The 279,940-nt window shown below is 36.3% G+C and overlaps 34 protein-coding genes, 1 non-coding gene and 2 pseudogenes across 52 annotated transcripts; 17 read left to right on the top strand and 20 right to left on the bottom strand.

Annotated features, from left to right (window-relative positions):
* Positions 1-9,576: 9,576 nt before the first annotated feature.
* LOC137746217 (uncharacterized) lies at positions 9,577-12,312 on the bottom strand. The gene is made up of 3 exons (XM_068486292.2): positions 11,119-12,312; positions 10,498-10,962; positions 9,577-10,228 (listed from the first exon to the last, which is right to left on the bottom strand). Exons 1-3 carry the CDS (start codon positions 11,576-11,578, stop codon positions 9,948-9,950), a joined length of 1,206 nt encoding a protein of 401 aa, XP_068342393.2. The 5' UTR covers positions 11,579-12,312; the 3' UTR covers positions 9,577-9,947.
* Positions 12,313-39,431: 27,119 nt separating this feature from the next.
* LOC137745229 (zinc finger protein VAR3, chloroplastic) lies at positions 39,432-43,500 on the top strand. The gene is made up of 5 exons (XM_068485145.2): positions 39,432-40,009; positions 40,096-40,213; positions 41,189-41,472; positions 41,559-41,657; positions 41,756-43,500. The coding sequence occupies exons 1-5, from the start codon at positions 39,543-39,545 to the stop codon at positions 43,326-43,328; spliced, it is 2,541 nt and encodes an 846-aa protein (XP_068341246.2). The 5' UTR covers positions 39,432-39,542; the 3' UTR covers positions 43,329-43,500.
* Positions 43,501-44,276: 776 nt separating this feature from the next.
* Positions 44,277-47,575, top strand: LOC137744201 (alpha/beta-Hydrolases superfamily protein). The gene is made up of 4 exons (XM_068484064.2): positions 44,277-44,819; positions 46,159-46,511; positions 46,717-46,910; positions 47,147-47,575. Exons 1-4 carry the CDS (start codon positions 44,366-44,368, stop codon positions 47,466-47,468), a joined length of 1,323 nt encoding a protein of 440 aa, XP_068340165.2. The 5' UTR covers positions 44,277-44,365; the 3' UTR covers positions 47,469-47,575.
* Positions 47,576-49,749: 2,174 nt separating this feature from the next.
* LOC137745894 (phosphatidylinositol-glycan biosynthesis class F-like protein) lies at positions 49,750-54,521 on the bottom strand. 2 transcript variants are annotated; one of them, XM_068485929.2, is made up of 9 exons: positions 54,387-54,521; positions 52,969-53,177; positions 52,776-52,841; positions 52,549-52,591; positions 52,136-52,190; positions 51,649-51,697; positions 51,190-51,257; positions 50,869-50,977; positions 49,750-50,095 (listed from the first exon to the last, which is right to left on the bottom strand). In XM_068485929.2, exons 2-9 carry the CDS (start codon positions 53,149-53,151, stop codon positions 49,991-49,993), a joined length of 678 nt encoding a protein of 225 aa, XP_068342030.2. In that variant the 5' UTR covers positions 53,152-53,177; positions 54,387-54,521; the 3' UTR covers positions 49,750-49,990. The 2 variants fall into 2 exon arrangements, with proteins under 2 accessions (XP_068342030.2, XP_068342029.2); XM_068485928.2 differs by having other exon boundaries at positions 52,969-53,248; positions 54,387-54,515.
* A 515-nt stretch (positions 54,522-55,036) lies between these two features.
* LOC137744911 (NADH--cytochrome b5 reductase 1) lies at positions 55,037-58,948 on the top strand. Its single transcript, XM_068484726.2, has 9 exons — positions 55,037-55,527; positions 56,497-56,638; positions 56,848-56,938; positions 57,068-57,145; positions 57,265-57,345; positions 57,436-57,525; positions 57,901-57,966; positions 58,396-58,482; positions 58,598-58,948. The coding sequence occupies exons 1-9, from the start codon at positions 55,422-55,424 to the stop codon at positions 58,688-58,690; spliced, it is 834 nt and encodes a 277-aa protein (XP_068340827.2). The 5' UTR covers positions 55,037-55,421; the 3' UTR covers positions 58,691-58,948.
* A 1,230-nt stretch (positions 58,949-60,178) lies between these two features.
* Positions 60,179-63,932, top strand: LOC137746070 (putative arabinosyltransferase ARAD1). The gene is made up of 2 exons (XM_068486127.2): positions 60,179-61,868; positions 63,056-63,932. Exons 1-2 carry the CDS (start codon positions 60,891-60,893, stop codon positions 63,608-63,610), a joined length of 1,533 nt encoding a protein of 510 aa, XP_068342228.1. The 5' UTR covers positions 60,179-60,890; the 3' UTR covers positions 63,611-63,932.
* Positions 63,933-65,390: 1,458 nt separating this feature from the next.
* Positions 65,391-67,886, top strand: LOC137744602 (DUF309 domain protein). The gene is made up of 3 exons (XM_068484377.2): positions 65,391-65,872; positions 66,167-66,317; positions 67,333-67,886. Exons 1-3 carry the CDS (start codon positions 65,456-65,458, stop codon positions 67,563-67,565), a joined length of 801 nt encoding a protein of 266 aa, XP_068340478.2. The 5' UTR covers positions 65,391-65,455; the 3' UTR covers positions 67,566-67,886.
* A 233-nt stretch (positions 67,887-68,119) lies between these two features.
* LOC137745149 (tetratricopeptide repeat domain-containing protein PYG7, chloroplastic) lies at positions 68,120-72,164 on the bottom strand. Of its 2 annotated transcripts, none has more exons than XM_068485044.2 (5): positions 71,200-72,164; positions 70,332-70,383; positions 69,648-69,940; positions 69,292-69,438; positions 68,120-68,734 (listed from the first exon to the last, which is right to left on the bottom strand). In XM_068485044.2, exons 1-5 carry the CDS (start codon positions 71,458-71,460, stop codon positions 68,435-68,437), a joined length of 1,053 nt encoding a protein of 350 aa, XP_068341145.2. In that variant the 5' UTR covers positions 71,461-72,164; the 3' UTR covers positions 68,120-68,434. The 2 variants fall into 2 exon arrangements, with proteins under 2 accessions (XP_068341145.2, XP_068341146.2); XM_068485045.2 differs by having other exon boundaries at positions 71,206-71,574.
* On the bottom strand, positions 72,165-76,785 carry LOC137745148 (uncharacterized). Its single transcript, XM_068485043.2, has 4 exons — positions 74,863-76,785; positions 73,709-74,074; positions 73,212-73,384; positions 72,165-73,090 (listed from the first exon to the last, which is right to left on the bottom strand). The coding sequence occupies exons 1-4, from the start codon at positions 76,595-76,597 to the stop codon at positions 72,584-72,586; spliced, it is 2,781 nt and encodes a 926-aa protein (XP_068341144.2). The 5' UTR covers positions 76,598-76,785; the 3' UTR covers positions 72,165-72,583.
* Positions 76,786-78,288: 1,503 nt separating this feature from the next.
* Positions 78,289-83,614, top strand: LOC137745358 (S-sulfo-L-cysteine synthase (O-acetyl-L-serine-dependent), chloroplastic). Of its 3 annotated transcripts, none has more exons than XR_015954284.1 (11): positions 78,289-78,625; positions 79,526-79,635; positions 79,970-80,027; positions 80,224-80,487; positions 80,619-80,756; positions 81,294-81,345; positions 81,455-81,504; positions 81,930-81,989; positions 82,163-82,243; positions 82,949-83,126; positions 83,466-83,614. XR_015954284.1 is itself a non-coding variant. In XM_068485304.2 (10 exons), exons 1-10 carry the CDS (start codon positions 78,395-78,397, stop codon positions 83,036-83,038), a joined length of 1,134 nt encoding a protein of 377 aa, XP_068341405.1. In that variant the 5' UTR covers positions 78,289-78,394; the 3' UTR covers positions 83,039-83,391. The 3 variants fall into 3 exon arrangements, 1 of the variants encoding a protein (XP_068341405.1); XR_015954283.1 differs by lacking the exon at positions 83,466-83,614 and adding an exon at positions 83,199-83,391; XM_068485304.2 differs by lacking the exon at positions 83,466-83,614 and having other exon boundaries at positions 82,949-83,391.
* Positions 83,615-88,854: 5,240 nt separating this feature from the next.
* Positions 88,855-90,914, bottom strand: MYB60 (myb domain protein 60). 2 transcript variants are annotated; one of them, XM_068486298.2, is made up of 4 exons: positions 90,802-90,914; positions 90,481-90,666; positions 90,065-90,194; positions 88,855-89,883 (listed from the first exon to the last, which is right to left on the bottom strand). In XM_068486298.2, exons 1-4 carry the CDS (start codon positions 90,806-90,808, stop codon positions 89,169-89,171), a joined length of 1,038 nt encoding a protein of 345 aa, XP_068342399.2. In that variant the 5' UTR covers positions 90,809-90,914; the 3' UTR covers positions 88,855-89,168. The 2 variants fall into 2 exon arrangements, with proteins under 2 accessions (XP_068342399.2, XP_088538074.1); XM_088681948.1 differs by having other exon boundaries at positions 90,481-90,653; positions 90,802-90,907.
* A 1,112-nt stretch (positions 90,915-92,026) lies between these two features.
* LOC137745996 (F-box family protein) lies at positions 92,027-95,357 on the bottom strand. The gene is made up of 5 exons (XM_068486038.2): positions 94,952-95,357; positions 94,688-94,861; positions 93,788-93,950; positions 93,269-93,401; positions 92,027-92,427 (listed from the first exon to the last, which is right to left on the bottom strand). The coding sequence occupies exons 1-5, from the start codon at positions 95,179-95,181 to the stop codon at positions 92,402-92,404; spliced, it is 726 nt and encodes a 241-aa protein (XP_068342139.2). The 5' UTR covers positions 95,182-95,357; the 3' UTR covers positions 92,027-92,401.
* A 692-nt stretch (positions 95,358-96,049) lies between these two features.
* LOC137745140 (putative ADP-ribosylation factor GTPase-activating protein AGD14) lies at positions 96,050-105,220 on the bottom strand. 4 transcript variants are annotated; one of them, XR_015953803.1, is made up of 13 exons: positions 104,771-105,139; positions 104,626-104,687; positions 101,799-101,886; positions 101,660-101,721; positions 101,480-101,576; positions 100,380-100,826; positions 99,218-99,895; positions 98,772-98,935; positions 98,587-98,703; positions 98,398-98,484; positions 97,327-97,459; positions 97,084-97,129; positions 96,050-96,387 (listed from the first exon to the last, which is right to left on the bottom strand). XR_015953803.1 is itself a non-coding variant. In XM_068485028.2 (13 exons), the coding sequence occupies exons 1-13, from the start codon at positions 104,864-104,866 to the stop codon at positions 96,333-96,335; spliced, it is 2,097 nt and encodes a 698-aa protein (XP_068341129.2). In that variant the 5' UTR covers positions 104,867-105,220; the 3' UTR covers positions 96,050-96,332. The 4 variants fall into 4 exon arrangements, 2 of the variants coding, with proteins under 2 accessions (XP_068341129.2, XP_068341130.2); XR_015953804.1 differs by having other exon boundaries at positions 97,327-97,384; XM_068485028.2 differs by having other exon boundaries at positions 98,772-98,900; positions 104,771-105,220.
* A 507-nt stretch (positions 105,221-105,727) lies between these two features.
* On the top strand, positions 105,728-110,036 carry LOC137746083 (uncharacterized). The gene is made up of 3 exons (XM_068486144.2): positions 105,728-106,258; positions 108,354-108,896; positions 109,551-110,036. The coding sequence occupies exons 1-3, from the start codon at positions 105,833-105,835 to the stop codon at positions 109,767-109,769; spliced, it is 1,188 nt and encodes a 395-aa protein (XP_068342245.2). The 5' UTR covers positions 105,728-105,832; the 3' UTR covers positions 109,770-110,036.
* Positions 110,037-119,916: 9,880 nt separating this feature from the next.
* On the top strand, positions 119,917-123,109 carry LOC137746310 (protein DETOXIFICATION 22-like; annotated as a pseudogene).
* A 4,315-nt stretch (positions 123,110-127,424) lies between these two features.
* Positions 127,425-142,250, top strand: LOC137745971 (protein DETOXIFICATION 21). Of its 2 annotated transcripts, XM_068486005.2 has the most exons (9): positions 127,425-127,718; positions 138,959-139,272; positions 139,798-140,339; positions 140,518-140,604; positions 140,694-140,750; positions 140,939-141,177; positions 141,430-141,548; positions 141,799-141,885; positions 141,995-142,250. In XM_068486005.2, exons 2-9 carry the CDS (start codon positions 138,991-138,993, stop codon positions 142,064-142,066), a joined length of 1,485 nt encoding a protein of 494 aa, XP_068342106.2. In that variant the 5' UTR covers positions 127,425-127,718; positions 138,959-138,990; the 3' UTR covers positions 142,067-142,250. The 2 variants fall into 2 exon arrangements, with proteins under 2 accessions (XP_068342106.2, XP_088537921.1); XM_088681795.1 differs by lacking the exon at positions 140,518-140,604 and having other exon boundaries at positions 127,568-127,718.
* LOC148692587 (uncharacterized) lies at positions 133,092-135,740 on the bottom strand (annotated as a pseudogene).
* A 273-nt stretch (positions 142,251-142,523) lies between the features above and the next one.
* Positions 142,524-147,454, bottom strand: LOC137746197 (uncharacterized). Its single transcript, XM_068486272.2, has 10 exons — positions 147,120-147,454; positions 146,552-146,707; positions 146,338-146,440; positions 145,776-145,888; positions 145,180-145,248; positions 144,550-144,665; positions 144,375-144,429; positions 143,183-143,303; positions 142,867-143,009; positions 142,524-142,780 (listed from the first exon to the last, which is right to left on the bottom strand). The coding sequence occupies exons 2-10, from the start codon at positions 146,684-146,686 to the stop codon at positions 142,679-142,681; spliced, it is 957 nt and encodes a 318-aa protein (XP_068342373.2). The 5' UTR covers positions 146,687-146,707; positions 147,120-147,454; the 3' UTR covers positions 142,524-142,678.
* A 2,503-nt stretch (positions 147,455-149,957) lies between these two features.
* LOC137745085 (uncharacterized) lies at positions 149,958-163,605 on the bottom strand. Of its 4 annotated transcripts, none has more exons than XM_088681540.1 (8): positions 163,450-163,605; positions 162,578-162,690; positions 159,886-160,133; positions 159,283-159,438; positions 159,020-159,176; positions 154,542-154,681; positions 154,414-154,449; positions 149,958-151,541 (listed from the first exon to the last, which is right to left on the bottom strand). In XM_088681540.1, exons 2-8 carry the CDS (start codon positions 162,657-162,659, stop codon positions 150,594-150,596), a joined length of 1,767 nt encoding a protein of 588 aa, XP_088537666.1. In that variant the 5' UTR covers positions 162,660-162,690; positions 163,450-163,605; the 3' UTR covers positions 149,958-150,593. The 4 variants fall into 4 exon arrangements, with proteins under 4 accessions (XP_088537666.1, XP_068341060.2, XP_088537668.1 ...); XM_068484959.2 differs by having other exon boundaries at positions 162,578-162,687; XM_088681542.1 differs by having other exon boundaries at positions 162,578-162,702; positions 163,450-163,591.
* Positions 163,606-164,950: 1,345 nt separating this feature from the next.
* LOC137745241 (uncharacterized) lies at positions 164,951-170,303 on the bottom strand. Its single transcript, XM_068485157.2, has 2 exons — positions 169,962-170,303; positions 164,951-169,861 (listed from the first exon to the last, which is right to left on the bottom strand). The coding sequence occupies exon 2, from the start codon at positions 169,807-169,809 to the stop codon at positions 165,307-165,309; it is 4,503 nt and encodes a 1,500-aa protein (XP_068341258.2). The 5' UTR covers positions 169,810-169,861; positions 169,962-170,303; the 3' UTR covers positions 164,951-165,306.
* Positions 170,304-173,412: 3,109 nt separating this feature from the next.
* Positions 173,413-177,373, bottom strand: LOC137744600 (uncharacterized). The gene is made up of 6 exons (XM_088681064.1): positions 177,280-177,373; positions 177,019-177,144; positions 175,309-175,485; positions 174,905-175,003; positions 174,573-174,815; positions 173,413-173,850 (listed from the first exon to the last, which is right to left on the bottom strand). The coding sequence occupies exons 2-6, from the start codon at positions 177,082-177,084 to the stop codon at positions 173,425-173,427; spliced, it is 1,011 nt and encodes a 336-aa protein (XP_088537190.1). The 5' UTR covers positions 177,085-177,144; positions 177,280-177,373; the 3' UTR covers positions 173,413-173,424.
* Positions 177,374-178,926: 1,553 nt separating this feature from the next.
* On the bottom strand, positions 178,927-182,971 carry LOC137745255 (C-type lectin receptor-like tyrosine-protein kinase At1g52310). The gene is made up of 5 exons (XM_068485174.2): positions 182,308-182,971; positions 182,112-182,169; positions 181,002-181,424; positions 180,336-180,906; positions 178,927-179,665 (listed from the first exon to the last, which is right to left on the bottom strand). Exons 1-5 carry the CDS (start codon positions 182,395-182,397, stop codon positions 179,140-179,142), a joined length of 1,668 nt encoding a protein of 555 aa, XP_068341275.2. The 5' UTR covers positions 182,398-182,971; the 3' UTR covers positions 178,927-179,139.
* An 843-nt stretch (positions 182,972-183,814) lies between these two features.
* Positions 183,815-186,786, top strand: LOC137744916 (membrane steroid-binding protein 2). The gene is made up of 2 exons (XM_068484731.2): positions 183,815-184,285; positions 186,266-186,786. The coding sequence occupies exons 1-2, from the start codon at positions 183,927-183,929 to the stop codon at positions 186,540-186,542; spliced, it is 636 nt and encodes a 211-aa protein (XP_068340832.2). The 5' UTR covers positions 183,815-183,926; the 3' UTR covers positions 186,543-186,786.
* LOC137744917 (chaperone protein dnaJ 72) lies at positions 186,093-189,572 on the bottom strand. Of its 2 annotated transcripts, XM_088681813.1 has the most exons (5): positions 188,958-189,572; positions 188,496-188,565; positions 187,751-187,933; positions 186,941-187,133; positions 186,093-186,670 (listed from the first exon to the last, which is right to left on the bottom strand). In XM_088681813.1, the coding sequence occupies exons 1-3, from the start codon at positions 189,362-189,364 to the stop codon at positions 187,844-187,846; spliced, it is 567 nt and encodes a 188-aa protein (XP_088537939.1). In that variant the 5' UTR covers positions 189,365-189,572; the 3' UTR covers positions 186,093-186,670; positions 186,941-187,133; positions 187,751-187,843. The 2 variants fall into 2 exon arrangements, with proteins under 2 accessions (XP_088537939.1, XP_088537938.1); XM_088681812.1 differs by having other exon boundaries at positions 186,941-187,933.
* Positions 189,573-191,096: 1,524 nt separating this feature from the next.
* On the top strand, positions 191,097-194,128 carry LOC137744990 (protein PLANT CADMIUM RESISTANCE 10). Its single transcript, XM_068484829.2, has 4 exons — positions 191,097-191,266; positions 192,005-192,201; positions 192,871-193,097; positions 193,742-194,128. The coding sequence occupies exons 2-4, from the start codon at positions 192,030-192,032 to the stop codon at positions 193,907-193,909; spliced, it is 567 nt and encodes a 188-aa protein (XP_068340930.1). The 5' UTR covers positions 191,097-191,266; positions 192,005-192,029; the 3' UTR covers positions 193,910-194,128.
* Positions 194,129-198,442: 4,314 nt separating this feature from the next.
* LOC137744599 (vacuolar histidine transporter YPQ3) lies at positions 198,443-204,155 on the top strand. 2 transcript variants are annotated; one of them, XM_088681555.1, is made up of 13 exons: positions 198,443-198,757; positions 199,262-199,304; positions 200,157-200,183; positions 200,306-200,395; positions 200,738-200,877; positions 201,425-201,596; positions 201,685-201,792; positions 202,089-202,208; positions 202,341-202,361; positions 202,664-202,722; positions 202,898-202,988; positions 203,183-203,288; positions 203,844-204,155. In XM_088681555.1, the coding sequence occupies exons 1-12, from the start codon at positions 198,504-198,506 to the stop codon at positions 203,255-203,257; spliced, it is 1,200 nt and encodes a 399-aa protein (XP_088537681.1). In that variant the 5' UTR covers positions 198,443-198,503; the 3' UTR covers positions 203,258-203,288; positions 203,844-204,155. The 2 variants fall into 2 exon arrangements, with proteins under 2 accessions (XP_088537681.1, XP_088537682.1); XM_088681556.1 differs by lacking the exon at positions 203,844-204,155 and adding an exon at positions 203,528-203,640 and having other exon boundaries at positions 198,469-198,757.
* Positions 204,156-204,663: 508 nt separating this feature from the next.
* Positions 204,664-209,104, bottom strand: LOC137744988 (uncharacterized). Of its 2 annotated transcripts, XM_088681554.1 has the most exons (3): positions 208,824-209,104; positions 207,998-208,054; positions 204,664-207,386 (listed from the first exon to the last, which is right to left on the bottom strand). In XM_088681554.1, the coding sequence occupies exons 2-3, from the start codon at positions 208,005-208,007 to the stop codon at positions 205,297-205,299; spliced, it is 2,100 nt and encodes a 699-aa protein (XP_088537680.1). In that variant the 5' UTR covers positions 208,008-208,054; positions 208,824-209,104; the 3' UTR covers positions 204,664-205,296. The 2 variants fall into 2 exon arrangements, with proteins under 2 accessions (XP_088537680.1, XP_068340928.2); XM_068484827.2 differs by lacking the exon at positions 207,998-208,054.
* Positions 209,105-211,821: 2,717 nt separating this feature from the next.
* LOC137744989 (uncharacterized) lies at positions 211,822-212,681 on the top strand. The gene has a single exon (XM_068484828.2). It carries the CDS (start codon positions 211,960-211,962, stop codon positions 212,539-212,541), a length of 582 nt encoding a protein of 193 aa, XP_068340929.2. The 5' UTR covers positions 211,822-211,959; the 3' UTR covers positions 212,542-212,681.
* A 19,096-nt stretch (positions 212,682-231,777) lies between these two features.
* Positions 231,778-237,759, top strand: LOC137744934 (glucomannan 4-beta-mannosyltransferase 9-like). Of its 2 annotated transcripts, XM_068484752.2 has the most exons (9): positions 231,778-232,905; positions 233,027-233,125; positions 233,307-233,559; positions 235,296-235,406; positions 235,772-235,908; positions 236,355-236,468; positions 236,573-236,772; positions 236,878-237,075; positions 237,194-237,759. In XM_068484752.2, exons 1-9 carry the CDS (start codon positions 232,576-232,578, stop codon positions 237,354-237,356), a joined length of 1,605 nt encoding a protein of 534 aa, XP_068340853.2. In that variant the 5' UTR covers positions 231,778-232,575; the 3' UTR covers positions 237,357-237,759. The 2 variants fall into 2 exon arrangements, with proteins under 2 accessions (XP_068340853.2, XP_068340852.2); XM_068484751.2 differs by having other exon boundaries at positions 231,930-232,905; positions 236,573-237,075; positions 237,194-237,600.
* A 4,681-nt stretch (positions 237,760-242,440) lies between these two features.
* LOC137744748 (uncharacterized) lies at positions 242,441-246,520 on the top strand. Of its 2 annotated transcripts, none has more exons than XM_088681461.1 (2): positions 242,441-245,515; positions 245,864-246,520. In XM_088681461.1, the coding sequence occupies exon 1, from the start codon at positions 242,625-242,627 to the stop codon at positions 245,184-245,186; it is 2,562 nt and encodes an 853-aa protein (XP_088537587.1). In that variant the 5' UTR covers positions 242,441-242,624; the 3' UTR covers positions 245,187-245,515; positions 245,864-246,520. The 2 variants fall into 2 exon arrangements, with proteins under 2 accessions (XP_088537587.1, XP_088537586.1); XM_088681460.1 differs by having other exon boundaries at positions 242,443-245,491.
* Positions 246,521-246,810: 290 nt separating this feature from the next.
* On the bottom strand, positions 246,811-247,920 carry LOC137744750 (peroxiredoxin-2E-2, chloroplastic). Its single transcript, XM_068484540.2, has one exon. It carries the CDS (start codon positions 247,754-247,756, stop codon positions 247,055-247,057), a length of 702 nt encoding a protein of 233 aa, XP_068340641.2. The 5' UTR covers positions 247,757-247,920; the 3' UTR covers positions 246,811-247,054.
* A 6,327-nt stretch (positions 247,921-254,247) lies between these two features.
* LOC137744643 (enolase) lies at positions 254,248-257,964 on the top strand. Its single transcript, XM_068484414.2, has 15 exons — positions 254,248-254,449; positions 254,775-254,838; positions 254,970-255,034; positions 255,145-255,192; positions 255,308-255,394; positions 255,495-255,575; positions 255,742-255,924; positions 256,184-256,258; positions 256,370-256,432; positions 256,526-256,603; positions 256,729-256,923; positions 257,052-257,102; positions 257,202-257,342; positions 257,435-257,491; positions 257,608-257,964. Exons 1-15 carry the CDS (start codon positions 254,384-254,386, stop codon positions 257,686-257,688), a joined length of 1,335 nt encoding a protein of 444 aa, XP_068340515.1. The 5' UTR covers positions 254,248-254,383; the 3' UTR covers positions 257,689-257,964.
* Positions 257,965-258,717: 753 nt separating this feature from the next.
* On the bottom strand, positions 258,718-258,800 carry TRNAL-UAA (transfer RNA leucine (anticodon UAA)). The gene has a single exon. It is a non-coding gene; the product is annotated as a tRNA-Leu (tRNA).
* A 99-nt stretch (positions 258,801-258,899) lies between these two features.
* LOC137745035 (splicing factor U2af small subunit B) lies at positions 258,900-261,955 on the top strand. The gene is made up of 5 exons (XM_068484887.2): positions 258,900-259,197; positions 259,293-259,379; positions 259,474-259,555; positions 260,921-261,047; positions 261,137-261,955. The coding sequence occupies exons 1-5, from the start codon at positions 258,958-258,960 to the stop codon at positions 261,576-261,578; spliced, it is 978 nt and encodes a 325-aa protein (XP_068340988.2). The 5' UTR covers positions 258,900-258,957; the 3' UTR covers positions 261,579-261,955.
* Positions 261,956-263,790: 1,835 nt separating this feature from the next.
* On the bottom strand, positions 263,791-268,207 carry LOC137745248 (histone deacetylase HDT1-like). Its single transcript, XM_068485165.2, has 10 exons — positions 268,086-268,207; positions 266,107-266,174; positions 265,793-265,998; positions 265,652-265,665; positions 265,508-265,561; positions 265,298-265,410; positions 264,763-264,870; positions 264,548-264,635; positions 264,176-264,311; positions 263,791-264,080 (listed from the first exon to the last, which is right to left on the bottom strand). The coding sequence occupies exons 1-10, from the start codon at positions 268,096-268,098 to the stop codon at positions 264,017-264,019; spliced, it is 864 nt and encodes a 287-aa protein (XP_068341266.2). The 5' UTR covers positions 268,099-268,207; the 3' UTR covers positions 263,791-264,016.
* A 669-nt stretch (positions 268,208-268,876) lies between these two features.
* Positions 268,877-271,031, bottom strand: LOC137745678 (protein CDI). Its single transcript, XM_068485678.2, has 2 exons — positions 270,737-271,031; positions 268,877-269,964 (listed from the first exon to the last, which is right to left on the bottom strand). Exon 2 carries the CDS (start codon positions 269,951-269,953, stop codon positions 269,183-269,185), a length of 771 nt encoding a protein of 256 aa, XP_068341779.2. The 5' UTR covers positions 269,954-269,964; positions 270,737-271,031; the 3' UTR covers positions 268,877-269,182.
* An 820-nt stretch (positions 271,032-271,851) lies between these two features.
* On the bottom strand, positions 271,852-274,295 carry LOC137744597 (gamma-tocopherol methyltransferase, chloroplastic-like). Its single transcript, XM_068484372.2, has 6 exons — positions 273,998-274,295; positions 273,733-273,905; positions 273,248-273,352; positions 272,743-272,946; positions 272,450-272,552; positions 271,852-272,224 (listed from the first exon to the last, which is right to left on the bottom strand). Exons 1-6 carry the CDS (start codon positions 274,191-274,193, stop codon positions 272,121-272,123), a joined length of 885 nt encoding a protein of 294 aa, XP_068340473.2. The 5' UTR covers positions 274,194-274,295; the 3' UTR covers positions 271,852-272,120.
* Between the last annotated feature and the right edge of the window lie 5,645 nt (positions 274,296-279,940).

The raw sequence follows: 279,940 nt of genomic DNA, 5'->3' as shown, positions 1-279,940 counted from the left end.
CCCTTTTCCATGTCTGCTTATTTTAGAAGTAATGGCATCTGACTTCAGCTTTTTAAAGCAGTATCTAAATTTTTTTTTGAAAACCTTTTGATAAGAAAAACAGAGCCTTTAATAAAATTTTCAATTCTCGTAACCCTAATTAATTAGTTTTTAAAAATGAAACCATCTACCCTTTCTCCCCACACCCCAAACCACAACCAACTGTGCACAACCCTACTCAACAGCCTCCACCTTCCACCACACGCCACCACTTGCAACTGTCACCAATTGCACCGCCTTCATCCTAACCAACCTCTGACCACCATCAGCCTTTCGCCACCACCCATGGCCATTATCGCAACCACACCCAATAATTGCCACCACCATCACCACTGGCGTCACGCAAACCAAACTCCAGCGACATTCAATGCTTTAGAAATCGCTGGGCGAAAGTCAGGTGAGGGCTTTTGATAGATTTTCTTTTATCGGCCTTGTTATTAGATTGTTTGTTTGAGCCTTGTTATGGTGATTGTGACGACAATGAAGTTGCCAGTAAAAGAAAACCTATCGAAAGCAGTAGCTTGGAAGACCCACATAATCTCAATGATAATACGACAAATTGGAAGAAGGACCAAACAAGACTAGCAGAAGAAGTACCATGATTTTGCAATAGCATCAACGACTTGATTATCTCCCTATAAATGTGAAAAGATTGAAAATTTAATTGTAAACTTTAATGCAAGCAATTCCTCTACTCTACCTTAAACCGCCAAGGCACCGAGGAAAGCCAAGAAATCAAAGAACCAAAGCAGAATCAACTTCTAACCAAACAAAATTCCAGTCTCAAACTGAAGCTAGTTGTATAGCTAGCTTTAATTACTGCAATTACCCTTGCCGCAACAAAATTAGGAATCTCAAATTGCCCTTTAAGATCCCGAAACACATCTTTTGCGTCAAGGTTAACATGAGTTTTAGGAAAAATTATAAATGCAAGTTAATCCGTTTTTTGCTAACTTGATTAGTAATAACACTATCACCCTATACGTTATTTAATAGACTTTTCAGTATGTTGGGAACACGGCCTAGTTTATCAAATGTCATAATATAAATGGTTGGATACTTAAAAAAAAAAAAAAAAAAAAAAAAAAAAAAAAAAAAAATTTAACCGCTTGTATTACGATTTGGTGTGTCGAACCATGTTCCCAGTACACTAGAAATTTCTGATACACGTTAGTCATTATAAAACAAATACAACAGTTTTACATCAAAATTTATTAAATGATGTTACACTACTTTCCACACGACAACATTTCAAAAGTATAATTTACTAAATATTTATTTACTTTACTTTATAACTAGTTATTCTTAAAAATAGCAGAAGCAATTTCTAAAATTTACAACAATATCAAACTGGCCCTAAATACAAGCACCGTCCTAATCTGGCTCTTGTTTCACTTGAATGCTGAATGACTTTTAAGCAATATAGCTCAACCAAAACCCAATTATCAGCTAGAGAAAACACATAAAGCTTTGCACTAATCTAGCTCATTCAAACTATTAAATCGTTGACAATCGACGGTTGCAAAAATGGGTATGTACAAATGAGGCATGGTGTTTAGTGTAAGATGTTTTCACTTCTTCCAGCCAAAATATATATTCAGAGGTTCGTCATTGGGTGAATATGAAATTATTCAGAATCAAATGGGTTTACCTTTCCCACTTTATTTACAATTTTTATTTCTCATGCAGCTTGCCTTTCTTTTAGGAATCCCTTACTCAAGAAAAAATAAAAATTAAGTTCCAAACTTTACTCGTTTAAACTATATTTAAGTAACTAAGCCACTTAGTACTACGATATAGTGGTATTCTTCTTCATTTGTAAGTAAGAGGTCTTAAATTCGATTCTCACCAAAGACGAATTTGAACCACATTATATAGATAATATCATTTGTTCAAAAAAAAAAAAAGTAACTAAAACTCCTCAACCTTTTAGTGTCATTCCAAATTCGTCTCAACCTTTTTAAACATTCAAACAAGTACTCAACGTATTGAAAATGTCACATCCATTAAGCCCCAATTAATTTTTGAAACATAGATTATATTCACAACCCACAACTGGGTATGTCATGGACAATATTAATATTAGTTGCCTCAAAATCTAAATTTAAAACATGGATTAATATTATATAATATGGAACCCAATGATCAACGGGTATTAAATTGAATTGAAAAATGGACACAAATTGAAATTAAGTCAAGAGGGCAATCTCTTAACAAAGAAGAGGATTAAGAATTTAGGTCTCAATTAAAGAGCTTGTTTATTCTCATGTGATTTCCTCATTCGCCAATTCTCACCTCGTAAAGCTTCAAGTTCTTCTTGTTGGAGGGTGAAAATGGTGGTGGTCGCATCATGGCAATCCATACCATTTCAATAACCTCCATGACCTTCTTCTAAATGTTGGTAGCTTGAGTCATAGGGTGGAGTTGGCGGTTTTGTGTTGTGTTTGAAGGTGATGGCCTGATGGGGGATGGTGGTGACATTTTCAATAGGTTGGGTACTTGTTTGAAATGTTTAAAAATGTTGAGGCCAATTTAGAATGACACTAAAAAATTGAGGATTTTTAGGTACTTAATCCTTTAAACTAAAGTTAAAGTTTAGAAACCAATTCTAAAACTTTACTTTAAAAAAATACTAACCGAATTTTAATTTTTCTTTTTTGGTGTCCAGATTTTTGTTTTTTTTTGGGTGACTCTGCACCTCCACATATTGTTATTAAGGGGAAGACTTAAAACTATTACAATAATTTGAGAAATGGGAGTTCAAAACAGAATGCGTACGTAAAAATGAAACACCATATCTACTAGAATATTGAACCCCATGCTCTTACACCCACATGATAGTACACTAATCACTCACTACTCTTTCACCTTAATTATTTCTAATCTGAATTGACCTTTTTCAACATAACATGTGTTAAAGTTATGCGGAAAAAAATTAAAAAAAAAAAAGGAATTTTGTCATAGAGAATATCTATCATCCTTATTCCTTACTTGGTAATGAGAGATTTTTCGGTTTGTAAGGAACTGATCCGATATACTAAGTGTAATAATTTTCAATTAATTGTATTATGATACTTATGTAAAATAACCGTATTTTAGACACACTGAAAATTTTCTCCTCAGCAAGACATAAATAAGCAACTTCCTTGGTGTGTTTGCCAATCATTGGGTTGAATGTATATCCAAAATTTGGATGGACACTAAGAATTCTAGGTTTCTATAGAAAAGTATGGCTTAAGATTCTTCCTGTTGGCCGCTTTTGTTTAGGTACACATGAACATCAGTACTACAATCTTATGGAATAATCATTACTCCAGTACCTCATCGTTTATCTTTGTTCTAAAATATTATAGGACCTCTCAATTTTATTTCTTTTCTGGGCGATCTCCAATTTTCTTCTCGACCCGAACAAAAATAAGTGGGGGAAAAAATGGAACATAGAAGTTGATGAAACTGCATGGCCAGTCGTACGTGCTGGATTCCTCTCCTTGAATAAAAAAACCCTAGAAAAGAATAAGCAACTTGGCGTCCACACCGACCAATATAACCAATCCAAAACAGACGGATGTTCGGGACGGAATAGTTTATTTTAATGGCAAAGCAGTAGGGCAGATCTATAGAGAAAAATACTGTCTGATGTCAAAATTTACAACTTTTATTGGCTGCCATCTCCTTTTAAAAATTGCTTATTTAACATGCGTTAGATTCTATGGTTCTAGATGCCATAAAAGAAAATTACTGTGCTTAAATTTTAATTCACATTGTTTAGCACGGTTATTGATCTCGTAATTGACCAACGAACAGCCAGTCAACCTTCTGGGAATCCAATGTGGGTAATTTTAATCATACAATGGTCAAATTCTGCTTCAATTTGGTTTTTACACTACAACTGAAAGCTAATGTATGCATAGGAAACTCTCATCAGTCCCTGATGTGTTTTTGGGAGTTGCATGTGGCTACTGATGCCCCATCAATGAGTTAAATTGGGTTGTTAAGGATCTTAAAGCCACTGTAAATTCATCAGTCCCAAGTTGTTTTGAAAATATTTAAAATGAATAACATTGTGCTATCAGTATTCTGTAAAATCAAATACTTTTTTATATTTTGCAAACCACCATCAATCGTCAAATAGTTTTATCGAAGCAAATTTGGACATGGTTGGCTTGTTAGTTTGATATTTTCTTGCCCACTTTTCATTCTTTGGAAATGCTTTGGGATACTTTCATGCATAAGCTCTTTTCTCGTCAGTTACACAATTTCTAGTTTTTTGCACGCCTTTTTACCTTTGCTACTATTTGGAAAGTACGCAATAAGTCTTTTTATTTTTAAGGATAGACCAGTATCTTTACACCTCTTATATGTGTTCACTAAGTCTAAGCGCATTCATGTTGGGAAGTTTATTCGTGGATACTGTCATGGTTTGAATAGTTGAATCATTTATGCTTTGCATATCCAACCTTTCACCACTTGTAAGGCTCCTGTTATTCATCATGTGCTTTGGTCTCCTCCTCGGTATCTATGATTAAGCTTAACACTGATAATTTGGTGTCAAGGAATCCTGGTACTGTTCGTGAGGGTAGTTTTTAGGGATTGGCAAGATCAATTTCTTGGTGGTTTTTTGTCAAGGTATTGATCATCAATTCCATTTTTGCGGAACTATTATAGTTATTCTTGGTGTTCATTTTTCTTATCATGTGCTTGGATTGGAATGTGATTCTTCTACTGTTCTCACTTGTCTTTATTCAGATGATTTTGCCCCTCTATGGCCTCTTCGTACACAATGCAAGCTTTACTTGTTTGGATCGGATCTGGATGATGACTTTTTATTGCTTTCATATTTATTGGGAAGGAAATGTTCAACCTTGACATGCTTCACTTCCGCCGGAAGTTCTAGTTTCTCTTGACTTACCTGACTTTCGATTTTCAAATTAGTCTGCATCTTGGCTTACATATCAGTCTCTCTCTCATGATGTGTGATTTTCTTGACTACAAAAAATTGCTAACCAAAGGAGTGAACCTTGAATAACAAAATTAATCAGAAAAAACGCTCGTTAATTTACAACCAAACTGAATAACCAAAATACAAGTAAAACGATAACGGTTACAAAAATTATAACTATATAGAACCTCTACAAAGGACTATTAAAATCAATTTTAATGGGAGTTTTAAAATGGAGAATCTATTTGCAAGTTATTTCTTCTGATCATAAAATCCTAACAAGTGTTTGTTCTTTAGGCTTCTTATGTTTTGCAAGCTAAACCTAAGGAGCGTACGCTCTTCAATAGATAATTCGAATTCGTTTTCACAAAGTTGACAATATTGAAGGAGACTTGATGATCTTGATACATACAATTAAGCATGATATTCAAGTTTCTAGGCATATTTTATTATCGGAAAGGCAGTTTTGACAGTTTCTATTATAAAATCCTAACTATGTGCTAAATCATATTTTTCAAGAAGCTAGCATCAATTTAACTACGTTAGGGCACAACTGTAATCAATCTTGTATATTTGGTAATTCTTTTGGAAAGATTCATCATTGTTAAATTTATATGGGCCATGTTAATGTCTTCCTAGATCATCTTCATTGCTAAACCATATCCTCCTTGTTAAGTTCTTGAGCTTATGAAAAGCTTTCTCAGCCCACCTAAGCTAGCACTCGAAGATTTAACTCCTCTTTCATCTTCCTCAAGAAGCTGATAAAGATTCATCAAATTTATAATAAAGATTTCTCTAAACCCTAAACCTAACCCCAACCCTAACCGTGCTAAAATACCCACCCCAATAATGTCCTAAACCCAAAAAAAAAGGGCCGGGAACAAGGGGCACGGATCAGAAAGGAATGAAAGCCCAGGTATAAACGTTTAGATAACATGCAGAACAATGAGGTCCAATTGGCCTATCCTACCTGGGCCCCAAAGTAACAAAATTTGAAATAAATTTAAAAATAAAAATAATAACAAGAAGAAAATAACATAGTGAAAGGCTCGCACAAATCAATTGAATTATAATTAGAAACAAAAAAATTGGAGCATTAGTCACTGAATTTGGCTCAATTAAAGTTTCGGTCATTGAATTAAAAATTAGTGAGTTGAACTGGTCATAATGAGAAGCAATAGTGCTTTCATTAACACTATTATAATATACATACAAAATAAGAGTTTAACACTTGAAAAAAGTTTAAAATGGAGAAATAAGAGACATAAATTCTAACAACGTTACCAAATGACCATTACCAAATATCTTGACAAGTTTATGAACCAACTCCTAATTTTTTAGTTTAAAGTTCAAAGCTCTAGTTTGACAAAAATTCAGACTCAATGGGACATGAATGTGTCACTTCTCCACTAAAAAGAAATGTTAAATGTGCCAAGTAAAAGTAATCGCAACTGACATGATCATTTCGGTCCCAAAAAAGATAGACTATCGTGACGAAGTCGCAAACTGATCCCCTTTTTAGAAAGAAAAAAAATTGACATGACCATTCCCATCCTTTACTCTAGTTTTTAGCGGTCACTGCCTATATGATTAGTACCATTGTCCTGCATACAACATTGCCATTCACATTTATTTGGTATCCATCGATAAAAGCTCATGCAAAGATCTGTAGACCCAACTCTTGTTCCTGGCATGTCAAGACCCCAATGAATTTATCAATTACCCGAGAAATTATATTGTGCGACTATGTATCGTTATATCATTCTTATGAGAACTGATATGTGCTAAGAATTGGCCCGATATCATATCATTCTTGTATCTATACAATATCAATGTCGTATCTATATTAACATTTTTTTTTTCTTCCAAATATCCATATAAACAATTGGTCGAATGGTGTGTTAATACCATGTCAATACGATATTAGTATTATTTCCTCAAACCTGTTCTGTAGGAGAGAGACTGGGATGACCTTGTATTAGTGTGAATACCGGGTCAAGACTCTCTACATGGCTTTCTACTAGTAACCTACAACGCTATGCCGTTTTACATGGGAAAGTTGTAAAAAACAATCAAAGTTTGGATCCATATCAAATACAACCATCATTTTAAATTTATGATATTATACAAAAAATTATAATATGAAAGTACTAATACAACCTTAAAATGAGATTTCTTGGAACAACCAAAAAGAAAAATTAAAATGAAAATGAGGGATCGCCTCCCTCTGCACCTCATAGTCAGCTCCTTCTAAAAAAAATAGAGATTAATTATACTACTCTTCTTCGACATTGGCATCTTCCTCCTCTTCTTGGTCGTCCATGTTTACATCATCACACTCTTGGCACTTGGCCCACATGGTCTTCGTGTTCGAGCCCGTCTACGGGTTCGCCGTCATGAAGAAGGGCTATGAGTTGCTCAAAAAGAGGGTTGGGATGGCCTTCATGCTCGTTTTTGGTACTTGACAATCTACAGGGATTGTCAGTGCGGTTTCAGGTCAATTGCGGTGCACAGCAGGGAGGATTGCAAGGTTTTTGTGAGAATTGTGGTTGGTTGGGATTTTGGTGTTTTGGTGCCAGTGAATTTGGTTGGATTGCTATTACAGAGTGTGTTTTACTACGTTTGCAAAATAGAGATTGTTTCCTTAAATTGATACCTGATCCTCATTTTAATTTTGCTTTTTGGTTCTTCTGAAAAACGTCATTTTAAGAATATATACATTAATATTTTCATATCAACTATTAGTTACAATTGTCATAAACTTAAAATAGTGGCATGATGAGTCGATTTTGTATTATATATTTAACCTTATTCTTAGTATGTTTTGGTATTTATTTTGGTGAATTCTGATACTTTGCTTTATATTTTCAATGTAAAACATGCGACTTCCTCTTGAATAAAAAGTGATCAAACGGATGAATTTTGGAGTGATTCAAATTGGAGAATATTCGTATCAATTTTTCTACCAAACAGATTATTTATGGCGATGAAACAAAGAAGTATGGTGCAATGCTGGAAAACTGACATTTTGGACTTAATTGCAATTTTTGGAGTCCAGATGGCCTCTTTTGGGCTTGGGTCCTTCTAAAAAAGTGTTCCAAGACATCTTAAACTTTAAAACAAGCTATTTTGGGCTTGTTTTGGAGGTTGACAAGGCCTAAAACGTGGCTGATTAGTCGCGTGATTAATTAGTTGTATGCCAGATTCTCCTTTATTATTTAGGAGTTTGTTTCCTAATTTCTCTTAATTTATTTTGTTTCCTAGTTTTATTCTAAGACTTTCTAGGAAGAATTTCAATTGTAGTACTATAAATAAGGGTGGCCGGCCATAGTAAGTCTCTACGAAACTTTGAAAGAGATTGCCGAAGGCTCAGGCAAATTTCAAACTTTATTCTACAATGTGTTTTCATTCTTTTTCTATTTTGATAAAAAAAATCCTTTTGATTTAACATGAATATGCGTAACTAACTTTCTTTTGCTAGGGCGAGGCCATGAGCCTTAATATGAATATGTAGGTTTTATTTAATTTCTTATGATATTATGTATGTTTGCTTTGAATTATTAATCATTGTGTTTAAACTGTCCTTGTATCTTAATGTTTCGTGACCATTAGAATGTAGATAAGTAATTGGATGCAATTCAAAGTTGCAAGCGTAATTCATAAATAGTTGATAAAATTACATAAGATTGTTAAGATGATTGCGGAACCTAGTACTTCTACACTTTGATATTTAAAAACTGTTTCCTTTCTAATTGTTTTCTTTTAAACTGGTCTTTTGCTGATTTCTTTAATTTGTTTTTAATATTTTAAAATCCAAAATCAATTTTTGCAAAACTTTGTTTCAAGTAATCATTTAAGATTTGGTTTTATATAAATTGTTTTAAGTAATCCCTACTAATATTTGTCTACACACTTTGTGTGTATGAACATATTTTTTTTTTAGAAAATGAGAAGAAGATAGAGAGAAAGAGAGGTTTTTTTTTTAATTTTAAATATTAAAGATATTTTAGCATCAACTGTAGGTGAGGTTTCAATAAAGAAACAGTAAAATTTGGCCTTGTGAAATTACATTATTACCCATCATTTTTTTTGTGTGATAGACGACTAAGTTGTCTTTTTACTCTCTTTTGGTTGACAAAGATGATTTCATTAATTAATAAAGATAAGAACAACCTTGAGCATTCTTACTATAACAATTTTATTCTCTTGCGAATATTTTATATGATTTTAATCCTCTCGCGTAGATACTAAAAAATCTACCAGCGCACAATTCTATATAAACTCTAAATTTTGATTATTTTTTCAAATTTCTCGTTTTCTTGAAGTCGTACTATTGTAGAAGTACTATCTGGCGTTTCGTCCCGTGATTTATCCAATTAGCACCTCTGAAATCTCGGTTTTAAACATCATGTAGGAACTGCATTATTGCCTGCACGTTAGGTTCATACAGGTGCAGGGCAATTGGACAAGCAAAAGCAAAAACCATAGGCACAAAAGGTGGAGGGTAGTAAATGCAAGGGCGAGGAAAACGTGGTCAAACAAGTAACACCAGAACTCACATTTGACATGGACAAAATTGACATTCAAAACACTAGTCATGGACAATATGGGCAGGTCGATCCATTGATTTGAGTCAGCAAGTAGTAAGCCTGCAGGAAGCAACTTTGTGTACAAAATGCCACAGAACAAACACATCCAAAGACTTTCACTTTTAACCCACTCTTAAATATTTTTAACTCTCTCCCCTGAATTTTTACCTAGTTTCACTGTAGTTTCCCTTTGGCCTTATATAGAACTTGCTGTACACAAAGACTAGAGATGATGCCCCCCTCTAATCTGCAGACCTACTTTTGCCACATCGCTGAGTTTAAGCTCTTGTACTTTTACTAAAGTTTTAAGGCTTTTTTCTGAATATCCCGAAGCATACTAGAAAATCCGCTTCTGCTAGCTCAAAACCACCATCGGTTTTTTAAGCAGTGCCTACTCCAAGGAAATCAATGAAATGGATGGTGGTGGTCTTTTCATGATGCAGATCTTGATCTTCCCCAGATAATGACCGATTGGTACTAGTGGTGGTGACTGACTCGTCCCCAGAAATTTCTGAATCTGATTGATGACCAGAATTATCCACACCCTTCATAGCTGCAGCTGCTGCTCCAACTCCTCTCACTGGCCCAGTGCTCTCGCAGAAACCATTACCATTACTACCAATCATCTTGTTAAATCCCCCATCACTTGATGATGATGAGCCTGCAACAACAAAAAGAAAAAAAAAAAAATATATATATATATAGATTAAAATTCTTAAATAAATTATTAACCACATCAGAAACAATAAGGTGATCAAGTTCCATCCCGTACTCTCTCGTTCAAACTCATTTAACTTTAGAGTTCTGATGAGATCCGGTGAATGTGAGTTTCGTATGATATCGCATCCGACCATTGAACAATTTGGTCATGCATTTTTTATGATTCATTTATAAATTGAAAAAGAGGTAACATAAGGAACAGTCACATACCTATAGGTGATCCAATGATTTGGGGGCGATGAAAAGGATGGAACTTGGAGAAAAAGGTGGGAGGTGGTTTGTTTGAGGGAGTGAGGGAGAGATTAGTGCATGTTGAGGCAGACTGAGTGCTGTCATCATTGATGGTGCTTATTGAGACGGTTGATTCAGTACTGGTGGAAGGATTCTTCGGGAAATTAGCAACCACATGAGGAAGAGGGGAAGGAGGTGGAGGAGAAGAGGGCTTTCTCCTCTTGAAAACATGGGATTGCTCTCTGCGGCTTCTGGCCATGATCACATGCCAATGGTTCTTCACAGCATTGTCAGTCCTTCCAGGGAAAAGCCTTGCAATCATTGCCCATTTGTTGCCATAGAGTCTGTGGGCTGCCAACAGCCTCTCTTCTTCCTCCTCACTGAATGCCCCTCTGTTGATCCTTGGATCTAGCTGGTTGAACCACCTCAATCTGCAACTCTTCCCTACAAATAAAAAATCAGATGATGAACAATGTTAGATTAAATAGTTTACATCCGAGGGACAGAAATATATATGGGTGAGAACAGTAGAAAACAGTTGTGCGGAAATCATTTAACTTTCAAAGTACCAAAATCCAAAGGGGGGGATATAAAATTTACCTGATCTACCATCAAGATGCTCAGCTATAACGTTCCAGTTTTGAGGACCATATTGTCCCACAAGTTCTTTGAGCTTTGAATCTTCAGCTGGTCTCCAATGGCCTCTGACACATCTCTTAGCACTAGTTCTCCCACCAGCAGGACTCCTACCCTCATCATCATCTTCCTCTCCAACAAGATTCAAATTCAAAGGCGTGGGCCTTTTCTGATCAACCCTAGAAAGCACACCAAGATCACTTATATTTTTTGGTCCCCCATTTTCCAAAGCCTGAAAACTCCATGGTTTGTTGGTTTGTTGGGATGATGAGGGACTGAAAGGCACAACCCCCATTGCAGAAGTAGAACCACCAAAGATGTTTGAGAGAGAAAGTTGATTAGAAACAGGAGGTGGTGGCAAAAAGTTCAAATCTTGGTATCTGGTAAAACCATCACAATCACTCATCAGATGTCGAAACGCCATCAGTACCTCTCAGTTGGAGAACTAACCCACCAAAAAGAAAATCAGAAGGGTAAAAACCCAAGATGCAGAATCAATGAAAATGGAAGCGGAAAAAAAGCAGAAAACTTGGGGTGGTCTTTTTAATCAAAGAGAAAAAGTGCAATGCCACAAGGCAGGACAGCAGAAACCAGGACCTGGGTTTTCTTCTGTTAGATCACACTCTATCTGTGAGATCACTCACTTAAACAAGGGTCAGTTTGGCAGGAAAGAAAGAGAGAGAAAATGCAAGAGAAAAAGCAGAAATCAGAAGAAAATCGATTAAACAAGAAATGGGAACAGGAAACAAAGAGATGGGTTTTGTTTGGGAGAGAAATAAACAAAAAACCACACGGTTGAACTGTGATTCTCTCCTCCTCTCAGAGAGCCAGGGTGCTTATTTTGAGACTGATATCATCATCTCTCTCCTCTCTCTCTCAAATAGAAAAATGGGGCGGTGGGATTGTTTGGAAAGCAGGAAAGTCTGTGCTGCTGTTGTGCATGCACTTCGAGAACCGCTCGTGTGGGTGATGCCCGTCTTGGTGGTGGGGATCAAAGCCTCTCTCTCTCTTTCTCTCTCTCTAAAGACTGATGCTTTTGAGTTTGAGATATTCGTGAGAGGGTTGGGTAGGGGGGTATCTATGTAGTCGTAGAAGTACTCCTACTTGTAGTCGTAGTGCTGCATTGCTTCGGTTTTGTCTCATCCTCCTTTTTTATATTTTTTTTCTTGTGTGTTGGCATTGGTTTTTGGGGAAACCAGAATCTGTTTGTCTGTTTCCGAAACATTTCCTTTGCCATTTTGTTTTTTTAAATAACGGAAATTTTCAAGGACCGTAGACTTGAGCTTCATCCCAACCACCGGTCATTGCCTTCTGTGCTCTCTCATTTCCCATAACTGAAAATACTATCCTCATTATATATTTTTTTTCCGTTGGATTCTTTTCCTAGGAATTTTGGAAATTCTGTGATTATGACAGTTCATCATACATTGTACGATCAGAAATTATTTTAAAATTTAAAATTTAAAATCAAATATAGATAATATCTAACGAAAACTGATCGCACGACGTACGATAAACAGTCACGATCATGGGATCCCTAAGATCCCCACGAAAAGAATCCGACGAGGTTCATTTTTTATTTTCCGTATATAATATTCAGACTAAATACATTTCACAACGAAGATTGATGTCAATTTTAAAACGGAATACGAAGTTTTAAATTTTTCATATTACATTAATATTTTGAAATTCAATTTACATTAACCGTTACATTGTAGTCTTTATTATGGACTTGAGAATCTGAGACCAACTAAATTCCATAACAAAATTTAGTACAATTCTTCTCAAATTTACACATTTTGTTGTGTCTCTTTTGACAATAGGACTATAATTTAAAGAAAGATGTAAATTGAAAGAATTTTAAAATAACATAGTGTAAGTTGAAAAAATTAAAAACTCAGGATTGATTTTCAAACTAACACCAAAACTTCTAATTGTACTCATCCAATAATATTTAAGTACTTTCTATTTGTCTAAATTTTATTTCCTTTTATTATTTTACTTCTGCTTCCATTTAAACCTTTTAACTTAAGGGAATATATTGAACAGATTTCTTTCTTTTTCTGCCTTCTTTTCTTTGTATTGTTCCATTTTTTTAAGTGCATGCGTCCTTGTTGCAGGATCCAGCTTGGCAAAATGTACCAGCCTAAGCAAAGTGCTTTTTTCGTGTTCTTCTGCAAGCAAACGTTTTTCATTTGACCAAATTAAGAGTTGAGTAGCTATGGCAGGTTTTAGATGTCTATGATTTGTGAAAACAAAAGGATAAATTAGCAGAGATGATTATTTTATAAAAGGTAATGCTAAAAAAATTAACTATTTAGATTAAATTTTGTAAATTATATAATATGGTTGTTGATGTTAAGATTATTACTTAAATGTTAATTAACATGTTTATTTCTTATTGGTGACATATCATATGTTTGTAAATTTGGTTTCAAAAATTAGTCTACCTAACATTACTCTTTTACAAATATCAACATTGAAATTAAAGGTGAATTCCGAATGAATCGGATTGGAAACAAATTTGTCAATTTCCATTCCAAAAATTTTTAATCAAAATTTCAAATTTTTGTAAACTTTTAGAATCAGAGTTGTCTCAAAAGTTTTTCTGGCAATAACGGCAGATTAAATGTATATGACCTAGAAAAAAAATGACAGGTTAGATGCAAATAAAAGAATTCTGGAATTTTCTTTTTCTCATTGAAAAAGAATTATTCATCCTTCTTATCTAATCATAAACATAAAACGATAGTTTTCTAATAATGAGATGCAATAAAAAGAGAAAAATCACAATTTTGTTGGATCTCATGTCTTGGACCTTATAGGCCTTCAGATGTCGAGTTTTATCTCAAAATAACCGTGGTGCAATTTAACAAGAGCTATCACTTTAATGTACATTTCTACAAACAACCACTTCTTGCATGCGGGACAATTGTATTTATTCAACGATTCCTAACATACCTTCGGACGTATCATTTCTAAACTCATAACAATCGCTATGCAAATATCCCTAGAAGAATTTTCCTCACATAAACATATTTTCATATATTCAGCCACCCAAAGTACCTGAGCTTGTTTGTAAGAGCTTTAAAATGATTGCAAATACTTTTGGTGAAAGTGTTTTTGGAACTTATTCTTAGTAAAAATGCAAGTAAATCTTGAAGTGAACTCAAATACATTATCTAAAAACATTTCCTGTGATTTTAAAAGCACTTCCACCACATTATTGCTAACTCATTGTGAGGCTAAGCTCATCCTCTCTCTTTAAGGTTACATTCAATTGCAATTGGTTGCCCATCTAAGCCTTCTCCAATTAGTACATCTCTTAAATATATGAATTGTTTTCTTCTCTTATAAGTATCGACGACCAACTAGAATTGGCTAGTCGACAAAGTTTTCGAAAGATAAACTTGCAACAATTCTGTGCTCGCAATGAAATGAAACCAGAACTAAACTTCAAGTGGAATTATGCTTAGGGGATATTACTCAAAGGTTGGTTATTTTGTCATAGACTATGTTAATGTCTTCAACTTATTCAAAATCCATGGAGAATATATAAATGGGAAAATGGCTTGCCAAATCATGTAAATTTATTTCGATGGTCTAGAGTTGAAAACCATCGTAATTACTAAACAAATCTATATAATTAAATGTGAAAGCAATAATTTAGGCATCGGAGTCTTTTTGGCTCACATCACAACTATGTTTGCAGTCCTTATGTTCTTTTCTCAGTTACCATTCAGGTTTAAGAAGAGCATTATTATGCGACTTAGTACCACGGTCTAGTGGTATTCATCTTTACTTATAAGTGAGATATCTTAGGTTCGATTCTTGCCAAAAACAAATTTAAACCACATTATTGCTAGCCTATTGTGAGCCTAATCTCACCCCCTCCCTATTAGTGTAGATAATATCGTTTTTTTTTTTTAAAGAAAGAAAAAAAAAGAGAGCATCCCTATATAGTGTGCAGGTTTAGCCTTTGAATGAGAAGTGAACCTAAATTGTAGGTGTATCTTAATTTCTAGGGAATATATAAAAAGATTGTAATCTTAGCCGGAACCAGTACATGCTTTCGCTGGAATCCAAAACTAAATAAAATCAGGCATCAAACATGAAGTTAATGGGATATCTAGATACGCAGGAAATTCTGAGCCAAATTTCTTCCTTGTGGCTCAAGTCTAGGCACGGAGCTAGCTGAGGTGGCTCTTGGCCGTGCCATGCTTGTTTAAGGTCTTTCAGAGACGAGTTACAAGAGCTCTGAGCCTGAGGAGTCCGAACTTAGCCTGTCAGGTTTTGAGAAGGTCTTTTGTCGGAGGAAAAATTTGTTCACGAATGTTAGGTCCGTGCAATTTATGTTACCCACATAAGGTATTTGACAGACCATGCCACAACTAGCTTAGAAAGAGTTGGAAGATAGCCAAAAGAGCCAATGTTGTGAAGACATAAATTAACAACAAATACAAAAAAGACACATAGACTTTTAGTTCAATATGATGCATTTACCCTTGACTCGTGAGCAAACCACACCGGACCTTGAGTGGCTGAGCATCTCCCTGCCCAACAGGTCTTGGGTTTTCGAGCTCATATACATATCAAGGCGTCCTTCAAGCCCATGATATGCCAATCCTACCACCGTGCCCTGACTTAAGGAGACAGGGATCGGCCTTTCAGAGTCTCCTTTGAGTGATTTGCGCTGTAGCGGATCTACCTTCCATAGGCTTACCACCAGAGACTCCCGGATCCCCTAGCTGCATGAGGAGTGTGGTATGCACCACGCTAGTAGAACATAGTGGTCTACCTAACATGGGTTGCGGCCTCACTTTCCAACTGCCTGCGAGGAGTCTCTTTTATAAATATCCAAGTTGAACAAGGAGATCGGTAGTCGCCACTTGCTACTCAGAATTCTCTATATTCTAGTTTATCTCAAGCTACTTCTAACTTAGGAATCGTAGGCTCATTGACGGACACTTTCCCCCTTTTCTCGATTGTTTACCAGTTAAGTTAATGATGTTATTTGTTTTGTAGGTGTGATTTCATCAATCCAACCTTGAATGGAATTTGCATCCATAAATGCGAAAGGTTAGAGGGCTAGTAAGAATCCCTATAAGGCACAAAGACTTCAGATACGAACACCGAGGCCACAAGCCTGGAGTTGATAGACTGTCCCTTGATTCAAGTGTTGAGCAGCCAAACTCATGCCTTCTGAATTGGTTTCCCCTCAATGTATTTGAGTTATTTTGCCTTCCTTTATGTTGACTTGTAACCTTCTGTCAAATTAATTAAACTATCTTTTCAGACCAAAAGAAAAAAAGTGAGTGTGTCATTGAGCGGCTTATTCCAAGATCACAATAATTTCCAACCACATAAATATTATATTTATTCGATTAAAGGTTTTGGCTCTATTTTGTATTTTGGTAAAAAATGCTATTAAAACACACAAAAATAATCACATTGCTAATCATTTTCATATAAAAGAGAACTTCATCATTAAATGTGGGACTCGTTAGTATTAAAAAGATGATCAATTTACATGTCTATTAAAAAAATAACATTATTTACACCGAAAACAAATAAAATGCTCTATTTGATTGTATTGAATCTGGTTGTACTAAAAATTCCGCCTTTTGAATAACAAAAATAATAAAAAATAAACAATGGGTGAAAACTCCTTTTCTTTCCTTTTCTTTTTCCCCTAAAGTAAAACCAAGGAAACTTGTTTGACAATGCAATGCATGCAAGTACTTCGCTTTAAACTTTGCACAACGAACGTAGCCATACCCATCATTACATTTTATTTGCCCCAAGAACACTCATCATTCCATTTGGCATTGAAAAACTAAAAGAATTGGTAGCAAAAAGAAAAGAAAGATAAAAGTTAATCCCATCTCACAAAGAAAATATCACATCAAAAAAGAGAGTGAATGAAAGATCTCGTTGTTGTTGCCCCGAATCTGCGCAACAGATAGATGAAAGTGAGTAGTAAGAAAAGCACTAGGAGTGTAATTTTGCACACTACGGTTAAGTGGTGATGTTGCGCATCAGCTTATTACACAAATTTTGAAACCTAAAATTAGTAATGAGTGTTCATGTACAAAATGAGTGAGATTTTCAAATAACGTAAAATATTAAATAAAGTTAAATTTTTGGCCCTTACAAGATTGCTCTGGTTACTAAGTGTAGGTGAATATGTAGAGAGATAGAAATAAGAAAGCAAACACAATATATGCGTCGTTCACCCTAAGTTAGGCTATGTTCATAAGAGTAGATGAGTTCTCATTAATAGTGAAGAGTTTACATAATACATAGGTTCAAGCATCATGTAGTGAATTCTATTGATGAGTTTGAGTATTATAATGACACTGAGAAATAATAGTAGGAAAATGGTTTTTTTTTTTATAATTGAGGAGTCTCCAACTTTCGATGTTGACACATGTTATGTCGTGATTGGTCTCTTGACTGAGGATGAATTTGTGTGGTTCGATAGGATGCCTCAGCATCAATACTTCAGTGAGATTCTTGAAGTTATAGAGTTGATCGATATTTAATAATTTAAAATTAATAAAGTATGACACAAACAACGATAACCAATAAAATAATGGAAAATTTTGAAATAGTTCAATTTTATAAACCACCTTTTAAAATAAATCTAATTTTTAGTTAATTTGGACCCATATCAAAAAATTCCTAAAATATTGAACACCACAACTCATAAGGCTGGTGAGTAAAAATATTTTTCAAAAAATAACCCACCATGCAAACCAGAAACCCTGAAAAAGAAAAAATAAAGCAAAAGAATCGTGTCAGTAGTACGTTACGTCTGAGTTTTCTGATACGCGCACGTGTGAACTAAGGGAGAGAGAGTATAAAGACGCTGCTGCGACAGACAATGGTTTCCATCAGTTTCCCGGTAACGTAAACCCAATATTTTAATAATTTAAAAAATAGTATAGTGGGCCGTTGATTAATTATTTTTATTTACAGTATTGGCATCAGCATTATTGTTATTTTTACTTTTTCGGTTCATGCTTTCTCCACTGCTTCTCCCATGCACTGCCGTTTTGTCAGTTTCCCGAAACCGTTTTGCTTTTTTGTTTGGGGCTTCGGGTTACACGTGCGGGTGAATCGTTGTCGTACACGTGAACGGTGTTATCGGGACCTGATAATCTGGGGTAACGAAATCTATGAGGATATTGGGTGTGGGTCCCGCACTTGGAAGAATTGTTGAGAAAGTGTTTGGGGAGTGTGGATGGACGAAAGTGCCCCCACAGCGCATGCGTGATTGGGTGGAGAAGGTGAGGGGGGAGTTTCTTAAGCTCATAAACCCTTTTGGAATGTTGACATTTGACCCTTTTTTTTATTTATTTCCTGAGTGTATCGATATTTTTATACTAAGGGAAGAAAGAGTTTGGCTAAACCACATAATGGGTAGCCTAATTTAGTATCGAATTCGTTATCTACAAGATTCGTACCTAAGACCTCTCACTTTCAAGTGAAAATGAATGCCACCAGACCGTAGTACTGAGTGATTTTTTTCTTTCTAAAATAGCCTCATTTGACCGTTTACTGAAGTCATACTTAACAATATTAACTTTTGAATTTATTTTTTTAATAATAAATAAAAAATTAACGATAAATTAAATTAAAAGAACACATGTAACTCAAATAAATAAATTATAGAGAACCCATATAGAGCTTGCGAGCACAAGAAAAGAGATGGTAAATATATATCATGCGCATTTGCCTCTTTGTAGTAGGAATCCCAAAAAAACATCAGGATAATGTTATCTTCTTAAGTCATAAAAATAAAAGAGTGATGTTATTTACATCCCAATATCTTATCTTCCCACCTACCTTTTAATGAATTTTTTAATTACAAATTTGTCTATTTGCAAAAAGACTGATAAGGATATTAATTATGTTGGTTTGCTTAATTAAAAAAAAAAAAAGGTTGGGTGTGGGAGACATTTGTCCACCTTAAACCCTAACTTATATTTTCATCTCCTTTCATTTAGAGAAAGTAAATAAATATCAATGGACTTAAAAGATTACTTTTTCATTAAACAGGTGGAAGATAATGCTTCTACAGAAGAGGTAGAAGATTATCTTCTTAATTCATAAAAATAAAAATATCTTCTGTGCTGCAATAAAGTTCTCAAGTCCAAGACATTTTTAAGAAGAAATGGAAATTGGCTTCCAAATTTGTTAAAAATTAAAAGTAGAAGACATGAATTCAAGGCATTTTTAAGTAAGAACCTCAGATTGGATATAAACCTTATAACGGTTCATCTAGTTCCGTTAGCGTAAACAAGATTTCTATTTTATGAAAAAACAATATTATCTACACTAAGGTATAGGGGATGGGTTTAGCCTTACAATGGGTTAGCAATAAAGTGGTTCAAATTCGCATTTGGTGATAATCGATCCTAAGACCTCTCACTTACAAGTCAAAAGGAATACCATTAAACCGTAATATTAATTAGCAACGTAAACAAGATTTAGAAAATGACATTCATTCTAATTTATTATGTATAACTTGAATCTAGTGGCCACTTACGTGACCTACTTTCACAGGGTTGGACAATTAGTATGAGATCAACATTTTCAGCATCCCAGTTACAACATCGTAATGATCACAAATATACATATTGCAATTGGCATCTCATATAATTGTTTTTGAAATGTGTTCACTTGTGGAAAACTAGGTAACTCTTATCTATTAATTTTCCAAGTGCACTGCAACAAAGCCTATATAGTTCATGGAGTTAAAGTCATTTCTTCAAGCAATGACTTAGGAAATGTGACTTGAATTAGTTTAGAACTAATTATGTAGTTTTGATAAAGTCGTTTTAGTATGCATAGCAATGATATAAATATGTGGAATTATTAGTTAAGTTTGTTTCCTTTATAGACAAAAAGAACATAAAGAGCGGCCTTTGTTGAAAAAGAATCACAAGATTAGCTCGTAGGAGCAATTACAACTTCATTTGACCGACCCCTTTTAATAAAGTGATTGGCCCATAGACTTTTCCTAACAACAACAAAAACTTTTCTCTGTGGTGACATATAACAAAGAAACTTTGATGTATATATTAAACAAACATCGAACAAAATGAAGATTAAGAAAGATTTTTTATTTTTTTTTTCTAAAAGAAGAAAAAAAGGGGCCAGCTGATTGCCAAGTTACGGCATGTCACTTTTTAATTGGTGAGGAAGATTCACAGAGATATTTTAGCCTTCTTTAGTTATAGTGTGATTAACCAACATCAGAAATTAGACGCATAATGAATTGTCTAAAATACGAGTCTGGAATTTACCTCACACACTGGACCTTCCCATGATGGTTAAGAAAGATAATTAGAAACATAATTTACTAGGAGGGTTTTCATGTTATTTAGTACTATATTTAAAAAGTACGTACCATAGAAAGAATCATAAAACTATTATACTTTATATTGTACTATTTCCAAAAACAAACGGTTGTGTCAATGTGTATTGGTGGTAATTACCATGCACGTGATTAACTATAATCAGTAATTAAGGAATCTGACATTTTCAACCGTTTACGTCTTAATTAATATAAGATATCGACATCTCGTTAACAAGTTCGAGATGCACCATGTTGGTTAGATCTTAGTAAAGAGTAATTTGGATGCGTCAACATGAAATATACGTATTAATTGATTACATCTTGTATAACAATAAGAAATGATAATCACATACTCTAATTCTCTACTTGCATAATACCTACTTAATTTTATTCATTTTTTATTTGATTTAGTCAGTCTGATGATCTTTTGTGACTGAAATGTCATGAATTTTTATTTGATTTATTCGTGTTTTTATTTATTTCTATTGAGAGCGAGACTTGGCCCAACAGAAATGTTGGTCAGGAGTTCGAGTAAGAGAAACAGTCTAGTTGCAAAGGAAATGTAAGACTGTGTACGACAAGCATTTCTCTTGAGACTCACAAGCAAAAATCTTTGTTGACTTAGAGTCGCTTTTTTTTTAATTTTTTAATTTTATTAATTCTGATGAACATATATAAACAAATAGGTGTATAATGATTAAAATACTGTGCGATGAGTTATTTTTTCCTTAACAATAATGCCTAATGCTTATAGCAGTCGAGGAAAACAAAGGGAATAATTATGAGAAACTAATCAGATTAAAGCAAATGATTAGTTATTTATATAATACTGTTCTTGTTAATTTGTTTGTTGTATACACATATCACATATATCATGCCGTTAGCCGAGTTTTTCGTTAGTCACAATCATATTGCATATATAGAATGTCCCACCCAATGTTCTTTTGTCCGTTTTCTTTCGCCTTTTTCTTGCTGATTGATGACCCTTATCTTAATTTGTTGCATGCATGAATCCTACCGTACTTTTTGACCCCAAAAGACCACGAGCTACAAAAGCCTTTTTGTTTCACTTGGAATAATAATTGATGGAATCGGGAGGTTAACCAAGTGACCAACCCACCACAATCAACTTTGAGGAATTCTCTCTTTATCGTTAAATTTTATATTCACTAATAATTGTCTATTTTCAGTTTTAATCATACATTTTTCATATCATTCGATGTTACACACTATTAAAATAAATTACTAAATTTAAAAATGTTAGATGTGGCTACAGTGCATGTTGATAACAGTATACCAAGCTTAACAGTTTGTGATCCTGTGGTTGTAATTGTGACAGGTGTAAGCATCTTATAATTTTTGTAATAGCTTAAGGAGTAAGCAACCTTGTTAGATATATACCTTTGATAACTGCCATTGTAATCTGTTAAGAAAAACTGTTAATGAAAAACCACTTCTTTGTCTAAACTTTCTCTCTTTCTCTCTCTTTGAATACTCTTTCTTCTTCTACAAGAATACAATTCTTCTTCTTTGCTGTTACATTTACATGGTATCATTCGCCGAAAGAGCTCTGTGCTTGACGGTTTATTGATATTGATTCTTCTGCTTCCGCTCTGCTACTCAATTTAGGGTTTCTAATTACCCTTTTCTTCTTTGTTTCTCGGTCCTCGTAATCTTCCACACAAGGTGTTTGATCTTACACCTTAAAGAAATTTTCTTTAGAATCTTGCTTGGTATTCGATCATGGTGACTGTAACGCAATTGCAGATTCTTCAATCCCCTATTACTTCTTTAATTTTATCAGTTTCGTCCTGTGTCTCTGTGAAACTTGATGAATCCAACTACATCATATGGCATTTTCAGATAGAGCTTCTTTTGGAAGGCCATGGTATTATGGGTTTTGTGGATGGTACAAACCCTTGACCTCTAAGATTTGATACTCAGCTTTCAAGTGATTCCACTATGTCTTCCAATGATTCTACTTTGAGAATTGACAGTGATGATTACAAGATTTGGAAGATGCATGATCGGGCTCTCATGCAACTCATTACAACCACATTGTTTCCTTTTGCAATTTCTTGTGCTATAGGTAGTACTAGTGCTCGAGATTTATGGGTTCATCTTAAGGAACAGTTCTCCATTGTCACTCGTGCTACAATCTTTCAAATGAAATCTGAGTTGCAGAACATCAAGAAACGTATATATTCCATTTCTTTGTATCTTCAACGTATTAAAAAAGCCCATGATTACTTGGTTGCTACTAGAGTTTATTTGATGACGATGACATTGTGATCTTGACTCTTAATGGTCTGTCTTCTGAATATAATACACTGAGAACTATTATTAGGGGTAGGGAGAATGTTATTTTTATGAAGGATCTCCACTCACAGTTACTTGCTGAAGAAGCAATGATTGCTAATGTTCCTGTCACTTATTTCCTTTATGCAATGGTGGCTAATAATCTTTCTGGTTCATCTAAGTCTTCTAACTTTGAAGATAATTTTAAAAATGGTAATTCCTCAAATGGAGGTTTATATGGTTCTCAAAGAGGTTTTTATCAGTCTAATGGTTCTGGCTATAAGTGAAATTACAATAGAAACAAGGGTAAAGGCAAGCATTACTATAATTCTCAATCTCGATTTAGCAGTGCAAAGTCTTGTAACTTCAATAACAATGCTCATGGTATTCTTGGTACTTCTCCACCAAGATCACAAAGGTTTTCCTAGACTCCATGTCAAATATTTGGTAAATATGGACATCTAGCTGTTACTTGCAGATTCAGAAATACTGACAATCTTGTTACAGAAGGATGTCAAATATGTGGGAAGAGGAATCACAGTGCCCCATTTTGTCACTTCAGAAATGCAAACATTCAATCTTAGCAAGTGTCATCTATGCATGTTGCTGCTCTATCAACTATTCCAACTGCTCCCCCTTAACAAATGTGGCTTACTGATTTTGGGCAACATCTCATATGACTGTGGATCTCAATAACTTGTCACTAGCTTCTCAATTTCCTTCCAATGAAATAATCTAAACAGTTGTTGGTGGTGCAGGTTTATCAATCTCCCACATTGGTTCTTCCATGCTCCATACACCTCTTAAACCATTGCGCCTTAATTCAGTTCTATATGTCCCTAAATGAACTCAGAATCTTTTATCTATGCATAGATTGTACTTGGATAATAATTGCTAGTTAATATATGATGCTTTCTGTTTTTGGATCCAGGACAAAGCCACATGGATGATTCTATTCAAGGGACTTTGCAGTAATGGATTATATCATATTCCTCTCCCAGCCTCACACCATTCTTTACAACCCAAAGTACAAGTTGCTTTTCTTGGACAAGAAGTATCTTCTAATCTATGGAATAGTAGATTAGGCCATCCATCCAATTCTATAGTTTCTACAATGTTAAGAAAGTGCAATGTCTCTGTTATACCTGATGACAAGTCTGTGATGTGGCATACATGTCTAGAGGGAAAGTTTTATAAATTGCCATTTGTTCCTTCTACCTCTAAGTCCTTACATCCTTGTGATATTGTTCACAATGATGTCTGGGGTCATTCTCCATGTAATTCTGTAGAGGGTTTTAAATACTATGTGACATTTATTAATGAATGTACTAGATATTGTTGAATTTTTCCTATAATCAATAAAAGTGATGTTTGTTCAACTTTCATTGCCTTTTACAACTTTGTGTTGAATCACTTTGCCATTTTTGTTAAAACATTACAAGGTGATGGAGGAGGTGAATATATTAGCATGACATTTCAATAGTTTCTTTTGAATAAGGGTATTAAACACCAACTTTCATGCTCATATACCACTGAACAAAATGGCTTAGCTAAGAGGAAGCATAAACACATTGTTGAAACAACTATAACCCTCTTACAAACTGCCTCATTGCCCCCCCCAAATTCTAGTATCTTGCTTGTCAAGTTGATGTCTACCTCATAAACAGAATGCCAACTCCAACACTAAATAACAAATCACCATTTGAATTGTTAGTTAAACACATTCCAGACATCAATCATCTTAGGATCTTTGGTTGTTCTTGTTTCCCACTGTTGAAACCCTATAATAGTACAAAGTTACAACCTAAAACCACAAAATGTGTCTTTTTAGGCTATGCGCTCAGATACAAAGGCTACGTATGCTATAAGGTGAATCAATAGAAGGTTTATATCTCTAGGTATGTCATTTTTTATGAGAGTGAATTTCTCCATGCCATGTTGTCTTCCAAACACATATCTCAGTCCTATTTTATTTCTTCCAATATGTATTTTTATGCTCTCATGCCATCTGTTACACATGACAATCATGTTGCTCCCATATCAACTGCATCTATTATGCATGTCCTTATGTCACCTACTATATCATCATCTCCACTTGGACATATAAACCCAGTTGTTGAATCCATTACAACAACTTCAACACAATCTGTTCCTCCTACTTTTCCTGTGGCTACAGATTTGTCCTTTGGATCCAACTCTCATGACAACACTAGGATATCCACTGAGTTTCAACTTGAGAGCTTACAAGTTATTCTCTCTATACTACTTGTGAATACATATGCTATGCAAACAAGATCGAAGAGTGGTATCTTTAAGCCCAAAGTATTTCTCTTAACAGTTGCAGATGAGAAATCAGTTGATTTAACTTAAGTGAAACCATCCACTTACAAGTCAGCTCTTAAATCTTCAGTTTGGTGTGTAATTATGGAAGAAGAACTCTTAGCCTTGCATTCTCAGGGCAATTGATCTTGGTTCCTCTTCCTGCAAATAAGAACTTAGTAGGGTGCAAGTGTCTTCAAAATTAAAAGAAATGCAAATGGTACTATATTAAGGTAAAAAGTCAAACTTGTTGCTAAGGGCTTCAATCAAGAAGAAGGGATTGACTATGGGGAGACCTTTAGTCCAGTTGTTAAACTTACAACTGTTAGATTAATCTTATCTCTACACAGTTTGGTTGGTCTTTAAGGCAACTTGAAGTGAAGAATGCCTTCCTTCACGACATTTTATAGGAAGAGGTTTACATGTCTCAACCCCTAGGGTTTATAAACTCTCAATAGCCTTCTCATGTCTGCAAGTTGCCTAAATCTCTATATGGTTTAAAACAAGCCCCAAGGGCTTGGAATGAGAGGTTCACCAATTTCTTACTTTCTCTGGGATTTCTCACTACTTATTATGATTCATCATTATTTATGAAGCATGTTGGGAATTCTGTGGTGATTCTCTTGTTGTATGTAGATGATATAATCATCACAGGCAATGCTACTGCAGCTATTCAAGATGTCATCCAGTCTTCAACTCATGAATTTGATATTAAAGATTTGGGGCCCTTATATTATTTTTTAGGGATCCAAATCACTCATAGTGCCACTGGTTTATTTCTCTCATAGTCCAAGTATGTAACATATTTGCTAAACAAGACTAATATGGCTCTCTCCAAATCATGTCACACACCTTGTCTACCTTATAACAAGTTACTTAAGGATGATGGCAAACCTTTTCATAATCCAGTATTGTATAGAAGTGTGGTGGGTGCTTTGCAATATCTTACTTTTACAAGACCTGATATTGCTTTCTCAGTACATCAGGTTTATGCACTGTCCAATGGAATCTCATTTTATAGCTATAAAGAGAATTCTCAGATATTTGAAAAAACAGTGGACTATGGTATTCAATTCAGTAAAGGAGATTTAGATTTGCATGCATTTTGTGATACTGACTGGGCTGGGGATCCAAATGACAAAAGGTCTACTATAGGTTTAGTGGTCTACTTGGGTTCTAGTCCCATCTCTTGGTCTTCTAAGAAACAAATCACACTCTCTAAATCTTCAACTGAAATTGAATATCGAGCTCTCTCCTCCACAGCTGCAGAGATTGACTGGATTAAGCAACTTCTACAATTTCTCAAAGGTGATGTGTCATGTCCAACTACTTTGTTTTATGACAACCTCTCTGCCATAGCACTAGCTTACAATCCAGTCATGCACCAAAGGACAAAGCACATTGAAGTTGATATTCACTTTGTTCGAGAGAGAGTTGCCAAGAAGTTACTTCAAGTGCATTTTGTTTCTTCTAATGAACAATTTACTGATATACTTACCAAGGGTTTGTCTACTCCTTTGTTCCAGAGACACTGTTCCAATCTCAAGTTGAGCAAACCTCAACCTACGATTGAGGGGGGATGATAACAGTATATCAAGCTTAACAGCTTGTGATCCTAAGATTGTAATTGTGACAGGTGTAAGCATCTTGTGATCCTTATAATAACTTAAGGAGTAAGCAACCTTGTTAGATATATACTTTTGATAACTGCCATTGTAATCTGTTAAGAAAAACTATTAATGAAAAACCACTTCTCCTGTCTAAACTTTCTTTCTTTCTCTCTATTCGAATACTCTTTCTTCTTCTGCAAGAATACGATTCTTCTTCTTTGCTGTTACATTTACACATGTCATCCTGTGATTATAAATATATGTGTGTAATATATCTATTGGGTCTTCATCACAAAGATAGGTCGTTATTCTCAATCTCTCAGTCGTCATGCATGCTTTTATAGTATTAGGGTTAGGGTGTCCCCTCCTGCCGACGAAATTAATGGAAACCCTACCCAGTTACCACGCGACCAAAATACATCCGCTACGTACTTCTGCTAATCATGTGGGAGCCAGTAGCATTAGAGGTTATCTCGATACATGTTTCCATCTAGGGTTTGGTCTCGTAGTTATTGTGACAATATTTAACTAGTATTTAGGGATTTGATTAGACTAACATTGGTAGTCTCACAAGTTGTTTTGGATAGTATATTCAGAGGCTAAGGGGAGTTCAAAGAGTCTATGACTCTATGTTGACGTAAGGATAAAGTAATTGGCTATTAGGTGAGATGGAACTCTATGATTCGAGCACTATAAATCCAAGGGATCCCTGCACATATAGTGTACGCATTAAAGCTTACAAACTCCCCCATTGAGTTGAGTGCATTGGGGCTATAGTGGGTAGAAGTTTTCCTTGTGAGTAACCAGAGCTCTCGAGAATGGCTGCTCCATATATGTTCTATTTGTGTGTAGTTATAATCATATAGGTCTCACAATATATAATTAAGCTTTGTTTTCTTGCGTGGAAACCTTTTTCAAGAAAGTAATTAACTTTCACACATTTCTGATTTTACTGTGATATTATGTACTAATCTATACTTAGAGAATGGTGTTTGAACTTGGAACCCAATGTGGTAATTTATATAATATCATGAAATTCTCCGTCCATTGCTTATTAATCTTATTTTCAATTATCTTATTTTATTAGAATATTATAGCAGATTACTTTGTAAATTCTTATTTACCATGCCGTTTCATATATTTCGGAACGGGCTTCCAATTGTAGGCCATGTTTCTTGAAATTGTCATCACCAGTGTGTGCATGGTACTTGCCGATACAACCAAATAAAAACTTGGATTCAATAAACTAAGATGTCTAGAGAGGTTAAGAGATCAAGGTGGTTACTTAACAAGAACGTACGACCGACATGTAACTAAGCAGTTAGAGTGTCCATGCGAACAAATGGTTTGCATAGCAAATATCGATATTCTCAAGCGTTCATAGCAGGACACATATGAAATATGTCCTCAAGTAGATCCATTCTAAAAAACAAAACCATGCAGTTAAAACATCAACATAAACAACAAATATTTTTATGTGATACCATCTTAGATACATAGGCAGAAAATCCTTACACAAATATGGAAGTTAATTATTCTACTAAAAGTTAAGTTGTTTAGCTAATTGCAAATTCAAAACAAGCTCCAAACAAGGAGCAGGCTGAGTAGATTCATAACTAATATTGACAAATCTTATGTCCTGTGTGGAAATGATAATGAGAATCAAGATCATGTTTTTGCTAAGTGCAATTTTGCTACTAACGTTTGGAAACCAATCCCTAATGTTGACATGGCAAATCTCCACACAAATAGTTTCAATTTATCAAGTTGGCTTGATTCGTTGCCATATGACGAATCTAAGAATCTTTCTTTGTTAAGTAAAGTCTTATTGATATGCTGGCAAATATGGAATGATAAGAATAATGTAATCTTTAGGAAGACGAAGCCTCATCCTACTAAGGTTCCTTGACTAGCTGTTGCAGTTGGGATGGACTTTTTAAGGTTAGTTCGAAGATAGGATGGAATCCCAGGAAGGTTGTGACGGAGATAAACAAATGGCATCCGCCCGATCCAGGCTTTGCAAAGATTAATTTTGATGGCTGTGTGGCTAGGAACAATTCAGTGGCTGGTTTTAAAGTTCGGGATGAAAATGGTTGCCCATTAGTGGTTGGTGCTCGTTCTTTAGGCATGTGTACCATTACAGTAGCTGAAGCGTTCGCTCTCTAAGATTTGGACAGCAGAAAGGCTTCACAAAATCCTAGTGAAAGACGCAAAACTGGTTATTGATGCGATTGAAGAAAGATGCAATGTACATTGAGAATTCGTGATACAATTGCGGATATTGAATGGTTGGTTTCTTCTTTCCACTGCTTAACTTAGAAGCATGTCTATCGAGAGGCAAATTTTGTTGCTAATGCTGTAACTACTTTAGGTCTTACTCTTTCGAATATGTTTATCTGGGATTGAAAGCTTTCTGATAAGACCTCTATGGCACTTTTATTTGATTGTAACGGATATGGTTGTTCGCGAGGTTTCTCGCTTTAATGCATTTCCTTTTTAGCAACAAAAAGAAAAGAAAAAAAACAGAAAAATTTAAATTATCTTATTTTATCATAATATTATAACAAATTATCACATGTTAAATTTAACGGTCATATGTATTTTAAGGTCACTAGATATATATTGTATGTATTTAGCTCAGAGTCATTCCACACTTCATGAATATTATAATTTAAAGCCTACCTAAAAGTACTTTGGCATCTTGCTCTAAATATTTCACAAGGGGCATCAAACTTCATATATGTGATGATCAATGCATGCATGTGCACATTGTTTTGTAGCTTCCTATTTAATAATGCCGTTTCATATGTATTTAGGAACGGGCTTCCAATTGTAGGCCATGTTTCTTGAAATTGTCGTCACTAGCTAGCGTGATACGTGCCGATACAACCAGGGTTCAATAGACTAAGATGACTAGAGAGGTTAGCAGATCAAGGTGGTTACTTAACAAGAACGTACCAGCATGTAACTAAGCAATTAGAGCGTCCATGCGAACAAATATTATGCATAGCAAATATCGATAGTCTCAAGCGTTCATAACAGGACACATGAAATGTGTCCGCAGGTGGATCCATTCCAAAAAACAATACCATGCAGTTAAAACATCAACCTGTACAAAAAAATATTTTTTTTAGAGATATAATCTTAACTAGATACACACACACACACATGGGGAAATTCAAGCACCATGAAAAGGTCAATTTCTTGACTCTTAATTGTTCTCTTCACATCCCTATCCCTCATTTTATTTTTCTTGACATTGTCACTAGTGTTTGATACTCGCCGATAAAAACTTGGATTCAACATACTCACTAAGATGTCTACAGGTTAACAGATTTAGGTGGTTACATAACAAAAGCCTACACCTTTCTTGATAAAATATGCATATCTTCGATATTCTCAACCTTTCAGATTCCTTCAATCGATCCGTTTTCTAACGAATTCTCGGCTGCATATATAAAAGATAAAAATATATAAAAGATAAAACTAAGCATGGTTCTTCACAACGATATAGTTACATTAAAGGAGTAAGAAATTCAGGCAATTCATATAAGAGATCAGTCAAAATGATTTAATGTTTAACTTGTCATTCAAAAAATCAAACTTAAAATCACTTAAACTGTTGTGCTAAGTGAGAAATGAAACCATGCATGTTAGCTTTTTGTTTTACCTGCAAAACTATATATTAGTTAAATTGTCATCATATTTTTGTAAGAACATTGTGCGAGAATATGAAGATAAAGTTTCACATTGACAAGAAACCAAACCAAACAAGGATTTATATGATGTTGAGCTATTTGTTTATGGTAGAACTTCAAATTTCTTCCCATTGTTAGTATAATTAGAATTATTATCTCAGATCTTAATGTAAACCATGGGCCAAGCTAACGACCAAAATGTCAGCTTATTTTGGCTCTTGTTCTTCACATCATACCCCTAATTATACTTCCAAGAATCTACAAAAAATATTATATAGCCTTTGAAATAATAATAAATAATAAAATTATTCATAAAAAACAATATATGCACAAGAAATTCCAAATTTGGGTAGAAGATGTTGTCAAGAAATTGCTTAACTATTTGTACAGTTGCCACAAGTCAGGGCACAACGACCTTTGGCACGAGGTCTCTGTGTAGATACCTATGTAGAATTAAACTGTGTTTTGTTTTATATTTTTATTATTCAAAAGTTTATAGTTACAAAACTAATAATTTTGTGGGATAATTATATTCCATATATTATATACCTATTGTACTTGTTTTCTTTGGTAATGAATTTTACCATTTGACCAAAAAAAAAAAAAATGCAGTCATTTTCATGGTTGTTACTTGATAGCTAGATAGTTGCACTAGCTAAAACGATAACTAAATGAAATTCGTGACCTCCTGAGGTGTCGAGGTGGTATCATCAATCAGTCAACAAATATTCACATTTCTCTCTTCTAAGTTCTGCAAAGAGCTTCATCTTCTTTTCGGGTCCAAACCCTACCTTTCATTGCAAATGAGGTCATTTGAAAATTATTGAAAAAAATCGAAGGAAAGATTATTGGAAGAGGTAAGAAAATATAATATGAAGAATTGAAATAGAATGAAGTGAGATAGTATGGAATTGTGAAAATTATGTGAGAAATGGTGTAGGAATGGCTTAGGTATTTATAAATTAAAAAAAAAAATTAAATTAAATTCATAAAAAAATGGCCCAAAAAAAAAAAAAAATTGAATCCAACGGCTAGTTGACATCAGCTAGTCGTTAGATTCAAAGTTTTCCTACCATTCCTGTCGGATATAACCGACACTAAACAAAACAATCCGGTTAGATATAACCGACATGAATAATGCAAAATCCAGCTCGGCCCAGGGCTGGCTAGTTAGTTGGATTGGCTAGCCGGTTGGCCCTTTGGCCGTTTCAAACTTCGTGGGGCCCACGAGCCCTCTGGCCTAGCCCTCGGTTGAAGACGATTTTCGGGTTATTTTCGACCTTCTAGCCCTTTGAACCTTTTTGTTGGAGATGGCCTAAGCATACATAAGGCTTAATTTACATGATTGCTTAAAAGGTTGACAAATAATTATTATAATGACATTCAGTTTTCACTTCATCGGATAAGATCATGCATTTGAACTTAATAGACGACAATTTATTGAGACGAGAACATTAAAGTCAAATTTTTTTTTTGACTTTGTGAAGGTTATAATTTAAAGCCTACCATAGAAGTATATATTTTGTCTTTGGCCTCTTGCTCAAAATATTTAACAAGGTGCATCACCTTCATATATGTGATGATCAACGCATGCATGTAATGTACCGATTGCTTTGTAAATTCTTATTTAATAATGCTGTTTGATATATTTAGGATTGGGCATCCAATTGTCGGCCATGTTTCTTGAAATTGTCATCAACAGTGTGATACCTGCCGATACAACCAAATAAAAACTTGGATTCAATAGACTAAGATGTCTAGAAAGGTTAACAGATCAAGGTGGTTACTTAACAAGAACGTATGACCAACATGTAACAAAGCAGTTAAGAGTGTCCATGCGAACAAATATTATGCATAGCAAATATCGATATATAGTCTCAAGCGTTCATAACAGGACACATGAAATATGTCCTCAACTGGATCCATTCCAGAAAACAAAACCATGCAGTTAAAGCATCAGTGTATATATACAGCAAATATTTTTTTGAGTGATAGCATATATATATATATATGTATGTATATATTATATACATATGGGCTAATCAAGCACCATGGAAATGTCAATTTCTTGGCTCTTAAATGTTCTCTTCACATCCTTGATTCCCTATCCTTCATTGTATTTCCAATAATTCGAATCGAATTAATATATTAGACAAATACATCTATACCTTCTATAAAAATGGTAGTGAGAATACATTTTTTTTATCATGTGTATACCACATGATGCGACAAGTGATGTGTATACGTTATATCAATTAATGAGTTTATCCTGTTGGGTGTAGGTAATGTGCATCATTTGTCCCATGTGAAATCATTCTCATACTCTAACAGTACAAATATGTGATTTTCCTATTTTTCTTGACATTGTCACTAGTGTTTGATACTCGCCGATAAAACAAGATAAAAACTTGGATTCAATATACTCATTAAGATGTCTACAGGTTAACAGATCTAGGTGGTTAATTAACAAGAGCGTACACCTTCTTGATCAAATATGCATAAGTTCGATATTCCCAACCTTTCAGATGTCCTTGAATCGATCCCATTTCTAACGAAATTGTTGTCTGCATATATAAAAGATAAAACTATGCATGGTTCTTCACAATGATAAGGCAAGAAATACGGGAAGTCACATAAGAGCTTAGCCACAATGATTTGGTATTTACTAGTCATTTAAAAAATTCAACTTAAAATGACTTAAATTGTTGTGCTAAGTGAGAAATAAAACCATGCATGTTAGCTTTATGTTTTGCCTGCAAAACTGTATATCTTTATATATAAAGTCAGCAACCCCTTTTAGGGTCATAAGCTTCACCAAAATGATTTAGACAAAAATACCCCCAGAACAAAAAATTTCAAAAGCAACCCAAAATAATGCATCAAATAATGCAGGGGCATTTTCTTCATTTTAATAGTGTTTTTAATAATTAATTCTTTTTGTACCTTTTAAAAAAAAAAAATTAATACCTCACAATAGGCTAGCATATATAAAGCCAACAACCTCTTTTGGGATCACAAGCTTCAACAAAAAGTTTTGGAAAAAAATGCCCCCAAAACAAAAAATTTCAAAAACAACCCAAAACAATTAATGCACCAAATAATGCAGGGGTATTTTTTTGTCATTTTAACAATGTTTTTTTAATAATTAATTCTTTTTGTACAGTTTTTTTTATTTTATTTAGTACCTTGCAATAGGCTAGTAATAATGTGATTCAATCAGTTGTTCATTAAACATTATTTCGCACGCGCATAATAATGTGATTAAATTAGTTGTCAAATGATTATTATTATTTTTTTTTTGAACAAACAATATCATCTACACTAAGGGAGAGGGGGCGGGCTTAGCCTCACAATGAGCTAGCAATAATGTGATTCAATAAGTTGTTTATTAAATATTATTTTATCTATTCTTAATGTAAATTCAATAGAATGTAGATGGAAATTGAAATACCAATTTTATTATATGAATTCAGCTACCTTGATTGGTTTGTGAGGGGTTTTTTCTAGCATGATCTAAGATTATTCATTTACTTCAAATATTTGACTTTTCTTTTGTCAATTCACGCATATAAATATATTTAAAATGTGTAAGTCGCGCATAGCAAGCAGTGATTAAAAAAAATATCTTCTGCATGTGCGTGAGTGCATGCATGAAGGCTAGGATTAGTTAAATCATCATCAATTTTTTTATAAGAACATTTTTAGTTTAATTAGAGTTATATTATCTCAGATCTTATATAAATGTAAAGTATGGGCCAAGCTAAAGACCAATATGTCAACTTCTTGACTATTTCTTTACATCATACCCCCAATTGTATTTCCAAGAATCTGTAGCCTTTGAATTAATAAAAAATAAACAATGTTAATAAAAAAAATTAAAAAAAAAAACAATATATGCACATGAAATTCCAAATTTAGGTTGAAGACGTTGACAAGGAAGTGCTCAAATGTTTGTACACTTGCCACAAGCCATGACACTTCTCTTACCACGAGGTGTGCGTAGATACCTATAGAACTAAACTAAGTGTTTTGTTTTATATTATTATTCAAAAGTTTATAGTTACAAAACTAATTATACCTTTGTCATTTACTTCAAACTATAATTTTATAATCACTCTTGTCTCAATAATGTAGGATAATTTTATTCCATTTCATATATAATATGTGTTTGTACGTTATATATACCGAACCTGCAGTTGTTTTCGTGGTTGTTAATTGATAGATAGTTGCCTGGCTAAAACGATAACTAAATAAAATGTGATGACCTTCTGAGGTGTCGAGGTGGTATCATCAATCAATCAACAAACATTCCCATTTCTTTCTTATAAATTTCATAATCCTTTTCATTTGTCATCAAATATTTAAAAGATTAATGCTAGGTATACCAATTTTTTGACAAAATACAAATGAGATCATACATTTAAATTTAATAGGCGACAATATAGAACATTAAAGTCAAAATTCTTTTTAGAGCATGAATGTGGTAAAAATGTTTTAACAATACTTTTGAAATGTCAATAGTCATGATCTTAATTAAGGCTACATTGTCCTCATAGGTTTGTTAGCAAACAAGTCACTACATATCCACAGACCGCTTCTTTTAAATTGAATTGATATTTTTAATTTTGGGTGTTCATAGAGGTTTTAAGGTGCAATATTTGTTACAGTTGTGGATTAGTCTGGTGGTCAGGATCTTCCTCTTCAATTCAATGTGTTTTAAATTTAAATTCTCCCCTTACCTTTAATGTAGGTTAATAGAAAATATCACTTTTAATAAATAAAAATTGCAATATTATTTATTTATGTAAAAGTTGTCTTTACTATTATAGAGTACGATAATAAATCATGAAAATTGTACCATACTCCCACACATGACATTCATTAAAAGAAGGGTTTTTGAACATTAGTCCTTGCAAAAGATTAAAATTTAAAAAAAAAACATGGTGCTAGATTACATAATCAATTTAATTCCTTGAAGTGTACTTTTATCAAAATCTATATTCAATTTTTGTTATTTAATGTGTATTTTTATTTAATCTCACCATATTAAATTTTAATTTCATTAATATGCACATATTTAGTTCTTTAATTATAAATGAACATAAATGAGAAAATATTAAAAGAAATTTGTGATACAAAAATATATAAATACATAAGTGTACAAAAATGATTGTGCCGAAATATAAAAAATTAACTTAATTGTACCTACATGATTGTACCGAAATATATTATAATGAACCCAAATGTATGTACCGAAATGTATTATATTGAATTAATGTACTTAAATGTGACATCCCACATCATCCAGGGGAGTGATCCTTAAATGTATATTCCCATCCTTACCTAGCACGAGGCCTTTTAGGAGCTCACTGGCTTCGGGTTTCGTAGGAACTCTGAAGTTAAGCGAGAAGGGGGCTAGAGCAATCCCATGATGGGTGACCCACTGGGAAGTTGCTCGTGAGTTCCCAAAAACAAAACCGTGAGGGAATGGTAAGCCCAAAGCGGACAATATTGTGCTACGATGGTGGAGTGGGCCAAGGAAGTGGTTCCGCCCCGGGCTGGGATGTGACAATTTGGTATCAGAGCCTAACCCTGGCCATGGTGTGCCGACGAGGACGTCGGGCCCTTAAGGGGGGTGGATTGTGACATCCCACATCGTCCAGGGGAGTGATCCTTAAATGTATATTCCCATCCTTACCTAGCACGAGGCCTTTTGGGAGCTCACTAGCTTCGGGTTCCGTAGGAACTCCGAAGTTAAGCAAGAAGGGGGCTAGAGCAATCCCATGATGGGTGACCCACTGGGAAGTTACTCGTGAGTTCCCAAAAACAAAACCGTGAGGGAATGGTAAGCCCAAAGCGAACAATATTGTGCTACGGTGGTGGAGTGGGCCCGGGAAATGGTTCCGCTCCGGGCCGGGATGTGACATAAATGTCAATACCGAAATGAATGTACCAAAATGTACGTACCAAAATATAGTATACTGAATTAATGTACCTAAAAGTCAATACTCAAATGAGAGTTATTAAGTTCGAATCTCATGGATGGCGAATTGGATACCACATTATGTTGTCCATTGTGTAGCTTAACTGAACCCCCGTCGCCTTAGTGTAAAATATATCGTTGTACTAAAAAAATACAAATAAAAATAAAACTCAAATGTGTGTACCAAAATGTACGTACCGAAATGCATGTATATGTTTATATCGATGAATATACCGAAATATTCAAATGTATTAATGTACCTAAATGAAGAACATACAAAATTGTAATCGGACTATATATTATAAAAAAAATTAGTTGCATAAATGTAGACATTAAAATATATTATGATAAGTGAAATGAAAATTAAATTTCAATGTAATTAATACATTAAAATAGGAATAAAAAGATAAATAAAACATCCAAATATAACTAATAAATGAGACGATTAAATGTACTATCGACTAAAATTGGATTTTAATCTTATACAAAATTATAGTCTAAAACTCAATTTTTTTTAATCATTAGCTGAATATAAGACACTAAATTAACGGTTAAGAATTTCGATTACACATCATACCAGCATTCTAAAAAAACTCCAATAAATCAACCCAACTTAGAAAACCAGATGACCTAGCGTCATGGGCAGCACCATGCACCCATTTGGGACTAGGGAGAGTCACAACTTACAAGACAAGAAAGTGGTATTTGTGTGTTTTAGTGACGCAAATGGGGCACAAAGTAGGGGTGGGTTCAAAAAACCGAAAACCGAACCGGACCGAGACCGAAAAAAACCGAACCGAAATTGTCAAACCGAACCGAACCGAATCTGACCGGTTCGGTTTCGGTTTTTGAGGCTCGGAAACCGAACCGAACCGAACCGAACCGATATATATATATATATAATTTTTTTGAATATTTATAAATAGTTTAGTCATACAATCATAACAAAACAGAACCTGTTGCCAAGTTGGTTTCAGTGAAACTTTACAAGCATGGAGGCATGGGTTCGAACCCTCATGCCTCCAGGATTTGTGAGATTTTTTTTAATTTTTTAATCTTTTTAACAAAAACCCTTAACTGTAACCCTAACCCTCCTCCTCCTTATTTTTCATTCCGCCTGGCCTATTAATATGAATGTGAACTTTCATATTTCCTTTTTTTTTTTTTTAATAATTTTGGAGGGAGAAAGAAAAAAAAAAAAAAAAAAAAAAAAACCGAAAAAAAACCAAAACCGAACCGAGAAAAACCGAACCGAAAAAAAACCGAACCGAAAAAAACCGAAAAAAATTTGAACCGAACCGAACCGAACCGAAATTTCGGTTCTGTTTCGGTTTTGAGAAAAAACCGAACCGATTAGAACCGAACCCAGCCCTAGCACAAAGCGCAACCTTTGTTGAACAAAAAGAAAGGCTTTGGGGCATCTCCATTTACTACAATACTGGTTTTTTATTTTATTTTATTTTATTTTTTTATTTATTATTTTTTTTAAACTATTGCCCCTTTTGCAAAGGAATTAACACACACAAAAAATGTGTGACAAACCCCCAAAACCACTATGGACTCAACTTCCATACCATAACAACCACCATAGAGTGTTTCAGTTATTGAGGCGAATTTCAGGATTCATACTTCACTCAATTGGTTTTGGATTCAATTTTTAGCGCTGGTGAATCACATAATGATGATCAGGTAGAAGGTTGAAATAACTCTGTGAATCTTTGTGATCTTCAAAAGAGTGAATTACCGTAACTTCACTACCAATGATTCCTTAAAAAGGGAAAAAAAAAAAAAAAAAAAAAAACCTTCCTTACCATACCAATATTCATCCAAAACATATTCTTGATGACAAGATGATCAAAGAATGCATAATGACTCCTCGTGAATTTGATATTGGCAATGAAGAATTAATGGATGAGTGTTTGTTTTTAATCTCTAACATTTGATGTCAAGTTCAATATTGTATGACCATAGACTTTCAGTCATCTGGCACCGACAGAATGACGCTCTAATATTATTCAAATTCAACGTGACTTAGTCGCCTATATGTTGGCACGTGAATGATATATTTGCCGACAAGTTTACCTAACAAAGTACTTGTGTCTGAAGATTTTTCTTGAAAAGAAATCAGTCAACAGTGAAAGGAATATGTTAAGATTTCAACTTTAATTTTCGCTTAGTATTACGATTTAGAGGTATTCTTTTTTAATTGTGAGTAAAAGGTTTTATGTTTGATTCTTACTAAAGGTGAATTTGGAACCATATTATTACTAGCTCATTGTGAAACTAAGTCTACTTCCTCTCTTAATGTAGATAATATTGTTTGTCAAAAAAAAAAAAAAAAATCAACTTCAATTTGTTTTGCATCTTTTGTTTGGCTGCTAATTTTCATTTCAAACGAGCTGGATTGGATCACCTGTATACGTCAGAAATTGTGTATTTTGGGCTCCTTTTGATCTGGGTTTGAAGGACACCAAGGCCCAATTATTAGTCTTCATACAAATTATGGGCTTGTGCTGGATCTTGGCTCAGTTATCTTTTAATTTTTTGTTTGTTTTATTAACTACTGGTATTAATATTCAATAGCACTAGGGTTGAGTGAAATTAGGTTTTTGGAATGTCTTAGGTCTAAAATATGCAAATGACGAGTTACATAAGTAATTAATGTTGTGTCATCATACCTTCTACTCACCAACTTTACCGATAATGTAGTGTTATCGTACCCTTTACACTTGCTGAACACGTGCGTAATAAGCATTTGAGTTAGAAATCTTGTTGGAATATGGCGGAGAAGAACTCAACTCCAACGAACCGAAAAAATATTGGATTTGAGGTCGTGAATTCGAGCAAGTTTTTACCTAATTCTAACGTATCTAATCAGTTAAGTTTCGATTGAGTTCGAGTTGATCAAACTCAAGTTACATCCCTATGTTAATTGGAGAATTATCTTGGGCTTATTTTTGTTGTTTATTTGGGCCTTTGGCCGTATTATGAAAAAAAAAATCAGAAACCTCAGAAAAGCCATTTTATTTGTGCAACAACCACATTTCCATCCCCAACCGGGCCAACCCCGAGCAAGTAGGGTTTATCATTTCCCGCTCCACCGCGAAACTCCCATGCTCCTCCACGTCCAAATGGGTGGCGCCAGCAATCGTTTCTTCACCATCCTCTCCACCACCACCAGCCACCCTTTCCACCGCTTCCCTTCTCTCCTCCGCCTCTCTCGCCAATACAAACCCCCACTCTTCCCCGCCTCGCTCTTTTCCCTTTCCCACCGTCACTCCCTCCCTTCCCGCCCCTCCTCCTCCGCCTCATCTTTCCCTCCCAGTTCCTCTCACCATTTCCATTCCCACTCCCCCGTTTCCTCCGCCTACCCTTCTTCTTCCGCCGACTCCGCCGGTTTCCGAGCCTCGCACCCCTGGCCCGAGTGGTCCCACCTCCTTAACTCTCTCTCCGCCGCCGGATACAACGGAGTCAACGGCCAAGATGAGTTCACAGCTGCGGTCCGGGATTTGCCCGAGGACTTTATGCGTGCTGCCAGTGTTTGCTTGGCGTTTGCTAGGCAAAGAGCTGGCCTTTTGAGGTAATGTTTTATATGCTTCTCTTTCAATCAGTAAAAGTCTTGCAATTTTTTACCAGTGGGTGAATTGCGTGTGGTTTTCGATGCAGGTTGCTTTCGAGGCGAGATTTAGAGGTTGTGGTGGAGAATGGGACGCCATTTCTGTTCCAGAATGGCGATGATTCGGCGAGGCGAATGAGATTGTTTCTCGGCCAAGGCAGTACCAATGTGAGCTTTCTTTAACTTTGTGAATGCTCTTTAATTTTTGTTTAAGTGAAATGGTTTGTTCACTGTTTTCGGTCTCGTTTGAGATTGCTTCTCTTGACAGAATTTCTGCTCATAAGCAATTATGCTAGAAGTTCTTTTGTTATAATTATAAGCATGTCAAAATTTAATAATCCAAGTGCTTGAAGCAGCACTGAGCAGGTGCTTCTCTAGAAGGCACTTCTATGACCTAGAAGCGCTTTTTAAGTTTTTCTGTGAAACATTGTTAGAAGTGCTTTTGGATGTTGGGAAACAACTTTATCCCCTCCAATAGCAATCCCAAACAGGCCTTTAATCAGATATACAACATACAAAATCTGTAGTCCAATGTAGTCAAACAAACATTACTCCTACAGAAATCAAACTTAAATTATAGTTTTCTGTAACTTTTTCAAGCAAAAATTCAATACTGTGTCAATTGGATTCCTCAGCATATATAGATTTCCCTGAGTCAAGCACTATGCCAAAACCACTGGAAATAGGAATGTGTTCTGCAAAAGTACAAAAGCTAATGTTCTTTGGGAAAAATCTTTTTTATTTTGTTCTTGGAAGAGTATCTGTGCTATATGTATATGCTAATATACTGCCGAGCTGAAAATTTTCAGTGGATTGAAAGAAAGAGAAAAAAGAAAGGTTATATTGGTGATCTTGAAAACTTTCCATTTGGAAGCCCAATTGATTTTAACATTTATGTTAATTTTGATGTAAATATACTAAGACCTTTATGGGTTTATCTCAATTTTTGTTTTTATGACTTTTGCAATGGCGTTATAGGATTCATATAGCCGACTCCACTTAGTGGGAAAAGGCTTTGTTGTTGTTGATGACTTCTGCATGATTTAGATATCTTCTAATTCATCGGTTTTATATGAGATACACTTTCTTAAGTACATTTAAGTTACGTTCTACTAACCAATCGATTTTTATTTCGCATAATAGGCCTTGGACATTGATAAAGCACAAACAATTGATTTGATGAGATTTATATTGAGTTATGCTAGCAATCCTGTTTTTTCTTCAGAGAGAAACAATCTCTATAATAGAGAAATTGTTGAATCTTCTGTCCGTACTCTGTTGAGTGAAATAGCCAAGCTCTGTTATAGTGCTCCAGTTTCGAACTCTATTGGGTCAATGCAGAGTCGATCCTCTGATAACTTTGGAGAATCTGCTAGGCCTTTTGAAAAAACTATTGAAATGAAAAGAGGTGATTGGATTTGCCAGAGGTAGAGTCCTATTGGCTTATTTGTCAATTTCCATCTGTCTTCTTTTCTTTTGTTTCATGTTTGTATGGCGTTCTATTCATGAGCAGGTGTAATTTCATGAACTTTGCAAGAAACATGAAATGCCTTGAGTGCGAGGAGGCACGGCCAAAGAGGGAGCTGACTGGCAAGGAGTGGGAGTGTCCTCAGTGAGTTTTGCATTTTGCATTTCATCTCTTTTTTGGGTTTTCTGATAATTTTTTTTACTTTTACTGATTAATTGATGATGAAATAACTTCTTTCTCAGATGTGATTTTTTTAACTATGGGAGAAACATGGTATGTTTGAGGTGTGATTGCAAGCGCCCTGGAGAGGTCTCACGTGGTTCCACTAATGATGGTTTAGATATGGGATATGTAAATATGGGTGATAAAAATACGGCTGATATCGATAGCAGGCTGGCCGCTAATGAAGAGAAGGCACAGCGGTGGTTTAGTAAGATTTCTCAGCTAGACAGTACTTCAGACATGAGTAGCGCTGTATCTGATGAAGATTTTCCTGAAATAATGCCATTGAGAAAAGGAGTAAACAGATTTGTTGTGAGCACAAGAAAGACTCCATTAGAGAGGAGGCTGGCCAATGCTCAATACCAAAGAAACGTGGATAATGAGGGTAATTACCAAGGCAAGGATCTTCAACCTGGGAGTGTGAATACGTCACTTGGTCGTACACCCAACAGGACTTTAGATGAAATTCTCGGCCGTGTTAATACAAGTACGAATCCCAGACAAAATGTTGGAACTGATACTCCCTCTTCTATATCAAGCTCAGTTTCCTCGGAATATGGACAACCTAGAAGGGGAGGGGGAAATTCCAATTATTCCCAACTTGTGCCATTACCCGCTGATACGTTTGCCAAGAAACCTGAGAATTCGAGTGTGGAGGAGAGTATGCAGCTGTCTGAGAAGCCTACAGAACAGGCTGGGAGCAAGGATGAAGAAAGAGACCAAGCTGAAAAATCTGAGAGATGGTTTAAGAGGGTTGCAGAGTTGCACGATGTTACTGATCTTGCAAGTGCAATTTCAGATGAGGACTTTCCTGAAATTATGCCGATGCGTAAAGGAGAGAATCGATTTGTTGTCAGCAAAAAGAAAGATCGGTCTTTGACTACTCCGGCATACAAGAGACGTACAGCTACTGAACAAGCTAACAATGGCAATTATGTTCCCTTCGTCCCATTCCCACCCGACTACTTTGCTAAAAAAAAGAACCAGCAGACAGATTTGACTAACAAGATTGCTGATGAAACAACTTCAACTACGATGCCAGATAACTCTTCAGACAGTTTGCTTGATGCTCACGTGCAACAGGTGAAAAATCAGCAAAGCAATGTGCCAAGCTGGAATTCAGAAAATTCGGGACAAAATCAGTTCAGGGATTCTGCCCCAAATTTTGCTAGTTCTAGCTCATACGGCATGGATAGATTGAACATTGGATCTTCCGGGAAAGAGAAGTCTAACCAGACAGCAAGTTCAACAGGAAATTCACCACAGCAGTCCAATGATCAGAACATTAGACAGGGCTGGAGTGGGAAAAGCTTGGAGGGGTCAGCAGTGAAGGAACCAGATCCTTTAGACATGTCAGAGGAGGCGAAGGCAGAGAGATGGTTCAAGCGCGTTGCGCAGATAAAAGACATCTCAGAGCTGAGTCAGATTCCCGATGAAGATTTCCCGTCAATAATGCCAATGCGTAAAGGGGTGAATAGGTTTGTTGTCAGCAAGCGGAAAACGCCGTTGGAGAGGAGGTTGACATCTCCACAATACAGAAAAAATCTTCCTATTGTAAGCTCTGATCCAGCAAAGGAAAGAGACAGTGACTGAGTATCACAAAAAAGACTTAACACTTCGTTGTTTATGGAAGATGATATTATTGTTTTTTTTTTTTTTTTCCTCATATTAATTTTTAATAATTGTATTTTTTGGGTTGCCTTCCAAACATTGTATAAAGATATACATTTCTTCTGGTTATGCAGTTGCCTGGATTGGAGGTAAATACATTTTTCATGTTGAGTCATGGGACTAAACGCTAGGCGAGGGCAATTTGGCAAATTGGATGGTTGGTTAGGTTTTAAAAGTTTATGTGCATTTTTTTATACAACTTAAAGGAAGCTAAATTACATAATGAACCAACAAGGTATGTATTTTATAATTGAGTCGAAAATGAGACATGTCACTTATAAACGAAAAATAAAATGACAAGATTGTAAATTTAGTGGCAAAAAGAAAGTTTAGGTGATTATATTCCAAAAAAAAAAAAACTGAACGCCATTTGCAAGTTTGTTTATTAACTTTTAAAGTACTGATAACAATTTCTTTTATAATATGTGGGGCTAAAAAAGAAGTGTGAGATCATTTGTAAGTCTGTTTAGCCTCCAACAAGGCAAAACATTGAGCATAACAGTACCATTTCTCTGGTTATGAGACAAGAGAAAAACAAAAAAAATATTGTAAAACGGTCAAATGATAGAAATTTCTCGTCATCTAACTCTTCTTGTATTTGTAAGGGAGTAATCTATGCACACGCTTTTTTACTTCTTCACACATTTTCTAGCTATGACTTCTAATTCTCTTTTGATTTCTCCATCCAATAACTAAAAACAAAACAAAGGCCTACAAAAATAAAAAATGATGGGCAAAAGTATCTCCTATTTGTATTATCCTTATGGCTTTTCGGCCGGCCATACCCGAACTACGAATCTAATTGCCTTTCTAATAAAAAAAGACGTGGCCAAACATTTACCGTACTTGACGTGGAACATAGTCGAACATTTCTTGCATGTTAAATTTGGAACATGTACTTTTAACAACAACCATATCTTTTCTTCCACATCCAACTCAGCTCCCGATTTCTTCTCCACATGCCGCCTCAAATTTTCTCAGCAAAATGGAGAAATCCGACGATAACCCTCGTATCTGCCTTGAACTTCATCGTCTTCCTCGTCTTCGACTTTCTCGACACCTTTCTCTGCGTCGTTTACAGATGCATTGATGAGTTGTTCGAAGGGCAGGAGGCCTCCAGCTGTTACTGCACAGACAAGAAAGAACAGCAGGCGAGGAGGAATGGCGATGGAGAAGAAGATGAGGAGCTTTCGCTTTCAGAGACATTGTACAAGAGGAAAAACGTTTTTAGGAAAATGGGGTTTCTTGGATTTGAGAAAAAATGGAGGCAAAGTAAAAGTGAAAATCCAGGAAAGGTAAAAAACCTGAAAAATAGGTGGTCAGACTGTGGATGTCAGTCTTGTGTTTCATGGACCAATGATGCTGCCCAGAAGCTTCACTTTGTCATTGGGGAGCCTGAGACTTCTTCACAAGGTATTTTCATTTTTTTTTTTCAGCTACATCTTCGTCACGGGAAATGATTTTCGCACATTTTTTTTTTTTCTAACTACTTCCATCTTGATTTTTTTTTTTTTACTTGTTTAATCCAAATGGTAAAAATAAACAAGGTTGTGCAAAGCGAGTGTGGAAATCCTTTTTTTTTTTTTTTTTTTTTTTTTTAAATTTCAGAACTTTGTGGCTTTCTAAAGACTTGCTAATTTTATAGCTTGCACACGGACGAAGGAAAATTAAGAAATATTTATGCTTTGCTTTTATGTCAGTTTTGGTAGTAACTTTTGTTAACTGTTCAATTGGATGGAATGTCGTATTTTTTTGGTTGTCTCCAGAAAGTCAATGATGTTGAAATTTATGTAATAATGTGTTTTTGGGCTTTCAGTTGGATACTTCGCGTACATTTGGAGGAATATAATTATTGACTTTACGATTTCTTTTCTTCTTGTTGTTAAAAGTACCTATATTCGATTGGATGGAATCGGAGTAGGATTGATTCTTCCAAATTCAGCTTCCCCTTTTTCTCCAGTCCTCTCCTATTTGAAAGGTAAAAATAAGTCTCGTTAACATCTTGAGTTGGCTTTTTTAGAGAGAGAGAGAGAGAGAGAGAGAGAGAGAGAGAGAGAGAGGGGGGGGGGAGGTGAGAGAATCCTACTCCAATGGAATTTCATTTTCTTAGCACCAGAAAGTTTACATGTTATAATTTAGGGTAATAAGTGTTAGACCTAGTCATGTTAAGGAATCTGCTGCTCCACCAACTGCCGAATCTGCTCCATCAACTGCTGCTCCACCAACTGCACAATTAGGAGACAACCTGGACAGCAGACCTCATGTGCTCTGATGTGTTGCATCATGGGCACGTGGCTGCAATATTCCTGACAGCAGCATGGGCAGCAAGCATGTGTCTTTAGTTATATTCCCGACAGCAGCATGGGCAGCAAGCATGTATCTTTAGTTTATTGCATGTGTGTGTGTGTAAGATGTATATAAAACATCTGAGTGTTATTACAAGATTAATAGTGAAAATATATCATTTCTACAATAAGTTGGTTGTGTGCATGTTGAGATTAATCCTAAAGGACAACATTTTCAGATCAAGTTAGTGAGAGATTATTAGGATGAATGTTCAATCACTACTATAAGGCCATTTAGATTGATAAACTCGAGTTTCAAAACCAGTTTTGATATTGAATTATCCAATTTCTCTGTCTGAACTTCGTCCTTTTTTCGGCCTTTAGATTGAATAAATCACGGAAAAGTCGAGAAATAGAATTATGGCATAAGATAATTGCTCATATTGTTGCCATTTGATATTTGACAGCCCTCACTGATGAGGATTGCAGAGGAAAGCCACCGGAGAATGTGATATTCGTGCACGGGTTTCTTTGTTCTTCCTCGTTTTGGACAGAAACCGTCTTCCCGAATCTTTCAGAACATGGGAAACGTAATTACAGATTGTTCGCCGTAGACCTGTTGGGATTTGGAAGAAGCCCAAAGCCAAGGGACTGTTTCTATACTTTGAAGGATCATTTGGAAATGATTGAGAAATCTGTGATTTGTCCATTCCAGTTGAACTCCTTCCATTTGGTTGCACACTCCATGGGTTGTTTAATAGCAATTGCTTTAGCTGCTAAGCACCCCGAATTAGTAAAATCGGTCACTCTTGTAGCACCTGTAAGTTCATGAATCCTTTAGTATACATACATTTTGTCTATTTTCTTTGTCATCTTTAAGGCTTGTTTGGAATTGCTTTTTGAGAAGCACTTCTTCTCGTAAGGGCTAATGCTAGAAGCTTTTTTAGCCTTTCCGGAAGCAGTCCCAGACAGACTTTTAGACATGCATGTTTGATTGAATTGTTATGTGGATTTATGGTCTGTAGCCTTACTTCCCTTCCAAAGATGGAGACAGCTTAAGAGTACTAGAAAAAATTGCTGCAAGGAAACTATGGCCACCGTTCGTGTTTGGAATGTCATTAATGTCATGGTATGAACACCTGGGTCGATGCGTCTGTTTTCTTGTATGCCGACACCACAGGACTTGGGAGACGATCGCAAAGCTGCTTACCCGGAGAAGGTAACTAAACCCTCAACCTTGAACCCTAAACCCTAGAAAAAAATACAGCAAAACACACGATTTTCTTAGTTCCTTCTTCATTTGAAAAAACATGTCATAGTAAGCTTGTGTTATGTTTCTCACTGAAGGATGTAAATCCCGACATTGGAAACATGATAAAATTAAATGCAATTCATGTTAAGTGCTTCCACTACTAATTGTCGTTGACCTCCTAACCCGTGACATTTCCTTGACAGGGATCTTCATTTTATGACTGTGGACTTCACTAGGCACACCCACCATTCAGCTTGGCACACCATGCACAACGTGATATGTGGGGGAGCAAAGTTAATGGAAGGTTACTTGCAAGTTTTGAGCAAAGCTGGGGTTAAAGTTTGTGTTATCCATGGTGATAGAGACAAAGTTGTTCCCATGGAGTGCAGCAATAACATTCAGATGGCGGCTCCTGACGCAGAGGTTAACATTGTTAAAAATACTAATCACAATTCTGTGATCTTCGGTAGAAAGCGGGATTTTACTCGGCATGTAGAACATATTTGGGAATTGAACTCAGGATGACGAATGTATGATAAATGCTCTTAAGTATGAAGCATGAATTAGGTTCTTTTGAATTTGCAAAAAAGAATAAACTACATAAAAATTTAAAGTGAACTGAAGTTTGAAAATGTAGCTTTCTTATGTAGCTTTCTTGCTTTTTCTTAGTTTAGAAGGGAGAGGTATTTCTTCTAGAAAGATCATGTAAATTGTGTCGCTTCGTTCTTTGAAAGATTGTCCTCGCGTGCTTCTTACTTTCACGGTGTGTTTACACGTTAAAAAAAAAAATCAGGATTTAATTGCTATAAGTGTTTTTCTTTTAAGATACAATGACCATATCTTTATAACAGTAACCCCTCAAAGCGTGAAGTTTTAGCGAGTCACGATTGTATTGAACTCTCTCCGTTATGAAGTTTTTAATTCACATCTCTATAGCACAAGTGACTTTAATTCATTAACTAATAAATCAAGGATAGTGTTATTCACACATTCATTTTTACCTCGCACACACTTAATAATTTTTTATCATTAATCTTCTTCAATTTATTTCATTCGACGGCCGAAAATTAAGAGAGGTGTGTGAGAAGTAAAAAGTTCAAATCTCTTTAGATTAAAAAGACAAAAATTGCGTCATTGGACTCATTTCAATATAAATTTGAACAGTCACAACTCATTGTGATTTGAATGAATTGAAATCACAAGAAAAACTGAAAAGCATGTGTTCCAACATTTGTGCTGTCAGTTTGTGCTTGATACTTTTTGGTTTATACCGAACTTCTTGGTTCCAACATGAGTAACTAAATTTGTTAATGTATTTAACTTATACCGAACTTCATCAAATAAACTGAAAAATGTTAACTATGTGTTTCCTTCATGGTCAGTTTGTGACAGGCGTTAGCCGATGAGGTTGGCAACTTGGCATAATAACTTGATATCGAACTCGTCGTCCGCAGAGTTAAATCTAAGACTTTTCATTTACAAGTAAAGAGAAAAATCAGGAAATTGTAATACTTAGTGCCAAAATCAAGCATAATCTAATGACTTTGAACTTTGTATTTTTAGATGGAGATAGGCCCAGGTCCTCCAAAAAGTAAAGAGAGACTTGCATGCACCCGAGATCACACTGAAGCCTCAAGAGAGGATTTACACGCACTTGATAATGAAATTGTGACGTTATCTCAAAGGTAATGAGGCGTTTTCATGTGTAAAGAAAATTCTAGTTTCGTTCATGGTCAGTCTGTGACGGGCGTTACCTTCATATTTTGGAACGCCAAGTACCATTGGAACCATTTGGAATTTATTTGCAGTTCTCTAGTTGGCTACATCCAGAAGGCAATATTTGGAAAATTTTATTGGTTTTTTTTAGCTAAAGTGGTATTTGAGATTGACATACCTTCTCACTTTAGTCTTTGAAATTTAAAACTGATATAAGCGGTCCCTGCGTTTGTCAACTGTCAATCATTTTGGTCATTCCGTGAAAAATCTCCCTTATTTAACAAAAATTTTTCACAAAATGACCAAAATGATTGATAATGGAAAAACTCAGGAACAACTTCTATCGATTTCAAATCTGAGACTAAAGTGAGAAGTTATGCCAATCTCAGGGACTATTTTGGCTAAATGCCAATTTAATTTGAACCCAATTAACAACACTTTACACTCAACTTAAACTTTAAATATGAATTATCCTTTTTACCCTATTACATAAATTAACAATAAAACTAAAATTTATTAATAAACTCACACATAATAATTAAAACCTACCTACTGTCCCGCAATCTTTATCCTACGTCTGACCAATTGTGGCATGTGTCCTATGGCCTTAGGGGGACGAGGTCAATCGTTTATAATGTCAGTGCTGATCTATAAAACAATGGTCATGGGGTTCTTTCTGCCACAGCTTGTACTCTGCTACTTCATGTTGTATTGTTCGTGTCCATTTAGCATTTTATATGCACTTTCATGGTTCTTCATTCTTGTAGGAAGGGTTTCAACGTGTCCTAGGATTTTCTTTTCATTCCTTTATTATTGTTCGATTTCTTTTCGATTTTGTAATGCTTGCGACGTGGGATTATAACAAGGACCAATAATGTACGTTTTGTAAAATTCTGCAACAAATTAATGGATTTTCAGTTTAGGAATCAAACCTAAACTAAGGTGAAAGTTCAGAGACCAAAACTAAATTTTATTCTAAAACGAAAATATCATTAAACTAAGAGCTAGATCTATCAGACGCTCGAGTCATACTAACTAGATTGTCCAATTCTAAACTCAAAAAGCTTGTATAGTATTTCAAAAAGAGCAATGGTTCAAACCCTTTCATTCCATTTCTGTAATATCAATTCTACTCAACTGAGGAAAATAAAAAGTTGTTTATACTACAACAACAACAAAATCTTATCCCACTAAGTGGATTTGGCTATATGACTCTTAGAACGTCACTGCACTTGGTTTCGTTTCTACAAAAAATTAAAAAAAAAAACCAAAAGAAAACAAAACCGTGAAAAGTTTAATTGGCCAGAAGAATATTTGGACATCTCACTTGTTTAGTCTCCTTTGACATGCTGCCGCACAAGTATAAAGCCCAATGATGCAACGATGCCAACCAGGTACCCAACAATGGCTCCATAACTCACACAAATAGGCCATTCCTGCAGAAGAGAATACCAAATCTTCAGACCTCAACAGAAAAGGAGAACAAGCCAATAAAGTGGATAATCCGAATGATCGTACAGGTTACTCGGACATTCAACAAGCACAACAAATCATCTTCAATTTTATGGAGATAAACTAGAGAGAATTAAATATTGCAAAGGTGCTACTTTTGAGTACTCCCCGGAACAGATCGAACTAAATAGATGGCGATCTTTCAATTTTCTGAGAAACAGAAGGATTCCAAGATGAACAACTTTATAGAAGTTTAAATAACATTCAAACACTGCTGACGATATGAGGACATGGTTATACACACATAAAACCCGTTCTATTGATTCCAACCCATTGTTTGTGCATGGCATTCTTCATTAATCAGCTATCATGAGTTATATGTGACTCTCAAACGCGAAGAACGCTCGTCAAGAAAAGAAAACTGATTGACACACTGTCAGCCCAACATTCTTGGCTCTCATGCTCGGACAATTCGCACAGTTCTCAGAAGACTGCCAAATTTTGCAATAATAGCTAAAGGCATACATTACATCACCAACTAACCTAAGTTGAATTAAAATGTCTTCTGACAGAATAGAAAAGTACATATCGTTATTCAATAGTTCAACTTCCAAATAAGTGCAAATTGATAGAAAGCACAGAAGAAGATAATTAATTACACATAAAGGTTCCAGAAGAAGCGAATAAAGAAAACCAATCTTGCAAAAGAAATAAACGCAGTAATATAGTGGAAACGAGAAAGGAGAAAAGATATTACCTGCCATGGACGTTCCCAGTCAAGCGGCATTGGAAAAGCCCCAAACCAAGCACCAATAACAGCTCCATGTGCTGGTAGACAAATCATATAATCCACAGGTTCAATAGGCCTGCAAGTACATGATAGAACCCATAGCTAGTATAAGTTTAGAACACCAGCATTCCCTGATGGAATTAATTTTCAGTATATATATATATATATATATATATATATATATATATATATATATATATATATATACTCTACCCAATTAATGATCTCAACTGACATGAACATGGTTAAAAATGAAAGGAAAGAAGCAATTGAGGATAGGAAACTTGCTTTGTAAATGCAAATATACGTTGCCAATCTGTCCATGATGAACCAAAAACAGAAGCTGCAGGCACAATCTGCGTAAAACACACGAACCGGGTTTCATAAAAGAATCTATGAAATCAGAGAGTAACCGATAAGAAGGTAGAATTCATGGTACAGTAATGATTATTTTATTATAAGAAAGAAAAGAAATAAGAATACTGAACAAAACACAAATAAGAGTCATTCCTGTAAATACAGGGATATAAGAAAGAGGATTAAACTATTTAATTCATTGACAAATAAGAACTGCATTTTATAAAAATCAAGTGTCATTATAGGTTACTTTCGAGAAAGAGTGTCAGATATTAACAAGTAATATAGAGTACTGGAATGAAGCTTAAAGAAAGTTGAAGAATTGCATCCAAGATAATTTGGAAGTAGAAGCAAAATTTTCTAAAACTTAGCAATGTAGAGGAAACTTACAGTGAACAATGACATAACGAGAGACCAGTTAATGGTCTTTGGTAGATACCTGTGTCAAAAAAGAAAACAGGAAAAATTTACTACCGACTGTACTATAACTTAATCTCTTAAATGGTGATAATCAGATCATTGGAACATTTAATAACACATCTATTTCGGTAATTCTGAAAAACATGAATCCACAGTTGAGGTTGAATAGTCACGTCAAATCCTCGAGAAGTCAAACATAAACCTACCCACCATGACTAGTTTGACATTCTCTTCTCAACCAAAAAAAAAAAAAAATAAGAGCACATGCAAAGAAGTGATTGAGTTCCAAAATGGAAAGTGGATATTGTACCTTGTACAATGATGAAGTGACAGAATTCTAGTTTTGTTCATGGGAAGAAAGGGTGTAAATCTATCCCCTTCCAACCTCAACTGTGACTTCTAGTTTCAGAATTACGCTTATTAATGACATTGCCTATTGAGCACTTAGTTCACATACTGGATGCCAGCAGGCGCGCCCAACACTATTGCTCCTAAAGCATTTATCAGAGCCCCTACAGAAAGGGCAAGACATAATTAATTGTTATAGTTTATTGATGAATAGTATCACAAATTAGTTAAACAATTAAAACTAAACCCTATACTAATTAAAACAGAGTGGTGACCATTTTTACGAATAAAATTAAAATTTCTGAAATGGAGATTCTGGGGTGACTGGAGCAGGACTACAGATCATTAGTCACAGCAACGAACTTGCACTCCCTTTGTCAGAATTTAATCTGAATCCTTTTGAACCAAATAGCTAGTGTTTTAAATGTTATATACAAGTATACGATGATGATTTTAGAAGAGTTCAGAATCAGCAAAAAATATACAACAGAGCACAAGTGAAAAGTTGGATTATGGACTAACCAGCAGGAAGTCCTAGCAGGCCACGCCCTACAGCTTTGAAGTACTGTAAAATCATATCAAAGACTATAAAATAAACTACAACGAACCAAAAGTCAAAAGGAAAGAGTAAATTCATGGAAGGCTTGTTGGGTTGCTGAGAAAACGAAAGACATCTCATTTTCCCACATTTCCCCACATTTTACATCCGTTTCTCAGCTACCAATCAGAATAACAAAAGCATAACTTACAGAGCACTGTTCATGGTCCTTCCTATACCGGCTGTAAAGAAGAATTAGAGCTGGGCATTCGAAAACCTTCAAGAGAAAAAGAAAAACCCAGAACAAATAAATAAAAGAACAATATAACCATAAAGATTTGACAAACAAAAACTAAAAATTCAAAATTTTGGAGATTAAATTGAAAAGTGATAAGAGTATCCACCCAGATCAAACAGAGAGTATGAGAGGGATGGGAGGTGAGGGTGATGGAGTGGACATTGTGGGCCACCCAGAAAGCTACCGCCAATCCGAAGCCAGAAATCAAGTGGACCGCCAGTGCCTCGGCCTTGGATATTGCTTTCGAGGAGGGTTTAGTGGCCATCTCTTTGTTCTTCTTCTGCTTCATTTGCTGCTTTTTGAAACAAGCTGCTTCTGCCAAAACCAATCTGCTTTAATTGTTGGGTTGATTCGATTGTGTGCTGTGGTTGGAGAATATCAGAGATCTGATGCAGAAGAAGAGGGAGAGTGGTGGTCAGGACAAGGTTGTCTCAGGATCCCATTCTTTTTTTTATTTTTTGGTCGAATTGAGCCCATTGGTTTTGGCTTAGTAGCATTGTATCTGTCGCGGACTGTTATTATTATTGGGCTATTCTTTCTTTTTGCACACGGAAAGTTATGTTTATAATCGTCTCTGGACACCTTGTTTCTTTGCACCACCCTTCTCAATTTGTAGCCTATACAGCCCTAGGCAAAGAACGATTCTCAAAGGACCTCCATAGGCGTTTTTTCCAGACCTCGGGTGGTCCCAGGATCACCCCAGTCTCTCTGGGGATCAGCCCCAAATCTACCTACAGGTTACCTTTGATTTGGTGAATGGGGGCCAGCCATGGTGTTTCAGCAAGAGAGAGAGATGAAAGATTATGAAAAATCTTGCTGCACAGCCACTACCAGTGGCAAGGATGATGACCGCTAGATTCAAGGAGCGCCGTTTTGAGGTTGATGAATTCGCCAGTGACTGGTGGTGGTTATGCTGGCATAGCTTCTTCAACCTTTATTATAGCTATGCCGGCACAACCACCACCAGTCGCCAGCGAGTTCACCAACATCAAAGCAGCCCTCTTTCAAACAATAATCTTTCTGGACGTTTCCCAATTCAAGTGCTCAGTTTAACTATTTCTCCAATAAATTTGGGTCGGTAATATTATTCTCATTCTACAACATAATATCAATTCTGGACAAAAACTAACAATAAGGCTTGGAAAAGCAGAAAATTACAACAAAACTACAAACTTCAATACCAAAATTTCCATGATAACAATGTTGAATTGAATGCACCGATTAACCTGGCAATCTAAAATTAACCCAGCTCAATAAACTAGAAAAAAAAAAAAAAAACCAAACGGTACCACAATATCAATCAAATTAAATTCTACATTGGGAATAATTTTCTTGATAAACCCTAAAAATCAAGACTATTGAAGGCACGATTCAGACAAAAATTACGACTTTCATTATAAACCAAACAAGATAATAATTGGGAGAAAGATAAACAGCTCAATCAGCTAACGACGAAGAACCACTGAATGAGAGAGAGAGAGAGAGAGAGAGAGAGAGAGAGGAGAGATGGAGAGAGAAGCTAACCTCGCCTGGTTTAGTGAGAGGGTGACAGAGTGAATGAAATCGGAACTGGAGCGAATGCTTTTGCAGTTGCAACGAGAAGAAGAGTACCCATATGGCCTTGCGGGTGCGCCGAATCCGGGTATGGGCTTGGAGCGGGTTTGAATCCGGGTATGGTCTTGGAGCGGGTATACACTCCAAACAAAGTCTATTTTCCTTTGATAATATAGAATGTTTGAAATGTAGAATGAAATTTTTGGAGTGCTAATAATAATTTTAAAAATTTTCAAACATAACGAAGAAAAATACCATTACACGTAATGCTACTTAAAAAAAAAAGGCGAAATTTCACCTAGGAAAAGACAATGAGAAATGTTAATTTGAGGAATAATATTTTTTTTTATTTTTAACAAACGATATTATTTACACTATGAAGAGTAGGTGGACTTAGCTTCACGATGAGCTAGCAATAATGTGGTTCAAATTCATTTTTGGCGAGAATCGAATTTAAGACCTCTCATTTACAAATAAAGAGAATATCACTAAGCTGTAAAATTTGTTTTTGACTAGAATCAAAATTAGGACTTCTCCACACAATGGGCAACCTAATTTGGTTTCGAATTCATCATCCAGGAGATATAAATCTAACACCTCTTGCTTATAAGTGAAGAAGAATATCACCAGATGTAGGCTTGTAGGACATTCTTTGTTTATTAAGAAATGTAGGTTTTAAGAATGGTTTCTATGGGCGCCCGGCGTCTCGGGGTCAGCATCGTTTGGTATACCAAGAAGAGATCCATCAGCCCACCATCAACGATTTTACCTACCTAGCGATCACCTCCCACTCTCTCACTACTCTTCTTACACTCTATAGTCTGTCGTATATATATCAGCTAGTCAGCGACAGACACCCACTCCAATTTATATAGATAGGCTAATCGTCCACCTACCCAGACTCTCTGCTACCCATTTTCCCACGAATCCCATTTCTTGATCGATATCTTTTGATAAAACCAAGAAGCAAGATCTCTTTTTTTTTGCCCAGAACCCACGAAGAATATGGATTTCTTAGAGTCACTGGATCCCCAGATCCTTGTGGGTGCAGCTGTGGCTGTTGTTGTTATTGCGGCTGCTGCTTATCTCTTCTCCTCCAAGAAGCCCAAAGGTTTGAACTTTTTTTTAATTGCCCTTTTTTTGTTTTCTTTCAATTCTTTTTGTGATTAGTTACGTAGTTTTATCGTAGTTATGGTTGATCATTCGAGTGTTGATGTTGGGTTATGAATATGTATGCTTTTTCTGTGATTTTTATCTGGATTGGTTTTTGGGGGAGTAGAAAAAGTTTGGTGTTTTGTGATGTCCTCTTTTGTGATATTTGTTTTTGTTGCAATAATCAATTGGGTAACCATATTTTGATTAAGATTGATGATTGACTTTGCGGCTGTCACTAGTACTACAGTTTAGTGGTACCCGCTTAAGTGGTGGTTTAAAGTTCGACTCACATAGATGACAAGTTCGATACCTAATTATTATTGCATGCTCATTCTGTGTGGCTTAGCCAAAATTTCCGCCTACAGTAGAATATTGTTGTATCGAAAAAAGTTTGATGCTTGGTTTTAAGGAAAAGGGTTCTCTGTTCCTTGCATGGTAACATACTTGGAGAGCAGAGATTTATGTTATCCAGTAGCATGATTTATAAGGTAAGAGGATCACTTTTTCTGGAAGACAATGGTGGACCAAAGCCTTAATCTTCAAATTCTTCTCTTTCCCTTTCTTCATCCTTTTGTTCATATACAAATCAAACATCGAAAATATCTGTTTGAAGAGTTTGAAAATGTTTTATCTTTAATTTCTGTTTTGTTTTGTTTGAAGAAATCCTGGATTTGACCATTTTGCTGCTAGTCCTTCGAGGTCAGCTTTAGATATTGATTCGAGACAGATTTGGGTTCGGTTTTTGAATTGTTTTGTTCTTGCTTTTTATCCTTTTCGGTCAGCTATTCAAGTTTCCTTCAGTACTTTGTGTGTTAACAATGTGAGGTATACAAAACTGGGTGGACTCGTTGTCTGTGTGGTTTATGCTAAAAATTGACCCAGTAGAATGTGTAAAAATGCCTCACATCTTGGTGTATCTTTATAGTTTTCTTAGATCCAGAGAATTTCAAGGACTTCAAACTTGTCAAGCGCACGCAGCTGAGCCACAATGTGGCAAAGTTTAAATTTGAACTTCCAACACCTACTGCAGTTTTAGGCCTTCCAATTGGTCAGCACATAAGTTGCAGGTACGATTGATTCGGATTGGCTTTTTTGGTTTACTTTGTTTACTAAATGGTCATCGTTTTCTGAGTCTTTTAGCTGTTGATAATTTGATAAATGATGGTTGATTCACTAAATGTTTGTTGGAAATTCTGATAGATAAAGAGGAAGTTTGGATGATTTTTGTGTTGATTGTATCGTTGTAGCTTCTTATGTGATATACTTTGTCGAATAGGGGCAAGGATGGGCAAGGAGAAGAGATTATCAAACCATATACCCCAACTACGTTGGATTCTGATGTTGGATATTTTGAATTGGTTATAAAGGTATTTATCTATCAACAGTTGTAGGGAGATTCACTTGTACCTTCACTTTATTGAAACATGGAAATAGAGAAAATTATGCATGAAGTTATTTTAAAAAGGTATCATGTATTGGACATTTCTTTGCATCAGATGTATCCTCAAGGAAGAATGTCACATCATTTCCGAGAGATGCGCGTTGGAGATCATCTTGCTGTCAAGGGACCGAAGGTACACATTTTTTTGGCTATTCAAATGTTTTTGGCACTTAAATCGTATAAATCCTACATGCACTATTAATTTTTTTTTTTATTTCACCAAGTTGATCCCTGGAATTTTATTGTTACCAGGGGCGTTTCAAGTATCAACCTGGCCAAGTTAGGGCATTTGGGATGCTTGCTGGAGGGTCTGGAATCACTCCAATGTTCCAGGTATGTATTTATTACCACAAAAGAGTACAATATGTTCTTTCATTGCTCTCATTTTGGAGAATATTCTCACCTTCTCTGCATCCACTGTAGGTTGCAAGGGCGATATTAGAAAACCCAAAAGACAAAACGAAGGTGCACTTGATCTATGCCAATGTGACATATGAGGACATTCTTTTAAAGGTATCCTGCATTCCCCGTTGTATCATGTTTCGTATCATCTTTGCATTGTCTACTTGTTATGATTATTTGATAACTTATACTACCACTAGTTTGGCCCATTCTTTCACTAAGGAACGAACATATTGGGTCTTTACAAAATGCTAGCAGGATGGGTCTACTAATGCACTTTAATTTGATATTTCTTAGTTGACTATGCAATTCCCACTTAGATAACCTGCCCTTGTTGAATAAGTACCGAATTACATGCTCGGTCTGTATATAGTCTAGAAAGATGTTATTTGTTTCCGGCCCTGACATTGAACTGAGAAGTTGGAATTGTATTATTTGCAAATTGCAGTTATGTAATTGGATCAAATTCCTTCTATTTGTTTGCAGGAAGAGTTGGATGGCCTTGCTAGTAACTACCCTGTTCGCTTCAAGATTTACTACGTCTTGAATCAGGTTAGTGCCTTTCTCATGCAATAGATTTTCGAACTATTTTTCTTCCCTTTGCTTTCTCCTGGAGTTTTTGAAAAAACTTATTATCTTTTAGTTTGCTACCAGAGCGCTATATCAAGCCAAAGTAAATTAAAATGATATGAATTCCGTTTTGATTTTTACTGTTATGTGTGTTTTGAGAAGGGTGGTCTTCAGCATTAATGTGAATGATATTCCAATTTTTACTGGTTTGAAATTTATAATAATAGACATAGATAATCCACCCAATACTACTACAAATGTGTCCTCATGGAGCATGAAGTTACCATCTTCTGCTTCTGCGCTATTGTTTCGTTAATGTGAATGATATTCCGTCTTTTTTTGTTTGTGTGGACTTCTAATCCTTATGTTATATGCCATGACTTACTGCCTCTGAAAACTGTTGCATTTCAGCCTCCGGAAGTATGGGATGGTGGTGTTGGCTTTGTCTCAAAGGAAATGATTCAAGAGCACTTGCCTGCCCCGGCGCATGATATTCAGGCAAGTGAATTCAAAAGCTTGCAAACGCGCGTTTCCATTGCCGCATTGTTAGATATGAAAAGTCGCTAGCATACTGTTATAAGCGAAGTGCTGACTTTGTTCTTGAAATATGCAGATTCTGAGATGTGGTCCACCCCCGATGAACAAGGCCATGGCTGTTCACCTTGAAGCTCTTAGATATGCACCGGAGATGCAATTCCAGTTCTGATCCTTCCGTATGGTCTTCTACAAACGCTGTAATCAGAGGTTTCGCGGGTTGAGCAAAGGAGTTCCATTCGTTGGAACAAGTGAGTTTTGCACATTCTTTGCTTTAAAGTCGAATGAAACTTGTTGCATGGCAATTGTACTTGTTAAGTGGATTTCTTAGGTTCAAGAACGGATGTTGGATCTTGTTTCTGATGGTTTGGGATCGGAATTTTTGGATTAATCCTGGGAATAAATTCACTTTACTACAAATTATAAACAACTCTAAGCACCCGCTTTAATCTTTTTTATTTTTTACCCAAGATACTATGCTAATCAATTTACACCTTGAGCTCATGATGCAATGCTAAGGTACAACGTCAGTGGCTAAATTACACAATAAGTCAGTCATAATTAAGTTTCAAACTCGTTATTCATGTGAGTTGAATCAGAGACCCGCTGCTTATAATGCTATACATAAAGAAGAGTACTATTAAATTGTTAATAATGATGTTTTCTCGTTGATTAAGATGTTTAATCTTGTGCACCTCTCCTAGGCTCAAGGCCAAGCAAAGCAAGTTTTATCATCATGTTATTTGTGGCATGGAAGGTGAGAGGCAACATTATCACTTGACAAAGTCTCTCCATGCGTAGACAAAATAAAAATAAAAATCATCACAAAAAACTAGTAACCATAAATTTTAATTTTCGTTTATATCAAAACAAAAAGATAAGGGAAGGAATATGGTGGTTGATGGTTTGGCACTTGACATGCCTGTATTTCTAAAATAATATATTTAGTTTATTTTATTTTATTTTATTTTTCAAATAATATTTGGATCAAATATTAAGTATACTCCACTATTTTTAACAAGCCGATCGAGAGAGAGATTACATTGGTGATTGGTCACATAGTATACTACTTTTAACAAGCCGACCGGGCATTTAGTACGCACATTCCATTAGCAATTATCATTGGTAACAAGAAAAAAAAAAAGTAAAAAAATGTTAGAGAATTTACATCAATCACTTTATCGTAACACATTGTATACTACTTTATTTTATAATTCGAGTTTCTGATTTTAACAAACAAGATGGCCATTTTTTTTTTTTTTTTTTAACAACAAAGCAACATCCCAATTTTGGAGAATCTCTTTTCGTGTTTCTTTTATTTTCAACTTTTAAACAAAACGTATTCTCCATTAAGCTTAATTTTGACGGTATAATCATTCCTAATGTGACACTACTATTATTTTGAGTCACATCAATAAGTTTGTTTTGTTTATCTATATGCTGTATCAAAAAAAAAAATTATGCTGAAAATGAAGTCTTTTCCGAACTAAAATATCAAACATAGAAGAGTCGAAAAGAGAACCAAAATAACGTGCCTTGATAAATAGATTATTTGTTTGTTTACCATAATTAGCATAATCATGGTTGAGTTAAACTTAAGTAGCAATAACAATAGTTTTATAAAATAAAATACAAAAATAAAAAAATAAAAAAAGAAATTATGGAAAGTCCATTGAAATTCCGGCAACAGACGAGCCCGCTTCAACAGATAGACCCTATTCCAACGCTTCCTTCCTCCTACTCCTTTGCTTCTGAGAGAATATCTCCATTTCTCAGCTCGCAAATTTGTCAACAAACACACCAACCGCGGGCGGCAATTGGTTTTCCTCCACGGCACGAAATCCTCACCATTTTCTTCCTCACCAAATCAACACGCCCACGTTGAATTTCTCTCTGTTTTCCGTTCTTCTGCTTCAGCTGGGTTTTGGGTTGCTTTCTTTTGGTGGGTTTGGTCAGATTTGATTGGATTTCATCTGGGTTTTCTCTATTTTCTCATCTGGGTTTTCTTTTTCCGAGCTGATTCTCTCTCTATATTGTTCTTGTTCTTCAATCGTAGTAAATGTAGCGAAATGGAGAGAGGAAACAATAGTATGAGAGCGTAATGACATCTGTTTTCATAGGTTAGTTTCACTATCTTCAATCTGTATTTTTCTTTGGATTACCAATCTTAGAGTTTCTTCTTCTCTTCTGGGTATCGAAAGTTTCTGCATTTTTGTGATGGTGGTGTGAAATGACTGATGGAAATCTGTTCCGATCAGTGTTGGATTCTTTCGGCTTAATGCCGCGGTTTCGTTGTAATTCTCTCTAGTTTTCATGGTTTTCGATTTTTCGGGCATTGAATATCTTGATTCATTGAATCCTTTGGGATTGGAATGACAATGGCCGAAAGGAATGTTTCTTCCCTCGCTGTCATTGCTCGGAAATCTTTGTTCTTCTTATTTATAGTTACATCGACACTCTTCATATTTTCTTGGTTCTTTGTGTTGCGTTCGACGGGCATGCCTCGCTTCATTGACCATAAACTGTTACCCAATTCCAAACTTAATGCTGTGATTGGCAGCGGGAGTTCTGGAAGTGAGAGTCAAAAGGATGTCGAACCCTCAATTGGGAATCGAGCAATCCTTGTGGATAATGAGGAAGAAGAAACGCCATCATCTTCGTCCCAAGAAAAAGAAGCGTCCAAGGCTAACAATGGAGTAAAATGTAACACCAACGAGAAGGTAGTTCTTCTCAAGGTGTTCATGTACGATTTACCCCCTGAATTTCATTTCGGACTCTTGAATTGGAAACCCGAAAGCAGTAGCGTTTGGCCAGATCTTCAAACTAAAATACCTGCTTATCCCGGCGCGTTGAATCTGCAACACAGTATAGAATACTGGCTGACATTGGATCTCCTTGCTTCGGAACTTCCCAACCCCCCAAATGCTCGTACTGCAATAAGAGTGCGCAATGCTAGCGAAGCTGACATTATTTTTATACCATTCTTTTCTTCCTTGAGCTATAACCGATTCTCCAAGATAAACCCGCACGAGAAGAAGAGCAAAAATAAGGTGCTGCAAGATAACTTGGTTAAGTATGTGACGGCTCAAAAGGAATGGAAAAGATCAGGGGGAAGAGACCACTTAATTGTGGCTCACCATCCGAATAGCCTTTTAGACGCGAGGATGAAGCTATGGCCTGCAACATTCATACTTTCGGACTTTGGGAGGTATCCTCCAAACTTAGCAAATGTGGAGAAAGATGTCATTGCCCCCTACAAGCATGTAATCAAATCCTATGTGAATGACTCCTCTACCTTCGATAGTCGGCCAACCTTGCTGTACTTCCAAGGTGCAATATATCGAAAAGATGTACGTATTCTCTCTCCCTTAGCTAATGTTTTTTTCCTTCTTTATTTCCTTTTCTGTGCCTCGCAATTGTGTTAATGCTGACTATTAAATCTGAACGGATCAAGGTTAAATCTAGATACTTTCTAAAGGAATTTCCTTTTACATACATACTTTTTCGATGTAAAGTCAATAATATTTAGTTCTAAATCTGCTTGTGTTGCAGTGGTCAAGAAACCAATCTTAGTTGATAGATTTACGTATAAATTCCGTATTTTTACTTTGTACTTGGGCGCTAGATATGGCATAATACACAGCGGAGGTGATTCAAGATTTGAGATTTACACGTTAAGTTGTTTGTATAGTTTTCTATGGAAAAGGAGGTGCACTATGCAGAATGCAACATAAAACGTTTGAACGTTTTCATCCTTATTTTAAATAGTTTGCTCATTCTTTTAAGCTTCCTTTCTTGGGAAGTTTCTCTATAAAATTCATGACAACTATGTTTGTCTTTTATTCGGCACATGAAAACGTGTTTGATTTTTCAAAGTTCTTAACTTCATCGTATTTTGAGATGGTGAGTCGTGAAAAGGAGAGTTCTTTGTGGTTTTGTTTGTTTAAAATGTTTGAAATTTTGTTATCTTAGAGAAATACAGACATCTATGTTCTGCATCACTTCCAAATTAATGTAATGGGAGAATTATACATGAAACTCAGCCGCTTGTGTCAGTTAGTATTCTTTCTCAGTATGATTTTCATTTCGTTATGAAATTTGAAACAATACTTGGTAAAGATTTGCCGATATTCATCTTCTATTGTTAATTTCAGCTCACAATTTGGTTCTGCTGTTTTCTTCCTTTTCTGTTTTTTTTTCGTACTGTTAGGCTGGGTGTTCCTCGGTGGATCCCTAATTTCTACCGGTTAAGGTTTGCTATGGGACACACATGTGCACAGAAGAAAGAACATGTACCCTTATTGGTTAGAGGGTAAAACAATACCGAAAAATTAGTTTGCGAATCTGACATGTTCTTTCTTCCGAGTGTTGGTCAATCAAAACATGATCTTTCACCTCTACCTTTATTTGGTTCGTTCATTCTGTTTATGTTGTCAGCTTTTGCCTTGTTTCCTTCTCTGTCTTTGATTTTCTGTTGTCTAGGCTGTTTGTTCATCCCTAATTCATGGCTCTTGACTTTCTGGTTCTACATTTTCAGGGTGGCTTTGTTCGGCAAGAGTTATTCTATCTTCTACAAGGTGAAAAAGATGTACATTTTACATTTGGGAGTGTTAAAAAAGATGGAGTTAGCAAGGCTTCCCAGGGGATGCACACCTCCAAATTCTGCCTCAACATAGCCGGTGACACCCCATCATCAAATCGCCTCTTTGACGCTATTGCTAGCCACTGCGTCCCTGTCATCATCAGTGATGAGATCGAACTCCCATACGAGGATGTGCTTGACTACTCTGAGTTCTGCATATTTGTTCGAACAAGGGATGCTCTTAAGAAGAATTTTCTCGTAAACCTCACGAGGAACATTGGGAGGGATGAGTGGACGCGAATGTGGAAGAGGTTGCAGGAGGTTCAGAAATTTTATGAGTTTCAGTTCCCATCAAGGGAGGGCGATGCTGTCCAGATGATATGGCAAGCAGTTGCTCGCAGGGTTCCGGCTATAAGAATGAAGTTACACAAGTCTAAACGATTCTCCCATTCAATTTCTCGCGAGGGGAAGGGGGTAAGCAGGATACCATCACCAAGTAACTTCTGGTAAGAAAGCGGAATTAACACTCTGTGGCTCTGCAGCATTTCCGACTCTTAACATCACACAGGACTAGAATTATCAATTACATTTTTGATAAACTACACGAAAAATCATTGTCAAAATATCTTCATTTGTTATAATACTAGGAAATTAAATGGGATAAATTTAGTTCTACCCCTCCGAAATCAATATGTTCTTCGCTTGTTGTACGCAGGATAGAATTCAGTTGTAGTCATGTTTCGTTTCTAAAGAAAACGTTGTAAGCTGAAACCTTTCTCGTCGAATAATTGGTTCGAACAGAAATGGTCATCTGTAAACTCATCATTACACATGTCGTACTCCCGTTATGTCGTTTCGTAGCAACGACTGGCAAAATGATCGTTTAGCTGATCGTACCGGTGAAAGGGTTTGCATTTCTTGCCAATTTGTATGATTTTTCTGGGTTTTTTTTTTGCCTTACGGGGGACTCTCTGTTCTGTTTGGCCAAACTAAGAGAGGAACTGTGGTCTGTTTTTCCAATTTGCATGAAAAGACGAAAGTGTGTTAAGAAATAAAAGTTGGTGGTCAAATTTACACACATTAATGGTTTGAATCTCACATTACCGTCAAATTGGAGCACCATATGCTATTTTTCAGTTTGAAAGCACTAAAAAAAAATCGTCTATGGTCCAACTTGAATTGGAAATTTTGATTTTGACTTTCCAATCCAATATTTTTCGACTTTGTAACACCTGAATCAAATCCAATGCCCAAAATTTAAAAAGAATTAGAACGAAATTGAAATATATTTAAAAATTTTCGAAATACATTTGGTCCAAAATATGTTAGGTTTACTAGTGTTAGATGACGGATAATTGGATGGAGACCTTAATCATAGAATGCAAACTGGATGGATGAAGTGAAGAATGCATCAGGTGTGTTGTGCGATTGTCGTATGTCACTAAAAGCTCAAGGGAAAATTGTATAGGACAGCAATAAGGCTAGCAATGCTTTATGGCACGGAATGTTGGGCGGTGAAACATCAACACGTACACAAAGTGACTGTAGCGGAGATGAGAATGCTTCGTTTGATGTGTTGCACAAGAGAAAGGACTAGATTAGGAACAAGGATATCCGAGGTAAATTAAAAGTAGCCAAAATTGAAAATAAGATGAGAGAAAATCGGTTAAGGTGATTTTGACATGTGAAACGAAGACCTACAGATGCTCCTATCAGAAGATATGATTACAAAACAGAGGCTCAGGGCCAAAGGAGTAGAGGAAAACCTAGGAAGACTTGGAAATAGACTCTAAGAAAAGACTTGGACTACTTGGATCAAATGGAAGACATGTCATAAAACCAAGCGTAGTGACATTTTAGGATTCATATTGTCAACTTTACTTTATGGGATAAGACTTTGTCGTTGTTTTACTCATATTAAATGATGATGTGGACAACTATGAAAGCAAGTTTTTACTCTTAAATCATCTATGGCGCTTTGAATCTCCAAATCAACGCAGTTTAGCTAAACAAATTTACGGCTTGATTAGACTAAAACAAGTTAATTTGAGGAATTAGATCTCCAAAAACAATGATTAGTAAATACCAACTTTAGTATTTGTCCATGTCATCATTTAACGCAATAAATATTATCACTTAATGTTGATAAAATGATTACTTAATACCAATGACCTCGATTATTGAAATATTTTAAAAGTTAAATCTAATTCAGAATCACCCCAAAAAAAGAATGGAGTGACAGTTTTGTCCTGTATTTGGGTAGTTTACTCCGAGCCTCCACCACACAAATGTGGCCAAAAAATATGGTTGTAAAGTCTTAGAAGTCTGAAAAACCTTCTCCAGAAGTTATAATCCATGGCGTTTCCATCTGCTGCCTCTCCCACTGTTTTATCTCCCTCGTCAATCTCAAGCCGTCCGATTCGACACTCTCATCTCTTCCCTTCTCAAACCAATCCAATAACTATTACCTGCAGCTTCTCTTCTCCCTCCCCATGCAGCAACACAAGGTCAATCCTAGTACCCACCAGCAGCCGGTACTACTGTTGTTTTCGGGTTTCATATAGATTTTCTGGTGCCGGTGAAGGTGAGGAGGAGGACGACGAAGAGGAGGAGTGTAGCTTTGATGAAGCCGTTGTGCTGTTCAACACAAGGGAATACTACAAGTGCCATGACTTTCTCGAATCGCTTTGGAACAATGCTGAAGAACCGTCCAGAACTCTTATTCATGGCATTCTACAATGCGCAGTGGGATTCCATCACCTATTCAATCAGGTTGATAATTCTTACAACTGATTGAGTGAGCCTACTGTTGTGTATTTATATACCGCTAAACAGTTAATAAGTTAATATTGCGCTAACTTTTTGTTCAGGTTCATTTTACATATTACAAAATTTATAACTCCCATTTCTTTTTTCAATATGCGTTGAATTTAGAGAGTTATCATATCCTATCTTCAAGTCAATCCTCTATAACAAACGCATCGGGTGTATATATATATGTGTGTGTGTGTGTGTGTATGCTTACAAATTGATTAGTTACACTTGGGTTTTGTTGTGATGAAATAGAACCATAAAGGAGCGATGATGGAGTTGGGAGAAGGACTTTGTAAGCTAAGAAAGATGAATTTTAAAAGAGGATCACCATTTCATGAGTTTGAGCAAGAAATCTCTGCAGCCCTGGATTTTATTTACCAAACGCAGATAGAGTTAGCTGCCTGTGAGTTGCTTTCTTCTCCCAATTATTCATATCAAATCCAATTTAATTTATTTAATTTTACTTGGTGAGCTAGTTTAGAAGTGTTGTGTGTTTTTTTTTTTTTTTTTTTTTCAAAATTGTTTTTATTGTGTTGTGAGAATAAACATGTGGAAAGAAGCAGGTAAATGTTCGGTAAACTGTGGTGTGAAAAGTGCTTTTAGCAAAAAAAAAAAAAAGAAAAGAAAAAAAAGAGAGATGGGTGTAGGATTGCCAATACGAAAGTTTTATTAGTTGATAAATAAAAAATTAAAAAAAAAAACACTTTTTTGATAAGCATTCTTAGAGCTGCAATGTTTTACACCCATGATTTTGTAAAAAAAATAATTTCTCACTTACCAAACACAATTTTAAACCCAACTTTTTTTCAAAAAGCTATTTTTAAAAAATAAAAATTAAGCAACCCCAAACCCACCTGGTAAATTAAAAAAAAAAAAAAATGATTATTTTGGTCCATGCACCACCCAGTCCATCTAGTTGTGATTAACCTATTTTCATCATATAAATGTCATAATTGGAACTGTTCATTTCTTTACCTATAATTTACTAATTATCTTTGAAAAAAAAAAACACAACCAAAATGATTGTTTCATTTGTATGTATCAAACAGATGAATATTTCATTAATCAACATGAAAATCTTAGGGGTAGTGCTATCTACACATCCATTTTTACCTCTCACACACCTTTCTCAATTTTCAACCGTCGGATTGAATGAATTGAAGAAGATCAATGGACAAAAATTTAACAAGGGTGTGTGAGAGCTAAAATGAGGTGTGTGAATAGTACTACCCAAATCTCAATCTTCATTTAATGATCATCTTTGCAACAATCAACCAACTTGAAGAACGTTTAAATCATTCATACATATCAACCAGATCAACAGTTCATCAATCAACGTAAAGATTTTAATCATCATTTGAATATCATCTTTACGAAAAGTATTTTTACATAACTTTTACTTATTTTGATTTGGTTAGGTACGGATGAAGTTTGTGTTACAATGGATCAATCAGAGAGATCATACCAACTTCTAGGCCGGTATGGTGCAGGTCAGCTACTGTATACCCTCCAAAGGGACCCTAATTCTAATCAATTTATGTACAATATTGTCTTCTCCCCTCACACCTCTTATGGGAGTGAGCCACTAAAGGTCAAGCTTCCTACCCTTAATGCAACCACACAACATCTCTTGGCCTGTGAATACAACTGATTCTTCAAGTGGTGGATCACTCAGGTTGATAGCGTTGTCTTCTTTAGCCAACTGCGTTTTGGGTTCAAACGCTTTCCTTTCTTTAGTGTAGTTTAGTGTAATAATATCACTTGTAATTAAAAAACTTGAGAGTTTACTTGGAAGTGCTTTTAAAATGACTGAAAGTGCTTTTGGTAAAAATGCTTTTGAACCAATCATTTGTAAAAATTCAAGTAAATCCTGAAAATGAACTTCAAGTGTCTTAAAAAATATTTTCTCTAAAAATACTTTCAGTCATTTAAAAAACAATTGCAAATGAGCCACGTCTTTGTTTTGAGACTACCATTCCATTTGTTGTTCCTTGGTCACTTGAGTATGATGCAAAAAGTGTGAGAAAAATAGAGGGTTTAAATTTCTAAATTTTATTTACATAGAAATAAGGGTTTTTGTTCAATTTTCAAAGGTTGTGAATCTTTTATCTCCAAACATAAATGGAAATTGCCTCAATATTTTGCTAACGAAAATGCAAATACTTCGAGTCTCAAACAGAAAAATGCAACATCGAGATAGGTAGCTTTAGGACTTGAACATTCCGTAATTCTTATCGGATTTATTTAGCTAATAAGTAAACACGATTTTATGAACTGCACAACCGTTTGTGTACAATATATTTGTAACACTTACAATACAAAGAACGTTACTCGCCTACTTACGAATCAAGTTTCCGGAATCAAATTACAGACTTAGACGCTAGACAATACAAAATGCGACTACAGAAGTCAGGCCTAAATCTTGGACCATGGAAAAACCAAATGATACCTCAACAACCATCGACTGTTTGGGAGAATGCCAAGCAAAACTTACATAAGCTGTTGCTGATAAAATCCCCGTCAACGCATACTGTCAGATGACTTCTCCTTTGTTTTTACCGGAACATCTCTGTACATTTTCACTTGTTCCATCAAAGTTTCCCGCCGTGGTATTGCTACCTTGTTATTTGGATCAAACAGAAGAACTTCTTCAAATGCCTTCAATGCAGCCTTAAAGTCTTTCCTCTTTTCATACGCATCACCTAGGTTGTTCCAAGCTGTGACGTAGCCTGGCTGAAGCTTCACGGCAGTTTCAAACTGCGTAATTCCCTTAGCAAGTTTACCCTCACGGACGTAACTGACACCAAGGGCATTGTAAACCTATTCAAATATATAAAATGTCAAAAGCCACTTCAGAAATTCATAAGCCAAAAACGAAAAGATGATGCCAAAAAAGAAAAAAAATTATACGATTCAAATGGTCTTAATTTTCATTCTCGTTTCCCCAGCTATTTATATGTGGTTACCTTTTAGACAGGGTGGATACAGATTAAATTTCAAAACTATGTCAAGGCTACATAGACTACAAAATCACGTGTAATCGGGATGTGGCAACACCCTTAACATTCACCAACGCATACAACAACACTGAAAATGCATGATTCAGAATGCCAATTAGTGCCCCTTCAAGGCATGCAATTCTGAGTACGCATGATCCACAACTACAAGTTACCGGTATTTCAAGGGGATTAACACGTACACTGGAACCAAGTAACAAGGATTCCAATGCCAAAAATGTTTAAATTGGAATATAACTATCAAATAGTCACAACTATTTTTATAACACAATTCTAAAGCCATCTATTTGTTGGATTCAGTATGACGTGCTTTAGACAATATATCTGAGAAATGTAAATATATCTGAGAATTCATCATACCTGAGCAAGATCTTGGTCGTCCCCATCCCATTTCTCAATTGCCTGAACCAAGTACTTAATGGCAGCTGGATAAATTTTCCTCCTCAGCATTACTGCTCCAAGTTCAAAAAGCTCAGTCGCATCAGCATCGCCGCTTCTTACTTGCTCCTGGTATTTAGATAGAAAAAAATTATAGTGTAAGTAACCAGTTGCAGACAGCCTCTGTCAAATGTCTATTACAGCAGGCAAACATTAAAGAATTAATGTCTTTATATAGTCCTTGTAATTCAGGGAGGATGTGTACTAAGTGTCAAGGTTGGAGCAAAGTCAGGTACGATGTTAATCAACAGTGTATAATGGAAAATGCAGGCTCATACCTGCAATTCTTTGGCAGAAAGATCAAGTTCTCTACGTACAAGCACTTGACGAATCACAAAGAAGGTTCCAACCCCAAGAAAACCTAGCAATAGTAGCAAGTATGATAGCTGGATTCCTAATTCAAATAACTCCGCTGTCTCATAAATCGCATTTGCTTTGATAATATCACGTGATTGTGCCATTGGAGTAGAAATCAGCCATAAGCTTTGTCCAACTAAGAATGCAGATACCCATGCAAATGGCCTCTTCATGAATTTAATATCCTTGGTAACCAAAAGGATCCCACAAATTTCTGCAATAAAATGATGATATCACAAAGATCATTCCCAACGACCAAGTAAAAAGTATTTAATAAAAAATAAAATAAAACCGGAGAAAGGAAAAAAAAAAAAATTAAAAATTGTGTATTGTGCACAGAACTTGAATTCTAAATTTCATATAACCCATAAAGAAACAATTATACATGTGTTGTGTAATGTAAACTACCATAACAATGAAAACAGATAGGCAGTGACGGCAATCACTACTTATTTATAGTTTTACTCAACGCTCGTGATCCACACAATGAAACATTTAGGGTATATATTGATATCATGTTGAAGAAATTTCGAGCGGTCCATAAAATTTAACAATTTGTATCATGTCTATGTGAAGATCAATATTTGTGGTGAATAGGAAATTACTCTCCAAAACTGTTGAGGCAGGAGTTTCCACTGCTAGTTCTCCACCGAGTATCTGCCTTCATCCACGATTGAACAACATATTAGTAAAAACAACTGTTAACGAAATTTTGACTAAGAAAGCCATAAAACTATCTTATAGATGTTTTCTATTCAGGCGTTGTAAAGAGCCACTGTCATAAAAAATTGTCTAGACTATCATCTCTTTAGATTTTTTTAGAAGAATCACAACACAAAGGAGAAGACATACGATTGAAATGCAATATGATAGTCATATTAGTGAATAATGCTTCGTAACAGATAAAAATCTGACCTCTGCATACATCTGTTTTCATGTGAAGGGGCAGCATCAATGCTTCAAAGTTTTATCCGACGACAATGGTTCCCTTATAGTAACATGAATCAATTCAAAGCTATAAAAATCTCGGTCCATAATTCAGAACTGCCTCCGATGTCAATGATTTCGTGCCTTCCTTCGTCCCTTTTTTTTTTTTTTTTTTTTTTTTTTTTTTTTTTTTTTTTTTTTTTTTTTTTTTTTTTTTTTTTTTTAAATTTAATTTCACCACCACAACTAAAAGTAGTTTTAGGCATCATTTAAGATCAACAATCAATCACCATGTTTGAATTTCGCCACAACTAAAACTAGGTTTTTTCAAGTTTTTGAGTGATCAATTCCCGTTAATCCTCCCAAATTTTGATCAAAAGTGATAAATACATCAGCTTTTGCAACAAAATCGATCACATTTTTCGTTCGTAATATTGTTGCGAAATCAATTCCTCATCAACAATCAAACAAGCAGACCTAATGAACTTCAATTCAAGTAAACAAGAAACAAATTCTGAAAATTGTTAAGAAAAAAGTAAATGGTACCTCGACCTCATTGAGCTCTCGAAGCTCCTCCGCCATCTCGGCACTTAGGGTCTCATGGAGGGAAGCTAAAGGCGCGAACTTGAGGAACCGTACGGACGGCGAGTGAGATGAGCGTAGAGAGCTGAGAGTGAGAAACGGCGGCGTGCTGATCGAGCCTTGTCTGCACGAAACGTATGAAGTTTTCGGAGGGTTCGGCGAAACGGTGGCGGGAAGCGGTGCTAACGGTGCTCGTAAAGGTGGATTTCGGAGGACGGTGGCCATTGGAGGAGCTCAGAGCTGGGAGAGATAAGAGTGGCGATATTGAAAACGGGAGTGGAATTAATGATAGTACTGAGAGTGGCTAATTGTTGTGGATAATGAAAACTGACAGATTTTTTTTCCATAAATAACGGGGTGTTTTTGGACCGTTGGATGTGGGTTCCTTTTTGTGGTCTGATCTGACGGTTAGGATACCGGCAAGATTCTGGGGCACGACGCCCCTGAACAAACCACTGCTGTAACCGTACTCAAATCATAGCCTACGGGTGAAGAGTAACTTACATAAAACAATTTATCGTCATCATCATTCTCTTGGAAGTAACAATTTATGACACGCAATAGATGACTCAAAATGCCGACTTAGTAATAACCCACTCAACCTTATTTGATAATTGGATGGTATAAACCTATTTGCAGCCGACATTTATTGGAAGGTGGGGAGTTGTGCTAAACCAGACAACGAATTATCCATAATTAGGCATTGAATGCGTAGTTGAACCTGAGAACTACCACCGTATGAAGTATTAGCTTGCATCCACAACTACGAAAATCATAGTCTGCTCCGGAGTATCATATACACTATGCGTTTGGGCCTAAAGATCATGGTCATTGGATATTTGACCAAGAATCTAACAGCCGAAAACCCTTGTATAGAAGATACCACGAGTCATACTAGAAATATCCCCAGAACAAATAATAGGAACATTCTGCAAATAGAAGTTTCATTTGAAAACTTAACAGAAATGCCAAACATTTATCAAGCATTCTACTAAAAGGATACACTACATGTACAAATTGTGGAGCAGATCTCCCAATCACTTAGCATCTAAAAAATTACAAAATGTTACTGATTGGTTGCTCCAATATGAAGGCTCGTTTGGAAGTGTTTTAAAGTGACTAAAAGCGCTTTTGGTGGAATTGATTTTAGGTTCCAAAAGCAGTTTAAGAGCTTTTTGGAAGAAGCACCAAATAAGTACTTCTTGCAATAAGTACTTAAAGTGCTTTACTTGGATCTTTACTAGGGATTGGTTTCAAAAACATTTTCACCAAAAACACTTATAGTCATTTTAAAAGTACTTTCAAGCGAACCCTTAACCAAAATAACTAACCTTTATTCACAAGGGACTTAATGCATCTGTGATTTGATCACATCTCCGTTCTTCTTTTCGCATAAATACTTGGGACAATTGCGTTTCCAATGCCCTAACCCGTTGCAATGGTAACAAATGCCTTTCGAAATGTCTACGTTGCAGCCAGCCATACCGAATTGCCAAGGGTGTCCACCATTTTCAGACATCACATATGACAGATTTGGCGGTGCATATCCAGGGGTGGGATTTGGTATTGGATGTGGTGCGGGAGCTGATACTGCTGCCCGCTGACGTTTAAATTTAAGCTGTTGTGCTTGAACCTTGGCAGAGCGTTTCCTCCCTCCTTTCTGCTTTTGTTCAACCTTGTGACATGGCGCTAAACTTCTCCAGTTCTCCGTGTGTTTGAACTTATCCTTCAAGTTCTGCAGCTTAGCTAGTTTTGTTTCAATGACTGAAGGCGGGTATGCCGACTCTAGGTTGTAATCTTTAATGCATTGAATCACAGCTCTTAGATCAGCCATATAGTCGCCTGCAATCTTAATCTGCGATTAAGAGTTATTTAGCCTTGATCGATGGATGCATATTTACATTAAGATGATGGTCCCAGCCACATTTATCTATGTACAAAGCAGATATTGTATGTCCAGAGAAGAGCTAAATTACCTTTTCACCAACTAGCTTCGTTTTTGAGGAAAGTGACTGGAAAGAGTTCATCCCAGTATCCACGTGTTCTTTTAAGAGGGGTACTGGGGGAAACTTGTCAATTAAGTTGAAGGTGCAAATAGCTCTAACAGCCTCAATCCGTTGCCTCCTTTCAATAAGAGTCGGTATAGCATCTGCAACACGCAAAGAAAAATTGAAAGATTTTCATCAAGCTGCTCCAGATAAGCTTCAAAAGGAGAATTGCTAGAATCGTACCCAAACTCAAATATAACGTAATGTTAGTAAATGCATCAACAAAAGAAAGCATATAATAGAAGAAACTAGCTAGAACATAACAATTACGAAAGGAAAATACATTTTACCAGCGCGGCAAGAACATGAATAAGAGCTTAATACCTTTTTCTAAGAAAAGCATCCCAAAACCAAAACTCCGAAAATAAGTAAGAGCAATGGTAACAACACTAACCACTATGCGAGCTAATTTTCAAGAAACTTACCAGGGATCTTATCTCCAAAACCAGAACTCTGAATATATTCTAGGGCCTGTTTATTCTGAGAAATCAACCCGAGAGATTTTACTAACACATCTCCATCTAACGCAGAAAACAACTTAGCAATCTGTAAAAATTCATTCTGTATTGAGTGATTCCCACTAAACTGCTCATTTGATAACTGCTGTAAATTCCTAGCATCTGTCGTGGCTAGTTGAATATTTGGAGAAGAACAAGTTGGAAACCCCCGTGAATTCCTAGCATCTGAGGTGGCAGTTAGTTGAAGATTTGGAGAAGAACAAGTTGCGGCATTCTTTCCCAGTGAAGATTCTGGTTTGTCAGTTTTGATAGAGGAACAAAGGTTGCTGCTTGCTATTCAATTGTAAAAGACAAGGAAAATGAATTAGAGGTTAGTGAGTGAATAATTCTGAATTTAACATATCAAAATATAGCCTTATGGGCAGTTGTTATAAAAAAGGGTCGAACGAAACTGTTCACTACTTTCAGCCCAGCAACAAGAAGAAAGTATTCACTTATTAAAACTATGAAGAAAAAACTGATTGTAATATAAATATACAACAACAAGCCTATCATTGCTTCTAACTACTTCTTAAGGTATATCTACTTATAAATAGAGAGCATAAAAAGAGAAACTTTCAACAATTTAAATATTTTTATCATTGCTTGCAATGACATCTTAAAGTACATGACTACTTTAGAAAGCTGCTCTAGAATGAAAATGAAGCACGTCCAAAATGGAGTGCGACCAACGCTACTCCACAATGCAAGAACTAGAAGTTTTCTATTTTATCTATTTCCGTAAGGCACTGCATCACCGGTTCAGAATGTTCCTTTATGACATCTATGGGTCATCAATCTTATATTATGACAATGATTTACAGGCCTACGACCCTATCCTGTCCCAGAATTGCATCAATTGTTGCTGATATAGATTTCTACTTATTAACTTAACAAGGATAGGAATATAATAGAAAAAAACCATATGAATCTTCAAGCGTAGAGAATTCAATCAGAATAAAACTTTAAATTTTTATTTTTACAAGGCATCCAAAATACAGAGGGAGTATCATACGAGAAAAGACATTCAGATAGAAATATGAATAAGTTAGAAACATTAATAAACCAGGAAAAGTGATTACCAGGTGTCTTATCTTCCGTGTCAAGGATCCCATACAATTCATCCGACTGTTTTTCGTGATTAGCAGCTATTCTGAGAAGAGATTGAAGCTCCTCGCTATCAGAAATAGAGGTCAAGTCATATGCAGTAACAAGCCACAAAAAACCCAAAACCTCCAACCAATTCTCGGCTGCCACAGTCATCCTAGCTCTCCATTCACCCGCCAACTTCTTCGCTTCTGCTCTCACCTGATCACTAATTTTTGGCGAGACTCTCTTTACCTCCTTTAACAAATGAATACAGCTCCTTCTAATTACACTCAAATCAAAATGAAATTCCCTGTTTTCCACAGTCGAACTTGAAGGGTAAAACCCTTGCATTGCATCAAGAACTAATTTTGCTGGGTCTGATGACAATTGAAGACAGGCTGAAACTTCGACAGAGACTGAATCTGTTCTTCTAAAATACTCATTCATGAAAAACTGCAAGCTCCTACCATCCCTAATGATTCTTGACTGATTGGTTGCACAAAGAGGAGGGACGGAAATGTTATCAGGGAAACGTCCTGATTGTTCAGTCTTCACTTGAGTATGAAGTATATCAGTCTTCTCCTTCGAGTTATTTGTTCGGATATGTTCTTCTTTAGACTTTTCAAATTCTTGTTGGTTCAGTTCAAGCTCTTTGGCCTTTTGTTCAAGCCGCCTCCCACATTCCTGTATCGAGTTGTCGAGTGAATCCAAATGCTTTTCCCGGGAATCCAAATTCTTTTCTTTCAACTGAACATCCTTGAGGCAATCATTGACCCTCATATCAATCAAATCAAGTTCCTTAGCTTTTGACTCAAATTCTTGTTGCTTTAATTCAAGCTCTTTGGCTTTTTGTTCAAGCCGCCTCCCACATTCCTGTATCGACTTGTCGAGCGAATCCAAATGCTTTTCACGGGAATCCAACTTCTTTTCTTTCAACTGGACATCATTGAGGCAATCATTGACCCTCCTCCCAATCAAATTAAGCTCCTCAGATTTTGATTCAAATTGTTTTTCGGCCTTCTGAACACTTCTTTTAAGTTCCAACTGTTTCAATTCAACTTTACAGTCCCACTCCCCCACCGACTTCTCAAGCTCACACAAATCCTTCTCAATCAAACCGAGTTTCTGCTCTTTCGACTTCACCTCTCTGTCGTATTCCTCAATCAATGTTTGCTGAGCTCTAATTTCGTCGTCTCTCAAATCAAACTCTTTCCATTGCTCCACAACCTTACCCCTAACCGCATTCAACTGCCTCTCCTTCGCCTCGATCTCTTTCGACAATTCTTTCATCCGTTGCTGCATATTATAATACTCCATCTCCTTCCCCTTAACCAATTTCTGTACTTTTCCTAATCTACCTTCTTCAACCGAATACTTTTCGAAAGATAACTTAATAGATTGCAACTGCGACTTACCTTCTTCAACCTCCCGCACAATGCCCTGCAATTCCCTACCTTTCACCGCCATCGCCGAGTCAAATTCCTTCTCTTTCACTTCCAAGTCCGCGAAACGGGACCCAATCTCCTTCTCCCGCTCCAGGAGCCCTACGAATGCGGCATATAGTGAGTTCCTGACGGAGTCGAAGTGGTCGTCGAGGTCCTTCCAGTTGAGGGTGAATGCGAGCATGGAATCCGCCTGGGCGCGCAGGATCTCGTGGGATTTGCCAACGCTCCGCTGCTTCGTCTCCGATAGCTTCAACTTCGAAGCTATCTCTTCCATTATTGTCATGCTTCTCCGCAGCTCCGTCGTGGTGGACGCCGTCGTACCAGGAGGGTTTTTTGGTTTTCTCAAAATCCCTAAGAAAGGAGAAAACTTTGTTGCCTGCCCTACCCTGTATGTGTACCTCGGCTCTCATACATGTACAGGAACAAAACCGGCATGAATGAAGAGAATCGGATTTCGGTACTGTTCATCCTAATAGAAAATTTCTCTTCATTTTAATGAAAAATTACATTTTTATACTAAAAAGTCAATCATATTAGTATTTATTTTACCTTTATTTTAAAACTCGAAGTTTTCAACTTTTTTTTCCATTAGTTTTCTTTTTCTTTATTTTTTGGTATTTGATTATATATTTTAAGAAAAAAATACAAAGGAAAAAGTTAAGAAATGATATAATTTTTATTTTGATATTTCAGTACATGCCAAAACTCAAGAATTATAATTATTTCGATTCATAATTTTTGTAAATAAGTATGTTGTAATGTTTTTTTTTTTTATTTGATTGGGTGCTTACTTGTTGTGTTACTCTTTCTCTTTAAAAAATATTAAGAACGAATTTGAATTTGAGTGCATTTAATTAAACTGTCTTATTTTGCATGCTAATTTTAATTTTGAATTTTAACTATTTAGTACTACTTAGCCGCAAAAGTTTGAAAAGTCGTTCGTCTAACGGGTAAGAAATTTGTTGAGTGTGTAACGTTACATTTGCAAGCCCCGCCCCCCTTTTTTTTTATTTTTTTTCTTTTTCTAGAACATACTTATAATCCATTTCCTCTTGTAGCAGCATTAGCGTAACATGACATACGTAAATAAAAGCACACTTGAGAAGTCAAACTCGCTTATATGAAAAACACACACATATAAAGTAAGACTACTATTGGATGGTTGTTTATTTGAAGTAGGGTTGGAAGTAGGGTTCCTAAGAGTTGGAAGCATCATGGAGTATCATGGAAGAATAGAATAATGGAAAGCTAGCTAATGCATGGATTCAAACTTTCGGCTAAAGCTTAAGTGATGCTTTAGTGCATCTTAGTTTAATATCTACTTTAGGCATAATGCAAGCCTTGATGATGTTTAGTTAGGTAGAGTGGAGACCTCATCATCATTGTAAGGATTAATTAGTGGTTTAAGTTAGGTGGAGGTGTCATGGAGGGGTCTTAACTCTCCATTGTTTCCGTAGCTTTCCTCTTAGTTTTCTATAGGTTCCTCTATATATGTTTTGTTGTTCTTGTAACTAAATATAAATGAATGAATGAATGAGATACAATTCATTCCTTGAAAATCAATAACTACGTTCACATAAAGAGATTCTGAAACTTTCTTGGGTATTTCAAATGTTTCAAAAGATTAAATATTTATTAAAAATTTTAAAATTAAAAAACTAACGGTTAAAACACCGGCAACATTGGAGCATGGAAGAATTTTTGCAAAACAATGAACCCTATCCTAAGATGAAGAACACCACTTGATGATATCAGGTGGCGCCAAAATCGTCAAACTCACCCCACCATATGTTGTAAGTGCAGGAATTGGATCCTCTCCTGAGCTTGCTTGTGCTCAGGAGCCTCTGATCAGCGCACGTGGATGGTTGAATTTTAATCCAAAGATTACAAATAAAAAATTCTTTTAAAATTATAATAATTGTAATCGGTAAATCAAATTTAAAATTGTTGGATCAAAATTAAACTATTCACGTGCGCTGGTCAGTAACTCCGGAGCACAAGCACAGGAGAGGATCCAATTCCGTAAGTGCACCCACGAAATCCCCAATCTAAAACCCCTCAAAAACCTTTTTCTGAACGAATGGCTATATTATCACCTGCTCTGCTTCTTCATCTTCCCCTTCCTCTCTCATCTCCCCCCAAACCCCACGGTTTCGCGTCCTTCAAGCTCGCCGGCAATTCCACCGATGGAGCTCTTCTCGGAGTACAGCTCGCAAAACGGCACCGTCTCGTGTTTGCCAAAGCCGCCTCCTCTGTCTACGCCATCAGAGAAGATCTCGACACTGTCAATATCGCCGAGGACGTCACGCAGGTTCTGCTCTCATTTTGTTCTTTCTTTTTAGCATTTTTTTTAACTCGCTTTTGCTCAATTTTTAATTTCTTATCAGAATAATCTCTCTAAATGCTAAGAATTTAACTGGGTATTTCTGCAATTTTGGGCACTGTATTGGTATTTGGTTGGATTTCCGGAAGAGTAACACTGGATAGACCAACTTTTTAGAGCAAATTTGCAAACCATGCGATATGTCGCCAATGGAAAATAAGCATGTTAATCAACACTTTGATAATTCAATCATCAGTAACTCGTCATGTAGTTTAAATAGATGGTGTCTCTAGCATTACCCTTCTCGGAAAACTGGGACAAGAAATTTAGTGAATTAGACAAAACACCCTGAAAACTTTTATGTTTTATAAAAAAAAAAAACACTTCAAGAACTCACTTGGAGAAAGAAAACACTTTAACTATCTACTTGTCATTATTAATTCCTTTATAGTTGTGAAATTCTTTTAGTGACCTTCTCCCATTGCAAGTAGGAATGGTGTTTTTATAAAGTATTGGACTTGAAGTGTTTTTCTTTAAACTGTTGGTTCCTGTTGATTAATTGCTACGTAAAGTACTCGAAATCAAGTGATAACAATTTTCACACTCTGGACTATAGCAAGTTAGATTATGGAAATATAACTGTGCACTGTTTAAGTGTTAGATTCAATGTTCAAAATCCCCGCTTGTACAATATGGAATTTATTACTTTATTAGGTGATGTTGTCAAGTGTTTTGGCAATAGATTTCTCGTTGTAGTTGCTGACGCTTTTCAGTTTTCATATTTCACAAAAATATACGACATTGTCATAATCAGTGAATTTTATGTACATTATGGTTTACATTCTCATCATTTTTGTTGACTTGAATTATGCTGATAAATTATTATAGTTGATCGGGAGCACACCCATGGTATACCTCAACAAAGTTAGCGAAGGTTGTGTGGCAAATATTGCAGCAAAGCTTGAATCTATGGAACCATGCCGAAGTGTCAAGGATAGGTAACCTGCTGAATAAGTTGTCATTTTGCTCTGAAATCTTACTATATACTTCTACCGTTATTTGCCAGATTGTTTTTTAATCTTGTTTGCCATCCTGATTGTAGAAGATTGATACGGTTTAAGGCATATGGAACCATCCTGTTGATGAAACTTTAGGACGTAACTGCCCCATTTGGTAGACTAGTAGTAGTAATCAATTTTTTATGAAACAAGTATCTTAGCGGGTCAATTATAATTGCCGTGTAACTACAGTTTCCGCATCATTAATATTTTCTTGCTGAATGGAGATACATTCCAGATGAACTCATGTTATCTATACTGATTAACATTTCAGAATTGGCTGTAGCATGATAACTAATGCTGAGAAAAGTGGGTTAATATCTCCTGGGAAGGTGAGCTGATAAGTTATTATACGAAAAAATTTACTGATAGATCAATATATTACTTTGTCATCTGAGATGACCATGCAAGTTACGTGGAGGAAGATGTTTTAGCTTTTGCGAAAAGTCATATTTCTTTTGGGTGGTTTTTTTTCGTGTTTCTTTCTGTTATACATAAGAATTATACTTCTTTTGTGTTACTATGCAGACTGTATTAGTTGAACCAACTAGTGGAAATACAGGACTTGGTATTGCTTTTGTTGCTGCAACTAAAGGGTATAAACTTATAGTCACCATGCCGGCGTCCATAAATATTGAAAGGAGGATTCTTTTACGGGCATTTGGGGCAGAGGTTGTTTTGACGGATCCAGAAAAGGGTTTGAAAGGAGCGTTAGATAAAGCTGGGGAAATTGTTCTCAGCACACCAAATTCATATATGCTTCAACAGTTTGATAATGCTGCGAATGCAGAGGTAATTTCTGTTTTCTCTGGAGGCACTTCAATAATGCTATTGGTTATCCTAAACTGAATCTATATATGAATATACACATGTATATCGTAATATATAATATTCTAATCAGCATTAACATGCATGAACTACAGATCCATTTCGATACTACTGGGCCAGAAATATGGGAGGATACCATTGGTAATGTTGACATATTTGTTGCTGCTATTGGAACTGGTGGTACTGTTACAGGCACTGGCCGTTACCTGAAAATGATGAACAAGGAGATAAAGGTGAGGCTAGTTCATAATGTATAATTTGTTTCATTATCGAATAGATCCTCTCCAGATCTTTGTGTCCGGAGCCGACGGACTAGAGAATCCGGACCACTCAATTTAAATCATGGGCCCTCATTAGCCCATCCCACTAGCCTTACACAAAACCAGCCCTTGAACGGCCCAGATTCTCTGGTACGTTGGCTTCGGACACAGAGATCCGGAGAGGATCTGAATTCATAGCAACAATTGATTTTATACGTTATGGAACATAGTCATTTGAGTTATAGGAAAAAACCAATCTTAAATGCACATTCTGGATACTGTTAGTCGTATTTTATACTATACTATCATTGACACTGGATTTGAGAGGAAAGAGATAAACCCAAGTATTAGCAAACATTGAAGGTGGAACAACTTAGCACCTCTAGATTATGAATGAGTGCCTGCTTGCTCTTATTTGGCTTTGATCAGTGGAAGTTAGTGGGACTGCAGCTTTATGGTTAATGTGTTTGTAATTCTGGATTGCATGCTTTTGTAATTTTGATTATCCAGGTAGTAGGTGTGGAACCTGCAGAGAGGAGTGTAATATCTGGAGAAAATCCAGGTGAAAGCACTGTTGCTCTTTGGTTTTAATTACATCAATTTTCTGTTGCAGTTTCTTATTCAATAATATGGTATGCTTGACTGAATAATTATGTGAGTAATTCATGCAGGTTATGTACCAAGCATTTTGGACGTTAATTTACTTGATGAGGTCATCAAGGTAAATTGATTTGTGTTGTCTCTTAGTTATTAGTAGTAATACTGTTGTTATCGTTTTTTGCCTTTAGATATATTGAATAAAACTCTAGTCTCCCTCTTGTTTCTCTTCCTCGCCCCTTTTCTTTCTTTCTCCACTCTTCCTCCCTCGATCTTGTCTATTCTGCTCATTTTTTTTCTTCTCTCTTTCCTCTCAACTGGCACTGAGTGCATCATAAAGCCAGTCTACTGGGATAAGTATTTTGGGTCACTTTGGTATTGATTTTGCTATGTGGATCAGCCTGTAGGCATTCTATCCTGCAATTTATCGGCTTGTCGATAACCTTTTTTTTTTTTTTAATTTTTTTTTCTCGGGGTAATCTTGCTTCTCACTTGTCAGTTGGAGATACATGTGATAAATTTCTTTAATCATTTTTTATGCAAATGTAGGTTACCAACGATGAAGCTGTTGAAATGGCAAGGAGGCTAGCATTGGAGGAAGGCTTACTGGTAATTTGCAACTACTCTTTGACATGGAGCATTTTATAAGCGACAAATTCCAACTTCTGCTGCAACTTATCAATGTTATCATTTGTTAACTTAGAAAGCCACCCCATTTTTCTGTAATTCTATCCTAATTTAAGGTGATTTTGATAATTCCGATATGCAATACTTGTCCCTAGGTTGGTATCTCATCAGGTGCTGCTGCGGCTGCTGCAATAAGTTTAGCAAGAAGACCTGAGAACACTGGAAAACTTATTGCGGTGAGGTTTTCTTTTTTAGTTGTATTTGTTTTCTTATTCTCCCCTTTCCTTGTTACTTATACAATTGGACTAGCTGTACTGGGTACTATTAATGTCATTAGTTTGCAACACGAGCAAGTTGTAGTAAAAGCTGCAGAGAGGTTCATTGCTAAAGCATTGTACCTGGCTTTGGACGGTTCAAAGTGTTGCTTAAATTATAAGTAACTTGTAGAGTATGAAACTGATGCATAAGTTGAATAGTTCAAAATTGTCTTGACAGGCTATGATGCATTTTGATCAAGCTAATTTCATTCTGAAATGCATTTGAGGCTTAACAAAACTTAGCTGAAGCATGCAACGCTTCTTCTTTTACACAATCGTGGGGCAGATTAAGATTAGATGTCTTAGTCCGATCTTATGAGGAAGCGATAAGTGATTCCTCGTAGAATTCTTTTTTACTGCAGAATAAATGAAGCGAGAATGAACTATTACTCTGACTGAAAACAATACTTCATTCATTATACAATTGAGACAGAGCGAGACTGAATTATTACTCTGACTGAAAATGTACTTCATTAAAAAATATATTGAAACCGAGTGTGCTATCTTAAACACGAGATGAGCTAAACAATTCTTTACCAGCTAGTGACAATTACAGTTGATTACATTTTCTGCCGTTCTAAACAGTATTGTGTTGATTTATTTTATTTTTGTTTCATATTATAGGTTGTATTTCCAAGCTTTGGTGAGAGGTATATTCCCACTGTACTTTTCCAATCAATTTACGAAGAGGTTCAGAAGATGCGGGGAAAGTAATCGTATTATTCTGGATGACATAAATATGTCATCGTAAAGATTGACTACCTTACAAATCAATCAAACAGAACCAAATGTTTCCGAGAAGGTAATAGATTTGACCTGTTACATCTGTGTCATATGAATGCTTTTGTGATTCATTGATGGCTGACTAATCCAGGTTAGGTTTTAAAGGAATGCAGAGAGTAGTTGATCAATGAAAAATTGGAAAAATTGAGGTTCGTTTTTAGATAGGATATTTTGCCTCACCTTGTCCATTTACTTCTTGCAGAGGCAGTTTTAATGCATGTTTTGATTCACATGTAGGATACATATTTTGATTCAGATGTAATACAAGTATATCTGTTAACATACATCGATCGAAACCAAGTTTAGAGAAAAAACCTAGGGATGTTACACACAATTGATCATCTATGAACGTAAATAGGTACTGGGACAACGAGATGAAATGCCTTGTTGCACAGGCCAGCTCATCGTATCCTGAGTCCCACGTTACTAGTATGATTGTTGCATCCGTCGAGTTCACAACTCTATGTTACTTTCGTGCTTGAATTCACAAGAACCACTTCAATGTCACTTTCGTTTCTTTTCAATTAAAACTTGAAGCTTATGAATTCATATTCATCATAGTAATTGAAAGATAAACTGTATTTGCCTCGGTTGTAATATCTATGGATGGCAATCTTACTGGTAAAATCCGTTTCTCGCGGATATCCACCCGTTTAGGGAAGATTTGGGAATTTTGTCGATAAAGTTCTGGTCCTTCAAGGTTGAGTTCTACATGATTTCTTTTTTCCTCTTTGGGTCATAGTATTCGATGGTAACCTCAATCCTATATACTTTTTAAGCATCAAATTAATTTTCAGTATGCGCTACAGTTTAGCGGTGTTTTATCTCCATTTGTAAGTAAGAAGTTCTCTTGTTCAACTCAGATGTATGATGACATTTGTGTTGAGTTTGCTACCAAACTATAACTGACTCATTGTGTGTTTTAGCTGAAGTCCACCTCCCTCCCCTCTCTGTCATCCTTACTTTTTGTATCAAAAATCGACCTCCGAAAAGTAGCTAAACAACCTCTTATCCCTAATCCCAAGCTAAGTATGTCAAATTATTGAAAGATTAAAGGCCTTAAGTAATCCAAGGTTTCAAGACAACATTTAGGGTAAGTGGGTTATTTACCAGGAGGATCCTCTCCGGATCCTCTTGATGAAGATCTTGGGGATCCTCAAATCATGTACATTCATCGTATATCGTGCGATCAATTTTCATTAGTTACTATTCATATTTAATTTAAAATAAAAGTATTTAAAATGGTTTCTGGCCACGCGATGTATGATGAACAGACACGATTTGAGGACTCCTAGAATCCTCTCAAAGAGGAGTTATTTAGCATTAGGGAAATAATTGGTCCTATAATCCAATTGAATGTAATAATAAAGACTTGTCACAATTTCTTTTATTCGGAGTCCATAATTAATGGTTCACCTCATGTTTGGTTTTGGGGACCACTTTTACAATTAGGAGGCTATATTTATTTTATTTTTATGGAAATAAATAAAATTGATTAGCATACTAAAGAGCAAATCGAGCGTAGTGATGTTCTAGGATTTATACAGCCAATCTTATTTAGTGGATTAAGGTTGGTTGTTATTGTTATTGTAGCCTAGCAAAGAAGAAACTTAAGTTATTTATGTTTATGTTTGGGCGATGAATTTCTAAATGTCAAGAGATTTGAGAGAATTTGATAAAAGGAGATTACAAAATGGGAATTACATATGAATGTACTTCGTGAGCATCACAAAAGTATAGTTACAGGGGATTAACAAATAACTATTTAAAAGAATCATTTATCACTCACTCATACATGTTTTTGCAATGCTCATGAAGTGCATTTTCTCCCTTAATATTTTGTCGTGCATTCTTCACTAACTTGGTCTCAATCGGGACTTGAGAACCTATAACCCAAATATAACGTAAAAAAATTATCAAAACCACATCCGCAAAGGCTGAGGGAGTTACTTCCTCCCTACTCATTTTTTTTTTTCAAAAAAAACAATTTATTTGTGGTGACTCGGTCTGAGTTATGCTCAAATTCAGTAACTAATCACCTATTTTTATGCTCATTCCTCATTTTAATTGTTCCTTCAATATTTTTCTAAATTTTTCTATTTTTCTCTAACTTTAGATTTACCATTTGAAGAGAGTTGGGATTTTACCGTAAAATTAATTGGCAATATGAAGAATAACTCAACTTACTTATAAGCTCATGCAAGGTCATTCCTCCCAGCAATGTAAGATTCATTCTCAACATGCTCTCATGTGTGACGAATTTTCAAGCTAACATGTGGACACATAACAGAATGACGTGTGTGCGAGTGGCCGTTTAGCTTCACACATGGGACAACCTGCTTTGATACCATGAAAAATGTTGGGAATCTACCATAAAACTAATTGGCAATATGGGGAGTAGCTTAACTTACTATAAGCTCATGCAAGTCTTTTCTTTCATCAATGTGAAATTCATACTCAACACCGTTGATATGAAAGACTTCGTTGGCATTTGTCCATGTGCTTTGCCAAACCATGACTCTTATGTGTCTCTTATCCGTTGTTATACGCAATTGTATTGTTGGAGTACATATACTCTTCGGATCTAAAAAAAGGGAGCCCAATGATCAAATGATCCAGGGCGTTGAAATTTGATTCAACGGCTACAATTATTATAACTTTTAGAGGGGTCCTTTGTTTGTAGTCGTTAGATCAAATTTCAACGACCCAGATGATTTGATCCTTAAACTCCCTTTTTTCAGATCCGGAGAGAATTTGTACTTGTATTGTTGGAGACTAATTCCTCCTCATATTTGCCCATGATGCAATGCGGCAGTGTGGCTTCAATTCATGACGGTAGTCATGATTTAGGCTTATGGTTAAGGGAGTTTTAACGAAAAGTCCACGGTACTGTTCACTTTAACGAAAACCATATTTTTACACTAAAAAGTCAATCCTGGTACTATTCACTTTACCCTTTATTTTGTCCTTATCGTTAAAACTCAAAGTTTTCAAACCCTTTTCATTAGTTTTCCTTATGGTTAAATGTAGAGTTTAATTGGTTTGGGCTGTGTTTGTACCATATTTCACCAATTTTGAAACTACTGAGCATCAATCAACTTCATACCTTCAAGAACACTGATTGAAGGATTCGTGTTGAGGCATCCATACCGAAATACAAGAGTTTCTCTTCAAACAGGAGGCCAATCAAAACGCTACACATGTCAATATCAGAATAAAGCTCTACATCGATTGTGCGGACGAAAGCATGCGACTCTCCTGAACTATAAAAGGAGACAATTCTCCTACCATTAATCCTCAATGCTATTGTTCTACTTAACTTATTATTAGAACTCACTAATGATGGTTATGCTTTAACCTTTGTATTATGTAAACTCCACATTATTAATGAGAACTTCTCTATTCTCATGGACGTAGTCCAACTTAGAATGAATCACGTACATCTTGTATTTGCTTTCCTATCTCTCTCTTTACATATTACCCACACTTGGTGACTGGAGCAATCTTGCAAAGATCTTACATTGACACTTTATGTTGTTTCAAAGCCTACTCGATTTTGTACAGCAACAGTTTGCATAAGCAATGTATACTGATTATGCCAAACTTTTGCTTGGATTTATAGTTTGTGTGAATTTTGTGAGCTTTAGTTTAGCTCGGAAAGGGATCCTCTCCATATTCCTTTCACCAATTCCACCAAATCCACGAATCCGGGCTTATGAAATTTGATCTAACGGCTAAAATTATTATAACTTTTAAAAATGACTCCTGTTTTTAACTGTTGGATCAAATTTTAAGGACCCGAATTTGTAGATTTGGTGGATTTGATGGAAAAAATCCGCAGAGAATCCCTTCCCGTTTAGCTTGGGAGGTGGATTGTTTGCATCCTCATTTCCATACTCTCTTCATGCCCTCCGGTGATGTGTGGTCACAGTTAAGCCACGTCAATATTTTATATTAATTTTTTATAGAAATAATAAAACAAAAAGTAATAGGAATATAAACTGTTGACGTGGTTTAACCGTGACTACACAAATAGGAATGCATGAGAAAAGTATGGAAATGAAAAGGCAGACAATCCACCTCTTTAGCTTGAGAGGTTGTTACTTTTGTCAGTTGAAATTCGTGTGTCCTGTACACATATTTGATTAAAAACATTTATTTTCATTTGCTGAGGCACTAATTAATGTACTTATTGTTAATCACTATTGTTGTGAAACTGATGAGTTATGGACCACAACATGAAGATGGCGTTTTGTGATTGGTTGTTGGTGTCCGTAAAGGCATGCACAGACATTTGAGAGTCAAAACCTTTTATTTCATAAGTCCTGTGAAAGCTTTATAGCTTTTGTCTAATTTGCATGGTATACGTAATCACGTGCATAGGAGGTATGGAAGAGGACTTATATTCGCATGATGGCAGAAGTACATTACAACTGTGACATTAACTCTAAATTATATAACAGTACAATGATTATTTAAGTTTGTCTCTATATGACAACTGAGAGAGGTATATCAGGAACAAGGTGGTCCTAGAATCATTCAAAATCTGAAAAATATACATCTTAAGGTTTTTGGAAATCATTCAAATGTTTGGTATTGGTCTCTTGTGTGTCCATAAAGTACGTTAGGTATATCTCGGTAGCACTCGATATATTAGGTCGAGAGCACTCAATAAATTCTCTCAAGAGTACTCAGCAGATTGCTTTAGTATATGTCGATTTTTGTTGACATATATGATTCTGCTGACGATAATAAGTCCATCAAACGCATTTCACGCTTTTTTCTATTAAAAACCTTAAACCTTTTAACATTAGGACCTCCTAATGGTCGAATCCTAAATTTACCTTTATATATGAGATTATGTTATTGATTCAAGAGGCTATAATAACAATATACTCGTAACATATAAATTGTTGTTGGAAGCTGCGATGAGAGAGAGAGATAAGACATCACAGCTTTTGCTTGCTTGTCACACCGAAAGGTGAATAGGCTCACATGTAATTAGCTCTGATCATTTTCCCTAAAAAGAGGGACTTTTGAGGCAGCAAATTACCTCTTTTGCGTGCATGAGACTTTCGTCACGCAAATCCCACTCTCTCGTTTTTAGCCTTTATTCCTTTCCTTCCTTTCCCTGCTTTTGGCTTACTTTTTCATCCCTATCCAAGTACATAATTAAATATACACACATATGAAAAATGAATGATTAAAAACTTAAACTTTTCTCTCTCTATTTATTTGAAGTATAAAAGAAAATTTTAGTGTGCCGAAAATATAAACAGTATACTAAATGTTATAATACAATTGGTTGGAAACATGAAAAAAAAAAATTCAACCAATTGTTATGACACTTGATGTACTATACCATGTTCCCAGCATACTGAAATATTTCTCATAGTATAGGAGTGGTTAATTACCATGGAGCAATTACTTGTAAACTTGAATAACATGTCAATATGCCTACCTACATTTCAATATTTTTACTCAATATTGATTACATTTATACATATATTGTACTTAGGCCAATTAGCTCTTGCCACCAGCTAGCATCAAGAGTCACCCAATAAATGAAATATTTTAAGTCAATTTATTTTCCCATTTTAATGTAGGGTTTAAAACTCAATTTTGTTACTGTTGGACTGCGTTCAACCACACCACATCCAATTAATTCAGTTGACAATTGGTTTGCCGGAAATCATTGAGGTGAGGACAATCGAACTAAGAACTTTGATTGCAATCGAACTCAGAACTTTGAAAAGACCCTTGTCATTTGAACGATAAGACTTTAATTAACACACCAAAGAGAAATGATGATCATCTTTCTTGAAATTTTCCATCCGTTCATAAAGAAAAGAAAATAAATAAAACAAAAACAAAAAACAAAAAACAAAGAAAAGAAATAAAAAAGTTACAATCAACAAAGAGATTCCGACTTTTGAAACCTCATTAGAAAAGAGAGAAACAAATTAAAACCCTTCATAATTTGTTGTTGCTTTTTCCTATTAGGGTTATATTTAAGCAAGCTGGCTTAACCTTTTTAGCATAGCTAGCTAGCTAATTAAGCTCAAACCAAGGACATTGGAGACAATTCCACCATCTGATCGGCTTCCACATGTCCAGCACTTTCATCTAACAGCCACTTCTCAAGATATGTCAATGGAGGATTGTTACAATTAGTACTACTGCTTTCGCATCGAATAATTTGCTTATTCTTCTGATCCTCGTCGCGCAGAAGATGATGATCATGAATTATTTCCGCCCCATTTGGAACTTCAATACTGAGTCGTGACACCTTGTTAGAATAAGTAGATGAATCACAAGTAGACCTGTCCCAAGAAGCAACATTGTTCAAATTCTCATAGGACAAAATCGAGTCAAACTCCTCGTTAGATACTAGGTTTCCTGTGCTAATACCGCTAGGTTTTTCTTGATCATCATCAGATGCAGCATTATATTTGAGGCTAGCGGTCTTCGGAGTTGGGGAGGATCTCATCCAACCTTCTAGGAGCCGTGAAATGTTCTCGGTGCTTGAGGCATATGTGGAGGAGGAGGATTGGTTGTTCCTCAGAATAATTGAGGAGGCATGGCTTGTCATATTATCTAAGCTCCCTTCACTCAAGCTCCTCCTTGATACATTTACATTAAATGGATCATCTGACGTCGTATGAGGATCAAGAGCTGATTGAAATTGCTTCAGCTTCTTCTTCAAGTGGGTGTTCCAGTAGTTCTTTATGTCGTTATCGGTTCTCTGTGGCAGGTAGGAAGCTATTGCTGCCCATCTGCTCGATCAAACCAATATTAATTATTTTCATGTATTAAAATACATACCTATAAGAATAAACACACACACACACACAACTTTTTCCAACAACATTTGGCTCTCGCTAATAACAATTAGTGTTGTATTCACAATCGTTGATAGAAAATGGTAATGAATGAAGAAGTTCGAAGATGAATTACTTGTTACCCAATAAAGCTTGCAAGTGAATGATCATCCCTTCTTCATGAGGTGTGAAGTTACCGCGCTTGATTCCCGGTCTGAGGTAGTTAGTCCATCTGAGTCTGCAACTTTTGCTGCACCTCAAAAGCCCTTTTTGCAGCCAAAAATCAAGAAGAATTGAATAATATGTACAAAACATCAATCCACAAAGAGATTAAATAAGACAAAATCATAACACATAATATTCACTAACTAATTCGCATGGTAATTAAGACAAAATCATAACACATAATATTCACTAACTAATTCGCATGGTAATTAATAATTGCTTAAACTTTTTTTTTTTTTTTTGGACGCAAGATAAATTAGGGAAGGGAGAAATCGGATTTGGGATCTCGAGTTCAAAAATAAATGCTGAATTTTACTGTCAAATTACCAGTGTTGGTTGGAACTGATCTCCAATTACCAGGACCATGTTCTTGGATGTAAGAAACGAGGACGATGTCCTCCTCAGGAGTCCATGGACCTTTCTTGATTCCTACCTTCTCACAGCAAGGAGGTCTTCCCATCTCTCTCTCTCTCTCGCTCTCTGCCTTCTCTCCCAAGGACCTAAAGTATAAACCTGAATATTTCATACAGTGCCCTTATGTTGAGCATATATACATATATATATATGTATGTATGTATGTATGCATGCATGTATGCATGTGTATGTGTATAGCTCACTTAAAAAGGAAGGAAGTATTTGCACACTTACTGTTCATCTACCTCGCCGAGTCATCTGCCCTTTTCATTAACTAACTTTAATATAGTCAATTCTGTAGAAACCAGTAAGTCGATCAAATATCTATATAGGCATTTCGATTCTCTGCGAACCTTACTGTCCGGAGTCTAAGGACAAAAAAATTGAGCTCTTGATTTGTGTGAAAGAGAGCTCAAAGTTCTTAGTTTATATGAGGCGGGTCAACGTAATGAGTTGATAGAGACCATCATATTCAATTAAGTGGTTTAGATTGCCTGATGATTGGACGAATGAGATTTGGAGATGATCTTTGTCCGAACTTTGTATTTTCTCTCTCTTATGCATCATCACGTGCCATGCACATGCAGATCACCAGAAATGGCAACTTCACACTCTCCTCCTACCCTTTGTTTCTCTCCTCGTGAACCTCCTATGGTCCTACTTTTGGTTAACATATAATTCGGTGGCTGATTTTCTTTTGCTCTATATATGAAAAAACACACGAGACTATTAAATGAAGTCCTTAAGAATGATTTCTTAATACATCTCAACCCTAAATCCTAAACTAATTTCAACGTGAGACTCACTCACATTTTCATTTCTTGTGGGTTAGAAACGCTTGGTATGTTAGGAATGATAACATTATTAGCATGATTATCACCATAAAGTAGCTTAAGCCCGTTTGGAAATGCTCTTTAAAATTACTTATGATCTTAAATGTTTCTAGTAACATCTCTTCTATTAGAAGCTCTATAAAACTTTTAAATAAAAATGCAAGTGCTTTTTGAAAAAGCACTTCAAGTGCTCTTTGGAGCACACCTTTAACTTTTTATGTCAAATATGATTAGAAACATTTTTGGTGATTTGAAAGCACTTTTAATTATTAAAAAAACAAACACTTCTAAACATGCTCTAAGTTTTAGCATGAATTTTCTGGTGTTGGTCATCTGATTACACATAAAGGGGTCGTAGAATCATATGCAAGGTTCTAAAAAATGTTAGATGCTAGTCGGACGGTTGGCATGTGTCTAGTGCCTAGGATCTTAAGAGGGTTTTTAGTTTTATTTAAATTTAAAGAATTGTTATTGGCATTAATCTAATTTCGCACTCTATACTTTCTATAATTAGAAAGAAAAATACACACTGTGAAGAGTGTAAAATAAGATTTTAAAATACCGATAACAGTTCTCTAAATTTATCATATAACAATAAAAACATATAAATAAGTGGCCACAGTTGATTAAGTACAAAAAATGAAATATGTATTCAAAGTTATTTTATAAGAAGGTCCAAAATTATTTTACAAAAAAATTATCATCAAATCTTTAACCGCCTAGAGGCTTCATCAAAACGCCCAAGACCTGATTGGGACGCCCAACCTCCGCCTAGCGCCTGAGCACCGCCCTGCCTGCTTTTTAGAACAGTGATCACAGGTAACTTGTTTGAATACGAATCGAGATGACTTAGCCATGAACCAATTGCAATATTATTGCCAACTGCCAACTGGTTCAGTCGCCTGCCAAGCAGCACGCTACGGAGTCATCGAAAGAAACCTGGCGTCCCTGATGCCAGTTGACATGCTGTGGTGTTGTTGATGAAAGAAACCTCCCCGCATCTAAGGTTTTCTCCCCTGACCATGACCTGAACAACGTCGGGTGTTAGTATTTTGCTTTCCATCAGAACGTGCACACAATGACACAGCTTATGTTGGAAAGTGTCCAATATAGGTTCAGACGTCCTTGAGAAGGTCTGATTTGGAAACTAAGTACTTAAACACGACGACAAAGATTTAGATAATACTACACATACAAGACAATTAATCGACCTAAACAAGGGTATCTGACTTCCATAGCATTTCAAAGCAAAAGTTCTATGCAGACAACAAAATTACCACCCAGGAACAAGAAAGAATGCAACAATTCAGACATTGTTTTTGTCGCAAATTCTAGTACCCTACAAGCACTGTGCACTCGATCGTTTTATATGCAGTTATATTATTTTGGTAATGCCGTGACCAAGGAAAATTACAAATTTTAATCCTGAAGGTCATTGGCACATCTCCACAAGTACTCAGAACATTTGATTTCATATACTCATAAGATAAATCCTAATCCTCAGATACTGGTTATCATCAATAACAGAAGCAGAAAACCATAAACATTAGATCGAAATGAATGAAATGGGCAACATAAAGAATAAATTTACTATATTGTGGAAATCTAGCCAAGTGGATATGTATGAAAGCAAAAGATAACATCACAAATGCCTGGTAAGAAGTCCAAAAAAATAAATTTGACGGCACCTTGGGAGTAAAGACCCTCTACGATATGCTTAGTTTGTAGTCAATCATGCCTTTATCAAAAAGAAGCTTAAAAGGCCAAGATATGAAGAATCATATGTTTCAAGAACTAAAAAGAAGCTTAAAAGGCTGACGGCAAGCAAAGAGATTTGAAGCAGCCAAAAGCAAAACTTTGACCCTTACATCTTTTTAACTTTTTTCTCATGATGTTATATTCAATGTCCCTGCAATTGATTTGCTCGTGATTTCTTAAAGGGTGATATCTCATTGACTGCAGTTCTTCTTCCACCAAAGCAAGCCTTCGTTTCTCATCTTTCTGAAGCGAGAAAATTCAAAAACATAAAAAACATACTTCTATAATCCTTGAAAAAAACACAAGAGGCAATATGGCATGATTATAAGACGGCACCTTATTAAATTTTACACATTTACATTCCACATACTTTGTATAAGAGCCTGATAAAATAGCTAAGTTATTGAGGTATCGATAATTTCATTAGTTAGTTCTTAAGGTTTGAATGAGATAATTTATTCGAACGGATTGACTATGAAAGTAACAGTTTTATGAGTGTGTCAATATGTGAAACACTTAAGAATACTCTAAAAATTTCCCACGATCTAACATTTTGCCTCATGAGATTGTAATTGAATACAACAATTTATTACCATAGTTTCGAGGTGAAGCAACATTATTGGACTTACATGGGCTTTTTCTAACCCTAAAATGTGCTGCTTGCAGAGCTTGAGCTCCATTTCAAGGGAATGGAACCGAGACTCAACAGGTACTACACATTGCTCCACTATCTGTTTTTGTCTACCCCGGATGATCTCTGGCTGCCACACATTCAATGCAACTGAAGCTTGCCTGAAACAAGCAATCGGGCAATAAAACATACTGACATAAACATACTCGTAAAAAATGATAAAAAAGGGAAAAGAAAAATAAAGTTCCAGAAAAAAAATTATAAAACTGCATTAAAAAAAAAAAAAGTAATGGTGTGCTTCCATGGACAAAGGTTCGGGAGCATGATATGACTCTCAGCCTCTTGTGCTGTTCCTTTTTATTCTTTTCGGTATAACAGAGGCTGGAGGCTTGAGTAGGGGAGCGCAAGAATTGAATTCCAATACTCTATCACTAGAGCTACAAGCTCTCACCTCAAGTTGTTATTGACCAAGCTCCCTAACCGTATCACGGTACTCCTTTGTTCTCCACTAGGGGAGGGCAAGAATTGAAATCAATGGTCTCATGGTGATGGTACGGGTACTCCTTTGTTCTCCTAATGTGCACAGGCTCTGAATATGTAAACGATAATCGACGTGTTCCATGCTCTCTGAATTGGTATAATAGCTACAACTCTTGCTAAGTACTAGTTTTCAAAATGTAGTATGCAGATCTAATCATATCAGATTACAATTAACTTCTTATGCATCAATTTTTGGGATAGTACAAATCATGAAAACAAATTAACCATATGAAAGTTTCCGAAAAACCAAACAGATTTCAAAGTTTCTGTACACATACATGTATTTCTAATTCTCTATCAAACTCAAATTAATTCACAGATTATCAGAAGAAAAAGAAAAAAAAAGTAAACTAATTACCTAATCCTGCTCAAATTTGAGAGCTCGGTAAGTGCTGCTTGCATTTTCTGAGTCTCTTCGGCCAATCGAGCCTCCATCTCTCGGAGCTTCATAGACCGTTCTACAACCTGACTCTCCTTCCTCAAAACCGCCCTCCGATGCGCCGCCATTTTCTTATCCCTCTCTCTCTCAAACCTAAAAAATGAAAACAAAAACACACAATTTTCAAATTTACATTTTCAAGTAGCTGAATTTAAAAAACAACAAATTAAATTAAATCTTTACCTGATTTTGTAGAGGGATTTAGAGGTTGATGGATTTGGGGAGGTAATCGAGGAAGAAGAAGTAGGTAAATCGGAGGAGAGGAGGTGGGACCATAGGGAGTCTTCGTCGGATAAACGGCGGAGGCGCGCAGAGGAGATTGATATACGGCAGAGGTCCTTGTAGCTGAAACTGCCGCTTTGAACGCCGATTTCTAGAATTCGCCTCCACAACTCATCCGGGAGAGCTGACATTGAACTTAACGGTCTCTGGTGGTTGCGTAGCTGAACAAGCCGTCGTCCACGGTGGTGTTTATTTTCAGTCCCCCGCCGACTGTTATCAAACCTCCCCAACCGACTCACTTGATCATGATTTATTTAACTATTTTGTCAATCGGTCCTCCTACACCGTTGACATACTGTTGGAAAATATAGAAAAAGGGAATGTTTTATTTAATTAAGTAGGAATCTTATTCACTTTAATCGGGTAGGAGTATTTTTAAAATGACCATATGCGTTTTTAGAAAAAATAATTTTGAGTTTTAGAAGCATTTAAATGCTTTTTGGAAGCAGCATATAATATTTTAGAGAAAATATTTTTAAATTCCAAAAGCCAAATACTTTTTGAGATTTCACTTGCATTTCTACCAAGGGTTGGTTCAAAAAAATGTCTCCAAAAGTGCTTTCACTCGTTTTAAAAGCACTACCATTTGAGAGTTTTGAAAATAACTGAAAGCAATTTTAGAAAACATATATTTTTAAATTTCAAAAGCACTTGAAGTATTTATTACAAAAAACCCTAATTATGTGCTGCACATCAAGTGTTTTTTCATGATTTACTTGTATTTTTATTAAAAATTAGTTTCAATAATATTTTCATCAAAAACACTTTCAGTCATTTTAAAACGCTTTCAATCATTTTAAAAATAATCTTATCTTTCATTTACATATTAATGCATGGAATAGTTGATCCATTTGAATTTTGATGTTCTTTCTTCTATTACACTTTTAACACTTCTTGATTTTTGGAGTAATGTTTAATTTATGTAGTCATTTGGTTTTCGTTCGGCCGTAGAAACACATGATTCTTGCATGAGAATAAATTAAACAGAAACAACGCACATGACCACGTAAACGAATTGTACTGAAAAGAAAAATAAAGAACACGTAAAAGAAATACAGAGAGAAATATAAGCACATTGTACCTGTCAATACAAACACATACTGGAATTCGAAACGATTATATCAAACAGGCCGAAAAATATTTATTCATGGCAAACTTTTATTTCAACAAATAAATACCATGAGAATTGTCCGTCCTACTGAATAAAACGACGGCGTACGGATTCAATGACGAAGTTACACTACCAACTGAATGATTCCAGAGACTATTCTGGCCTCTGATCCTATGCAAAAGGATTTCCTCCGATAGACGCGACAGGTTCCTGTGTAGGGACGTTCCTGCAAAAACAAGCAACTTCACATTAATCCAAAACGGCGACAATGTCGAGCATCAAGCACTTCCTCAACGCCGGCCAATTTGAGTTTCTAAAAACTATCTAGTATCGTCGTACTGTAGTCTGGACATTCAACCTATCCGCTAAGGCAATCTCTAAGTAGTGACTCGAAGTAGATACATCACCTGACACGCTTACATCGGGTTTTCATCCCATACATTTCAAAGAATGGTGTTTTAATTAACTCACAACCTCGTTCGAACATGTTCCTTAAACCTGTCGGAACTGGTTATATGTAAAGATGAATCAGAAATGATTTTCGTTTGCGCATTCCCTCGCGACTCAATCAGATACCTCTGTAAGAGGAGAAAAATTCTGTAGGAACACTCTGACCACATCATCCATAGCCCGTAATGGACCTCTCACAAAAGCACACTGTGAGCTGCCCTAGTAGTAGTAGGCAGCCCTACCTAAGTTTCTCGCGTGTTAGAGGCCCACTTCCATCAACATCATTCGTCCTTCCTCACCTAGTTATTACACGATGTCAACCTTATTATTATCCGGCTTTGGTGATAGTTTGGTGATCCTCTAACCATATGAAGTTCATAACCATACAAAAATGAGAATATCATGGGTCTGCAAAACCTGTCTTAAAAGATAATGGAGAGGCTAAAAAATAGAGAGTAGAACATAAACTTACGGAATCTGAGAACTATGTGCCTGCCCTGGCGCATACGTCAAGCCACCTACATCAAATCAAAATTGAAACGAATGAAAAAGATAAGATTGTTAATATTTCAATGGTCCTGCAGTTTTCTGTGGCAACCAATATGATGCATCCAACAGCCGTTGGATTAAAAAATATGCAACCCTGGTTGGCAATAGTTGCAGGAACAAAACAAAGGAGAAAGGAATGTAGCTTTGCTGGCACTGAAAAGCTTACCTTCTGCTCCAGCTGGAATATACGGCATCCCAGACACTGGATTTTGCGGAAACCATGCCTGAGATTCATCAAAGAAAGAGGATTGCAAATGATCATTTGGGAGAGAGGCTTGTAAGGAGTTCATGTCCAAAAACTGAAAGAGACACAAGACAAAATTAGAACTGAGAAATCTAAGAATTGTATACGTCTGCTAGAAAACTCCATTCCAAATCCTTCTTTAATTTAATTGAAACATGATACAGTCTAAGAATAATATGGTAGACACTGATTAGTACCAACCTTTTTTTTTTTTTTTTTTTTTTTTTGAACAAACGATAGTATCTACAATAAGAGGGAGGGGGGTGGGCTTAGCCTCTCAATGGGCTAGTAATAATGTGGTTCAAATTGCCTTTGGCAAGAATCGAACCTAAGACCTCACTTACATGTGAGAAGGAATACCACTAGACCGTAGTACTAAATGGCTGATTGGTACCAACTTATTCCAGTCTATCAATCACACCACTTCCAGTGTGACTTGCCCATAAGATTTAAATTACATTACATTACTGGGAGAATAAAACATGCAACAAGTGTCTTATCCCGCCACACTTTTAAGCCATGAATTAGTCTAAATAAAACTGAACGTGGTCAACTAACTAGAATGGTATCATATTTAATTTTCAGAGACTGGATCTTAAGAGGCATATGTAGTCTGCAGCATTTATTACACTAATAGAACTCTTCTTTCACAGAAAATACAGTTTTGATGTCAAATATTGACTTTAGTTATCAATTCACAACTTTTACAGGAAGTACACTTCATTTCCGCTAGCAACCAAGCATCATGCTATGGTTATCCTTGACTCGGTTTTCTCTGACAGTTGACAGATATGGTAAACAAATAATAGCATCACTCCACGCATGCCCTTAATCAGCTTCCACATTCAAAATTCTCATGCAAACACACAAACACTCACATAAAGCTAATAGAAAAATAGAAATAGGGAACAATGCACTATAATAGAAACACAATTTCACTATAAGAACAAAGGAAAAATGGCAATCCTGATGCAATAACTAACAAAAACATACCATACTGTTCTGATCCAGATCTGTATCATAAGGAAGATCAAATGGGTTATTTGATTTGTGGTCGGTGGCATGTGACTTAATTTCTCCCTGTAATTTTAGGAGTGGGACAAAAGAGATTAGGATACAACTAAGCAGATTCCATTAAACAAATCACAGGAAAGATGCTGAAGGAAATAGAAGAGTAAAAACCATTTGAGGAAGCACTTGTGGAGTATATGATTGCCCCAACACAGCATGTAGTGGCAGACTTGGATCATGGGGTTCACCTTGAGAAACAGCTCCCTGAATCCCATCTTTACTAGATTCCTGCAAGCGAATTCCATCAGTGGAAGAAAATAAATAATTTGAGAGAAATATAAGGTTGACGCAGAAACCTCGGAGATTCTTAACCCAAAATCACGGTCACCAGCTGACAAAAGCTTGTCAGTTGCTCCTGGCTCACTGCCCTTTTCAGCCACCTCCGATGGAAGGTGTCCAATAGAATCTTCAAAAGCATTCCATGACTACTCAAAAATAACATATCAACCTGATTACATTCCTTCATATTAAGGCATGCCACTATGTTAAGGAAACTTTATATTCATTATAATAAAAAAATTAAAAAAATTCAAGGGGGCGTTAAGCACATAGAATGCCATCATGATCTTTTAGACAAGTTTATCCACCAAAAGAAAGAAAATAACTTTGAAAGAAATCAGGTCGACATTCTCCATGGAGATCAGCCTTAGAAGTTATGAAACCAACCACCCATTAAAAACCATCCTTCTGAAAAGCCAAATAATGAATTGGTGCAGGGGTAGTTTGATCATAAGATGCTTACCTGTGTGCTTCCAGTATTGGGATCTGTGACATTGTGCAAACTATCACTCCATGGACTAGAAACATCTGAAAAAGGTCTATGACTACTAGAGTACTCAAATGATGGCCATTGCATGCTTGTGTTTGATGACGAGAATGCTTCAAAATTTCCAATAGAACCTCCACCATTGGAAGCTATATTTTCAAGGGTCATATTTTCGGTGGATGGAAAGGAAGCTGAGGGCTGAGGTGTATCAAACGTTGCCCATCCTTCATTTTTAGGGGCAGCCTCAGCTACTTGTTTATCCAAGGTTGGAGTTGACTGCTGCTGAGGAAAGTCAGCAAATAACTCCAAGGAAGGTCGGAAAACTTGAGGCTGGTCCATATTCATACATGAGTTGGAAGATGATAAAGACGGTTGAAACAAATCTACGGATGGAGACGAAGATGCTGCTGGTAACTGGAACAAATCAATGGAAAAGGCTGCAGAAGAGACTTCTGGTTTAACTGGGGCCTTGAAAAGATCCAAGCTATCACTACTGCCAAGATGAGATGATCCCGTTAAAGAGGTGGATTTATCCGGGAGGATTCCAGTAGCTTGTTCAGGTTCGACAGCATTTGTTAAACTGCCTGAATTAAATGACTTGGGAGACATGGAATAGCTATCCGCTGAGACAAAATTTCCTAAGGATGCAGTTCTCTGAACAAGCAAACAAGCAACTGATGTCAGGTGATGGAAAAACTAGGGGCAGCATAATATGATTATCAAATAGAAATGAAGTTAATTAGATAGGATAATGCACATATACATACGGACAAAAGCAGAAAATGAAGGTACGCACACCAATTAACATAGCACTAATAAAATGGGGAAATGACTCCACTTAACTAATTGAGTGAAAAATGCCTATCCAAAGAAAACATGACCCAAATCATTGATTACATGAACTTACGATCCAAAATCTTAAAGTTTCCCCTGTACGTCCCAAAACCAGTTAAATTCAATGCTACAGGAATATATATAACATTAAAATATATATATGTATATATATACATACACAAACAAATAGGGTAGTGTGTCCGTCCTATGGGAATATTAAAAGGTACACAGCTGTAGTTTTAATAGGAACCTTGGATACGGCTAATCTTTTTTAATGGTATAACCAAGTCTACAAGAAAACGACCTGCGGACAGGATATCCCTGCTGCATCTCTCTTGACAATTGCCTCTGGATGTGTATCTTTTGCTTGGTGTCTTACTTCATTTAGATTATCCCATGAAGGCACAAAAGTGGGGCTGCTGGATCCAGTGTCCTTCTGAAAATTAGGAGACTGTACTCCAGATCTAGACACATCACCTCCACTTGACACAGAGAAATCTGAAGCTCTTGAACCAGAGCCCTCATTTGCAAACCTGTCTTCATACATTTGCTCACTTAAACGGCCGGCACTGTAAACAAAACTCGACATCTTTCCTTCATATCGACCTCGATCAGAACCAGGCTTCCTGGTAAGTGCAGCAGCTTGTTTTCCATACCGTCTATCTTCATACTGAGAGTCATAAGGTGGACTTTGAGAATAGGAATGATAAGAACTAGCACGTCTCATCTCATCTTCACGGATTCTATGGGTCTGCAAGGAATAGCACAAATTAGGCCCATAATCTTTGCAGAACAAAATAAGTCAAAGTGTAACAATAGGAGATTATTGGTGTATACAGTTACAGCCAATTCATTCTGTTCTTTTGATGATGTGCATGATTATCTGAATCTTAAAGAGAAAAACAATTAGTTGTTTTGTAATTTCTTCAATGGAACCAAATAAGAACAGGAGGAGGCCGCTGTTATGCCCCAAGAAGCAAATTAACTGGACAATTACGAAAATGCTTTTTGGTTATAGTCAATTTTTTCTGCAGTATTACAAATAAATATTTTCTTAGTTCAGTGAAATAGAAGCATAAGTAAATAATATCATGGGCCCTCCCAATGCATTTTCACTCTCTCAATTATGTACCTCAATTTAGCACGGATACACAATGAAATACTCTTATGTGGAAATTGTTATTAGCACTCCAAACATCTAATTGTGCACTCCAAACTTTCTATACTTACAAAGAAAAATACTCTTGTGAGGAGTGCACAATTAGTTTATTGGAGTGCCAATAATAGTTCCCAAAAAAATCTGACTTTTTCATTTTCAGAAATATCAATGTTACCACTGATATTTGTGCAAATCCAAACTATCAATATATCTGCCCATATCACTATTTTAATCCATACTATTACCTGCATGTCTCTTGGAGGCTTTTCAGAGGTCCTTCCTCCAGTATATTTCTTATCTACGTATACACTTCTTATGAACTCACGGATTTTATCAGCCTTACTGCAAGAAGAAAACATAACATAAGTGTACACCCCACAAATGCACATGCTGAACACTGTAGCAATAAATCATATAACTATTACTTGCTGTCTGGCAATCGTTGCCTTTGAAGGTCCCAATCCTTCAAATAAATTTCCCTTGCACGCTGATAAGAGTGAATGCCCATTAGAATAAAAACAAGCAAACATTTTCTTCCAAAGAAAATGAGAATTCAGCATGTACCTGGTTACCACCATTTTGGAGGGCTTCAACTTCTTGTGAAGTAAATTTGGACATGGATACTGACTTCACACGATGAGTAAATTCCCGACTATATCACAAAATAATATGTATCATTCGATTTGGGAAAAGAAATGAAAAGTGGACAGAGCATAAGTACAACATGCCAAACAGGGAAAGTCCCGCATCATTAAAATACAAGTGGACACACGGTGCTTACTTGAAGGAAACTACATTTATGTTGTGTATGGATGATGCATTTAGGCTACATAAATAAGAAATGCGCTACAAAACCTTAGATAGATGGATTTGAAATGGCTAGATGCACTGCACTGAGAGGGATTTATAAATGACTACTTCAAAGGAGTAATTTGAAAATCCTTTGTATAGTGGCTTTGTAATGCTCATGTATTGCATTTTCAATCCCTTTATCTAATGTTTTGTAGTGTATTTCTAACTAATTTAGTGATGCAGGGCACAGCGGATAGAAACGAAATAAAATAAAAGATACAACGGATAGGTAGGGTTCACTATCTCGTAGTGCGAGGAGAGACCTAAAAACCCTAAAAACTTTGGTTCTAGTACCAGCCTACGACGTAGACACAAGAAAGAACAAATCTGAAAACTCTTAAACAAGAGAAGGGCACATAAAACGACTTAACAACTCAAATATCAATACGATAATTCAAACAACCTTTTCCCTTCTTGTTTACATATACAAGCATTTATAGGCTTACAACTTAAAGTGAATAACATGAGAAGACATAAAAAAATAAAGGCTTACAATATAACTCCTAAAAAACTAAATGGTTTCATAAAATGTCATTAACCTAGGAATTCCATAAGCTACAAATTTAAAGCTAGACACATGCATTATAACTACAAAACACCCTTGGTCCTTGGCCTGCATCATTTAGCCTAAATCCTGCATCCAAACAGAACTTTAGGCGTCAATGTGCTCAAGGTTCAAAGACTCACTTTACCATGAACGGTACTGAAGGTTGGAAAAAGGGTAGTGATAACTGTCAAACTCTAAGAATTAATCATCCGGGCATACATAAATATATTTCCATTCAAAAGCTTGATCTAAAGAGCAATAATTCTGAATTAAAAGTACGGCAATTTAACAATCATGATTTCATAATGAAGCACACAGCTGGCCTGTGCACAATGCCACCTTAGGTAATTTATAGTTGATCCATCTCTAAAAGGACTTTCAATACATTTATCTTCAAAAGAAGTTTACAACAGAAAAAGTGAAATGAAGAGGCAATCTTCACCCAACATGCATAGCTGAAAGACACTGATAAAAGAAAAATTAAAAAATCCCTGCTCGGTTATGATATCGGACGGTTTAGAACCTATCACATATTCTATGCAACTAACCAATAGAATTCAACCTAAGAAACCTAGTTTACTCTTAAATACTAAAAGGGCTTTGAAGTTTGCTATGTTTTGGCTAGGTAAGAGCTTAAAAAAAAAACTAAATTTCGTGTGGGTAATGGTACGTTTTCACACCAAATCCACTGAAAGCATGATTTAAACCTAAGTACAAAATCCTTGACACTTGTTTAGTTGGGCCAGCATCCTTATTATAGAACATTTAGACAGCCCAAAAGCACTTAGTGAATGGCCTAAGAGGGAACTCAACAATCCAGCACATTCCCAAGCCCAAAGTGATTATAATGGAGGCAGACGGACAACTTTGGCACTTGCATGAGTACCATGCATCTCCTATAGTTAAGGTAACCGCCAAAAAAAGAACTTGGCCCACTTTATAAACAATTAATTGTATTTTTGTTGCGAGCATAGACCTTCAGTCATTTGGTTATTTTCAATACATTCCAAAGAGAACAGTCTTGTGTATGTTCAGCAATAAAAGAGGATGGAGAGCAAGAAAGAGAGATAGCTGTTTAAATGACATCGGGTTTAGTTTATGGATGTCATATTAGGCATGGAACTTGATGCCAAAAAGTTTCCTAAAGTGATCTTGATGAGAACAATATTTAAATGGACAAGTATTAAGTTGGTATAAGATGTTCTATAATTAGAGTGCTAAGTTGGTCTTACGGATGTCTTCCTTATTTAAACACTGTAAATCATCTCCCAGAGTTGAATTTCTTTTTACTTGTAGGATAAGCTAAACTTTCAAGAGGTCATTGCTTTCTTTCTCAATAAGTAGCCTAAAACTTTCCTTGTTTTTTCATCAAAACTTCTCCTCATTTACAAAACTGTAAAACTTGTTCTACACACTTAAAAAAGAAATAAATGAAATGTATAATTGCAGAGGCTGATAATGAAGTTTATACATCGATTTGCAACAAGAAGCACAGTAACCAGAACGGGTTGCAAACATTACACAGTTGACCAGATCATTATGATTTATAAACACCGAAAATCCTATCTTGCAATAATTTCCCTTCCACTCTCTGTCTATGGGTCTAAAAATTGAAACTTTTGTAGTCGACTAAACTTGTACACATATACAATCAATAAATATCCCATATTTTTCCTCAATCTTCAATATCCATTTTAGTGGGATTGTTGCACAGATGGCAGCAAGCAGAGAAGTTCTTTGATATCCACTCAAATTTCTAACTAATAATTTGAGCTCAGTAAAGTAGTTGCAAATTTTAGATACTATAACCAAAAGGGCCTCAGGCAAACATAGCAAATTAAGAAACTTTTCGGTTTTCTATTTCCACACAGAAACTAACTCCGGCATGCAATCTCAAGACCGCAAAATTTGAAGGATGAATACGTTTACTAGGAGGCAAACATTATGCACTACAAACAAGAAACTGGATCAAATGATTATGAAGAAACTCACTGTATGCCACTGCAAGTCATGCAAACGAAAGTCCAAAAATTCGTGCAGACGTACTGAGGACCCTGCATATACAAACCAAATCCTCCAGCTGCGAGAATCGAAACGGAAACGAAAATTTCCGAGAAAACTAGAGAAAGGAGAGTACCAGGCCATTGCAGTTGATACATCGCCGATTAGGAGGGAGCTTCATGAGGCCCCGAATGATCTTCTCGTTTCGCTCTTCCTCTTTTCTGCTTCCCATTTCTGAAACAAAATCAAAACCCTAGAACCAGAAGAAAAGGAAGAACGGAATCGGAGGGTGGATTTGGAAATGCACTACCCTCCTCCCTCCTCTCTCTCTCTCCTCCCTCTCTTCTTTCTCTCTCTAGAACTAGAAGGAAGGAGGAGGCTTTAGGGTTGGTTCAGTTGGGGTTTTGAATTTGGGAGAGAGGGGAACGACACTCCCGAATCTGAATCAACTGCTTCGACGACAATTGGACAGCAAAAGCGCTCTCTGCCTTTCCTTTATTAAATCATATTTTTTGGATTTTATTTCCTGAATTTGGCCGACATGTTAAGTGGTCTGGAAAATTAAAAATCGATCAATATATAATTTGAAAATAAATTTTGTTAAAATTACGTTATATACTAATGTGACGCATAAATGAATCTCATAAGTTATTTTTATCATAAATAGTCCATAAAATTGAAAATCATTCAGTGCAGTTTTTAGGCATGAAGTCTATATATAAATTCTTATACAAGTAAGTTTTTTTTTAACAAACGATATTATTTTTAGTAAGGATGAGGGAATGAGCTTAGACTCCCAATAAGCTAATAGTAATATGGTTCAAATTTGTATTTAATAAAAATCAAACATAAAACCTCTTACTTACCAAGGAAAATATCAATGTATCGTAGTATTAAGTAAATACGTAAGATTTAAAATTAAAGAAAACTAACATAGAGTTCAAAAAAGCTTTAATTTTAATTATAAAAAAAAAATAAAGATACAGTAAATAATATCAAAAAAAATAAAAATATAATTTTTAATTAAAAATAAATAATACCGAAAATATTTCTTTAAAACACCTTATAAATTACCATTTGAAAGTAAAAAAGTACGAGAGAAACTAGAGAAATGATTAAGAAAAAGAAGAAAAGAGACTAGAATCCGAATCCAGGAGAGTCCAGGTGCTTCATCTGCCAACAAAATACCAAAGATACAATGCGTAGGATCAGCCAACCAAAAACCCATCGGACGGTTAGAAATCGAATTCGAACTTTTTCATTACCCTTCACCCACTCTCACTCAAGCATCCTTTCCACTCCCCCTTTCAATATCGCCACCCCTTATCCCTCTCCCCCTGTCGCAACCTCTCCAATGGCCAATGTCCTCCGAACTTCACCTTTCTCGGCGCCAATTGCACAGCCGCCCTCCGCCGCATCGCCCAACTCTAGAAAACCGTCGTACGTTTCGTTTCGGCGAAGTCAAACCAGCAGCAGTAGCATGCCTTATCTCACTATAAGCTCCCTCCGGTTCTCTCACTTGCCGTCCCTCCGGCTCGTCAAGTTCGCGCCTTTGGCCTCACAAGGTGAGGCCGAGACGGCTGGGACGGTGGAGGAGGAGGTTCAGGAGGCCGAAGAAGTCGAGGTATTGTTTACTTATTTTATTTATTTGTTCCTGAAACTTTTAGAATATTTCTTTTTGTTAAATTTCAGAATCGTTTTGACTTATGGATTGAGAAATTGGTTTATTAGCAAAGTCGAAAAAGCAAAAAGCAAACTAACATTAGATTTCATTTATTTATGGAGCAAAACCGAGCTCAATAACGTTTTAAAATTCATGTGAGATAAGGTTTGGTTATTATATTTATTTATGGACCAATTGGATAAAGTTTTAGGAAGTGATTTTCGCATTGGATTGAATAAATCAAAAGAGAATGAAGGGAAGGAGGAAGATGGTGTGCAGAAATCAATTCCCATGTTTTATGAACAACTGATGAAAGGAGAAGGCTTGGCTTTATTCATGATAAATTAAGGGTAGTGTTTTCCACACATCCATTTTTACTTCTCACACATCTCTTAATTATTGGCCGTCGGATCAGGTGAACAGAAGAAGATCAATTGCCAAAAGTAACAAGGATATGTGAGAGGTAAAAATAGGTGTACGAATACCACCATCCTAAATTAATTGGATAATGTCTGCATTCTGCAACTAAAAGGCTAATGTGTTTGAACAAATTACACTAGGATTTCTGATGTTTGTAACGGAATGGAATCGAGCCATTGATGTAACTAATGCTAACCCACCTCACTTACCTCTTAACTTGATTTACTCCAAAGCGGAGGCCAGGATCCCTTTTCTGTCCACATTTGTGTATTTGTGTAATAGTTTGGGGAGAGTGTTGATCATGTCTTCTTATCGTGTTATTTTAGCTCGAAATTATGGTGCTTTTTATTATAGTTTGCCGGGCAGCACCAAAACAGTGCTTCTCTTTGTTTAGTGAGTAGTTTGATAATGTTTTAATATTAACGTAAAATAGAATCAATGTTTGTAACAACAAACACATAGCGCAAGGCATTCCATGTGTGACAAGGCTATTTTGGACCTGGATTTTTATGATAAGAAACGTATAGAAGTATATAGAACTAGTTGGAAAATTATCACTTTTTTTGGTATAGTGGGAAAAGTATTAGTTAGCATTCAAGCACAGAGTCAATCCTAGAACAGTTCATACTCAATTTTTCAGGGCCTATTGGCTGATGCTTTCCTTACTTCAATTCGTAATTCACATGGAGACTCTTTTCAGTGATGTTTTTCATGTTTCAAATCAGTTTGTAAGATTGCACAGTCAACTTGGACTCTTCTCGTTTGGTAGAAAGGATTGGATTGGAAGGGATAACCCTCTAAATTCAAGGCATATTGACCGTAGATGAGAATGATTTTTTCAGTGTGAGGGGATTAGAGAGGATTAGACATGAAGAAAACTTCCCCCATCTAATCCTCTCATTTTGGGGAGGATTGGAATGTATAACTTTTCGTATTGAGCAATCCTTCTCCTACCTCTAAGTTGGTCACTTTTTTCATTTCTTCTTTCAACATACCTTTAAAATGGTGTCTTATCTATTCCATTCCAATCCAATCCAATCATGTGTACCAAACGAGGCCTTATACTCATGAACTTTGAAGACTAAAAGGAATTTACTTTCTTTTTTTCACGTAATTTGTCCATGTATTCTTGGGCATCATAGCTCGTCATCCACATGATCCTAGGATTATGATGAGGGCTGTGATTCTCTATGGTTAGTGAGTCGTGTTAACACGAAGATTCTGCTGCCATCTCATTTTGATTGACATCTCAAAAAACATTTAACTTGTTGAGTGGTGAGTGGCTACTCTCTCTCTCTCTCTCTCTCTCTCTCTCTCTCTCTCTCTCTGTATGTATGTATGTATGTATGTATGTATGTATGTATGTATGTATGTATGTATGTATTTCTTTTAAAAGAAGAAGCATTCATCCTGAGGTATATGTATGTATATATGTATAATGTATGTCTTTTAAAAGAAGAAGTATTCATCCTGAGGTTCCTGGCAGATTACTTACAGAGTGTAAAAGACGAAAGATTATATGTGCATCAAGTACTGCAATTCTTATATAATTATGACTTCTTTATGATCCACACCAAAAATCTCAAGACATATTTGTTTTCAGTTTCTTTCTTTTTCTAATAGATTTATGGAACAGGACTCTTTGGATGGTGCAATTCCTGTGGAAGATAGTACCAGTGACGGTGAAGAAAGTGGTACGAGTGATGATGGTGAAAGTGATGCTGAGGAAAAATCTGTTTCAGCCATCACAGCGTCACTCCAACAATACAAAGAAGCTTTAGCCAGTAATGATGAATCAAAAGTTTCTGAAATAGAATCTTTCCTAAAATCTTTTGAAGATGAGAAAATAGGACTTGAAATGAAAGTGGCTTCTTTGTCCGAAGAACTGTCAGCAGAGAGGGTTCGTATTCTGAGAATAAGTGCAGATTTTGACAATTTCCGGAAAAGGACAGAAAGGGAACGCGTTTCTCTCGTAACAAATGCTCAGGGGGAAGTAGTGGAGAGTTTGTTGCCTGTAGTGGATAATTTTGAGAGGGCTAAAACCCAGATTAAGGTGGAGACAGAGGGAGAGGAGAAGATCAACAATAGCTATCAGAGCATTTATAAACAGTTCGGAGAGATTTTAAACTCTCTTGGTGTTGTTCCTGTTGAGACGGTGGGGAAGCCCTTTGATCCATTGGTATGTCATTCAACCTTTTATGGTATGCATAGGTGAAACACTTATTAGCATTTTCTGACATTCAGCGTTGAACATTTTTCTATGTTTGCTCAGTCTATAATAAAGAATCCACTTTAGTTAAAAGTAATTGTACAAGAGAAAGACAATTGAATTGGATTCTCAATAACCATAAACCCACTTTTTATCCCTTGACGGGAGGGATGCACCAATTACAGTAAGGCATATAATTCTTCCTGGCAAACACCACAGCTTGGCGATCAATAAGTTCATGAGTGGAATTGTCCCGTTTTGTTGGTTAACAACATGACTTGTGTGTTATGGTTGGCTTTATGCAGGTAAGATACCAAGTTGGCTCGAAATTCAATCAGTTACTTGATGATTATTATCAAGTAGTTAGTCGATTTTGTTCAGGTTTGGTGAAGACCTGGGTACGGTTTTAAGTCTGACCAAATCTTGATTGAATCGAGCCAATTTGGTGAGTTCATGAGAGTGAAAACTATATGTGACCTATTTTGCATTAGTAGGATGAACACGCACTGAAGGGTTACATCTTGTGATTGTTTGACATCACACTCAGTATGCAGTCTTTAAATTTATTAAGACATAAATAATTTATGCAATTTCTAACCTTAAAACTTTCAATTTCTTGAACAGTTGCATGAAGCAATTATGCGTGAGGACTCTTCAGAATACGAAGAAGGTGTTATAATCGATGAATTTCGCAAGGGGTTTAAGCTTGGTGACAGGCTTTTGCGTCCGTCAATGGTAAAGGTATCGGCTGGTCCAGGGCCTGCCAAGGTAGAGCAGGAAGTACCTCCATCTGAGGAACAGGATGCAAGTGAAACCGCCGAGAAGGGAACCGAGTCAGCTTAAAGACCACGTATTGAGTCTAGTTCAGTTTTGCAACAGAAATAGTGACTTCATTTGTACTCCAATCAGTAGGGTAGTAATTTTTGGTGGGCGTGGCGGTTTCTGGTGGCATATTACTGTCGATTTTCTTTTCTACTGAGCGAACCATCACATACCGATATCATATATTTGTGTGTTTTGAATGCGAGCGCAGTATAACTTTTGTGTACTGATTTGGACGTCCTTGAATGTTAAGTTCCTACCAGATTATCAAAGTATCATTTGGAGTTCTGTTCCTTTTTTTGTTTTAAGTTCATACTGTTGGAGCTTTTCCTGACCAGTTGCTTTATGCTAAGTTGCACGGACACTCCAAAACCCTAAAGCGTCGGAGTGTCCAACACTTCGACACTTCGACACGCCTATATAGGTGGGTTCGGGTTTATTCGGTTCGGTTTTTTGCAAATCTCAAACTAAACCGATATCTTTTGGTATTTTCGGTTTGGTTTTATTTTCAGTCTGTTTTTTTTTTTCAGTTCATTTTTTTTTTAATTTTATAAAACTTGATCTTCTTTTAATATGGAATTTAGAAAAAACTTGCATAGGTAGACTAATAATAGGAAAATGGGGAAAGTAAGATGGTAGTTGTACATATACAAGACCATATAAATTAATCATATTCTATCAACAACCTCAATTGCAAAGAAAAATGATCACTGTATTCATTCTAAAAGCAAACAAGTAGAGAGAGCTCTTCCGAGTTCCAAAACCTTCCGAACTTTCTTCTATAACCAAAGGAACTTCCTCCCTAATTGAACCAAGTATGATCCTTGAAAAAGCCCTAAGCTTAGTTTCAAACTTAGTAACAAAATTTCACAAAAGAACATTATGGGCACACATTCATAAACCAAACCAAACTGAATCACTTCAGCTTACCATTTAAAATTGTATAAAATGTACCAAACCAAATTGAATAGTAACTTTGGTTTGGTTTTTGGTTTTAGCTAAAAATCGAACCGTATTAGACTGAACCCACTATCATCCTCGAAAACATCGAAATTGATCACTAATAACATATATAATAGCAGGAATGATCATTTTTCAATAACGACGACATATCAAAAAGTAATCATTCCTGCTAATTACCCATAATATGTTGGAGAATGTAAAATTTCAAATAAAAAACCTGGCCAAATCAAATGTAGTTTATATTGAATGGTTATACTACTAATTGCGTCAAGATTTTTTTAGTAGAAAATCTCACATGAAGTGCACAAGTGATTAAGTTTGAGACAATATTAATGTTGATAAGTAGTGAGTTGATGAACTATGCAGAGCGGAGTGACCCTTTATGCCCTCAAATGCTCCACAAATTTAGCCGTTAATTTATGTTTGACATTATCCTTTAAGATCATCTCCAACACTTAGGTTAAAACCTAAAATTTGTAACTCAGAAACACTTTTCTTGCTCCAACTTTTTTTTCTTAGAATAACTTTTAAAAAAAATTATGTAGACTATCCTAATTTAACCTATAAAGAAGCCCAGAACAAGCTATCCAAGAATAATAATTTTATGAACATTTTAACCTAAAAATACTTAGATTTCGATAAAGATTGAAAAATCACTAAACCAATACCATGAAACACATGAAAGATTTTTTTTTAATTAGTTTAGTTGTTGGATTTAAATTTTGACTGCTAGATTTTTATTATTTTTTTTATTTTTTTATTTTTTTTTACCATTAGATTTGATCATATTAGATCTTAATCGTTGGATTCAATGAATTTATAAATATAAAACTAATACAAAATACACATATATGGTGGGCCAACCCACTAATCCATGGGGGGATTCTGACTTAAATTTGCCTCAAAAATGAGTTTTTGATTAAAACTCATATTTAGCTTTAGGGTTGGCGCAAGTTTTGGTAGGTTTAAAACCTAAAATTTGAGTTTTACTCTAAGAGTTGGGATAGGTCTAATAAAGGCTAAATAGCCAAAATGGTCCCTGAGATATGCATAACACATCACTTTGGTCCCTGAAATTGAAAATCAATAGAAATGGTCCCTTAGATTGTCCACCATCCATTAGTTTGGTCATTCCATTAAAAACTCTTTGGGCAATTTTCAAATATTCATAACTCAATCGTTTCTTAACCAAATTCAACCCATAATATATCAAAATGAAGATAGGAAAGTGTAGAATAAGATTATACATTTGTAAGCCCAATAGTTGCCGAATATGGCCAAAAAATAGCCTCAAAGTTGACTGGTCCGTGGAACAACTGGAAAACTCGTCGAAAACTGGGTAAATTTTAAACATTCATAACTTCTTCAATACTCAACAAAATCGAGTGATTCAAAAATAAAAATCATACTTCTCGACGAGGTAAAGAGAATGGTACATTTCATGATGGCTAATTCACCATAGCTTGGCCGAAAAATGGCTTGAAAATGGCTAACCATTTTCGAGTTAGCCATTTTTCGGCCAAACTAAGGCGATTTATCTATCAAAAAAGGTATCATTCTCTTTTTGTCGTCAAGAAGTATGATTTTTGTTTTTGAATCACTCAATTTCGTTGAGTATTGAAGAAGTTATGAACGTTTAAAGTTTACCTAGTTTCCAGCGAGTTTTCCAGTTTTTCCGTGGACCAATCAACTTTGAGGCTATTTTCCAGTTATCTCCGGCAACCATTGGGCTTCCAAATAGGTATAATCTTGTTCTACACTTTCCTATCTTCATTTTGATATATTATAGGTCGAACTTGGTTAAGAAACGATTGAGTTACGAAACATTGAAAATTTCCCAAAGAGTTTTTAATGGAATGACCAAAATGATGGATGGTGGACAATCTTAGGGACCATTTCTATTGATTTTCAATCTCAGGGACCAAAGTGATGTGTTATGTATATCTCAGGGACCATTTTGGCTATTTAGCCGTCTAATAAATGTACTTTAATGATAAAACATACCCAAAAATATTAGTTACAAATTAAAAAAAAAAAAAATGTAAAGACATAAACTCGAAATCATCATTCAAAGCACATAGAAAAAAGTCAAAGTGAATAAGTTTCATCATAGAAGCATAGGTATGCAAGTTGTTGAGAATGAATCTCACATTGATCGGAGGAGGGACCTTGCATGAGCTTATAAAAAGTTAGTGTTACTCCTCATATTGCCAATTGGTTTTAGGGTTGGTTTCGGTTCGAAACGGTTTGGTTTTTTGCCAAAACCGAAACCGAAACTAAATTTCGGTTCGGCTCATTTTTTTTTTTGGTTTTTTTTCAGTTTTTTTCATAAATTTTTTTTTTTTTTTTTAATCTGGAATAAATCTGCATCGATTGAGTACTAAAGATGCAGAAACTTCTGCATCAAATAAATACGAACTGGGACGATCGACGATGGATCTGACATTATTGGGTGTCGGTGCGTCTTTCTTGTTATGGATCTAATAGCTCTCGCAGAGAAAACACATGCATGTGTTAGTTCTTTGATTTTTCCATGAAAATAAGCCCAATAGAACTAAATAGCAGCCATGAGAGATTTTTACCTTAGGGGTTTATTTTTAGTCCCAAACCTCTCGAAGATGTAGACATTGCCCAAGGTGATTTATTTTCTATGGCATGCATTGTCAATGGCATTGCCAACTAAGACTAACCTCGTCCGCCGTCAACTGCCCATTAGTCCCATATTGTGCCCCTGGACTACCTCACTGCCACTGTGGTTTGGCTCTCCTCTTTGCTACCGTCGAAATTCACAGAGAGAGTGATTTGGAGGAAAAGAGGAAGGAGATAGAGAGAGAGAGACTGAGGAAGCAAAGGCAGAGAGGAAGCAGCGGAGGGGAGAGAGTGTGTTTGAGAAAAGGTGAAAACTGAAATGGGAGTGAGTGATGGCTAGGGTTTGTAAACTTAAGAAATTTTATAAAGCATTAAGTATTAGAAACCTATAAATAATTACTGGTACAATTATAGTAACAAAAAGCCTACAATTAAGTTGGCTGGAAGCAACTATCCCTAACCTGGAGGATAAGGGTTCAAACCCTAGTGCCAACATGTTTTTGAGTATTTATATATGATTTTTTTTTTTTGGTCTGGTTTGGTTTCCGGACCTCAAAAACTGAAACTAAATTGGCTATATTCGGTTTATATATGATTTTTTTTTTTTGGTCTGGTTTGGTTTCCGGACCTCAAAAACTGAAACCGAATTGGCTATATTTGGTTTGGTTTGGCAGTTTCAATTCAACTTTTTTTGTTCGGTTTTTTTCGGCTTCAGTTCGGTTCAGTTTTCAGTTTTGTGAACCCACCCCTAATTGGTTTTATGGTAGAACCTTAACTTTCTTCATGATATCAGAGCAGGTTGTCTCAAGTGTGAAGCCAAACGGCAAACGAGTTCCACGTCACCCTGTTGTGTTGTCTACGTGTTAGACTTGAAAATTCACCACAATGAATACCACATTGATAGAAGGAGGGGCCTTGCATGGGCTTATAAGAAGTTGGGTTACTCCCCATAGTACCAATTGGTTTTATGCTAGAATCTCAACTTTCTTCCAAGTATTTACACGAAAGTATCGATATAGAGGCATAAGTACGGAAGTACCTATATGAAGCATAGGTACAAAAGTATCGATATGACGGCATAAGTACGGAAGTATCATAATGGAAGCATATGTATGCAAGTATCTACATGGAAGTATCCTAATGGAAGCATAGGTATGGAACTATCAATACAAAAATATCGGTATGAGAGCATAGGTAGGAAGTATGGATATAAAAGCATAGGTACAAAAATATAGATTCATCAATACATAAACAAAAAGTCAAAACATAAAGAAACATATTTCAGACGCAATCATATTATTATATATAGATACACAAAGCTTACTCTACGATGTTAAAAATTAAGAGACAACTAGGAGGAGAAAAGATATCGCATAGTGCATACGGAGATTGGCATGAACATATGGAGAAACATGGATATGGCTTCACCGTTTTCTCCTTTCATGACTCCTAATTGCAAAGCATGTCATTGACAGAAAATTTCGTTTTGATGTTTAACTTTTCAGTTTTGTAACCCTTATGAAATCAAAACAAAGAAGTCAATGCATGCGATAGACCTTACTTTTTTTCAGTACATCGATATTTTTACATTAAGCAGATGAGAAGTTCGGCTAAGCCACGCAATTGACAACCTAATTTGGTATCGAATTCGTCATCCACGAGATTCGAACCTAAGACCTCTCACTTACAAGCGAAGAGAAATACCACCAAACCGTAGTGCTGAGTGATGATATTCCTCATAAAAACAAATAAAACATGAGGTTAAGGGATTACATTTAATTTTTAATCTTATTTAAGTTATGAGTAATGCTACGGAAGACTAAATTTTGTAAACTATAAACTAAAAAACATGAAAGCTGACAATTGAATTATTTTTAAGTGTTGATTAACGTGCTTATTTTTTATAGATGACACATTATTTATTTTGCAAATTAAGTCTACCTATCATTGCTATGAAGTTTTTTTTTTTTTTTTTTTTAATACTAAACGATATTATCTATACTAGGGGATGGAGGAGTGGCTAAATCTCACAATGAGCTAGCATTTATGCGGTTTAGATTCACCTTTGGCGAAAATCGAACCTAAGACCTCTTACTTACAAAAGAAGTGGAATACCATTAGACCATAGTATTAAGTTGATTACTATTAAGTTATTAATTTAAAAATAAGTGAGAGGATTAAAGTTCGATTCTCGCTAAATATGAGTTTGAACCACATTATTGCTAATCCATTGTGAGGCTGAGATCACTCCCTCCCTCTTAGTGTAGAAATATCGTTTGTTAAAAAAAAAAGTAATATTTTCGAAGAATTATAATGAAGTTTTCTAATTAATTATAGTGGACCTCAACACTAAAGAGCTCACCTAAAACTTTGTCATTATGTTGGTAGGCCTCTCCTGGCTAAAACATTTAAGATTTTGTTAATGAGAAATTTTTAACTTGCTCAAAATACAAAGTGGTCTTTTACATGTTATTATATAAGTGAATAATTTTTTTTTAAGTGTCACTATAATAATATGTAACGTATTATGTGACAACCCGTCCCTAATTTTACGTTTTTATTAATTTTAAAAGTGTGAATTTACGAAAATGCCCTAGAGGCAAAGACTTTGACTTCCGTTGATCAGCAGTTTGAGATATGTGAGACTTATTTTTTTAGCATATCCTCGTAATACTCGTTGGTACGAACGCATAGACGAAAACCATTTGCTAGTCTGGATTATAATAGTATAGTTATGGACGTTTGAAAATGGTTATTTAAAGTTTAGTTATAAATTATTTGAATTCCCACCTTGTGGGAAAGTAGCCCAATCAGATTTTTGCTAGTAAAAAGGACCAATTAGATAGAGTGAGTGACCAATCAGAATGGGAGGTAAAAAAAAAGAGGGCAGCAGGCAATCAGAGAAAGGGAGAGAAGCTCCCAGCTTCTCCTTCCCGTGCACAATCCAAAACCACCTTCGCGACCTTCCATTTTCTAAGGCCGATTCCGGGCAATTCTGATGGAGTTTTTCGACGCCACCACCACCATCTTGAAGCTCTCATTCCCCTCTACGAAACCCAACCAAGAACCACCTTTATAAACCACCACATGTGGCGGGGCGAAGCCACGAAATCCAACGCGTCAAAACCATGTCCGGCCACTCTTTTCAATTTTCCGGCGAATCGACAAAGCAACGGCCGATGCCACCATCAACGCTGGGAAGCTTTAAGCACCCACCGACTTTGTGGGCAAAATTGACCATCTTCCGTCCACTTTTGGACTTCGTGGTAGGTGAGGATCGTTTGTGACGTCTCGATATTCGTGCTTGAGAGTTGTAACGCAGACCTAAGGTTCTAGCAGCAGAGTTCTGTATCGACGAGGATTCGTGACACTTTTTAGTACAGATGTTTTCTTATAATGGTATAATCATTATCTTACCTTACTGTACTATACTCATGCTCTGTATCACATGTGAAATGAGTCCGGATCTGCTCACCGCACACTCATGTACTTAAGCAGTTTTAGATTTTAATTTATTCACATGTTATACATTATCACACTTTATGAGTTCGTCACCTTCCAAGTGTCGACTAATACGGCTTGATTCGGAATCCTAGTGAACATTCTGAATCAGGATGTGTCATATTAGCCAATATTTTAGGCACTAAAAAATCTCCCGTTGTTAACAACCATTCTTCCAACATTGGTGAACCCGTATTCAAACTCCAAGCTGTCCAAATTATCGTGTCGTTGAAAAGTATAATTGCTTTATAAGTCTACATACATATATATATATATATATATATATATATATATATATATATGGAAAAGTGGATGCCCTAAGGTTTTTGGCAGGATGTGTGAAAAGCAGACGAAAAGCATACGGTACTGTTCAATTTAAAGAAAAATTATATTTTTACACTAAAAAATCAATCTTGATACTATTCACTTTATCCTTTATTTTTTCTTTATTATTAAAACTCAAAATTTTCAAATCTTTTTCATCAGTTTTCTTTACGTTTAATCGGCTGGAAAGGCAGTGAGGTTTTTTTTCTTTTTTCTTTGGCCAGTTTTCACAGCGACTACTTTTAATCGGCTGGAAAAGCAGTGAGGTTTTGATAGCGACTGGTTTTAATCAATTGGAAAGTTTTAACTTTCAGGCCATGCAAACACCTTCTACCGTTCGAAATAGGATTCTTTTTTTTATTCTTTTTTATTTTATTTTATCTTTTTTTTTTCTTATATTATACTTTTCATCTTATTGCCTTATTAAAAATTAATATAAAATATTAACGTGATTTTATCGTAACCATTCAAATAGATAAAATAAAAAAAAAATTAGGAAGGAAGATAATTCACCTCCCAACAGTTCTACTCCTACTCACCGTCGACAACGTCACTCAATCTTTTTTTTCCTTGTTTTTATACTTGTTTTTCCTTCTAATTTTCAACTTCCCAAAAATAATTACACCATATTAATGATAGCCAATAATTTCCAACATAAATTCAATTGATAGCCAATAATTTATTCATTCGTCAGCTTCAGACTTTTATGTAGACGATCTCTTCCACACTCTCCAGCTAGCTGTCTCTCTCTACTCCTCTCGCTTTGTTACTCTTCCAACTCATCCGTCGCCAGAGAAGTGTCACTGAGATTAATTTGCAACGTCTAACTCCGGCATGTGAGTCTCTATCTCATACCATGCTGCAAAGTTTATTATTATTTCTAAGCGTTTTTGGGTATGATTTTCTAAATGATTTATAGCTCTGAACTGACGAGTGATATAGTGTCGTATTATGTTATTAATTAGTTAGCGCTTAAGCCTACTTTATATATAAATATATATGGATATATAATTGGTTTTCTCTCAATATGGATTTTGTTAAGAGTCTATCAGAGCTTGAGGGTAATGCCCAAATTCAGGGTGGCCAGCTTACTTTAGCAACTGGTTTGTATGGTGATTTAAGTTAGTTTTTACCACTTGAGAAGGGTAACTAATAACTAAGTTAACTAACTTGAGGAACATTGCTGTCAATAAGTAATGTACGGCTGTCATTGCTGTGTAATAGTAGTTACGTGGCATATCTAGCTTCACGATAATTTGCATTTTGGTCCCTGTATTAAACAGACGTAAATGGATCTTTCTACCCTCTCTCTAGATCTGTCTTGTTTTGTATATCATGCTACAAATGCTATGGAGATCACATTTTGAAGATTATATTTGTAGACGACATGTGAATAACCTCTATAATAGAGGTGAGATCTACTTGTATTAATGCATCCTATTTCTATTAAAGTGTTGATTCATGTATAGTCTACCAAATATTGTTTCACTACCATTTTCTAGTAAACATATATCGATTTTCTAAACCTAAACCCTTAATCGATATGTATATATACATATAGTTTATGTTTTGTCACTTAAGTTATCTTTACTTTTTTTCCTAAAGGTATTAATTTTATTGATGCTTGAGAGACCATTTTTAGTAGACCACGTAACGTGGCGGTTGATGGTTAGACTCCTTTAAATTAAAAAAATAGAAAATAAAAAATAAAAAAAACCATCAATTGTCACATTATGTGGTCGACAAAAGATGATCTAAAAATACTCTTCCTAACATTTTCCTGATTTATTTGAGAAGGGTAACTATAATTGCAAGTAAGAAAATGCTAGGAATACTATCTTTTTAGATCATATTTTTTAAACCACATGGTACTGCTTAATATTTGTACTTCTTTTTAATAATTTAAAGAATAATCTAATTATCATCCGCTACATCATAGGACCTATAAAATATGATCTAAACTATCTCTCTAGCAAGTTTGTCCTCAACTAAAAAAGAGTAAATTGTAGCAATGCTCCCTTAACCAAAAATCCATTACCATTGGTCTCTCAACTCATCAAAACATGCAGCTATGGTCTTTTTCTCAACTCCGTTAGAACTTTCGTCAAATGAGTCACGTGAGGTTGAATCAAGTGGCAAATATGGAAAATCAAATAAAAAAAATTGTATCAATAGTTCCTCAACTTTAATCCAACTGGAAAATGGTCCCTCAACTTTAACCCAATTGGAGTAATAGTCCATCAACTTTAACCCAATTGGAGCAATAGTCATTCCAACACAACTCATTTTCTGCAATGAACGGTCGTTCTTGCTTGGGAATGTGGCATATTTAGATTCACGACTTTTCAAAGTCTTCTTTTCAAAAGAGTTCCGATATTATTTCCTTGATTGATATCTTTTCGTTTTAATTATATCGGATCAAATGTTCTAAAAAAGAATTTTAAAATCTCTCGTTTACAAGAGAAAAGAAATATTATTTTTATGATTGATATAGTCTACTATTTCATAAAATGTGGGAGTGCAGATAGTCTTCTGTTTCATCAATTGTGGGAGCGCAGATTTGAGTTAGTAAGTCCATGTAACTAAAGTAGTGTGCTCATTCTCTGCACCCAAAGTTTGAACCTCTCTCCGTAATTAAAATGAAATTATTGTTTGTCAAAAAAAAAAAAAATGTGGACCCGTAAGTTAACATCCTTTGATAAGAAAGTTGAGACTTCACTCTAAAGTTAGTTGTATTTATATTTGGCACTTACCTTGCAGATCAAGTAACTAGACTCACTTGGCCCATCACATGGGAGAAGAGATTAAAAAGAGTCTCTTGGCAAAAGAGACTAGTGTTGGAGAAGAAGAGACTAGAATTATTGATGGCAATGAGGAATTGTCATTGAAAAGAAGGGTATGGATTGAAACCAAGAAGATATGGGTGGTGGCTGGCCCTGCAACATTCACCAGAGTTGCGACTTTCGGGACTAATGTCATCAGTCAAGCGTTTATCGGCCACATTGGCCCTACGCAGTTGGCGGCTTATTCACTCGTGTTCACCGTACTTGTCAGGTTCGCAAACGGCATCTTGGTATGTTTATTTTGGCTCCCTTTACTATTTCTTTTCGCAGTTTTTGAACTTCACGATAAATTAGTTCGAAAGAAGTAAAGCAGATAAAGTTTTGTTTATTGCTAAAACCTTCAGTTTATAAGCAGTTAAAGCTTTAATGTTGTGTTTGTATCGGATACTAGCTCTTCGAAGATCAGCCGTTGCTTATTCGTCAAGTTTTCTTACTTTACGACTTGTTGTGTGATCTATGTATCCCAACTTGTAAATGAAAAACGTATTACCCCAACCACATTATGGTTTATCATTTGTTTTCCGAATTGTAGATGCAATGTGAGATAAGCATTATTTTCTAATGGCTACTGTACCATTTAGTTCACGAAGTTATCTGCTTTACGGAAATTTAACCATAACTTCTAGACTTATCCTTGTGATCTGACTGATCATGTTTCTGAATCTGTTACTCTACAGCTTGGCATGGCAAGTGCGCTGGGAACTCTCTGCGGTCAATCATATGGTGCAAAACAGTACCACATGCTCGGGATACATCTTCAAAGGTCATGGATAGTAGTGTTTGTAGGCGCATTATTCCTCATTCTTCTTTGCGTTTTTACAACCCCCATTTTTGAGGCTTTAGGCCAAGAAGAAAATATTTCAAAATTTGCAGGATATATTTCTCTATGGGTAATCCCTGTGCTTTTTGCATTTGTGGTCTCATTTACCTGCCAAATGTACTTACAAACGCAAAGCAGAAATATAATCATTGCATATGTGTCGGCGATTTCAATTGGAATCCACATCTTTCTTTGTTGGCTTTTGAGTGTGAAATTTAAGTTTGAGGTTCCCGGTGTAATGGTATCAACGCTTATATCATATTGGTTACCCAACCAGGGTCAGCTTTTGTTTATTCTATGTGGAGGATGCCCCGAAACATGGACAGGCTTCTCGATGTTAGCTTTTACTGATCTCTGGGATGTCCTCAAGCTTTCTCTGTCATCCGGCGTTATGTGTTGGTAAGAATTTCTTTTTGTTTCGGCTTTATTTTGTCCCTTATTCCTTAGGTTTCATTAAGTGCGTGGCACTGCGTGCATATAAGTTGTTATAAATTTACTGATTTCGGTCATTGAGAATATCTGCATGGAGACATTGTGAACTAGGAGCTTTCACATAGACACAAATCACATATAGGTGCTTCTAACTGATTTTCATTTAGTCTCGAGCTTTGGTACAACACTATCTTGGTCCTTTGAACGGGGAACATGGAAAACGCTGAAGTTTCTATCGATGCCCTATCTATTTGGTAAGTTTTAGAGTCTTCCTCTTCCTTGTGATCTTAATCTCTGATCATCCAACTGTTTCCAGTGCTAAATGTTTCTGACATAATGGCAGCCTCAACATCGCCGGGTGGGAAATGATGATATCTCTCGGTTTCATGGCTTCTGCAAGGTACTAATTATTATTCTCGTTCTTCAGAAAACTGTTCTCTGCAAGCGCGATGAGAATCATTTAAGATCTCTTCATCGTAGCAATGCCTCACTTTTGAATCTACGCTTTGTTTCTTCAACAGATTCTTAGAACTTCATATGTTTGTTTGTAATGTAACGTTGTACTGAAGTGTGCTTGAAATCTTTCCCTAGTGTACGAGTGTCAAATGAGCTTGGAAGACGTAGCTCAAAGGCGGCAAAGTTCTCGATTGTAGTTATTGTGTCGATATCATTCGTCATTGGATTGGCGCTTTTCGTGCTTTTCTTATTCTTGAGGGAACAACTTGCATACATTTTCACCAACGATGAGGCTGTGGCTAAAATGGTTGCTGAGTTGTCTCCTTTGTTGGCCCTCTCCATACTGTTGAACAGCGTTCAACCCGTGCTCTCTGCTAATGTCGCCATTTCTCTGAATACGCAGTCAAAGCTAAACAGATACCTCGAAGAAAACAATTTCCTTTTGTGCCTTCAAATACCGGATCAAGAACATTTCTTGCTTCCGAAGGAACGTATTATACATCTTGAAGAGTTTATAACGTAACGAATCTTTCATCGACAGGAGTTGCTCTAGGAGCTGGATGGCAGAAATATGTAGCATATGTGAACCTGGGCTGCTATTACATCATAGGGATTCCTGTTGGAGTTGTGCTTGGTTATCCTCTAAAAATGCAAGTCAAAGTAAGTTACTCTATCTTCTTCTCACTCAATCTATTTTTTGTTAGGGTTCGTTGGAGGGGTTCTCGATATTGGATTCTGAGACTGGAGTGCGATGCATATTTTGTGATTTTAAAATGATTGAAGAGAAAGGAGAGCAAAACAAATGAAAACTGAAATTGGTTACCAAAATTCGTTTTTAGTTTTCAGAGAAAGTGAATGAAAACTGAAAACAAAATGGTTATCGAACAAACCCCCTACTATATCACTTCAATAGTTGCGTTTTTTCTTCGATTTGCTTTTTGAAATAACTCATTTCATTAGTCCTCTTCCGCAGGGTGTTTGGATTGGAATGTGGCTTGGAACATTAGTCCAAACTATTGTGCTAATCATACTCACTTGCAAGACTGATTGGGATAAACAGGTAGAATTAATATTTGATTGTTTTCTTTGCATCTAAAACTAACATGACACATACTGAAGAACCTTCTTCACACCCAAGAAACTAAAACTTGTATCCACATCTACAGGTAGAAATAGCTCGTAACCGCGTTAGCAGGTGGGATCGAACAAATAACAGAGAATCAAACGCTAACACATGAAAGATCTGGTTTTTGTCATTCTTCAGTTGTTATGTTTCCTCCACGAGAAAGACACGTAGAAGTATACCCATCCCGCATTATTTCCCGGTGTCGATTCTTCTTCTACAGAGATCCAACGGGGTCAAAGTTGGTTGGGTTTTGCTCCTGGGATGATGGGCTACAAAGCCCAAGTGATGGCATCGGCCATCGCTTTGCCGATTTGCCAGAAAATCGAAAAGAGTGGCCGGAGCACTGTTGATTTTCGTCGACTTTCGTGGCCTCCAACCACCACATAACATGGTTAATCAAGTTGGTTCTTGGGTGATTTTGTAGAGAGGAATGAGAGCTTCAAGATGGTGGTGGTGGCGTAGAAAAACTCTACCGAAATTGGCCGGAATTGGCCTTGGAAAATGAGAGCTCGCGGTGGGTGTGGGTCGATGGGAAGGCTACTTCCCCTTTTTTTTTTTTTCTCTCTCTTCTTCTTTCCTCATTTCTGATTGGGCTTCACCCCACAAAGTGGGGATTTAATTTAATTAAAACTAAACATTGAATAACCAATTTCAAACGTCCGTAACTATACCGTTATAATCCGGACTCGCAAACGGCTTTCGCCTATGCGCTCGTACCAACGAGTATTACGAGGATATGCTAAAAGAATAAGTCTTACATCTCCCAAACCGATGGTCAACGGAAGTCAAAGTCCTTGCCTCTAGGGTATTTTCGTAAATTCACGCTTTTAAAATTAATAAAAACGTAAAATTTGGAACAGGTTATCACAGAAAGTGAGCGGAAGAAAAGAGACATAGGTTGAGAGAAAGATGATTCTAGAAAAAAATAAAAAGATAAACTAATAATAAATTATTAATAAATATGAATTAAATAAAATGATATTTGAGTTTGTTAATTATCCTGCTTTTTAGTCTATTCTAAGTTAGTCTAGCTTAGTTCCCGAAATGAGTCTGGTGCAACAAGCACATCGTAATAGAGTTGTAACGAGGCGCTCTACAAAGACCTTGATGGAGCTCGTTTCTTTTCCCATAGTGATGTGTCACTCGACTCACACAAACTTTCCAGAATGATTAACAAAATATGTTACATGAATTTTATATCAAATTAGGAGAGACGGGTCAAAGACCTATTTTTAACAGCAGCAATATTGTCCCCGACTTATTAATTATCATCTACATAGTCCGACATGTGTGAGAGTTTTATCATAAAATATCTCAGTGTTAGTTGGAGACTCCGACTTAGAGTGAGGTTAGTATATTTAAACTTGAAATGAGATTAGGATATTTAAACTCTTATTTTTCTTTATTTCTTATCCATGGGGATATTTCAACATTTCGTGGTCTTAAAAGGAAGTTAAAACATTAACCGTTGAATTGATAATAGACAGCTAAACGTCTCTTGTGACCGCGAAATTTTTCAGGATACCGGGTACCCAACCTGACCTGGAGTACCGAGCCAATTAAAGACAGGCACGTGGCCTGCTTTCTTTTTCAATTAAAACAATTTCAGTGACTTCCAAAACACCGGGCTCAATAACTGAGAAGATAACGGCCGTCATGGCCTTTGCATAGATCTTCTCAATTCCCTTTAGCTTTTTGCTCGAATTTTTTAATTTCTTTTGAGTAATTCTAATTTTTTTTTCTCTTTTTAGGGTTTTTCATAATTTAAAAAATTCATGAATTCATGCATAGTATGAATGTTTTGGGCTTCAAGAGGAATACATGGAGGCAGATTGCAGTGATTTTTTAAGAAAATGCAATTTTTTTTCCTTTAATTTCTCAACTGATTGGTGTCTCCATAAAAGGGCAGTGGAAGGCCATCGGAGCAAGGATGAAACGGAGGAAGGACAGGTATTCATTGTCGGCAGCAGTTTAGCCTCTGATTCAAATCCTGGAGCTGCCGAGCGGGTTGTCGCGTTCGGGTCCAGGGTGTCCGGTGACGCAGTTGAAGAGGAGGAAGCCGGCGAGGCTTTATATTCCGGTGATGTCGTCGGGATTTAGAGTGGGTTTGATGATACCAATCCACGGTGGAAAGGAAAGAGGTGGTGAATGCTTAACGTTGACGGAAGTTTTTTCGGTTTTGGATTACGTGTTCATATGTACTTAAAGAAAAAGTTTTAAAAGCCATGTGTCTATTTCTTATTGCTCAGGTACACCAGCTATCAATGCTTATGTGGAGTTCCCGGCTCCTTGAAAATTTTCTTCGAGAAGTGTAATCAGTACACGGAATGGTACAGCACTTGTCATTATACAAATAGTGGAATATGTGTGCTAAAAAGTTAATAACTTAAAAAATAAAATTTCTCATCACTCTTATTAAAACATATGATGTACCACTTGTATTCTCATCATAACTAAAAATTTCTCGGGACACTGGCCCAGGGAACGACAGGATTCATTCTCTCACTGCAGAGAAAGGACAAATGAGCAGGAAAAAAATACATCATACGAGGGTGGTGGGCTTGAAAAACCAATAATTGAAAAAAAAAAAAAAAAAAAAATGAAAACCCAAATCATTCACTCACAACAGAAAAATAAATAAATAAATAAAAGAGTAAGATTTTCATTTTTTTTTTAAATTTTAGTTTAGAAATTTAATCTTCGTATCATTATCCTTAGCTAAATCGTTTTACACTTCACCACATTGCTACCAACTATCCTACCTTACACTCGTGACTCCTCACTTCTTGTATTGCCTACATATAGTATAGGCCTGCTTAATTGGTTTTCGCATATTGAATTATGTGATTTTTTTTTTTTTGACAATTAGCAAGAATGATTATTTTTTGACATTTAGTTACATAAATTATCAATATGTTGTCGTTATTAAAAAAATGACCAATTCTACAACCAAATGTCAAAATTGCCTATATAATATTTTGAAGAAGAAGATTGCAAAATTTGACATAAGAAACCTGGCCAAATCAATTATAGTTTATATTGAATGGTTTTACTACTAATTGCATCAAAATATTTTTAGTACATAAAATAATTAAGTTGAGAACAATATTAATATTGATAAGTAGTGAGTTGATGGACTATCTACCATAGCGGAGTGATCCTCTATCCCCTAATAAATGTACATGAATGATAAAACATACCAAAAAATAAAAAATAAAAAATAAAAAGAGGAAAAAAATGCGAGGACTTTCAAAGCACATAGGAAAAACTAAAAGAGAATATACATTGTATCTATACGAAAGTATCGATATGGAGGTATATCCAAGAAGTATCGGTATAAAGGCAAAGGTACGGAAGTATCGATATAGATGCATAGGTACAAAAGTATCGTAATGGAAGCATATGTATGCAAGTATCTACGAGGAAGTATCCTAATAGAAGCATAGGTATGCAACTTTCTATACAGAAGTATTGGTAAGATGGCAATAAGTAGGAAGTATTGATATGAAAGCATAGGTATAGAAGTATCGATATGGAAGCAGAGGTACAAAAGTACCCGTATCGATGCAAAAGCATGGGTACAATATTATCGATACATAAACAAAAAGTCAAACATAAAGAAATATAATTCATACGTAAACATATATAGATACAGAAACATGATTTTACGATGTTAAAACTTAAAAAAAAAAAAAAAAAAATTAGGAAGAGATAAGATATCGGATACGGAGATTGGCATGAATATATGGAGAAACATGGATATGTGGCTTCACCGTTTTCTCCTTTCATGAATCCTAATTGAATAGCATATCGTTAAAAGAAATTTCGTTTTTATATTTATATGGAGATCTTTTTATTCCAGTTTTATAGTAATTTGTAGCTATATTTAACTTTTCACTTTTGTAACCCTTATAAAACTCAAAACAAAGAAATCAATACGTACGACATACCTTATAAAATCAAATAAAATATGAGGTGTATACACACTGTCATAGACATGAGGTTAAGGGATTGAATTTAATTTTTAATCTTATTTAAGTTATTCATCTAAAAGTAATATTTTCAAAGAATTATAATCAAGTGCAAGTGGTCTTTTACCACAGTGGTGGAAAAATGTTGAGTCATTGCATGACGGCATGAGTTCAAACCTCATCGGTGGTTAATCTAATACATAATCTAAAAAAATCTATCATTTAACAAAAAAAAAAATTATAATGAAGTTTTCTAATTTATTATAGTGGACCTCAAGACTCTTACCTAAAACTTTGTCATTATACTGTTAGGCCTCTTCTGACCAAACAAATAAGATGTTGATAATGATAGTGTACTTGAATATGAGGTGATATTTCACATATTATTATTTAAGTAGAAAAAAAAATTATTTTTTAATATTTCATAATTTATATAATGACATACGATATATTGCAAACACACTGAAATAATCACTCGTTGCTAACAACCATTCAAACTCCAAACTGTCCAAAATTCGTGTTAGCTGAAAAGCATAATTGCTTTATATATCTTACATATATTTTATATACATAATGGAACAGTGAATGCCCATGAAGTTTTTGGTAGGATGTGTGTACGTAAATCAGTACTCGCACCCACCACCCATCGACGACGCCATTCAATCTTTTTCATTTTTCGCCTTCTTTTTATACTCATTTTTTCCTTTTATTTATCGACTTCCCAAAAAAAAAAAAAAACCATATTAATGACAGCCAATAATTTAATTATTCGTCAACTTCAGTCTCCTCTGTAAACATCTCGTCCACACTCTCCAGCTCCCTCCTCTCTCTCTCTCTCTTTCTACCCCTCTCTTCTAGTTCTATCTCTGATCAGTGCTACTCTTCCAATTCATCCGTCGCCAGGGGAGTGTCATTGGGTTAATTTGCAGCGTATAACTCCAGCATGTGAGTCTCTCTCTCTCTCTCTCTCTCTCTCTCTCTCTCTCTCTCTGCAAAGGATTTTTTTTTTTTATTTCTAAACGTTTTTGGATATGATCCGTCGCAGAGCCACTAAAGGACAAGGATAGTCATGGGCCTATCCAGCAATTTCTTTTCCTTTTTTTACGTATAAGATATAGCATAACCTCGTAAGTTTAGTTGCAATATTGAAGTTCATAGATTTGGGATTCTCTTATTCTAGTTATAATGATGTAGCTTCTTCTACTTGTTAATGACTTCACGTTCATCTTTGGGCGGAGGAGATTAATCTGGGACGAAGTTTTTGAGCGCGATAGCTGAATCTAATTGTTAGGATTTATCACTTACTGTTTTTAAGCTAGTTGGCTTGAACTTCTAATTTGTCTGCTCTTAAATATTACTTGGATTAAGTGACTATATGGTTGATGCAGTATGAAAATCATAATCTACCTCTATCTTGCATATTAACCTAAGATGTTTCTCCATCTGAGTTGAGATAAATAAATAGAAATACAATCAATCTATATTGTACCTTAGGCGTTAAAAAATAAAGTTTTATATTTGTGAAAGACCTCTCATGAGGTATGATTCAACCTCCGCCACTAGCTATGATTTTCTAAATGTAATTGGTTGGTTGGATAATACGAGGGATATATAAAATGATTCGTAGCTGTGAACTGACGAGTAATATAACGTCATATTATTTTATTAATTAGTTAGCGCTTTAAGTCAGCTTTGTAGGAGTTTGAGACCCTTTTGTCCCACATTGGGTAACAGTATTTTTTCATTAACCTTTATATAAGCTTATTCCTTCTTCTTAGTAATTAGAACTTGGATCCTTTGGAAATGGATTGAAGGCTTGGGACTTATGGTTGTGTGGATTAGGCTTGAATATAATATAGCCTAAATACAATTAATATTAATTAATCAGATTCGTAATTTTCAGATTAAGTTTTTAATTAATTTATTAATTAAAAATGTTTTGATTAAAAGATACAACTATTAGAAAGAGTTGTATACTTTCAAATACACTGAACATGTATTTGAAGGGGTGTGAAACAGCCTATATATTTGCAATCACAGTGTCAAAGTGAGATCATCTTTTCTTCCTCTTTTTTTCTTTCGTACGAAATTTCCAAAAAGTAAGCACACAAAGCAAATTCGCTAGAATTCTAGAATCCAGTGCGGGTTGTAGAATTAGGTAGTTGAATTCTGGTCGAGCAGACTTTATAGAACTACAAGCATAAGAGTGAGATGAAAATATTGTTCGAAGGACATAACTTTTACGCTAGCCTCTACCTTCTGTGATCAAGTTAGTATCATTGATATTCTTATATTAGTTTCTGTATTTATTGTATAATTTCATTCTGCACATCAAATATTTTTGGTTAATAAAATATTAGAATTTCAAGTTCTGTTTATTTCTGTTATTTTTTGTTTATTCCTGAATTGTCTCCAACAAGCTTTCGGTATGTATAAATGTACATATATAAACGGTTTAAGTCAATATGATTTGTTAAGAGTTTATCAGAGCTTAAGGTAATGCCCAGATTCTGGGTGGCCAGCTTACTTTAGCAACTGGTTTGTATGGTGATTTAAGTTAGTTTTTACTATTTGAGAAGGGTACGTAACTGATAACTAAGTTAACTAGCTCGAGGAACATTGCTGTCAAAGTGTCAATGAACTAGTTGGGTGGGTTCAAACTTCACAACTCATGTGCGGCTGTCGTTACTGTCTACGAGTAGTTACGTGGCATATTTAGCTTCACGTAAGATAATTTGCATTTTGGTCCCTGTATTAAACAGACGCACGCTAAGGAGATCATATTTTGAAACTTACATTTGTAGACAACATGTGAATCACCTCTACAATAGAGGTGGAATCCACTTGTATCACTAGACCTTATTTCTATTAAAATGTGAATTCACATACACTTGACCAAATATTGTCTCGCTAGCATTTTCTAGTAAACATATATCATTTTTCTAAACCAAAACTTAAAACCCTAAAACGATATGTATGTATACATATACTTTATTTTGTGTCACCAAGTTATTTTAATATTTTGCCTCTAAAGATAAATTAGTTTTATGAGTGATGCTAGACATATCATATTTTGTAGGCTACATAATGTGATGGTTGATGGCTGAACTTTTTTTTTTTTTTTTAAACAACCGATATTATCTACACTAAGGGGGAGAGGATGGGCTAGCAATAATGTGGTTCAAATTCTTCTTTAGCGAGAATTGAACTGAACATCTCTCACTTATAAATGAAAAGAAATACCACTAGACTGTAGTACTAAGTGGCAAAATGTCAAAATATGAACCACATTATTAAAAAGGGATCTAACCATCACCCACCACATTATGTGCTCTACAAAATAGGGTCTACCATATTCTAACATTTTCCTAATTTTATCTGAGAAGGGTAACTATAATTGCAAGTTGGAAAATACTACGAGACCTATCTTTTTAGATCATATTTGTAAATCACATAATGTGGCGATTGATGGTTAGGCTTATTTTTTAATGATTTAAAGAAATAATCCAACTATTACATGTAACATCATGTGCTATATAAAATATTGCTACAACAACAACAAAGCCTTATCCATTAAGTGGGTCGGCTGTATGTATCTTAGAATGCCACTACGTACGCTCGATTTTGTGCCAAGTCTTTAGTTATGTTCAAGTACTCCAAGTCTTTTCTTAGAGTCCTTTTCCAAGTCTTTCTAGGTCTTCTTCTACCCCTTTGGTCATAAGCCTCTATCTTGTCATCGCATCTTCTAATCGAAGCGTCTGTAGGTCTTTATTTCACATGTTGATGTAGGCACTACAATAAGTATGGTCCCTATATTAAATATGCATATTGATGGCTTCTCATCTATCCAAGCAATGCTTTGATCTATTTTAATTAAGTTGCATTGTAACTATGATGTGTGATTAATTTGTATCGAATATTTCTAAAAGAATTTAAGTCCTCTCATTTATAAGAAAATAAGAATATTATTTTTGTTGTAGGCCTATCATCCCAGGATGAGTGCCTCATTAAAACCTCGTTAGGTAGCAAAAACCCAATGGGAAAAATGCTCCTAATCGTAGGACAAAGAGTACATTAAGATCATGTGAGTATGCTTCTAGATACTCCCTCTGAGTTAGACATAACTTCTAAATAAGAGAACTATAAGCGATTCAACTCAGATAATTTACGTATACCGATTCCTTGGACAAGCTTCTGAAAAATAGACTTAGGCAACGACTTGGTGAAGAGATCAGCCAGGTTGTCCTGCGGATTTGCTTGACTTCAATGTTCTAATGTTACTGCTGCTGGTGTGAGTAAAAGAACTTCGGCGTTATGTGCTTGGTATTGTCTCTCTTGATGTATCCCTTCTTCAACTGCTTGATACATGCTGCATTGTCTTCAAAGATCGTCGTAGGAAGGTCAACAACTGATGTAAGACCACTAGTGCTTCGAATGTGTCCCATAACTTTTCTCAACCAAAAAACACTCAAGCGATGCTTGATGTAGGGCGAGAATCTCAACATGGTTAGACGAAGTTGCAACTAGCGTTTGCTTGGTAGACCTCCAAGATATATTAGTGTCTCCAACGATAAAGATATAACCCGTTTGAGAACGTGATCTATGTGGGTCAAACAAATATCCAGCATCTGCGTAACCAACAAGGCGAGAATCAATCCGAGTACCATAGAGGGCAGCAACATTTGGAGATTCGCGAACAAGCCCAAATCCGCTGTACCTTTGAGGTAGCGGAAAATATTTTTAACACCATTCCAATGTCTGCCTGTGGGCACATTACTATATCTTGCTAATAGATTCACAGTGAATGAGATGCCAGGTCTATTGCACTGAGCCAAGTACAATAAAGCCCCAATTGCACTTAGGTAAAGAACTTTAGGTTCCAAAATCTTTTCCTCATCCTTCTTTGGATGGAAGGGATCTCGTTGAGCATCTAGAGTCCGAACGATCATAGGTGTACTCGAAGGCTTTGCTTTATCCTTATTAAAACAACGCAACATAATTTGGGTGTAGTTCGATTGATGTACTAGGATTCCATCCGTACAATGCTCGATCTCCAGGCCGAGGCAATATCGAGTTTTTCCAAGATCCTTCATCTCAAATTCCGATTTCAAGTGTGCAGCAATTTCCTCAAGCTCTGCGGGAGTCCCAATGAGATTCATGTCATCAACATAAACTGCAACGATTGCAAATCCGAAATGTGACTTCTTTATGAACACGCATGGGCATAGTTCGTTGTTCACATAACCCTGACTTGTCAAATATTCATTCAGACGGTTATACCACATCCGCCTGGATTGTTTCAATCCGTAGAGTGACCTCTTCAACCTAATTGACAGAGTGTTCCGTGGTCTAGAACTATTTGAGCCAATCAATAGAAGTCATTTTGGAACTTTCATGTATATTTTCGTATCTAGATCCTTATAGAGATACGCGGTTACCACGTCCATAAGCTGCATATTCAGTTTTTCATAAACTACCAAACTGATTAGGTAGCGGAACGTTATAACATCCATTACGGGGGAATACGTCTCCTCGTAATCAATCCCAGGGCGCTGAGAGAAGCCTTGCGCTACGAGGTGTGCTTTATATTGCACTATTTCATTATTCTCATTACACTTCCTCACGAAAACCCACTTGTAGCCAACAGGCTTCACGCGTGGTGGTGTAGAAACGATAGGTCCAAATACCTTATGTTTCGCGAGCGAATCGAGTTCGACCTGGATTGCTTGTTTTTAGTTTGACCAATCGGCTCTACGTCGGCATTCATCGACTGAACGTGGTTCAATGTCATCGTTAAGCATGATGTCAGTAGCTACTGAGTACGAGAATGCATCGTCGACGATCATCTCATTCCTATTCCAAACCTCATCCAATACTATGTAGTGGATCGAAATCTCACGATTCTTGGGAGGCCATCATGTTTCATCTGAAACATCACCGTTATCTAGAATAACCTCATGCGTTGGAACGGATGAGTGAGCAATGGTCTTTCAAACTAGGGTTACTAGTTGGTGCCATTTTCCTCTTCCAAGGTTGTGAATCCTTTGAACCAATGGATCTGCCACGCTTCAAGGTCGGAGCAGGTGATTGGCTAGCAGTCAATGTATCTTGCCGCGTGGAGGGTGCAGCATCCCCACCTTCAGGGACGGTCCGACCTTCCCAAGTGGGTTGTTGATGTACGCGGGGTACATCTATCCTTGCAAGTGTGTTTGCAGTGGGTATATGTGATCTTGTCACCTTTGCTAGATCATTAAAAGCATCTGACATGCTTTGAGCAGTGCTCTGTAGATCTATAATTCGTCGTATCTCAATTTCAGACTAGGCAGTGCGGGGATTTAAATGAGACATAGTGGGAGCATACCACGACAATTCGCGGCATTCTATAGGAACGTTAGAATGCTTTTCTCCTTCTAACAACTGGAAGACTGTCTTATCAAAGTGACAATTCGCAAAACGTGCAGTAAAGAGATCTCCTGTCAAGGGTTCTAAGTATCGAACAATTGATGGTGAATCATAATCGACATAGATTCCCATTTTTCTCTGAGGACCCATTTTGGTACGTAGCGGCGGTGTTATTGGAACATAAATGGCGCACTCAAACACCCGTAAATGCGAGACGTCAGGCTCGTATCCAGTAAATAACTGTAACGGTGAATGTGGTTGGGTAGCGGTGGGCCTTAGGCGGACCAACATAGCTGCGTGTAATATTGCATAGCCCCAGGCAAATACCGGCAGTTTGGTTCTCATAACCAAAGTCTGAGCTATCAATTGAATGCGCTTTATGAAAGCTTCTGCCAGGTCATTTTAGGTGTGAACATTAGGCACAAGATGTTCTACATCAATCCCTACTGACATGCAATAATCGTCAAAAGTCTATGACGTAAACTCTCCAGCATTATCTAGTCGAATCGACTTGATCGGATAATCAGGGTGGTGAACCTTTAGCTTAATGATTTGAGCTAGGAGTTTAGCAAACACGACGTTACATGTGGACAACAAGCAAACATGTAACCATCGTGTCGATGCATCAACCAACACCATAAAGTATCTAAATGGTCCACGGGTTGGTTAGATAGGTCCACAAATATCCCTTTGAATCCTCTGAATAAGTTTAGGGGAGTTGTGAATAATCTTTGTATATAAGGGTTGAGTATTCAACTTCCCTAAAAAACACGCTTTGCATGGCGGAAGTCCCACATAGGGATGTAACTTATGCCTGTGTGAAGATTTAAGGATACGGCGCATCATGTTATAGGATATCCCAAACGATCATGCCAAAGCAACAAAGTGTCCTGGAACTCAGGCATAGGGTCGGCCACACTGTGAGCTTCTATGCCATGAATGGTTGTGATGTACAACCCACTCGGCAAACGTTTCAACTTCTTGTGAATATGCTTCTGGCCATATTCATACGAAGTGATACAAAGAAATTCAGAACCATGATCTTCAGTGGTTTCAAGATGATATTGATTATCTCGAATATCTCTAAAACTTAGCAACGTTCGTCTGGAACGTGGAGAATAGAGTGTCTCCTTAATGGTCATAATTGTACCATTGGACAACATGATACGTGCATTTCCGTATCTTTCAATCAGGTTGGATGAGCTTGAGATAGTTGTCAAATGAACTTTTTTGGGTATGAAGTTAGTAAAATAGTATTTTTCACGCAAGATGGTGCGCGTGGCTGCACTATCTATCAGATAACTAACTTTCCCACTAGACATACCTAGAAATAAATTGATTGAACTGGTCACATGCATAGATATAAGTCTATTCATTCAATTAAGCAATTCGAGAGAATAATATCCATTCAAATAACAATCTATAATTCAAAACAAACCAAAACCAAACAAATTATTCCAAATACTTAGGAAAATTGTTCAAAATTAAACCATAAACCTAGCAAAATAAGGGGGTATGGTTGACCACTCCTAGTGGGTTCGGCTATTAGGGGTAAACACCTTAAAAACATGTCTAATTTATTCATCCATAAGCGCCGACGCCTCCTGAAAATTCGATATCTCCATTGATGTAGTTGCATCTTTCAAATGATCCACATGTGCAAAGTTAGACTCACGATGGGAATGATACTTGGCAATAGCCTCAGGGGAAGCTCGGCATACGCGTGACCAATGATCCTTTGATCCACAGCGATAGCACATGTCCAGTTTAGTAGAAGCGGGTTGAACGGGAGCTTTACCCTTATTCTTGAAGTTTGGGGCCTGAGGGCGAGTGGTGGATGTTATTGGGTCACATTTCTTCCCTTAGGTAAGGCACTTTGTTAACCTTGGGCCCGTGGTTGGAATTGTCGCCCATTGCCAAGGCCACGACAATTCTTTCGTTGTTGATGACTGCTAGAATAAGTCACATGCACTTCAGGCGCGGCGTTCGAGCTAGTGGGTCGAGCTTGATGATTCTTCATCATAAGCTGGTTCTGCTTTTCAGCGAGAAGTAAAATAGAGATCAGATCTGAAAACTTGGTGAATTTTTGTGCCCTATATTGTTACTGCATGACAATATTGGTGGCATAGAAGGTCGAATAGGTCTTCTCCAGGATATCTGATTCGGTTAGTTCCACTTTACAGAATTTCAACAAAGAACAGATTTTACAAACTTCAGAGTTGTATTCATTCACGGACTTAAAGTCCTGGAAGCGAAGGTGCTGCTAGTCGTGTCTTGCTTCAGGCAAGTATATGTCTTTCTGGTGATCGAAACGGTCAGCCAGAGGGTGCGTGGGTCCTTCTCAGCGGGATACTCAGTCTGCAATGCATCATGGATGTGTCTTCAAATGAAGATCATTGCAGTAGCCTTCTGAGCTTCGTCAACAGGTTTGTCGGCAATAGGTGCCTCGATGGTGGCTTTAATGCCTTTTGTAGTTAAATGAAGCTTCACGTCTTGAACCCACTTTAGATAGTTTCTTCCAAAGACTTCTAGAGCAGAGAAATCAAGCTTGTTCAAGATCGACATGTCCCTAAAACAGAGGGAAAAACGTGAGTAGTCATATGGTAAGTTATAGACATATATCGTAGAACATATAGGTTCTATAGACATGTATCGGTTTAATTTATGCATGAAAACTACAGGTTTCATGTGGTATATTTTGAATGAAAACTTTGGGAGGCACTAAATTTGAAACTACAGGTTCAATTTAGTTTTATAAACAATTAGTTCACAATGAGAGATTCCTGCAAGAAACACATAATGCAATATACTAATTTGAATATAGTGGATTTGAGGTTCTTTGGGAACTCAAGTGTGAGAGCTTCGTTACTACGAAAGTATGTGACGGTTCAAAGTATAAAAATAAATTATTGAATCGTTAATGTCCAAAAGTGATCTTCAGGTCAATAATTTTGGATTCATTATCAGATTAATGGACTACATGTCACTTTTAATTAATTCAATAAATCAGGCCATACAAGGTCGATTGTAAAAGTTAGATAATATTAAAATAATATTACTGGATCGAAAATATAGCCCCAAAATAATTTGGGCTTGGTGCCGTGTGTAAGGGGTATGGGTTGGGTGCCTTAAGTATAAGGCAAGGCCTAAAAAAAATGGGACCTCGGGTCATGGCTGCAGGCCACGGGGTGGAAGAAATCCCCCAGCCGTAGCTGGGTTTTCGTTTGGGCCGAAGGACGGTGCACGGGACAAGGCCCAGCAGGAGCTGGCCTTGTGGGTGATGCACGAGAGGACAAAAACCCAGCTCCGTGGGTTGGCATGTGGGTTTGAGTGAAGGCCCAACCTAAACAAGGCTGGTGTCATGGCTGCGGGCCAATGCAGCAGGATAGGCATGGGACTTCAGGTCCTGCCGAGGTGAGTGCCAAGTCGAGGCCTGGTGGCTGCTTCCACAGTGATGGTGCAGTGGTATGCCGCACCATGTCCAATCCCCCTTCTTTTCTTTTTTTTTTCAAAATCCCTTAGGGTTTAGGGAAAATCCTAAATATGCTTCTAATTTATTTTGTATAGTTTGACTCACAAATTCCACATAACAATTTAATTATGCGATGCATGAAACAAATATATATATATATATATATTGACAAATATATAAACATTTACAATATATATATATCGAAAGGAAAATATAAAAATAGAGGGGTTCATGCATCATGGGGAATGTTTTCATGCTTCGTGGACGTTTCAAATATCTTCTTTTATTTTAAGCGTACCTGATTAGCAGAAAACGAATAAACCTTTGAATTTGGTGGATGATAGCCTCCTCCTACGACGCGTCAATTCCTCAGCTTCTGACAAGAGCGTGCTGATAATGTGTTGTAGGCCTATTTGATTGAACGATCTAGGGTTTAGAGAGAGAGAGAGGGGAGCCAACCACAATAAGAGAAAAGAGAGATTGATTTAATTGTGAGGTGTGTTTGATTCACCCCATTGTGCCTTTATTTATAGTAGTAGGATAGGTAAAAATCTTTCCGTTTAGGATTACAACATTTAATAGGTAATCTAGTCCTAATAAGAATATAAGATACTTTCTCATATCTCCTAGGATTTACACAATCACATTCCTATTCTAAATATGACTGCAACCATTTTTATAATTTTTTTATTCTGTAAACTGTGGGAGCCCAAATTCGAGTTTAGTCCATTTAATTAAAGTAGTGTGCTTCTCTTTCTACACCCAAAGCTTAAATCTCTCTCTCCATAATTGAGATGAATCAGTGTAATTATTTAGAGTGGTGTTATACCCACCCCAATGTCTTATTTCCCCACCCAACTTATGTTCACACCCACCATAAAAAGACAAAACACACATAAACTCTTTCCCCACCCACCATTATTCCCAAAATAACCCTATATATTTCTTCTCCCAATTTTCCTTGCTTTAAAAAATTTATTATAATTTAACAAAAAAGAAAATTATCATTAAACAAATATACCTAACAACTCCAACTCCAACTCCAAATATCACAGTAGTCCCCTCCCCAAAAAATTCCTAGAACCGTCACTATCAACACATCCAAACCTCAGCCCAACCGTCTCACCCCCCCCCCCCCCAAAAAAACACACCCAACGCCCATTCTCGCCCAAAATCCTCGGTTGACCTCAACAACATGTTTTTGGAATCAGGAGATGGTTCTCGAGTCCCCATTTGATCTAGTCATTGAAGGACCGCAAGGGGAGATCAGTGGACGAGATGGGCTTGTCATCCGAGCACAGCCTCAAAGAGTTTGGCGAAGGTCTCAGCCATGGCAAGCGAGACGATCGGTGAGAAAGCCAGTGCATAAGAGAGAAGGAGAGGAGAAAGAGAGGGAAGGAGGAAGAAGCAGTAGTGTTTTGGGTTGAAGCAGTGAGGTAGGAAATTAAAATGGGGTGAAGTTGTGGAGGCTGAGGTCGGGGAGGGTGGTGGTTATGGGGTTCTTCAAGTTTTGTTTTGTTTTTTTTTTTTTTTTTTAATTTCATTTTTATGTTAAATAAGTTTTAAGTCCAACTGTATAATAATTGTATATGTGTTAAATTTTGAGTGGAAGTTATGTGCTGATGTGGTAATACTAATTATCTAATGATTTATCCTAATTGTGGAGGTGAAGGGGCTTGTGGTAAGATATGATTGGTTGGTTTTTGAGTCTTTGAAGGTCATTTTATACAAGGACAAATTTTTCAATAAAAGTATTATTTTAAAGTGGGTGAAGTGATAAGACATTGGAATGGGCTTAATAGCACTCATTATTTATTGATTTTATAGAAAAAATGACGCAGAAGCATGTGGATCGTTAAGCACAACACATAGTTAACATCCTTTGATAAGAAAGTTGAGATTTCACTCTAAAACTAGTAAGCAATGAGGGAGTAAACCAACTCCTTATGTGACCCTTAAACTTTTGTAATTTTCCAATGTTGGATTGACATTTTCACCATTATTGACCGGTTGTGAGCCTCCAAATTCGGGGACCTGATTTTAGACACTAGAAATCAAGTCTCCAAAATTTTCTACTTGTAGTGCAAGAATAAATTAAAAATCATTTCCATGAGCTGCGCTACATTTATCATCTATTTGTACCATCCCTCTAGTAGAGGTAGGGCCCACCAATACATGTGAGTCCATCTCTATTAGAAAAATTGTATAAATAGATGGTAAGAATAACATTTTTGAATTTCCATGAGAATAATTTCCTTTTTTTTTTTTTTTCTAATGGCAATTGTATTTGTATTTGGCACTTGAATTGCAGATCAAGTAACTAGACTATCTTGGCCACGTCAAATGGGAGATGAGATTAAAAGGAGTCTCTTGGCAAAAGAGACTGGTGTTGGAGAAGAGGAGACTAGAATTATTGATGGCGATGAAGAATTGTCACTGAAAAGAAGGGTATGGATTGAAAGCAAGAAGATGTGGGTGGTGGCTGGCCCTGCTATATTCACCAGAGTTGCGACTTTCGGAACAAATGTCATCAGTCAAGCGTTTATCGGTCACATTGGTTCTGCGCAGCTAGCGGCTTTTTCACTCGTGTTCACCGTACTTGTCAGGTTCGCAAATGGCATCTTGGTATGTTTATTTTGGCTCCCTTTACTATTTCTATTATTTGATCTTGTTTTGCACTTGTTCTTGGGGACAATTGCAATCCTCATACTACTCTCGATTTCTTTTCGCAGTTTTTGAACTTCACGGTGAATTAGTTTGAAAGAAGTTGCATTTAAAGCAGATAAAGCTTTGTTTAGTGCTAAAATCTTCAGTTTATAAGCAGTTAAAGTTTTAGTGTTTTGTGTATGTATCAAATACTAGTTCTTCGAAGATCAGCCATTGCTTATTCGTCAAGTTTTCTTTACTTTACAACTTTTCATGTGATCTATGTATCCAACTTGTAACCGAAAAATGTATTACCCCCAACCACACTTTGGTTTATCATTTGTTTTCCGAATTGTAGATGCAATGTGAGATAAGCATTATCTTCTAGTGGCCACCATACCAATTAGTTCACAAAGTTATCTGCTCGACGAAAACTTAACCCAAACATCTAGGCTTATCCGTGTGATCTGACTGATCGATGTTTCTGAATCTATTACTCTACAGCTTGGCATGGCAAGTGCGCTGGAAACTCTTTGTGGTCAATCGTATGGTGCAAAACAGTACAACATGCTTGGGATACATCTTCAGAGGTCATGGATAGTACTGTTTGTAAGCACATGCTTACTTATTCCTCTTTGCGTCTTTACAACCCCAATTTTTGAGGCTTTAGGCCAAGCAGAAAACATTTCAGAAATTGCAGGATATATTTCCCTATGGGTAATTCCTGTGCTTTTTGCATTTGTGGTATCATTTACCTGCCAAATGTACTTACAAGCGCAAAGCAAAAATATGATCGTTGCATATGTGTCAGCGATTTCAATTGGAATCCACATCTTTCTTTGCTGGCTTTTGAGTGTGAAATTTAAGTTTGGGGTTCCCGGTGTAATGGTGTCAACGCTTATAGCATATTGGTTACCCAACCTGGGTCAGCTTTTGTTTGTTCTATGTGGAGGATGCCCCGAAACATGGACAGGCTTCTCTATGTTAGCTTTGACTGATCTCTGGGATGTCCTCAAGCTTTCTCTGTCATCTGGCGTTATGCTTTGGTAAGAATTTCTACTTGTTTCGGCTTTTATTTTGTACCTTACACCTTAGGTTTCTTTAAGTTACGCGCGTATAAGTTAATATAATTTTACTGATGTTGGTCATTGAGAATATCTGCATAGAGAGCTTTCACATACACACAAATCACATATAGGTGCTTCTAACGGATTTTTCATTTAGTCTCGAGCTTTGGTACAACACAATCTTGGTCCTTCTAACGGGAAACATGGAAAATGCTGAAGTTTCTATCGATGCCCTATCTATTTGGTATGTTTTAGAGCCTTCCTCTTCCTTGTGATCCTAATCTCTGATCATCCAACTGTTTCAAATGCTAAATGTTTCCGGCATAACGGCAGCCTTAACATCGTCGGGTGGGAAATGATGATATCTCTTGGTTTCCTCGCTGCAGCAAGGTACTATTATTTTTCTTGTTCTTCAGAAAATTGTTCTCTGCAACCATGATAATAATCATTTAAGATCTTCACCGTAGCAATGCCTCACTTTTGAATCTACGCTTTGTTTCTTCGACATATTCCTAGAACTTTATATGTTTGCATGTAATGTAATGTTGTACTGAAGTGTGCTTGAAATCTTTCACTAGTGTACGGGTGTCGAATGAGCTTGGAAGGGGTAGCTCAAGGGCAGCAAAGTTCTCGATTGTAGTTATTGTGTCGATCTCAGTAGGCATTGGATTGGTGCTTTTCGTGCTTTTCTTGTTCTTGAGGGAACAACTTGCATACATTTTCACCGACGATGAGGCTGTAGCTAAAATGGTGGCTGAGTTGTCTCCTTTGTTGGCCTTCTCCATACTGTTGAATAGCGTTCAACCCGTGCTCTCTGGTAAAATCGCCATTTCCCTGAAATACGCAGGCATAGCTAAATAGATACCTCAAAGAAAGCAGTTTCCCTTTGTGTCTTCAAGTACCGGTTGAGGTAACCATTACCAGCATTTGACGGCACGAAAGGAAGACATGAAAGAAATCACGACTAGTTAAATAAGTACATTGCAGTTATCAAAAACATTTCTTGCTTCCAAAGGAACGTATTATAAATCTTGAAGAGTTTATAACGTAGCGAATCTTTCACCTACAGGAGTTGCTCTGGGAGCTGGATGGCAGAAATATGTAGCATATGTGAACCTAGCCTGCTATTACATCGTAGGGATTCCTGTTGGAGTTGTGCTTGGTTATCCTCTAAAAATGCAAGTCGAAGTAAGCTCCTCTGTCTATCTTCTTCTCACTTAATCTAATTTTTGTTAGGGTCCGTTTGAGGGGTCCTGGATACCGGATTTTGATACTGAAATTGGTTATTAAAACAATCGTTTTCAGTTTTCATAAAAAGTGAATGAATACTAAAAACAAAATGGTTATCAAACGGCCTACTAAATTACTTCAGTAGTCGTCGTGTTTTCTCCCGATTTTGCTTTTTGGATTAGCTTATTTTATGAATCGTCTTCTGCAGGGTGTTTGGATTGGAATGTTGTTTGGAACATTGGTCCAAACTATTGTGCTAATCATACTCACCTACAAGACTGATTGGGATAAACAGGTAGAATGAATATTTGATTGTTTTCTTCGCATCCTTCACTAATTAACATGACATAGAGAAGAACCTTTCTTCACACCCAAGAAACTAAAACTTCTATCAACATCGACAGGTAGAAATAGCTCGTGACCGCGTTAACAGGTGGGATCGAACAAATAACAGGGAATCGAACACTGACACGTGACATGTCTAATTTTTATCGTTCTTCAGTTGTTATGTTCCTGCCACGAGAAAAGACGCACAGAAGAGGTATAGCCGACAAACGGAGGATGTTTTGGAGAGTTTACATTACTTTGCATTGTCCCATCAATTTTCTTCAATTCAACAACCATCATTTATGAAATTTGAAATGCGTATCATTTATGAAATTTGAAGTGCGTTACCATGTTTCGAGTAGTCTAGGTTGGAAATAAATGAAATGTCTATTGGCATTTGTTTTTTTAATCAAACTTTCACTAAAAAGAAAACAAGTGAAACTTCGATAGAAGCAAAGGGGGGGTAATCGTCCCTGATAGCTCGAAGCTCCTCCATAGCCACAAGTGGCTAACAAAAGCAGGAGGGGGAAGAGAATCGCCAGACCTCCGATCTAGTTGCGTGGAGGACAGGGTAGACCATCACGAGATAAGACTTGAACCAAAAAGGGAGGGGGAACCCAAACTATCCGAGATCTTCGTGAATGATAAGGAAAGTATTTTACATTGGTAACCTTACTGGATTTTCCAGATAGAATTTCATCTATGATATTACAGATGATGAGAACACTAAAGTAAAGAATTGCTTTACAACAGAGAAAGGATCATCTTCTCAACAGATTGTATGCTGGTAAATCTTTTACACTGGAGACATCTTCGAGTGCTAGCTCGCGTTCTAACTGACTTGTCGTAGACTTCATGACATCCTGGAAAAAATTAAAACAGAATCAGAATCAGAAGAATGCAGTGCTTTGTATCTTAAATTTGTAGGCGGAGCGACAAAATCATTTACGTTGAAGTCCATATAAGAAGCACGCTTTACGAGCCATTGAGCATCCATCATCTGGAAGGCTACACAATAAAGGTTATCAAATGCCATCTCATCTTCTTTAAGCAGTTCTAGAAAACGGATTCCAGCCAAAGTAGTTGGCTTTGCTGCAAGAGAAATATATCCGATTATTTCTTTATAAACACAGCATCAGCATTCAGAATTTGGCGGAGGAATAAATGAACTCTTCAGATGAACATGCTAAGATGATGCATTCTCATCGAATAATTATCTGACACTACAAGATCGTCCATCCTCTCACTTAAAAATTTATCGGTACCTGATTGAAGATCCAACATTTGTGCCAAAACAAAAGAAATATTGATGCCAGCTACAGCAAAGGGATATTCCCACTCAGCTCTAGTTCCATCTTGCTTGTGCAACAATCTCTGGAATGATTCCTGTAAGAGGATAAACTCAGAAACTCATTAACCCTTTCATGACTTCTGCAGAAACACGGAACAAAATGAATACTTAATTACAATACAAAATCTTGCATGCTATTTCCAAAAGAAAGCAAAATTTTGACACCCATACGCATTGAAGCATTGAAAGGAACTCTTTGTATGCATATGCAAATGCATCAAAGCCTAACAAAATTAACGCCAGCGCTTTTTGTCATGTAATGTATGCAATAAGCTAGAAGGTTTGAATATACAAGAGAACTGTAAGACAGATGCTGGGAAACACAGAAGATAAACAGCCATAATAAGAAAGAGTCAATCTGAAGGAAGTTGTATTATTCTAGTTAGAACGAAAAGAAAAATCAGCATCTCCTTCCAGCACTTAACCCAATAGAAAACAGTCCCAGCATCCAAAGCCAAAAGCATTTCTCCCATGTAATATAATGAACTCAAACCCTTCTTTTCTTAGACGTGAAGATAATAATGGGGACTACTAATTCACCAAATCATAAAAAAGGGCGAGACTTCGAGTTTACCACAGCGATGGCATCCAAAACAGAGCCTTGATACCACCACTAAAAAAGTAGGATGCTAAAAATCTACCCCTGCCACAATATTCGTTGACATTTCTGTAACTCTGAGCACTCAATCTACTGATATCCCAGACAAGGCCGATATTTTCATCCTTCCCACAGAGCCTACTCTAAAATTGAAGGCAACTGAGGAAAATTTCCAACTTCAGAATCATTAATATCTGTGAAACCCAAAATTTCATATGCTGAGACGATTCTCCACTCAGCCTTGGAATGAAAAGTTTAGTTATCTAGCAATCAGTGTTCATTTGCAAGTCATAAGACAAATCTTTGACTAGAAAAATAAAATCACATTAATTATCAGAACAGTTAAAGGGCCAAAGAATTTCAAGCTTAATGAATTAAAGGTTTTTTTTTTTTTTTTGTCAAATTAATGAATTAAAGGTTACAAAAGAAAACACTAGGATAAATCTTGAAGTAACAGGAAAATATATAATTGAAAAAAATAATAATAATAAGTTAGAAGGAGACAAACCGGATACTGTCGGGCAAAAAAGATAAGATTCTCCAATGATATAAATCCCCCACCTCTACAAATAAGGTTGGAAATTTATCGTTATCATTTTTTTTTTTTTCACAATGAACATATGACAAAACAAAAATACATGCGACTCACTTCACGATACTTTTATCTTGTTTAAACCACGTACCTAAAATCTGTTGAAGGGTCTGAACCTTGCCAGCCCATCTGTTTCCAAAGGTCTGATTGAAGAGGTGGGAGCTCCTTATCCGGATAAGCCAACCTCCATAACTCTAAGAGCGCATCCTGCAATCAACGAACTCAATTTGTTTTTAATATTGAAATAAAAAGAAATAAATTAATTACTTCAATGTCCAGTAATAGTACAGACAACCCTTGTATTTTTAAAAACTATTCGGACATTGATTACAATATATGTATGTATGTATGTATGTATGTATGTATGTATGTATGTACGTACGTATATGTACACACTCACTCACACATATATATAAAAGGTATTCTTCTTTATTTACAAAAACAATGTTCAATGTTTACCCAATTTCTTCATGGAGACTGCATCCAGAATTCGTATGAGAAGAATACCAGGGGTGCACATCTTGGACTAAAGTTAAACAAACAATCTAACTGTAAATACTTAAATTTCTCTGAACAAAGAGCATAAGTTTAGACATTTTGGGCATGAAAGGCCAGCCAAAATCAAAGAAAATAATGATAATAACAAACCAGAGTATACAGTAGTACTTGTAACACCAACAGAAAAATGATCAAAATGCTGTCAAATGGGAAAAAGACCTACTTGATGCTCCATGCGAGAACCATCAAAGGGTACTTGAAGCCTTTGTCGTAGATATCTGAGTCTTGCTTCCTAGAGGACACAAATACCCATGCAAGTGAACAGCATATTAAAAAAAAGTTATATTATACAATCTATACAGATCAATGATGCATAAACAGTATAATAGTAGTCATCCCATTGTTCCAAACATCAATATAGAAGACATGTTCTCCTAACAACTAAAAATCAAATTGAGGGTCAAGAGCAACGAAGAGATCTACTATAAGGAATTACACCATCCTCAAAGCCCAAAGCCAAAAGAAAAATGAGAAACTACCAGCTTCCAATAACAGATCAAATTTTCATCACATATCAACCCGAAAGTGATGAAGTATTCAATAGTTCATTTTGATCCCCAACAGTTAGCAAGCCAAAATCATCTAAGTTTCAAATTCATATATTTAAATTTTAAACCAGCCCACACTCCTGAAAATGTAAGAAGATAGAGAACTTATAAATGAGCCCACACCCCTTGGGTATACCCCAAGAGTAAAAATATATATCATAAAGATATAGACATTTCATTCTCAGATGGATATCAAGATCAGATCACATACTTGCAGAGGACTAAGGGGAGGAGCAAACAACTTAGCGCTTGCTCCATTTTGTGTACTTGTAAAGAAGGTCAAAAGCCGTCCAATAAGCGATCCAGATCCAAGAACAATACTTGCTACAAAGAGAAAACCATAAAGAATTAAGTTCCAAAACTAAAAGTATATTCCCACTGTCTATATTACAGAGCAAAATTCAGTGTATAAACAGTAAAATGATCAGGATCCGAAATATGAGGAATGAGCTATGTCATATTAATTTTAACCATATATAACTCCTCAATAGAGTGTTGAATGATCCTCAGGGTACTTTTACCTCGTCCAACGAATATATTGCCGCTCTTTAGGATATTTCACTTAATTATAGGTTGCTTATCAAGTGGTTAACTTTCTAAGAATAATTCTATAGTAAGGTCAAGAATGGCAGAAACTTCAAGGTTGCTGTTTATTTGGTTACATCATGTTCTAAAAATTTGGCCGTATAATGCCCCATCCCTTACGAGCAAAGTTGAGGAAAGATTTTCCAGTAAAACGGTAAGGTCTTATTGACAACAAAAATAATGAATACCTAACCACTGTGCCCACTGTGCAATCAACTGAGAAAACAGAAGGGTCCAATGGAGGTGTTCCTTTCTCCGCTCATCATCCCAGATCTCTTCAAGTGTCGTTTCCTATGGAGCATCTCAGAAAGATATCAATCACAAAAAGGCCAAAAATAACTATTACCGGTAAAAAAAAAAAAAATCCCACCCTCCATGTAAATGAACAAATAAAAGCCTCACCTCTGCATGTCTATCTGAATAATTCCCCAATAGAGGCACATTAAGATCATCTGACTCCGACGTCTCCAAATGTTCCATCTTTTTCCCATCAACATCCCCATGATGAAGCCTTTTCCTCAAAGTTCGTGATGTCATGGCGCTTCCTATATAATCACACTGCATTTCCAAACAAACCATCTCATCAATCGCATTGTTACGAGCCAACCACCGAATCTTTCACACAATGGCAAACAACCCAAAACCAGATTCTCTCCAAATTTCCATTAAAGCAACAACTTTCCATGAAATCGAAGACCAAGCACTTTACTTAATATTCAACCATTAAACAAGTGCAATTTCACACTAATCCACTACTGCATACAGTCCCAAAGCTACTGAGATACACCCACAAATTTCAAATTCATAAACCCTAACAATGACAAAACTCGGATTCAGTTCGGAATATCAAATGGGTTTGTACCATCTTCCAATTCAAAGCCAAAAACCAAGTTTACAATAGCAAAAACGAAGAAATATCAACAAATCAAAAATTGAAGAAGGCGAAGACAGAGATATGTTGACGCCTCACCTTACGTTACCAATGGCTTCCGCAGACGATCCCAACAAAACTGAATAGACTTTCGCTCTTCTGTGATTTCTGTGCTGAAAATCAAAACGAATAGCTTGCTCTTCTGTATGTGACTATTCATTAGCCAGAACTCTGAAAAAATCAAAAAAATTGTATATCTATCGATTCTGTGTATGCATGTGTATGTGTTTATTCAGAGTATTTGTATTCGTGAAGACGACTTTCTGAATCCGGAGTTCAACGCCAATTCAACGCGAGCACCGCCGACGTGACGTGCCTACAACGTTTTAAAGCTTGCGCCTTGTTTCCTTTTTCTGTCTTAAAACTATTAACCCAATAAAGCTTATGGCCATGTCCAACCAAAATGGTAAATTTAGCTCCGTTTTGAAATACAGTTATGCAAAAAATTATTTTTAAATAAATAAAATCAGATCATACTCGTATATCATCTCCAATCAAATGAACTAAACATAGCCGCCTTAATAATTTATTAGTAAGTTTATACTTTAAATTTATTGGTTAGTTTAATTAAATTATCTTAGATGTTTTCAAATCTAGTCGTTGAATTTGAATTAATTATTACAACTGAGTATTTGGGCCTCAAAAAAGGGATAAGAGGGGGCCACGTTTGGCCAATCTGATGCCCCTTTCGCCAAATAATGATGTGATGGTCTCTGTAAAATTATAGCTCAGTCATCAGTTGGAGATACGTATTTGGGCAAATCATATCATTTTTTTGGTTTTTGAACCTTTAACCCTCTCAATTGAAGATAGCCTAATGATTTACAATCACACATGTGTTATAGACCTGTTATTTATTTTTCGTTAAAGCTAGGTGAAAGTTATGGGAAAGTTATAGACCAATTTTAAAATTTATCCTTGTTTACATGCCCATACACTATGACAATTTTCTGCTATACACGAAGTGAAATTAGTGTTATTATTTTACTTGTATTATAACATACGTGTAACTAGAAGTGGGGCGTATATAACTCTGTCGCCTAAATATACCATAGCACATGGATTAGTACACCATGTGTTTAGTGTTCTCAGTACATATAAAATTTCTCAAATAGGGTGAAAACTCATTTTCTCTCCATAATTCGCAATTGTCTGATTTTGTTCGGTGTGTTGTCATTAGTCTCCCATGTTACTCCGTTCTTTTAAGTTGTTCAAGAAAATCGTTAGCTCGACTGAGGTAGTGTCACATCCCAAACTCAGCTCCGTTGTAGCATGATATTGTTCTCTTTGGGCCCCAACCACGCCCTCACAGTTTTGTTTCTGGGAACTCACACGAGAACTTCCCAGTAGGTCACCCATCCTGGGATCGCTCTAGCCCAAACTCGCTTAACTTCAGAGTTCCGATGGAACTCGAAACCAGTGAGTTCCCAAAAGGTCTCGTGTTATATGGAGGTGGGCAAGTACATATAAGGTACATCACTCCCTCTCTGTTGGTCGATGTGGGATGTTACAATTCACCCCCCCTTAGGGGCCCGACGCTCTCGTCGGCACACTCGCACCACACACTATCGTACAAGTTGCAATCATAGGCAACTCCGACACTGTTGTACATGTTGCTTCGACACTGTCGTACATGTTGCAATAATAGGCAACTCTGACACTGTCGTACAGCAAGATTGATGAGCACCTGATTTTATTATGCTGCTGCTAATATGTAATGATTTGGAATATTTCTGGATTTACTGTTGATTTACATTTGATTTCATACTTATACGTAGTATGATTTTCTGGAAACTATACAGACTTTACAGCATGGGGTTATAACGTTTTCAAAAGGTTTTTATTAAAACTTTATTTTCAGGCTCACTCACCCTTATTTTTCGCCCCTCCAGGTTTTAATAGCTGAGCTTTCTTATCAATGAGGATTCGTGGCAAATCTTGGTATTGGAGATTACCTTCAATGGTATGATTCTCAATCCACTCTATTGTACTTTACTTATGTTCTGACATCACGTGTGAAATGGGTTCATTCCCGCTCACAGTGCACTCTTGTATTTAGGCACTTTTAGGTTTAAATTCATTCACATTTTCCACCTCACTACACTTTATGACTTTGTCACCTTTTAAGTGTCGGCTAGCACAACTTGATTCGGAGTCCTAGTGGACAAACCGAGTTGGAATGTGTCAGGTCAAAACTTCACATTTTCTTCATTTGGTTTTAGTTACACAGCGATCAAGTTCACTGACCTCCCCAACAAAATGGGTTGCAAGAGAGGAAAAATAAGTTTATTTATTTATTTATAATAGTACATAACAACTTGTTTAGAATGTCAATAACGCGTCGCTTTTTTGTTTTAATTGTAATTTAGAATTTAAAAGAGACAGCTTACTCAACAGCTGCAACTTCCTAACCAATTATATTTTTCTCTTTGATTTTATTTGTAAGATACGCTATACCTTCAACAATGGTTTGCTTGCTCCAATAAAAAAGTAGATGCTAAACCTTCCTTGTATTGTAATAATGAACAAATCTCCCAACTTTTCTTTGTTTGCTCCTCACGAGTTCTCTCATTTTCCAAAATATATTACCGAGAAAATAAAAAATGCTTCGGTAGATATGTGAGCACATGAGAAATGATAGATTTAAGAACGAGAATATCCAAAGTAAAGTAAGAGTGCCCACATTGAAGATAAGATGAGAAAATTAATTAAGGTGGTTTGGACACATAAACCAAAGACTTATAAATGCTCCACTAAGAAGATGCAACTATGATACGGAAGCTCACGGCAAAAGAGGTAGAAAAAAAACCTAGAAAGACTCAAAAAAGAGACTTCAAAAATGGATATAGAGCACTTGCAGCTCATGAAAGACATGACGCAAAACCAAACCATGGATTTTAAGATAAAAATAAAACAAGTTTTACTCGAGATTAAATTGATTAACGCATATAATCATATAGCTTAACTATCACTATAATTTGTAACTACTATATAAAGCACAATTCTAACCAACAAAGCATCATCCCACTAGTGAGGCGAGTCGACGAAACGATCTCCCAACAGCTCTAAATCCGAGAATACTCCTCGTCTTAACGTCGACCGGGACGCGGCCTCTCGGAGGCAGCTGAAGAGACACTAACAAGGGAAAGCACATCCAACATTTAAAGTACACATTTAGTTACATGCCCCAAACGCTGTTTACAACGCCAATGAAGTTTGCACAGGTACATCAAGTTGGGCACTTCATGTCAAATTGAAACATAGCTACCGCGAAATTTACGTTCTACGACACATCAAAGGACTCTGTGCATAAATTGGCAAGGGGGAGATGAACCTAGGTGCTGGAGGAGACGCTATTCTCTACTAATTTACATTACAACACAATGCCTCTGAGAAATTACACCGGCTCCATAGATTTCCAAGACGATCTTGTCACCAAAAGTTGTGGGTACCTTGGATGGTTTTGCCCACGATCCAGGATAGGAGATTCTGACTAGGTAAAATAAACAGAACTTACTGTCGAGGTACTACTGGCTGCGTATTTGACTGATTGCTTTGCCCGTAGAACCCCATACCAAGTGGCCGATAATAACCCCCAGCAGCCGGCTGCAACTGCTGCTGCTGCTGAGGCTGTGACTGCTGTTGCGGCAGACTGGGCCTTGACATACTCATTGAAATATGTGGAGGTATAGGCGGTGGAGGCGGTAAGGTATTTGATCCATATCCGTAAGGAATTCCACCCACCATAAGACCAGAAGATTGGACATATTGATTCGCTGGTGTAGTTGCAGTAGATGGTGATGGTGCCAGGGGTGGTGGCAGCGGACTAAAAGGACTTTGCATCTGGTTACTGTGGGACATAGGCTGCATGGTTGCTGATGACGCGATTGGAACACTGGTCATTGCCTGCTGTTGGAGAGGCGTAAAAAAGGCTGCATTGCCACCATCAGGATTGTTACCATCAGACATTTGTTTCTCAAGCTTGGGCCGTTTTTCTGGAGGAAACATGTATAATCCTGATGCACCATCAGGATTGTTACCATCAGACATTTGTTTCTCAAGCTTGGGCCGTTTTTCTGGAGGAAACATGGATAATCCTGATGTAAAACCAGCTGATTTCAGGCTACCAGTCATAGAGGCAGCTTCTTCAGCAACAAGAGATGAAAGAACAGACGTTAACATCTGTGCAGAAGAGGTAGATGCAGCAAGCTTAGCAGCCACAGCAGCTGCTGCTGCTTTCTTGTTCTCTTCATCGGTAGTTTTTACAGGGGCAAAAGAAACCATAGGCTGCATTGGAGGCTGAGGTGGGAGGCCAGTTTGTTGGACTAATAGTAAATTTGGTTCTAACCCCCTGGTAGATTCAGGTGTCATGTTAACAATATTGCTTTCGGATTTCAGAACCTGGGGCAAACTCAGTCTCCTTTTAATATTACTTACTCTCTCAATCTGATGTCGAGCAACCTGCATGGAAACAAAACAATCCTGTTAATCGCAAAGAGTAGCTAGTACAAAGGGAATTGCATTATAAGATGTGGTTTGATATGCTCTACTCCAAACCAACTTTATACACAGAAAATTAGTTTGCGTCTCCTAATCTTGAAATGGCCAATTTACAACTCTAAACTAATTTTGAAGTTCAGTGGACTGCAAATTTGGCATGTAAATTATTCAACCCACCTGAAAAAAAATTAAAAAAAAAAAATAGCTCCTATATATACATCACAAACATAGAATAAGCTGCTGGAGTTTGGATAGCCAGCATTCAAGGCAACACACCATTTACACACAATTTCGCATTTATGCGCCAACATTTAAGCTCTTCCAAGCCAAGTACTTGATGCATAAAAGTAAGGGAACTTTAACGAAAAGCTCCCGGTACTGTTCACTTTAACGAAAAACCACATTTTTACACTAAAAAGTCAATCATAGTACTATTCACTTTACCCTTTATTTTGTCCTTATCGTTAAAACTCAAGTTTTCAAGCCTTTTTCATTAGTTTTCCTTAAAAGTAATTCAAAAAATACAAAACTGTGCTCTTGGCACGTCACTAATTGTCAACTCCTCTATGATCATCAATCCCTGGGAGATATATTTCTCTTTAATCAACAAATACATAAGAGATCAAATTAAATTTAAGCAATGTTCAATCAACGGCAATGAATAATTGGAAATTGGCAGGCAATTGCTAGAAAATATTTGTACTGCCATAATTCATATAATAAAATAATAATTTGAAATTGTAGTTTAATAAATTAAAAAATGTATTTTTTTTTAAGTTGTTTAAATAAAACTGGATGCATTTTTAACTATCTGCCTGTCCAGTGGGAGAATATAAGTTCCAAGATGAAAATGCAAATTTAACATCCCAAATTTAACATTTTACCACTGGAGCAAAATAGTTTTGCATCTTGGAATATTCTAATGAAGATGACACCGGAGATGTAAAAGGCCTATTTACATCCTCGGTTTTACATCTTTGCACTGGAGTTGCCCTAATCTTTAAAAAAAAAAAGTGTTAATGGAAAGAAATTTAGGGTTTCCTGCTTGTTTGTGAGGCACAACAACCTTGGAGTGACTCCAAGGCACCTTCGGTGTGAGGCTGAAGGCCAGCGGGATGCCAAAACATTTCCAGAAATCAGTAAAATTAACTCAATCATCCCTAAACAGTAAACGGTGTTTACAACCTACACTGACTATTTCTTCACATTATTTAATGTAATTTGTGCAGAATGTCTTATATCCATGGGTGGTGGTTTCCAAAAAATAAGAATAAAAGATTGAATTTGCTTCTCCGAGATATGCAGAAAAAGGAGCCAAGGGAAACTTAAACCCTCCCCTCCCAACCAAAAACAAATACATTTAATAACTCCAGCAAAATAACCTCCACCCAACCCTAACTAAGTCCCAACCTCGGATAAATTTGTGTGTACCCAAAACACATAGCGGTACACCACATGTCATAATATAAGTGAACGACATGGTTGATATGTCCCACTTTTAGGGTATATTTCTCATGTCCCTTCACTTATATTATGACACGTGGTGTGCCGCCTTGTATTCCGGCTACACTGAAAAATCTCTCCCAACTTCGAGTGGAAAACTCTCTGGTCTTTATCATTGCCAAAGCCTGATATAAAGGCCATAAGAAAAAAAAAATTCTAAATTATGAGGAACGGTATTGCCCATATTTTATGTACATTTAAAAAACGAGTTTAAAGATCATTTTATTTTATCAACCTACAAACTCAACAAAATAATATTTCTATTTAAAGTCCTAAAAAAATGAACACACAGTTGGACGGGAAAAGATTATTAATCAAAGATCTTAGAAATTTATACTTTCTAAAGCCTACATTTTACTTTTTTTTTTTTTTTTTTAAAAGTCATCTGAGAGTAGGCCAAAAAGGATGCATGTTGATGACATTATGACAGATACAAATTCTGTTAAAATTTTCTGCAGAAATTTAAAATCGTTGTACTTTTTAATCAAAATTAAAATTTTCTGCCAATTCAGTATTACTTCTGTTCTGGGAATTTAATATGCTTCTATACAAGTTTGTTTCTCAACTCTTCTCAAGATTATGATAACTAGAACTTGTTTATGCAAAAGGACCAAAGACAATACACAAGCTAAAACAAAGCCGCTTAAAATATTAGTTGCCTCGCATAGAGACCTAGAACTGATACAGGACAGATTTGAACCGAACTGACTTGGGTTAAGATTAGAATTGACATGGGAAAGAGTTGAAGCAAACAAAAGAAACAAGAGAAAGAGCATATGCATCAAAATACAAGCTAGTATCACTAACCACCTACACTCTTGACAGCCATCATAGTTAATTGTGTAGGATATGTGCACATTTAAATGCATATGTTAATTAAGACCTAAGGTTGATACAAATGTATCATATTCCATTCTCTGCTACAATATATGCATATAGGAGTAACATCAAGATTCAGTTTTCCTACAGTTTAGTTTACTGTCAAGCAAACATTTTCCTACAAAACACCACAAAATTAATTCTTATTCTAACGACAAACATCATCTAGCCGTTTCAATCAATAGATCTCAACTTTGAGGAATGCAGGAATCAAACTCAAGACTTCATTATCAACAGAATCAAGGCATTGAGTTGATAATACCACAATTTCTATTAGCTATAAAGATTATGAGGAACTGACGTTGACAACTAGTTGATCTTGATAACATTCAGTGATAAAACCCCTTGTAAATCAAATTATAAAGACTAGGTACATGCCCACCATTTCCAAGAGAAAGAAAGACTTCTTAATTTTAAGAGGGGCAAATGAAGTTTAGTTAGCTACTTTTACCTGCAATTGAGTGCGAACAACTTCCAGCTTTGCTTCCTGTAAATATTAGCATTTAGTCATCAATATCTGAAATCTTAAACAAAGCCGCACAAGTGATAACATAAGTGGAATAGAAAAAAAAATTGTACTTGATCCTGAAGTGCTTCTCTGAGTTGCAAAACCAAGGCAGATCTTGTTGCCTCCGAGCTCTCAAGTTGCCCAACAGATTGATTAAGTGCATCTTCTTGCTCTTTCAAATCATCCAACAATGTGGATCCCTGCTGAGTTCCTGATTACACAGTTTAGAACGGGAAAATCAATAAAACTATTCTACATGGCACTAATATACATCAGGAGATGTTCAACAAATTTAACACAAGACCAGTATTATGTTTACTGAAAGCATCAAAGAGTTCAACCATCTACATTACATTACATGCATGAAAATCTAAACAGTGTAAATATCAGCATACATATCAAATAAGGGGGCGTTTGTTTGCCCTCACTAACTCGGACTGGACTGGACTGGACTAGCTATTAGTCCAATACTGTGTTTGTTCCATGCTGGGACTAACATTAATGAGACTAAAGGGGACTAGCATGGACAAAACCCTTCACTAAGAGGTCTTAGTGAGACCCCCCAATAACCATGGGACTAGCTAAGACTATGCTCTATTTCTCGTCCTTGTCATGCTCAAGCTCAACGACCACTCCCGACAGACTCCTCGTCATCGCCGGTCACCTAGATCAATCATTAACTTCCCGACTCTCTTTCAAATCCATTTCACAACCAACTTTCATATAAAATATACCAAATTGAAGCTGGGAGTGACAAGATTTCGATTTTACTTGAATCGAGGCCAAAATGTGGTCGAATGTGGCCGGAAAATGGCCTGCAAGTCTCGGCCTGTTTGGGCTTCTTCAAATCCATGACAAATTCGAGCATGCAAAGCTAAGATCTCAGTCCAGGGATGGTGATGAATTTTTTGGCGGTGCTAACTTCATCCAATTTAATGAGGGTTGGCCAAAAAACACATCGGGAAACCTGCAATTCGTCCGGAAAATTGGAGCCGTGAGGTTCCGTTCGAACAACGCATAGCTAGAGAGGGAGGGAGGACAGAGAAATAGAGACTGGAATCAATAAGGAGTTTGACCAGGAATGAGAAAGAGACATGAATTGAGAGGTCTGAGAGGAAAAAAAGAGGGAGAGGGTGGGACGATGAGAGAAGAGGTAAAGAGTGGGACGGAAATGGTAGGAAAAGATGGAGAAAAAGATAAGATCATAATAAAATATTAATAATTTATATATTAAATAAAATAATATTAGAATTTGTTATTATCCAACTTTTTAGTCCAATACTGTACCAAACGCTTCACTAAGTTAGTCCAGTTTAGTCTAGTCTAAGCCAGTCCAGCTTAGTCCTTGAAGCTAATCCAGTCCGAGATAGTCCGGCGCAACAAACGCCCCCAAGGGATTTCTTTGATCTTAAGGTTCTGGATGGAATACTTATATTTTCAAATCCATCATATTATTTTCAAAATTCAGCAATTTAATTTTTTCAAATAATGCCTTTTAGATATCACAATCATAAATAATATCATATAGCAACTAACTGTTTTAGAGTTCCTCAAATAACTTAAATCAGCGAAGGGAAACAAAACATACACAAGGATAGATGTAGATTCAATGCCTAGCAACTTCCTATTCTACTTACATGGTCATTCCTAAATAGTAATACACAGAAAGGGATACTCATTTTAAATGACACTTGTTTTAAGATTTTTTTATTCCTAAAGTTTGAAACTTGCAATTGTTACTCCTAGAACTACGCTCGAGACGGACATAATAAAAGACTAAGATGAGATTATTCCAGGCCAACCTATTAATAGTAATAGCAGCCAGTGTACTAGCTTGATTAATCAAATAAACCAATTCAATTTGCCCCTAGCAGTCTATCGATGATGCATAATTTACATCTGAGTAAAAGAATAGACAGAGTCACAGAGCCTTTTGGAAATACAACTCATGAAAAAAAAAAATGAAAATGCAAGTAATGCACACAAAATAACTTGGACAATGAACCAATAGTGTGACCAAAAAAAAGAGAGGAGAGCCTGTCATTCTGATGTGAGACTTTTTCAATCACTTGGCAGAGATTAATTAAACCTCTTTAAGACTAGGAAACAAGATAAGTTGCTACTTTTAATTTATCTAGTAATTGGCTGAATGGACGAACAGGTCAGAGAAAGAAAGGTATAGGAAAGAGGTGAGCATTAAGAAGGAAGAAGGGAGAAGGTGAAGAGGGGGCAAAGTAAGATCTAAAATCTATACACGAGTCTATGCACTTATACTGTACAACTCTAAAGTATGTACTGACATCCATTTGAAAAACAGACGAAACAAAAATGGCCAAAAACTGCTGCAAAGTATCCTCAAAGGTTCTAAACTTCTAGCATTCCTTTCCCTCACAAGCACCACATAATACAGCTATACAAAGAGGAAAAGGGTCAAAACATCTTTTTCCTAAACTAGCAAAAGAAAACAGGACCAGAAATATTTCACTCTCAAATTATCAAAATAAAATGACCATCTTAATAGAGCTACATGAGAGTTCATTCAAACTGATCATATTGTCTCCAAACAAGTCCATCCTAACCTTTTTCTGTTTTGACACAAACAAATATTCCAACTTAAATTGAAAATGTGCAAATCAGAGGACACGATATCCACTGTACAAATAACCTGTATTTTAATTATCCTAGCATAAAATTGTATAAAATAGAATTTTTCTGTCAAGTAAGAGGAGTACTCTGATCTACAAAAACAGTATAAATAGGTGTTCCTCGAAATTCTGAAGAAACCAAAGGTCCAATCCCCCATAATATCCCAGTAGAGAACTTTATGTCACAAAATCTCCACCCCCTCTCCCCTAAATCTGTCAAAGGTTCTCCAGTTTCTTCCGAACCCAACCACCCAAAACACAGCCGTCACTCTACCTCTCCCAGAAACTTCTCTCATATGTCCTCAGCCAAAAAACTCACGCCCTTGACAAAATAAACTAGGACAAGATGTTGGAATTGCCCAACTCAATATTTTCCTTAAACAACCTTAACCATAATATAAAGCAATTGGGAAACAAAGAATCATGTCATGCACTTTCAGCTTCTACTCTACACATGATACGATGACAGGAAGAAAGGCAAACAGAATCAAAGAGTCATTCCCATTAAGCACTTGAAGCTATTACTAGTCCCTTAAGTGGTACCATAGCCTTCAAAACCATAGAAGATGGGTTGAAAGAAGAAATGAGTTGTCAATCAAATTTCCGTGCATACAATTGTTACAAGAAAATCCCCAAAACACATGGCTCTCCTTCAAGAGTGCCATCAACCAGAAATCACAAATCCACCACTATTCAAAGGCCATTGAACATTAACATTACAAGATAATTCTCTCCAGGTCTTAATTATTTTGTAACCACTGCTTGTCCAAGAATAAATGGTTTGCCCTATTGCTACTTGTGGACCAACAACAGCCACCCCTTTATTAAAAATATACTAATTTTTTTCTATCTGACAAGAAACACGCAAAACCACACACAACACATTCCACCTAGACCACACCAACTATAAATGCAACCAATCCAGATGGGTTACGTTAAATCCAGCATCCATAAAATGCAACAAAGAGGAAGCAAGAAATTTAATTTGTCCAGCATTAAAGTCAACTCCTCTCTATCTTAAAAAATTCTTCTCTTCCTTTACAACCATGTAGATAGGCCCTCCTATTAGCCAGAGTTTAAAAGCTCTCTTAGTGGGCAGAGTTTAAAGGCTCTCCTATTGGCCAGAGTTTAAAGGCTCTCTTATTGGCTCAGAAAGACCTCTGTCAACAGTGCATAGCTATTTCTTAGAAAAATCAAGCAACAAGTTACACCAGATTTGTGAACTGCAGGAACAATGTAAAAAGATGTGCTCAGTTGATTCACCAGCTAATATAAACAGGAGACAGCAATGAGATAATCAGACACAGGATCTTTTTAAAGCATAGCACAAGTCCCCAGACACATAAATAGAACAATGCCTTCTATCAGACTAAGCTTAACTCAAAGACATATTACTGGTATGAGACAACAAATTTGAGACATCCACAAACACCGTGTCATTTGGGATTCTTGGAATGATTTAAGTTCCAAGACAAGGCTACAGAGGATAAAATGGATCTAAGGAGGATACAACCGGATTATGATCAAACAATATCTATAAACATCAAGGAATGAAAATTGAAGGGATGAATCACCTACCCTAGTATCTTCCAGAATTGGATTCTAGTTCCATTACAAACAAGAAGTTTTGAACTAGGAAATAGAAATAGCCCTGAGAGACATATTTCCTACGGCATTGAAGATAACTTCCACTCCCCACCATTCAAATGCAATAAATATGCTTTTGGTAATCAATTGATTTGTAGAATTAGCATTATAAACATACAACAATTAAAGTCAGAATTAACAGAACCTAGTTTTCACCCCATAAAAGTTATATTTTGTCATCTAGTTCCATGACTATCATCGAACAAAGTAACATATAATAAACATTTATGAACTTAACCACATGTCCTAACTCTTACCATGAATCAAGGTGTTTTCAACGTCTTCATCAATTTTACCCACATAAAGTACAGCAGCATTACACTTGTTTAAAGCAGCTTCTTCCGTAAGATGTGCATCAAGAACAGGTTGAAATGCGGTAAGTATTTTTTCTGGCAGACCTCCAACAGCCAATTTCTGAGGTTTAGAAGAATAATAAGGCATGTACAAGCTTACAATAAATACGAGTACAATTATAGGCATTGAATATAAACCAACATTAAAGACTGCCCAAAGTGCTTACAAGTCTAACTGAGTGTGCATCCCTCTTCACTATCTTGATAGGATTTGAACTTTTTCCATTGCTTGCAGGTGGAGCAGGAGGATTCCTTCCCATCATATCATCTTTAAGACTATGCCCTCGAGACCCAAAAACCTTTCTTTCTTCCCATATGTCAACCTGGACAAACGACATAGCTTACTTACAGAGGAAATAATGAGACTAGATTGCTAGGCACAAATGATCAAAAGGAAACGTAAATAAGAGTGGACACTAAACTGGTTCACTCTAGTCCATTATATGCTTGTCTTCCGGAGAGTGGGAGCAATCTACCAATTTTTGTGGGTTAATATCTGCAAACTCAGTTGGCTAGGTAGTGAAATCCTCTGGAGTATCTAAAAAGGACTTGGGTTCAGTTTCCACTTTGACGAAAATACAAACACTACAGAATCGTCAAAGTTTCTCCGGCCCACTACTATAGATTTAAGTCACTTAACATTGTAGTCTCAGGTCAAGTAAATGCATGCATGCATGCACACATCCAAATATCTATTGATGGTAGCATAATCATACAGCTATTCAATACTGTTATTTGTAAAACAAAAGAGAACATTCATAAATGCTCACCAGTCTTGTGGCAGCTTTCTTTCCCTGTTGATCACCATTTTCATAAACATGCTTAAGAGCTGCAGGAAGGAACTTCCAGAATTCATTCACAAATTCACTGCCCTTTCGCCTACTGTTTTGCAATATGTCATTAGCCAAATATAGACAAGCCACGCGCTGATCTTTCTGGGCAGAATTAAAACATTTATCCCACATTTCAACAATCTGCCTTGCTTTCTTTCGGTGAGAAATACACCAACGGGATAAAGCTATTTAAATGATTAAGGAAGCACATAATATAAACATCAAAGTTGGAGCTAAGTGATCAGGTAGTACATTACATCTATGTACAAATCTCATAAAATAAGAACTAAGGTATTATCAATACATCCAGAAGTCAATATATGTGCCTATATTATCAAATATGTTTACCAGAAAATTTACTGAAGAAATATCATTTCTAAAGGATACAGTATAAAAGACCGTATAGGGTTGCAGCTCTGGATGAAATTGTTGTACAGTTGCAAATTATAGGGCCCCGTTTATTTCACCTTCTTAGGTGGGAGCGGAGTAGCTAGGGTTACTAATCCCATGCTTGGTATGACCAAGGACTAACTTAAATGAGACTAAACTAGACTCGCCTAGACTCCACGCCTCACTAAATCAAGCCAACCAATCCTGAGTAATAGCTAGGTATTAAACCGGACTAGAAGGAAAAGGGCATGCGAGCCCAAATCAAACCCAGAAAACATAAAACCCAGTCCAGACTCCCTGATCGCAGACCCTTCCCCATCTCCCAGCTTCGAGCCAATCACATGCACCCTTCACCCAACCATCCTGCACTGTTAACCCAAACCACCCCCCCCCCCCCGGGGCCCCCTTTTTGCTTCAATTTAATCTCTCTCTCCATCTTATATACCTGCTGTACCGTAACTTCTGCACTAAGCCCAATTCCTAAATTTTCAATCTCTTTCTTGCTTTGTGGTTTGATTTTGAAGATTTGCAGTCAATTATGAAGTTCTGAGAGGAAGTGAAGAGGGAGAGAAAGATTGACACATAAAAAAAAAACGGTTCTCTTCTAAATAGTACGGGCAGAAAAATAGTTGGGTGAAAAAGTAATAAAATAATAGCTTTTTTGTTTTTATAAGTATAAAAGAGAATTAGAATATGGCAAAATATAAATTTGGGTCTAATATTTTAGTAATGTAGCTTAGTTCGGCACTGCACCAAACTTTGCTATTCTTATACTGCTTAGTCCAAGCCAGGCCAATCCAACTTAGTCCTTGAAGCTAATCCAGTCCGAGCTAGTCAAGCATAACAACTGGGGCCTAGAACTCTTAATATTGATGTCATCTAAAATAAAGTAACATGATGTACAAGATGCAAGAGATAAGCCATGCTAAGACGTTCACATGACAAATTTAACTCACTGTTCACTATTTATCTAATAAAGCAGCACAGCTGCTAAGGCATTTAGCAGCAATCTCTACAGAGAACTTAAGTGGTACAGCCACTTGCCACCAAGGGCTCATGTTAAGTTTATGCCCCAGGTCTGTGAGCCTTAATTACCAATAGGCGGGAAAAGGAAAAGAAAGAAGGAAGTCATTTAGGAGCGTTCAGTTTTTTGGCTCAAAGAAGTCATGATGGGAAAAAAAAAATTTAAATATAACTTCACGATGGATATAACTTTGAGATAGCAGATATTGCCATCATCAATGCATCACCTAAGTTTTATAAACAAAATATTAGTGTGTTAGAACGAGAAACAATATATCGTTAAGGGGAGGAAAGAGTGGGAGGCATATATATGCACAAGAATGATCCTCCATATAATTTGAATAGTTACATTTTCTTTTATAACAAAGAAATGTTACTGCTACTCAACAAAATGCAAATAAAGTGGACAAGATATCCACCCTAGAACATACATCGTAGTACAGTCAATAAACTTAATAAAAATCACATTCTAGGACATCAAAATAGTATCTATCGAGAAGTGGATGGCAAAAGTTATTTACATAATCTAGACTATTATTAAGGGAAGTATAGATATAAAAAGGACCAACATTTGCAAAAAATAAAAAATAAAATAAATAAATAAATATAGGCACTTACAATATAAAAAGAACCTCCAACGTGCATTTTACCCTCAATAAAAGAAAATAAAATATATAATTTGGATAACTAGTAACTAAAATTCATTTCAATAAAATAAAATACAAAAATCTCTACACAAATCTTTTTAGCACTCTCTCTTCCTCTACAATAACTATCATCACTCTCTCTTTCTCCTCCTACAGTAACAGTCATTCTAACATGCAATATATGTGTGATAGTTGCTTGTAAACTATAGCACAAAGAGAAAACATAGATACAGTTGAAACTTCATCAACTAATGCAATTTTAACGCAGCCAAAAACAAGAGCATACAGAAAAGGTACAAACTTTAACATTACAAGTTTCTTCACAAATCTAAAATTAGGGAAAAGTATAAATTTGTCTTGAATTAGATTCAGCAAGATCCTAGTAATATAAAACATATATTAGTGTTTTATTCTTACCAAAAATCCTTATAAAAGAGTATATTAATGAGTAGATGCGTAATACAGCTACACAGAAACAAATGTGATTCCCTCCTTGTAAACATCATTACCAAAACATAAATTAGCTCAACCATGAAGTACTGCACACAGGGGATTTCTTAAGAGGATACATTCAATGCATTGTTGTGAACTGTTGAGTTTTGAAAGCTTGTCAGCCAATATCTGTCCATCAAAAGCTTCAACGTTACTCATTATGCTGTTGCTCAGTTTTTTACATCCCCTGCTGCCATAAAAACTGTATTGTTATGCCAAAAAAAATTAAAAAATAATGTGAAAAATATATTTAGAACTTGTAAAGTTTTTAACTTTTGTTTCACCCATTCAAGTACAAGATTGCATCAACAGAACAAACAAGTCTTTACACTAATCCTGTTACTCAATACCGTTCCGTCTTGCTACATATTTACATGCAATCAAAGTGAAATAAACACATAAATTATAAAAATGCCCCCAGTTCCTGAACTAAAATTTGAAATTAACTAAATAAAGTGAAAAATGTAAGTACAATTTGTAAAGTTTATAACTTTCTTCGACCCATTCAAGTGCGGGATTCAATCAACAGAATAAACAATTCTTTACACTAATCCTGCTACATATTCCAGTGCAACCACAGCTAAAAAAATTAACCCGTTTCCTAATTTAAAATTTGAAATTAGTTAAATAGGCACTTCATGGCCTTCATTACTCTCAAAACCCACCAATCTCATACGACTGTACTTCCATTTCATCAATCAATTCGACTCTTATTCTTTATCTATAATTGTATTGGAACACATACTTCTCGACTACTCATTAATTCCCGATGAAAAAAGAAGCTTTAATTTTCCACACAAAAACGAAAATTGACAAAACCAAATTCTAGGGTTTACACAGACATGCGTCGTCACGCACAGTTTTCAAACGGAAACGCCGTTGAGGAATCGAACCAGGGAGAAGGACGGAACTGAAGAAGAAGGAGGAACGACATGGTTCGGAGACTTACCGGAGCAGCAGCGGGTGGACGTCGCTCTCTTTCTCTCTCTTCTTCCGGCAACTGAGGCCGAAGTGCGCTCGGTCCCTCTCCTTCTTCCTCTGCGGTCTGAAACGACGCCGGGCTATAGATATTTGCTGTACTCTTTTTCGTTTTGCAAATTTTATTTTCTGCTTTAACTTTGTTTTGTTCTCTTTTAGATTTTTTTTTTTTTTTTTAACAAACGATACTATTTATAGGGATGAAGCGGGCTTAATCTCACACAGGATAACAATAATGTAATTCAAATTTGCATTTGACGATAATTGAACATAAGATCTCTTATTTACAACTGAAGAGAAATATTACTATACCATAATACTAAGTGACTTAATTTTGTTTTCTTAGTTTATAATTGTTTTGTTCTCTTACTTTTACAACATTTTGTTTTAAGTTCCGTGAAGTTATTAATCAAAGGTCCTCTCCGGATCTAAAAATCTTGAGCTTAAGGATCAAATGATCCGAACCGTAGAAATATGATTCAATAGCTACAAACAGGAATCTCTCTAAAGTTGTAATAATTTGATCAAATTTCAACCATTCGGATCATTTGATCCTTAGGCTCAGGATCATTAGATCGAAAAAGAAACTGGGTTTATTAATCAGGCATCATGTCTTTTAGTTGAGACACAAATTTAATTTTTGACATTTACGTTTAAGTTTTGAATAAATTTTCTATCATTATGTATTATTTGGTGATATTTAATAAAGCATCTCATTCAATTAAACAAAAAAACTATTGTCCTCAAAACACGAGAGGGCAAAAATATGGATTTGCGTAAGAAGTAGATTTTTGTACTACATATTAAAGCATCCCGGCATGTTTGGGGTAACGAAAGAAGTAGATTTTTTTTCTCCATTGTGAATAGGAATTGCAGTACATTTACTAGATATTTTGTAATACGGATTTATAGATAGATAGATATATGTATGTATGTATGTATGTATGAACTGTTATTAACCTTCCAAAAATCTCATTTTACTTCATAAGTGCATTTTTCTTTCTAATTATAGAAAGTTTGGAGTGCCAAAAGAGATTTTGGAGTGCTAATAACAATTTACGCGCACACACACAATGTTAAGTGAGAGTTATGGATTTGCGTATAAGATTTTATTTTATTTTCAGATTCATTTGTAAACCATTAAATGGATTGTGTTGATGCGTGTAATTCTCACACACATCTACAATTGATAATCGTTCGTGCACAAGAATACCAACCATTGAAACTGTTGATGCGTGTGAGTCCCCCACACACATTTACAATTGACAATTGTTCATGTGTTACAAATAGTCTTCACACTTCTAACCTCTTGTTTTCTTTCGCCGGAAAGAAGTACAAGATGATTTTTTGGAGTATCAAATGTCAAAACGGCTCCCTTTTAGATACTTGCAGAATGCTTGAGGCAGCCAACTAAGTTGAAAATTAAAGAATCAACGGCGGGATCTGATAAGAAGTATAAAGAAAAGGAGACAGAAGAAACTACTCGGATTCATAGCTACAATATGAGAACCTCAAAACTTTTACATCCAAAACATAATGTACAACACTGATGATCAAAGCCAATCTTTCACCCGATTCTTACAAAATGTAGGATACAACAACAACGACAACAAAGCCTTTTCCCACTAAATGAGGTCGGCTACTTACAAAATGTAGGATAAAACACGAAATTTCACACTTCAAGAAATCAAACCAAAACCTCATTCTTGAAGAAACCAATCAACCAAAAGATCAGCGAACGAAACTACCACTTACCAAAATATGATTATAACCACACCACACCGGAGAAAACAAAGAGCTTGAAGTTGCAAACCACCAAACATGCTCTTCAGTTTTCGTGTTTTATATTCTCAGCTGGAAGATCCGTTGCATGAGGTACTACCTCTGCCAATATGTTCTGTGTAGATGGTTTTGGCGGCTCACCATCAACATTACTTCCCGAGACTTGCTTGAAAGCAATAGGACTAGTTATAGTTTCTTGAACACCATGTTTTGTGGTGCTTGATGCAATCTCCTTGGTCAACGCCATTGCATTAACTCCTAGTCCTGACAATCGCTCCTTCAAATGTGATGTTGGTTTTAAAAGCTCATCGACATGACTTTCCGATACCTGCTCCAGAGTACTATTCTCTTGAACACTTGGTAGCATATCACTTGATGCAATCTCCTCCGTAGAACCCATTGAATTAGTTCCTATTTCTTCTGCTCCATCATTAACATGACTTTCTGAGATGTGCTTCGGAGTAGTGATATCTTCATGAACACTCGATAGCATATTGCTTGATGCAATCTCCTCCGCAGGATCCGCTGCACCAGTTCCTCCTTCAAACCCATCATTTGAAATTGATATCACTTTGGGCAACTCAGTAACATGACTTTCTGAGACTTTCTCTAAAGCAGTATCTGCATTGATATCTTCTTGAACACTATTGCTTGATGCAACCTCCTCCATAGAACTTATTGCACCAATTCCTACTTCTTCCGATGCATCATCTGAAATTGAGGTTGCTTCTGCCAACTCATCAACATGACTTTCTGAGACTTCCTCCAAAGCAGTATCTGCATTGGTATCTACTTGAACACTTGATACTGTATTGCTTGAAGCAATATCTTCCGTAGAACCTATTGCACCAGTTCCTACTTCCGATCCATCATTAACATGACCGTCTGAGACTTGCTTCGGAATAGTGATATTTTCTTGTTGACAGCCCGATATTATGTTGCTTGATGCCATCTCATCCAAAGAACCCATGGCATTACATCGTACTTCTTCAGACCCATCATTCGAAATTGACGTCACCTTTGGCAACTCATCAACATGACTTTCTAAGACTTGCTCCAAAGCAGTATCTGCATTGATATCTTCTTGAACACTTGATACTGTATTGCTTGATGCAACCACCTCCGTAGAATCCACACCGGTGGTTCCTACTTCTTCCGACCCATTTGAAAGCTCACCAACATTAACTTGCGTCAGCTTATTAACATTACCTTCTGAATCTTGCTTTAAATCGGTGACATTATCTTCCAAGTAGCTTGCTTCAACAATTGGCAACTCTGAACTGGTTTGGACAGTATTTTCAGATGCTTCCAAGTACCTCTCTTCAACAGTAGGCAACTCTGAATCTTCCAAGTATCTTGCTTCAACAATTGGCAACTCTGAACTGGTCTGGACGGTATTTTTGGATGCTTCCACCACTAGCTGATCGTCAACCACACTGGGAAGAATGACTTCCTCAACAGCTAGTCCCTTATGCATTTGCTTAAAATCTGTGTCAATATTTTCAATTGATCTTGCTTCAACAACTGGTAGCTCCTGGTTCAATTCTGACAGGTTTAAATCACCAAATTCAGTGCTTAAAACATTTGCTTCCTCTGGAATCAGCTCCTCTGTATGGAGTGCCTCACCAACTTCATTCGTACTGAAGTCCCCAACTGCATCCAATTCCGACAGCAACCCTGCATCAATCTCCTTTATGTCATCTACTTCTTCTTTAATAATAAATGCTTCCACATGATCATCAAGATATGGTTCAACCATGGATTTATCTGACCAGGAAAGGACTTTATCCAGCTCTGATGACGGCTGTTCTTCAGAAAGAACAGATTGATAACTACAATCAGCTGTCTTCATGTCAAAAATCTTAGGGAGAGAGATATCGTCCTCTGAATGTGAAACCGCTAAGCCGACTTGGTTGCCTGTCCCCAAGCTTCTTTCAATTTCATCTGATGCATGTACTTTTGAGGTGGCACCGCTTGTCTCTACAAAACCTGAAGTATCTTTGTCTGTGCTCTCACCATACACTTCACAACGCCGGTCTACAAACGGAACTTGCACTTCAGCTAATGCTGGAGGTGTAACCATTTCGGATACATCTGCTTGTATATCAGAAGAAATAGAGTTAAAGGAAAGGATCTTTTCAGTTGGTAGGGGGGTTGAGTCATAGACTGGCTCATCGTGTTCATCTTCATTCAGTGTCCTGCTCATAAACTGGACTTCTGACTCCTTCAGTGAAGGTTGTGGCGAAATTACAAACCCCTTGGTGATATCACCTCTTGCCTCCAAACTGGTTGATCCACGTTTCACTACATCTGCAATCTTTTCATCCACTTCTGTCAATGATGACAAGCTTGACGTACTGCTGTTATCCTCTTCAATCGGTTCTGGTTTGAAATGATCTTCGTTAACATGTTCCACATGAGTAGCCAAACCAGTTGCACCAGACAAGCTTGGTTCCAGGTCTTGCGATTCAACCAATTTTATTTCAAGCTCATTATGTTGAACATCTCTTTTTCCGGCCTGTTCCATTTCCAGAGAATCTACGTCTTCAGAGGATTGACTTCCGTGCTCGACAAGATCATCAGTAGCATGGTAAATGTTGGATATCACTTCTGCTTCTTTAGTAAAGTCTTGCTCACTGAAATTCCTTTCATCCAGATCTGCAGCAGAACTCACTGATTCGGTATCGGGAACAGAACTCAACTTTGATTCGCTAACTATGCTTAATTGTCTTTGAAATAAGGAACTGCTTGTTCCTTCTGAAGCCAACCTTTCTGGTACAAAAACAGGTCTCCACTTAAAATCTTGCCTCTCTTGCCTCGGCTGCCCTAAGGTTGATGGTCCAAAACTGAAGCTTTCATGCCTTCGGAAGACTGCATCCTTGGCGTGAATCGGCATAAACTCTTGCTCAAAAGGGTCTCCCTTTAGATCAGGTTTTTCTTCATTTGACTCGTAAGGAAGATCAAAGGGGTTTCGCCTTGGCAACATTACAGACGGAGCAGACCCAGGAATGGGTGGTAACCCCAAGTTGTCAAAGGAATCATATGACAGATCAAATGGGTTGTGTCTTGCTGTTGAAATTGGTGCAACATTAAACGGAAGATCAACACTATCAAAATCAATTAGATTCTTCTCTGCCGTTATTTTGAAGCTTTTCCTTGCTCTTCTCCTTGCAATAAGGTTCTCCAACCGTCGGTTCCTTTCAAGCTCCAGATTCCCCAAATCCATGAGATTCTTTTGGTCATCCTCGGTCCACTTGATCGCAGATTTGCTTTCATCATCCTTCCCATCTGGTGCTTCTTCCTTGTCACCGTCATTATAATCATTCCCATCCTCTCCTACTTCTTCACTGTGGTTTTCAGTTTCCACATCAGACTCAACACTGCCAGCATTGCTCCTGTTAGACTGGTCTGAAGCAGCATCGGACTCATGACCATGGGACACATGAGCCGGCTGTGGAGCTTCTGAGTCTAAAAGAGGGTACAGCTCATCAAGCATCGGAAGAATGTCAGCCATTGAAGCATCTGGCGAGGAACTCTCTGCTCGATCCGACTCAGAATCTGAAGCCTCATCATCCACATCTTCACCAGCCTTGTCATCACCCCCACTGCGAAGCAGTGAAGAATACAAGTGATCATCGTGAGCATAGCCTGACCCTCGAGGAGATATATCATCGTCTTCCACTCGACGAATCTCATTTCGCACTTTTTGAAAAGAAGTATACTGCTGCTCAACAGCCTCATCATCACCACCACCATTCCCAAGCAGTGCAGAATACAAGTGATCACCCTCATGAGCATAACCTGACCCTCGAGGAGATGTATCATCGTCTTCCACTCGACGAATCTCATCTTGAACCTTTTGAAAAAAAGTGTACTGTTGATCAACAGCTGCCACATCCCAGTCAATGCCTTCAATCCCCAAGTGATCATTATCAATCTTTCTCCGCTCTCCCAACTCCGAACTGTCTAATTCGCTCTCCACATCCTCAATCTCTCTCTTCTCACCACCAATGTTTTGCAAACCCTGATCAATAAGTGGCACATAAACAACCGAACCTTCGCAATCCTCATTCACTCTCTTCTCACTATCAGTGTTTTGTAAATCCTCACTAATAAGTGGCACATAAACACCCAAACCATCACGATCCACAACCTCACTACTCGCTTTCTCTATGGATGCATCAACAAAATCCCTAGTCTCTCCCACAAACCTCTCCGCGGAAAAGCTCCCACCTCTCTCAAGCACAACAGTGTCATCCCCTAAACCCCTAGTTCTAAGAGAAGCAACGTCATCACAGGTAACCTTCTCTTCCCTTTCGATTTCGGGTATGTTGGTTTGGCCAAAACTCAGAAGGGTTCCTAGAAGAACAGCAGTGCAGACTAAAACCGGGGACGTCGAAACCAAAAGGGTAAACAAAAAGGGAAACGATCTGTACAGAAATAGCAGAAAAAGCAGCATCCCAGCAAGAAATGGATGATTGCAAACTGATCCGTATGAAATCAACACAATTTTCCGGAGTTTAACTCCAATTTCTAACACCAACCCCATTTTTTCAACTTCTCAGTGGATTATGGATATAAATACTAATTGCAGTTCCAATCTGTATGAACAGAAAATTAACCAATCAATCAACATGCTAAAAGCAGAAGCTAAAAGCTTGAAAAACAAGTAGGAAACAATCAGTGAAAAGAAAAACCCACCTCAGTGAAGAACCAGATGGGAGTCCAAAGCGATCAATCAAAAACCTGAAAGCAGAAATTGATGAGAAAAAATGGAAGAAGTTGAGATTTTTTGGAAGGGAAAGAAAAATGGAGACTGAGAGGACAGATGAAAAAGAAAAACCATGGAAAGTAAAGGGCAATGGGAATCCCTCAGCTTTTTCATTTTAGGGAAAAACAGCGAAGGAAAGCTGTATGTATGTATCTATCTATAATTCTACATTTCCATGAATGTATGTCAGTGTTTTTGGGTATATATTTGATTTGATTTGACAGACAGGAAAATGGGGCGGCACAGAAAGAAGAGAAAAAAAGAAGCTACTCAGTCAAAAAGTCACGACACCAACTTCTTTGTTCAAGAAATCGTTACTGTATCGGTGTATTCGTGTCATTAAATAAATTTTTCTTACTCATTAAGAAAAATTTTGTATCGAATTTTGACTAGTTACATAGCCAGGTATGCCCCGCAGTCCCACAAATGAATATATCCCGTTTTTGTTGTTGTACCATTCGTCCCTCCCACAAAGAAATGGATCTCACTTTAGGTAAAGTAATATTTAACCTCATGTAGGTACAACTTCCAATGCACATATCTAATTTGTTGTGAGGGTGGATCTGATTAGTTCGTTAGTTAGGCTAACATTCTCAAATTTTTCCCTGTCTATCTAGATTGTAAACTATGATTCCTAAACAATCACCTGATGAAGGAAATGATGAATCAAGTGATTCCTTCTCAAAACCCTTTCTTTGAAGCTAATCAAACTACTATACACAAATTTTCTTCTATGCACTAAATTTTTTTCTTCTATAGTTTAGATTATAGAATAATGTTTGGCTACTCAATGATGAATATGAACTCGTACTCAAAACTCTTTGTGGCCGAATTACAAAGCTTCGTGTTTATAATCAGAACTGTTCATATTATGGATCACTTTGTGAAGATCATCTTTGCGAAAATGGATTAAAACTAAGGTCATTTAGTCAATCTATTGTACCACATCCATAAGCTGTTCGTAATTCTTTTATTAATTATGTGATCAGTTTTTAAACAATTAAGTGATTAAACGACCTTAGTTTTAATTGAGCTCTTTTGCAGAGGCGATCTTTAAATAGTAATTTATAATATGACATGTTCTGATCATGAACACGAAGTTTTATAAATTAATAACGAACAATTTTGAATAAGAACTTCTGTCCATTATTTAAAGGTGTGTGCTATCCACACATCACATTATACTTCTCACACACCCCTTGATAATTTTTGTCCTTTGATATTCTTCAATTCATCCGATTAGACGGCCGAAAATTAAAAAAGTATAAGAAGTAAAATAAGATGTGTGGATATCACATCCCCTATTTAAATAGTCATGTACTATTCTAAATTAAGTTAGAACGTTCCTCCAATAACAAGAAATAATTCTCCCCCATTATTATATTCTCATTCGTGGTGCTTCAGTTTTATAAGTTATGTTTATATACCCACAGTCCCACTGTAGCTACATAGGCATACATCTTGACCGTTCATCTCTTTATGATATTCGCGTCGCGTGCGGTGGGTGGGAGCTCATAATCTCTACCAATTATTAAAAGCAAGAATGATCGATGGTAATGCGTGTGTGTGGATGATCATTACAACCTCGGGCAGAGGACTTTAATATCCACTTTTCTTTTCTTGCAAGCTTACATAAAATAATTACATGTTCTCCAAGAATTTTCAAACATGACAACTTGCTATTACAATGATATCCTTTCGGTTTCATTGATTCATAACGCGAAAATAGCGAGCAAAAATATTTCTGATTAATAATTTATGCCAAAATAAAAATATAAAATCACACGATATTAGATCTGTAATTGTAAATTTGCTTAAAACGTACTAAGCATTAGGTTTAGGGCTTACAATTCAGGTTTATTGGTGATTGTATAAAAGAATTCTTCTTTTTTTTTCAGCATAAAAAATATTTTCTTAGTCATCAAGTCATCAAAGAATGCGTGATTAACCATGCACATAAATAAATGTGCTTTTATTGTTTTAACCTCAACTGCTCACTTCTACATTTTTGTGATTGACCATGCACATAAATAAATGTGCTTTTATTGTTTTAACCTCAACTGCTCACTTCTACATTTTTGTTTCGATTATCAATTCTCTTTTTAGTAGGGAAAAATAGTGCAGGAATGGCCGTTCTCAAACGAAGGAAATGCTCCTCTGTAACTAAATATAAATATATTAGAATGCCTTATCAAATACAAGGATGGGAGACCATGTCACTAGTGGTGACCAATGGCATGGGACTCTTCCCAGCATAATCTTTTTCATGGACTTTGTACACAGAGTTGGGGGATGATTTTACTGGGACAATTCGTAGTAGTTTTGTCAATCAATATCGCTAACAAGCACAATCCGGAATCTAATTGACAAAGGGTGCCTGCATCCCTCATATGTCACAACAAAACGGTAAGTTTGAACTGTAACATCGTTCTTTTTTCAGAAAGATATTATGGGCCAAAATCAAATCTGCAAATTCAAATTACGTTCCTTTGTCTTCCATTGGTCCATTTTCTTTTCAATTCACTCGACCACTTGATCTATGTCAATAAAAGACCAAGCCTGAAATAGGAAATACAATTACTATGAAAATGAAAAGCAAAAAATATTAACGCTGAAACAAACATTAGCTTGGTGCTGGGAAATCTTAGACCGGCAAATGGATCTGACTTGCCATCCAGGTTATAAAAACAACTCATCTGATTCTCTGCTCTTTCTCTCTCCTCTCATGATCTGATCCTCTCTCCTCTCCTCCGATTCTCTGTCCTCTCTTTTCTCGAGAAGTTCTACGTACAACCCAGGTGGCTAGTGGCACTCGCTTCTCAACTACCGATGTGATATTTATCTTTATGCATCATTGAGAGAATGCAAATATTGACTTATAGTGGAACTGAACACAAATTCCCAAATAAGGTGATACACTCAGTCCACACTCGATTCGATTTTCCATGTCAATAAGGACTTGCATGGAATCAATTCCTTCATAACATCTTGGTTTAATAATGCATTGTCATGTGAACCAAAAATTACAAAAAAATAAGTGGTTGCAAATCTCATGAGATTATTTGATAACAAAACATAGGTTGTTGCAAAGCTCCAAACATCACTTCCCCAAAGATTAGTAAAACGAGAGAACTCATGAAAGGTACCCCGACACTCAAGTTAGTACTTGTATAAATATCTTATCAAGATCTTAGTACATTGCTGATGTGGGTTTCAAGGCATCACATTCCCATAACTCCAATATCAGTGTAAGCATTGATCTTTAAATGGTGCTTCGTTGAAGGCTATATTCACTTTTTAACCAAGAGGGTCGAAAAGGAGCTGTGAAACTGTTAAATGTTGAATTACATAAGGAAAAATATCATAAAACCAAATCCTAAAATCTACCGCTCATCATACAGCTACTCTTGTGTTGCCATTTGCAACATCTTTGCTGTCATGCGGTTGTCCTTGTACCTTCTCATCGGCAAACTCCATGTTCGACGAAGCTGCTTTGTCGCACGACGAGCAACCGCCTTCATCAGAGACCTCGGAACATTGGTCAGAAGACAACTCCGACCGCTGCAACTCAGACATGATTGATGGCGAGTAAGCTGAAGAACAGCCAGAGTCAACGAAACTACACATTTTCTTGTCATCTTCTCGCATTCTTTGTCCGTAAGCTTCATAGTCAAAACCACCTGAACTTCTTCCACCAAATGCAGATTCCAACTTTTCCATGTTGAAAAGATCTTCCATTATCTTCTTGCTCTGCGGGTTGTCCGAGTACACAAACTTCACCTTCTTGTGTGTTTTCGGCTCAAGAAATGGTTTTACCATCTGCAATTCAAAGAAAGTTTCACCAGATTTTTCAGACGAGCATTGCGGTCAGTTTTTACGAGAACAACACAAGGGGAAGTATACGAGTATTTAGAATCGACGTGAACTGCTTAAACCGCAAAACTGGTGACCAACGACAGATAATCCTAACAAACCAATGGTAGCTTCTGTGAAGCCAAGAGAAGCCATAAAATAGTTAGCAAGATTTTCGTTTTTAAAAACCTTGTTTGAGTTGTTTATTTTTGTAGAAGATTTATACGTTTAATTTAGAGTTTTTCACATGCAAAACCTTGAAAACTTTAGAGTCTGCCGGCAGGTAAATCTGGTTACAGAAACTAGTTCCGTGGCCAGATTATCGTCGCCCTGGTTTTTCTACATTGTTTTCTATCTTTCCGTTCTTGTTCTTCGTCATCTTATGACCCCCGGTATCTACTCCCTAGTCCCAGAAAATCCATAACGAAACCCTGACCTATTATTGTCTTCATACCATATTTCTTTGCTTCATTGATTCACTAAATCACTACGTTCTGGTTTCGACCATTCCCACATTGAGATCAACAAAAGGTTAATCGTGAAGCTCTTGCCTACATTCCAAGTTTCCAACATAGCTCAACACACTAACCCTAATATCAAATGCAAAGAGTAGTATCATAAAAATTGAATAATAATTACGTTTAGACAAGAAAACAAGAACAAATGCAGATAGATGCGTAATAACATACCGTCCAAAAGGACTCAAATACTTTTGGTGGATTATAGAGGATGCCAATTCCCAATCTCTCAGGGTAATGATTTTGCAGGATCTTTGCTGTTTCCCTAGTTGCCTTCAACGATATGCTCGATGTGTTCCACCGTTGAAAATCGATTAGCCACACCATCTGTTCCTGATCTGAACTCATATTCAGAATGGCATTCTCCATGCAGTATACCAAATACAGGATCTGCTTGTTTACTGCATTCGTGTTCTGACACGATGAAAGAATTTCACAATCAAGCAGAAAAATGGTAACAACTTCTAACATTAACGTTGACGCTTTTCGTGCGATTTAACTACCTGAAAACCAGGCCTCAGGATAAGAACTGTCCTTCCAAACTTGTCATAGTAATTGGCTCTGTAAGTTTTTCCTGTCTCCGCTTCTTGAGCAATGTCTTCCTATATAAGATAAAAGAAACCACTTTCAAATGGGATTATTCCAGAAGCATAAACTACTTCATAACTCGATCGGATCATGAAGCTTTGAAAAGTAGACGGTTTAGCTCTTTGAACTACAAATAACATGCAGCTTAAGGAGCGGGGACCAGAATTTTTCTAAGATCCGAACGGTCTATTTTCTAAAGGAAACACTACATTCGTCTATTAATTTGGATATTTTTTGTTGTTGGCAAGAATGGTTTATGCGTCAAAGCTTTAAAACATAGACGGTTTAGATCTTTGAAACATACAGGCGCATTGCTTACCCATTGGATCTTCTCGGGCTTGAACTCCGACCTCCATTTTATAGTTTCTTTCAGCATCTTGCCTGCCTTCTTCGTATTCCAGTTGCGCGCTCTTAGGTACCTTGATATTGAATCTTCTGAACAAATGGCTGGCAGCCTATCCGCAATAGGACCCATCATCTTCCTCACCTCATAAATCTGAAGAGCACAAGGGCCAAATTATTTCCTATGAAAAAAGATTCCAAAATAAACAAGAAAATATACAACGAAAGGACGACTCAAAGTCAGCTTATAATCTTTTCTTTGATGGAGAGGATTTGCCTGATTCTTGCTGGGATTTTATTAGGAAAATTAATGTTCCATCTAAGTTAAAAGTTTTTCTTTGGTTGATGAGGAAGGGAGATTGCTTTCTAATAAGCAGCGAGTTAGATGACAAATAACTTCTGACTCTTCTTGTATGACTTGTTGTGCACCAATGGAATCCATTGCTCATATTTTTAAAGATTGTTCCAGGGCTGTGTGTATTTGGGAAAGTATGGGAGTTTCCAAGGCAACTGAGGAACGCCCAGAATCTTGAGTTTAAGGCTTGGTTGCTGGCAAATCTGAAAGTAAGTTCAAAGGGGACCAATGAGGGTGCTTGGTGTACTCTTTTCCTTTTTATTTGCTGGTATATGTGGAAATGGAGAAACAAGCAGCCTTTTTATGTCAATTTTGTCATGCCTATGGATCCAAAAGCCATCATTGTGAGAGATGTGGCTGAATGGTTGAAGGCTTGTGTGAAGTCTTCCGTTAAACCTGTCAAGAGGCAAATTTCACTCTCTTGGGATCATCCTGATGTAGGTTGGTGTAAGCTAAACGTGGATGGATCTAGAAGGACAAATTCTAGTCGAATTGGGGCTGGTGGTGTACTAAGAGATCATAATGGCAACTGGTTAGGTGGCTTTGCTGTGAGTTTGGGACAAGGGCAGGTTTGTGATGCTGAATTATGGAGTTTATACTTTGGTTTACAGCTTGCTATTGATAAGGGTGCTACTGATCTTCATATTGAGATGGATTCCAAGGCTATTGTCATGTTGTTGAAGCATACCCAAGTTGATAATTTCCATCATTTGGAGATAATTATGCATAGCTGCAGATTAATGATGAGACAATTGAGGAGGTGTGAATTGAATCACATTTACAGATAGAAGAATATTATGGCTGATCAGTTAGCTAACTGGAGTTATAATATGGATATTGGTGTTCTTATATTTGATGAGCCTCATGTTTGGATTAGACCGGCTCTCATTGATGATGCTGCTGGAGTCCCTTGGACTCGTTTTGCTCTTGTTTTGTAGTTCTCGTTAGGTTGTAATCCCATTCTTCACCTAAAAAAAAGAAAAAGGGACAACTCAAACCAACATGACTTCTCGCTTGGCAAGGGTAAGAGGAATGTCTTTCGTACGCAGCTTTACCTTTGCTTTGCAAAGATGTTTCCACGACTCAAATATGTGACCTTTGGGTCATAAATGAGCAACATTTCTGTTGTGTCAAGGCTCGTCCTAAACCCTACACCGATACGACTAAGCAAAAAGAAAATGATTTCTGCACAATCTTTTCTTTTTGCACACCCTTGTTTATTTCCACCCCTTGATATTCCTTTAATTCTCGTTTCAGTAAAAATATCATACATAAACATGAGAGTACGAAAATCACTTCTTACGAAACAAAATCTTTTAACTTCATCCATACCTTGGTCAGCTGCTCTTCATGGGACAATGCTTTATCTGTTGTGCTTTCCCGCTTTTTGAATGACATCTTGTCAAAAAGTTCAATGAAACTAATTTTTTTTTAACACAATCGATCACCAAAAATCAACTGCAAAATTCAAAAGAAAATAAGAAAAATTATATAAAATTTTAAGGAAAAGAAAAGCAATGAGGAGGATAAATCAATCTACAATATTGCAAGTAAATCTATATAAAAATTGAAACAGAAATAAAAAATTAATACCTGTTTTTCCATGCAAATGCAGAGCCAGAGCTTCGGAGCTCATTACAAATATCGAAACCAATATCCATTCAAAAATTCCCCATCTGAAAATTCCTATCACCCTTTTTTTTTCTTGTTTAAAATAATAATAATAATATTTTTATTTATAGAATTATGGGAAAGTAACAGAGTTTGGATTCGGTAAATAAGGAAAGAAAAACCAATAAAAAGGTAATAGCATTGGCAACGGTTGTGGAAGAAATTTATTAATGTGCTGGAAACATAGTTCTGTATTTTAAATTTCATAATACAATTAATTGTAAATTTTTTTTTTTCAAGTTTCCAACTAAGTATATTATAAAACTTTTGTACCGAATTAAATCGTATATCTGTCACATTAAAAAATCGTTTCGTGTTGTGGCTTTGAATTGGCATTCCTTACTTTCCTTTCTTTTTTTTTATCAAATTTTTTTTCTGTTTATATTTCTAAGGACTTATTTTGGCCTGAATTATTATAAATTGACCGGCAGGTGAGAGAAGAGGCGAGTACGTGGACGAATTGGAGGCGACCGTTTGGGATTGATGGTGGTGAAAGGAGAGCAGGTTTAGAACCGTCAGGCCAAGCTTTGGAGCTTTTTACGGGAACAAGTGGCCACATTTTGATAACCCAAGACTCTGTGAATGACCCCATAATTACGGAAATAACTTATATGCAACTGGAATGAAATTTCAAATTGAATGTCATTTTTGTAATGTTACATGGATAAGTTTAAACATATGACGAGATACATTTGAAATACAGTCATATTCACTTAGGTTATCCATTGGCCAACTACTAGTTGGTCCAAACCCAATATTGTTTGTATAGCCCGGTAGGTGTGAATTTTACGCTAAAAGCCTTGGAGTTATTAGCAGTGGATCATTCATTTATATATTTATTTTGATCTATCAAGTTTCGCAGAAGGGGTTTAAAAATTCTCCGACAAAACTGAAAATGGTAAGTGAATTCACATAATAGGATGTGGGTTGGGCAGGAGAGCAACTTGTATGACATGGATATAACAACACAAATGACATCCTGTGTACAAGTCCTCCGATATGGCTAGCAAAAGGTGGGTCTCTGCCGTGAACTAAAGTTAGCATCGACCTCATATTTACATAAAGAACTTATATGCAACTGGAATGAAATGTCAAACTTAAAATACAATCAATTCACGTAGACTATCCAGCAGCCAACTACTAATGGTCCAACAACGACATTGTTCCCAACTGAATTGCTTGTATGGCCCAATACGTGTGAATTTTATGCTAAAAGTCTCAGTGTTATTAATACTGGATCATTCATTTATGTATTTATTTTGATCTATCAAGTTTCCGATGTAGGGTTTAAAAATTATCCAGCACAACTGAAAATGCCAAGTGAATTCACATAATACAATGCGAGCTATGGCTAGAGAGCAACTTGTATGGCATGGATACACCAATACACTAACATCCCATGCCATACAAGTACTCTCCTGTGGCTGGCGAAAGGTGGGTCTCCGCCGTGAGCTGACCTCAGTCAGTGTTGATGGTGATGGTGTTGGACGGTTGTCTGGTGGGTGGGTAGGGGCAGTTTAGGGGTATTTTGCTACTACAATACATGAAGCCAGAATAAGCTAATTCTTGTTTTGTTGCAAGAGACGGATATGACCGATTAAATACTGATTACAAAGAAGTTCGTCAATTAGTAGTGCTAAACCCTAAACCCTAAACCCTCAACCCTGCATCCAGGCTAGGTGCTAAACTCTAGTTGATCATATGGCTTCTTATCAACCAAGCAAATAAATTACAAATTCTCATTACTTGTACAGATAGATACTAACCCGGAGCTAAATTAAACTATTTTGGAACGGGAGTCTGGGCTAACTGTTGAAGCTGATGAACAATGTGTGACATCCTCGGGCGCATTGATGGGACATGCTGTGTACAAGCATATACGAGGTCCACCACCTTTTGAATCACACCAGCCTCCGGAATCCCAGAAGAAGAAGCAGTTATATGAGGATCCAGGAGATCCGGGTAGCGATGAGCCTGAACCAGAGGTGTTGCCCACTCAAAAATGCTCTGCCAACCCACAGAATCAACGGCTTGTGCAGGTCTACGTCCACTCACAATTTCAAGCAGCAGCACACCAAAACTATAAACATCACTCTTTGTCGTAAGTTCATTTCTGTAGACAAATTCTGGAGCAAGGTATCCATATGTGCCACCAGCCATCACGGTCCTCTCATGGATCACTTCACATGGGACAAACTTTGACAGACCAACCCCCATTAGGTGTGCTCCAAAATCTTCATCAAGCAGTACATTACTGGCACGGATGTCACGATGCACGACATGTGGCTTCACCTTGTCATGTAAGAACCTGTTTTGACATATGAACAGGTGAACCACCAATTAAACATGATTCATTCTGCAACATTCAAATCCTTCCCATTGCAGTCGAAGGTAGAAAGATGAAATAAGGGTTGACACTTTTCTCACCGAAACAAAAAACAAAAATGAAGATTGACAATGATGGCATGACCACCAACACTAAAGGCCAACAATTAAGCAAGCAAGGGAAAGCCATATCAGAAATAAATGCATGGAAAACATCTAAGCTAAGACTAATGTATGATACTGATAGCAGTCATGGGAAAGCCATATCAGAAACAAAATGTTTCGGAAAAAAAGTCAATGCAGAGAGTCGAGATATATTCTAATCTAACCATGAAAAATCCTTAATAAACAATAACCTATGCCAATTTTATATATTTTTAACAAACCTTTTTCTTTCTAGGTGAAAAATTGCAACTCGATCAAAAGTTCAGGAGGTAATTTGAGAATTTCCCATTTGATTTAAGTCTACAATATTATGATTTCTAATTTATGTGAACAATGACAGTGAGATCTCAGAGAAATGAGAATTATCATGATCATAAGAATGCCGTGAAATAGATGCAAACTGAGAAAAGATCTAAGTGAAGAACCAGTCTCAGATTTTAGATCTTTGTTTGACCTAAGACTAAGAGGAAAAGTGATGTTTAACTTACGCAATTCCTTGAGCAAGAGTTGTGGCAATTTTCATTCTCATGGCCCAACCTAAGCTCCGACCACCCCTAGGTATGTGGTGCAGCCATTTATCCAAAGGTCCATTAACTATGAACTCATAAACTATGTAGCGATCACCATGATCATAACAGCAGCCTTTCACAGCCACCAAATTTGAGTGGTGAAGCCTTGCAACCCTTCCAATTTCAGAGTAGAACTCCTTTTTCCTTTGAAAACTAGATCTCTTCAACCTCTTAACGGCGACCCTTGAGCCATCAGGAAGAAGTCCACTATACGTGCCTCCTGTCTTGGCATCTCCCAGAAGACGGTTTCCTTCACTAAAGTTCTTTGTAATTGACCTTAGTTCCTCTTTCATGAAGACTTTCCATGACGGAGGGACTAATGCAGTTTCTGCTGGATTAGATACTTTGCGGGAACGTCTGCGCTTCTTGCTCCGCTTGTATGCAAGAAGCCAAATCACTACAGCTAATGTTGTGAAGAGAATCAACCCACTTACTACTCCAAGGATAATAAGATATTCTCTGTGGCAATGCATGTGGTAACATCTGTTCCCTGAAAGAAACAGGAGCAAAATTAAATTAGCTGGACAGAAAATGCAAGACTGGAGTTCGTAATGACTTGTATGTGTCCAAAATTTACAAAGATACCTAAATCAACCATGCATATAAAAGCATGAGACGTATTGCATCTTTCAGCCGAGAGAGATGTGGATCTATTAGTCACCAATATGCATACGTCGACAGATCTATTGGTGTGGCAAGAGATGTTACTGCAAATGGATTGAAGAGGTTCCCCAGGAAAGAAAGACCCATTCCAATACGAAGTATTATCAAACCATTTCCAACCAAGACCAATGGTAGAGTTGACACCTCTTCCTCCAACCCAGCAGCCACTGGTTTCAGCACACAGATTTTGAGCAAACGTAAGTTCTTGAGATGTTTTGAATGCTGCTAAGTTGCCATTATAACTTTTACAATGGGTTTCTGACTCGTTCCATGGTTGGGGGCTTCTCATATAACCAAAGCACTTCCTCCTATTAGGTCCAAGTATCCAACCAGTAGGGCATGGTTCTGTTTCCAAAAGATTAAAACTATTGAACATAATAGTTTGCTTATAAAGCAATACAGACTATAAAGCGATATAGACTATAATGCAATCAAAATTAACAAGAACACCTTTCCGCAACGGAACATTATCAAGATGCTCTTTACCAGCATACTGTCGAATAGAATGCACACTAATGCAGCTTATAAGCGAACAACATATTCAACACCTTTAATTTCCGTGGTATAACAGTAAACTGATGGTTTTAGAAGCATTTGGATTATTTGTTTCTAGAGACAAATTACATGCATCTTCTTGTGCCTTGCATAGCTCAGTTCATTTTTTTACATCATATGTAACCAATCAATCAAGAATAGCATATTTTATGCATCTCAGACCTCAGCAGTCACAGTTCCAATTGTTCTACATGCGTTACGAAAAATTGAATGCCTTGTTAGAACTCTTAAACTCCATCACCTAAATGCATCGTCAGAGGTTCGAGAGAAGCTTTTTTACTTTTAATGGTGATAAAACACTTCATAACATCCTTCGAAAGGTACCACAATATACACAAAGGAAGGCTTTTTGGTCAACTCTTGTCTACAATCTACTCAAAATACCCATTTCCGCAAAGCGAAAAACTGAAATTTCTACAAACAATTAGGATTTCAAAAGTAAAATCTAGAACTTGAGCTGAAAAGGGTTACTCACACCTTTACTTTCTCCAGTTCCAGAAGCAACCAAATGCCTGCGAATCGACTCCTTATACACCTAAACAATGAGAGTGCAGCTTCAATAAGTGAATCCAAAAATTCAAAACATCTTAACAGATCAAATTAAATAGAAAAAAAAAATTTACAAAATTGAAAGAAAATTGAAGTACATTGAGCATCATACTTTCTTACTTACCCTATGTGAATCGCATGCACCCAGCAGAAAGCAAACAATCAGAGGCGCAACCAATTGCAGAGCAATCGGATTCCCTTCCATCAAACCCATTTCATAAACCCTAGAAAAAATGGTAAGCAGGTGAAATTTTAACTGTTACATATCACAGCTTCCTTTCATACCACCAAGCTCTGTAAATTTGAGGCCTTTCACTTCAGATCGTCGCCCCAACGCAGCAGCTAGGAAGTTATAGACAAGTCACTTGTAGGCAATGTATTTTTTTTGGGAAAACTAAGGGATGCATGGTTAAAATTAAGAATTTTTTTACCCGCAGTTAAATTTAGGAAGATTTAACGAAACACTTTAAGTACTGTTTAGTTTAATAAAAAAAATAATTTTACTCAAAAAAAAATCACATTTAATATTATTCACTTACAATATCTTTTTATCCTTTTAATTAAAAATCTATTGTAATCTTATAAGCCATTCAATGTGTGGATGATCAATCCACTACAACTCTACATGTTTGTCCACTAATCCACTTGCTACCTCATCCTTCCATACACAAAAACACAAAGCCTTACGGCTGAAAGGAGAGAAAAGAAAGAAGGAAGAAGAGAGGAAGGAGAGAGAAGCCACAAAGCTCCCGACAGAGAAAAGAAAGGGAGAGAAAAGAATAAAGATAGTTATCTTTGTAATCTTATTACTTCATTTTATTCAAGTTAGAGTAAACAGGCCAAACACCCCGCAGTTGTACTTTGACTTTTCATTTTTCGCTTTTAACTTTTCTTTTAGAAAAATCATTTTTTAGTCAATTTGATGGAATTTTTAAGTCAATTTGATGGAAATTTGGATGATTGTACATTTGGAAATTTGGAGTTTTATAGTCAATTTGATGGAAACTTCCGAATTCCTTTTATCAAATTCACCTAATTATTTAATCTTGATTTTTGAAATTTAATCAAATAATTAAAGTTATTTTAACTTTTAAAGAAGCATTTTATTTGTAATCGTTAGATCAAATTTTAAAAATTTGAATTAATTATTTTTTTTATCAACAAAAATCCGAATTAATTAATTGAGTGAATTTGATAGAAAAAATTCGATCCCTTTCCAATTTGGAAGATTGCAAGCAGACTTAGTTTTCCTTTACAAAGCAGCCGTTTGTTTTTTTACGAGAGAATTACAAAGCCGTTGTTTTACGACTCTCGAATCATGATTTTTTTTTTATTATAAAAAAGCAAAATTTTCGTTGAAATAAGGTTCACTATACTAAAAAGTTTAACATTTTCTTCGAAATTTTTGTTGTGAATGCTCTAGGAATTTGTGAAATATGATCGTTTATTGGGTGATCAAATTTCATGAGGTTTGTTTTTTATTTAAATAAAAAAATTTAAATAATTTATAATAAATGAACATGATTCATGAATCCTATAATTCTCACAAAAAAAAAAAAAAGCAGAATTCCTAAAAAAATTAAACTAAAGAAAAAAAAAATACAGGAGTAGGTAGGTGAGACTGAAATTGGTTGGTGAAGTTGTAGTAAATTGACCCCAAAAGAAAAGTTGGAACAGGAATCACTCACAAATTACAAGTAGAAAGGAGAAGGAGAGAGAGAGAGAGAGAGTAGGGAGAGAGAAATGGAAGGAATATACAGAGCAGTGATGGAGGAGATATGGCGGTACACGGGGCTGTCACCGACGGCCTTCTTCACGATCGCCGGGATGATGATCGTGGTTTACAGAATAGTCACCGGCATGTTTGTGGATCCCGAAGACTTCAACAAGCCTCCGGTGGCGGCCACCATCAACACCGTCGATTCTTATTCCAAATCCAATTTTGTGAATAAATACTTCAATTCCACGGGGGCGGCGAAGGGCTCGTCGGTACAAATGGGAGATATGACGGAGGAGCAACTGAGAGAGTACGGCGGGTCTAACCCGAATAAGCCGCTGCTTGTTGCCATCAGAGCTCGGATCTACGACGTCTCTTCCTCCAGGTACTTTTCCTGCTTCTCTTCCCTTCTTTGATTTTCACATAATTGAAATTTTCCAGGAAAAAAAGTAGAGGCATTTTGACATAAATGTTTTAATCAAATATTTATAACTTTTGAACTTTAATCCAACATTCTTGTACTAATTTTTAATTAAAAATTATGATTTTTATTGTATTTAATTAACCAACTAGTTCAAAAAATAATATCATAAATATTCTAAAATCAATACAAACATCCTATCTTATCCTATCATAATTTGTTCAAAATGAATTTTTCTTATTCAAATAATTTGTTGTTTTAAATTCTAAAAACACATAAACATCTTATTAATATACAATTATGAAATATAACATGCACATATATTAAATATAACGTACCAATCATTTGGTACATTATTGGTACGTTATATAAATTTAATCTAGGTGCGTATTAGTATTTTGATACGTTATAAAATATTACTTTTGATACGTTATGCAATTCTTTATTTAGTACATATCAAGTTATTAGTACGTTGTATTATCCTTATTTTGGTACGTACAAAGCTTATGATATGTTATGTGTAAGTTTTGTAACCCAAAAAGCTACATCTCAATTTTAATTATAGACGACTCTTTTTTTTTTTATAATCTATATAAAATGATGAGTTGGAAATTGGAAAAACTATATTTCATCGAATTAATCTTGAACCCAGTAGATATAATTAAATTCTTAAATTGAGGAAGGAATGAGATTCCATAAAAATAACAATAAATTAATGAATATTATTGAGCGCATTTTTTTTACATAGAAATGGATTTAAAAGAATTTATAAAATACTTGAATTAAAAATATACTTGGAATATAAAGTTTAATTAAAAGTAAAAGCACTTTAATCAAAAGTTGAAAAGTAACATATGTTTAATATAGAAAAATCTAAAATGAGGCATTTAATTCTAATTTATCCAAAAAAATATTGCTATTCAAATCTCATTTTTACTTTTTACATTTTTTTTTATTAATTTTTGTCCATCGGAATATTATGTAATCAAATTTGAAGGAAAGAACAACCTACAACTGATAGATATGAGAAAAAGTGATGTTAAATAATTTTTAATTATTTTATTATATGAGTAACATGAATGCATCAATTATAGATTTTGAAATTTTATTTTAATTGATTTCTTTTTAAAATGAATCTTACAAATATTATTTAAAATAAAAAAATATATTGATTAGAAAAAGAGAAAATATGACATTGTCAATCACATTAATATTTAATATTTATCTATTGACATCTCCTTTGAAGATGTTCTAATGTTCTTCAACTCGTTCAATTTGACGATTGAAAATTGACACGGTATGTGAGAAAAAAATTGAGTGTGTACATAACATCACTAAAATAAAAACAATAAAAACAAAATAGTTATCGAACCTCTTTTTAGTAAATTATGCAACTATACATATGTTACCATTAAACAGGTGACAACATGTGCTTAATTTTGGTAAAATTTCTTATAGAATTAACGTCAATGACCAAGGATATGCATTTTGTCAACAGAGAGTGATTTTTAAGAGAGATTTTTTAGTGTTGGAAACACAACTCGGTATACTAAATATAATAATACAATTGGTTAAAAACTTAGAATAAAATTCGAATTAATTGTTTTATAACACTTGTTATACTGGATTATATTCTCGACATACTGAAGAATTTCTCAATTTGTATACCCGCTTTATGTCATCTGCACTCCTCATTTTGTTCATGTTGATTCCGCCTTGATTGACTCGAATTCTAAGGCGTAAGAAAGGGAAGGAGTGCACGAGGATAAAATGACGCGTGAAAATCACTTTCCTTTGTCAAACTCGGACAAATTTTATGGACTTCAAAATTTGAGTTTCTAAACTACAATTTGTTCAAAATTTAGCGGCCATATTGGTTGCTCAAATTTCGGTGCAAATTAAAATCATAATTTGATGCATCTTACAATACAACATGCAATGCAGGAACTTTTACGGACCAGGTGGACCGTACGCCATGTTTGCTGGAAGGGAAGTCAGCAGAGCGCTGGCTCTTCTGTCTTTTAAACCCCAAGACATAAACGGCAACCTCGAAGGTCTCGGCCCTGATGAACTTGGCATATTACAGGATTGGGAAGAGAAATTCATCGAAAAATATGACAAGGTCGGGCAGCTTGTAGCAGAGCCAAGGGCGAATTCTGATGAGCAAACTGAGGGCGGTGGAGATGAAACTCAATCGGAGGCAAATGGACAGGCACAGTAGAACCAACCTTGTGCAGTGGTCGTTGATGATATACTTGTTCGATTATGTCCCGTTGAATCCCCAACATTGGGATGATGGATTGCTAGGGTTTCCTTCTATCTGATATGAGCACAAATATATTCCTAATCCTGTACGTGCATAGTATATGTATCACTTGTTAGTTATACGATGCAGCAAAATGTTATCGAGAAATGATTGTAGTAGTAGACCTTTACAGTGGAAATTCGTGTTAACGGGTTATATTTGCCATGATGTTTCCGGCAATCAGGTTAGGGTTTAGTTTATGAAAGATGGAGTTTAAAAAACAACATAATGGACACTTTCTTTTACAAACACAAGACATAGAACTTTCATGTTAATCAAGCCAAACGAATAAACGTAAGGTAAAAGACATGTACCTGATAGCACCCATTGCCAATATAGACGTCAAAATATTACTGGTTATGTCCGTCATACTTTGGCTCATTCCGATGACTAACTTCACTTCCAGAATTGTTCGAGCATCAATTGCTGAACGAAGGCACTGCTGTAGAAGAATCCAATGGCAATTTCCTGGGCCCTGTTGGCTTGTGCATGTAAACTCCACAATTCCTGCAAACCAGAACTATCACAAATAGAATTTACCTAAATTAAGAATCACTTCAACTGTTGGTCATATGCTCTATCAATTTAATTTGTCTCCGCATTTGACAGTTTTCCGCCTTCACTCAATAAACTACAATTATCATCCACCTCCGCCATCTTTCAACTTCGGCTAAAATTCCCAAGCATACAGAATTTCCCCTCTCTATCTATATCACTGATCCACCAATCCTCACACAATTGTAATAACTTAACAAGCTACAACCAAATAAAAATGGGTACGAGCTAAAGATAAACGGAAAAAAATTCAACAGCGAAGAGTAAAAATGAAAATAGGAGACAATATATCAAGCATAGATATATCACACAACCACCTTAAAAGTTACACACTTGATCATCAGAAACTAACAAGAACTTTGGTTTTATCTGTACTAGTAGAAAAGCACTTTGGTTTATGCAACAACGATACATCAGTAAAAGATTTCTATATATGATACAGAACCGCCATTGAAGTGTTCCAATAATTGTAATCTATCTACACGAACAAAATACGTAATAGTTGAGAGGAACAAACAATAATGAATCAAGCATATATAGATTATACAAATACTTTGAATGAGACATACTTTGTCCTCAAAAACTGGTAAGAACTCTGATTTTATTTGCACGTAACTGTGGTGATTTGAGCAAGAGGACATGTAAGTACAATTAGCAAAAGGTTAGCTAGGGACTTTGGTGGCTGGCTCCGACTGTTTCTCTGTATGTGATTTGGCTTTTCGAACAGATCTCATGGCTTCTTCAAATGATTTCTGAATGAAAAGGAAAAGCATGTCAGTGACACAATGTTGGAAAGATTCATTCTAAGTTATACGACCATCACATGAAATTCCTCAATGAAGAAAAAAGGGATTTAGAATTCAGGATAGAAAAGAACAACAAACTTCCCACAGACATCTCTGGTCTCAACAAGACGAGGTCTAAAATCAAATCAGCCTAAAGTAGCTCAAACATGTCACTAAAAAAGGAGTCATTCGATGCTGGGCTGGAGCTCATATTAGAAAATTATATTCGTGCGTATCTCTAGTTTTACTTTTGACATTTGTATTTTAAATTACACAACAGTACATAAAAAGCACTCTAAATGACAATAATCAAACTTTCTTCAGTTTCTAGGAAGGAATCACATAGCTTTGCCCAAAGAAATCATATAATAATTCCAAATATTTACAGCCTCAAGATAATTTTAGGCTCAATTTCTATAAACATACAAACGACGGATCCACCCACAGGATTATATAAGCAAAAATTAGTGAAAGCGTGAACTGAGATACAAAAGTCCAGGGTGAAGAAGGAAACTAAAGAGCAACATACCTCATTATTATGCATCTTCCAGAAGGCATCCCAGCCCAAATTAACAACTGCCATGCCACCTAAGAAAGCCCTGCATAAAATTCATACACCAATGAACCATTTCCAAAGAGAGAATTTACCCAACATCCTACATTGATTATCCAAATTCCGAAGGGGGCACGCTAAATGTAATTCCATGTTCACATCATCAGGTAAAATGTATGTTTTTTACAGCATCGAAGTAACTAGAATCGAAAACAGCAGGCCAAGTTAGCCAACATCTAACATTGAGCTTAACCCGTGAACATGAACCGAATCGAAAAAATGCAGCTAACCCTAACTTCCATAACAAGTCAGGTAATTGCAACATGTTCAGCAATTAAGCAATTAACAGTAACAGGAAAGCGAACCCAAATCCAAATGAAGGTAAAAATCAACCAAGGAAATTTACAGACAAGTGAGATGTGAGAAAGTTTATCTTACCCTGCTACAGAGACATTGAGAAGGAAAGCGCGGGTCGTGACATATCGGAGTAAATTCTCAAAAGCGGAGGAAGCTCTGTTGGCGGCTCCAGAACCGCCACCTCCTCTTCTGTAACTGTAAGTATTACTTCTACTGTATCCATAACCGTAACTGCGAGTGTAGGTATTGTAATTGTTGTGGGGACGGCGAGAGCTCTGGAAATTGTAGTCGGCGCGCTTGCGATCGTCGGTGAGGACCTGGTAGGCCTCGGAGACCTGCTTGAATCGGACGGTGGCGCTGTCTCTCTCCGCCTTGGGGGAAGCGGAATGCTTGTCTGGGTGCAGCTTCACCGCTAGCTTCCTGAACGCTTCCTTGATTTCGGCTTTGCTCGCGTTCCTCGTCAGCCCCAATACCTTGTAGTGATCCATAATTTCGTTATTTGATAGATTATCTCGACCGAACGATCGTCCCTTTCGTAATTACGGTTTCAATTTGTTGATTGGAATTGGGAATTGGGAATTGGGAATTAGGCATTGAGGAGTTAGGGTTTATCAATGCGTTTAGTCTTGGAGAATGAAGGGTTGGGTTATTCAACGTCGTGGCATCGCCAAAGCCGCTTCCTTCTCTTCATGCTTTGCAGTTCGCAATTGAATTTTGGAAGTTGTAGACAATTAACGAAAAATTATATTTTTATACTAAAAAGTCAATCATAGTAATATTTACTTTACCTTTTATTTTGTCTTTATCATTAAAATTCAAAGTTTTCAAACCCTTTTCATTAGTTTTCCTTTGATTTTTCAGGTGAAAATACACTTTCCCCATTATACCCTGCCAAACTTAGATAAAGGTTTAATTAAAGGAGAAACGAAAATCATATTTTTACATTACAAATTCAACTCTATTACTATTCATTTTACCTTTTATTTTGTTCTTATCGTTAAAAGTTTTCAGGTCATTTCATTAGTTTTTCTTAATTAAAGAGGGGACAATATGTGCCAAGCCACGGTTATTCATTCCTTTCAGAGGTCCGGAACAACGAGTTTCGAACCTAAGACCTCTAGTTTTTTATTTGAACTCAAGACCTCTAGTTTTTAATTTGAAAAAAAATCTCGCAATCCATCATTTACCACTGGACCATCAGCTCGTAGTTATTGTATTCAGATTTCACATTTCCTTGTCTATATTAAGTTGCAATATCAATTAAATACACAAGTCGTTAAAAATTTAAAGCATGATTTGGTGCAGAAAGTGATTAGTTATGCTTTGCATTCCCATGGATTGGTGTTGTAACACATTAATCCATACCTTTCAAAATATGGGGAATTTTTAAAAAAAGTTACAAATTGTTAATACCATATTCTCTGCATTCGTCAAATGATTATAACTGCTTTAAAATTTATCGAGTTTACTTTTTATCACATGAATTTCAGCTTATGCTTAACAAGTTATCGAAATCATAATGATAATGTATTGTGAAATTTTTATATTAAAAGCAAGAGGAAATTGTTGCAATGACTTCTTAACTTTAATCCAATTAGTGTAATGATTTCTCAACTAAAAATTCATGATCATTGATTCCTTAACATATCAAAACGTACAACTTTGATCTTTTTCGTCAATTTTGTCAAAACGAATAACTTATCACATACGTGAGGCTAGATAATGGGAAAATATGGAAAATCAAATGAGAAAATTGTAGCAATAATCCTTCAACTTCAATTTAATTGGAGAAGTAGTCTTTCAACTTTAACCCAATTAGAACAATGGTCCCTCAATTTTAACTCAATTGTAACAATGATCATTTCACCGCGGCTCACTTTGACAGAAGTTCTGACGGAGTTGACAAAAGGAACAATAACTGAACATTTTGATGAGTTAAGAAATTAATAGTCATAGTTAAGAGATTGATAATCACGAATTTTTAGTTGAGGAACCTTCTCTAATTGGATTCAAGATAAAAGACGATTGTTATAATTTTATCTAAAAGCGAAACCTAACATTCAAGATTTACTGACAAACAAAGGGACCAATGTACCAAGTTGTAACCATGAAAGTGACTTTTCCCAAATTTTAAAACATAGGGGCCAAAGAGTTACAAGCCTCAAACTACGAGGTTGCAAACTGTAATTAAAATTTATTCAAAGATCAAAAGGTAATCTTTCTTTTGATCAAAAGGTCAAAAGGTAATCTAAGCAACGCAAAGGTCCCTCTTCTCCCCCAATCGACTCGGACGCGGTTAGCTCTCGTCATTTTTCACTTTCCCAACGCCGGAACGGAACCGAATAGTCGGATTGTTCATCTCCTCCACCACCGGCGAACCGGCGTACGCGGTATGAATCTTGTTTTCCGATTTGTGTTTATTTTTTCATAAATTGTCTCGATTTCGATTTTCATTTACTAGATTTTTACGGTAAAATCTTACTTCTTTAGTTTTTGTTTGTGTTATTTTTGTTGATTTCTTCTCTGAAACCGATGCCTGAATCTCAAATTTTGTGCTCGAAATCCGATTATTCTCTGTGATGATTGATTTATGTGTCGAATTTGTTACTCTTAGCTTCAATTTTAGCATTTGAAAAGTAGTTGCTAATTGTACGAAGGGAAATGATTTTCACGAGATTTGGCGCAACGGAAATGTTGTTCCTTTGTGACCAAAATGTAACGGGTTCAAATCATGGAAACAGCCTCTTTGCAAAGCAAAGTAAGGCTGCGTACGACAGACGTCTCCCCTCCCCTGACCCTCCCAAAGCAGGGAGCCTTGTTGGCTTGGCGTCGCCCATTTTACTCCATACAAAGGACAGAAATGAACTTGATTCTGCGTGCACGGAGGAAAAGGGTGTGCGGAAATCACTTACCTCGTAAATATTGTGAGCAGCGTTGCCCGGCCAGAACATTTATCTCCCTCACATTGTGTTTGTTTCAGTTTCGTGTTTGTTGGATACTTCTTAATAGAAGAGTTTTTGTGACTTGTTGACATATATATGGGATTGCAAATGTGGTCTGTTTAGCACATTCCTTGACTCAGATAATCTATATTTTGGTTTCTAATACTTTGGGGGTACTGGGTACAGATCATTTGTGTCACTGGAGAAAAAGATGAAGGGCCAAAGCAGCTATGCTCCACCTGCTTACGTTCCGTTGGGAATGTCGGATTCTGAATCAGCGATTGTTTTGCACAGTGAAGACACTCCCATGCAGCAAAGCAGCGGTGATGGGCCCAAACAATGGTCTTCTGGAATCTGCGCATGCTGTGACGATATGCAGAGCTGTACGCTATTTTTTGCCTTGTGACCTTGATTTATCTGGAGGAAAAATTAAGAAGGTGCATCTTGAGTAGGGAAAACGAAAAGTAGCTCGTTCTCAACTAACCCCATACAATACCATATGCTCAGCTCTTAGTTTTTATGCGTTAATGTACTCGAGTACCTCTTCGTTATGTGGAGGACCTCTTTTTAGTCTGAATTCGTGACTGGTATGCAATATCTGAATTTTTGGCAGGTAAGTGTGCCCAGATATTTTTTAAGATCAAACAATAATATATTATCCGATAAAACTTGATGAGAACTGTAGGAGTCATTATAGGATTAGAATGACTCAAGTTATGAAGTGTACATTAATAGAATGCCCCTTGAACAAAATTTGGATAAAGATTGATATATTATGAAGTACTTTAAATCTCATTTTAAAGACGTGATATCTAGTCTGGTGTGAAGTAAAGCATGGGCTGCTGGTATCTACTCTGTGTTGTTAGTGGTGAATAAATAGATGATAATGTTCTTAAGACGTTAGAGGAGGTACATGGGCAGAGGATAGGTACCAATGCTTGCTATATATGTTCGTAACAGTAGGAGGAGTTTCATCCATCATGTCTCCGATTATGACTTTCAAAACAATAACGACCATCTAATTGCTGATTTGTTTTTTTTTTTTTTTACAGGTTGTGTAGGTCTGTTTTGTCCTTGCTTTCTGTTCGGAAAGAATGCAGAATTTCTGGGTTCTGGGACATTATTAGGATCATGCATGACTCATTTTATTTTGTGGGCACTGGTTAATACTGTCTGCTGCTTATTGACTGAGGGTCTGTTTTTGGGCATACCGGGATGCTTTGTTGCATGTTATGCTTGTGGCTACCGCAGTGCCCTAAGAACAAAGTATAATCTTCAGGTATAACATTGATTATCAATTTTACAGTCTTAAAGTCTGTTAACTGTTAAGAGTAGAAAAGTTTTAATTTTGTGTTTTTATTCTCTCGGTTCCTTCTTGATTTTTGTTTTACTTTATCTGAGTTTCAATATGCTTTTGACGGTTTGAGAAATAGAAATGGTTACCAAAAATATGGTTGATTATTGTAGCCATTGGGCCTGACATATTGGTTAAGTGCTTTGATACCATGTTAAAATTCGAGCATCCAACGCAAAACCAAGTGGCAATTCATGCCTGTGCAGCACAATATGTAAGGCTTACCACTACAGGATAAAAAATAAAATAAATGGTTCTTCATTTCATTTGTCATGCAAGGCTTCGAGTTGCTAAAGCGGGATTATATTATCATCGAAGGAAAGATGTAATTGTCATTTGTGTGGTAAGGGAATGTGACTTTATATAGGGCTCAATGGCAGAACATAATTTTGATTACTTTGATACAATATGTTTGGGGGAGGTCATGAACTACTCGAAACTTTTTGTGTGACAACTGCTTAAGTTTATTTTATTACTCCACTAGGGCTTATCATATAATCTAGGGTTTCTGTCAGAATAGTTGGAATGCCATGCTGTGGAGGAATAATGCTTGTCTATGAATTTTGTAGGAAGCGCCGTGTGGAGACTTTGTCACTCATTTTTTCTGCCATCTGTGTGCCATTTGTCAAGAGTACCGGGAGATCCGTGAAAAGTCTGATTCCGTCCCTCCTGACCTGAGTCTGGCTGTAGTTACAGCCCCATCAGTCCAGACAATGGAACCAGGTCTCCAAATGTAAACCACTGTTTTAGTACTCCTGTAGGATCAGCATTTGGTTTAGGTTATACAACCTTCTTCCTGCCCTTACATGGATAATATTATCGAAGCCTTCCACCATTTGTTTTTATTTTCACTTGAGTTCTTTGGTGTCTACCAGGGTTGATTTTATTATGTTATCCGCACGATGTACTTTTCTCATTCCTTCTTTTATATGTGAAAATGGCCCTCTTCTACCTCATTTATGAGCATGATAGCATTTGCATCATTCTGTCGGTTGACTCCAGAAATGTTAGTTGCTTCCAAGTTTGAAGTGATGACTGCGGGTTCTCTCGTGGATGCGGTTGCTACAGGTTTTACTTCTTTATATCGATCCTGTAAAGTGCTATATCTCCATTCGTTTTTCGTTGTCTAATTCTTTGCTCGAGTGTGGCTGTGGATTGGGACAAAGCTAAACTTAGAACCGTACTGCCAGGTTACAACTTACACCGTCTTTGTCTGCTGCCTTCATACCTCTTCGTTATTCTCCGAGGATTCCCGTGTGTGAGGTTTCCTTCCTCAACTTAGCTTCAGTTGGAGAGATTACGAGCAACAACCGATGGCTCGTATTTTGCCGCATTTGCGGTTTACTACACTTTCCTCAGGTCGGAAGTTTCGGTTGGCCTCGTGCTCGGATTCGGAATAGGGTTTCAAATTTGGGATCAACTTTGTGTCGTTTCAATCCTGCCATCCCACTCCCAACCTCCTATCATTGCCTTTTTGCTTTCAATATTCTTGTCCCATGCATCTGTCTGATTGGATGTGTTCTTTCGTTTTCCTTTCCCTTTTGCTTTGCACTGGTGCTGCCTTCATTACCTTCTTGGACTAGACTAGTTTTGCCAGGAGGATCCCTGCCGATGGGGATCCTCTAAACGAACATCGTGCGATCAGAAATCATTGTAAATTTTTTTATTTAAAATTGAATACAAACAGTATCTGATAAAAACTAACCACATGATATATGATGAACGGATATGATTGAAGGATCTTCAGGATCCTCTCTCCTAGTTTTGGACCTAGATAATCGAACCCTTGAACCAAACCGCCTGATAGTGATTCAGTTTATTCTCTCATTTTAACTCAAATCGAACTAAATTACATCGTTGAACGTTTGATTGGTTTGATTGTAGTTTGAGGTTAAATTTGATTCGAATTGAACTATGTGTGCTCTTCTTAGAGCATCTCCAAATGAGATGTCAAAATGTCAAAATCAGCAATAACGGTAACAAAAGATAGCATTAATATTTTCCAACCGAGAAGCAAAATCTGATGTGACATGACATTGATTGACATCTCTCTTCCATGCTGCCAAATTTGATAGCACCTTTGGATTTTTTTAATTAATTATTAAATGCTTTTTATTAATTTTTTTTATTGGTTTAAAGCATTATCATTTTGTTTCTTTTCATTCTCAATGCAAAGAAAATACATATGAATTATTATTTTATGTTTAAAATTTGACATATCGGTTGGAGAGCAAAAGTTTAAAAGATATCAAAGTGCCACGTAAACCTTCAAATTTAAATTTCAAGTTTAAAATTTGATATCTTATTTGAAGATGATCTTAATCTTCCACGCATGCGTGAACATCATACTGTAAAACAACTCATGTATCTGTATGATTAGACAAATTTGAAGTGGCCGAAACGCGTAGTGGCTTCGGAGAATCCACTTTCTGCCCATAACGCTATCTGCTATGCTTTTAGCTTCCAACTTTTCACGTGGTAAGTGATTCGCGGCTTTAGCAAGGGCACTTTACTCTTATGCCCTGCTACCCACACCTATGTAAAACATCTCCTTTGTGGACACGTCATCGGTTTAGTTTCGTTTTCTTAGGATGTAGTAGATTTTGTATTGCTTCGGCAATTTGTTTGTGTCGCAATAGCAATTTGTGTGGCCTCCTTGTTTGCGATGACTTTATGTGAGGCATTGCCGTCTTTGTGATAAAATTGTCTCAGGACTCTTGGTTCTTGTCGTTTTGTGTGTGACTGTATAAGGGTTTTAGAATTATTTACGTTGTGTTTAAATTATCTTCAGATTAAAAAAAATGATCATTGGATATAATTTATTCATCTGGCACCTCTTGTACTTGCTTGTTCTTAGTGACAAAAAACTATTGCTTAATGGCAAAAAAAAAAGAAAAAGAACTTTTACGTGGTGAAAAAAAAGTTCATCAAATTTGTTCCACATTTTCTGGGTTAAACGGCCTTGAGCTTCTCTAGTCAAACAAACACTAAAAACCAAAAAGGAAAATAAATAATAATTCCTACAAAATTAATATTTGCATTTACCAAAAAATGCACATATGTCCGGTGTTTGAAAAATTGGAAAAATCATAAAAATATATGGAAAGGAGATGAAGTCTAAACTCCATCTTGGAAAAAATTGATAGATTTTATCGATATTTTTAACTTATCGGTTTAAATACCCATATGAATAGATTTCCATCATTTTCATCAAAGAAAATCGAGATCAATATATCTATCGATATTTCCACAAATGTACATATCGATAATTCTACCAATACCGATATTATACATCTCAGTTTTTGCAAATAATTTATATTAACCATTTAAAATTTATAATCGAAATCATGTAATTACTTAATCTTTATTTGATAACCATTCATACAAATAATCAATTGATTCGAAAATCATTTATATATTTAAATATAAACAAATCAATTTTAATAGTTAAGCGGGACAAGAATATGACCCGCATAGAGCCACTTGATTCTTCCCTTTATTTTCGAGTGATTAGACTTTTAATTATTTCCATAAGTGGCAAACCTGACACAATTATTTGAAAGAGAAAGGTATATTATATACAAGCTCTTTCTTCAATGGGATCTCTAGTTTTTGAAAAAAAAAAAATGGAGTCCACTCAACATCGAGCTTCAACGATCTGAATTGTCTATTTTTCAAATTGTACTTTATAGATTATTATTGCAAAATATTAGCCAAATCATAAATATTTGACTATGTAATTGAGTTTAAAGAAGTTGACGAGGCGTATGTTCAAAGAAACATTGAAATTTTATTATGACAATCAAATGAGTAAATGGTTTCGGATTAAATTAATTTTTTACAAGGATAATCTACAAATAAAGACTTAAAAAGTAGACGATTTAGATCATTAAAGTTCGACGTATAATGAGTCCCACAAATAATCTCATTTTAAATAAAGAAAAAAGCAAATAAAGATTGCTATAAACTTTGGATTCTGGTTTTTGTCTGCCAATTAATAACAACGTTTTTTGCGTGTGATTATTCAAGAATATCCTTAGAATTCGAAAAGTAAACTTTATGAATGGCACCAAATTATACACATTTCAATTTCACCTCTAAACTTTTAATTTAGTTTTATTCTCTTTAAACTCTCAATCCGTGTCAATGTTCTCCCGATGTTTCGTGTGAAGTTATCTGCCATCAAATTTAGGGTTATTTTTGTCAATATTGTAAAGTACGAGTTTTTGAGTTTGGTTCAAATGTGCCCTTTTCTTGTAAATCAAGTATCAAAACTCCAAATGTTTACTAATTTTCTTTGTTAATAGAGTATTTCGTTGACGTATAAGGCCCTTAAAATTGGTTAGGAAGACATTGACCCAAATTAAAAAAAAAAAAAAAAAGGAGAAATTAGGTTCTTATCCCTCTTTTTGCTACTCAATTGATTAAAACCATATTTCTTTTCAAATTTTGATCAAAGTCCTTAGGTTTTAATAAACGTCATTAATTATTTCAATAACAAAATATTTTTTATTTCTAAATATAGTCATTTAGTGTTAGAAATGTTACATTTGGTATATTCATATTTATGGCTAAATTTTTTATCATATATTTTTATTTTTAGTTTGTACCCATTTTTAATTTGCAACCCTTTTTTAATTTGTACCAATTTTCTTTTCAGTTTTAATTTCTACCAATATATTAATTTCTTTTTGTGCCCATATTTTTTAAAGTCTTTTTTTGTATTTGTACCCATTTTTAATTTTGTAAAATGTACCCATACTAATTATATGTATTTATTTTATGTTTTAAACTATATAAGTAGTTATTTTTTAAAATATGTTAATAATTATGTGGGTACATTATTTTCTTCCTATAAGTTTGTGAAGAATAATATTGCTCTAATATTTATTTTTAAGTATTTATTATATTTTAAAAATATTATTTGAATTTGTTTAAATTTCGTAATTTGTGGAAAATTAAATGCATAAATTTATGAGTTAAATCTTTTAAATGATGTTAAGGACCTCGATCAAAATATTTAAACAAACAAGGTTTCAGTCTAACAAATAGGCTAATTAGGGATTGAAACCAAAATGACTCTTAAAAAAAATTATCGGGAATCAAAACCAAAACCAAATTTAAAATTTCGAGAGTTGAGTGGAATAAGATCAATGTTTAGGGACCATTGTTTACTCTTTTTTTTTTTTTTTTTTCTAAATTAAAATTTTAACTTCTAATATATAATCTCTCTCCTTATATATAAACTCTCTCTCTCTCTCCCACTCTATAGAACAACTCATACACACGTAGGGAAGTGAGAGAGAGAAGCGAAGAGGAGAGAGAGAGGGAATGGGATTGCTGGGGAGCTCAACAATCCCATTGGGAGTGGGAATGGGAGGAGTAGTGGGCGAGCATTGCTGGGAATGGGGGAGGAAGTACTTGGAGTTCGAAGTCTGCAGCGTGAAGGACGGCATGTCGTTGGCGCTGGGTGTAATCAGCGTACTCAGTTGGGGTGTCGCTGAGGTTCCCCAAATCATCACCAACTACAAGGCCAAATGCAGTCACGGCCTCTCTCTTGCTTTCTTGATCACTTGGATTATCGGGTAATATTCTAATTTACTCTAATTTACGGAAAATGAGTTTAGCGTGTAGGATTTAAGAGTCGGAGTACAGTGCCCTAACCAACTAGCCTAACGTACATCTGTTTAATAGTTATGTCAATGTCATTTCATATATTTCGAACATGAAAACTCGGTTGCATGCATAAATATTTTTGACCGCTTGAGTTATAAGCGCTTTTGCCAAACTATAATCCAGTGCAATCTTGAAGTTCTTGAAGTTTATTTCTTTGGCCAAATGACATACATGCTCTGTGTTTTTCTACGATTTTCACCTTCGGACGTCCTTGCACTTTTGATATTGATGTAAGATTAATTGCTTTGGAAAAGTCCAAAGAGTATCTCACTCTCACCAATACATTTGTTCTTGACGATTTGTGTACTTTTTTGAATTTTTGAAACGTGTTGGATCATTCTTTTCGATTTCAAACTGGAATTTCAATCTTTTATTTGGACCTGTAACTAATTTTATATCAAATTCTTTTGCAGGGACCTGTTTAACCTTTTCGGCTGCCTGTTAGAACCAGCTACTGTGAGTGTCGTTTACTGTTTCATTGTTTTCATAGCTTTCGAAACTTTGTTTAAGGTTTTTAGCTTTTATTTATTGTTTGCGTGTAAATGTATGATTCATGATGATTTTGTGTCAACTTTATGACCAAAGCGCATTTGCAGAGGAGACATGTCTCCAGTATTTGTTAGTACATTGCGGCAGACATGTCTCCTTTAGTCTCTCTCGGTTCAAATCATCGTAATATAGAAGGCTAAGTTAACCCCTAATGTAAGAGTGTTAGTTTCGTTAATTGCTGATGGGAAGACCTATACTTGTGACATGGCTTCAAAGAAGACGACATTTTGTTTTCCTTCCCATTGTTCTTGTATGTGTAGGAAGTATGCTTATAGTATAGATCACTTGTGGCGTTGTGTAATGCACACTTATTTGAGAAGTTTATATTTTGGGGGGGAAAGAAAAAGGTTCTAGCTCTGGAAATGTTGTATGATGGAAAATTCTTTGGGTTATATGGGTGGAAAGGAATAGGAGGGCTTTTTAGAATGTGCTCGGAGAGGAGGTGGACTGGATGCATCCGACCCTAATAGATTCTGTGCCCGGAGGAGTTTTGGGAATGTGCTCTTTATCTTGATCCATGTTCCATATATAAATTCTGTTTTTATGTACAAGTAAGAGTAGGGTTGCTCACAAATTTTGACCATGATGCTTATTAGGATTTTTTTTTTTTTTTTTTTTTTTTTTTTTTTTTTTTTTTATTGCTTCCCCAAGATGTTATGGTCATAATCTCAGTTTAAGATACGCCGTTTTTGGATAAACATTTCTTTCACGAGGAAAAATTATTGGTGACTAACTGCCTTTGTATACTTGCTTATGCAGCTTCCAACACAGTACTACACAGCAATTGTAAGAATGTTGACTCAAGCTGCACTTTGATATCTAAACAACATAGGTTTTTTTATTTAAATTTACTTCGTGTCATTAACAAATAAGTTGATGCGATCTTTCTCTGTTTTCTTGGTATGCAGTTGTATTTAACAACCACATTAGTTCTTTCTGTACAGACCATTTACTATGGTTACATATATCCTCGTCTTAATAATTTGAGACAGAAAAAGGTTAGATTCTATGTCCTCGCCTCCTCTTATATAATGTGCATAGTCTTTACTCTTTAGACACTCATGCATGTTTTCTTTCAAGTTCAATTTCAAGTTTATAGCTTAGGGATTAGAGAGATATTCAAGTTCGTCTCAGAGAGACTTGAATATCTCGTAGTCCCTGAAGTATAAAACAGTATCATATAACTGGAGCACGTAATTTACTTATATCCGTTACATTTGCTTATTGAACTACTTTCTGCTTTAGGTTTCTTTTTTCCTTTTTACACTCATACATAGAGTATGCATAATGCTTATATCAAAAGCAAGTGAATACCTCTAATGCACTTATCTGTAATTTAGGGTTCCAAGACTAATCCGGCTGAGGTTCCAGGAAAAGCTAGTGGCAGGGTTAATGTGATTGACACCCCCACTGCAGGAAATGAATGGAGTTCACCCATTCTTTGTCCCAATTTTTCTCCCAGACGAGAATCATACTACATGTAATTGATTTTTCCGTTCTCATTGACAAATTATTATCAATTATTCTCTTACAGTCTTGCTTTTTATAATTTAACTTATGAAGAATTCGATTGGATCACCAAAGTTCTATATGCATTTTCTCAAGTGTGTGTCCTTTGTTAAATTTCAGCCAAAACATGGTTCTGCCTAAAAATGCAGATACCAGCCATTGACAGAAAAATTACTGTTCTGGATAGTCGCAGATCAATTTTAATTTGCGTCATTCAATAACTCATGTATGCCTTTTGACTGCTTGTGCTCGAGACTTGGAGATATTCATTCCTCTCTGATTTTTGTAATAGAGCTTTTGATCAGTTGCTCACCCTTGCTACATATATAAGCTTGAAATCGTGAAACAAAATGTTGCTAGCTGAAATAGTTGGTAACATTTTTGCAGAACGTCTGAAACTATAATCAGATGGTTTTTGACAGAATTTTAAATCTGCACAGTGCAGTGATCTATCTAATTTTCGTTGTTGACAATCGTGATCATGTAATTGGATATCTGTTTTCTTGGAAATTCATCAGATCGGCAAGATCTTTATCAAGGAGTCACACCCCTTCAGAAGGATTTCATGCAGCACAAAGAACAACTCTTCCATTTAATCGTAATCGAAATCCAAATGAAGAGCCCTTGCTTGGTGCACTTGCATCTACACAATCTGCACCATCTAATAATGTCAAGACTACGCTGTGTGTGGTGAGCTCTACATTGCTGATTGTATAATTATATTCTGTTGTTCTAGCACTTGATCTTACGATGTAAACTTTTGTCTCTTCTACTTTAGGTCTCGCTGATGACCCTCTTTTGCATTTTTAATCAACGATCAGTTGATTTAAGTGTTGATAATCCAAATCGAGGAGTAGTGATGCAAGTAGGAAGAAGGCTGTTGCAGGTAGTTGACATTCCAAAGTATTAGTTTACTTCACTTTTATTACTCTTAAGATTCTATATGTAAAACTGGTTAGGCAGCAGTATTCTTGTTGCACAGACTACTAGTGTTTACCGTTAACCAGTTTTCGCTTTCAGTTGCCTCTTAACTTTTAAGCTATTGGATAAGTGGCCTATTAGTTGGAATGTTGGGTAAAAGAGTTGGAATATCTTTTATCATCATTATCCGATTATCGTCATCATTATTGTTCTCAACTTTTGAGTTTGTTCTTTTCTGGTGAAACGCTATTTGAATTTCAGGGAAACAGTGGGCTGTTGCGAGAAATGGGTACTAAACATAGCAGTGGGATAGGAACTTTCCTTGGTTGGGGAATGGCAGTTATTTACATTGGTGGACGGTTTCCCCAAATTTACTTAAATGTGAGTAGTACCCTTAGAAGTAGTCAATTTCTTTCGTGAGTAGTACCCTTTATTATAGAATATGGGCGTTCGCCTTCTGTCTCAGTTGTCTGAGCAATGTTAACTTCTGGTTCTTGATCAATTTTTTTGCAGATCCGCAAGGGGAATGTTGACGTAAGCATTTTCGCCTTCATTGTTGTAGTTAATAATGGATGGAAAAAGAAAGTTAATCTGTGTTTATGTTAGACATAAGCTCAACTTTAGGGGTTATTTGTATTTTGTTTTAGTTTTTATCAGAATTAGGACTTTGTGGGTTAATTCGTTATGTGAATTTTGTAAAACTAACATACTTTAAGGTCTAATCATACTCTAGTAAGACGACCCTCTTTGTCGACAAATATATATGTAATACCAAATATTCCCTTAGTATTGAAATGAGTATCAATGAGAGAGATAATTTTCTGTACAATATGCAGGGGCTTAATCCTTTTATGTTCATCTTTGCTGTTGTTGGAAATGCAGCTTACGTCGCAAGGTGAATATTGCTTAAACTTTTATGGTTCTTTTACTCCTGTTTGGCCTTTTGATTTACAGCCATTTACCTTAGCGTAAGTTTGAAAGTAAATGGCGTATTTTCTTACCACAACGTGGGATGTTTCAAGTGTTAATTTTATCTGTTTTACTAATGGTCGTGGTTCTTTGTTGTGTAGCATTTTGGTGAACAGCATGGAGTGGTCGAAAATCAGTCCTAATCTTGCGTGGCTGGTGGATGCTGGAGGATGCATGCTTCTGGATATTTTTGTATCCCTTTTATATCGTCACTATTTCATATGTTTCTTCGAGCATAGCATACTTTGGTACTTGTTAAATAGTAGAGTGCATTCACATACTGGAAAGATTTGTTATTGTAGTTTCCTTCGAACGTTGAACTTTTTTCTTGCAGAACAAGCAATATCTTGAACAATCTGAAATTCTTGTACCTTAATGTAGTTTAGATACTACTTCAATTCTTCCAATACTGGAGACGCCGAAATGTAGGGGGTAAGGATAGACACTCCAATGCAGCCTAGTGAACGAAGGAATCACATAAAAAACTTCAAGGTATGTATCTCTCTCGCTCTCTTTCCTCATATTGGTATGGCTTGTTGGCCTTAAGATGTTCTGTTGTGGCATATGGTATTTTCAGTTTCGAGTTGCATCATTTCGCTTAAACTTTGTTGGGTTCGTGAGGTGTAGAGAATGGTAAAAACCGTAACATGAAGATATAATTTTCCTCTCGAAACATTGGTCATTAGCTGTCAACTTAGACGTTCTACAAATCATTCTGTTGTGCTACATAGTTCTTGTAGGAGCAGACAGATTTGAACCTGACATTCATATAATCTTCGGACAGTGAAACCTCTGCAGTTCGCAGAAACAGAACCGTGTGTCGTAATTTCTCAAAATGTTGTAACCATGCAAGTTAGAAACTTTGAACCATGAACATATATCGTGGAAAGAACATTGGATTGAAACGAAAGTAAGAAGAAAGCGTTTTCCTAATTCCGCAAATGATCGGTTTTTCTCTAAGTGCACATTTTACTCTTTCGATATTCATCTCATTGCTGTCCAGATGCTAATGCTATAATCTAATTTACTTCACTTTCTCTGAATCAGGATTCATAATTTTCCAGGGAGCCATGTACGTAAATGAATCTTCGTCGCTGCCTTTTCGGGATTTCATCCAATCCGATCTAATCCCGTCCATTTTCGTCGATTCTGCATCCTTACATTAGCAGACGAGATCGGTGTCTGCAATTTTCAGCTGTTTCATTCGGTCTTATTTTTGTTGCAACTTATCGTTACTTTGATCCCAGCTATAGCTGTTGAAAGTGTTATTTTTCGATTTTCCAGTTTTACCTTACCGGGAATTGACAACAAAGAACATCTTTTTTTCTTAAAAAAAAAATAAACTACAAAATTTTCGTACTTCGTAAATCAGGATTTAACGTTTATTAAGTGCAGATTATGAGACATCCAAGTGCAAAAATAAACTACATTGTCTTAATCAACTTGGCCCGAACATCAGGGTTTAATGCTTGGTGTAAATTTCAGCAACATGTTGTCGAATACCCTTTATTACTTCCGGCATGTTTTCAACTACCCAAGTGGAGAGGAAACAGTGTTAGGCAACCATAATCTGCGTTGCGCCTAAACCCGGACAATTATGAGACATCCACCATTTGGTTAAATTACTCTGAGATCTCCTTCAAGCATATTTGTTGAGAAACAAACTTCACACCCGACGCTTTGGCCTCTCTTTACCTTCATCTCGTGTTTGGGATTACAAGCTCCCTTGAATCTCCACCCATCCACCTTTTTTTTTTATCAACGGATGGGTCAATTCGAACTTGAGACATCTTCCAAAATTGAAAAAAGAAGTACCACCAATAATTTTGATGCCCTCGACCAACGCCAATAGTGGAAACTAGAGGAAGACCAAAAGACCAGATAATTGCATTAAAATGACTTTTCAATACACACTTAAAAGACTAATACATTTACACAAAAGGGTGATGCCCTGGACACAATGGAATACTTCAGTCCACTGGAACCTTAGCATTCGAAAATATTCCAGGCAACTTTGAATCTATCTCTTTACAAAGGAATGGTAATAAATACAGCAAATATTCTTTAACAAAAATTCTTCAGGAGCCGAGAAATCAATGATTTTTTCGATCCCCTACTGTTACTAGGGAGCTGTATGCAAACATATCCATACAATTTTTAAATCCTGAGGTCCGCCACGAACACACTAACCCTAAAAGCTCAGAAATTTCGTGAAAAACGATGCTCACCTGCGCAGAATCCATGAAGCAGTCCCAAAATAGTTTCCAGAGCAAGGAACAGCGTAAACATCACATTCTGTTCCAACGTATATCTCCGTCCTTTTACACGAATATTCTGTTCCAACTTCCAAGCAATAGACTCCAGATGATCATCACATTGGACAATCGACATCATGTATAAAAAAACTTCTTACAAAATTTCATGTCATTGCAGCCAGGAACGGTTTGTGATCCAGATAACAAGGTATCACTCCTAATGCAGTGGCCCTTGAAAAAACGTCTTACCCCGATGTATCAATTTCCTTCCCAGAATCATCCTCATTAATGTTTCTCCTCAACCTTCTTAGCCATATATCATGGTCCATGGGATATGGTGTCCCACATAGACTATCAACATAATCGGCAAATGCTTTCAACACAGTTGAGGCCTCACCTAACTTCTGCTGAATTAATCTCCTGGACCAAGAAGTCTCTCTCCACTGCAGTGCCCCCTCAACCGAATCAAGATCAGGTAAAACCCCACCACAGGAAATATAAAGCATGTAAACAAGGCTCTCTGCATCTGAAGCTGAGCATAGCTTTCCCTCCTGGAGAGCATAAGTTGAAGAGAAATGAAGGTTCATTGCAGGGCGGTCCCTATCGTCAAGAATAGCACGTCCCCAACCAATAAGAACAAAATAAGGTTGCTTCTCGGCAGACCTGACACAAATCACATTCTCAGGCCTGATGTCTCCATGGCGAATTCCTGCAGAAGCGGCAGTTGAAAGTGCAGATAAGCAATCATGGCAACACCTGATCGCGTCCTCCATACCAAATCTGGCCTCGCTTATCATATGAGCCACTGTTTCACCAACTGGGCTGGTCACAAGAATCGGAGTGCCACACCAGGGGTGATCACAGTTTCCACCCGAGCTGGGTTTCTGACACTGACCAGGGTGAATAATCCTGCCAGAAGCACTTAACTGCGGTAGATACTTGCTAGATAGACCTTTCTGTTTCATAATAGTCAATATTTTCATCTGCCTCTGAACTTGATACCACAGATTCATATCCTCCCACGCGGGCTCCAGCTGGGAAGGATGAGAACCAACATATAGAAAGAAACTTCTCTGAGGTTCTTCAACGGGAGATGCAATGTAATATGGATGTTCATTATTATACAAGAGTTGACTGATATGGTAACCCCTTTGCCAGTTAGAATCCTCCAACCATAATACAGATCCTACTTCTAGCTTCATTAACTGTTCAGTCTCAATTTTAGCAGAATCATCGTGAACTTCAACGATTTCAGGGGATACACTGCGCTGCTGGAACCGATATAGACCATTTCCATTCGCCCGGGAATTCCCCAACTGCCTCTCAGTCCTTCTTGCTTGGAGGCGAGGACCATGATCAGCAGCTAAATCCTCTATCGAGTGCTTGGGAAATCCAGCAAATTGCACGATACAATGGAAGGTAGCAAAAAGTACCTGTAAGGCACCAACGTCTCCCCAGTTGGCATTTCCAACCTTGTTCCAGATCCTATCAATTGACGAGACTGCAATCCTAGAATGATTTGTAATCCATTCAGCAGCACATTCGTAAACATTATTGGCATCAAATACCATCTTATTTACATCTCCTTCAACCTTTACTACCCCACCATACTGAGAATCAACAAGAAGAATAAACACAGAGTTTGAACTCTGAGAGTAGTTCATTCTGCTCAAGCTTCTTGATAATAGTACACGGATAGCATAGAAAAGGGCCTCGCCTAAAACAGATAGAGAAAGCTGCCTGTCACTATCCATGGAAAAGTTTCTGATATCAGGCCTTAAAAGAGACAGTTCAAGAATATGATCCCACCTCCCACGGGGATGTCTAGGGTTTGTAAGCAATAAACCAGTAGCACAAAGACCTCCAAGCTTACCATCCGCAACTGCCTTCTCAGCCTGGTAGAATTTTAAGTTTTCATTGTATAGACAAGCAACAGAAAAAGGCATGGGTCCATCCTGATTCCAGAATGCTTCCCACAATCCCTTTGCACCAGCATGTAAAAAATCTTCAAGGGCAAGATAAGCAGTTGCTTCAACAGCATCAGATGTTGAAGTGTAAACGGAATTGGGCATCCTAATCACCTGCTGAAATGAAATCCCTTCCAATGCATAGTCAAACTTTTGAAGTTCTATCATCTCAAAAGGCACATCAAAGGCCGGTTTCTTTGGTTCTGATTCACTGGATATAGATTCAAACCAGTCTTCCAGTTGTGCAGTAAGCATGCCACTGTCTACAAATCTATGAAGAAACTCCTTGCAGTTACGAGACCTACTGCCAGATGATGCACTAGACCTCTTTGTTCCAGACCCAACTGATTCCTGGTCTGGGGACACACCTGCCAAATAAAGTATAATAATGTTGATCAGCTAAATGGGATTCCAAACAAGAATAAGCACATGAATCTACATGTGTGTGTTTGTGTACTATTTCATCACGAGTGCATCCACACAATTGATATATACCAATGAACTGACACAATTGTTACTGATCGACTTTAAAAATGATAGAAAAGCTGTGCAGTTATCAAAATTTGACCATCAGTGGTTCTCTAACTTTTTCTATCACTTTTATAAGAATCACAAAAGCTTTATTAATGAGCGGAGAACAATAGAAATAAAATTGATCATAAATCCAACAAATCAAAAACTAATAAGAGTTTTTGCATCCTATTAAAATCCGTGTTTGCACTCCATAGCCTTTTCTGGTCAAATGCTGTACCTTATATATATATTATTCTTTGTTTCTGTTTTTCATTCTTGGTCATCCTTATATGATACACGTAATGCATTCCCTCATGGTTGTGACTCCTTGGGCCCTACTCTCACACCACTCTCCTAATTTTTATCCTTGCTGACTTTATCGAGTATGCTGTATTTCATTTTCCAACTAGTTTTACATTTAATCTTCTTCCACTATTCTATCCCCAAGTTCCACCAAAAGCAATACCTTTCCTCATTTAGCCATGTCCTCCTCCTCCAACATCAGACTTGCATGGTTCCAAATCTGCCCAACAAATAATTGTCTCTCTATTATGCATCTAAGCTATTGGCTCTTTTGCAACCAATTGCGGTGACAATAATGTGCCAAGTACATCCCATCCACGTATTCATTTGGATCATTTTTTTCCATAACAAATTAGATACAATAGGAACCAATTGTTTAAACAAGAGAATCATAAACATGATCACCACTAAGTCAGATTAGAAGACACCAATCAAATGATCAAACGTGCGAATTCATTAATCTAAACATTTCACATGAAAAAAATTCTCATCACCCATTGTGCCCCTTCACCCATCCAATATACTCCACAAAATAATTAGAGATATGGAAAATTTTAGAAAAATACAATCTTGAAATGGAAATCATACTAGTCCCTACCGGCAGCGCCGTCGTAATTCCACCAACTTCTGGAGCAGTGCAGTTGCAACAATGACAATGTGAACAAATCACCCAATGCCTTTAGACATTCAATTTATATCATAAATTTTACAGTCACAGAATTAGGGTCATTGTGCAATGAAACCCACAACTTATCCACCAAACACTCAGCTGGGAAAATTAATTTTACTTCCTTTTGGGGAACAAGCTCTTGAATTCACTTTAAAAATACAAAATCGAGCTCTTGAATTTAATCAAAATTCAAATTGAGCACAAAAAACACTGAATTAATAAGAAAATCTAACACAGAAAACCTAGAGTTGACAAAGAGGAAACGAAACAGTCAAATTTGACGAGTACAGAGAGAAAGTGGGGGAGATGAAAGGCTGACCTTCCATTGCGGTTAGGGCTAAGAGTCCAATCCAACGCAATCCCGTCCAACGCAGTCCAGTCCAACGCAACAGCTCATTGATTAACCATGTCTGCACCTCCACCTCCTCCTCCTACTCCTCCGCTGATCAATCGCACGCTGCTGGTAATTTTCTCTTTTCTTTTCTTTATTTTTTGGTTTTATTTTTATTTATCGGGCATCCGAATACCAAGGGATTTGCTTTTTGGGGTCTTTCTTTTTATTTGTTTGGAGAATGTCTTCTTTTCGCCGGCCGAGTCTCCGATTATTCGAACCATCCGGGCCCGCAACATATACAAGTATTTTATTTTATTTTATTTATTTTTTGTTTTTACTGTTTTTTATTTTAATTTTATTTTTAAAATTTGGCCGTTTTAATGGGTTGGAGAAGAATATTTTTATATTTTTCGATTTTTATTTTCATATCGGCCGGCTACGGCCGGGATTGAAACAAAAATCCGGTGAGAATATTCCACACGAAAAAGTTACACGACCTTATATATGCTCATGAGTAATTTTTTTTATATGTTAGATTAATCATTAACGAAATTTGAACCCAAGTCGTTATGCATTGGTTCAACATTTTTTTACCATTCTGATAAAATGTCACTTGTTGTTGATAAGTAATTTGGCTACTTTGTATATTATCAACTTTCTTTCAAAATGTTGAACTACTCTTTATAAGATTTTTATCATGGTTGGTTCCTAAAATTGGACATTCTAATCAAAATGGTCCTAAACCCCCCACTTGGTCTTCGAAAATGAGTCTCATAAATCAATTTAATTATTCTGTTAAATTTTATGTTAGTGTGCTAATGTGGTACACGAGTCGATGCCACGTATGGAATATATAGCGCTATGCGAATTAGAAAAAGCTTTTTAAGAATTAAAAAACTAAAATTGAAAAAAAAAACACAAATAAAACGGGAAAAAAAACATCCTCGTCAATCACCATCATAGCAACGGTGGACGCGTCCGAAGGCGATCGCCAACCATCATCGCCCAGATCTCAAATCTCGAGAGCATCCCCATCCACAGCAGCCGTCGCCAGCCCATCGTCCATCGCTGTCTACGCTATTGCCTAATTTCGTCTCTCTCTCTCTCCCTCTTTCATTTCCTAACTTTTGCAATTATTCTTTTTTGTTTTAGTTTTTTATTGATTTAGTTTGTCAATTTTAATTTCAAAATCTTAAAGAAATAGTTTTAAGACTGATTCACGTGATGCTATATGATTGAATGAGTGTGTCCACATCATGATACTAACGTAAAATTTAACAGGAAGCTAACGAAAAAACCAAGTTGACTTGCGAGACTCATTTTAATGGACGAAATTGAGCAATTTTCTATTATAATGATCATTTTAATTGAAATATCCAATGTCAAGTCAAGCACCAATCGGAATAAAAACCCTTTTTATATATTAATTAAATTTACAATGAAACTCCAGCTTTCTTTTATCAAGAATAATCTAATTTTTTTTTTAAAAAAAAACTAATGAAAATGGCTTGAAAACTTTGAGTTTTAATGATAAGGACAAAATAAAAGGTAAAGTGAATAGTACCACAATTGATATTTTAGTGTAAAAATATGATTTTTCGTTACAGTAAACGATACCAAAAGCTTTTCATTAAAATTTCCATTTTAAAATAGGAAAACTAATGAAAATGGCTTGAAAATTTTGAATTTTAATGATAAGGACAAAATAAAGGGTAAAATAAATAGTACCAGAATTGAGTGTAAAAATGTAGTTTTTCTTTAAAACGAACAGTACCGTAAACTTTTCGTTAAAACTTCCTTTTAAAATTCTATTATTTAGTCGGCCCGGCCGTTGCCTCTTCTAGCTGGGATAGAAGCTCTCCCACAGTCCCACTGCAGGTAGAAAGGCTGTTCATCAAGAAGTTGCTCGCCAATTATTGAATATATTCTTCAGGCACATTTTCAGGCAAGCTAATTTTGTGGACTGACGCTTCTATTTTCAAATGTCATTCTATTAAAAAAAATTCATTGTAATTTCTCAATTTTTTTGAGAATTATTACAGGCATTCCAAGAATTTTATCGTACAGTCCTTACGTTTTTTTTTTTTTTAAATATCGAAAATTTGTAATACGAAAGTTTTTTAATACTAATAACAACTCTCTTTTTTAATAAATTTTAAAAGAGAGAATTCACACCTTACCTAAATTATTGTTTCTCTGTCTCATTATTCTAAAATCAACAATGAAAAACAAATATCAATTTTGTTGAAAACCAAATAGTATATACGACATACATTGCTGAATTAGAAATAAAATGAACAAACTTATCAAAATATGTTCCATCGAAGCTTTGAACTATCGAATTGAAAGTGTTGCAATAAGAGTAACAGCTAGACAAACACAGAGAAAGAAGCAGAATACAACATGTTCAAATGCTGCAAACAAAAAGCAGAAGTTGAAATGCTCTCCCTTCGGATCTATTTTCCACAGTACAAGAAAAATGAAAAGCAGCTTTTACGTTAAGCAAGTAACAAAAGTTCAAATATGGAATTGGATCCTCTCCGAGGCAAACCTTTAGGATCCTCCTGATCCAATAACACGAGCTGTTAGATTTTGATCCAACGCTTATACTTATTATAATTTTAGAGAGACCTCCAGTTTGTAACTTTTGGATCAAGATCCAACGGTCCGTATTAATGAGTCAGAGGATCCCGAGGGTTTGTCTCGAAGGGGATCCAATTCCTTCAAATATCACACATATCAAGGAAGCTGATATCAGAACACAACAGTTTATTGTGTCCAAAAAATATACTGTGCAAGAGGAGAAATTAATCGTGCGGAAATCACTTCAAAATGTACATGGATCATACAAATTTTTAGAAACTGATAGACTCGGCTGATCACAACCGTTGGATCTTCGTCCGCATATTTTGTCCGCAGGGAGAAAGGCTCATTAATACAAACATTTCGAATAATGGGGCTTGTAAAGATAGAATTCATGCACTCTGGTCCAAAATTTATTCCCTTAAATTTGTGCAGAAGCTTCTCAGAGTTACCAGAAAAAGGATAAACATTCATACAACAAAACGTGGGAATCTGTTAGGCCACCACACGGCAGAAGGTTGCAGCAACAGCTTGTACAATGCTACCTTCTTCCCAGCACCTTCTAGTTCCCTCTCTCTCTCTCTCTCTCTCTCTCTCTCTCTCTTATATACACCCAAGGGTCGAGACAGAGAGACTCGGGAGAGTGCATAAAAAAATGAAGCCCATCGACGGCAAGAAAGACACGGTGACGATCCGGGCGGTGAGCCACGACGAGGAGGGCCGGAAGAGGGTGGAGAAGATGGAGCTCCACACCCACAACATCGACACCGTCAAGTACGTCGAGAAGAAGCTCATAGACAAAGGCGTGCAGCGACTGGACCGCCACCCGAAAGACGGGACTAGAATCGGGAAGCCTCCGCCCAAGTCGGGCCATGGTGGCAAGTACACGTGGGAGGGGCCTGGTGGCGTGGTGGATGATGTGATGGACCCGGTTCCGGTGGCGATCGACGAGGGGGATCCGAACTACGTGGATGAGGAGACGGAGGAGAGGATCGTGAAGGGGGAAGATGTTGACGTGGCGGGGCTGGTTGTGGGGGAGGTGGAGGTGGCGAAGGCGGCGGAGGACAAGGAGGGGGTTAGTAGAGTTGAGGTGGTTAATCCTCGTCACCTCAAAACTTAAGTTGTTGATCTTAATTTGTAACCTAACGTTGTACTAGAGAGCTTACTAAAATTAAAATGTTGTGACTTGTGTGTAATTATTTGGCTGTGGCTTTGTAACGTAACGTTGAGACTTGTCTAGCTGCTCTTCAACCCTTTCAACCATGCGTCTACATTGTATGTGTCTTAATCCTTTCAACTATGCGTCTACATTATATGAGTCTTAATTTTGACGAAAATTTTCACATAATAAACACCAATAAAGTGAAAATATAACTTTAGCTTTTCAAACTCAATTTTCTTTATATAAAACCATACATAACTTTTTTACTCAAAGAAAACCCAATGACTAGGATCCACATAAGCAAATTCATTAACTTCATATTAATTCACACATTTTACATTTTTCACATGCCTAAAATACCCCTATTACATACTTGATGTAGACAATTAATTGTAAGGAAATAGTAAATGATTTTGCAACAAGAAGAAAAAAAGACATTAATGTTAAAAATTTATTGCATATTAATTTTTTAGAAAGGTATTGAATTTTCATAAAACTATTCGATTCAGTTTTTTCACCCTACTCTTGAATACTTTTGAATTTATCCTTTTTTTATTAATATATTAGAACATTGTATTTCATTATCTACATGCACATTAATTTACCTACGAACAATTATACCATGGGTGTAATTCGATGTATATTAAGAAGAAATGTAGTTCGATGTATATTAAAAAGAAGAAATAATTTACCTATATTAAGAAGAAATGTAGTTCGATGTATAGTATTAAAAATACTATGTTACACCCATGTTTATACAACAATAAAACGTGCCTAACATGTCTAACAATACATGAAAAATAATTTACCTACAAGTTAGAGAAATGTTATTTGGTTGGGTGTAGTATAAATTTTTTTAATAATTGGAAAAATTAAGTATAGCTAGGTATAGTGTAATTTTTTTTTTATATAATTAGAACAAATTAATTTACCTACCTACTCTTTGAAATGTTCATTTCCAATGATGCAAAATGTTCATTACCTAACTACAAATTAATTTCCAATAATTTACCTACAACAATTATACCATGGGTGTAATGTAACATCTTTCTTCACAATGATACAAAATATTGTATGTACCAACAACAAAACTTGCCTAACATAAGTACTTGTACATGGAAAATAATTTACCTATAACAAAAGAAATACAGTTTGATGTATAAAATCAACAATATTATGTTCCACTCATGTTTATACAACAACAAAACATGTCTAACATATATAACAATACATAGAAAATAATTTACCTACAAGTTAGAGGAATGTTATTTGATTCAAAATATATAATATAGGTGTAGCATTTTATTTTTAAAATAATTGGAACAAACTAATTTACCTACCAATTAATATGGATAAAATTGCTACAAAATATATCACGAAAAAAAAAAAACTACTTTTCTAGTTTGACATAGATACGGTTAATGCAAACACTTTTTTCATTTTATTTCACTTTTTCTACTACTTTTAATTTGGCATAAATTTAGGAATTTGGAAAAAAGACCATAAAGTATGAGTGGCATGAGTGTAAATAAATTGTATTAATATGTCAATAGTGTTCCTATATGTTTGCAAATTTTAAATTTGGGCTTAAACTGGATCTTTAAAGATAGATGGGTTTTTATCTAGAAATAATGAATTGTAAGGGCCAAAATCTAAAACACCCTTTTATATTTAAAAAAGACACGAACATGACATGATTAACATAGATCATTTAAAATAGCTGAGGCCTTAATCCTAATCAGTCATACAACATGATATGAAGCAAACTAATTTCTAACAAGTAATATATCAAGCTAAAGTTTGATGAGGAATATTATTATAAGCCAAGTGCACCAACAATCACATGAAGCAAACTTACTAGCAAAACTTGAATACTCCAATTAATTAGTTTAACTTATTAATTGATTATATTAACTACCTACCCAAATGGTGACATAGATCATCACGTCATTCCAAGGCCTAGGAATTTGGTCGTGTTTGTCATGTTCGTATCGTTTTCGTGTTATACTTGTTATCTTAACAGGTCGTGTCGTGTCGTGTCAAACTTGTTATCTTAATAGATTTTTAAGAAGTGATTCGAGACCTAATTCGTTAACCTATGGTGTCATTTCATGTCAAGTTAATCGGTCTGTTTTAGATATAGCAAATGATATTGTATCAGGTTCTTAATGAGTGATCCGATAATGACCCATTAACCCGATAACGACCTAACTCGTTAATAGGTTGACTTGAAATCTGTTATTTTCGTGTCAGGTTAACAAATTATGCAAGAAACTGCCATTCCTATTCACTCCCATGAACATCCAACGTTCTTGTCCAACATTAACTCAGGAATTAACTTGTGACCATCAACTGGATTAATTTAGTAGGTTGTTGGTGTAACATTAACTTGTTCAACATGGTCACACTACTATCATCTTTTTATACATTATTTTCCATCTACTAAACTTATGGATTAAGTGTTTTCACACATCATCGTCTCGGCATTTTGTTTTTGTGATATTTGAACTCATAATCCTTCAGTAAAATGGAGACTAAATTGGTTAATGCCAAACTTAGTGAATAGTCATTGACCTTCTTGTTCAAACACCAGATCTCATTGAAAACCCAAATTTCCTGCACATTAATTTGAAAGTACTTTTCTAATCCGGAAATAGTTTTTTATTTTATTTTTTATTATCTCAATTAAACACTAGCAAACCAACTTTGCTACACAAATACAGGATCCTACAAGAAATCAATGTATAGCATGCATTACCTTTTGTGATGTTCGAATTCTCTCATTGAATTTTCTAAAATTATTCCGCAAACATTCAACAATGTATGGTAGGTAGTTGTTGTCACGAAATTTCAACATTCTAGAAAAATTTAAAATGATTGAAGTACTATAATGATTTTTCGACCACTCGTGAACTAACACGTGTTAGAGACGTTATGGCTGTCTCACCAAAAATGTACAATCATTTGAAATTATTATTGAAGATTAAGAAAGACAGATGATAGGTTTTGTTCCACACAAGAACAAAATGGATGACAGCACAGAATGATTTGATGGCTGGTTGCTCAAACGAATCGTGTATATGGTTAAACGATTTATTCTCTGCATATATGAAGCTTATTCTGCTAGCAAAACGGGAGTTCCAACCTTTTTAATGATTTTTTTTTCTTTTTTTTTTAAGGGGCAACCGTCGATGACTTCAACACGTTACTCTTTTTCTAGGGATTGAAAATTCTCACAAAGACATTTTAGTTTCTCTCCAATCATCATGGTGTACTTCACTAACATAATGAATCGAACCTAAAACATACCTTGTTGAATATGGATCTAAAATTATTCCCCAACCACCGTACCACATAGTGCTTACATTTTTAAAGATAATTGACAAACTAACAATTAGGTTAGATGTGTTATGTGTTTGTATTCGTCTAATGTCGTACTACTTGGGTTTATGCATGTCGAGTCGCCAACATAATTTTTAATCATACGATAAGGTATTGTTGTTTATTAAACAATATGATATATAGGCTGTCAAACTAACAATTTAAATATAATATTATACAATGGAGACAAATTTGTGGTATCATTTTTTTTATATATGTTTTTGTGAGGCTCACTTCGTAATTAATTTAATTATCTGAACCGTTCATCTGTTAGGTTTTTCATTAAATATCATGTTTACCAAAAATCACTCAAATATATAATCATATGATCGTTGGATTAAGGGTTTAGAGTTTCTTTGTAGAACCGTATTTGTCTATTTTCTTCACTATAAATGAATGTTTCAATGATTTTGGATTTGTCTAATTTTTGCCAAGGATGATCCATGAATGATGTTTTCAAATATAGAATATTCAGATCGTTAAATACATTACAGAATGAGCTCCATTAAAACATGTGCTAAAAATTGTGTGAAAAAAGTAGTGTCACGGATTCTCTCCTTACATAAAATATAATTTGTCGAACTGGAAATATGATTTATTACTTGGGTAATCATAGGGAGACTAAATTTCTAAACTAAGTTTGCAAACTAAATAATGTGTCACCGATAAAAAATAAGCACATTAATTAATACTTAAGTAAGAACCCAATCATCAACAACAACAATTATATCATTTAGTTACAAATTTTACTTAGAAATTTAGTCTCAATGTCCCTTAATCTCCTGTTATGGCAGAAATGATTAGCATGCTTCCATTCGTCAATGGAGTCTCAGCTGGCTTGGAAATGATATTTGAAATGATTAGACATAAAAAAAATGGAAAAAATAAGCTGCTTAAGGGATCCACAGTGCAGATCTCAAATTTAATCAACTCAAAAAGGTCATGCACTAATTTAATATTTAAGCCACGATCTTCATTATCTAAAAAATAAATAAATAAATAAATAAAGCCACAAACTTCTTCGGCCAATTTCTTATGGTTAACCATCTAGAATGAAGCTCACCGTTTAGAATATAAATGATAAGTGATTTCTGCACTCAAATTCTCTTCTTGTCTATTATTATTTATTTTTGATATTTGGATTGAATTAATCTAACTAAAATCAAAAGATAAAAATAATTAATAATATATAAAAAATGCCGGCTGAAATCACTTCTTAATGAAACGAAATTCAAAATGCAACTTAAATAACAAGTTTTGTGCAAGAAGAAAACGATGTTTGCTACAAGTGATAGATTGCCCTGGTGGTTAAGGTCTTCCTCTTCAACCTATTGCTTACCAGCTTCAAACTTTCCTCCTCTCCTTAGTCTAGAATATTACTTGTAATAAAAAAAGAGAATTTTGCTTGTAAAATGTACACATTTTGATTGCTTAATTTCAAAGTTCATCAACTCTATTAGCCTTATACCGAACAAGTAATTAGCCACGAAAAAGAATAAAAATTAGCTTGTTGAGATTGCTACATTTTGTGAACACTAGCTTCAAGTTTTTCAATGAGTCTGTTGTGATTTAAGGTGAAAAATTAGGAATCGAATTATTGACCTAACCTATCCTTTCTCAACACGTCGGTAACTCCAAGGCAAAAAAATTTAATTTCATTTTAGGCCAACATATAGTTTTTAAATATCATAATAATGCTGATTTTTTTTTCCCCGCCACTGGTTCATTCTTTCTCTCTTCCTTCTAATATGCAGAATATATTGAAAGGGAATCATGGACATACTAATTAGCACTCAAATTCAAAAAGGGTGTGAGATGAGTAGAATATGGTATGGTGACACATTTCACATTGGATAATAACATAGAGTGAACAACATCAAAGAGAATTTTATAACAAGTTTGCTAGGACATGGTAGATGGGATATCATTTCTATTATATTTCCTATGGACTTCCAAGCCTACCAACCTCTCTAAAAAAACAAAATTCAGACCCAAAAAGAGAAAATATAAATAAAGGGTGCCTAAATAGTATGAAACCCACAAAATAGAGAATATCTTTGAAAAAGAAAAGATTTAAGTGCACTAACCACAATATGTATAAAATATTCTAAAATCGAACACTTCACTTGATTGGTTTTGCTTTAAGAACAATTCCTAAAAGAAACCCTGACTATTTTTTAGTATCATGTCCTCCATATTAAGAAAATTTATGATTTTCAATGATAAAACAATAATATTATTTAGACATACAATAATAATCACGTTGATAATTTATTCTTTAGCACGTATAGGCCCCCGGTTGGTGGTCCGGCTGGGGATAGAATATGGACAATTAAAATGGATATGAATCCCAACCTTTGTTTGGTTTGTGTAAACTGTATTTTGAATTGGTTACCCATCTTGGACATGAGTCCAGAATCCAATGGGATTTGAATCCCGACATAACAAACGGGTTATGAACCCCACCAACTCGGCGAGCTTCTTATTTGTTGAAGCAAGCTGCTGCTGCTTCTTCTTCTTAACACCTGACCTATGAAAAGGCCAATCACAAAGACCAACTCGTCTCTTTCTAAAAAATTTGGAACTCTTCAAATTACGGCATTTTCTCACCTTTTCTAAGAAAATTCTGACGATCTCTTGTCCAATTTTTTTTTTTTAAGTTTAATTATTAAAAAAAAAAAAAAAAAAAAAAAAAACCACATTCAGTCCAGCACTCCTGGTTGAGTGAGTACAAAACAACGGATATGAATCCAGTCAAGTCTCATCCGATCTAGTCCAATACTACTAGTCATATTCATAGCAGCCCATCAAACGTACCATAAACTCTAATATATAATACTTTGATTGTAATTTGAAAGGAGGTCATTTCAAAATTGAAGGTTAAGTCCAATGGTTCTACTAAGATGCTAAGGGCATTGATTGCAGAATAGATATGCTTTTAATAACATATAGTTTTAGGTGATGAAAAAGAGAGACATGTGACTATTAATTGAGACTTTCTTTTCAAAGTGATATAAACAAAATGGATGATTTTGTAATATTTGTAAATTAATGAGCGTTTAGTTATGAAATAAAAGAAGTAAGGGCCCCAGCCGACTCAAACTGAAGCTCAGTGTGATACATACTGTCATTGGTGAGAATCGGACGGCAACGACTTTCACAAAATTATAAATCAATTTATAACATTATTTAATCCATGATTTAGGTTTTTTCTTTGGAAAGATTCCATGATTTTAGTTAAGATCGATGCTTTTGTATTTTAGTTTAATTTTTATAAATTTTAGTCCTAATAAACCATATTTAGACACTTAAAAACTCAACTCGAGATTCACTTAACTTCTTAAAATTCAAACTTAACTTAATTCTTTGAAACTCAACTCATTTATCACATTGCTCCTGTTTTCAAAATTCATTGGTAAATCCATCAAAATTGTTTACGTGATAAAAAATATGACCAATTGTTGCTCAAATGTGTGCCACATAAGTGTCATATGGCTTAAAATTAATAAAATATGATATTCAAAACAAAATTTATTTTCCAAATAAGAAAAATAAAACTCTAACAATTTTTTTTTGGAAACGTGTGACACATTTCATCAATAGTAAGTCTTATTTGTGCCACGTAGATAATTTTAACGAATTTGTTAATATACTTTGATGATAAACGATAAAGTGAGACAAAAATTGTGTTTCAGTAGGGTTAATTTTTTCATTCGGTGTGCTAAAATTGCTACCTAACCCTAATGAAGAAAAAGAACATGTATTTAAAAAGTGAAGAGGTTTTTCAATGTGACCGAAATACGATGTGGTATGCTATATGTAATTATATAAATGAAGAAATTTTTTTTCAAATGTTCCACAAATTATATAATATATAACATATATACTCATGTTCTGAGTACACTAAAAAGTAATATCAAAATAGACGGACAATAAGATAAGACAGAAATTTAAATTAGTATATAATGATTCAACACAACAATGGCAGCTAGGCCCATACTAGTTGGTGACACATTCTGGAAAATGTTTTTTTTTTTTTTTTTTTTCCAAACATGTGAGACATGATACTAAAGGAATGAGGCTACTTACAATAATCTTTTGTAACTTTTATGTTTGAGCATGCAATATAAAATTAGATTTGTTCTTTTTATAAATGTTACTGTCCAACTCGTTAATTTTACCCTATGTTAGTCAAGCAAGTGAACCTGAATGGATGTCATTTTGTCATTATGTGTTGACTAAAGAACAGAGGGACAACTAGCAAGTCATATCTACGTATTTAACGCATTAAATGTGAAACCCGCCCCCATCTGGAGTTGACCTCCTAATTTTGGAGTGTGAAATACCATGTACCTCGGCTAAAAATGAAGATAAGTGTAACTAGATGAATGGAAGTATGACAACCACCACCCTATATACTTGCAAGCACCTTAGGGAGGACATAATGCAATTTTGAGAACTCGTAAGCGGCTTATTTAGCTCTTTCCAAAAAATAGAGCACCCGAGCAAAGAGCAAGATCTACCGACCCCTGAATTTGCTCGTAAGTTTGTTTTGTTACTTTTTGTAGGTTTTTAAAAGTTTATAACAAGTATTGCTTCTCTACCTTTAATTCATAATCATGACAAGAAGCTCCAAATCAACCTCAAGCTTCTAATTTACAAGATTCAACAGCTTCTCATCCATCGTCTTCACTTTCACAAGATCCAAGGTCTTGCCAAGCATCATCTTCTCAAGCTCATCTACAAGCTCAAAGGCCTCCTAAACCTTCGAAGAGTAAGTGTCCAAAAGGAAAAGGAAAGACAAAGTGTTAAATGATGCAAAGTAGTAAGTAACTTGAAGACTAAAGTGAAAAAACCTTTTTTTTTTAATAGCATGTCCAAAACCTTTGATGTTGAAGTTTGTTTGAACTTCATTTTTAATATGGTAAACATAACTATTTTAATTGGGTTGTATTAAAGTAATGTTATAAGGGATTTTGACGTTCAACTTTATTTCACGTTGAATTTAGTATGGTGATGATGAATTCTTTTTTCAATTGGGTTGTATTAGAGACATAAAACATTTAGTTTGCAAATGGTTTGAAACTGAAACTAAAACCGATTGAAAACCGAACCAATCCGCAACCAAATAGTTTGGTTCCATTTTAGTTCAAGCTTGAAAACCCTACTGACCTGCACTGAAAAAAAAAATTGATTTCAATTTTGGCTTCAACCGAAACCGTATCAGATCAAACCGTCCCTACCCTATGAATATGAACTTAGAATAAGAGTCCAATTTTAGCCCAACCCAAGTCTATTATCATTTTTAAACTCCTACAAATCCTATGTTGAGCCCAAATTGGTGATTGAAACAGGTCATGGTCGATAGCCGAGGCCTTAATCCTTATGACACATGATGACATGAAGCAGATTAACTAGCAAAACATGAAAACTCTAATTAATTAGGTTTAGTTATTAATTGATTAAATTAACTACCTGCCCCAAATGGTAACCCAACTCATCGCATCACTCCCATGCACGTTGGATTAGCCTAACATTCTTAAGATAAATGCTAAGAAGACTCTCAAGAGTATGACTTTTCATAGACCTACTTCCACCTCACATTTTGACCTTAATTCGTGTGTCAATATTATAAAACATTGTGCCAAAAACATGTGCTGGTAGAAAGTTCATAAAGAGTTCATTGGTGGTGTAGCATTAACTTGTCCTACATGAAAGTTACACTATGTTTGGATGAGAGAAATAAACTTGAATTTGGATAAAAGTCAAAATTTATAAATTGACATGCACGAATTCTCTTGTTTGGATTCATAAACATAGAAATTTAGAATTTCCGCGTGAAAAAAAAAAAAAAAACCTTAAAATTTGGGACTTCCAATTCCCAAGTTTAAATTCTATGTAAATATGTGTAATTTCTCAATTTCTATTATTGAGAGTTGAAAATAACAAATTATGTATTCAATTACATTGTTCTTATAGGTTAACCAAACAAAAAAAATTCACAAATTATAGAAACTAAAATCCCGTCATTTTAAAATTCCTTAGTAATCTTAAATTTCTTCATCCAAACAAATTGTTAAAGAGTGATGCATAATATGCGTTACCTTTTATGTTGTTCGAATTCACTTGTTGACTTTTCTAGAATTCTTCGGCAAATTTTTAGTAACGTACTTTACATTGTTATGCACTTGAATTTTCGATCTTCTAAAAAAGTTTAAAATGATTCAAGTAGCATAATGATATTTCGATTGCTCGTTGACTGACACGTGTTCGAGACAGTCGTGGATGTCTCACCAAAAATGTACAATCATTTGAACTTATTATTGAAGATTAGGAAAGCCAGATGCAAGGTTTAGTTCCACACAAGAACAAAATGGATGACAGCACAAACTTTGGTTAAAGAAAGCAAGATTTGATGGCTGGTTGCCGAAACGAATCATGCCCTTGATAAAAAGAATTATGCTCTGCATATATGAAGCTTATTCTGCTAGCAAAAGGGGAGTTCCAGCCTTTTAAATGAGAGAAAATTGGAGTAATAGTGTTTGAATTTTGGCTTAATTGCAGTTTTGGTTTTTAAATTAAAAATTTGGGAGTATTGACTGTTGAACTTGTTATAATGCGGAACAATGACTTTTTCATTACTCCGTTAGGATTTCCATCCTAAATGAAGAGTTTAAAGGGGCAAAAGATAGATAGAAGTTTTAATAGAGTTTGCCAAAATGATCATTGCTCCACATTATTACAAGTTTAGGAATTAATACTCGTGAATTTTTAGTTATGGGACCAAAGCTCCAATTGAACTAAAGTTAATGGACCGTTGTCCAATTATCTCTTTTAATGACAATTGACAAACTAAACTAGGTTAGATGTGTTAATTATATGTTTGTATTCGTCTAATGTCGTACTACTTAGGGTTATGTAAGAGTCATCAATATAATTTTTAATCGTAGCATAAAGTATTGTTATTTATTAAACAATATGTATATGGTCAAACTATCAATTTAAATATAATATTATAAAATGGGGACAAATTTATGACACTACTTTTTTACACAATTTTTTATACACGTTTTTACGGAATTCACTAATGTATTTTAACAATCTGATCCGTCTATATTTTAAAACATCATTCATAGAACATTATTGCAAAAAATTAGACAAATTTAAAATTATTAAGACATTCATTTATAATAAAGAAAGTAGACGAATACAGTTTTACAAAGAAATCCTAAACCTTTAATCTAACAATCATATGTTTCACATAGGAGTGATTTTTCATAGGCATAATCTTTGAAGAATACCTAAAACATATACAGTTTACATCGCTAAAATATAAATGGTCCCATTACAACATGTGATAAAAATGGTGTAAAAATAATGTTGTCACAGATTCCTCCTCATGTAATAACATAATTTGTCGAACTATAAAAATGATTTATTACTTAAGTGGATCTATGTCCCTAAATCTCCTATTATGGCGGAAATGATTAGCATGCTTTCCATTCGTCAATGGAGTCTCAGCTGGCTTAGACATGATATTTGAAATGATTAGCCATAAAAAATTATTAAGGGGATCCAAAATGCAGGTCTCAAATTTAATCAACTCAAAAAGTTATGCACTAATTTGATATTTAAGCCACTATTTTCTATGACCAATTTTTTATGGTTAACCATATTTATTTTTTACGTTTAAATTGAATCAATCAAACTAAAATAAGAAGATAAAAGTAATATAAAAAAAAGTGTACTGAAATTATTTCTTATTGAAAAAATTCAAAATGCAACTTAAATAACAAGTTTTGTCCAAAGAAGAATACAAAATTCAAACTTTTCCCCTTTCCTTAATGTAGAATATTGCTCATAATAAAAAAAAAAAGGGAATTTTGCTTGTAAAATGTACACATTTTGGTTGCTTAATTTCAAAGTTCAACAATTTCATTAGTTTCATACCGAATAAGTAATTAGTCACAAAAAAGAATAAAATTTAGCTGTGGAACACTAGCCCCGTTGTGATTAAGGTGAAAAATAGAAATTGAATTATTAATCTAACTTAGTCCTTTCCTAACAAGTAGGCTACTCCAAGGCTAAATTTTTAAATTTTGTTTTAGGTTAAAATATAATTTTTGAATGTCCGAACGCTGAATTTGTTTTCTGCCTTTCATTCATTCTTTCTCTCTTCTTTCTAATATACACAATATATTGAAAGGGGATTATGGACATACTTAGTAGTCAAATTCAAAAGGTGTGTGAGATGAGTGGAGTATGGTATGGTGTCTAGTTCAACAAAGACACATTTCACATTGGATAATAACATAGAGCAAACAACATCAAAGAGAATTTTATAACAAGCTTGCTAGATATGGTAGATGGGATATCACTTCTATAATATTTTCTATGGGCTTCCAGGCCACCAACTTTTTTTTTAAAATAAATAAATATTTTCAGACCGAAAAAGAGAAAATATAAATAAATTGAATAAATAAATAAAACATGCCTAAATAATGCGAAACCCACAAAATGGAGAATATCTCTTAGAAAAGAAAAGATTTAAAGTGCACTAACCACAATATGTATAAAAATTCCAAAATCGAATACTTCACTTGATTTGTGACATCCCACACCGTCTAGGGGAGTGATCCTTAAATGTATATTCTCATCCCTACCTAGCACGAGGCCTTTTGGGAGCTCACTGGCTTCGGGTTCCGTAGGAACTCCGAAGTTAAGCGAGAAGGGGGCTAGAGCAATCCTATGATGGGTGATCCACTGGGAAGTTGCTCGTGAGTTCCCAAAAACAAAACCGTGAGGGAATGGTAAGCCCAAAGCGGACAATATCGTGCTACAGTGGTGGAGCGGGCCCGGGAAGTGGTTCGCCCCGGGCCGGGATGTGACAATTTGGTATCAGAGCCTAACCCTGGCCGTGGTGTGCCGACGAGGACGTCGGGCCCCTAAGGGGGGTGGATTGTGACATCCTACACTGATGGGTGATCCACTGGGAAGTTGCTCGTGAGTTCCCAAAAACAAAACCGTGAGGGAATGGTAAGCCCAAAGCGGACAATATCGTGCTACAGTGGTGGAGCGGGCCCGGGAAGTGGTTCGCCCCGGGCCGGGATGTGACAATTTGGTATCAGAGCCTAACCCTGGCCGTGGTGTGCCGACGAGGACGTCGGGCCCCTAAGGGGGGTGGATTGTGACATCCCACACTGTCTAGGGGAGTGATCCTTAAATGTATATTCCCATCCCTACCTAGCACGAGGCCTTTTGGGAGCTTACTGGCTTCGGGTTCCGTAGGAACTCCGAAGTTAAGCGAGAAGGGGGCTAGAGCAATCCTATGATGGGTGACCCACTGGGAAGTTGCTCGTGAGTTCCTAAAAACAAAACCGTGAGGGAATGGTAAGCTCAAAGCGGACAATATCGTGCTACGGTGGTGGAGTGGGCCCGGGAAGTGGTCCGCCCCGGGCCGAGATGTGACATGATTGGTTTCACTTTAAGAACAATTACTAAAAGAAACCTTGACTAATTTTTAGCATCATCTCCTCCAAATTAAAAATAATATTATTATTTAGACATACGAAAATAACCACGTTAAATTTATTCTTTAGCACATATACAATATATGTTGGATCCACATTGCCTAGGGGTGAGAATCCTATAAGCCTTATATGTATATTCTCATCTCTACCTAGCACGATGCCTTTTGGGAGCTCACTATGAACTCTGAAGTTAAGCGAGATTGGGATGGAGCAATCCCAGAATGAGTGACCCATTGAGAAGTTGTTCGAGAGTTCCCAGAAACAAAACCATGAGGGCGTAATCGGATCCCAAAATGGACAATATCGTGCTATGGTGAAGTTGAGCCTAGGATGTGACAATATACACTCCGTTTGGTTGGCCAGTTGGGAACAGGATATGAACAATTAAAATGGATAGGAATGACAACGTTTGTTTGGTTAATGTAAAGTGTTTCTCGAATTGGTTACCCATCTTGGACAAGAGTCCAGAATCCAATTGGATTTGAATCCCGACTCGACAAACGGGGTTGTGAATCCCACTGACTCAGCGAGCTTCTTCTCTGTTGAAGCAAGTTGCTGCTGCTTCTTCTCAACATCCGACCTATGAAAAGACCAGTCACAAAGTCCAACTCGTCTCTCTCTATCTCAAAAACTTGAAACTCTTCAAATTACGGCGTTTTCTCACTTCTTCTAAGAAAATTCCCGTTTTCTCACTTCTTCTAAGAAAATTCCGGTGATTTCTTGTCCAATTTTTTTTAAAAGTTTAATTATTAAAGAACAACCAAAGCCGGCCTAGTGAGTAGCAAACAACGGACATGAATCCAGTGAAGTCCCATCTAATCTAGTCTAGTACTGCAAGTCATATTCATATCAGCCCAACAAACGTACCCTAAAGTCTAATATATAATACTTTGGTTGTAATGTGAAAGAAGATCATTTCAAAATTGAAAGTTAAGTCCAATGGTTCTACTAAGATGCTAAAGGCATTGATTGCAGAATAGATATGCTTTAAATAACAAGTAGTTTTAGGTGATGAAAAAGAGAGACATGTGACTATTAATTGAGACTTTCTTTTAAAAGAAACAAACAAATAGATGATTTTGTAATATTTGTAAAATCATGAGCGTTTCGTTGTGAAATAAAAGAAGTAAAGGCCCTTGCCGACTAAAACTGAAGCTCAGTGTGATACATACTGTCATTGGTGAGGATCGGACGGCAACGACTTTCACAAAATTATACATCAATTTGTAACATTATGTAAATATAAGGATTTCATGATTTTAGTTGAGATCGATGCTTTTGTATTTTAGTTCTAACAACATTTACACGCTTAAAAACTCAACTTAATCTTGCTTAATTTCTTAAAATTCAATTTAGCGACTTAACTCTTTGAAACTCAACTTGTTTATCACATTGCTTGTGCTTTCAAAATTCATTCATAAATCTGTCAAAATTGTTTATGTGACTAAAAATATGACTAATTTTTGCTCAAATGTGTGTCACATAAGTGTCATATGGTTGAATATTAATAAAATAAGATATTTAAAACAAATTTTATTTTCCAAAAAGAAAAGTAAAACTCTAACTACAACGTTTTGGGAATGTGTGACACACATTTCATCAATATTAAGTCTTATTTGTGCCAAGTAGACAATTTTAACGAATTTGTTAACTTACTTTGACGATAAAGGATAATGTGAGACAAAAATTGTGTTTCAGCAAGGTTAATTTTTTCATTCGGTGTGCTAATATTGCTACCCGGCCCTAATGAAGAAAAAAAACATGTGTTTAAAAAGTGGAGAGATTTTTCAATGTAATCGAAACATGAGACGGTACGTTATATGTCATTATATAAATGGAGAACTTTTTTTTTTCAAATGCCCCTCCAATTATGGCATATAACCCATGTTTCGAGCACATAAAAATGTGATATCAAAATACACGGACAAAAAAAAAAAAAAAAAAAAAGGTAGAAATTGTAACTAGTATATAATGATTCAACACAAAAATGGCAGCTGGGCCCATACTAGTTGGTGACACATTCTGGAAAATGTTTTTTTTTTTAATTTTTTTTAATTTTTTTTATTTATTTTTTTTGGTACACGTGAGACATGATACCAAAGGAATGATGCTAGTTGCAATAATATTTTGTAACTTTTATGTTTGAGCATGCAATATAAAATTAGATTTGTTCTATTTTATAAATTAATGTTATTTTGAACCATATGATTAATTATGTTCAAGTTTCTAGATGTATAAACGTTAAAATTGCTATTCTGAAACTGAACACTGCACCCTCGAGTCTTATTTCCTCTTCTTTCGGCAGCATTTCTCCTTTAAGCGGCATTTTTTTTTCTGGCGGACTTTCATCTCTATTCGACTAGTAGGTCTCACGATTAGGCAGGCTTATACTCTATGTTAGTCAAGCAAGCTTGCCTTCAAGCTTTCTATTCATTATACTATAACGAGTGGTATCAATGGGGGATCCATGCTGCAGGCGAGTGAAGGCTACTGACCAACTTGTTAATTTTACTCTATGTTAGTCAAGGAAGCGGACCTGAACGGATGTTATTTTGCCATCACGTGTCGACTAAAGAACGAAGGGACAACTAGCAGGTCATGTCTACGTATTCAGCGCATTAGATGCAAAATCGGTGCCTGGAAAACTTGAGCTCATAAGACTTGGGGCTCGCTAAGGACTTATATAAGAAGGATGAGTGCCTCTTAGAACGGGTCGGAAAAAAGGAGAAAAAATAGACTAGATTGCTCCGAATCAATATATATAAAGACTACAATGGATGTAGCCCCGTTTACGGGTGAACCACTTTACGTATTTGTGTTTATTAATTATACCAATAATCCTAATTGTGTACTCCAAACCTTATTATTGATAAGCATCAACCCGCACCCATCTGGGGCTAACCTCTTAATTTTGAGTTTTAACATAGTTATCTCAAATTACACATGATACGCACACATCCAATCATATAATACTTTACACACAACATTTAAGCTTAGAAGTAAGGTTTTGACATCAGTAAACAAATGAAAGACCGTACTTACTCTTAGACATAGTTGATTTTACACCATACAGTAGTGACACACGAGAGGAAGAGATCATCTTCGGATCATTCCCATCAAATCCTAAGGATCCGAATCTGGATCTTAATCTAACAGTTACAAACAGATAGTCTCTTTAAAAATTATAATAATTGTAACCGTTGAATTAAATTTCAAGAATTTACAACTTCAAATTTCTAAGATTTGACGAGAGAGATCCATAAGGAATCTCTTCCCCCACACGAGAACCTTCAGCCATCTGAGCTGTTCCATCGACATGGACTACACCGACACCAATGCTTTTACATGATTTTTGGACCGACTACATTTCTTCCCTTTTTTTCTTCTTTTTACTTTTTATTTGCCTTTTTGTAAATGCCTCGATACTATTTAAGAAGGAAAATGATAAAAAGGGAACAAATAGTATAAAGAGAATTACACTTAGGGGTGGTTCGGTATGGGATACCATACCGAAACTAGTATCCCGAATCCCAAACCGAATTTTTTCGGGACGGGAATTTGAAGACCAATCCCAAACCAAATTTTCGGGAATCCCAAATTTCGGGAATCCCGAAATATTTTCGGGATTTTGGGACAAATCGGGAATCCCAAATTGAAATATGAAATTATGAATTGTTCTTCAAATATATAATTCAAGAACACATTCATGAACTAGGAATTTCATTTCATTCACACTACCATTTAATTGAACACTGACATGCTTGACTCTTTTTATCATAGTCAAAATTCAAATTAATTAAACTTCTTTTGCAATCTGTTGAGAGACAAAAGAATCAAGCCTTCTGAAATCATTAGCCATGACAGCAGCAATAATAAAATCCACATGAATATCAAACAGAACATGAAAAATATGCAGGCATTCTAGGTTGCTGAGCATGAATTAGAAACTACTAGCATCAATTATAAAAGAATAATATATATATGTATAAATATATATATATAGTAATTAATATTATATATTTTCGGTTTGGTATGGGATTCCCGAAATATCGAGAAACCAATCCCGAATCCCATACCGAAATTTTGGGATTGGTTCGGGATAGCATCCCGAAAATTTCGGGAATTTCGGTTTGGGAAATTTTTGGTTTGGGATCGGGATTTTTTCGGTTCGGTTTGGGATTTTCGGGAATTTTTTCCACCCCTAATTACACTTGTCTCTCTTTTGAGTTTTGTATATTCACTGATTTCACATTTTCGTTTTATTTATTTACAGTGTTTTACTTATTATTATGATTTACTTATTTATCTCTCAAAACATAAAATTTAGAAAAATGAGTGTAACAAACACAAGTGGTCCAGTAAAATTGGTGATAAAACTTCTAGACAGGTATGCTCCTTGTTCTTGGGTTCGACGAACGAAGCTAGCACAAATGATTTTTTGGTTAAAAAATTTCAAAGAACATGTGTCATTTGATTGTGTCCAAAAGTAGGCTGAAATGTTTTTTGTATTTTCGAACTCTACTAGAGATTAGTCCTATCTTTCGGAGTGTGAAATACCACATACCTCGGCAAAAAAAGAAAATAAGTGTAACTAAATGAATGGGAGCAGGACAACCACCGCCCTATATACTTGCACGCACATTAGGGAGGACATGACGCAATTTTGGGAACTCGTAATCGGCTTATTTAGCTCTTTCCCAAAAATAGAGCACCCGAGCAAAGAGCAAGATCTACCGACCCCTGAAATTGCTCTGTATATTACGTAACAACATTGCGGGTACGGCTTTCCCTAGTTGTCCAAAAAACATAAAATTCAATTACATTAATTAAATTGTGTTTAGCCATATGTTTATCTCAGAACAAAAAAAACCCATCGATCTTAATTTGGAAATATGGAAATATAGTTGGAAACATCCCACCTTAAAATTGATTATGTTAACGCTTAAAATTTGGAAGATCATCAAAAATCAATATGGTTAATCCTTCGTGGATTCGGAATAGAAAGTTAAATTTTGAACCAAAGGATTTGAGTAGTTCAACCCTAAAAATGGGTTACGCTAACTACAATGATCTGATATATATTAAATGTGGATTACAGAGAGCTTTAAAATTGAGAGGTCAACAAAACTAAGTATAGTCAACCCTTGGTGGACTCGAAATAGAAAGCTAGATTGTGAACAAAAGGATTCAAGTGGTTCACCCTGAAAATGGGTCACGTCCACTGTAATGATCTAGTAAATACTTGACATGGACTACAAGAGAGCTTTAAGAAATGTAATGTAATATTTTTCTCGTGGATTTGACCGTTTATAAAGGGTATTCAGGCTGTTTATATAGTTGCTCAATGCACCCCTCTCCCCCCAACAAAGTCATATGCCCTTAATTATCTCACCAACTTATTATTTAATGGACCGAACACGTAAAAATGACCTATAAGCTATTTCTCCAAGGAACCGGATCCCCTCCTGAGCTTAGGAGGCTAAGCCTTCTAAGCAAATCACACGGGCTGTTGAAATTTGATCCAACAGCTACAATTATTATAACTTTTAGAGGGGCCCCTTGTTTGTAGTCGTTGGATCAAATTTCAACGGTCCAGATCCTTTGCTCAGGAGGCTCAGCCTCGTAAGCTCATGAGGGGATCCAGTTCCTTTCTCCAATATCCATTTGACATATGGACATGGTATTTACATGGTTTATTAGGTCGACACATGCCGAGCACTACACCTGTTCATAAGTGATTGGAAAATACTTCAGTTAAGTGTTAGGCCTGTCAATATTTACGTTTCTTCATAGATTCTCGTTGATGACCAACGTGTGACCTGGAGTTGATGTCTGGGAAGACCTGTCCTTCAAACTCTGTGCCAAAAAGTTGCCAGACTTGCCAACTACCTTGAGTGGTCAGAAAGTACTTTAGGTTATGTGCTCGTTCCTTCTTGTCAGTAGAAAATCCAAGATAAAAGGTGGTACTTGGATAGCGATCGTCTTCTTCATTGTTGCGATAGTGCTCTTAATGGGTCTCGAATGACCCTATGTTAACATATTACTCAAAATAATTTTTTTTTTACTAGCCACGACAAGTGGTTCAATTAAAATGTAGTAAATTTCAAGTCAGTTTGGGTTTGAAGCACGAAGTCGGCAAAGTGTTGAGAGGATGTGTGTAAATTGAGTGTAAGATACTTCAGAGATTAATACTTACCTTTGATGTGTAGGTTACCTCAGGCTTCAGAAAAAATTAACTAAACTTTCTAGTCGTTTTGATAGGAGTTTCTCCCAAAAATGGAATGATTATTTGTGGTAGTTGACAAAATTGGTAAAGGGTTATTGCCGTGATGCGACATCAGCGGCCGGTAAAACCCACCGCCGACACATTTGCAATTCTCCTCTTTTTTTTTTAGAAGACATTTATCACTTAAACCTTTTATGGTTGTTAGTTTTATAACCAAAAACCCGCAACAACACAGCACTTGGTGGACAGTTGGGACTGGAAGCTTATAAGAGAGAGAGAGAGAGAGAGAGAGAGAGAGAGAGAGAGAGAGAGAGGGTAAAAACTCAAAGAAATTAGAGAGCTTCTGTTTCCGTTGCATTTTACAACTAGCAGTTTGGAGTTCTTCTCACTTTGCTTTGCGAGATTTCTCTCAACTTATACATCTTTCTGTTTCTGGTTTTTTCCGTTTCCACATTGTGTGTGTGTGTGTATATACACATATATATGCGCTGTTCTTCCTCTGTTTTTTCTTTGTTTTCTGAAGCAGAAAGGTCTGTATATTTCTAGAAAAAAAAAGGAGCCTTTTTTTTTTTTTCCATGCAAATAAATATTCAGGCGGTCAATTGTTTCTGTGTTTTTCTGTGAATCTGAGCTTGAAATCTCAAATGTGGTGGAGGTTGAGCCACTGAAACTTCAGCTCCTCCTCCATTTCCATCCTTTTTTCCGATTTTTTTCTTATTTTTTCATAAAAAAACCCCACTTTTATCATCTGGGTTTCTCTCAGAATCCAATAAGTTTCAATCTTTACACTTTTTTCTTCTCCCGTTTGCTCCTCCTCTGTTTTCTGCGACGAAAAATCACAGAAAAAAGTCCCAAATGGAGCGGCTGTCGACGGAGGCGAAGCTCCCGGATTCATTTTTTGGCGGCAGAGACGACATTTCCATGCAAATGGGGTTGATTTGGAGCCAGATCAAAGCCCCACTGATCGTTCCTTTGCTGCGGCTCGCCGTCGTTCTGTGTCTGATCATGTCGGTGATGCTCTTCGTCGAGCGGCTGTACATGGCGGTCGTCATCGTTCTGATCAAGCTCTTCGGGCGGAAGCCGGAGAAAAGGTACAAATGGGAGCCCATGAAAGATGACGTGGAGCTCGGAAACTCGGCTTATCCAATGGTTCTGGTTCAAATCCCAATGTACAATGAAAGAGAGGTCCTCATCCTTAATACCCCTTAATTATTTTTTAAACGAAACGGTTTTAATTTATTCGTTTCTTAATTTGTTAAATTAACACCATTGATTTTGTGTTTTGGTGATTTCATTGTCGTTGCAGGTTTATCAGCTTTCAATAGGAGCTGCATGCGGGCTTTCATGGCCATCCGATAGGATCATCATCCAAGTCCTTGATGATTCAACCGACCCAACCATCAAGGTCACTAGCAAAAATCTTTTCTTTAATGCGTCTAAACTACATAAATATTTAGAAAGGAAAATTCGAGCTTGGTTTATTTTGCCGCCTAACCAACTGACTTAATTCACGTTTATAAAAAATCAATTTTATTATCATATTAAATTTTGGTATGTTTTGGGCTAATTGTTAAATGGAAATGCAGGACATGGTGGAGTTGGAGTGCCAAAGGTGGGCAAGCAAGGGGATAAACATTAAGTACGAAATAAGAGACAACAGAAATGGCTACAAAGCTGGGGCTCTCAAAGAAGGCATGAAGCGCAGTTACGTCAAAAGCTGCGATTTTGTGGCCATTTTTGACGCGGATTTCCAGCCGGAGCCCGACTTTCTGTGGCGGACGATCCCCTTCCTCCTCCACAACCCTGAGCTCGCACTCGTCCAGACTCGCTGGAAGTTCGGTTAGTTGCTTAATCCCCCATTAATCTCACTTCTTTGATTAGTTTTAGTGACTGTTTGGAACTGCTTTCCATACAAAATATTTTTGCTCATCAGCGCTTTTATTGTAATTGTTTATATGGAGACGCATTGAAATTTATAAATTTCAAGTGTGTCGAGGAAAAATATTTGGAAGTGCTTTTCCGAACAGCACTTTTACAACCTTTAGCAGTTTTAAGTTTTTTGGTCAAACTTCTAAAAACAGTACTGCCTTTACTTAAAATCTGTCGGTGAGTCTGGTTGTGCTTGTTTGAGAAGATTTCTAGGAAGTACGTGGGCCCCTCCTTGGGTTGCCTGGTTGTGCTTGCCACGTGACTCACCTTTCTCTCTCTTCTCTTTGCTTGAGTTCAACGGTGATCAAATTATTTTACTTAAATTATAATACGTACATTTTATTCATTCTTAATAACTAAAAGAGACGTTTAATTCTAGTGGTCCACACATAATATAGTAGTGAGAAAACAACACACATAGCAGGGTGTTTCTGTTGACAATTGGGTGCTAAAATAATCCCTTTTTAGCATTTTATTGTTATATCCTGGTTGTTTCACTTATGTCATCGATATTTGATTTCGATTATCTCAACAATTAAACATCCAAAAGTGAATCATTTTAGTTAAGGATAGTGTTATTCACATATCTATTTCTACTTCCCACACACACTTGTTAATTTTTGTTTATTAATCTTATTTAATTTATTCGATTTAATAGTAAAAAATTGAGACAAATATAAAGAAGTAAAAACCAACATGTAAATAATTGTCCAAATTTTTTCCTTGGGACCCAGAGTCCAAAGCAAAGCACATGAAATTGGTGCTATTTCCATCAATGGATGCAATTTTGAGGACCAGAAACCCTAGATGTTATTTTCAGCACTTTGTCTGTTTTAATCTGTCTCATACACTTTCTAGTGCTATTAATAATTTATTTATCTTTATTGGTGGATTGTGGGCGTCAGTAGTCACAGATGGAGAAATGGCAAAGCTCTAGATGGCTTGATACACAATCCCGAAGCTTTTAATTTTTATCAAATTATTTGACACATTTAGCTGCAAATTAATTAGATGTTGATAGGTTGAAAGTAATAACTAAAAGTGCTTCTGGATTTGACAAACGTTTTACTGCTTCTTTAGAAAGCATTTGAGATTTTACTAATTTTAGAGCTCGTTTAGAATTGCTTACGTAAGAAGCATTTTTGCTCATAAATCATCTTGGCTAAAAGTGTTTTTACTAGAAACACGTCGAAAGTTTTACCTAAAATCTGATTGTTTTTTGAAAAAACACTTGAAAGTGCTTCTTAAAAAGGATTTGGTAGGTACTTCTTCATAACATATTTTTATGACCTATGAGTACTTTTAACTTTCTCTGCCAAATATAGTCAACTACATTTTCAGTTAACTTGCTTTGCCAAATATAATGACTACACTTTCTTTGTTAAAGTGTAATCGACTGCACTAAAAAATCTCTTGATAAGCAGGCAATAGCATGTGGTCATCGTTAATGGTAGACCTCAATTCCCTATAAATCCTAGTCACACTCTACTCTCTGTACTTTTATATACGCTTGACCTAATTCTCTGCTATCTCATTATTATTTAAAAACTCATGCAGAATTTGCAGCAGCTGTGTTTTCTGACCTTCTTTTTTTGTTTTTTTTGTTTTTTGTTTTTATTTTAATTTTAATTTTACTTGTTTTGCAGTGAATTCAAACGAGTGCTTGATGACAAGAATGCAAGAAATGTCACTGGATTATCATTTTACTGTTGAACAAGAAGTGGGCTCCTCCACTCATGCCTTCTTTGGATTCAATGGTAATTTCAGCAAATTTTGAGCAGTCAAGTGCTTGGATCGAGATCTAATTCTGTTTCGAAATATAATAATTTTACTTAGGCATATAAAATTGACACATTGTCTGATAAAAATGATGATGCTATATTACCTTTGTATGTGTGACCCACCTGTATTAGACAAGATTATGTCAACAAATGTGTCAGTTTTTGTCCATCTAAGTCGCATGCTCTTCAAACTATAAGTACCCTTACTCGTCTTAATATATGTATTTTTAACAGTAATTTGGTTATAAAATGGAAGAAAATGGTATTTACTATAAGCTAATTTGGGTTGAGGTAATATTTTTAGTATGTATTTGCTGAGTTTTGTTGGTACGATGATATAGGGACTGCTGGTGTATGGAGAATTGCTGCAATCAATGAAGCTGGAGGATGGAAGGACCGGACGACAGTGGAAGATATGGATCTGGCTGTTCGAGCGAGTCTCAAGGGCTGGAAATTTGTATATCTTGGTAGTATACAGGTACCATTGCTGTCCTAAGCTTGTATCTTTTTCTGCATTAACGTATTTTTGAGTGTTTAAACGATCGATCCAAATGTTGTGTTTTGCTCTGTGGTAAGATTTAGGGTTTAGGGTTTAGGAAAGCCGGAAAAAGTAAGTTCTTTTGACAAAGACACTTGGACGTGAAACCAAACTTGTAGAGAGAGAGAGATCTTTTAGCATTTGCTTGTGTACTAGTGTTGATGATCTAGTTGTCTTTCGATTCTATATAGCATTGTATTACGTAAGATACAAGTCTTATCTAACCTTCGAAAGTGTGTACCATAAACTTAAGATACGTGACACATTTTGAGTATGCCTGCACTATGTTCCCAAATTGGTAGATTTCGACTTCAAATGTACCATAAACTTAAGATACGTGACACATTTTGAGTGAAACATCTTATCCTTATTTGTTTGCTCCATAGGTGAAGAATGAATTGCCAAGCACTTTCAAAGCCTACCGCTACCAACAGCACAGGTGGTCTTGCGGTCCAGCTAATCTTTTCAGGAAAATGGTCATGGAAATTATAAGGAACAAGGTGAGCGTTTTTCGTAATTGGTATCAAGTTTAACCAACGGGAGGAGATGAAGTTTAAATGAGTAAATAACTAACCCTCTATGCATCTTCGTATGTTTACTGCAGAAAGTAACATGCTGGAAGAAGGTACATGTGATTTACAGCTTCTTCTTCGTCAGGAAGATCATAGCGCATATCAACGCGTTTGTATTTTACTGCATTGTCTTGCCCGCAACTGTCCTGGTTCCTGAGGTTGTGGTGCCAAAGTGGGGAGGAATTTATATTCCTTCCTTGATTACCCTTCTCAATGCAGTTGGCACTCCAAGGTCTGATTTCCTTTTGAACTTCAGGTTTTTTTTCCATTTCGATTTGTATTTCTCTTGTATTCAGTTGGCCTTTAAATTAGGAATTCATGTTCTACGATTTTGCAGGTCAATCCACTTGTTGGTGTTCTGGATCCTATTTGAGAACGTCATGTCACTACACCGTACGAAGGCTACGATTATTGGTCTGCTAGAGGCTAGTCGAGTGAATGAATGGATCGTCACTGAGAAACTTGGAGATGCGCTCAAGACTTTGAAAGTGGCCCCAAAATTACCCCGAAAACCTAGATTCAGGATCGGAGAAAGGTAAGCATTCTCGCGATAGGACTCCTCTTTTCAATTAGTCATGTATCACTTACTAAAATCAGAATACGTGATTGCGGTTTTGCCATTTGTGTGTGTTTTTTTTTTTACATGTTAACAGGCTTCATTTGTTAGAGCTAGCTGTTGGATTGTACCTCTTCTTCTGTGGCTGTTACGATTTCATCTTTGGGAAGAACTACTTCTACCTGTTCCTTTACATCCAAGCAACTGCCTTCTTTATCATTGGTTTCGGGTATGTTGGGACATTCGTTCCCAACTCTTAACGCGGCTGCTGCAGAAACACTACGAAATCATTCTCTTCTTCGAAGAATACCAGCGCGCTAGTAAAGAGAGTGACCAACAAGAAGCAGAAAAATGATGGCCAATTTTTTAGGTACAGCATAAGATTTCGAGGCGACTCGAAAAAATTAGTTCTCTTGTGAATAGTCAAGAAAAGTAAGGAAATTACATTTTACAGATTGTTGTTATGGGAATGCAACACAGAAGGAAGAAATGGCTTTTAGATAACTCAAAGGGTTCTGTGACCCCAATCAGAGAACATCTTTTGTATGGAGATTGCTTGTAACTCTCAGATTTTTCTTTGATCCTTTTAGTTTTCCATGTTTTGGTTGGATTTTGCTCAAATGAATGAACTCCATCGAAATGGAATGTCACTATTTTGATCTCTCCCTCTCTCTCTCTCTCTCTCTCTCTCTCTAAATATGTACAAGAAAATTTCATTACTGGGTAGGGCTGCCTAATCAGGTTAGCTCTCTCAATGGGTGAGACTAACATGAGGTCAAAAGAGTTGAAACTACAAAGTTTTTTTGCTTTTATCACAAATGCCTTATAGATGACGTGATCAAATACTTTATGCGCAAGTTTTTCATTGTATTCAGATATAAAAAAAGATTCAATATCCTCTGTCCAGTACAGAAAACAATGCAGATTGATAATTTCAAAACGTTCAACACCCATTCTTCCATTTCAATATATCATCATGGCAATCGAATCTTTCAGAGAAAATAAAAAATAGTCCCACGGATCGGACATTGAATTGGAAAATGTGAATTTTTTTTTTTTTTTGCTCCGAAAGATTATATATTGTATACTTTTTATTTTTGGTACAACGATATAAGATTTTGACGGTAAAAAAATCAGTATAAATTACTTCGGAGTATAATCCAAATTATTGTGTTGTATGGACCAATTAGCTAAAGGATTTTTTTGGTTGTATTTATGAAGATCCACCTAAGAGACTTATGACAGAGACAAGTCTTTTTCTCAATTATGATTTATGCAAGCTGAGAGGCTTCACATTTACAAAAAAATTGGTTGGTCCAGCCACAAAAGCTGTCAGATGTAACATACTAACGAACCAAACCAAGCATTTACACCAAGTATTTGGGGTACCATGGTACCATTTTCACCAGTTACAGAGTCAAAAATCGATTCCAGAATGGGCCTTTAAGCAATATGAAAGAAATTAGACAAAATATAGCAACGTAATTAATTTGAGAAAAACTAATTTTTTTTACATGGAAATTGTTGATCAAACAAATTTGATGGATCTTTAAAATTTGTTTGAAAAATCTGGTATTAAGAAAATTATATTATAAGAAATGATTTGTTTATGAGTTTTGATAAAAAATGATTAAGGCTCGAACAAAAAATTAAGATCAAGAATCAAAACTTTTCCTATGAAATTTTTCTTTCAACATAATTTAATCTTCTTCTAAATTGTATAGATCTTGTTTTATGTGAACTGACCACAAAACGAAAATGACTTTTTCATGGTAAACCAGGCTTAGTTATAAGGTTGTGGGTTGGTTTTAAGAAACAAAAGGTTGTGGGTTGGGTTTCCCTAAAAAAAAAAACTTCTCTTTTAATAAAAAAAAAAGTCATTTTTAAAGGTATAATAAATAGTACCAGTGAAATGTATAAATATGATTTTTCATTTAAAGTGAACAGTATCGAGAATGTTTTGTTAAACCTCCTTTAAAAAAATAATCAAAAATTAATGGCGCCGGTAAGTGTCGGACCCTTAATCGCCCTAAAATTGTCAAACTTGTACAGCCACATGCTTTTTATGGGTGAAAAGCAGCAGACAACATGTATATATTGTGAAATTCCGGGATGGGCCTGGCCTTACCCTAGTTTTCATGTGGCTCCGTCACTGATTTTCTTCCATTAACCTTAGACCTTGTTTGACTGAAAATATTTTTGAGTTCATGAAGCACTTCAAGTGTTTTTTCAGAATTTACTCGGTATTTTTACTAAGGATTGCTCCCAAAAACATTTTTATTAAAAACACTTTCATTCATTTTAAAGACACTTCCAAACAAGTCCTTAGGGCTAGTTTGGTATTGTTGTGCTTTTTTTAAAAAAAAAACTGCTTATACTGTGATGTGAGAATAAACAGCTGTAAAATAAAATTGTTGAGTGTTTGGTAAACTTTTGTTTTGTAAAAGTGCTTTTAATAATAAATAATAAATAAATAAATAAAACAGTATCTGAGTATTTGGTAAACTTTTAAATAAATTGCTTTGAATATGTTAAATGACTAAAAATGATATGACATTTAATGTGATATAACAATTGTCAAAGACAATAATGTGGAGGTAAATATTGTAATTTTATAAAGCATGTGGGGGAATACTTGACATTTGAATATTTCATTAAATGAGCATTGCTTACCATGCTTTGAAAAAAAAAAAAAAAAAAAAAAAAAACCATTTTTTCAGAAGCATGGTAGACTTTGCTTCTATTTTTCTATGTTTTTCTAGTTTCATTGACAACAAGTTTTTTTAAAAAGCACTTCTGTTTTTTCTTTTTTTTTGTTTACCAAGCACATTCAATGTTCCAGACTTTTTCATAAGTTGTTTTTTTTTTTTTTTTTTTTTTGTTTTAAAACACAACAATCTCAAACCAACCCTTAATACGTGCTTACAAAATTGAAATAAGGAGCAATGAGTTAGACTTGGTGTTGAAACAAAATATATTGCAGCAAATTAAGGCTTTTTTGTCACATCCCAGCCTCGGGCGAATCACTTCCCAGGCCCGCTCCATTACCGTAGCACGATATTATCCGTTTTGGGCTTACCATTCCCTCACGGTTTTGTTTTTGGGAACTCACGAGCAACTTCCCAGTGGGTCACCCATCATGGGATTGCTCTAGCCCCTTCTCGCTTAACTTCGGAGTTCCTACGGAACCCGAAGCTAGTGAGCTCCCAAAAAGCCTTGTGCTAGGTAGGGATGGGAATATACATATAAGGATCACTCCCATGACCGATGTGGGATGTCAAAATCCATCCCCCTTAGGGCCCCGACGTCCTCGTCGGCACATTTCCGCCCATGGATTGGCCCTGACACCATATTGTCACATCCCGGCCCGGGTAGGACCACTTCGAGGGCCCGACTCCACCGTAGCACGATATTGTCCGCTTTGGGCCCCGACCACGCCCTCACGGTTTTGTTTCTAGGAACTCACACGAGAACTTCCTAATGGGTCACCCATCCTGGGAGTGCTCTCGTGTGCTACTCGCTTAACTTCGGAGTTCCCATGGAACCCGAAGCTAATGAGCTCCCAAAAGGCCTCGTGCTAGGTAGGAATGGGAATATACATATAAGGATCACTCCCCTGGGCGATGTGGGATGTCACAATCCACCCCCCTTAGGGGCCCGACGTCCTCGTCGGCACACACGTGATCAGGGTTAGGCTCTGATACCATATGTCACATCCCGGCCCGGGGCGGCTTACTTCTCGAGCCCACTCCACTACCGTAGCACGATATTGTCCGCTTTGGGCTTACCATTCCCTCACGATTTTGTTTTTGGGAACTCACGAGCAACTTCCCAGTGGGTTACCCATCATGGGATTGCTCTAGCCCCCTTCTCGCTTAACTTCGGAGTTCCTACGGAACCCGAAGCCAGTGAGCTCCCAAAAGGCCTCGTGCTAGGTAGGGATGAGAATATAGATATAAGGATCACTCCCATGGCCGATGTGGGATGTCACATTTTTTTTGTTGATGGTGCTTGGTTTAACCAAAGGGTTTAGTGACATATGTGTATTGATCGTCTGTGACTAGTGAACGGAGGAAGATCTTGTTATTCTTTATGCATTACGAATTACACATTTTTTATTATAGTTTATGATTTGTTTTAAGAGAAATTGGAATATTAGTCCTTGAACAATGACTGATTTTAGGTTTTTTTTTTTTTTTTTTTTTAAGAACAAACTGACTGATTTTTTACTTCAAGTCTATAAGAATTTTTGTTAAAATTAAGCACTTACGTATGTGTTACGTGATTAATTTTGACGAAAACTGTAACCACATTAACTCAAAAGTCTTTGGTCAAATTTACTTGATTTGTGAATTCAAAAGAAACTCATACAACAACAATTAGTGGGCCAATGAAAAAGCCCATGAAAGAGTCCGACCTACTTTACACATGGGCTATTCAGAAAAGATTAATCAGGGTTTTAGAAGGGTTTTTACGATAGAATTAATAAATAAAAAAAAAATTAGGGATTTAGGGAATTTGAAGGGTCAATCAAAAAATTAGGGATTTAGGGAATTTGAAGGTCAATCGAAGTCCCAACTCTTCCTCCTCTGCACTCCGCTGTGTCTGCACCTCTCCTCCACCTCCAGGCGGTGGCTACACTGGACTGCGCTCGCTCCCTCATGTAAGTGTGTTTCTTTTTTTTTTCTCTTTCGTTCTTGAATTTTAGGGTTTAGGGATTGTAGAATTGGGGAAATTAGGGATTTTAATTGTTTTGAACCTGAATCACTGAATTCAGTAGCATTCCTCTCTCGAGTTGCTTCAAGCCTGCCACTCTTTCAGTCACGGTAAGCTTGTTGGGTTTTAGTTGTCTCGCAATCCCGCGTTGGAGAATTGACAAAGTTAAATATGAATTATATTGAGATTGACTGAATTTGTGAGTGTGGGTGTTTAGGATTTATGAGGTTTGAAGGAACGACTATTGAGTTTTAAGTTAAGAAATTTCCAAGTATGTTCTTTTTCTCGAGAATGCGTGTTGGATGATTCAAATTTAGGTGTGTGTAGCTCTCATTCGTGACTTTCTGATTTGTATATTTGGATTCTATCCCCTCATTACCAATAGTTGTAGGCTATAGGCTATGTTTGGTCGAGGGATTTCGACGTCCTAAGGGATTGATGCCAAGTTTGTAAGGGATGGATCGCAACATGTTAGATAACACGGATTATAAATGTCACATGCTTATACATGTATTTGTCCTAGTTTTAACCGTACATCTATTTGTAATATTTTGAGATATCATTTGCATCTATAGGAGATCAAATTGTTTTAACGATATGCTGTAGTTTAACACTGTGTTGGATTTGTTCTAATTTCCCAAAGTAGTAATTACAGCTAGCAAGATGAGCTAGCCAGACGTTTAGTTACGATGACAAGTTGTCGTGCTAATTTTTTCCTATATTTGTTCTTTTTTTTGGTTGTCATCAACGGGCGGGGAATGCCATAGAAACAATGGGGACTCTTTTGAAAGTTTGACAAAATCTTTCTGCTAATGAAATTTGGATTTGACGTTCAGCCCTTTGCAGTTTTAAACCCTGGGTTCATGATAGAATACAGACTCCGAAAGTTGAAAATGGCAAGGCATGTCTACCTTCATCGGAAATCCATATTGAATGCCCTCAACAAACCCCAAAATCCAATCTCAGTCCCTCTCTCCTTCAATCTCTGCACTGACTCATTTGCCAACCAAACCCATAAACGACAGATTGAAGACCCAACAGAGAACCACAACCCCACCAACCTCCAAGAGCAACAACGCCATGAGCAAGTCCGAAAGCTCCGAGTCCTCCTCCAGCAGGGTCGCTCTGAAACTGCACGGAGGCTCATCAAGTTTCTCATTCTCCCCGATTCACCCTTCTCTTCCCCGACTGAGCTCTACACCTTGTTTTCTCTCTCTGCACCCTCCATGAAACCCACATTCTGTGACATGCTTTTAGCAGCTTGTTCAGAGTCTAAGATGCCGAATGAAGCAGTAGAATTGTACAGTTTGATGAGGAAAAGTGATACGCGCCCTTGCTTAGCTTCTCTCAATGTGATGCTTGAATGTTTGGTGACTTCAAAACAGTTTGGCAAGACCCTTGAAGTGTTTTCAGAGATTTTCGAGTCGGGTCAGGGCATTCGACCTGATAAGTTCACGTATGGGAAGGCAATACAAGCTTCTGTAAAGTTAGGGGACCTGGAAAGGGCCGGTCAGCTAGTGAATTCAATGAAGATAAAGCGGATAAGTCCAGGTGTGTTTGTGTATAATGTTTTGCTCAGTGGGTTGTGTAAAGAGAAGAAAATGAGAGACGCACAGAAGGTGTTTGATGAGATGGTTGAGGGAAAGGTGGGCCCAAATTTGGTTACGTACAATACGATGATTGATGGGTATTGTAAGGCTGGTGAGTTGGAGAAGGCCTTTGAATTGAGAGAGCGGATGAAGGATGAGAATGTGGAAGCTAATATGGTCACATATAATACAATGCTTAGTGGACTTTGTCGGGTGAAGAGAATGGAGGACGCGAAAAGGATTTTGGAAGAGATGGAAGCTCACGGCTTTGTGCCTGATGGTTTTCCTTATAGTATACTCTTTGATGGGCATTTCAGGTGTGGGGATGGTGAGGGGTCACTGGCTTTATTTGAAGAAGCAAACAGGAAAGGTGTGAGGATTAATAGTTATACTTGTAGCATTTTTTTGAATGGCTTGTGCAAGGAAGGAAACATTGAGAAGGCAGAGGACGTTTTGAAGAAACTAATGGAAACTGGTTTTGCTCCAGATGTAGTGGTATATAATACTATCGTCAATGGTTATTGTCGAAGAGGTGAGATAGACAAGGCCATCTTTGCAATTGAACAAATGGAAGTTCGTGGGTTGAAGCCGAATTGCATCACCTTCAATTCTTTGATTGACAAGTTCTGTGAGACAAAGGATATGGATATGGCTGAGGAATGGGTGAAGAAGATGGCAAAGAAGGGAGTTATTCCAAATTTGGAGACGTATAACATCCTTATTAATGGCTACGGGCAGATGTGCGTATTTGATAAGTGTTTCCAGATTCTTGAAGTGATGGAAAATAAGGGGATTAAGCCAAATATTGTGAGCTATGGTTCTCTTGTAAATGGTTTATGCAAAGACGGGAGGCTTCTTGAAGCTGAGATAGTACTGAGGGACATGGTAAGCAGAGGGGTTTTGCCAAATGCACAAATATATAATATGCTCATTGGTGGTAGCTGTACAGTGGGGAACCTGAAAGATGCTTTCAGATTCTTCGATGAGATGGCGAAAACTGGGATAAGTCCAACACTTGTAACCTACAATGCACTCATTCATGGACTATGCAAGAAAGGACGGGTGATGGAAGCTGAAGATTATGTCTCTCAAATTACAAGTAGCTGTTATAGCCCGGATGTGATTACATACAACTCCCTAATTTCAGGTTATTCTGATGCAGGAAACACCCAGAAATGTCTGGAATTATATGAAACGATCAAGAGTCTGGGCATGAAACCTACTTTGTATACATATCATCCTCTAATTAGTGGATGTAGCAGGGAAGATATGGCATTGGCAGAGAATCTGTATAGTGAAATGCTACAGATGGGCTTGGTTCCTGATCGGATTGTATATAATGCACTCATTCACGGTTACGCAGAGCACGGAGACATTCAAAAGGCACTTGCTTTGCACTCTGAGATGGTAAACCAGAAGATTTATGTTGACAGGATGACATATAATAGCTTGATTCTGGGGCACTTCAAGCAAGGAAAAATTTCAGAGGTAAAGGACTTAGTAAAGGATATGAAGGCTCAAGGACTGGCTCCTAAAGCTGATACGTATAACGTACTTGTTAAGGGACACTGCGAACTGAAGGACTTCAGTGGTGCATATTTTTGGTATAGGGAACTGTTTAAGAATGGTTTTCTTCTAAACGCCTCAACGTGCCATGAACTTACATCTGGCCTTCAAAAGGAGGGGAGGTTGCGAGAGGCCGAGATTGTCTGCTCAGAAATGAGCGTCAAAGGATTGAATGACTGCAGTTCTAATGAGGATGTGTTTTCTGTTGCCAATGTATAGGGAACAGATGTTTGCCATTCTTGAAGTTCTCAGCACAAGAATTGGCCAGGATATAAGAATATTGCACAACCAGTAACCAAGTACTCTTAGCGTACGCCTCTGCTGGCAGCCTGGCATATCCTTGAAGGGGAGCACAGTTAACTCCAAAAAGCACTTGGTCAGATAATTTCAGAAGTAATCCGGCAAACTTTGGCTGGAGGAAGCGAGCAAGGAGCTTTTCGTTGTTTCGAGGACTTGGTAGAGAGTTATCAGTGGAAATAAGCTTCGAGCATCCCATATCATCTCCATACAAAACCCCAAAAAATGTATGGTATCCTTATAACTTTATGGTGAGTTTTAGTGCTGTATATCTTGTTTATCCTATTCGTCTTCAATGTGAATAAGCCTTTGGATTAGCGTGAAAAGTTACAATCTTCAAAGCTGTTTCAAAGCTGTTCTTTTTGCTGGAAAATGGAATGTATGTTGTAGAACGTTGATGCATCTAACATCACACACACACACTAACTTACGGCTGGTTTTCCATCGTCGATTATGCACGCAGTTCAGCACGGTGAAGTTACTTGTCAAATGGATTCGTGTATTGTGAAAATTAATAGGATAATAGGTAAAGTTTTAGTACAAATGATGATGTACTTGAAGGTTTGTTTCATGTTAATCTTGTGTATCCGTTCTTGCAGTACGTTCTCGCAGGGGCGCTGGATTGCTGGTCATAACCTCCAAGGACCAGAGAAGATATCTGTAGGATTCCACCGGTGCATATTTGGGGTGAAGGGAAATGTTCGAGCACGGTTTTCTTCAAAAGGACGTGAGGTTGCGAGAGCCCGGGATTGTCTTCTCAGAAATGGTGGTCAGCGGAATGGATGATCGCAGCTCTAATGACGATGTGTTTTCCGTTGCAAAGGTGTAGGGATCAGATGTTTGGTGCTCTTGAAGTCCACGGCGCAAGAATTGACCAAGATATTGCTGAACCAGTAACCCAGCAATGAACCTACCTTTCTCTTCAACTTTTATGCTCTCCGGGAAGGACCGAAGGAAAGCTATGCTCAGCTTCAGATGCTGAGAAACATTAATGAGGATGATTCTGGGGCTGAAGACGGGAAGGAAATCGATACCTCAAGCTGAAGACGGAGACATACGTTGAAGACATAAGTTTCGAGGACTCTGTATAACTGTACGGTGAATTATGGTTGCTGCGTACCTTGTTTATCCTCCTCTTCTTCTTCCATGTAAGCAAGGAGCTACGTGTATTTTCCGATAAGCATTCCGAAAACATACAATATCCTAACTTCAATTGCAAAGAAAGGTAGAATCTTGATTTGAACATTAGCTGAAAATCATCTAGTTACAATTGGTTCCTGTTAGGGTTTCATATTGGATGGTAATTTTTTGATGGTTTGCTTTCATTTCTGCCATGTTTGTCATTGCTTCTGCATAGCAAAAGCGCTTCTGACTGCATTTTGTAGAAAAAACTTGGAAGTGTTTTTGATCGCAGAAGCGCTTCTAGCATAAGTTCTTTATGGGAAAGCAATTCCAAACAGGCCATCAAACCAAATTTTACCATGCTACAAAACACAAACAATTCATCACGAAAATTCAAAAACCAGAACTTTCTACATTCATCAAATCAGAAAACCCAACTGATTTTATTAAACAGAAACCAGATCTCTTAGTTCATTTTTATACAAGCGAAATTGAAGGAGCGGAAAATCAAACTCAGGACCTCGGTTGCAAAGCTACTCTTAACCAACTAAGCTACAAGCCGCAAAGGCCGCAACACAGTATTATACTCATAAATTAAAAACAAAACCCAAGAAGGAAAAACCTCACATAGCTAACCGCCGCCGTCACCGCCGCCGATAGAAGCAAATTCAGAGGACCTTGAGAATGTCCTCAGCTCCACTGGAAGTAAAGGCACCGCCTTCCTCCAAATTCAAGACCTTAACAACTCCGTCCTCCGCCAAAAGCGAGTACCTTCTGGACCTGACGCCCAGCCCCACCGGCTTATCGCTCAAATCGAGCTCCGCCCCGATCGCCCTCGTGAAATCGCCGTTCCCATCGGACAGCAGCAGCACCTCGTCGCCGATGTTGAGATTCTCCTTCCACGCCTTGAGCACGAAGACGTCGTTGACCGCAATGCAGGCGATGGTCTCGATGCCCTTCGCCTTGAGCTCCCCCGACTTCTCCACGAATCCCGGGACGTGCTTCTGGGAGCAGGTCGGGGTGAAGGCGCCGGGGACGGCGAAGAGGACGGCCTTCTTGGATTTGGTGAGGTCGGAGACAGTCACGGTCTGGACGTCGTCGGCGGCGTCGAGATAGGAGAGGGTGGCTTCGGGGAGCTTGTCGCCGACGGCGATGGTGGCGGATATGGGTTTGGAGGCGGTGGTGGAGAAGCGGAGGAGGGGTTTTGGGCGGGGGGAGTGCTTGAGGGGGAGGGGGGTATAGGAGATTTTGGAGGAGAAGGATTTGGATGAGAAGAGAGATGTTTTGGGCGCCGCAGCGGCGCTGGTGGTGGAGAAAGCGAGGGATTTGGGGGCTGTGAGGAACCTTGAGATTGTGAGGGTGGCTGCCATGTTTGGTGGTTTGAGTTTTAGAGTGAGAGAGTGAGCCAGATAGAGAGAGAGGCGTAAGGTTTGTTGGGTTTTAGGGCTTTGGGCAGAGGGAATAATGAGAGGTGGCTGTGAAAAGAGTCAGATGGATGGGATTTATTGGAGCTTCTGTTGTGTGGGCATCTGAGTTTTTCATATACCTCCAACTCTGCCCCAGTAAGAAACATCAACGCATATAGGACGAAAGAGGATTCCGGAATCCTCCTACTACATTCGTTTATCGTACATCGTATCGTCAATTTTTATCGGGTACTGTTTATATTCAATTTTAAATAAAAAAAATTACAATGATTTCTGACTGTACGATTTACAATAAACGGATATGATTAGATGATTCTCAGAATCCTCACAAAGAGGATCCGACGAGGATCCTGCTGGATATACAACATGTTCTTGGACATATTCACTCGGATGTGTCCTCTCCACAAACACAATTCACAATTCATCAGTAGAATATCGTTGTATTAAAAGTATATAAAAAAACTCATAGTGAAAATTCGCACTTTAGTTCTCCTTAGTACAATTCATTTCAATTCGATTGATTATCGTCCTATTACGTATTAGGGGAATGTTAGGAATATTTGCATTAACCTTTTGTATTTAGATCTTTTCATTTGAAGAAATGATGTGTCATTTTTTTTACACAAAAGCAAAACCTTTAATGCTTTTAGCTAAGAATTATGATGAAAAATAGAAAATATAATTCAAATGCATTAATGTTCTTGTTTTCTTTGTAAAAAATGACACATAATTTGAAAATATCCAAATACAAATGTTAGTGCATAAATTGTGGCGCCTAACTGTTAAGTGTCATTGGTATAATTTTACGTAAAAATTTGTAGATCGCGTTCTAACAATGACCGTTGATAGCAGAACTTAAACCTTGATGCATCCAAATGATCATTTTCTGAGACGATATTTATTGAAAATGAACATGTTTTTAGGACAAAGTGTGGCTTATGTAGTTTTTGGCTCTTGATAACCATTTCATTATAGTTTTTTTTCCAATTCATTATACAGTTTTTTATTTTTTTGAAAAACTTGTTTGGTATTTTACTTTAAATTTTCATGTTAAATATTGAAACCTCAATAGAGTAATTTTTATTTTATATTTTAAAAATAAAAAACTGAAAATACTTATCAAGCAGCCTATAGTTGTGTTACAAGTGGCTCACTCTCGCAGGTTTGAAGGGCCATATGGAAGTCCAAACTTATGGAACGAGGATCCTCTCAGGATCTCTTTACGAGGATTTCATAAATTCTTCAATCACGTTCGTTTATCGTATATTATACGGTCAGTTTTCGTTAAATACTATTATATTCAATTTTAAATATAATAATTTCTAATAATTTTTAATCACACAATATACGATAAATAAATATAATTAAAAAATTCCTAAAATTCTCGCAAAGATGATCTGAACCCATTCAAAGTTATGTTCTCTTTTCAAACCAAAAGAAGTGATGGTGTACACGTGTAGTAGTAGTGTTTAAGTACTGTCATGCTACAGTTGAAGTTAGGCCACACGTGGTAGGTTTACGTCAGCACGTGTTTTCCTTGACACCTTGTGATATGCTGCAAAAGTTGCCAATCTACTGAACAAAAAAGCGAAAGCATTGTTGCATGTCTTTGTCGAGCCCACGGGCTGCAAGTGAACTGCAAGTGAAACGACTTAAAGTGTTTTTTTTTTTTTTTTTTCCGATCGATAGATTTTTATTAAAGGGTATATTATCAATTTCCCCCCTAAACTTGTGACCATTGGCCAATTTCCCCCCTGAACTTTAATTTTGGCCAATTTCCCCCCTCAACTCTCATAATTAGTCAATTCCCCCCCTGAACTTTAATTTGGCCAATTTCCCCCCTCAACTCTCAAAATTAGTCAATTTGCACCCTACTGTTAATTTTTTTTTTTTTTTAATTTTCCATCTATTCTTTTCTTAATTTTCAATCTTTCTAATAGCTTCCAACAAAGTACTAAAATTAACATAAACTCACCTGCATAATATAGGGTAAAATGTACAAAAACATAATACAATTAGTATGTGACATGGGTTGATTATAAGAAAAAGTTATGAATCGGGTTTAAAGCATGTAGAAGAAGAAATAATAACAAAAAGAAATAATAATCCTAAACTCATGGATCAAACCTATTTCAATAAAATGGGTTATTCTTAATAAGGAGTCGAAAATTATGAATAGACTAGCCGTTTTTTTACTAAAGCTCGATTCTCCGCAATTTACTTGAACTTAGCTTTCACTTTTATAAAGAAAATTGTATTCACATACAAAAATTTACACATCAATCCTTTTTGTTATCAATTTTGTATAGTCAAAAATCAAATAAAATTACTCCATACTGATTTATTATGACTAATAATACTATCTATGATAAATTGTAAAATTCTAAATTTTAATCTATTTGTAATAGGATAAAGATATAGGAACATGATTAACATACATCTTATTTAGTTTCTTACACACACTTGTTTAATTATGATCAAATTAAAAATTTAACAGTAGGGTGCAAATTGACTAATTATAAGAGTTGAGGGGGGAAATTGGCTAAATTAAAGTTGAGGGGGGAAATTGACTAATCATGAGAGTTCAGGGGGGAAATTGGCCAAAATTAAAGTTGAGGGGGGAAATTGGCTAATGGTCACAAGTTCAGGGGGGAAATTGATAATATACCCTTTATTAAATTAGTCATCGTTAGAGTTCGAATTTACACAATTATACAAAAATTTAACACATTTTTATCACTATAGTAAATAACCGCTTGTTAAACGACTTAAAGTTAATCTACGTGTTTTGTGTACACTTATGTTTTATTTTTTGACGCTACTGTCACACATTTAAATAATTTACCAAACTTTTAATAATACTCCTCTTTTGCTTTTTATGAATTTTTTTGGATACCTATTTTTCATTTTCTTTGGACGCTTATTTTTCTTGTATTAATTATGAAGAGGGTGACAGCATTGTGAAGTTTAGATTAGCACGGTAAAGTAAAATGCAACAGTTGCTGAGTTCCTCAGTCACTTTGTTACCATGCTAGTTGTTTTAAAACCCTATAGGTGTGCAAAGAAAATAATTATTTTCATGAATAAATCACTAAGCCCTTTTATGGTAATTTGTATATGAGTATAACTGTATAAGATAAAATTAACAGGTGTCTATAGACGAAACTTGGATGTACTTCAAACAACGTTCGAGTCCAAATCATAACTCACAAGATAATAGTAGGCCAACAAATCAATGATCGATATGTGTTAATAAGATCCCAAACTAACCTCACTTTTTTTTGTTTACATTAACAGAGAATCCAAAATTTAGAACTTCTTAAATATTAAATACACATGGTCAAGTTGGTTAGAGTATTTTAATTTTCCCACTACGTCTACACTCAAGGTTGTACCCCTCTCCCCTACTCTAGATTCAATTATAATATCATTCGAGGAAAAAAAAAAAATAGCTCTTCAAGTATGACCCTTTCTAGCAACATGATGTAACACTAAACAACAATTTTGAGGTTCTAATCATTCAAATATGTTACCTTAGAGTCATGTTTGAGATTGTTTGTGAAATTATTACAAGCACTCTCTCACGATCAACATAAAAAGTAAAAAAGTGTTTTTGAATCATATAATCACTTGCAAGAGAATTACATGTTATACACTTCATTAAGTAGAACTTTCAAGTATTTCACTTAGACCCTCAATAGAAATTTCAATGTGTTTCTAATTAAAGCACTTCTAACATAAGTGCTTATGAGTAGAAATGCTTCAAACATAGACAATCTCAAACAAACCCTAAATAGTATGATGATTTTTGGCTTCGTATTCTTGGGTGATAGTACTCAAGCCAATGGCAAATCCCTCAAAGTTCAAAGTGGTCAGTTTAGTGGCGAAGCCATAATTTTAGCCTATGAGGGGTCCAAATGTCTCAATTCCAAACCCTCTTCGGATATTACAAAAATTACTCTGCCATATGATGAGCAACCGACCAACGTCATTTAAGTATGGTTTGGTGTCATTTTAATCATCATCTTCCTTAAACCTAAACTTAATCATCATCTTCCTTAAACCTAAACTCTAAGCCTCTTTGACGTTCTTCCTTTCTCCCTTCACTGATCCCCAAACCAAAGTCCTGCTCAAAACTCACAAGTAACAAATTCCCTAAACTCCATAGGTGCCACCAACCTCAAATCAAATCTGACAAAATGAATTAAAGTAAAAGTCAGGTTGAGGCTCTGAGCCTACGAAAATCTTGAAAATCATAAGCATAACACTAAATTTTTATGCGTGAAAGTAATGTTAAGATGGACTTAGACCATCCTAGTCCTTTCATAGCTCTGCCTCTGTCAGTTGATCCATGGAGGCCAAAAAAAGTGACTGAATAGTGCCTCTGATAACCTCTCATTCGACTAGATAGTAACTTGATGCGCATAAACTGATCGACGTAATAACTGAGTGGGCACTCAACACCGCCTGCGCGAGCTTTTCACCCGGATCCATAGTCTTCTGTTTTCCTACGAGCCAAAGGTTTGAAAAGCTTTATATATGTGTACTCATGATCCATAGTCTTCTGTTTTCCGGGTGAAACAGAGTTACTTGCTATATATATGTGTACTCATGATCCATAGTCTTCTGTTTTCCTACGAGCCAAAGGTTCTCATTACAAAATTTATCTACCAAGTAACTATCAGTCCATTGTTTTCAAGTTCGTAGTTTATGCCACAAAAGTCTTAACAAAATACAAGCATGCAATCCCATGCGCATTCAGCCACCAATTTTTGAATGGAAATATACATTAAAAAAAAAAAGAGTAAAACCACTAATATTTAGAGAGAACCAACCACTTCAGACTTCTGGAGTCAAATCAAAGATGAATTATACAATATTATTAATTAATTGAAATAAATAAGGCCAGTAGCTTAGAAATGGACACTATTGGATGGAATTAACTCATTATATTCGGAAACAAGTTCATACATCACGTATCATAACGAATACTGTACATATAATTTTTCTTATTTATATTATGAAGCGTGGTGCATGGACTGGCGTTCCGAACACATAGAAAGATTTATGGTCAATATATTTGTCTTGAATTTGAATCGCCTCTAGAAGTGTTTAGAGCTTAAAGGTTTGGAAATTCAGGCCCTTAGTTTGTATGAAACAGACATTGAAGCCTTTAGTTTTTGTAAGGTGGACAAACAAATGAGTTAATGAAGATCGTCAAATTCAATTTGAGTTGTTTGAGCTTTAGATTCAGACACAAATTCGAAGACGATCTCTGTCCATATCACTTGATGAGGATGCAGAAACTGAAAAGAGTTTGAAGTGCAGAGATGTTACAGTTTTGTCAAACCCGTAACATGCCGCAGGAGAGAATATGCCTTGGCAGATCCGCATCGAAAGCTTGCTTAATTACAGAAATGCATGCTTGACCAAAAATATATTATTATAGAAAATATATGTTTGAAAAAAAAAGAAAAAAAAAAACTTACGTCCTCAATTGATATATAATATAAGTCATGAAAGATTCATGTAGTATAATATTAAAAAGATCTCAGTTAAAAGCCGAGACGACATCTATAGGAATAAAACGAGTCTTCAAATTGAAAATTACTAAGTACGGGAAATGTTTATAATCAATTGAGTGCTAATTCAATCACGAGTTGGTGGTTCAGTAGTAATTGGTGGATTACAAGGTTTCATTCAAATTAAAAAATGGAAGTCTTGAGTTCGAAATCCGTTCTAGACTTGTGGTCAAAGAAGGCTGAAATGTCATCTTTCTGGCCCGCGAAAAAGATGGATAATCGTGACTTGCCACTAGTTGTCCTATTTTTTATTGTAAACAATTGTATCAAATCATTAAAAATTTAAATTATGATCTGCATTTATAATGTATGATATATAAAGTGAGTAGAGTAATAATAATGACGGCATTTATATTCTTACCTAATAATTAAAAGTCTTGCATGCACAACCAATAAAACTCCTTATTTACAAGAAAAAGGAAAATGAGAATTAAATTTCATGACTATAATTTTTTTTATACCATAAAAAAAATAAAATGTGATTTTTAATTTATAAAAGGTAAAAATCATACGTACCATACCACGTGCAACTAGAAAGTCAGAAACGACCTACCCATTGAGGAATTTTTCAGAGTGCCGGGTACACCAAAAATTTTTGGTGTACCCTCACTCATAATGGTGGACCCTACCTCACTTATTTTTCAATAAAAAAATAAAATCAAATTTTTATGAGTGAGGGTACACCAAAAATTTTTGGTGTACCCGGCACTCCTAAAAATTTTTCCTACCCATTTTTCCTTTTTCTTTTATTTATATATTTATTTAATTTTCTCGCTTTTTATGTTTTTATTTTCTAACCCCAATAATTAAAAAGTTGCTTAATCGGTCAGCTAAACCTAGAAGATTAAATCGGACGGCTGTAATTAAGCAAAAGTTCCTCTACATATATGCCCGTCTCTTCAGTCTCCCGACCAAGGCTCTTACCAACTCTCTCTCATCTCACTTTCTCGACACATACTCTCTCACTTCTCTCTCTCTGCATCCATCCATGGCGACGATCCAGAGCATTAAGGCTAGGCAGATCTTCGACAGCCGTGGCAATCCCACCGTCGAGGTTCGCATCTCTTTCTCTCTCGCTCTCTCGTCGATAGTTTCTAGGTCCCCGATCTACTTGTTCGATCACTGATCGCAATCATCTTGTGCTATTCAATTCGATTAGAACGATGCGTTTCCTTCTTAATTAGGACATGCAGATTTACCAGTATTCTGTAGATTGATTGGTGTTTGATTACAGAAAAAATCATTTGTTCTTTATTTTTCCGAATTTAATTTTTTTTTAATTTCAAATTTTTAGGCCGTAATTTTGTTGAATTTTATTTTTGTAATAGATCGATAATTGTGCGATAGAAAGTAAAAAAATTGATGTGTGTTCATTGCAGGTCGATATCATACTGTCCGATGGCACTTTGGCCAGAGCCGCTGTTCCAAGTGGTGCATCCACTGGTATATATTTCTCTCATCCATCTGTATGTTTTTTGTGTTCTTCGAACGCTACGATTTTTGGAACTTGTATGGTGCAATTCTTGTTTGTTGGCTTGCATGCATCTGGTTTATCGACTGTCATTGACTTGCAGGAGTTTACGAGGCCCTTGAGTTGCGCGATGGAGGTAAAGACTACCTCGGAAAGGGTGTATCGAAGGTGAGATATTGGCAATCGCTTTGCCGTTACTTTTCTTTTACATACCACCCTGTTTGAACATTGTGTTGATGTATTTGTGATTGGTTTACTAACCTTTATGTTGTGTGCAGGCTGTGAACAATGTCAACTCAATCATCGGCCCTGCTTTGATCGGCAAGGTTGGTTGAATTTCGCGTGCTATTGCATAATGTGTTTCGTTTTAATCGATTTATTGTTTTTACTTGAAATTTTCTGTTCTAACGTTTTACTTGGATTTCTTGTTGCATTATATAGGACCCAAGTGAACAGACTGCTATTGACAACTTCATGGTTCAACAGCTCGATGGAACTGTTAACGAGTGGGGTTGGTGCAAACAAAAGGTATAACATATTTGTGCTTGTTACGTTTGGCCTATATGTGCAAATCTTTGGTTGTAGGAATTGTCAGTCAAACTAATTTGGATATACTTTTGTTTTTCAGCTTGGTGCAAATGCCATTTTGGCCGTGTCTCTTGCAGTCGCCAAGGCTGGCGCTAGCGTCAAGAAAATTCCTCTGTACAAGGTAATAGCTTCGTGTAGATCAGAATCAGATTATATCTATTGCGCTTCTTTTCTATTTATTGTTCAGTGTTAGGTGTTAAAGGACTGGATGAATTGCTCTTTCCGTTTTTATCTGTATCTTTTTCATTGCATGTCTGATTTTAATGTTGCCATCTCTTAAATTGCAGCATATCGCCAATCTTGCTGGCAACAAGAACTTAGTTTTGCCTGTTCCTGCTTTCAATGTCATCAACGGTGGATCGCATGCAGGAAACAAGCTTGCAATGCAGGAGTTCATGATTCTTCCTGTTGGAGCTTCCTCATTCAAGGAAGCCATGAAGATGGGCGTGGAAGTATATCACAACCTTAAGGTGGGTTACCCTTTCCTTGAGGGAAGGGGTTTAGAGTATTTTGGGAATGTATTGTTCTTATTCTATATTCATGAGATCATCATAGGGTCATTGCGATGAGGGAATTTTAATATTTCTCTTCCCTGAATTGTCTGCTAAATCACGCCGTTACTTTCCCCCAATATTTTCAGGATCCGCGCCCTTGATATGTTGAGCATGCTTGCATGATTCAATTATGCTTCTTAATTTCTCACTGACCACTGTCTTGTGTTCTCTATAGTCTGTGATTAAAAAGAAGTACGGTCAGGATGCAACCAATGTTGGTGATGAAGGTGGATTTGCTCCTAACATCCAGGTTAACCATAGTTTTAAGAAACCTAATCATTCAATTGAAGTTTTTACTCGTTCCTTTTTATTTCTTGCACATTTGTGTACTGAAATCATCATTATTTTTACATGAATTCAGGAGAACAAGGAAGGTCTTGAATTGCTCAAGACAGCCATTGAGAAGGCTGGATACACCGGCAAAGTAAGTTTATTTCTAATCACCGAAGTTCTACTACAAAGAAATTTTTTTGACTCTGCAACAGTTATGAACGGAATTTCATTTTGTTTTCTTCAGGTTGTCATTGGAATGGATGTTGCTGCATCTGAGTTTTATGGATCAGATAAAACCTATGATCTGAACTTCAAGGAAGAGGTTAGCCTTTTTACAATCCCCTCCATTGAATCTGTGTTGCCGCTTTTTGTTTATCCAACCTCGAAAAATGTTTATTCTTAATTAATTGTTAACTTAATTTTCTATCTTCTTTTCTGTCTGTACAGAAAAATGATGGTTCCCAAAAGATCTCAGGAAATGCTCTAAAGGACCTCTACAAGTCATTTGCAAGTGAGTACCCTATTGTTTCAATTGAAGATCCATTTGACCAAGATGACTGGGAACACTATGCCAAGATGACAGCTGAAGTTGGAGAAAAAGTACAAATTGTGGGAGATGATCTGTTGGTCACCAACCCCAAGGTCGGTTGATTTCTTAAGCGATGTTTACCTTGTCTCTTTCCCCCGAGTGAAAAGGGGAATCAATTTAATGTATCTTTCTGATGTCCTAACTTCATCGACATCTCTACTTTTCCTGTTTATATTTTCAGAGGGTTGAGAAGGCAATCAAGGAGAAATCTTGCAATGCTCTTCTTCTCAAGGTACGACAGGGATCTCACTCCTTAATCGATCATACTAGATCTTGTGTATTTTTACCATCATGAAAATTTTAACCCTTTTTAATCTTGTTTGGAATACAGGTGAATCAAATTGGATCCGTAACTGAGAGCATTGAGGCTGTTAGAATGTCCAAGAAAGCTGGATGGGGTGTGATGGCCAGCCACCGCAGTGGAGAAACCGAGGATACCTTCATTGCTGATCTCTCCGTGGGTTTGGCCACGGTAATTATTTGATCTGAAATCTATGTCATCCCTCAGTTTTCTCCAAACACCCTCATTTGATTTCTCATGATTTTTTTTTTAAATTTTCTCAGGGACAAATCAAGACAGGAGCTCCCTGTAGGTCGGAGCGTCTTGCCAAGTACAACCAGGTTTGTACCAGCACTAGTTTCTTTGTGTTTATGATTTTGTTAAATTTCTTTGGTCATTGCTTCGTCCAATTCTTCTTTAATTTAGCTTCCGAAAATATCTTGTTTTGTATATGCAGCTCTTGCGAATTGAGGAGGAGCTTGGTTCAGAGGCAGTGTATGCCGGAGCCAAGTTCCGCGTGCCTGTTGAGCCCTATTAGATTATGAAGTGCTTCCAAAGCTTTTGCGGGATGTGAGAAATCGGAGTTTCACAACATAGGGAATAGTTATGTGGAACTTGAAACCCTTTTTCCAATAAGTTTCAGATAAGTTTTGTTCTGAGAGCTTGAAAACAGTGGTCTACTGAAAGTTTTCGAGTAAGCATGTTCGACTATGTACTCTGTTTTGAGTTGGTTTTTTTTAAGTGTTTGCTGCTACTTAATTTTTGGTAATCGTTTTGTGAATGTGCTGTGTTTAAGAACAAGTTTTCGTCCTTCTGCTTCAGTGTTCGCTGTGCAATTATCGTTTACTCTTTTCGAGTGATATGTCAAGTTACTCCCTACACCCTTTTGGGTATTGTTTTTATCAATCTTAGTCAAGAAGGAACGTTTCATTCGATTTCTTTTGATCCGGAGAAACGTGTTCATCTTCAATATGCTTCGAGTGTTCGCTCTGGACGGAGTCTCCGTGTTGTATACGCTTCAAAAGTTCGTTTTGGATTGTGATTGATAAGAACGCTTCAATGTTTTTCAAGTTTGATTTGGTCTGAGATTGATAAGAAACATCATAATTATTGTCTCCTTTTGTAAATGAAAGGTTTTATGTTTGACTCACATTAATGACAAGTTATTGAAGTACTATGACTAACCTATGGTGTGGCTTATCACAAGTGCCACTCTCCCCTTAATGTCGAATATTAGTGTGTATGGAGAAAAAACGTCATAGACATCGAGTAAGGTACCGCTCGCTGAGATTCTTTTGTATGTTGGTCTTGCTTGGTCTTCAGAGTCCCATGGAGCACGAGAGTTGCCCTTAAGAAGTGAATCCGGATCCTAGCGAGATCATCTTCGTGAGGATTTCGATGAATCGTGTTTGTTTATCGTATATCGTGCGATCAATTTTTGTTAGATGCTGTTTGTGTTTAATTTTAAATAAAAATGATTCTCACCAAAAGAATCCGAAGAGGATCCTGTTGGTTAAGAAGTAGTCCTACCAAGTAACACAAAAAAATTTAATAAAACAAAAAAGAATGCAGGCTGTGGGGTTCGAACCCACGCGTACTTATGTACAGCAGATCTTAAGTCTGCCCCCTTAACCTCTCGGGCAAACCTGCTTGACGTTAATAGGTCACCAAAATATTATCTTTATTAGTTTGAACGGGGCAATTATTCAAGCTGCAACAATAGCGGTGCCGCTGCGCGTTTCATAAAACTTAAAACCCTAAAACAAGGTCAAAGGCATCAAACAATCACAATTCGGAGGTCACATCCATGGCGGAGCACTTAGCATCCATCTTCGGCACCGAGAAGGACCGCGTCAACTGCCCCTTCTACTTCAAGATCGGAGCTTGCCGGCACGGCGACCGCTGCTCCCGCCTCCACACCAAGCCCAGCATCAGCCCCACCCTCCTCCTCTCCAACATGTACCAGCACCCCGATATGCTCACCAACCCCGGCGTCGACCCCAAGGGCCAAGCCATCGACCCCCGCAAGATCCAGGACAACTTCGAGGTCACTCATTTCTCTCTCTCTCTCCCTCTCTCTCCCCATATATCTATACATATATTTTGGTTTTAATCCGAATTGGATTTTCGTTTCGAATGCAGGATTTTTATGAGGATCTGTTTGAGGAGCTGGGCAAGTACGGACAGATCGAGAGCTTGAATATCTGTGACAATTTGGCTGATCACATGGTATAATTTCTAGGGTTTCTGTGTCTCCTTGTTTTTGAATTTTTGATCTTTGGTGTTGGACTGATTGGTTGTGCTCATGTGTTTATGGGAGTAGGTTGGTAACGTGTACGTTCAGTTCAGGGAGGAAGACCATGCTCAAGCTGCGCTTCAGAATCTCACTGGGAGGTTCTATGCAGGTTAGTTCCCCTCCTTTATCTTATCTTGATATGTTACGGATAACATGATCGATAGTCATGATGGTATAGTGGCTTTATCTGCCGCTGTAATATGTTCCGCCGAAGTCACTTTCCTGTCTTTTGATTGATTTATGATCAGTAGATGTAGTGTGCTACATTGCAGTTCAGTGTTTATAGTTTGCACGTTATTGCTGAACTTCCAACTTAGAGTCGAGCTATAAAAGCGGACCGGGTTTATTTCGAATTTTTGATTGTTCGAATTTTAAACATGCTGTCTATCAGGGCTGGCCTTGAGACTGTTGGATTTCGGGTGAAAGTAAATTGTGCAGTCACACAATCTCACATAAGAAATTTCTATTTGTATATTGTTAGAAGACAATACTTATTTTATAGATTTGCAATCATTTGAGTGAGTTACTCAAATTTCAATTTGTAATGGTGTTGCATAATTATTTCCTGGCTTGGCATTATCGTAAACTATGACAGTTCCGTAAATACGATTAATTAATAAATCTGGTTTCAGGTCTTTAGGTATTGAGATTCAAAGTTTCAGACCATGTCCAATTTAGCCCAAGTGGGTTGGAACGGCCGAATTAGGTTTTCTGAGCTACAAGCATTGTACTTTGGTCCGTCTTTTACTCATCTTAGATTATGATTTGATGAACTACATTTTGTTCAGGTAATTCATAGTTATCCACCGATATGTGTATTTTGGCTGTACTCTTGTTTTTCCTTTAATTGGACTGATCTTGAATTGATGCTTATCTATTACAGAGACGGATTGGTTCTTATATGTGTACCCGTGTCTAGTTCTATGTTTTTTTTTCTGGTTCAAACATACTTTATTCATCTTTATATCTAGGCCGAAAGGGGGAGTGTCCATTGGCCATAAAGTTTACCCATTAGTAGATTACAAAATTTACTTTAAAAAGGAAGAAATAAAGGTTAAAAATCGTTTGTAGATGATTCATACATCAACCATAAAACTTGATCCGTAGAAATGACTGCATGGTTGTCTTATAGTTGTTGGACCATTAAACGAGAGCACGCGTATTTAATTCCTCAGTAACTTGTGACACTGTTAATCATTACAACCATTTGCAAGTTAATGTAATGAAGCTTTATCCTTAAAATTATATCGGTAGGGTTCCGGTCAATTTGAGTTACTTTTAATTGTACATGTTGGAATCAGGAGAGTTTCAATATTTTTTGTTGGTCGGGTGTGTGGGGTGGTGGCCACTCCTATTATTCCTGATCTTTTTATTGTTCTTTCTTTACAATGATAGTACTATTGGTAGTAGTAGGGTTACTGCTATCATGCAATTACTAACGTTTTGGTAATATGATGAATGTTAAACATTCTAGGGCGTCCCATCATTGTCGACTTTTCCCCGGTGACGGATTTTCGTGAAGCTACCTGTAGGCAGTATGAAGAAAATGTATGCAATCGAGGTGGCTACTGCAACTTCATGCACTTGAAGAAAATTAGCAGGTGAGATGGTGCTTTTCTCATGTTTTGCAAACAGCATGATTTTCATTAAGACTTGTTTGTTTATAGCACATAATTTTGTCAATTATTAGGGAGTTGAGGAGGCGGTTATTTGGGAGAAACAAGCGAAGGCATAGTCGCAGTCGAAGCAGAAGCCGCAGTCCTCAAAGGCATCAACGTGGTGGTTATCAGGAGCGCCCACATGGAGGTCGTGGTTTCGGTAGAAGAGGAGAAGATGAGAGAGATCATCGTTTCAATGATAAAAGCAGGAGGCCTAGAAGCCGTAGTCCTGGGCGTAGAGGAAGAAGTAGAAGCCCTGTGGGCTCTGGGCGAAGGAGGAGTCCTCCAGCCAGAGAAAGTAGTGCCGAAAGAAGGGCTAAGATCGAACAATGGAACAAGGAGAGGGAACAGGTGGATTCTGGAAATAAGTATGATGACAATAATAACAGCAACAATCATGATGATCAATGGGATGGTTCTGCAGAGAACAATGATCAGTACTTCAACGACCCTCAGCAGCACCAACACAAGTAGTAGCATGATAGATACAAAGTCGAGCTACCTGCTTCCGAGATCAAGACTCAGTTATCTCAAGCAGCTTACCGTGTTACTTGTATACAAGTTGGCTGTTGTCCAAGAACTATGTCCAGTATTCGGTGTGAAGCGTTTTGCAGGCAGTAAGGTAATTTCTCGATCGTGGTTTAGGAGTCTGCCGCTTGCAATGGTGAGTTTTTATTATAGGAAACATCCTAGTGTATGGGAAGTAAGAGACATGAATGTTTACTGGAATTGAGATATTCTCTGAGATGTCTTATTAAGTTTTTTACCCTATGTTGTTAGAATCGTTAGCGTGATCTTTTGTTGCTGCTTTTGCTAATTCGGGTGGTGCTAATATACTATTATTTCCGTAAGTTCCTGTCTACATATTTTCGTAGGTAGTAGGCGTGCTGATAGTTTGTTTTCCGGACCAACTCGTGGGTTCCTGTGAAAACAGGATTACCAGCACCAGCCAAGTCATTGCGAATGTGGCTCCTTGCTTAACGGTACGCAGTAAAAATTTTGTCGAAACTGCGTAGCTTTTTCACCGGCGGGAGCGAATTAGCTAATGAACCGAACCGAGTAAACCTTTCTCCAATTCTCGACATTTTAAGATGGAAACTCGAATTTCCGGATTGGATACTGGAAACCTGTGACCGAGAGAATGAAACTCCGATCGTTAAAAGTTCGGATCCTAAAACTCGAGATTTCATCAATCCTTAGAAGCTTGGACGCTTGTAGGTTCGACTGGTGTTCGACCGTGTAGGGCAGTACGGACTGGCGTTCCCAATTTTGGGGAAAGGATCCTCTCCGGACCCAAACCCACCGGATCCTCTAGATCCTTCTTCTTTGAAGGCGTCGTCGTCCTTCCCGGAGTCGGCGTCGTGCTTCCCCAGAGTTGGCTTCGTGATCAAGCTTCTTCTCAAGCTTCCCATGTTTTATTTTCTTTTTCGATTGGTGTTCTCAGATGTTTAACAATGAAAGAGAGAGAGAGGAGAGAGAGAGAGAGAGAAATAATACAATTTGTGGGCTTAAATTAGACCAGCCAACTCCGGGGAAGCACGACGCTGACTCCGGGAAGGCCGATGGCGCCGACTTGGCCTTCAAAGAAGAAGATCTGGAGGATCCTGTGGGTTTGAGTCCGGAGAGGATCCTCTCCCCCAATTTTGATCTTGCTAAAACAAGAAACTCCCTTTGGTACAGCAGGCGTGCGCCACGGCTTCCAAGTCTCGGAATCTTCCTTATTGCACACAAGTGTGCAAAAAATATCCACTAAACATTCCATTACAATTCTAACAATGTATCACGAAATTAAGTGTTGGTTTGGTATTACTGTGCTTTGAAAAAAAAAGTGAGAATAAGCAATTGTAAGAAAAAACAGTTAAGTGTATGGTAAACAACGAAAGCAACATGTGAAGGAAAAAGCTAACAGTGACACCTACATTCAGAAATAATGTACCAAGTGTCACTTACTTTTCAAAAATAGTACAGTAAGTATATCTTTTTGTAAGAGTGCTTAAGAGTAGAAGTGCTTTCCATAAAAGCGATCATTTGCCATTGTAATTATTTAGCATTCTAACAGACATTCAACATTCCATCAACTTAAAATTTAACATCCTAACAATCTAATCACGTTAAAGGTTGATATCAATACATGTGATGATACATAATAGTAAAAGGGTGATAACCAACAACAAAATTTCAAGTGAAAAAATTAATAACTAACAATCTTTCTATGCAGTTTGAAATTTATTTTATTTTAAGTCAAAAACCTAGTTCGGTTTAACATGATTTCTGAATAAGCCGAATCAAACCAAACCAAACATATTGCATTTTAGTCCAGGTTTACATTTTGAGTGGAAATTTAATCCCAAACCGGTCGAATAACGGTTTAACATTTAGAGTCATTTTTTTCGATTTTCTTTGTATTTGCTTTCTGTAGCCTTCTTCATTGAATCTGTTCCTAACTTTCAATTAACTGCCATTTCAACAATTAGACAATTTATAACCGTTCCTTTCTCATAGACACGTGAATCCGCAATGGAAGTTTGACTTGCGCTAACAAAAGCAAAGCCGTCAATAACAGCAAGCTGAGGACTTGCGCTAACAAAAGCAAAGCCGCTTATGGGCCAAGGCCCCTAACAGCTTCCTAACGAAACAACCATTTCTGAAACGAAAGTGACAAGCAGCTACGTAAAATGCGCAACAGTTCCTCACAACGTCTCAAATTCGAAAACCATAGAATTCAAAATAGTTGTAGCAAGATGCCTCCCAGATCAACTGCAAAAGTTTCTCATCCACGCCGGTTCAAACAGAACCAGTTAAGTTAGTAACGAATAATACGCTAATATCTCCGTTATCTTACTAAACCTACTTCTTTCTTCTCACGAATCCCAAAACATCAAGATGGTGGAGGCAGGAGACTAATCTGCCCTTCACTTTGCAGCACTGTGCTTTGCCTTTGTATGGCTTTGCAACGCACCATCGGAGTTAAATGACCTGCGTGAAGCACAGCACAAGAAATTATAATTCCGTTCACGCGGAGACAGAAACTATCAACAATGGAACTTTTTCAAAAAATAAAACAAAATTACCTGTTGCAGGGTTGGCAATGGAAGGCACCGCTTGGTTTAGGAGCCTGTTGCTTTGACTGATCGGAAGTAGCTGGTTTTTTCCCAGTCTGCTTTGAAGGGTGAGGAGTTGCAGTGTGGACGCTGCCTTTCTTGCTACCTGCACGGACAATTAGCAGTCAAATAAACATCTCCATTTCAGAATTGTCGCTAACCGGTAATATATAACATATTCAATTGAAATGATACAAATGTCGTCAGCATATTCCACCACAAATCCATGTTTACACGTTTAAATTTCTTAAAAACTTTGTAATATGTGTATTCCACAGCAAACATCAAAATGATTAAAATGGTAATAGCATAAAAAATAGCATCGGAAGACAAAGAACTGACCAGCCTTTTCAGGAGTAATGAACTTTGGCTTCTTGTCATTAGCAGGTGTTTTAGTAGACTCAGCAGGTCGCTTCTTGCCAACATCAGCCTTGACAACAAATAAGACAAATACATTTACTTAGAAATAATAATTTGATAACGATAACAACACAGAAGGGATATAAGCACTCTCCAACATCAAAAACTAAAGGCGTTGATAATAGGAGTACTATCACCTTCTTCGGAGTCTCTTCATCCTCATCACTGTCATCAGTTTCATCGTCACTATCAGAATCATCATCACTTTCGTCAAAATCTTCACCGCTATCTCCCTTAGCCAAGGGCTGTAAAACAACTCAGGCAGGAAGATATATTCAGTACTCTAGTCTCCGAATAATAATTCAGTAATCAGTTTCAAATGCAAGAAGTTGATCATTCCAGAGTGCTGTAAACAGAATATTATGGCATGAATGCCAATTCAATGTTTTAAATGTCAAACTACTAGTAGTCACACCTAAGTAATTATTTCCCAACCCCAGGATCTATATTTCTAAAAGTAACACCTAAATAAAGTGTTTTCTGTTCAGATTTGTTATGGAACACCACTATTAAATATACCTAAAATACAGAGATGACGGGCAAAGAAATGTTTGATTCAGATGTGCTTTTATCAGTTAACCATGGTAGGTAAGGTACCTTAGACATTCACATATGGTAAAATATTTCAGTTACTGAAAAGGAAATTCAAACAGAATTGAAAGATGTGAATACCTGATCACCAAACTCTTCATCGTCAGATTCATCATCATCATCGCTACTAGCTTCCTTTTGCTCAGATATACTAGGTTTTTTAGCTACCTCAGTACCATTCACCTTTGCCTTTCCTGTAAGACAACTCGTTCCAAATCACAATATAAAGTTATTGAAAAGAAAAATAAAACTCAAATCCCAGTTATAAAAAATGAATTAGCATATCTTTACCCTTATCAACCAGAGTAGGTGCCCTAATAGGTGGTGCATCCTCCTCTTCAGAATCTAGACAAAAAAACATATCAACTGCTTAAGAATCAAATGCGATTGGAAGTTAGAACTATGATAGAACCAAATATCATAACAGGGACTCACCAGACTCCTCATTAGTGAAAAGGAAACATAATACAGTCAAGGAGATAACAAATAATTTAACGATCAAGAAAATAATATAAGAATTGAGTACAATGTAAGACACACCATTTAAACATGAAATGACATTAACAAAAAGGATATCCCAAAGACTTGTATCCAGTGAAGTGGACGCTCCCATTTTTCCAGTTATGGGATAGCTCAAATTTCTGATCAAACACAATATCAAACATTAACTGCGGGTATTTGTCAGCAGAAAGAAATCCAAGGGCAAGCTTCTGATTGCCAATTTTCGCAAAGAGTGAAATAGGATCGCTTCCCTTCGCTTTCTTAAGGTCATCAAGACAACCCTGCATTACGAAAATAATTTTTACACCAATTTTCGCAATATATTAAAGGCAAAAGAAACAGAAAAATGAAAAATTAACGGTCACAAAATTTTACGGCTCGCTGAGTACCTGTGAAAGGTGCAGGAGCTTTTTACCAGGTTCAACAACAAGAGACTGACCACTTTTTACCTCAGCACCTGGACATTGAGTCACAATAAGTAGTAATTAATAACTGCAAATTTGAAAGCAAAGAAAATAAAAAAGGGCCGGAAACTGATGTGGCAAGTTTCAGAATGAATACAAGACATCAAAGTTCTGTTTCAAAGAGTGAAAACCGTATCATTTAGTGACAAGCATGCTGAACACGAAAAAGATGCCTATTTTCCAAAATAAGAAAAAATCAAAATCATTTAAATGCAAGCTTGTGTACTTTTCAATACCGCATTTATAATATATTAAAATTAAACATGGAAGGGAAAAAACGCAAACGAGTTTCCTGAATCACATCAATCCAACGCAAAAACAATTATGGAAAAAACACAAACGAGATTCCTAAACAGATAACAAAGCATCTTTAACATAAATCACATACAATTGTATTCACCACAAGCACATTACATTGGTTCAAAACGAAATACAATGATTATAATTTTGTTACCATAACATCTCCAACATGTACAAAGAATTAACACGAACGTGCATTTACAAGACTAAACATATTTTCCATTTATTTTCTCGGCAAACAAACAGAGTGAAGTAAGTTCTAAATAAGCAACATGAAGCCAGAAAAATACTTACCAAAACATTTTAAAAAGAAAAAAAAGCTCAAAACCCTAAGGGCTGGTTTGAAAAAAAACTGCTTTTGCTGTGAGAATAAGCAGCAGAGTGTTTGGTGAACTATTTTGTAAAAATGCTTTTGAAAAAAAAAACAGTATTATAGTGTTTGGTAAATTTTTATGTAAAACAGATGTGAAAAAAAGCTGGCTTTTCAAAGCTGAGTTTTGCAGCTTCTTGTTTTTGGGTTTTTTTCATCCAAAACTATGAAAAAAAGCTGAAGCTGAATGTTTACCAAACATAAAAACAACTGCCAGTTTTTTTTTATACCAATTTTTTTCAAAATCATCCAAACCAAGTCTAAGTCAAGCACAATGAAAATTTAACCAGACTAAGCCCTAAGGAAATTTAACCATACTAGTCCTTCCATTTTCCCTAGTTTTCTCGGCAATCAAGCAGCAAAAATGTTTCGTAAAGAAAAACCCTAACAAATCAACAATCAGACAAATAAAGATCTGTTTGGTACCCTACTTGAATCTAACTTTTTAAAGTAAAAATTAATTTTCAAGTTTTATGCTTTAAAAACCTGTTTGGTAAAACTATTTTCAAAACTTGAACTCAAGACTAATTCAAAAATATAATTTATTATCTAAAAATATGAGTTTATAAAGTTTTTAAACTTAAACACACTCATTTCTTTTTTCACTCCAAATCTCTCTCATTTTCTCTCTCTTTCTCTTTTTTCATTATCCTTTGTCCCTCCTTCAATCTACTCTCTTCATTCTTTCCATTCTCTCTCACTCATCTTTCTTTTTTCTTCAATCATCTCTTAATCTCTTTCCTACTCTCCCCTCTTTCTCCCCTTCCTGCGATCTCCTCTTTTTAGATTTCTTTGTTTAGTTTAAGAAGTAAGATTCAAAATTTTTAAATCGCAAACCAATTAATTTTTTAACTCAAATTGTTTTCAAGAAATATTCTTAAGAAATGTTTTGAAAAAAAATTCAAATAGGATACCAAACAGGCCCTAATATTTTCAGTTATTTTCTCAGCAAACCAGCACAGTAAATTAATTTCTAAATGAAGAACATGGAACCAGAAAAATACTAGAATAAATATAATTTAAAAAAATAAACTTCCGACGAGCTTATACCCACAGCATCAAAACTTAACCAGACTAGAACCCTCATTTCCTCGAATTTTCTCGGCAACCAAACGGCGAAAATGTTAGAAATAAAAATGCAAAATCAGCAACGAGAAAACAAAACCCCAACAAATCAAAAGATCAGGAAGAGAGGGGTTTTCAAAATTACAGAGAGAGAGAGAGAGAGGAATACCCCAAAACTCCATTGCTTGCTAGTGCTAGGTTTTCTAGAAGGCTCTGCAGAATCTCAATTTCGAATTCTCGGTTTCTTTTTTGGTTCCAATTTTAATCTTGAGGAACGAGGCGGATCATTTTATATGGAGTCTACACAGTATGACGCAGAGTGAGGAAGTGACACGTGTCAATAGTCTCACGCCCCCTCGGTTGGGCAGCCCAGAAGGTGTCTTTTGGACATCCAGTTTTTATTTGACAAATCAGGCCCAAAATCTAACAGGAAGCAACCCAAGAGCCTAAGCCGATATATTTGGCAGCCTCACTAATAAATTTACGAAAAAAATGATTTCCGCACACAGATTTACTTCTTTGGCCCTTATTTTTACTTTATGTCTTAATCGCATATTTATTTTTTAAAATTTAGAGATCACAAATAAAAAGAAATGTGTAAATATAGAAAATAAGTGTGCGAAAATTACTTTTTTCTTTTCTGATAAGAAGGATTTAGGGGACGAGATCAATGCAGAATGTGGTAGAGCGTTCGAATTACCTTGTGGCTTGCTTGAAAGAGCGAGACTTATAGCAAGCGATCAGGACTTGGGAGAAAAACTCCCCCACATTGTGTATACTGTATATCCCCTCTTATCTCACTCATAGCATGGTTGGTTGATGAGTAAGACAGAAAGAGGGATATAAACGCCTCAACGCGTGCAAGTGTTTCTTTAGACTTAGAGGCCAATTGCAACTATCAAATATTGTGAGCAATACTAAAAAGATTCTAAAAATGCCTCAACATCAGAGTAAGCAAACTTTTAATTTCGTAAATACCTTTATTTTCTAGGCAAACAAACATAAAGTACAAGCTTTTGGAAGAAAATGGTTAAAAATAATACAATGGAAATTGCAAATTATACAAGAATGTGATCCTTTGAACAAAGGTCAATTTGTAGAAGGAATTTCTAATTGCTACAACAAATAGTAAAATCATCTTAACTTCTTCTAGGATTCATTCAACACATTTCACATAAAGAATTAGAGGAGCAGGATAAATATGAACTTTAATAACGAATCTCAAACTTCAAATAGAGTACGCCAGTCGACAGCTACCGATTCTTTCTAAGTCGCTGTTTTCTTCGTTGATTCCTTCACGTACTCATCCTTCTCGTTCAGCCACAGGTCTGCAAACTCGCAATGCTTCCAAGCCTCAAACCACGGTCCTCCACGAGTGTAGTGTACAGCCTTGGGTTGTGTTTGGGGATCATTTTCGACAACCTTGTTATGTCCCTCAAGAAAATTCCATACAAATGGGATCGACCCGATTTCATTGTCCTCGAGCCACTGAAACCTATGAAGAAAAGCACCCGTTTCCTTATTCACAACCTCAGGTGTCAAGACCTTGTTCTTGGGATGCCCACAGTTATACAACACCATGGAAGACCAGTTCTTCCTCGGATACACGGTTTGCACTGCTCCATCCATTTTTGTTGTCTCCTTCGGGGTATAATCATGTTGAACACACATTATAGCATACTTATCGTCAATCAAGTCTCGCAGCTCCTTAATGTCAGCAAGGTAAAGAAAATCACAATCCACAAACATTGCCCAGCCTTCATAACTCGCCAAATGTGGAGTCAAGAACCGGGAAAAAGAGAACTCGGTGCTTTCAAATTGTCCTCGTTCACGCCAATAGAGGCCCTCCTTTCGCATCTCTGATTGTTTGATTGGTATGATCTCAACAGGGATTGAAGACCGCTTCAAAATTGAATGGCGACAGACCTCGTATGCGAGATCTTCACGCGGATCATAACCCACAAAGATCTTAAGGGGATTTTCCTTAATGTTGCCATTAGAAGTCACTTGATGAATCTTCCCATCACTCGAACCCATCTTAGCTGATACTGCAAAGGATTATTCAGACAATGAGTTTACAAATAAACAATGAAAATCGTTCCTTTATCCGACGGATATAGGATTTTCATGGCAAGGAATAAACCATGGATTACAAATTTACAAGACAATTTTTCTAAAATCCAAGCAGGGAAATGACCGATTTATACAAATACCGAATTTTAACTAGTCGATTAATTGCTGAACAAGGAAAAGATTATTCCAATTGACATGAACTGCCACCAAGGCATACAATTCACAGATCTGAATTGAAATTCAAAGACAATAACAAAGGGGTTGTTCTTATTTACTAGTTTGAGATCTTAGACATCACAAACAACAAGAACACTAGTGTGTTAGTAAGACCACTGTTTGGTTACCAAGAAAATGAAGGAAAATTGTGGATCTTAACACTTTCTGCTGCAATGGGTCAATTATTCATTTCCAAAAATATGCAATTCTAGTTTCTGAGTCTCAATTAGCAAAAATCCTGCATTTAATTCCTTAATTTTCCATCATTTTCAGTTAAATTAAACAAAAAACCAAAAAAAAAAAAAAAAACAAAACAAAATTCTGGGTTCTACGTAATATAAAAATGTAAAACAAATGTGAGTTAATCAGCATAAATCCACGACCAAAGATATTCATACAAGAAATTCAGAAAACCCCAATTTTTTGGTTTTGGAGAAAATGCAGAAACATAAACACGGAAGCTAAATCGTAATCACCATAAACCCAGAAACACACACAAAGTTGCAGAACTAGAGAGAGAAGGAGCAGTACCAAGAGAGTGTAATCGGCGCAGATCTTGCTGTAAATGCGGTGGTGGTGCTTGGTTTTCCTTTTCTTTTCCTTTCTTGAACTTTCCGGGAAAATGTATAAGGATGAGATATTTTCAATTCAATGGCAGAGAAAGAGAGAATTGAGCGAAGAAGCGACAATTCAGCGGCAGCGGAGTGAGTGGATGAAATCTGATTTGTGCACATATATATAGGGAGGGAGATTACATCATATGAGAGAGAGAGAGAGAGAGAGAGAGAGAGAGAGAGAGAGAGATAACGAGATCTAGGCCAGGCATTCCAAAATTGGTAATTTCATCACGTCATTTATTAGGTTGACCATTTGACATTGATCGCGAAAATAATTTACATGCTACGAGTATAATAATATTGTAACATTTAGTAAAATTACCACTGAACCATTATTGTCGCATTCTTTATAATGATACAAAGATATATGAAAATTTAAGTTGTCATAATATGGACATTAAACGTCGCGATAAAAATGTATGTAAGTTGTTCTCCTCGCTCTAAAGGTCACCATTATTTGGTGGGCGGGGGTTACCGCGTATAACAGTTGGCAACTGTAAACCTTTTTCTTAAAAAGTGTATTTTGATGGATTTCGTACATGGTTATAAACAAAACTATTTGCTAGAAGAAGGTAGCCCATGGTGTTATTGCCCATTTCCTACTATACCATGTTGGTTCGCCCACAATCTTGAGTGACTTAGTTACCATTGCAGTGGCAAAAATTAACTATGTTAATACATTTGTGCGGATTCCATATCTACCGATTCTTCTTTTTCAAAACAATTAACTATTTAATTCACTAATGTTCGTTCTATTAATTAGGTGGTGCTATACACACACTTATTTTTACCTTACACATAATCTTTGTTAATTTATGTCCTTAGACCTTCTTTAGTTTATTCAATCCGACGATCAAAAATTGAGAGAGATATGTGAGAAATAAAACGAGATGTAGCACCACCCTATATTTAAACCAGTTTTTTTTTTTTTTTTAATTTTTTTCCTCAATTTTTCAAAATTTATTTAGTTGATCTCAATTTGTTTTTATGAAATGTAACTTAAAAATATTCAAATTCTGACAAAGCAAATCACATAATTAACTCATTCCAACACAAACTAGCCATACTGCAACCTCTTCCTGCACACAACAAACACACTCCACACACGCACCAAACACGCTATACACACTCCAAGCACTTCACAAGGTTGTTTCAAAAGGCTTCAAAGTCTAAAGCCTTTCCAGAAGAGCACAAATATTTAAAGTATGATCACTAAATTTATTGGGGAGGAACTAGATGCAGCCCTTGATTCTGTTTCTGGCCATCACAGCGCCGAAACCCCCTTCATTCGGCAGCGTTTATTCCGGCTTTCGGCACGTAATCACTGCATACTTGATTAGATCCTTCTTGAATCCTTGGATCATCAGTGGCATTACCAATGCTCCTCTGATTGTTTTTATTCCTAATCAATTCAAATCAAGAAACACAGTTACACTGGGTTTTTCGACCAAAAAACAATCAACAAACACAATTGTATAGATTGAAAAATGAAAGCTAAGACTGTATCTGCAACTAGAGACATAAACATGTGGAAATCAAGCAATGTAGTACGAAATGTGCATCTTTTCCCACTAAAGAAAAGTTTGGTATTGAAAGGTTTAGTTGGGAAGAAACGCTAAGTTCATACCCGTGCGCAACAGCGATGTAAAACCTTTCCATGTCAATGCCGAGCGGATAACTGCAGGCCAAAATGGGGTAACATACGGGGACCAATCTTCTGCCTTGATGTCCTGCCAAGGAAGGTTTCAAATGTTATTGCAGGTTGATGTAAAGACGCCAAGTTGTTAACTCAAAAAGACTGTACTTGTCCAGCCAATATTTGAGCGGGAAGTGATTTTCGCACGCCCTTTTTCTCCCCTTGCACCCGCTTGTTTATATTGATCTGCGAAAATCATTCCTCTATTTGAGCAAGTAATTTACCTCGAGCGAATGGGACTCGAGTAATTTGAGATAATCAACAGCGGAACACCAGGCTGGCAGATAGAAAGAACTACATATCCTGTCCAGGAGGCGTTTCTCATCTGGCTTCAAGGTTGTTTCAGAAGCACCAAGATCCCTATGGCACCATGTGACCATTATTATTGTTGCTCCTGGTGCAGCAACTCGAACCAACTCATTCACAAACTGCACAGTTTTAAGAAGAGCGAAAAAGAATATTAAGGCAAGTATTTATACAAAGAGTTTTAACAGAGTCTTTCAAAGTTGCAGTTGTACTTGCTACGAAATACGACATATCAAACAGTCGTATTTACAACACATCGACAATTGTAAATCCACATTATCAACAATATTAAAGACATCGATATCATATTTGACAACATATCAACAACATGTCCGCATTCAAAAAGTGCAATTAACCGCAATGTAGAATTTTTATACAAATCATGCTCTATTATCAATCAGTTTAGTCTTGAAAGAGGTATACCTTGGCTTTGTCAGGCATGTGCTCTCCACTCTCCATGGACCATACCAGATCAAACTCCCCATCAGGAAATGGTTGGTTCAGAGCATCTGCAACTTCAAATGAGGCCTGCAAATGATGGACAAAAGTTCCCTTCATTTAATTCAGTTACGCAAACGGTAGTTGGTAATTAGCTTTTGATGTTGTAACTTTTGAAATAGCTAAAAGTGTTTTTTTGACAACCAAAAGTATTCGTGACATGTTTGGCTAAAAAACTTTAAAATGTTTCTGGATCATAGAAGCATTTTTTGGGGCACTTTTTAAAAATGCACTACTGTAACGACCAGCTCCAAAATTTAAGGTTTTTAGATTTTTTTTTTAACATGAATTTACAAAAATACCCTTCAATGAACAAAAGTGCTTAATGATTTCCTACAAAAACAGCCTCAGACGAACATTTATTCCAATTAACCGGATTCCGGCTAAGCCTAGAAATAAGATGAGGATACCTGGTTGGCCAACCCTTGAGCAGCAGCAAGAGCATTGGCCCTTTCAGCCTGCACAGGGCTGAGGGTGATGCCTTTTGCATTGGCGCCATATTTACTGGCCAGATATCTGGAGCTCCCTCCGATCCCACATCCCACATCCACCAAATTCTTGGGAATTCTAATTGGGGGCTCCTCTGCAAAAACCAATCTCAAATTTAAATTACAATATTACCCCAAAGTTAATTAATTTATGAAATCACCCAATTAAAGATAAAAATAGAGAGACCAGAAATGCCGGCGAATCGGAGGACCTCGTCGATCATGCGAATCTGGGCGGCGCGATGGTCAGGAATGGAGACCGAAACGTCGGCGTTCGGGTCGTAGTAGCCGTGGTGCATGTGGTCCCCCCAAATGTTCTCCCACAAGCCAGATGACTCGTCGTAAAGCTCAGCAATCCCCTTCTTCAACTCCACTACATCCATTGCCGTTGTCTCCACCACCGCGTTCAATCTCCTAACACAGTCTGTTCCTGAGCTCGCTCCAGCCACGACTGTACTCGAACAGTGGTGGCACCTGCGAGGCAGCACTGCTCTACCAGCAGAGGCTCGATGAGAGAGAGTGAGTGAGTGAGTGAGTGAGAGATTATGAGTGCTTTGGAGAGTTGGCTCCTGAAAAACAATACTGCATGCGTATGACTTGTGTTAGGATAACAGTGTAATATGACACCCGTAACAAAACCGTCGAAACGTATTATTTGGTGGGGTTCGATTCGGTTCAAATTGTTTCGTTTAATATACGTAAGGTTTTTGAAGTTAACAACCAATGACCCATGTTGGTTTCATGTTGCTTCTAAGAGCATCTTTAGGTATTTTATAGTAGTTTAAATGAGTGTGTGATGTATATATAAGAACCAGACACTTGAATTTAATTTGTATTAAACTATTGTTACACAGTAGTGTTATCCACACACTCTTTTTTATTTTCCACACATTCTCAATTTTCGACCTTTAGATCAAATGATACGAAGAAGATTAAATAACAGAAAATAACATGAGATGGGTGAGAAGTAAAAATTGGTATGTGGATAACACTACCTTTGTCACAATGGTGTGAATTTGACATGGATGAGTTTTATATATTAAATGTAGAACCCATCTATTTTTTATTTTTCTCTATTTTATGATTGGCTACCTATTTTCTCTCTTGTAATTATAGTGGTATAAAAAATAAAAATATATATAAAATTCACTCTCACAGCACTCAAAATTTTTGGCCTCCTGTATGAGATTGATTTCTATAATTGATATCACATTCAGTTTTCATTCTTTTGTAGAAGATGTCAAATATGAATTGTCAAAATTTTAATTTGAGAAGAATAGTTGGTGTCAAATTTTATTTATTTATTTAAGAGATATGTTAAATTATTGTTTATTATACATTGGGCCACAGTGATACAGTTTTAAAGGAGAAAAAAGTTTAAATAGTTTAAAAGTTGTATCTTATTGGTGATTATGGCACCTCACACATTAAATAATGAAATTGACTCCATTTTACATTTTTATTTGTTGTAAAAAAGACTCTTAAAAATAGTCAAATGACTCAGTTGTCATGTAAATTATGGCATCTCCTTGAAGAAAACCTTTGGTGTCATTTAGTCATAATGGGCGTACCTTAAACAATATTTTCCTTACCTAATTGCACAATACATCTAAAAAAATGTCAAAGAGAATTTCCTTGGACATAATTAAAGGAGTAATTGAAAGGTGACTGAAACATTGGAAATGGGGCAAGTGGCTCTTTACCACAGTGATAGAGAGGAGTATTGCCTTTGCACAATGGTATGAGCATGAACTCCGTTAGCTCCCTAAAGAGTCGAAAAAAAAATGGAAATGGGGACTACCCGAGCTAATGATAAGGCAATAACATTTCCGGCCCAGTCCCATAAATTGGTTATAACGATATCGTGGAAATATTGCACGGGCCCATGGAGTTTCCTATTCCTCAACCAATTTGGTTGTGTTAGCTTGAGATTGACCTAACATTTAGTTATATGCTGGCTAGAGATGCTCTAACATAATCAAACTAATGACATTGTTCGTTCCTTACATGTAATGAGTTATTCCTCTTTTGATGACAACGTGGTACCATTTCATCACATCCTTAAATAAGAAAAATATGTGAAAGAAATGATGAATGAAGTGTTGAAGTAAAGATGTGAATGTGCCACTTAGTACTACGGTCTAGTGATATTCCTCTTCACTTGTAAGTGAGATGTCTTAGGTTCTATTCTCGCCAAAAATGAAATTGAATGTTATTGTTAAACCATTGTGTGGCTTAGCCCATTGTGAGGCTCTTGGTTATGGAATTAATTGTGATTATTTATCCTTCTCCTTCACCTTCATCTCTCTTGTTTTGATCTTCCAATTTCGTCTTGAGTTAGAAAATGGTCTATTGAAACACCCTTTGGCATAAAGAAAGCACAATAACAAATAAAGTGTGGTATTCTTACACCTGCCATAAAGTTACACTTCATATTCTGCCACCTAAGTTGACCTCACACTTACGGCCCTCGGTTTGTGCATGAATATGGCTGGTCACATTCAACACAATTTCTCTTAGCTCATCTCAAATTGTCTCGGCCACTGTGTGCTCCCATTTATCCCGTCTTGATCTTTTGAGAAGGGTTCGACCAAGAGCATGCATGTTGTGACCCGAAAAATGGTGAGCTATGTCTCAATTGAAGTAGGATTTTTTCCCATCTTTTTTTCCTTCCCCTTTCCTCCTCTCCTATTTGAATGATCATGATTAAGCTATGTCATTATCTTACATTATTTTTTTATAACAAGAGAAAGACAAAATAAAAGAATGTGAGAGGAGGGGAGAGAATCCTAGTGCGTCCCAAATTTCAAGTTTTTTTTTTTTTTTCACCTGAAAATTCTAATTTTTTATGTTTATGAATCCAAATAAAGGAATTAATATAATTTAGCTTATAAATTCTGACTTTTACTAAAATTTCATGTTTATTTTCTTCATCCAAACATAATGTAAAAGTTGAGTAGTTTATCAAACGAGTCCTTAATATTGATATTCTTTTATAATATTTCTTTTTCTAGTCAATTTGTCACGGCCCAATCCCGACATACGTCCAGAATTGACACGTAACGTCACCAAAAATCTGTATCTATCATACTCCACCTCCGGGATATGGGCAAGCACAACTCAATAATCGAATTGCATAGTTATTTTTCGTATGCATTATGGCTGCATCTAACCTCCCTATTAGACTGCCTACATACCCTAGACAGGGATCAAGCCATTCGTAGTTCGTCATGCACAATAATTGACATATAACACAGTCCGATTAAGTCGAAAGACATAACGTTTCTCAATCAATCAATAGAACTTGACAAGCATGAAATTACTTGACTCAGGGTTACATAACAAACCCACCTGAAAATCATGATTTCCCCTCCATCTATGTATAAATCATTATGTCGCAACATGATACCGCAAATCACAACATATATCATTTCAAAGAACCAACGAAGCACAATACCATTCTCTAGCCACATTTATCAACAAGTCTAATCATAAAAATAACCATGATATCCAACATAACACTCCCACATAACGATTAACATTTCCACTTCATCCATCACATAATTCATCACGTTTCCCACATAAAATCGCATTTCGTAGTGTGTAACATAGTTAAGAATTAACAAAGTACACATTATTCTCTAGAAATATTAATCAACTAAAATACTCATGATAACCACACTCATATCCAACGTCATTCCATAATCACATCCATCAATAATGTCAACCATCACATCATCAATAACACATACAACAAGTCGAAATGCAAGGCTAAAGCAACATAATTTAGTTGAAGACTACATCTTTGGAAAAGGGGATTTTGGACCACCCAACGGACCAAGGCTCCAAAGGGGATTCCGGACCATCACTCAGCGGAATCCAAACAGAACTCAGTTCCAGACCACCCAACCAAATTGAACGGAAGTCCAAGAAGCATAACAATGGCTCAAAGGAACAAGACATGATTCAAGTTACCCAATTCATGAACCTCAACGAAACGAAGCAATATTGAGCACAAATCCACATCACAATGGGTTATCGGTCATTTACTAGACCTCACATCTCCCACGCAATTCAATATGCATTTCAATCACATGTCACAACCATTTCCAATACACAAGTCAAATCACATTTCACTTCATCATACTAATCACTATACTTCCAACATTATATCTCAATACATAGCTTGTAACATATCAAGGAATCACGAAGCACAATATTAATATTTAATTACGTTAATCAATCAGAGAGATAACATATCCTTTCACGAATTTAATTAAAGAACTCTACATAATTCCCAACTTGGGTTATGAATAATAACATGGTAATTCTAATTTATTTTCACAATATCTATTGTGGTTAATTCTCATCTACTCGAATTTAGGGTTCTAAGATCACCTTACGGAATGAACAAGAGCAAGGATTCCAGACCACTCAACGGAATCCAACAATATTGGGTTCCAGACCACTCAACGGAACCAAAATATCAAGCGGTTTCTCATAATCTACCCAGACCTGTCATATGTAAAGTCAATGCCAATATTATGGAATTGGTGCACTGGCAAATCAAGCACTCAGATAAGCTGAGAGGCTCGGGTGAGGGACAATAAAATAAACATGTGATATAATAATAAAACCAGCCATCAATCATAATTTATAAACCTGAATATAAATCTTTTATAAGAAATCAATACCAAACTTTTGAAAACTCCGAGGGAGTCACCCAGACATCCAAAAGTTCATTTCAAACAACCATAACATCTCACACCCATATTCACATACACACAATGAAAGTTGAATTAGGGCAACACTATTCATCCAAAGCCCACACCTTTGCAACCATCTCAAACTAAACTCAGTGAACCAGGGTGGATACAATCCCAGACCATCACTCAACGGGATCGCGGAGTAAGAGGGATTTCGGACCATCACTCAACGGAACCCAAACCAAGATACGATTCATGACCATCACTCAACGGAATCGCGGAGTGGAGTAGGAAGGATTCCGGACCATCACTCAACGGAATCCAAACCAGGATACGATTCAGGACAATCACTCAACGGAATCGCGGATTACATTGCATAACCACCAATCAATGAAACAACACATGAATCAAGTTACTCAAGTTATAAAGGCTTAACGAAACAAGAAATGAAATAATGAAACGAGCATTGACACATGTTTCAAAACAACAAACCCCATGACAATGGGTTAACGGTCCACCACTAGCCCTCACCTTCATCAAATCAAGCCAATCATACAAAACAAACCATATTTCCAATATGCACGTCAAATCCCACTTCATATAACAATATCATTGGCTAAATATGAAAATTAACAATTTATAGGAAAAATGATTATAAAACCATTTCATATTCACATATATTAAAGTCACTCACATTTCATCATATCATACCATCTATGTAAATCAACCACCTTTCGAATATGCATGTCAAATCACATATCACGATCATCATCAGTACACAAGTCAAATCATGTTTATTAAACATAGGTCTATGGCTAAATACATACATACATACTTATATATATATACATACATACATACTTATATATATATATATATATATATATATATATAATCACATTTCAATAGAATCACCTTATAAGACCAAGTCAAATTCACATATAATACCAATATAAGAAATCAAGGTAATAACCATATCACATATGTTCAAGTCACTCTCTAACCAATGTAGGCCCATTAGACTTCACTTAAGTCTCCCATAGTACTAATTTTATTATTTAGAACGTTCCAAGACATGTTGACCATAATTCAACTCTCGATCAACGATGGGGTCCACAACGATCCGCAAATCAGATGTATGATCCATAACTTCCCAAAATCCACATTATGCTTCGAGAATAACATACTAAAGTTTCATTATGATCCAATGGTCGAATTGTCGTCAATCACACAAACAAGTGGCGGTCCAAATTGATCACCACACCAAACAATTGAATCTTTGGAAACTGAGCTAGACATAGGTTCACATGGTCACTAGAAGGTATTTAAAACCTAGACAACACTCGTGAACGATCCCATGCACCGCCACACGTGGTGGAAGTCAAGATGGAGGGTTTAGAAACCCCAAATTTTCAACATTAACT

The sequence above is a fragment of the Pyrus communis genome, chromosome 12 (assembly GCF_041283825.1).
Source record: "Pyrus communis isolate YQ-2024b chromosome 12, ASM4128382v1, whole genome shotgun sequence".
Classification (NCBI taxonomy): domain Eukaryota; kingdom Viridiplantae; phylum Streptophyta; class Magnoliopsida; order Rosales; family Rosaceae; genus Pyrus; species Pyrus communis.
Note: the sequence above shows the minus strand (reverse complement) of the source record. Positions and strands in the feature narration are given on the sequence as shown.

Excerpts from the sequence above, each read along its gene's own strand:
- LOC137744911 (XM_068484726.2), top strand. The coding sequence starts at position 55,422 with ATGGATTTCTTAGAGTCACTGGATCCCCAGATCCTTGTGGGTGCAGCT. Across the intron at positions 56,639-56,847 it reads GGTCAGCACATAAGTTGCAG|GGGCAAGGATGGGCAAGGAG; the intron begins GTACGATTGATT and ends TTTGTCGAATAG. Across the intron at positions 57,526-57,900 it reads ATGAGGACATTCTTTTAAAG|GAAGAGTTGGATGGCCTTGC; the intron begins GTATCCTGCATT and ends ATTTGTTTGCAG.
- LOC137745149 (XM_068485044.2), bottom strand. The coding sequence starts at position 71,460 with ATGGCCACCGTCCTCCGAAATCCACCTTTACGAGCACCGTTAGCACCG. Across the intron at positions 69,439-69,647 it reads TTTCTGCCAAAGAATTGCAG|GAGCAAGTAAGAAGCGGCGA; the intron begins GTATGAGCCTGC and ends TCTAAATACCAG. Across the intron at positions 68,735-69,291 it reads ACGACCAAGATCTTGCTCAG|GTTTACAATGCCCTTGGTGT; the intron begins GTATGATGAATT and ends ATATTTGAATAG.
- LOC137744989 (XM_068484828.2), top strand. The coding sequence starts at position 211,960 with ATGCTACCTTCTTCCCAGCACCTTCTAGTTCCCTCTCTCTCTCTCTCT.
- LOC137744643 (XM_068484414.2), top strand. The coding sequence starts at position 254,384 with ATGGCGACGATCCAGAGCATTAAGGCTAGGCAGATCTTCGACAGCCGT. Across the intron at positions 254,450-254,774 it reads GTGGCAATCCCACCGTCGAG|GTCGATATCATACTGTCCGA; the intron begins GTTCGCATCTCT and ends TGTTCATTGCAG. Across the intron at positions 256,259-256,369 it reads GATTTGCTCCTAACATCCAG|GAGAACAAGGAAGGTCTTGA; the intron begins GTTAACCATAGT and ends ACATGAATTCAG.
- LOC137745358 (XM_068485304.2), top strand. The coding sequence starts at position 78,395 with ATGGCTATATTATCACCTGCTCTGCTTCTTCATCTTCCCCTTCCTCTC. Across the intron at positions 79,636-79,969 it reads TGCCGAAGTGTCAAGGATAG|AATTGGCTGTAGCATGATAA; the intron begins GTAACCTGCTGA and ends TTAACATTTCAG. Across the intron at positions 81,346-81,454 it reads AATATCTGGAGAAAATCCAG|GTTATGTACCAAGCATTTTG; the intron begins GTGAAAGCACTG and ends TAATTCATGCAG.
- LOC137744750 (XM_068484540.2), bottom strand. The coding sequence starts at position 247,756 with ATGGCAGCCACCCTCACAATCTCAAGGTTCCTCACAGCCCCCAAATCC.
- LOC137745894 (XM_068485929.2), bottom strand. The coding sequence starts at position 53,151 with ATGAAGCAGAAGAAGAACAAAGAGATGGCCACTAAACCCTCCTCGAAA. Across the intron at positions 52,842-52,968 it reads ATACTCTCTGTTTGATCTGG|GTTTTCGAATGCCCAGCTCT; the intron begins GTGGATACTCTT and ends TTTCTCTTGAAG. Across the intron at positions 52,191-52,548 it reads CCTGCTAGGACTTCCTGCTG|GGGCTCTGATAAATGCTTTA; the intron begins GTTAGTCCATAA and ends CCCTTTCTGTAG.
- LOC137745229 (XM_068485145.2), top strand. The coding sequence starts at position 39,543 with ATGCTCCTCCACGTCCAAATGGGTGGCGCCAGCAATCGTTTCTTCACC. Across the intron at positions 40,010-40,095 it reads CAAAGAGCTGGCCTTTTGAG|GTTGCTTTCGAGGCGAGATT; the intron begins GTAATGTTTTAT and ends TTTTCGATGCAG. Across the intron at positions 41,473-41,558 it reads GGTGATTGGATTTGCCAGAG|GTGTAATTTCATGAACTTTG; the intron begins GTAGAGTCCTAT and ends ATTCATGAGCAG.
- LOC137745255 (XM_068485174.2), bottom strand. The coding sequence starts at position 182,397 with ATGGGTTTGATGGAAGGGAATCCGATTGCTCTGCAATTGGTTGCGCCT. Across the intron at positions 181,425-182,111 it reads TGGAACTGGAGAAAGTAAAG|AACCATGCCCTACTGGTTGG; the intron begins GTGTGAGTAACC and ends TTTTGGAAACAG. Across the intron at positions 179,666-180,335 it reads ACTCTTGCTCAAGGAATTGC|GTTCTTACATGACAAGGTGA; the intron begins GTAAGTTAAACA and ends ATGTCAAAACAG.
- LOC137744602 (XM_068484377.2), top strand. The coding sequence starts at position 65,456 with ATGGCGTTTCCATCTGCTGCCTCTCCCACTGTTTTATCTCCCTCGTCA. Across the intron at positions 65,873-66,166 it reads TCCATCACCTATTCAATCAG|AACCATAAAGGAGCGATGAT; the intron begins GTTGATAATTCT and ends GTGATGAAATAG. Across the intron at positions 66,318-67,332 it reads GCAGATAGAGTTAGCTGCCT|GTACGGATGAAGTTTGTGTT; the intron begins GTGAGTTGCTTT and ends TGATTTGGTTAG.
- LOC137745248 (XM_068485165.2), bottom strand. Across the intron at positions 264,871-265,297 it reads ATGAAGAGTTTGGTGATCAG|CCCTTGGCTAAGGGAGATAG; the intron begins GTATTCACATCT and ends GTTGTTTTACAG. Across the intron at positions 264,081-264,175 it reads CATTGCCAACCCTGCAACAG|GTCATTTAACTCCGATGGTG; the intron begins GTAATTTTGTTT and ends TGCTTCACGCAG.
- LOC137745085 (XM_088681540.1), bottom strand. The coding sequence starts at position 162,659 with ATGAGTAACGTTGAAGCTTTTGATGGACAGATATTGGCTGACAAGCTT. Across the intron at positions 160,134-162,577 it reads TTCACAACAATGCATTGAAT|CTTTATCCCGTTGGTGTATT; the intron begins GTATCCTCTTAA and ends TCATTTAAATAG. Across the intron at positions 151,542-154,413 it reads TTGTTCGCACTCAATTGCAG|GTTGCTCGACATCAGATTGA; the intron begins GTAAAAGTAGCT and ends GTTTCCATGCAG.
- LOC137745678 (XM_068485678.2), bottom strand. The coding sequence starts at position 269,953 with ATGGGTTCGAGTGATGGGAAGATTCATCAAGTGACTTCTAATGGCAAC.
- LOC137745148 (XM_068485043.2), bottom strand. The coding sequence starts at position 76,597 with ATGACAATAATGGAAGAGATAGCTTCGAAGTTGAAGCTATCGGAGACG. Across the intron at positions 74,075-74,862 it reads CACGGAAGATAAGACACCTG|CAAGCAGCAACCTTTGTTCC; the intron begins GTAATCACTTTT and ends ACAATTGAATAG. Across the intron at positions 73,091-73,211 it reads CGAAGCTAGTTGGTGAAAAG|ATTAAGATTGCAGGCGACTA; the intron begins GTAATTTAGCTC and ends TCTTAATCGCAG.
- LOC137744934 (XM_068484751.2), top strand. The coding sequence starts at position 232,576 with ATGGAGCGGCTGTCGACGGAGGCGAAGCTCCCGGATTCATTTTTTGGC. Across the intron at positions 232,906-233,026 it reads CAATGTACAATGAAAGAGAG|GTTTATCAGCTTTCAATAGG; the intron begins GTCCTCATCCTT and ends TTGTCGTTGCAG. Across the intron at positions 235,909-236,354 it reads TATATCTTGGTAGTATACAG|GTGAAGAATGAATTGCCAAG; the intron begins GTACCATTGCTG and ends TTTGCTCCATAG.
- LOC137745971 (XM_068486005.2), top strand. The coding sequence starts at position 138,991 with ATGGGAGATGAGATTAAAAGGAGTCTCTTGGCAAAAGAGACTGGTGTT. Across the intron at positions 140,751-140,938 it reads GGTTTCCTCGCTGCAGCAAG|TGTACGGGTGTCGAATGAGC; the intron begins GTACTATTATTT and ends ATCTTTCACTAG. Across the intron at positions 141,886-141,994 it reads AGACTGATTGGGATAAACAG|GTAGAAATAGCTCGTGACCG; the intron begins GTAGAATGAATA and ends CAACATCGACAG.
- MYB60 (XM_068486298.2), bottom strand. Across the intron at positions 90,195-90,480 it reads ATCAGTTCCAACCAACACTG|GGCTTTTGAGGTGCAGCAAA; the intron begins GTAATTTGACAG and ends GGCTGCAAAAAG. Across the intron at positions 89,884-90,064 it reads CAAGCTTTATTGGGTAACAA|ATGGGCAGCAATAGCTTCCT; the intron begins GTAATTCATCTT and ends TTGATCGAGCAG.
- LOC137744597 (XM_068484372.2), bottom strand. The coding sequence starts at position 274,193 with ATGGATGTAGTGGAGTTGAAGAAGGGGATTGCTGAGCTTTACGACGAG. Across the intron at positions 273,353-273,732 it reads CTCAAGGGTTGGCCAACCAG|GCCTCATTTGAAGTTGCAGA; the intron begins GTATCCTCATCT and ends CATCATTTGCAG. Across the intron at positions 272,225-272,449 it reads TACATCGCTGTTGCGCACGG|GAATAAAAACAATCAGAGGA; the intron begins GTATGAACTTAG and ends TGAATTGATTAG.
- LOC137744201 (XM_068484064.2), top strand. The coding sequence starts at position 44,366 with ATGCCGCCTCAAATTTTCTCAGCAAAATGGAGAAATCCGACGATAACC. Across the intron at positions 44,820-46,158 it reads GCCTGAGACTTCTTCACAAG|CCCTCACTGATGAGGATTGC; the intron begins GTATTTTCATTT and ends GATATTTGACAG. Across the intron at positions 46,911-47,146 it reads AAGCTGCTTACCCGGAGAAG|GGATCTTCATTTTATGACTG; the intron begins GTAACTAAACCC and ends TTTCCTTGACAG.
- LOC137744748 (XM_088681461.1), top strand. The coding sequence starts at position 242,625 with ATGAAATTTGGATTTGACGTTCAGCCCTTTGCAGTTTTAAACCCTGGG.
- LOC137744917 (XM_088681812.1), bottom strand. The coding sequence starts at position 189,364 with ATGGATCACTACAAGGTATTGGGGCTGACGAGGAACGCGAGCAAAGCC. Across the intron at positions 188,566-188,957 it reads CTCAATGTCTCTGTAGCAGG|GGCTTTCTTAGGTGGCATGG; the intron begins GTAAGATAAACT and ends AATTTTATGCAG. Across the intron at positions 187,934-188,495 it reads GGAAGATGCATAATAATGAG|AAATCATTTGAAGAAGCCAT; the intron begins GTATGTTGCTCT and ends CTTTTCATTCAG.
- LOC137745140 (XM_068485028.2), bottom strand. The coding sequence starts at position 104,866 with ATGGGAAGCAGAAAAGAGGAAGAGCGAAACGAGAAGATCATTCGGGGC. Across the intron at positions 101,887-104,625 it reads ATGACTTGCAGTGGCATACA|TCGGGAATTTACTCATCGTG; the intron begins GTGAGTTTCTTC and ends TTTGTGATATAG. Across the intron at positions 96,388-97,083 it reads GCACATAGTTCTCAGATTCC|GAACGTCCCTACACAGGAAC; the intron begins GTAAGTTTATGT and ends TTGTTTTTGCAG.
- LOC137744990 (XM_068484829.2), top strand. The coding sequence starts at position 192,030 with ATGAAGGGCCAAAGCAGCTATGCTCCACCTGCTTACGTTCCGTTGGGA. Across the intron at positions 192,202-192,870 it reads CTGTGACGATATGCAGAGCT|GTTGTGTAGGTCTGTTTTGT; the intron begins GTACGCTATTTT and ends TTTTTTTTACAG. Across the intron at positions 193,098-193,741 it reads GAACAAAGTATAATCTTCAG|GAAGCGCCGTGTGGAGACTT; the intron begins GTATAACATTGA and ends TGAATTTTGTAG.
- LOC137745035 (XM_068484887.2), top strand. The coding sequence starts at position 258,958 with ATGGCGGAGCACTTAGCATCCATCTTCGGCACCGAGAAGGACCGCGTC. Across the intron at positions 259,380-259,473 it reads ACAATTTGGCTGATCACATG|GTTGGTAACGTGTACGTTCA; the intron begins GTATAATTTCTA and ends TTATGGGAGTAG. Across the intron at positions 261,048-261,136 it reads CACTTGAAGAAAATTAGCAG|GGAGTTGAGGAGGCGGTTAT; the intron begins GTGAGATGGTGC and ends GTCAATTATTAG.
- LOC137744600 (XM_088681064.1), bottom strand. The coding sequence starts at position 177,084 with ATGTCATTCAAAAAGCGGGAAAGCACAACAGATAAAGCATTGTCCCAT. Across the intron at positions 175,004-175,308 it reads AGCCCGAGAAGATCCAATGG|GAAGACATTGCTCAAGAAGC; the intron begins GTAAGCAATGCG and ends TATCTTATATAG. Across the intron at positions 173,851-174,572 it reads TATTTGAGTCCTTTTGGACG|ATGGTAAAACCATTTCTTGA; the intron begins GTATGTTATTAC and ends TTTGAATTGCAG.
- LOC137744916 (XM_068484731.2), top strand. The coding sequence starts at position 183,927 with ATGGAAGGAATATACAGAGCAGTGATGGAGGAGATATGGCGGTACACG. Across the intron at positions 184,286-186,265 it reads TACGACGTCTCTTCCTCCAG|GAACTTTTACGGACCAGGTG; the intron begins GTACTTTTCCTG and ends CATGCAATGCAG.
- LOC137746070 (XM_068486127.2), top strand. The coding sequence starts at position 60,891 with ATGACAATGGCCGAAAGGAATGTTTCTTCCCTCGCTGTCATTGCTCGG. Across the intron at positions 61,869-63,055 it reads GTGCAATATATCGAAAAGAT|GGTGGCTTTGTTCGGCAAGA; the intron begins GTACGTATTCTC and ends CTACATTTTCAG.
- LOC137746197 (XM_068486272.2), bottom strand. The coding sequence starts at position 146,686 with ATGACATCACGAACTTTGAGGAAAAGGCTTCATCATGGGGATGTTGAT. Across the intron at positions 145,889-146,337 it reads ACAGTGGGCACAGTGGTTAG|CAAGTATTGTTCTTGGATCT; the intron begins GTATTCATTATT and ends TTCTCTTTGTAG. Across the intron at positions 144,666-145,179 it reads GTTCTCGCATGGAGCATCAA|GATGCGCTCTTAGAGTTATG; the intron begins GTAGGTCTTTTT and ends CGTTGATTGCAG.
- LOC137745241 (XM_068485157.2), bottom strand. The coding sequence starts at position 169,809 with ATGGGGTTGGTGTTAGAAATTGGAGTTAAACTCCGGAAAATTGTGTTG.
- LOC137744599 (XM_088681555.1), top strand. The coding sequence starts at position 198,504 with ATGGGATTGCTGGGGAGCTCAACAATCCCATTGGGAGTGGGAATGGGA. Across the intron at positions 200,184-200,305 it reads CACAGTACTACACAGCAATT|TTGTATTTAACAACCACATT; the intron begins GTAAGAATGTTG and ends CTTGGTATGCAG. Across the intron at positions 200,396-200,737 it reads ATAATTTGAGACAGAAAAAG|GGTTCCAAGACTAATCCGGC; the intron begins GTTAGATTCTAT and ends TCTGTAATTTAG.
- LOC137745996 (XM_068486038.2), bottom strand. The coding sequence starts at position 95,181 with ATGTCAGCTCTCCCGGATGAGTTGTGGAGGCGAATTCTAGAAATCGGC. Across the intron at positions 94,862-94,951 it reads AAATCCCTCTACAAAATCAG|GTTTGAGAGAGAGAGGGATA; the intron begins GTAAAGATTTAA and ends TTCATTTTTTAG. Across the intron at positions 93,951-94,687 it reads TCAAATTTGAGCAGGATTAG|GCAAGCTTCAGTTGCATTGA; the intron begins GTAATTAGTTTA and ends TGCTTGTTTCAG.
- LOC137746217 (XM_068486292.2), bottom strand. The coding sequence starts at position 11,578 with ATGGCGTTTCGACATCTGATGAGTGATTGTGATGGTTTTACCAGATAC. Across the intron at positions 10,963-11,118 it reads GCATCTTGATGGTAGATCAG|GGAAGAGTTGCAGATTGAGG; the intron begins GTAAATTTTATA and ends TTTTATTTGTAG. Across the intron at positions 10,229-10,497 it reads AATCATTGGATCACCTATAG|GCTCATCATCATCAAGTGAT; the intron begins GTATGTGACTGT and ends TTGTTGTTGCAG.
- LOC137746083 (XM_068486144.2), top strand. The coding sequence starts at position 105,833 with ATGCGTAGGATCAGCCAACCAAAAACCCATCGGACGGTTAGAAATCGA. Across the intron at positions 106,259-108,353 it reads AGGAGGCCGAAGAAGTCGAG|GACTCTTTGGATGGTGCAAT; the intron begins GTATTGTTTACT and ends TTTATGGAACAG. Across the intron at positions 108,897-109,550 it reads GGAAGCCCTTTGATCCATTG|TTGCATGAAGCAATTATGCG; the intron begins GTATGTCATTCA and ends TTTCTTGAACAG.